The sequence below is a fragment of the Onychostoma macrolepis genome, chromosome 15 (assembly GCF_012432095.1).
Source record: "Onychostoma macrolepis isolate SWU-2019 chromosome 15, ASM1243209v1, whole genome shotgun sequence".
NCBI lineage: Eukaryota > Metazoa > Chordata > Actinopteri > Cypriniformes > Cyprinidae > Onychostoma > Onychostoma macrolepis.
Window position 1 is genome coordinate 12,346,900 of NC_081169.1, and position 251,774 is coordinate 12,598,673.

Below are 251,774 nucleotides of genomic sequence, written 5' to 3' on the forward strand. Positions count from 1 at the left end.
TTTTAATGTGTCAGGGGTATTTGGATTTGGAGCCCTCTCCACAAATAAATTTAATTGGTCTAAGATTCTAAAAAGTTGTGTATTATACGTCAAATATGTTCTGATTGGCTGCTTTGCACAGGATTTAATTTTTCAATGAAAATAGTCAGATTACTTATCCCTGGAAACATGACATGATATGCCTGGTTATGTCATGATGTGAGTTTGCATAGGAAACTGAAATGAATGTAGTCAATGAGTCTGTAGCAAAAAGATTTTAGTGGTTAATCTCTTTCACATCAATGTTGAAGGAAGCTGTATTCACAAGCATAACCATTGGAAAGCATTTTGTTCATTTATACACATTTAATGTCTGTAGTACTGCTGTGATTTTTTTATTGTCCTGTGTAAAAGTCATTTAGTTAATGTCACATTCTGCTTCTTATAGTATGTTGTTGCTGTCGATATTAAAATTGTGTGTTATGGAAAATGACTCGTTTTGCTGTCCCTTAGTGTTCTTGCTTTATTAGTCACTGGCTAAATCATAATTTCTTCCTGTCTCGAGAGTAGGCGGCATTAAGGCCAAAGTCCTACCAAATCCACCTCACCGCATTAACATTAGTTACATTTATTTGCATCCAAATAATCAGTTAGTAATCGGATTTTTTTTTTTTAAAAAGCCTTCATGTAAATGCCTCAATCGACACGAGTTTAACCCAGAAATAAATGTCCATAAGTATGAAAGGAATTCAAACCTTCCAAACCCTTGATTTCATGCCATACGCGTTCTTATATTTAAAAGCTACGAGGGAATCAGGAAAAAAGTAGTTTAGTCACTTCCTCATTCACTACAGCTATTGTTGTGCTTTGTTGCACTTCTCTGATACTATTTATAGAGTTCAGAGCAAAAGCTACACATATTCACCATTTCACAATCTCTGACAAAATCGAGTCCCACAGTCTTTCATCAAACGTTAAGAGATGATGCATAAACTGATGCTTTTAGTTTTATTGTAACTTTCATTATGGCCTAACAGTGGCTTTAAAACAAAAGATGTTTGTGTTGTGACTCTCGTGAGAAGTGGTTTCACACTTCGGTCCACATGACTCAAGATGACCTTTAGCAACTATTAATGTGAACAACAAAGTTTGTGCTCTCTCTCTCTCTCTCTCTGTGTGTGTGTGTGTGTTGCAACTTCTGACTAACCAGGTTTAACATTGACAAGCTCTCCGGAAACTATGTCGTAAAGCATATAAAGTCCAGTATTGGGCAATTGGAGTGTATAAAACACATGGCGCCAAAAGGAAGGTTTTTAGACAACATACATTTATACTCCAAAATAACTAACTGCTATGAAAATTCTGTAATGTAAATTTATGATTAAAATGATTTTTGACAGAAATGTCAAGCGCTGTTTTCAGAGTGTAATACTATCGTAGCTACTGCTTCCCAAACTGATGAAAATGTGATATTACTTTTATAAACTTTAAGTTAATGAGTAACTTACATTTTAGAGCCAGTATTGCCACTTACTTGTGTCTGTTTTGTTCTTTTACTGACAACAGAAGTCTTTGAGCAACACACAGCCACATTTCGTTCCTGTCTTTGAACAAATCGTTTGAGTGAATGTTTCAATAAATCATCCAGAAAAAGTCACTTGTCGCCCCCTACTGGTGTAAATATGTAGCTTGGATAAAGTGTCACTGAAAAATGCTTACCAATAATCAACAAACTTTCATGAATGTGCAAACACAGACAAGCTGAGTGATACAAACAAATTAGGTGACTACGATTTACTAAACAAAATGTGATGTGAAATGTAAACATGTCAACTTGTAAATTCCTCATTATATACTGCATCCAGCAAACAATTTTTGGTTCTGGGAAAGTTCTGATGGTTATAAATAAATAAACATTAGATAACTTATGTATACCTAAAGAATAAAACAATAACCTTAATAGAACATTACTAGAATGTTAGGATTTGGTTTCCAAAAAGATAACCAATGAGAAGCATTGTTAGTAGGACATTACAGTTTCCAAACACAGCCAGAAAATAAGGTATTCCAGGCAAATACATCTCTGATTCAATTTATTATTAAGAAAAATGATCTATTTACAGAATATCAGCAAGCTGTTGGTGGTGTTAATACAAAATAAATACAATATTGTTTATTCTTCAGACTGTATGACTGACAGACATGGAGGATGGCAAAGAAGAGAACATTCATCACTTTTTCTCCACAATCTGAGGCTCTGAGAGCTTCTTAATGGTGAGCTCCTCCACGAGCTTCTTCACCAAACTCTTGTGAAGAGGCTCTGGATCCTGAGAAAGAAGAAGAGTAATATTTATCTGATGATAGTGACTTGACATGCAGTGACTGTCCTTTATACTCCTGTTCATTTCATTACCTTCTTTTCCAGGAGCCTCTGTTTCTCTACTGCTTCCTCTAGACTCAAGCCCACCCATTCAGCCTCCTCCTCCGGGATCTCAAACTGCTGCTTATAAGACATGAGAGGAAGGCAAGTGAAGAGAACACACAGGATGATTATCATCAACACCATATGGCTGCAAATATACATAAAGATAATCAACTCATCTCACCTTGTAGCGGTTGAAGATTTTCTCCCTGCGAGACGGATCATGAGGGTACAGATCTGTGTCTTTCCGTGCCAGACGTAAAAGCATCGCACGTTTTAGATCCATTCCAAACTTGGAGTTCAAATCTTGCTTCGGTGTCTGATTTAAAAGAAATACAAGATAGACCACATTTTGCAGTAAGATTTCCTAGTATAAATTATAAAAAAAAAAAAGGATTCTTATGTAAATTGTTACAGTACACTGAACCGAATGACCCTTTACACAAGAATGGTTTCATAAACAATTTACATATATACTATGTTTGTTTTCTTCTTAACGCCATTCCAGCATCTATGGCTATATTCATGGCGAGAACCAGTTAATCCATACACAAGTCTGTTATATTCTATGTCTAGAAAATGACATTTTACACAATAATGTAATTTAATAATGAATATACAATAATAAATAAAATTGTATGTAATATATTACCATATAAACATTATTATATGAAACTACTTCAATGAATCCAAAACAATAAAAAATATTAAACGGCACAGATGTGTGAGGATTTGCAATAATTGCAATAATTTTATACAATATACATTAATAAACTACATAAAACTACCATAATTTTGTAAAATAATAAAACATGCTAAATGCCACAAACAAGAATACTTGATTTTTAAAATATAATAATATTAATTATATGCAATAATAAATGAAACAATTTTATACACTATATTCCATAAACACATATTATTATATACAATTATTGTAATCTATATAAAATAAAAAAGCCTTTTGAAGTCTCAATTCTTTTTTAAAACATGATAAATATACAACACATTTTATACAATATTTGTATATTACTGTATAACATTATTATGTGAAATTATTTAAAGTTTTGTAAAATGCTAAAATGCTACAGATTGTGAGGACTTCATTATTTATTAAAATAATAATAAATATACAATAAGTAAAACATTTTTATACAATAAATATGACTATATAAATGTACATTATGTAAAATTATTACATTTTAGTAAAATGATAAAACATTAAACGCCACAGACTTTTAAGGCCATCATATTTCTAATATAATAATAAATATCCAATAAAACTAAATGAAAACCTTTCATTCAATAAATATGACTGGCAACACTTTACTTAAAGTCTTTATGTATAATGCATTATAAAGGGTTATTAAAGGCTGTAATGCATTATAATTATTCATAATATGCATTGTAATACATTATATCTTGTCATAAATAATTATAACCAAATTTTTAAACTGCACAGTGTCACAATGAATTGATAAGTGTTATAATGTATTAACTGTGGTTACAATTATGCATGACATTGTACAATGCATTATAAGGTACATTACAAGGAATAATTAATGCATTAAAACTACTTTAACGCGTTATACATAAAGGTTTTAATTAAATTGTTACCATTACTATACAAATACATATTAAATAAATGTATAATTTTTTTTTCTAAACTGATAAAACATACAGACTTCTGAGGACGTCTCACCTTAAGAATGTAGAAGTCGAAGCCAAAAGCAGCATCAATAAGGTCCAGTGTGCGAGTTGTGACGGTTACAGTGAAATTTTGGTCGAGGATCTCACTGTACAGCTCTCGGTTAAACAGCTGCGGCTTCCAGGTTTTGCGCAGTCTTGTAGAAAGCTGGTGTGACAAGTACACAATGCATACTATAGGACAAGTCATCTTCACATTTCTCCACTATTCACAAAAAAGAACCCAAATCAACATTCAATATTACTGTAGTTCTCTCTTTGGTCTTACCTTGTCATCTTTAGCATATCTAAAGCCAGATATCCAGCCTTCTCCACCCCAGAGTCCGCTCTGTGCTTCTGGAGGATGATAGACAGGGACCGGCACATCCTGCACTCGCTCTCGGTGTCCAGATTTAGGACTGAGTCTGTATTTGACACCCAGAGGTTTCCAGTGGACAGGTGAAGGAGGGGTGGTGTCCTGCAGAGAGCGCAGGTAGTGCTGGGGTAAACGGGCGTAGACGCCCTTCTGCAGCTTCAGGGCTTCCCAGATTTTTGGTGGATACTTGTGTAGAGGCATTTTATTGGACAAAACCTTAGAAAGAAGATACACAAAAATAGGATATTTATAGTACTAATACTTACTAATATACATAGCAATATATTAATAGTAATATAGAATAGTAATATATACAAATAATATACACATATAACACACATACACTATATATATATATATATATATATATATATATATATATATATATATATAGTAGAGTAAAACTGTAAACTAGCAGATAAGCTACAGCCAAAAATTCAAATATACGCTTTATAATCTAAAAATGCAAAGCTAATAACGATAAGAAAAATGCTTGTAATACAGACCAGCACTCTTACCGAGGATTGACGCGAACAGAGGATGTTTAATTTAATTTTACATGATCAGTGTTAGCCTGCTAGCTTCTCAGTCAGCACACGCTGTAAAGCTAACCAAGGGCACCTCACGTCATTTCCTGTGACAGACAGCAGCGTGAGCACGGTGATTGGTTCAGTGGAGTGTTTACTGCGCTGATTGGTTGTTTGCACGGCTGAGCTTCCGGGGGTTTAACAGTAGTAATATTCTCTTGCGGGTCAAAAATAGTTCAGATTTTAACACTAATTTGTTAAAAGTCCAATTATGTCACACATCTCCTCTACAGCTCGCTTCTCATGCGCCCGAAAGGTGGAATTGAACCACTCTGCCGCTAGGCAGCTACAGGTTTGAAGCCTGCACCCCGGACCACCGAGGTTCATCCGGGCATTTGAAAGAGATGAGGCTGCCTCAATATATAGGTCTCTCTCGCGCTATGTGTTACATGTATGGTGAGTGATATTTCGGAACCTGTTTTTAACAGCATATCATGATTACTTTATGATATATTGTTGCCTCGCATAGTATGAAGTTCAAGCAAATACGAAATTTGCAGAAAATGTACATCAAAGCCAGCGTTGCACCACATGCAAATTAATTACTTGCTATTGGTCCAAACGTATGGCGGAGATTTACATACTTGTCTTGTTTTGTTAATCATTCTTTGCTGACTTAAAACCAAATCAAGCATGCTTGCTTTTTTCATTGTGTATTACTATTTCCTAATGTAAGAAAGGATACAATTATAGCTTTCTTGCATTAACAGATGTTTTGCAGATGTTATAATACTTTATCTTAATATATTTTCTTGCCAAACAATAAATATGTTGGTTAAGATTAAGATCAGTTAAGATGGTTAAGATCATTCATTTACTTGAGTCTTATTGTTTCTAAACATACTATTTCTTCTTATTTTATGTTTATATTTTATATATTTTAATAGGGTGTTTGTTGTGCGAACAGGAGATCATTAAAAACGCACATCAGCATCATTCAAATAGTTTTTATTTTGCCAGTAAATAAATTATGCAACATTACAAAAAAAAACAAAAAAAACAAATCCAGTATATGGAAATGGTTTAAAATCACACTGCAAGAATAGCATCTGTTCCAGATCTTCACTGTACAATGGCAGACATTCACCTCAAACTTATTAATTCTCAAATATACTTGAAGCTTTTAAAGCTCCAGGCAAGAAATCTTAAAAACAGACAGTCATAGTCAGAGCACACGCACCTTCGCAAAAATAGACTTACATTTGACTTGTAACAGCAGTGTGTCACACTACAGGGAACTTGTGTTCAGTTTTACTTGAACCGTTTACCAGAAAGTGTATGTTGGGAACATTTGCAGAACTGTCCTCATGTGTCATTCAAATTAATACTGATAACTGTCCAGTTCACTATGAAACCATCACTAGAACATATCTGTAAGTGTAAGTATAAAGTGACATATTCTTTTGAGAATAAACCCAAACCCTTACATTTTAGTCAGTGTTTAGATCATTTGTAATGAACAAAACTGTGACAATGACGGAAAAGACACTCTACAAGACAAAAGAGCAATAAATACGACACAAACACCACTCCTCCTGGTATGTGATATAGTGGAGTGATAAAAGGACAGTAAGTGCACATTATTAATATGATGAAAATACTGTTGTGTCACTCAAGAAATCAAATTATCACTCCCCATCTCACACATGGGACTATTTCAGTGCAATATAATCAACTTAATAGTGAGTGTTTATGTGTGTATGCAACTTTATTAGAGAAAATTCCATCAACAGATTTCAAAATGTCTTGTTTCACGCTCACTTATTGCATTATACCACTGAATGATGTGCACACAGACTTTATTACTGGAACATACCATGTGCATCAGAGAAAATGTATAAATTTGCAAACAATAAAGTATAATTCATAATTTCATGTAGCATTCCCTCATAAGGTCATTCACACAATTTTTATTCAGTTTCATCATCTTCCACTACAACGAACTGAAATTTCAGCTTTTGGGACTGCATTTCATTTGATGTCATTCAAATTGGCTTTAGAATAACAAGCACACAACAAACTCCAACAGTGATTGATAAATATGAAAATCATAGTGCTTGTCCTATTAAAATCATGTGTATTTACCAAGAGAAATTGATAGAGGAAAACATACAGTCAGCAGAAACATCGATTTTAAATTCCAAAAATGAAAATGCATAAACGTAACAGGATATGACAGCACCCTGTTGTAAAAGGCTCCTAAGCGTAAACTCACACACACGCACACACACACACACACCCACACTCGTCCTCTCAAACAGGCTTAAGTTATCAATAAATAAAGTGGACAATCAAACAACACGATGTTCTCAAACACTGTTGTACATCTGGATCTTATAAAGAACGGCTTTTCAGTACAATCGAAGGGAACTTTTTCACCATTTCTGTTACCATGTGAAATCAAACACTGGGGATACAAATGAATGACTGCGTTGCATTAAAAACAGACAAAAACAAACAGAATTGACAGAAAATGCCATTGTGGAGATGGACAGTTGAACTGCAGCAATGTCACAGAAATACCAGTGAGGATTTCATTGGGACGTCATCATGTTCTCCTCATTAGATTGAGTGTTTTGGGTTTGGATATGAATGTACAATCAAATCTAGATGTCATCAGCCAGTAAATATGATATTTTTGTTGTTATTTTTTATTGAGGACACACTGGCAGGCTGATATAGTAAATACATTGGTGTTTGATTCAACCGTCACTCCAAACCCACTGAAAAAACTACATCTTAGACTGACCAGACACTATCACTTTATGAAATCTGCTTGAAAAATAAGAGTTAATACCTTTTTTTGCACATATTTAAATGCTAACAGTTCATTTGATTATAATAAACAGCTGATCAGTAATTGCACAAGTTTTTGCTCATGGATACTCAGTCATAATAGGGTAATAATGAGTCAAAAAAAAAAAAAGCCCAGACTTCCTGTTTTCCACTAAATGTGGCTATGAAGGTGAACTCGGAAATAGAGGGAAAACAGTAACTGTAATAGATCCTACAATATTTGATTTTGAGATCAGCACTCTTGTGCTTCGCTTTGGCAAAGTGTGATTAACAAGAACCGCGAGACGCTAATTAAAGTTAGCACAACCTACTTTTAAAATAACTCTGCCCTACTTTACCTGAGGTTGGAGCAGTGCTTGGTTTACTCGGACTCCTGTAACTGTGCTTTACAGCTTGTTTATGCTCAGCCGTGACGGGGCGATGACAATAAATTGGAGTTGTGGCTAAAATTCAACAGGTTCGATGAGTAGGCTACATGTTACAGGACCTTAGTGGGGCCACCTCATCACAAGCTAATCAGTTGGCATCTCAGTCGCTATTTGAGACCAATAACGGAAAAGTGTAGTAAACACAAAAAAGAAACTGCAACTATGTTACACTGACCTTCTGACTTGGTGTGTAAACGATAATGCATGTACACCGAAAAAAAAAAAACATCGCAAACTGATAGATTTTCTCCACAGACCTTGACCCTTTGTGACATCTGAATGCCAGGATCTTTTTTCCTAGCATTTTAAAGAGTAACGTGTTGCCTAAACGGCTATCAGCCAAACAAATCTTTCATTTGCGATATTTTGACGAAGAAAAAAAGTCGAAATGAAACCCGAAGTCGTGAAAAACAACCCAAATAAAGCCATGCTGACATATTGTGGCGGAGAGTGTGAAAAGTGCTAATGCTAGTCCTCCATCCCGGCACCTCGCTCTTCAGTGACTCTGGTGTTGTCATGCAAGGCCAGGTGTTTGTGACGGTGGGACGGCTCTCGCCACGGGTTGCACGCTGAGGATGAGACGCAGCGAGGTCCAGACGGAGGATGTGGGAGGGGGGAAAAAACACTCGTAACACGGCACACACAAACAAGTCCTGGGATGAATGTGACATTCCCACTGACCGCATGCTGCTGGAGATGTACACATACAAAAGGCAAACCGCCCACCATGCATACCGACTACCAATGGCAAAAATAGAATCCTTTTTGTCTTTTTTCCTATTTTTTTTATCTCCTATCCTCATCCCATGTGTCTTCACTGTAAGGTAAGGCAGGGATTTATTTATTTTTTAAATACATTTTTTTTATCTGATGTGTGACTGTCTGTCGTTAAAACAGGCTCATGACTACACCGCCAGACCAGCAGCCTAAGCAGTATCTTTGAGACATCACCATCCCTCCCCCACTGCTGATCCTCGACAGGTACGCCGTTCTCCAGAACGGTCACGGATCATCTCCGGAGTCGTTTCTGCGTTACGCCATGTAGATGAAGGTGTTAATGTCCGTCTCATCTCTCTTGATGTACTTGTGCTCAATGAGCCACTCGATCTGTTCCTTGATCATTTTCTTCTGAGGGAGGAACATGTTCTTCAGGATCTCCACCAGCTCGGTCTGCAGCTGAGCGTTTGTGATCTTCTTACGCATCTTCATTATCTGAATGATGGCCTCCTGAAATGTTGCAGTCAAAGAAACAAACACATTAAGTCCACTGTAAAAAACAAACAAACAGTATTTTACTGTAAAATGACTTATTACAGTACGTTTTACACTTCTTGTGCGCAAAGAAAACAAAAACAACGACTTTAACAATTCTTCTCTTCTGTGTCAGTTTTCGCTGCATGAGAGAACCAAGACGCATGCATCGATGACTGACGCGGAAGAGAAGAAATCGTTGTTTTCTTTGTGCACAAGAAGTAATCTCGTAGCTTCATAAAATTATGGTTGAACCACTGATGTCACATGGACTATTTTAACGATGTCCTTACTACGTCTCTGAACCTTGAATGTGTCAGGTGTGTTGCTGTCTATGAAGGGTCAGAAAGCTCATCACAAATATCTTAATTTGTGTTCCGAAGAATGTCTTAAGGGTTTGGAACGACATGAGGGTTAGTAATTAATTAAAGAATTTTCATAATTGGGTGAACAATCCCTTTAATTATCCTGTTAGATCTATTACAGTTTTTCACAATATAAAGTAAGGGAATTTATTGTTAAATATCTATTACAGTCTTTTACCATCAATTACAAACATTTTTACTTTGGTGTTTATGCAAACAGTGCACAATGCAAATTCCATCAACAGGGCAGTAATTGTGTACTCTACACGCAGAGTCCAATTTTTCAAACTGTATACTTCTTAAAGTTTTTGCATTAATTAGTTTGAAAAATAGGAAGGAGATGGAACAATAAAAACAAATGACTGGAACAGACGCTTATGTTGATGAGCGCTTCTGTGATGGAGTTACACGTAACTCTAGTTTAAACGAGTACAAAGACATTTTATCGGCATAACTTCTGTAGATTTAGCGCAGACGCTGGACAAGGAAACTTTCTAGCGTGTCGAGTACTTCTGTTTACACACATACTATCAAATTAGACTGAAGTATACTTTGGGCTTTAGTGACTAGTGTTCATAAACAAAGAGGACTAGTAATGCTTTTTGATGTTTTGTACCTGTGTTCTTAATATTCTAAGCTGGACGATGCCTTCGTTCTCCTCTTCTCTCATTCGCTCCGTCGTCAGCTGCAATCGGCCAATTAGGTTTATTTTCCCCCTCTTTTGAACCTTGGCGTTTTTTCTGGGGAGAAACAAAAATATTATTATTATTTCCAATTAAAGAGACCAGTTCTAAAGAGCCAGCAGGACAGGACGAGTTCTTACATCAAGGAGAATTCCTGGTTAACGAAAAACAATGTACTGTCTGTGAAGTCTTTGGGAGAGCTCACTTGAGGTTCGTATAACAGCACTTGGCGTTTGAGCTTTGGGAAGGCAACGAGAGACTGTATAAAAAGAGAGGGAAAATGTTAAGTAGATGATGATGGTACAACATCTATAAACAAAGATATTTAATGGATCATAATCAGTCCATTTTAGATATTTCTAATTGATCTTTGAAAACACTAATCATTTAATAATACTGTAAAATGTAATGAAAAAAAAAGAATATCCATTTTTCAAACAACACATTATAATGTTGTGATATCACATGTAGCATTGATTAATTTTAAGACACAATCTTTATATTGATCATTTATCAGTTATCGACCATAACATAAAAATAATTGTCAGCTTATCAGTATCTGCCAGAATTTTAATATTGATGCATCCAACAGATCATGTTAAACCAGTGGGCTTCAGCAAACTTCCTAGGGGCTTGCATGATGACTTAAAGTATTTAAATGAATAAATTATTTTAAGTGCTATTGATATTAAAAATGTAATCTAAATAAAACGCAAAAAATCAAGATAACTATTGTTTTTACTAAGAACACACAGTTCTTGGAACTTCTGGAATCACAAAATGAACTGTGGTGAATTAGTTTAATATGTGACCCTGGACCACAAAACCAGTCTTAAGTCGCTGGGGTATATTTGTAGCAATAGCCAAAAATACATTGTATGGGTCAAAATTATCGATTTTTCTTTTATGCCAAAAATCATTAGGATATTAAGTAAAGATCATGTTCCATGAAGATATTTTGTAAATTTCTTACCGTATGTATAAAAATGTATAAAAACTTATTTAGTTTAAGTATTTAGATTTTTTGCACCCTCAGATTCCAGATTTTCAAATAGTTGTATCTCAGCCAATTATTGTCTGATCCTAACAAATCATACATCAATTGAAAGCTTATTTATTCAGCTTTCATGTGATGTATTAATCTCAACAAATTCAAAAAATAGACACTTAAGACTGGTTTTGTGGTCCAGGGTCACATATGTCAATGCTTCCAATTTTTGTTTAAAGTTCAAAAACAAGAAGCTTCATCATAAGCACAGCAGAAATATGGTAAATGTCTAATGGAATAAAATGCGGCATATGGGCCTTCAGTTTTGACACTCCAGTCATGTTCTTACCCAGAGAGTTCGTCTCAGTTCAGCATCAGGCAGCTCAGTGGCAAGTTTCAGATTCTCAAAGCTGATCTTCTCTCGTGGTCTTTGGTTCCAGGCAAAAAGTACAGCCAGTTGAAAGGTCGTGACCTCCAGGTCATACTGCCCTACTTCATTCTTAAAAGTGATCTATCAGAAAGCACACAGACTGATTAGCTACAAGTTGCAATTTACAGTTACTACAAATCACTACTAAGCACTAAACGTAGTGCATAAATTACACCCACAATGCCATTGGACATGAGGTGGTGCCAGTGGAGTTTGCGGCCGCTGTGGTTCTTCTTGTAGAAGTCCTCCACCTCTGGAATGAGGTCTTCCAGCTCGGTGGGCAGAGACACAAACACTTTCTCTGAGCTGCGTGACCACGCTCCAGCATTCAAAATCTTTATGTTCACAGAGTCCGCTGGGTAACAGAAGGGGAGACCGCTTTTGATATATTTAATGAATAATAACATGAATTTCTTTCAAAGGCAGTTAAAAGGTAGTGTAAATACATATACAGAGAGAAAAATGGGCTTGTATGTCACCTGGTAAAGCCAGCTTGTTGTGTTTGTGCATTTCCTTGAAAACCTGGTTAAGGTCTTCGGACACTTTGATGTCCTGGAACATTCTAGCTAGCTTGTTCACATAGTCAGCAGGCATCCCAACTTCCTGAAACATGCCAAACAGTGAGCCATTAGAGTATAAAACACTCAAATACCAATTTCATTCACTCTTATTTGTCTTTATTCTTACCCTGAGCCACTCGACCATGTTCTCCTCGATCTCACTGTCTGCTGAGATGTCCAGGATCAGACGTCTGGTCAGATGGGCTTTGTGGTACCTCATGAACACATCCTTATTCTGGACGTATTTTAGCACAAGTAGCTACAGGATCAAAATAGCATTCACATTTCAAAACACTTTTAAGGACAACAACAAAAGCATTGAGTAAACAACGTGATTTTTACAACAGCTCCTCACCACTTCCTTCAGTTTTAGCTCGATTTCCTCTGAGGTCAGCTTTTTGCTGAGTGGCGTTTTTCTTAGCAGCATGTCACAATAGTTTGCGAGCAGCTCCGGACACTTTGACTCTGGTTGTGTTTTTAGGCCCACTCTGCATTTAGAAACATCAAACACGACTGATACAAGTTGATACAATACTGAAATATAGATCACAAAAGCTCACTTGCAGGATTATTATATTTAATACTAAATCCATAAAACAATTTTTGTGACTTGAAATAAAATAAACATTAACTGAAATAAAATATGAAAAACTTATTTTATTTCAGCTAGTTGCCACAGCAACTTTTCTCATTTTCATTTAGTGTATTGTTATGCACTAAAATAACTAAAACTGGAAAAAAATTAAATGAACTAAAATAAGATGAAACGAATAATGAAAACCATATAGACATGACAAAAAAACCCCCGGCAAAAAATGATAAACAAACACACAAACTAAAATGAAGGTGAAAACACAAAATATAAAAATAAAAACCAATTCAACATACTAATAAAAACTAATAGTATCTCAATGATTTTTCCACAGTTTATATTGTAAATCGATTTTTTTTTTTCCATTCTTAAAAAAATGTAATATACATTTATAACAATATACTTTGTTATATTTCCTTGGCATTAAATTACAGAAATTTTATATTTTTATTAGTTTTATTACATTTTTTATAGCAGATATATATTTTAAATAAATATTTATATGTATTATACATACAGATTTACCTATTTGTAAAGTCTTAGATTTTTGTCAAGTAAACCTCTCCACTATAGACTATGACTTCAGCTTCTGAGTTGCCTGTAAATGTGTCTATGAGTTAAATGAAGGTTATTTTGTGCATCTCACTTAAATGGACTGTCAACAGAAGCCCAGAAGGCAGCCGTTACTCACCCCTTCTGTTTCATTGGCAGCTCCAACTTAAATATTGTGGCATCATTCACAACTGCTTTGTATGCCTGTGGGGAAATGTTAAACACCATTAAAAAGTACGCGCGAGATATAAAAATTTCATTCACCCCTCAATTCATTTTTCAGTAAAATCAACAGCATTTCAAATGGAGTTATTGTTATATAACCTTCCATTGTATTCCTGTGTCATCACAGATCTCTGGTGACCATCTGCGGTGTGATCTAGTCATGCAGGCTACTTACTGAGACCAGAATGAATATGGCTAGGGCGGCATGCTCACTTTGTCTCTGGCTGTAAGGAACCGAGGATCATCCTGGAACGCTTCCTTCACTAATTTACTAAATCGATTGAAGAGAGTCAGGAGCTGTTCCACGTACTTCTCAGAGTCCTGGGAGGAAACAAACACAAACGCCAACACAAGTATGACAGTGTGCTTGCCTAATATTTGAGGATCTATCCTAACACAAAGGTCAAGGTTCAAACCTCGACAGGGTTTTGGAATAAATCAAGTAAAACAGTGACCATTAATTAAACATTCATCTTATCAACATTAACCAATTATCCTTTATATATACTGTGAATAACAAAAGCCAGCTAATGCTTGAAAATTCATAAAGCTCACACGGAATAATATTGCAAATGTTTTGCTCACAGTTGTGATGGTCTCGGCAGCAGCCACCATGTCTGCCAGTCCAGCACTGACGATGTGCTCCTCCAGGTCTTTCAGCATGGGTTCAATCCCATTGGGCACTTTATCCATGAGAGAGAACATGAGGTGCAGCCCTGTGGAAGAAGAGTTCAGAGGTTTGAAACTAAAAGCTCACGTTTATAGATATTATACAACTACACAGTATGCAATGTATGTATGCAAAGTCCATCTTCATGGAAAACAGAGTACTGTAAAAATATTAAACAGCACAAACATTTTCAAATGACTCTCGAGCAGTAAATCAGTACATTAGAATGATTTCTGAAGGATCATGTGACACTGAAGACTGGAGTAATGATGATGAAAAATTAGCTTTGCCATCACAGGAATAAAATACATTTAAAAATATATTCAAATACAAAACAGCAAATTAAATCTGTAATAACTTCACAATATTAATGTTTTTGCTGTATTTTGATCAAATCAATGCAGCCTTATTGAGCATAAGCGCTTTCTTAAAAAATAAATCCTAAAGACAAAATTCAGAACGGTAGTGTACATAAAATCTAAAATGGTAATTTTAAATATATCTAAAATGTTGAAACATTTCTAAATAGTCTCATACTCACTGTCGGTCTCATTTCGTTTGATCATGCCAGGACATTCAGCCAAGATAGTTTCTTTAAATGACGTTACCAGTGCATTCACACAACATTCCATAAGCTGAGGAACAAAAACAATGCACAATTTCAGTCTCACATTTCTGGTTATATTATTCTATTTCATTTAAATATCGAACAACTTAAAAACAATAATACTTTTAATAGTTTTACATGTAAAAATACTAAATACTAAATAATCTTTGTCACTGCCTCATTTCTACAAATTATGTATTATTATTATTATTTGAAAGCCTATCATATACTCACTGCTTGTACAGAGTTACATTCACGTCTCGTCTCTAAATATCGTAGTGCACGTTTTTCCTCTTCTCTTAATTTAGCGTCTGCCTGTAAACAGAGACATGACAATATATGACTGCAAACACAAGCCTCTCGGCTATGCAATCTGATTGGCTGAAGATCATGTAGTCTAAAATCTGATGTCTGGCACGCCGTACATATTTCATGTAGTTTTGTACTCCGTTCTGCTGCAGGTATGACGGCGCCTGGGTCCTGTAGAACCTCTCAGTGGAGTCTAGGTAGGCTTTTTCAAAGTTATCCCTGTAGATCTGCAGCTTATCATCAGGATTGGAGCATAGGTTCACTAAGAAAGAGATTATAAGAGACTTTTCAGTTTTCATGAATAAAAAGATTCACTCAATCCAATGAAAAACCTTGAGCGAACCTCACCATACGACTCTCTGACCCCGATGACCAGCTGCGAGTCAAACGCTTCTCCCAGCCGCTCAGCATGGACCAACTTCATCGCACTATCCTGCAATCTGTTCTTGATGTTGGAGAATATAGATTCATTCCAAGTGTCCAGCATCAGCTGCGAGAACGTAAAAAAGCAGAGCAAACCAATGAATCCCATTCTAGGAAATCAACCTAAAAATCATGCTTTTATCCCGCTTACCTTCCTAACAATGCTGTCCTCCACATTGGACTTCTTGTTGCTGCCCTGTTTGCCCATCAGGGTGATCTCCAGCTGGCAGAACGGCTTGGGCAGAATGTCACACTGCGTGAAGAACTTCCTCCACTCCACGATGTAAGCCTTGAGGAGCGCCGTGTCATCTTGGTGACTGAGCACTCGCTAAACACCAATGATCGAGAATGAGACATGATTCTGCTGAAGAACATCAACAGGCTGTTTAATCCTGAACCTCTCTTACCGCTTGAGCTTGTTTAATAAAATCTAAGATGTCCTCCTTGAGGGCCTGGTGGATCTTTGCTGGTCCTTTGTCATCCCATAGACAAACTGCATGAACATCTCTGTGAGAATGGAGGAGAATAGGATGACAGATTGAACATTCAGACTGTAGTTAATGTGTAGGATATAAAAAGATCTGAATGCATTGGGGCCTTACGAGAAAAGATCAAACCACTGCTGCTTGGTTACGGACTCTTGGCGAAGCAACTTGAGGACAATGGGGCGCATAAGATCCCACTTGTCCTCAAACTGGAGGGAACCCTTGTTCTAAGCAAAAAGACATGGAAGAGGATATAGACAGTTAGAGAAAAAGAGTGTGAATGCATTCACATAAAACAATGAACCAGACATTATGGAAGGCCTCTCTGTCTCAACATGCCCAGAAAATCAGAGGCCTTATTGAATATGATTCACAATAAGGCAAGCAGTTAGCTGTTTCTTTTATGTCTAATTTCTTCAAGAAACTTTTATGTCCTGGGGTTTGATTTTTTTATTATTTTTTTATTAAATCTATTAAAACGGAACCAAATGTTTTTATTATTACTTGTACTTTTTGTATTACTTTTAATTATTTATTTTTATTTTAAAAGCTTTTTGCTATATATGCTTTCAACATCCTTTTCAAATGCCTTTTATGCATAGATTTCCTTGTTTTATCCTTGAACTAAACCTAGTTTCAATCATAAAATATGAAAATGCATCTTAAAAATACATTTTTAAAACCATAATCCATTTGAAATAAACCAATTCTGTTATCGTGCGAAAAGTATACATTTTAAATTATATAAATCACAAATTACAACTATACCTCAATTTTGTGTAATTTCCCAAATACTGCCACTAATAAAATTTCAAGGTTTTTTATTTTTTTTTTTCAAATGTTGTATTTGTTTACCAAGGCAACAGTGAAGAGCCTGAAATGAAATATAAGACGTGATGAAAACAAAAAAAGTTAAAAGCAAGGTAAACATCTCTTGTGAACAGAATAATTGTGCATAATTACTCAAAAAGTGTAAAACTACTATTTAATAGTATTTATTCAAGATTAGTCTTTCAATTGCATATATGTTTAAAATGTCATATCCACCACAGACACATATAGCATGTAAGAGCAAAATCTCAAAAGATAGAAAGGTTTTAATCAAACTGATAGTTTATGACTCAATATTGACCATTTTGGACATCACTGGTGCACTTTTGAACACATCTATGATGCCCAAAATGTTGTCTAGGTAGGCAGCTCACTAGGTTTTAAGACAAAGCCACTGTATTTAACTGTATTAAATCAAACTCAATCTATACAAATTAAATGTCTCTACTCTCCAATTCATACTCCCTGAATGATTTCTTCACATATTTCAAGTACTTGTAATATCTGATACTTGTGACATGACATGCACATCTTTTCTTGGCTTACTACAACACGAAACTCTTAGTATTAACGGCACACATTTACATTTTCTATCATTAGCTCAGCCATTACAATCAGTGTCATTAAATCATTGACCAAGCTAGCAACATGCGTGCTAACTGTCAACAGGAACACGTCGCTTTATGATATATATTTATAAACAACATAACACCGAAGGTCAACACCCGTTGGAGTGAATCATGACTTCAACTCGTCTGCATGCAGCCCAATATTTTTGTGATTATTGGCTTTATTCATCTCAGCTAGCTCTCAGCCTGCTAGCTAAACACAGGCTGCAAGACTCTCCAATAAACTCACTGGACTTGCACGTAAGAGTCCGAGCAAGCCGCTAAATCACAATGGTACAACATAGTCATTTGGAGGTTATAGGCGTCTAAAAGGGTTTTTGACTGTTTATGGAGAATTTGGAGGCAAAGAGCTTAAGTGTCTCTTACCTTTAACAAATTAGACATCGCCATGTTTCCTTAACTTATCCCCTCGTCCGTTCTCGCGAGATTTGGTTCGGTATTAGAACTGGTGATGGGATCTCCGATTCATATTCGATCTTAATTTGTAAGTGACTTTTCTTTTTGTTTTAAAGATGTTTTCTTTGGATTATTTGAATACTCAAAAGAGAATATAGGGAAATATAACTTGTGTCTGATGTTGGCTTAATTTCACATTCACAAACAAAAGTTTACTGGCTCTAAACCTTTCCTTTTCTTTATTCAAAGTGGACTTAGTGAAGTATATGGAAACTGTCCAAAGTTCTGTTAATTTGAAAGCATTAACTGTATCTTTATATTCGTCCTTTCTTTGTGTCTTCTTGAGATGTAATAGTATTATGTTTTTATCCTGGCAAGTATGCTAGTATACAGACTATATATAAATATATATACACTCTCAGAAATAAAGGCACAAAAGCTGTCACTGGGGTGGTAACTTTTCAAAAGGTACACTTTTGTACCTATTAGGTTCAAATATGTACACTTTAAGTACTAATATGTACCTTTAAGGTACCAAAATGGACCCTTTAGGTACAAACATGTACCTTTTGAAAAGGTACCGCCCCAGTGACAGCTTTTGTACCTTTATTTCTGAGAGTGTATATATATATATATATATATAGTAGGCTATACCTACTATATTTTTTGTCTTTCGTTTATTTTGTCTTTTTTATAATTGTATTGTCATAATTGTTTGATTTATGTACTGTGTAATAATAATAATAATAAAAAAGGATATCCATTTCTGCAAATGTACTCTCTCGAACAGTTTTAAAGAACTTGTGTTTTTATTTTATTTGACTGATTTTCACATAGAAATATACATAAAGAGAATTTATACAGTATAGTCACATTATAGCATCAAAAAAGGGAATAACTTAAAATAAATTAATTGGTTATATAAAGAACTTTAAAAATCGATTCAGTTCTTCTTTTACGTCATGCAAATACAACCCTACTCATAAAAACATATTTAGCCTAATTAGAACCTAATACAAAACATAGCAGATTTTTCTTTTCTTTGCATAGAAGAAGTCATGTAACATGTAAAACATTTTCATTTCATTTTAGATTTTATTTGTAGCATTCCATATTAAATTATTGAACTCATGTCCATGGTAATATTTAGGAAATGTGGTTGCAAAATTTTGATATAAAAAGCAATACTTAAAACAAAAGTAAGTACATAAAATTACATAATACATTAAACCTTTAAATAAAACTGATTCAACTTCCTCGGTTCTACATGACCGAAAAAGATGGCTCTCAGCTAAATGAGTCAGAATCAAGTACCAGACTTGTCCAGAAGAGTCGATTTTGTCGACTCGAGAAACTCCCTGACATTTCATTCCGATTCGTGGAAGAATCGTTCAGGGCTGCGTTTCCCAAAAGCATCGTAAGCCTAAACTGATCGGAGCTCCATCGGTGGCAATGAGTCTACGATGTAGGCATGCTTTTGGGAAACGCAGCACAGAACGGTTTGGTGAACCATTTGAACTGATTCATTGAAAAGATCCAACTCTAAAGAACGATTCACTGACCATTTTCGTTATTCTTTAGAGGGTGAGCGTGATTTCACCAAGTACAGCATGTTCCTGGATCAACATCCTTGTTGATTCTGGAACAACATTCCAATCAACCAATCAGAATCGAGGGATAACTTTTCAGGACATAATATCTGTTTTAGGCTTATGATCAGGGTTAGGTGCTTCTACACCTTTGTTAATCAGCTATCATTTCACACTGATTTTAGGAATAAATTATGGGTAGGGTTAGGTTTAGGGGTAGGGATTGGGTTAAGTCTATATTTTTGGACAGTAATGTTGATCCAGAATCAACAAAAAAATGTTGAACCAGGAACATGTCTTGGCAAAATCATGGCGACCTTCCTGAAGTTGCATTTAGGCGCATAATCATTAGTCATAATCAACCGTTTTAGAGAGAGAGAGAGAAAAATAGCTTTGCTGGGTAGCCATTTATTTACACACATCAAGCTGTGACATTCAGTAGTCACATGCAAGACTAAACATAGCCAGACATGTGAGAGCAAGAGCATATCACATGACCTCGTGTATGTATGTGTGACTGTTTATGTGTGTGTGTAGACGTGATTGACCACTAGTTAAAAGACTTCATTTCCAGTTTCAAAACAGTATGATATCTCTTCTGGTGTCACAGCCTGGGCAAGTGGGTTATATGTGACCCTGGACCACAAAACCAGTCTTAAGTCGCTGGGGTATATTTGTAGCAATAGCCTAAAATACATTGTATGGGTCAAAATTATAGATTTTTCTTTTATGCCAAAATCATTAGTATGTTAAGTAAAGATCATATTCCATGAAGATTTTTTGTAAATTTCTTACCGTAAATATATCAAAACTTCATTTTTGATTAGTAATATGCATTGCTAAGAACTTCATTTGGACAATTTTAAAGGCAATTTTCTCAATATTTTGATTTTTTTTGCACCCTCAGATTCCAGATTTTCGAATAGTTGTATCTCGGTATCCCGGAGATCGGCTGAATGGATTCAAAAACGGTAAAACTCAACTTATTAACTCTGGGGGAGTTGGAGAATGAGCCTATTTCCAAAAAAAGTGGAGTGTTCCTTTAAGACTGGTTTTGTGGTCCAGGGTCACATATGTTTGTTTGTTTGTTTTATAAAGAATTTGAGCAGTTCTCAGCTTACCAGAACCACCAGTCAACTAGTTAAACATGCCCTTGACCAGGCTGGGAAATCATCTTAAACCAGGCAAGAGAACTCACCACCAAAATACTAATTTTACTAATAAAATACTATTTTATTTTATTTTTTCATGCAAATTGGTTTATAAATGGGTCTTGGCATTTGATTGCCATAGATGCTATACTGTAAATGATGGCTCATAAAATCCATCAGAAAAATTATCTTTGACTTTTGGTTTTGATCTTGAGCAAATGACTTCCATGCAAGGAAATATCTGTTAGGCCCTTGATTGTGGGATATTTAGGATTTAGACATATTTATTTACTTATTTGTATTTTATTCTTTCTTTCTCTATATACAGTATTAAATACAATCAATCATTAAAAAGCTTCTTCTTAAAAACAAGACTTTCATCTTACAAACAACATTTTTTTTTGACACAAACTTAAGCAAGATATATGGTAATATATGGTCGCTCTTGGACTGTGCCGCTCTTCAGTTTGGACTCTGTGCTTGGTCCACTTTACGGCGGCGACGGAAAAAGCCACACTGAAAATGAGATCACATAGAGTCAGCATAGAACCTTACAACTCTCACTATTTCTTCACTATGTGCACATTTTAAGCATAAAATACTCAAATGATTCACAAAAATTCACAGTACACAATTGCAGGTTTCTGCAAGGAATACACTATCCCACAATGCAATGTGCTTGACTTGATCTTCCTTGTAACATCATTATCAGTGCAAGTGTGTAGACAGAGAAGAAGTGTTTGTTTTACCTTAATGAGAATGGCAATGATAATGAAAAGGAGCAGAAACCCGCCTATGGATCCTCCAATGATGGCACCTTTAGATGTCGTCACATGCAGCTTCGTAATTATCACCTCCACCTGCATGGAATGATATCAGTAACTAACTAAATACGTGATAACATGTTTGCATGCTTGAAAAGGACTGCGGCTCACCGGGATGGTCCTTGAAGTATCCTTCGCAGCATAGACGGTCTCATCAAAGCTGTATGTTCCTACAGCAGTAATCTTGTCTTGTTTTTCCTATCAGTTTAAAAAGATTTATTGGATAAACAGTTCATTGACGCAAACGATTATCAGAATACCTGAACTGTATAACTATACCTGAACATCATGTATCAAAACATTGGCATTAATGATGATTTCCTGCAGGTCTGTCATGGTACAGTTGATGACATATTCCTACATACACGAAAATATAAAATGCATTTTACATTTATGCTACTTTTATTTAAAGTTTTTTGAAAGCATGGTCATTGTTTCAGGGTAATATCTTACCTTCACTTTATTAATTTGTGGAAAACCACACTCCTAATATGAAAGGAGCAATAGATGTTAGTTTGAAAGCTTTCATGCTGTTTATTGTCAGTCTGTGAACTAAATATTGCATTTCATGTGATACCTTTTGTGGTGCGACACTAACGATATCCAAATCAGTTTTGAAGGTGTCCTTTGTTATGGTTACAACTACACTGATTGTAGCGCCATACTTATTTTCACCTGCAAACTAAATCAGAATACAATATTTAATGTATAATAGAAATATAAAAATCATATTTAACTCATTCTATTTTGAGATTAGATTTTTATATACTGTACCTGAAATGAAAATTTCATATTCTGAGTCTTTCCTTTTCCCCCCTCTTCAATACTGAGTCTGCTTGGACTGGCTGTGCTGTTGTTGAGAAACAAATAATGATGATAATAATCATAAATATGCATAATGTTACAAAATTACTGAACTGTTTGAAACTGAAATACTTATCAGGTTGTTTGATCACCTACCCAGTTAGCTGGATTGGTAGGGAATACTTCACAGCAAATTCATATTTTTTAGAGTCCAGAATTTCAGAGCCACGATTCTGACTAAAACCAGAGAAAATGTTTTAAAAATAAAAAAGCTGATTTTTATACACTGTAAAAATGTAAACTTATTTAACTAAAAGATTATTGGAGCACATTTTATAAGAAAGTACTATTTTACTTCCAAATTTCGTATCTAATTAAATGTGTCACTTGACGTTTTTTCTGTAATTGTGAACTTTACCATCAATTTCTGAGTATAAATTGTTTCTACACCAAATTCTTTTCATGGTATAAAAACTTTGGAAATGCAGTTCTCAAACCTGGTTAGATTAGCAGTAATATCGGAAATCTTCAAATCTGATTTGATGTCATTGAGCTGCCATAAGATGAAAAGGTTGGTCTGAAAAAATAAAATAAAAAACCTTTTCGTTACTGAAAAATCAGATTTCTAATGTTTCAAAGATGTGTGACTGATTCATACCTGTGCTCCTCTTTTGAAAACAGGGTGTTGAAGATTACACTGTATCTGACTGTCATTCTTCACAGGACAGGTGGCACCTTCTATTTTCTGTAAGTGAGACACCAAACCAGGTCGTCATATATCTATTAAATGTATCAACAGCAGATGTAATTGGCTTTTGAAGATGAGGTCTTTTTTTTACCTTTTGACTAAGTATGCTGGGGAAGGTCAAAGTCAGGGTGGTCATATAGGAAGGGTCTTCAGCGTTTGTAAGATTGAAATTTATACTCAAGCTTTGAGTTTCTCCGATTATGATTGAAGTTTCACTGAAATAGAAATCATTTTAGTTACAAAAACACAGAACTATATTTTTTATTTTTAAATATGTAGCTGGCATAGAGTACATTTAATCAGTACATACCTAATTTTTGAATCAGATAATGTAATTTTTGGTTTACAATCTGTAACCTTGCAATCCCTTTCAAAGAAAATCTAAAAAAGACAAAAAGATGACAATTTTACGATATGATCATTTTAAATGCTATTACAGATATTTTAAGTCATTTAATGAAAAAACATTCACAATATGGATAATGACTACATGATTAAAATAAATTATTCAGCAAGGATGCAGTAAATTGATCAAAAGTCACAGTAAAGACATTTGTATTTCAAATAAATGCTGAATTCTGAAAAAAAAGCATAGTTTCTACAATTATTAGAATGATTTCTGAAGGATCATGTGACACTGAAGACTGGAGTAATGATGCTGAAAATTCAGCTTTGTATCACACATTTTAAAATATATTCAAACAGAAAACAATTTGAATATTAGTGTTTTCACTGTATTTTTGATCAAATAAATGTAGCCTTGATGAGCATAAGACACTGCTTTTAAAATATTTGAAGAATCTTTCTGACCCCGAATGAAGTGAAGTAGTGAACAAATAGTGAAAGATATATTCTTAATATATGAATATGCTTAAAAATATTTTACCTCCTTTACAACCTCTGTTGGAGTAAATGCATCAAGGATTCGTTTAGGGTCTTCATTTGGCCGTTGATCCAATGAAAAATTCAGCTTGATTTTAATAGGTGAAAAACAATCAAAACAGCCCTGAAAGGAAGACAAAGTTCTTCTCAGTCAGCATCATAAAGAAAGAGTCATCGCTCTCAAATGATTTTTATGATAAATCATTTGCTGTTTACTGAATGCTGTCAATTTTTCTTACAATTTGTAGTAGTACCATTAGGTTTAGGCTGAACATCTGTTTATGTAACATGTTTTATTTTCTTAAAAATGGGACAAGTGGGGTAGGTAAAAAGAGCCAAAGAGAACCAACGTACCAAATATTTTAGGTGGATAATAGATGAACACTCTGCATCTGATGTCAAGGTGAAAGTGTTTTCTAAGAGATCTTTGCTGTCAACAGTGAGGCGCATTTTGTTTACTCCAGAATCCAAGGCAATTTGGTACTTAACAGGAAGTTTAACTTAAAATGACAGAAAGTGAATATGGTTAAAATAATCATGAGGATTGTTTTGGATCAAAAATACTCACTGAACTGAAAGAGAATACTTACATTGAAGCTTTTCATTAATCACTTTAAAGCATATGTGGTACATTATTTCAAACTTGCTGGATATTTCAATCATCTGTTGATTGAGAGGAATGACAGCTGGAGTAATTGTTATATCTGGTTTGATAACAATAACAGGGATAGTCCTGTAAAAAAAAAAAAAGTATAAATATTAAACAACATCTGAGAAGGTTCCACCATCCACTAATGAAACAGAAAGTACACTGTATAATACACTGTATAAGTATAATATTGAAAAAAAAAAAAGTAAAAAATAGTTTGTCAATTTGAACAATATGACAAGATATTTTTACTCACTCGAAAAGAAGCACTTCCCCTTTACTTCCAACAGCGATGGAGGCCTTATTTGATGCCGTAGCAGGTGCACCACTTACTGACTGACCAAAGTGCACAAGTTTCATTCCAAAATCTGAGGGAGAAATTTTCTAGGGAGGAAATAGCAAATTACATTAAAATACTTCAAATGACACAGAGAGGAAAAGACAAACTTTAAAACAACCATCCTCATGTCTATTATTAAAAAATAGCAAATTCATTTTTAGAATAAAAGTGACAATGAGCTACATTTTGTCTCTCTCGAAGAAACAGGGTCATAATTGTCATAAAGAAAGAGATTTTCTTGATTTTCTCCATCAAGTGTTCATGTAGAGACTCAAACTGAATCAGTCTTTTTTTTAAAAGAATTTGTGCTATAGTAGGAATTTTTAAAATTAAGTTTTATTATTTTATTTTTATTAATTTAAATTAATTTAATTTTTATATTAATCTTAAAATGATTAATATAAAACATTCTTCTAATAATTATCTGCATCATTTTGTCAACATGATCCATTATGAAAAATACAAGATTCAGATAATGTCCAAAAATAGAAAAACAACAGTAATAAAAAATTATTAAAATAAAATGATAATAAATTATATATATATATATATATATATATATATATATATATATATATATAATTTTATATTTTAATATATACAATTTAAAATAGTATATATATATATATATCACAATAAATTTCAAATAATAAAATATAATGTAAACACTCCAACAAAGATTTATTAAAAAGCTCAAAGTGTAAAGAATACATGCTGAAACGCACTTGTGAAAAGTTAAGTCCATGTTTGAATCCATTGTAAATGTAAATGCTTCCAGAGGAATCTGCTTCTAGAGGAGCACCAACTGCTACATCATTGAACTTGTTCCCATCAATATCTCCTATAGAGGCAATGGCTGAACCAAACCTGGCGAAGGTCTGTCTTTCATCACCCTTCAGCTCGCTGGACACGCTCTCAAACCTGCCCTGCTTTGGGATGATTAAAGATAACCCCATGAGATACAAATCATGTTAAACCAATGTCCACATATATCCAACAGCTGAAAGGAGAGTATGATCTTACCTGATTCAGTTTGTACACTAGCACTTTGCCTTCTTCTCCATTTAGATGAAAATGTGGTGCTCCAACTAATAGATAATCTGTGTATTCATCTTTATCAATGTCAAAGGCACAAAGAACTGATCCAAAGTAAGATCCAACCTATGATAATTATACATTACTTCATTATTATCATCATATATCATATCATATATAATTCATTAACAAACTGGAGCTTGTAACTGACTGAGCACCAAATAATCAATCAGAAGAAAAAAGTGGTTTTAAAAGTTCATACTGACATTTTTTATCAAATATTTCACATTTTCTATGAACTCATGATGTGTATACCATTTAAAGATTACTCAATTCATTTTGGTGGAAACTAGTCATCCAAAATGTCTGGTCTTAAAAAATGATTGATTGATTGAGTGCCAAAAACTTAAAACAAACTGTGTGGTGTGTTAATATCAACAGTATTAAGTACAAATACCTGATCTCCCTGGAGCACGTACTTTTCTTGGTCGTTAAAAATAAATACCCCACCAGTCAAGTTATACCGTGGTGCACCAGATATGTAGAGTGTTTTACTGGGTTTTACTTTAGCAGAAGTGACACTGTAACCTGTGATTGGGAAGGAGATTCAACAAACATGAACCTGAGATGCCGTTCTATTATTCAGATATATACATTAAAAAACTTTCACAACATTTCTTTTAAAGATGTTTAAATTCTCACCCAAATAAATGTGACCCCTCCTCAAAAACCCCTTCAAAAATCAAACCATCACTCACCTAAATAGGAAAATTTGGGTCCATTATTAGAGTCATTCAAGAATTGCACAGTGTTACCAGATTGCAAAAAGACTCCACCACTCCAGTCATAGGCTCCAACTGCTCCAAAAAGATAAGAGTTCTACACAGAAAACAAAAACAAATGAATGTTATTATTATATCAATTAATCATCTTGGGAAAGGTTGTTGCAAACATCCACACATTCTTAAAAGTGATGCAAAGATTAGTTTCTTAAATAAAAGGTATCAGAAACCAAAAATCCTACTTACATCCTGCATGAGATGGGAGCTGAATCCAGCTTCAGCAAGCTGGAACTGAAATCCTGCACCTTGTTGAGTGCCTGAGACACAAAGTGGTCAGATAATTGCATGAAAAACCAGTAGATGGGAACAAGTGTTTGTCTTCACGAGTGAGTCATTGATTATTCACTTAATTCATTAAAACACACTGACTCATTTGGGAATTAAATAACTGGCTGTTTATGGAGGAGTCATTGAAACATTCACTTAACCGATTCCTTCAAGTATACTGATTCATGCACGAAAAAACCATCTATATGTGTTGATTGGAGATAAAATGCTTGATTCTACAATGGCTTTGTTTAGAACAATGTTCCTTGGTGGAGCAAAAATACACTGATAAAAATGATTTTGTGGTGAAGTAAATACTACAGAAAAACAAATGTAGTTTCTACATTAAATAATTTAGTTCAGGCAAGAATTTGAGTAAAAGAGTAAATTCAATATTAGTACTCAATTTAAGCTTGTAGCATTTAAAGTTTGAACTTATAAGTATATTTTACTTGGAATTGTTTGTTATTTTTGCAAATATTGTTTAAGTAAATATCAAGGTCATGATCGTTGTTCCCATCATGCACTTGGGCATGAATAATTAATAAGGTTTTTTTTTTTTGTTGTTGCTGTTTCCGAGATGTATTTAGGTTGTTTTATGGTTGATTTTGTTGTTAGGTTAAGTAGCTTGCTGTTTTGTGACATCTGGAGTTCATTTTTTACTCAAAATGACTCATTCATACTCAAACACTATTCACTGATTGTCACCATCATTGTGTATCATGTGCCAAGTAGTCAGGTCTCTGTGTTCATGCAGTTAATAACTGTATTGAGTCAACATGGTAAGGGACCATTTGAAATATTGTAATTATGTTCCTAGTATACGAAGTATGGATGAGTTGTGTTATGAAATACTGGAGATGTTTGTGTAATTTAATTTGTGATTTGACAGATTTTATGTATTTTGAGTGTTTTTTGTACCCTGTGTGTTTATGTATTGAAACCGGAAATCGTGAATATTTGTCTTGAAATTGTCCTTGTCACATCAGAAAAGCATTTATTTTTTAATAAAAATGAAGGAAATAATCAAAAAGTTGAACATAAAGTATCGGGTAGGGTTAGGGTAGGTGTAGAGAGGGCTTCCCAGTCAACAATTTGATCTCACAGTGATGTCGCCATGATCTCACAGGATACTCGTGATGAGGTCACAATGTGAGGTCACCGTGAGCTAAAAGTGTAACCTCACAGCGTCCTCACTGTGTGCTCATACTAATGTGAGGTCAAAGTGCACTCACTGCACAGAGACTAGGTACCCAGCATGCACTGCAGCATGAAGCTTTTGATTGTCACCATTGTTGAGATTCATACACCGATTCTTGATGTCTCTCTTTGTTTTTAAATGACACAGTAGTTCAAAATGTTTGTGTTTTATCATGCTTTTAACATTTTTCATAAACAATTATGACACTGCTGGGTCCTATACTATATAATCACAGAGCTATTATTAAGAACTTTAGATTAATAACTCTTCACAAAGGCTGCATACTGAATCTAGGTGATGGTTGCGCTGTTATCATCAGTAACAAACCAATATCACCTGGTTGCTGTCTCTTTTTGGTTTTCCTTAACATAGGAAATGCTTTGCAAACACAGTTACTGCAGCCCCAAAAAATATAATGCTATAAAGTCAAAGGTCAAGAGCCCAACTAAAGCAAACACTACTCGCCACGATGGTAACGTCAAACAAAACAATAAAACATCATCATCTAAATCTCTGTTAATTCTCAATAAGCGCTTTTGTAGATGTCTGACAGAAATTAAGTCAGTCTGGTTAATAATGAGTGAAGCTGGTGATTCGTTTATTTCAGTTGATTTCATCTAAGGCTGTGGCTGGAAGTCAGTTGTATGTTTGGAGAAGGTTCTTATAACAGAAATCTGTTAGCTGGGCTTGCACTCATGAGCTCATCATGTGATAGCACAGTGATAGTGTTGAGAAACAGGAAGTAGAATGTCCCCCGGTGACTGATATTTGAACTGCCTCCTCTCAACCTGCTCAACATTTTGAATTCACAATGAGCTCATATATTACTCACACTGTGAGGATCACCAGATGAGAATGGTGTGATGTCACTGTGATCATCGCGTGATCTCACGTGTTGACTGGGTTTTGTCCCAATAAGGTGGCATCCATTTAATAATTAGAAATAAAATTAAAAAATTACACTCAATAAGTTATTGCATACTATTTTATAATGTATTACAATGCAGAAGTGCAGATAATTACCACTATTTTTGCAATAAGTAATGTTTTTCTCTAATAATGTTTTTCGCCATGTTTTTATTTTATTTTAACAGAGAATAAATTGAATCTAAAGCTATTTGCACTGTGTAGATAACATATCACTAAAGAATACTGCTATTTTCACTTTGTGGTTTAGTCTTGCCCGGAGAGTAATTCAATGTAGAACCGCCACTGCTTGGTGAGTGTAGCGAGGTGTGTTGATTGTAATTAAAGAAATACTTAAATGTTTGTTGTGTAATGTAATCGATTGTGATGTTTATTTATGCAAATCAATATGTTTACGAGTCTATGCTTGAATTATGAATTTTGTTATTTGTATGTGTTAAAACTGTGGGGTGTTGTGAGTCGCTTCAAGGTGTACGGAATAAAGATGCTGTTTGAATACATCGCGTTGTCGTCGTGGTGAATTTAAGGAAACCTCACGCATCAGTCGAGGCTCTCGGATCCAAGGGATTGTTACAAACATATTACCTTAAAATGAATAACGAGCAGTCTACTTGCTTACATATGTGCTTGTAACTTAACCACGTGCTTTATAGGCATTTTTTTGAATGTTTGAATAAAGTTTACAAACCGTGACTGAGTGAAACGTACTTGAGTATTGTAGGGTAAACTTAAAATAATTAAGTAGAAATTACACATCAAACTCTACCTGGCCACGTTAAATGTACTTATTTCCTTTACTAATTTTAGATAACTTAGTTGAGTAGATTTTACTTAATTCCGCATTTAAATTTTACTTAAAAAATATTCGTGCAAAAACTTGCAAAATAAAAATTAAGTAAATTTAACTTATTTTTTTCAGTGACAAAGTAACTGGCAATATTGAGTTAAACTCAATTATTTACTTCTTGTTCACTGAACTGTTGGATAAAAACAGTATCACTCTGATAATCAGAAAGGCTTAATTTTACAATGGCTGTTTATCTAGGCTACAGCAGCTCATACTATCAGATTTTAGCATGCAAACTACCCACAAAACTGCCTTTTTCTGTTACAGCGTAATGTTTACTGAAAACTTTCTTACCTTCAATTCCAATTATACTTTGTTGCAGTGATGACAGAATGTCATCTAATGCAGCATAATTGGAAACATTGAAAAATTTCCCATCGTCTGCTATGGCCACCATCTCTTGTATTGCTTCAGTATTTTTCAGAATGCCGTCACCAACCTAAAGGTAACAGTGGTTATTGCAAGTGTATGGGTTTTATGATTTATTTGGTTAAACCATAATAAAATCCTTAACTATACAATAGCAAGCTATGAGTAAAATAAATGAGTGTTTTAGTAGGACTCCAGATGTATCTACAAGACAAATTAAAACAAATGACTGTAATTTGTAACTCCAACAGATGAACATTTAAAAAACTTCAAAATGTGATTTATTATCTAAAATTCTGTGGTAATAAGCAGTAAACAGGACACTTACTCCTATGGAATAGCGAGTGACACCTTTCATTTGTGGCATGTTCAAAACATCAGAAAGAGCCATATTGTCTCCCAAAATTTGTCCGTCAGACAATACAATGATAATTTTTTTGGAGTCATTCTTTGATCCATTCTCAGGGATGAAAGTATCTGTGCTGTAAAAAAAAAAAAACAGTGAAAACAGTGAGATCATGACATTAACATATCACCAACAAAAGTGCTCCATGTTAATCAAACACTTATGGTGTAAAATGTCTCATATTTCATATCATAATCTGTAAACTCACACGACATGATGGATGGCTGAGGCGGTCTTTGTGAGATTGTAAATTTGCTGTATTTCTTTGACCTTTTGCAAGGAATGGGCCCCATTTTCATTGTCTAGTAGTGACAGCTCTGTCCTGATCTTACTACCATATTGCACAATCGCAAAGTTACACTGAAGAGAGAGGTTTTTTCTTTAGATAAAATACCTTTTAAATTGTGCTTAAAATGTGCTATAAAATGTTTTAGTTTATACTTGCATCGAAACATGTGTTCCAAACATTGAACATGACATTGTACATGAAGTCTTTGGCTCTCTGAAAGTCGTCACGTTGAATGCTACCAGAGCCGTCCAGAACAAAAGCAATCTCTGTCCCAGGATCTAAAAAAGATGATCTGAAACATCAGTATAGAATTGATGGTTTCGTTGATCTATGCATCTGTAGTACAACACCATCAGAATGAAATAATAGCCTAAATGCTGATTTATTTCAAAGGCTGAACAAAGTTTAGTACCCTCCTCGTCTTCATCTGTGTCACCGTCCAGCTGGGCGTCTCTTCTCATCCTCCGTTTAACTTGTAGATATCAGCAGAGATGAAAATTATAAATCAGATTCCTTAAATGAGTAACACTAAGACAACAGTTTATTTCCATTTCAGGTTTTTAATGAAGTGAGGCCATTTTTTTTTTAATCAAAGATAAAATTAAAAAAACATTACTTTTTTTATTTAGTACGATAAGAACGGTTTATTTCTTTAACTTTTTCAATTTTCTCTTGTCTCTCACCATGAATATATTCTTGGTAGATGGCATGACATTAAATTAGAAACAAACTAACCTTTCTCAATCCTTCCACCTCGATAATGGTTGTTGTTGTTGTTGTTGTTGTTGAGTTTTTCATTTTCCATTTGGTTTGTAGCAGGAGACGGCAGTGGCACATTCACTGTGACAGAAGTAAATTTCAAATCTGTGTTATCTTCATTCAATACTTTATCTATCTGTATCTATAATACGTATAAATGTTTTACTCAAGTGTTAGCTGCACCCAAAGGATGTACATTCTGTATTAAGGAAAGTAAATCAAAATAAAAAATACAAGTATCTACAAAAGATATATAGAAATTATGGTTTGATGGCTTTTTTTTTTCTTTGAATCTGTTGTACAACACCATCAGCATGACATAATGAAGCATAATGCTAACTTATTTTAAAGGCAAAACAAGATTAGTACCATCATAATCCTTATCTTTAGCTTCTGAGTCACTGTCTGGCTGGGCGTCTCTTCTCATCCTCTGTAGATCTTGTAGATATTGATAAAAATGTAAATTAGCAATCAGATTCTTTTAAACAGTCAAACTAATGCAACACATTTTTTTTCTCAGGTGAGCTCACCTTGACCAGTCCTTGCACCTTGATAATGATTGTTGTTGTTGGAGTTGTTGTTGTTGACTGAGAAAAAAGAGATTTTGAAAGGTTTTGAAATTTGAATCTGGAATACTATTACGAAATCACCCAATCTTACCTAATGCAACAGGATTCGTTTTTTTTTCCAAACTTCCTGAGGGATTCATCAGTTTACAATCTCCATTCAAATCCTCAGTTCCTGACTTTTGTGTGCGAACTTGATTACACATCTTAGGAGAAAACAAAATACACAAATCTAAATATTTCATTTTTATCTTTAAAATTAACAAACAAATGTTAATGTCTCATTTTAATGAGAATTTGTAGCAGATTTGAACTGAGAGACACACTAACTCTTATTTAGAGGATATGCGGTTAAGTTTTCACTGAGGAAGTGCTGTCACTATGGTTTTGAGTGACATTGCAGTTGTGACTCACAATGCTGATGACCTCCTCCTGATTGTCCATCATTCTGAACAATTTCCAAATATCTCAATAAATAAAACAAATACAACTCCCCAAGAAAAACTGTCATATCCTTACATTTTTAGCTCTATTTAACTCTTCACAAACTAGACACAAAGTGATAAGTTGACTTAACTTAAAAAAATTGAGGAAACCCGTTGCCTTAAAATTATTAAGTACATAATAATAATAATAATAAAAAGTTAAGTGAACTTGACAATTCAATTAACTTATTTTTTTTTAATTATCATTTACTTACAAATTTTAAGGCAACGGGTTTCCTCAATTTTTTTAAGTTAAGTCAACTTTTCCACCATTTTCCAGCTCTCTAAAACACTTATTTCCTGTTCTCTGAAGAAGAACTGATACATTTCTGTCTGTCGCATATGTAAAGGGGAAACCACAGTGTGGTTTACTGTGAAAATGCTGTGAGACAGACTCTTGTGCAAACTATATCTGATTATAAACAGTTTACTTCTTGTTTGGTATACAGCTTTGTGCTCAACCTTTTGTAAGTATAATCAGGTTGCCAAATAAAACAATTGCTGGCCATATCGGACACCCTTGTATTTAAGGATCTGTACACATACCATAACATGTTGTTCCTCTTCTGATGGCAGGCTAGATACTGATGCTACCGCTCTCAGGCCTTTAGGTTTTTCATCTTTAAAATAGATATTGACGTAATAAGACTTTTAGAGTGAAAAAGTAATTGTGTCAATCAGTGAGGACATTAAGAAATTAACAAAGTAAAGTTTTCAGAGTAATCGTCATTATGAAAAGACAAAGACAAATGTACCTTTTGAATTTACTTCAACACATTCATCGTTTAAAGTGCATCTGAAAAGTGTTCCATCTTTTGGGGAAGGAACAAAAACTCTAGAAGAGGACAAATTAAGACAGTTTTACTGAAATAGGTCAATAAATATTAAAAAGACTTATGAAAAACGTATAATAAATTACCAACCCATCTGTTGATTGAGTAATGGTTTGACCAAAGAGTGGATCATCTTTTTTGAAATGCTTAACAGGTTTTATTTGAATGTTGAACCCGGTCACACTCCATATGCCTGTAACATACAAAATTATTCAGATCACATACTTTTATTTCATAGGGACAAAGTAATAAGATTATTTATGTTTTAATAATATTGTTTCTGCTTTTGCCCAGACATTTTCAGATTCAAATAAAGAAGAGTTTAAAACATATCATAAATTATAAACATTAACATCAACATTGTAAATAATTACATACCAATCATAAATAGCAGTCCTCTGTACATTTTGTGAATTTGATGAACTCCACGCTTTAAAAAAACATATCGGCACAGTGGAGCAAAAAGCAGCTCGTTGTGGTCTTCAAAAAAGTAGAACAGCACACAGTCACTGCTGACTGTTAAACCCGCCCACACCACACACTTCAAACTTTTCTCTAAAGTGAAGTTAAATTTAAAATGATTAGCTTGTTATACGAAATGTTACAATTATTTTTATTGTTAAAGCTGTATGACCTTGGAAATAATGTTAAGTACATACGTGTTTACCAACACTATCAGAATTTAACTAGAAACTAGACACTTGGGCAGGATCAAAGCAAGTGTTAGCAAAACCATATTAACTGCAGTTACAATTAATATGGATCTTACTGTCCTAACATGACACTGACAAGAAAAAGTCAGAATTATAATTTATAAAGTCAGTGTTCTGTTTTTAAAGTGGCTACAATTGACATTGTCCGCTCAAAGGAAACTCTGTGGTTGACTTGTTCTCATGGTGTGGTTCTCATACAGATCTGAAAATAAAGTAGTTGATGAAGGCTATTGGTTAAATATATTCTGACTGGTATGTAGTCACTAAAATCAAATGAATCTGAAATTTTGAAAGTATTTTCTAATTAGAAAAATGACCACTGAAGTGGGCCTTTTATTTAACAAATCTGGTAATTTGAGTAAATTGAGTGAGATGTCCATGAATTATCATCACTGGCGTACAGGTATTCACAAGTTTTGCAAAACGGCTTGTGTCTAACCATCTCAGACAATTTGACTCAGTCTTTGTCACAGGATGTGGTGAACATGGAAACCTGCAACTCTTAACTGAAAAGTAAACCAATCTACCCTCAGCCCTCATTTTTCCATTAGACCTCAAATTATCTTTATGACATGTCTCTCTTGAATACTTGATGTAACAGTCTGACAGCGCTGTCTGTGACTTTTCACTGTTTATGTCACTCCGCTTGTCTGTGATTGCATGTGTATGGTAGACTGTCAGTGGATGTTTCTGAAGGCTTGTACAGGGCTTTTCACACTGCACGTAAGTAAGGGATAATGTAGCCTATATCAAACCAGTTGTTATGACAGAATTAACCCATTGTAAACAGCAAGCAGTACTATACAATATTATAACAAAATTACGACCAAAAGAAAAAAAAAAGTGACTAACCAGTCAGAATCAAGTATTCCAGAGAGCCGTGTAACAAGCCTACTAATACACTGCTTAAAACTATAATTGTTCAGAATGTGTAGTTTTATTTGTTTACTAGCCAATAAAAACAAAACTTAAATTGTAATCGTTCAAAAATTTGTACATTTTTAATAATTCAATGTATTTAAAAATAGTTATTAATATTTTAATATTATTTTATGCATTTAAATTATTTTATGAACATATCTAAATGAACATATATGCCTATAAAATATATTTTTTGCTGAGATCTGATGCAGTGACACAATTTTGTGTTCTGATTACGTAATGATATCACAACATCTTTTAGCAACAAATCAACTCTCCTTTAGCAAATTCACCTGAAACTGAGTTGGCAACACTGAGATAAATCTCTTTCATTACTACTGGAGCTGCCAGTTTTCTAAGGTTGCTGTGGAACTAGTTGCTACATTTCATATATTTTTTATAGTTTAACAAAATTATTAAAAATTGTTAATTGGTGTCTTTCAAACGATCTAAAGCGCACAGCGCAGGTGCACTTAGGGCGTTTCCGAATTCACTTTTGCTAGTTTAATGACGGGAAAAATGGTTGTCGCTCCCGGCGCGTGGTCTAAAAGGGTTGTCCCTATTCTCTTAATAGTATGGGTCATAGTTTCTATAAAAATCTAAAATACATGTCTGAATTGAAATAAAAATGGATGATAAATACGCCTTTCGTATGGAATTAAATAGCAAGCACTTTGAGTGTCTTGTTCATCATTTTTATATTCATATAAAAGCAAAAGAACTGAAATTATATCATGTTTATCAGCAGCACAGCATATGAGTGAGAATAAAGCGATATCTGCCTTTGATCTCGTAGGTATCTGTTCCACTTCGAGAGGGCAAAACTGTCCATCTTGACTGCGCTTATTTCACTCCTCCCCTCACTGCAGCCGCCTACTCTCGCCTACATTTCAGGCGAGGCGAGGCGCATCTCAAACAAGCCTATATACGATTTAAACGGCGCACAGACTGAACATGTCTCCAGAGAGCAAATGGATCTGCTCATGCGCGAGGCTAATTCTGATACACGCAATGACTATCCATTATGACATGTATGCCTATGACATTTTTATATTTACGTAGCCTACACAATAATATTCTTTTACACTGTAATCCTTTAATTTTTAATATTTGGCATGTTTGTGTGCTTCTGCGTGTCCCTGTGTGTAATAAGCAAAGTGAACACGCGTTGTGGACCCGCCCAGAGTCTCTTAAAGCGCTTTTTAAATAGGCTAATGACAAGGTCTAATGTCTAATGATAAGGGCTAATACAGGTGCATCTCAATAAATTAGAATGTTGTGAAAAAGTTCATTTTTTCTTTTAAGTTATTTCAAAAAGTGAAACTTTCATATATTTTAGATTCATTGCATGTAAAGTAAAACATTTCAAAAGTTTTTTTTGTTTTAATTTTGATGATTAGAGCTTACAGCTCATGAAAGTCAAAAATCAGTATCTCAAAATATTAGAATATTTACGTTTGAGTTTCAATTAATGACCATCCCTACAGTATAAATTCTAGGTATCTCTTGTTCTTTGAAACCACAATAATGGGGAAGACTGCTGACTTGGCAATGATCCAGAAGATGAACATTGACGCCCTCCACAAAGAGGGTAAGTCACAGAAGGTCATTACTGAAAGGTGTGGCTGTTTACAGAGTGCTGTATCAAAGCATATTAAATGCAAAGTTGACTGGAAGGAAGCATTTGGGTAGGAAAAGGTGCACAAGCAACAGGGATGACTGCAAGCTTGAGTATACAGTCAAGCAAAGCTGATTCAAACACTGGTGAAAGCTTCACAAGGAGAGAACTGAAGCTGGAGTCAGTGCATCAAGAGTCACCACGCTCAGACGTCTTCAGGAAAAGGACTACCAAGCCACTTCTGAACCAGAGACAACGTCAGAAGCATCTTAACTGGGCTGTGGAGAAAAAGAACTGGACTGTTGCTCAGTGGTCCAAAGTCCTCTTTTCAGATGAAAGTAAATTTTGCATTTCATTTGGAAATCAAGGTCCCAGAGTCTGGAGGAAGAGTGGAGAGGCACAGAATCCATGTTGCTTGAAGTCCAGTGTGAAGTTGACAAGCCTTCCTTCTGCTGACAAGCTTTATGGAGATGCTGATTTCATTTTCCAGCAGGACTTGGCACCTGCCCACACTGCCAAAGGTACCAAAAGCTGGTTCAGTGACCATAGTGTTACTGTGCTTGGTTGGCCAGCAAACTCACCTGACCTGAACCCCATAGAGAATCTATGTCAAGAGGAAGATGAGAGACACCAGACCCAACAATGCAGATGAGCTGAAGGCCACTATCAGAGCAACCTGGGCTTCCATACCACCTCAGCAGTGCCACAAACTGATCACCTCCATGCCACGCCGAATTGAGGCAGTAATTAAAGCAAAAGGAGCCCCTACCAAGTATTGAGTACATGTACAGTAAATGAACATACTTTCCAGAAGGCCAACAATTCACTAAAAATGTTTTTTTTTTTTTTTATTGGTCTTATGAAGTATTCTAATGTGTTGAGATAGTGAATTGTTGGGTTTTTGTTAAATGTGAGCCAAAATCATCACAATTAAAAGAACCAAAGACTTAGGGTGAATCCCATTTCTCTGTCTTACCCCTTCCCCTTCCCCTTCCCCTACCCCTTCGTCTTACCCCTAGCCCTTGTCCCTCGAAACCGAGTGGTAAGCGCTAGGGGTGAACACATACCCCTATGAAATGAGACACCACTTGGTTACGGATACGTCATCATACACCGTCGTTAGCTGGCTGCTACATCACCAGAGCCGACAAGTGTTGACCACAAACTTTGGATCGTTTTACAAACTTGTTAAAACTGTAGACATGCATGGAGTCCATTCAAGGCTAGTCTGCGGGACTGTTGTGCAAATCAGCAATGTAACGTTAGCGTAGCAAACTAGCGATTTTTTTTAAACATTTCAATTAAGAACATGGTTGCAAATATATATGTACAGGACTGTCTAGAGCACAAAACAAGACTGTCGTAATTTTTAAATAAATTATTTAAGCCGAAAATACTTGAATACTTGATGATCTGGCTGCCATTGTTGCCGGTTGCACAGTGTGTTCTGGGTACCCCTTGGTTTCAAGTAAGCTCGCGAAAATGCTTGGTTTTAAGGGGTATCTACCACTTCCCCTTAGCCCTACCCCTCGATCAAAACGAGAATTGGGATAGCCCTTACTCTCACGTGAACGCGCAAAACTAAGGGGAAGGGGTAAGTGGAAGGGGTAAGACAGAGAAATGGGATTCACCCTTAAACTACTTCAGTCTGTGTGCACTGAATTTATTTAATACACAAGTTTCACAATTTGAGTTGAATTACTGAAATAAATGAACTTTTCCATGACATTCTAATTTATTGAGATGCACCTGTATATGCCATAATGAGAAATGGGTGTTAATGTTAAGGACACAAATTTGTCATAAATAAGACAATATTCCTAATTGTTGTCAAATTATATTTGTGATCTATTCAATATTATTCCCCTAGTAGCCCCAATTTTATAGAATGGAGATCTTGAATAACTGAATGAATAATCCGTTAATCAAATTGTTGTTTGCTGTTGCTTAAATTTTAGTTGATTTTTTAAAATGTTAATACAATGTTAAACAAATGTTAAACAATTTTAATAGAGTTTTAAATGAGTTTAAATGAATTAACACAGTAGATCGTTAATCCTGTGTAGAGATAGAAATGATTTTTCCTGATATTGGAATATACATTTTCTTATTGAGATTTCTGTACTTGTAATTTTTTTCACAATGTTTTTTTTTAAATTGGTGATATTGTGTTCGGCATGCATAAAGTAGGGTGAATATAGGCTTTTTTAGGCCTAATACATATGTCCCAGATTACAAAGTGATCTGTCCCAGATTATCAAATTCAAGTAGATTTTTTTTTTTGTTGGCACAAAAACACTAATAGGTGTGGCATGTCTCCTCTGGGTATAATATCTACATTCTTTCTTCTAGTGTGGTTAGAAGACATCTTAGGGATTTCAGAAAAGTCTAATGTGTTGATCTCATATATTGAAATAAATCGCAGAAGTCAAAATTGCTAAAATTTCCCAGATTACCCGAATTCACCCTATTTTATATGTACTAAACTACTGAGCTATGTTTTGATACAACCTCCCAACTTTTCTCTTTTTTTAACAAAATGTGCTTTTTACATTGGACTGTGTAATATAATTTAAACTTTATCTTTAACAGTATTCAAGATGTTTTTAACATTTCAAAATACATTCTCATGTTAGCAGATAGATTACACTTTCACATGTGACCAACAATTCCACAACAAATATAAAATATCATAATGAAATATTATCAAAATATTCATCTGACGGAGGTGAAAGACCTGACGGAGTTGACACATCCGACGGTGGTGACAAAAACCTGAATTTGTAGTATTTTTAACTACCAAATACATTGAATCAATCAATTACTGTATTAAAACAAACACAACAAACAGTGAGTATGTTATTGTTCATAAAACCTTTATTCAAGAGTCACATTTAAGTATTTTTGAACACAAAATCTTATGGTGGTGACATCTGACGGTGTTGACAAATTTGGTATTTCTTTCACAAAACGAATAGAGATCATGTAGTAACCATTTAGTTTTTTCTGTTGATGCTGCTTATGGAACCTGCTTCAGGAGAATAAAATGATCTAAATATTTCAAATAATTTCCTCAGAAATTGGAAGATGGTGTTGACATATCATGGTTGTGGCACAGGAAATATTAACATTAGGATTTAAAATATTCTAAAACTATAAACTGACCAGAGCCTGTCTGACAGTGATGTACTCTACAGAGGAGGATCGTGGTGAGGGGGTCCTTTAGAGTGACAGCTGCCCCTGATATTCCCTGATTTTATTACATTTTAATGAATGTCTGACGGAGTTCACAAAAAGTTGGGACACAACTTTGAAACCTTATGAAACATGCATGTGTCACTGAAAAACAACCTTGCTTTGATATGAGATATTATTAAGTGTTGTTTTTCATAATAAGGTATTTTTCATCATTAAAAAACATTTTTATCCATTTTATAGCATATGAATGATTGAACCCTTCTCTGTGAACAAACATTTTTAGATGTAGTGAGAAGACAATAAGCGTCATATATTTCACATAATAATGATCAAATTAAATTGAAGGGGATAATTGTGTTAAATACATTCTAATATTAATCCCCATAACATTTACAATTGAAAATATTTTTTGATTTTTTTAAACCTAATAGCAGTTACAATTGCTGGACATGTTTTGTCCCATGTCTCAAGAATGACTGAGCTACTACTGTTCACAATTATATCTTTAAATGGTTAGTTCACTAAAAAAATAAAATTCTGTGATTAATCACTCGCCCTCATGTCGTTCCAAACCCGTAAGTCCTTCGTTAAACTTCGGAACACAAATTAAGATCTTTTTGATGAAATCTGAGAGCTTTCTGAGCCTCCATAGCCAGCAAGGATACTACCACGATCAATGCACAGAAACGTAGCAAAGACATCGGTAAAATAGTCCATGTGATATCAGAGGTTCAATTTTACAAAGCAGCGAGAATATTTTTTGTGCGCAAAGGAAATAATAATAACAATTAATTTATTCAACAATTCATCTCCCCGAGTTATAACTTAAAACACTCAAAAACATCGAATATGTCCTACGACTTTGTCAATTTAGTCTACAAAATAACACTTGGCACTTGGTGCCAAAAGATGGTGCTGTTTCTCCCACGAAGTCACTCAGGCTCGTGCACGTGTAGAATGATCCCACCCAGTGTTGGCTGGATTTGTTTTTATTAGTTTAGTCAACATTGACATTCTAAATGTTGACTGGATTTGAAAATAATCCTTCATTTAATGTTTTTAAAATTGACAATTTGTCTTCTCAACTAAGCCCAAGCAATAAATTTAGTTCAACTTAGATATTTTTGCCCTTCAAACATTTTGTTAGTTGCATTATTTTTTTTACAGTGCATGGTTGAACCATATGTGGATAAATATGCGAGATTAGGCCTAGTTGGTTTAAATGAACGACTAGTTAAATTGTTGGGGGCATCTCTATTAAATACCCAGACCACACATCTCTGTTAAAGTTTTTAAAGCATTTTATATGCGTTTCCATAGTCAGATAAATTCAGTGATGGGCAGTACTAGTTTAACTACATTTCTCAGTAGCATGGCGGTAGCGACACTGCTTTCTGAATCAAATAGCTTTTCAGTAGTTAAGCTCTTTTTTTGATCAAGTAGCACGGTAGCGTCAACAAAAGCTAACGTTACATTTTCCAAAGGAAGCATTCTGAAACTCAAACTCAAATCAGAAATATAACAGCTACGGATCACCGATCCTGGATCAGTAAGTGACGCCTCCGCCACTAAAACTCGTAACGCCATTGGCTCCTCAAACTGTCAGTCAAACCTCATTATTCCTCCCGCCTCTTTCGTCAAGTGCGGCGCACATTTTGGAGCATCTCAGCTTGTTTGCAGTCTGACGGTAAATAAAGAACTGTAGATTGAATAAGTACAGCTGTTTCTTTACTAAAAAAAAAAACACTATTTATAAAGGCTAATGTTTTTTTTTTTTTTTTTTGATGAACGGAGAAGAGTTTCTCTAGCATTTGTTGTCAAGTCACAGCCAAATAGCTCGTGCGAAGCGCTGAATCTGTCATGATATGATACTTTGGCCAAATAACAGAAAAAAACTGAACGCCCACATAATGACAGAAAACTGGGGAATACGGCCACGAGTCAGGAAAAAAACAAACAAACAAACAAAAACTTTCGCTGGTCAAAAGCTTCGTATTTGAATTTGATTTTGGTTAAATGTTTATATTAATATCTAATGACACATGCAACGATGCAAATAAACATAGCCTATCTGTAGGCCTAAACATATGGTAACTACAATACGATTTCATTAAAATACATTTGTTACAGTATTTATTAATCTTTGTTAATAGTTAATGAAAATACAGTCGTTCATTGGTAGTTCGTGTTAGTTCACAGTGCGTTAACAAACAACGTTTGATTAGGGATGTGCCCGAAGCCGAATACCTTATTCGGAAAGGCACGGATAATGGCTTCAAAACGAATAACGGATTTATCCGAATAACATAAAAGATATTCGGCAGAAACAATCACATGTTTGTTGGAACAGCACTACATTAGGTCTGCGGTTGTTAAGATTTGTGCAATAATAATGGCTAGAACTGCTTTGATAGGGTTTGACAGTTTCGTACAGATAATATCATGGTGATCATTGCGTTTGTCTAATGATTGTGGTCTCCTCAGCAATAAACATCCGCGAGCTCCTTTTTTGATTGCTGCCTGTCAGTGCCGGCGAAGCGTTGCCAGATATTGCTACACAAAACAACCACAACCAATCTCCTGAAAAATGCACCAAAAAAAAGTTTAAATCTTGTATTTTGCAAATAGGATACATAATCTCTAACCTTCATCTTCCCACTTTATTAATATCCTAATTACTTTATTAACGCTGTTACACTGCACTTGCGCCAGGCTCCTTCACTCCTGTGTTTCGCAGCTGCTGCTAGTCAGAAACATGAATTTATTCAACGACATGATTTTAAATAATTTTTCATATGTTTTCAAATTTTATTTTTGAACATGAAACATTTACGGAGGTCTGGACCTCATAGCTGGCTATGGGCCTGGATGTGTAAAGTGAATGAACTATAGCCTATATGAATGAAATGAGCGCAAATTAATAGCTGAGTTGGGGTCAATGCGCGTCTCTCAGAAATTAGAGCATTGGAGTTATATCAATTCGACAAAAATATCCTAAAAACGGTCCTAACTTCAAACCTTTTCGAAATCCAACTGTAAAAACGCATTACATTAACCCTTTTCGTGAATGGCATTACATTTAATTATACAAGAGGAAGAAAAGCGATGTTTGATCAAGGCTTTTGGAGGGTCCAAATGATTTGTTGCGCTCTGTTGATAAAAAACTCGTAAATGATCACAGACTCCCACAACACATGATCTAAGTTAGTTCAAGCCAGCTTTATTGTCATTCTGCTATGAGTAGGCTACTGAACACTTTCTTTCCATTTCTATTTATTTTTTTCTTTCAGCTTCTTTTTTTCTACTAGTGCTCTTATTTAAGATTGTGGATGCTTGTCTCTTGTCAAATTTGTACACAAAGTTTCACTGGAAAATAAGAAGAATAAAGTTATTTTTCTTTTTTGATAAAGTTTTAAATAGAAGATATTTACAAAGTTATAATTTTAATAAAAAAAAGAATACTTTCTTTAGTTATGCAAGGCATATTTGTTAAATGAAAACTACAAATCGAACAGATTTGCATTTAAAATGGCATTTTCATGTAATTTGACGAACTTCCGGTTTAAGCCACCCCCACTTCCGGATCTATCCGAATACAGATACAGATACAAATAATGGCTCCGCTGCACACCCCTACTTTTGATGCATTAATAATGCGTTAGTAAATGTTGAAATTAACATTAAGATCAATGCTGCAGAAGTATTGTTCATTCTTAGTTCATGTTAACTACTGAACCTTATTGTGAAGCGTTACCATTTATATAAATGTATCTGTATACAATAAAGCCACAATACCAACTGCCAATAGGAGGTTTCCGGCAGACAGCAAAAATTTATTTTGCCTATGTCACAATTTGAGGTCAATCCGGCCCTGCATTTGATACTGATTATGTTGCCAAATTGTTTTGGAACAGCTGTTGAATAAACAATTAAACTGAACATGCCTGTCTATCTGCTTGACTGACAGTTTTATTGATCACTGAGAGAGCATTGACTTGGTATGATGTTGGTTCAATAGAATTAAAAAAATTTTTTTTTAAATAGCTTGGATGTAGTAAACTACTTTTGCCATGTTGCTGTAGCTTAGCTTGCTACATTTCCCAGGGCTGTAGCTTTAGTGTAGTTAAGCTTAATTTAAAGAAGAGTAACTGTTAGCTTAGCTCACTACGTTTTCCAAGTAGCTTGCCCAACACTGGATAAATTCCGCTTTTAAGAACTGTCAAGTCCGTAATGGAGAGAAGTCACGTCGACTAGGCTACATTGATTTTCCCTCTGAAATACAAAACTGAGATTAAAATACATATATATATATATATATATATATATATATATATATATATATATATATATATATATATATATATATTTTTTTTTTTTTTTTTATGAATAGACAAACTTTCTACATCCGGCAGATATTGTTGCTTATGGCTTGTGCATTGTAAATCGTATATATACAAAATAGCCTATTTTGTCTCCTCAAAAACTCTGATAGGCCTACTTTTCTGAAGTCTGGACTCTATTTTCAGGAATTTAGAAAAATATAAAGAGATGGTTCAACATAGGTCTAATGAATAGCCTATGAGAATTTATGTTTTGACTGGGAATGCCACGTCAATAAGGCTGGAATTGCTCTAATGTGATGCTGGTCTTTGAAATACCAGTACTTGCTCTTTTTGTCCAAAGTTGTGATGCAAGTTTTTAAAACACTGCAAAAAAAAAAAAAAAAAAAGGCACAATTTCAATTTCACTGTTTTTGTATATTGTGTATTGTGTATATTGTGTTTTGTATTTTGTATAAATATCGTGTTTAACATTTTCATTCATTTACTGTTTTATTTAATTTTTTATAAAGAATCGAGTTAGGTGTATTAATCTGGCCCTCTAAACTGCCCAAGTGTCACGCCCCTGGACTGTTTTGTTGTGGTTTTTGCTCCCTGTGTGTTCTGTGACCCAGTTTTTCCCCTGTCTGATTGTTAATTTGATTCCAGGTGTGTCTCCATAGTTACCTCGTTATCCTGTCTTTATAAGCCCCAGTCAATTCAGTTCATGTTTGCTGGTCTTTGAGTGTCTACCCTGCCTGTGATCTGTGTTCCCATTTGAATATTAAACGCTAGTGTTGTGAAGTTCTTCGTCTCCTCGTTCCTGGTTCCCGTGCGTCCTGCGAAGTGTGACGCCAAGTTTCTCTTGTGGCCCCTTAGGAAAATTAATTGCCCACCCCTGGTCTACTTGCAAGCAGGCTTAAATAATAAAAACTATAAAAGTGCTGCTTTATCTGACTATAAAGTGCAGGGTGTTATAAAACTACATTTAAATAAATTAAATGTATGATTTAATAATAATTTAATTAGATTTAAGTTATTTATTTATGTAGTGTTCTAATTTTATATGATTATTTATGTAAATTCTGGTGACTGTGGCGTGTTTTAATGTGTGCACACGCTGAACATTTGAGCCGCAATCAACACTGGAGAGGAGGGAGTTGCCATGGAAACGGGGCGGCAACACAACGACTGACAGGCAGGAACTTCAGGAAGCTGTTTTTACTGTTTTCGGGAAGTTTAGTCCCTAAAATCTCACAAATATTAAATACAGCTTCCTGACACCTCTCTTCCTTGTATTTGACTCGCTTCTGGTGAAATTAGTTCATATAAATGGTTTACTGTCTTCAAACAAGTCTGTTAGAATCTTAGCCGTTTTCAGAGGAGGTAAGTTAAGCGGGATTTATACTTTCGCCAGCCTCCACTGACTGCGCGCACACCTTCCCAGACTGACAAGGCTTTTATACAGGTGCATCTCAATAAATTAGAATGTTGTGGAAAAGTTCATTTATTTCAGTAATTCAACTCAAATTGTGAAACTCGTGTATTAAATAAATTCAATGCACACAGACTGACGTAGTTTAAATCTTTGGTTCTTTTAATTGTGATGATTTTGGCTCACATTTAACAAAAACCCACCAATTCACTATCTCAACAAATTAGAATATGGTGACATACGATCAGCTAATCGACTCAAACACCTGCAAAGGTTTCCTGAGCCTTCAAAATGGTCTCTCAGTTTGGTTCACTAGGCTACACAATCATGGGGAAGACTGCTGATCTGACAGTTGTTCAGAAGACAATCATTGACACCCTTCACAAGGAGGGTAAGCCACAAACATTCATTGCCAAGAAGCTGGCTGTTCACAGAGTGCTGTATCCAAGCATGTTAACAGAAAGTTGAGTGGAAGGAAAAAGCGTGGAAGAAAAAGATGCACAACCAACCGAGAGAACCGCAGCCTTATGAGGACTGTCAAGGAATGGACTGAGGCTGGTGTCCATCAAGAGCCACCACACACAGACGTGTCAAGGAATTTGGCTACAGTTGTCCTCTCCTGAACCACAGACAACGTCAGAGGCGTCTTACCTGGGCTAAGGAGAAGAAGAACTGGTCCAAAGTCCTCTTTTCAGATGAGAGCGTGTTTTGTATTTCATTTGGAAACCAAGGTCCTAGAGTCTGGAGGAAGGGTGGAGAAGCTCATAGCCCAAGTTGCTTGAAGTCCAGTGTTTCCACAGTGTTTCCACAGATTTGGGGTGCAATGTCATCTGCTGGTGTTGGCCCATTGTGTTTTTTTGAAAACCAAAGTCACTACACCTGTTTACCAAGAAATTTTGGAGCACATCATGCTTCCTTCTGCTGACCAGCTTTTTGAAGATGCTGATTTTATTTTCCAGCAGGATTTGGCACCTGCCCACACTGCCAAAAGCAGCAAAAGTTGGTTAAATGACCATGGTGTTGGTGTGGCCAGCAAACTCACCAGACCTGAACCCCATAGAGAATCTACAGGTGCATCTCAATAAATTAGAATGTCGTGGAAAAGTTCATTTATTTCAGTAATTTTACTCAAATTGTGGAGGAAGTCACCATGGAAACGGGGCGGCAGCTCAACTGTCAAACAGAAACTTCGTCTCTCACTGTTGTTTTCACTAATTTCAGGTAAGTTTAATCTAAAATTACACAAATAGTACATATAAGTGTTCCTGACACTTTCATGTAAATGACACGTTTCCGTTGAATATTTACTTTATAGAAATGGTTTAGTGTCTTCGGAAAAAGTCCGTTAGCATCTCTCAACCGTAAGGCTAACTATAAGAGGTAAGTTAATGTTAGGTTAACTATAGACTTGAGCTCTTGTTTCTGAAAGTTCGGGCTTTTAATGTCATCTTATGTGTAGATGAGCGTTTTTTATATAAGGTTTTGCTGGCAATTTGTCAGTGGATGAATGGAAGTTAACGTTAGCTAATTAATTTAACCTAACTGGCATAAAGTTGGCTTGACGTTGGACGTTCGATATTCGCATATTTAGAGACCGTCTCTAAAGTTACATGCGATATTGGTATACATTTTTCTAACTTCAATAGCATATGAGCAGAATGACTTACAGTCATAAAAACAACTGTAAACTGTACATCTAGGTGTCAACTATAATGCACACCTTTTACATTTTTGATATTTATTAAAATAAACACTAAATTATTTGTAAATAAAAAAATTTTTTTTTCAATACCGAATGGTTTCAAATGCAAATTTAAAGCTCAATAGCATTTGAGGAGAATGACTTACAGTCATAAAACAAACAGTAAACTGTTCATCTAGATGTCAACTATAATGCACACCTTTTACATTTTTGATATTTATTAAAATAAACTGTAAATCATATGTAAATACTGCTATTTTTCAGTACCGAATGGCCTCAAACGCAAATTTAAAGCTCAGTAGCATTTGAGGAGAATGATTTACAGTCATAAAATATCTGTAAACTGTTCATCTAGGTGTCAACTATAATGCACACCTTTTACATTTCTGATATTTATTAAAACAAACTGTAAATCACATGCAAAAAATGCTATTTTTCACTACCGAATGAGCTCAAATGCAAAATGTCATAATTTAAAGCTCAATAGCTTTTGAGGAGAATGACTTACAGTCATGAAAATAACTGTAAACTGTTCATCTATATGTCAACTATAATGCACACCTTTTACATTTTTGATATTTATTAAAATAAACTGTAAATTATATGTAAAAGAAAATTCTATTTTTCAGTACCGAATGGCCTCAAACACAAGTTTAAAGCTCAATAGCATTTGAGGGGAATGACTTATAGTCATAAAAATAACTGTAAACTGTTCATCTAGGTGTAAACTATAATGCACACCTTTTACATGTTTGATATTTATTAAAATAAACTGTAAATCATATGTAAAAATTGCTATTTAGATATTTACATTACATATTGTTACAAATGCCTGTAAAGTGGTAATACACTTGATCAAGTCCTTTAATATTGACCAAACATTTAGGCTAATTGAAATATCCACTTAATCTTTAATTTTTGGCCACCTTTTTGCGATAGAAATGCTACAGCCTCCATCTTCAAAACATGTGGACATCACAACTCATTACAAAAATTAACCACGGTTTTATCGTAGTAAAACGTCTGATTACCTATGGTAACCCTCGTTCCCTGATGGAGGGAATGGAGATGTTGTGTCGAGTGTACGACACTAGGGGTCGCTCTTTGGAGCCCAAACACCTCTGACATATTTGAGAAAAGGCCAATGAAATTGGGTGTGCAGAATTTGCATAGCTGGCCACACCCGGATATCCGGGTATAAATAGGTTAGCGTAGCATCTGCTCACTCGTTCTGTTTTTTGAAGCCGATGCAGCGTCTCTTCGTGAGAAGCAGGACTAATTCACCTCTTGATCTCCTCATCGTTGGATCTACGGCACAGGTAGCGGTCTCTCCCTTTCATACCCAGATAAGCATCATGAGAGTACCCCTGGGTGCTTCAGCGGCGATCTTTAAGAGCAAATTTCTTCTAAAAGCAATTTCTCTAAAGGAGCTTCACGGGCGGAATTATGTGTGTCGACAAACATACCTTTCCATTCGTGTTCTTCTGGTGCGGGTTCACATCTCTCCTAAACGACCGGCATGAGTGCTGTGTTCAGTGTTGGGTTATGCTCACGCTGAAACAGCGCTCGTAGATGGTTTATGTCCCGCTTGTGAGGACATGACCATAAGCGCATTGCGCTCGTGGCTCGTGTTCTTTTTTTTTAAGGAACGCGAGTCAACCCGACTGCTTCCCGCTCCGGTCCTTCTACTTCCGGGTATGAGGCCGCAGTGATGTGCATCGGGGGAGAGCAGGTGGAAGTGAGAGTAGTTCTGTCGGGGGATCCCCACGGACCTCTCGTTTCTTGCACGCTTCGTGTCTTCCGGTTGAGCTGCCGAATGGGTTTGACAGCTTGTCTCAGGATGAGTTTAATCTCTCATTTGGCGCTCGCAAAGAAGATGAGCTGTCTCTTGCAGCATCGGAGGGCGGGCTGAGTTTCAGTTTGAGGCAGGCACTAAAATGGCAGCTGTGCTTGCCCGGGCGGCCAAAAGCATCAGGCTGGAGTGGACTTCTTCACCCTGTTCCGAATGCTCGCGGCTGGACCGGAAGTGCACAAGGAATTGACGGAATCGTGGAAGGCTCTTTTTTCAGCCAGGAAACGATATACCAACTCCTCCGTCCTCACCACCCTCGATGGGGGTCCAGCGAGGGGGTATATGGGGGCCTCACAGGTAGAGAGTGCGATTGCGGTGCATTCTGATCGTGAACGCAGCCACTTGGTGGGGCCACCCAGAACTCCTGTCCAGGGCCTGTTAGTTCTTCGGCTTACATGGCTTCTGGACAAGCTGTGTCCGCTCTGACCATCCTGCAGATCTACACGAGGGTAGTCCTGACCCAGAGGTGTTGCAGGAACTGTGTTTGACGACTGACTATGCCCTCTGGGCTACGAAGTCATGGCGCAGGCTCTGGGTAGGGCGATGTCTACACTTGTGGTCCAGAAGCGCCACCTGTGGCTCAACCTGGCTGGGATGCGGGATGCCGAGAAAGTTTGCTTTCTTGATTCCCCCATTTCACAGGTTGGTCTCTTGGTGACATCAGGGAAGAATTCGCTCAGCAGTTCTCCACGATTAAGAAGCAGACGGTGTCTGCTCATCGCCAGGGACAGCCCCTTGCGAGGACTGCAGAGGCCCCGCAATAGCCTGGGCCTGCAGTCAAGACCAATTAATGGTCTAATTCTCACAGGAAGGTGGCACCACCAGCTCGGTAACAGGACACCAAGTACCCTTGTAAGGCTACAAGGCGCTCCTGAGACGGACAGCCCAGGAAGGAGGGATTATCTGACCAGCTTGGGTCCACATCTGTTGGGGGGACGGGAGGTGGATCCGGCTTTACACTGGCCATCTGCCAGTCGATTCCTTCTTCTCTGGGTCAGACACACAGTGTTATTGGCCCTCCCATGTGCGAGGGTCTAACTCTGACACCATGCATCAGAACCTGCTTGGACACAGACACTCTGTCTCCTCACGTTCAGATGCAGGAAATCTGTCACCTAGCCCACTTGATGCATGCTGGCGAACTCATGTTCCCTCATCCGTCAGTGGCGCATGTGACAGGTACCATGGACAAGGCACGGTGTGTGTTACGGGACATTTCACCTCCTACCACTGTGCCTTCCACTCCGATCAGCCACAGCAACCCTGCCCGAGGTATGTCGAAACTGGTTCCTCTGAGACCATTGGCAGGATATCTGGATGCTTGGCTAAGCCTCTCCAATCCCTCGCGATGGCTTCTCAAAACCATTCGATTCGGCTATGCGATTCAGTTCGCCAGGCGCCCGCCCAAGTACAGAGGCATTCTGTTCACCTCGGTTCGAGGCGAGAGTGCTTCTGTCCTTTGGGCGGAGGTTGCAACCCTTCTCCAGAAGGGTGCAGTCGAGCCTGTCCCCCTAGCTGAGATGAATAGGGGGTTTTAATTGTACCCAAGAAAGGCGGAGGGCTCAGACCAATCCTAGATTTGAGGGTTCTGAATCGGGCCCTTCACAAGCTTCCGTTCAGAATGTTAACCCTCAAGCACATATTAACATGTGCCAGAAATCAGGACTGGTTCGTGGCAATAGACCTGAAGGATGCGTACTTTCATGTCTCAATCCTACCAAGGCACAAACCGTTTCTTCGGTTTGCCTTCGAGGGACGAGCATATCAGTACAGAGTCCTTTCCTTCGGGCTGTCCCGGTCTCCCCGCGTCTTTACGAAAGTCGCGGAAGCTACCCTTGCCCCTCTCAGGGAAGTGGGCATTCGCATTCTCAATTATCTCGACGACTGGCTAATTTTAGCTCACTCGCGGGAATTGGTTTGCACACACAGGAACATGGTCCTCGACCACCTAGGGGACTTCGGGTCAACTGGGAAAAGAGCAAACTCTCCCCTGTGCAGAATATCTCTTCTCAGTGTAGAACTGGACTCGGTTACGATGACTGCACGTCTTTCTCAAGACCGTGCCCAATCAGTGCAGAAATGCTTGAGGGCTCTCAAGCGGAAAACAGCGGTCCCTCTCAAACATTTTCAGAGGCTCCTGGGGCATATGGCATCCTCAGCCGTGGTCACGCCGTGTCGCCGTGCATTCAGCCCTTGGGAGGACATTTCTTTTCTACGGGCAGGAAAAAGTGCCCTTAGAGCAAGTGTCCAGATGCATTGTTGTTACAACAGATGCTTGCAAGACAGGCTGGAGCTCCGTGTGCAACGGGCATGCAGCTTCAGGGGTTTGGACAGGACCTCGGCTGCATTGGCATATCAATTGCCTCGAGTTGTTGGCGGTGCTTTTAGCCCTGAAGAGGTTTCGACCCTTGATCCAGGCCAAGCATGTGCTGGTCCGGACGGACAACACAGCAACAGTTGCGTATATCAACCACCAGGGTGGTGTTCGCTCCTGTCGCATGTCACAACTCGCTCACCATCTCTTACTTTGGAGCCAGCACAGACTCAAGTCTCTGCATGCCACTCATATCCCAGGCTCAATCGGGGAGCGGATCTTCTCTCACGACAGGTCTCGTTCAGGGGCGAGTGGAGGTTTCAGACGGTTCAGCTGATTTGGAGTCAGTTTGGCCAGGCACAGGTGGACCTGTTTGCCTCGTTGGAATCGACCCATTGCCAGTTGTGGTACTCCCTATCCGAGGCTCCTCTCGGCACGGACGCACTGGCACACAGCTGGCCCAGGGATTTACTCAAGTACGCATTTCCCCCAGTGAGCCTCATTGCACAGACACTGTGCAAAGTCAGGGAGGATGGAGAGCAGCTCCTGTTTGTGGCCCCTCATTGGCCCAACCAGACCTGGTTCTCGGAACTCATGTTCATGGCATTAGCTCCTCCCTGGCGAGTCCCCCTGAGGAGGGACATTCTTTCTCAGGGGAGGGGCACAATTTGGAGGCAGTGGAAGGCAAATTGGTGGGGAAGCACAACCTGATTATCAGATTCCTCAGAGGCGCCCGGAGGTTGAACCCTCCGAGGCCACGCCTCGTTCCCTCACTATCACCTTACAGGCCTTACAGGAAGATCCGTTTGAGCCCCTTCAGTCAGTTGAGTTCAGTGCCCTCTCTATGAAGACGGCCCTCCTGAGCGTGCTCACTCCAAGCCCTCTCCGTTAACGAATCATGCCTGGAGTTCGGGCCGGCAGACTCTCACGTTGTCCTGAGACCTCGGCCTGGATATGTGCCCAAGGTTCCCACCACTCCTTTCAGGGACCAGGTGGTAACATTGCAAGCTATTCCCTTTCAAGAAGGGGACCCCGACCTGGATGCAATCCTAACGGCCTATCGGGCCAAAGGCCTACCCTGCCCTTTGGGTGTGAGGGCTCACTCTACCAGGGGCATGGCTGCATCAGCAGCCTTGGCGAACGAGGCCTCTGTAGCAGATCTCTGTAGAGCTGCAGGTTGGGCTACACCTAATACATTTACTAGATATTATAATCTATGAATGGAACCAGTTTCTTTTAGAGTCCTGAATGTCAGTTCTTTGACTCAAGAGATTGGTAGGGTGTAGAGCTTGCTGCCAACACCGGAACAGGTGTTCTGTTTTTTTTTTTTTGACATAAAAACATTCCTTTAATTTATATTTTAATGAATAAAAATTAAACAAATCTTATTTTTTGGAAAATAAAGGGGATTTAATATTGATAATAACATTGAAGACATTGTATGATTATTCCTTAAAGATAAGGTTTTAATAGTTTTAGTAGTAGTAGCTTATTACGTACGTTCCACTGAACAATAGTAATATATTTCTGCCCAATGTCTTCAAGTGAAACCGAACCTTTATTTTGACGGGTTGCAGTGAATACCTTTACATTTCTGTGTGTATATGATATGAGGATAGTTTTTCTCAAATGAAACGGTCAAATGCTCATGAAGTGACTCTCAGAGCAGTTCTGGAGATGTTGTTCATGTATTTATGTCCTCATTTAGTGAGGCGGCAGACGTTAATATCACTGCAAGCGTCACATGGGCTTCTGTATGAGTAGTAAACAAACCCGCACGTCTGCACCATACATTAGCACAGAGACAGGCACAAGTCATATTTAAATAGTCGTTTTGCGGCTTAATATTTACAAATAGCAATGGGAGTGTCAGGGGTTAAAGCAAAAAAAAATCCTGAGCCTGAACTTTTTTGTGGGGACAGGATGAGGCGGGCCAGGGGGGTGCAGATGTTGGATGGGGCAGCACGCAAAGCATGCAATGACTGTGGCAACTTTAACATTTTAAAGGATACTATGGCAAAGTTATTGTTTTCCTTATTCCTTATTTCCTTATTGTTTCCTTATCCTTATTTTTTCATGAATATATGATTCATGAAAGCGAATGAAAGCTATATCATACACTTGGAAAATTATGAACTATATCACCGCTTATAAACACAAGGGATTGTGACAATACACTTAGTTCACCAGATTAGACAAAATACAGATACTTGGTTCTCTAGAACGAGACAATATTTTAATACTATTTTAAATAAATTTTCGATGACAAAATATTTGTCTTTTAATTACAAAAAGTAAAACAATGCAGTTGTAATTTGAAATGTTTTAACTAATCTAGGGCTGTAACTAATGATTATTTTGGTAATCAAATAATCTACTGATTATTTTGACAATTGAGTAATATGATATTTTTTAGTAATAGAAATAGACCTAAGTGAAAAGCAGGCTTTAGTATGAATATTTATATATAAACTAATGATGAGGCAATAATAATTGGCTCAAATAAAATATCAAAACCAAGTAATTACATGGTTTTATTGAACAACACTGTTAAAACACATAATTTAATATGCCTATACATAATATGAACATAACCTACTTAAGTACATTATGTATTATAACAAATACTTGCAGAGGGCGCCAACGGCCTGGTGACTTTTCACTTTACAGCATGATTAAACGATGTTTAAATCTATTAAATTTTAATATTTGGCCACATGCAACCCAGAAACTTTTATTTTGAAATCGTTTTGTACAATAAATGGCATATTTAGAAATAGGTAGATTCTCCTGTGTTGGCAAAGGTTTATAAATGATTTACGTTACAAATCTAGTAAGATAATGCACACTGTTTTCCCAGACGAACATCAAGCAATTCAAATTCACAGCATATGCAGAGGAAGAGTTTAGCCCCTTTCACAGTCTTTACTGGTAAATTACCGGTAAGTTACCATTAAGAGATCATATGTGAACAAGACCTTTTCAAAAATCCCGGTAAATTTGTTCTGGCAATCATATCGTTCTTATGGAGATGACATGATTACTCTGAGCTGTTTACAAAGCTCCGCTGCTTTTTAATTAGTTTTTCGATCTAAATATGCGCTAGATGGACATCTTTGACCATTGCGCCTCGCAGATTTTACAACATGTCGTGCTTCTCCCTTCATCAGGGCTGCGACTCTGCAATTGGATACTATTATGCGCATCTCATGTTTATAAGAACAAAAAAAATCTGATTGGCTAGTTATGTTAGTTTGGTCGAGAGTGAAAGCTGTGCTCCTCTCATACATTTCCATTTTTCTTTTTAAATGTATAATTATTTTTTTCCGCAGCCAAACACTGCACGCCGGAGCTTTGGCTCCATGCCGGAGAACTTTAAGCCCTGGAGTGTGCTCACTTCTGTGTGCACTTACGTTTGTTTGTGTGTGTGTGCAAACCGGGGCGGAACTCCGCTGTGCGTGATACAGAGAGCGCTACCATGTAGCCTAGAGACAGAAATGGCATGCCGTCGTGTAAATAAGATAAATTACATAAGGCTATTTAGTTTGTTTAATAAAAGAACAAGGTATAGACCTGTTCTATAGGGAAGGAAACATTGAATGACTTATTTTGTGGTCTGGCGCTATAGAGAAAATAAAATTAACCCTAACCTTCAAGAGGGGCCGGGGGGTGCCGTTGGGGGGGCGGGTCGCCCCCCTAAAATAATGGTAGGGGAAACATTGTAGAACCCATTACGAGGTAAGTCCCCTTGAGTGAACTCTCGTATCGAGTTAGTGCTCCATAGGCAGAGGCGAACCAAGATGAAGTTAATTTTGCCCCAGGCAAAATTAATAGATGAGGCCCTTCTAAAAGATTATTTTGTTAATATACCTTTGTTACCTAGATATATATTTATACAACATACAAAAAGTAGTCAAAACACATAATATAACATAAATAGTTTAGCACATCCAGCATAACGCGAGAGGGAGCCCCCTAGGGGGGATGCAGATATATTGCTCCATGTTACGTGTATATTATTAATAATGACATTTCCGATTGTTCAAATGGTCAGCTGTCGGGGCCCCCTCAAAATGCGGGGCCCCAGGCAATTGCCTGCCTTGCCTGCCCTATTGCTACGCCTCTGTCCATAGGTAGCGGCTCCTCGTGCGGCCCCTTGTGTGTATTCTCCACTGAGTAACCCCTGAGGTTCAATGTTCCCCTAGACCAGTGGTGGCTGCTGGTCTTTCAAAGAGGGGAAGCTCATTTTCGGCCTACATCATAAAAATTGTACATTTATTTATACATAAATCCTGCCCTACGTTCCTTTTCAAGAAAATGCTCTGTGACCCTGTCGTACCAACTAGGCGTCTTTTCCAGTGACGCTACCCTACTGTATGAATGAATGAATGAACAAACAATCTAAAAAAAAAAGATATTAAACTCGATGGAGGAAATGTGGGAATTAGGTTAAACTGAAACAAGGAATGTGGTGTATAATAGGGTTGTCATGATACCATAAAAATGTCTTACGATACTATCAATTCTACAAAATGAATCAAAATTTAATAAATAAATAGATGTAAGTGAAAACAGACAATATTATTCTCTGAATACTTAATGTGAATGAATGACTAGCTATTGTTATCCATGAAATGATCTAAACAAAACTCATTTTAGCACTGCACAGAAGCTGCATGAAGTGACATTTAGATGTGGCATTTATTCATTTAGACTGTATTTATAATTGCATAAATAATGTTATGAGATTAATGTTTTAAATACTAAATTCTGAATATAGAAATATGTTGGAAAATAATGTAATATGCCTACTTTTAGACGGGAAACTTAAAAACGGCCAGCAGGTGGCAGAAGTTCGTGATTGAATCACTGAGTCATTCAAATGATTCTTTCAAAACGGCTGAATCCTTCAGGAGCGAATCAAATGACTGTTTTTATGAATGGCTCAGTGAATCAGTGATTCGCCCAAGACAACGCGGATTTGGATCAAACACAGAAACAAAACAAAAACAGCACTCTTTCTCGTGTCATATTGCCAAAGTGTAAGGAGCATTTTTTGCTCGCATATCTTGAAATTTCCGAGTTAGCAACATGTATATTAAAACATAACATTATAAATTAATAAAAATATATATATATAATGATTGATAAGAACCAAATGCAAAGCCGCGATGGGACTGAGCTCAATAGCTTCAGCGTCAGCGACTTTTTATAGTACAAAATCGCTGTCAATCAAAAGGAGATGCAGACCCTCCAATCATCACGCAGAAGCTCAGCGTCCAGGCACGCCCACTCCTCCATTCACCCCCAGAGACGCTGAGCGTCCGGGGGCGGGACATAATCGCAGCATGACCGTCTAGTTTCGAAGCGCTGAAAAAAACTGTTCAAAGCAGCCCCATTGAAGTCAATAGACGCTCGGCTTCAACAGAGAAATACACTGAAGCTACGGGGATGTATGAGAAGGAAATCGAGTCCGACCTGCTGTATGTAGCTGATTCTGAACGAACTCGTCTTCGAGATGAACGAGTTCTAACGCATTTTTAGTCAATAAAATGTTAACACAATAGTACATATTTGACCATTCATTTGTTGACATTATAGGGGAAGCCGAGCTTCCCTTGCAGTCTTAAAGAAATCCCCACTGCCCTAGACAGACATTAAATCTGTCAACAGGATCTGAGTTTTGGTAGTTCTCCCCTTACGCGGAGCCCACCTCAGAATCCTCCCTATGTGGTACTAGGGCTGTGACGGTATGGGATTTTTTCTTACCGCGGTGAAGAAGCAACAAATATCGCTGTTTGGCGGTTAATTGCAAGACAATTATTATTTCTATAACTCTGTTGTTTTTTTCGATATCTTTTTAGTTTAATAGGAATTATGGAACAGTCTTTGTCATCGTTTGTAACCCATCGGTCTTTGTCAGACACGTGGTTTTGTTGTGTGTGACGTCACCGCGGCGCCATTTTTGAGGTATCGCGCTACTGACTGAGAATTAAAGAGATTACAGGAGTAAAAGTAAATGAGATAACTCTAAGATAACTAATAAGATAAATATTTAGATACGACGTAAATATAACTCACAAACATGGAGAAGCAAAAGAAAATTGAGAAAAGGCCGTACCGAGATAAACTCGATAAAGATGCCAGGGACCGTTATTTAGAGAAATTGTTATCAATTCAGAACATAGATTCATATGAGCTGACTGCAGTAAGTTGGAGTGCTGACCCCGCATTGCTACCTTCATCCTCATACTTAGACATTGTTAATTATCTTGTTTATGGTATAAGCGCATATACCAGTGAACAATTTAAAAACTATAAATCTCTGGAAGCCCACGGACATTTCACCAATGGCTGGGTACAGGTTTTATTTACATTCCGTCCAAAGGACTGCGACAACACAGTAGTAACAGCAAATGTATGTTTTCTGTAATGATTATGTAATAATGTCATGTTAACTGTATAAAGATGGTTTGTTTAGTTTGAACGTGTCAAATAAATTTGAATACTACCCTCTTTTCATGCATTTTTTCTTTATTGTATTAATTACACAAACCAATACCTAACACAATAAATATGTTTGCAAAGGTGATGTTTTTGCGTCGCACAGCTCCAACCCAGGCCATCCGACGCCTCTGTTACGTCCGCTACATGCTGTCCATGTCCTTTCTTCAAAGTGGGAAAACTAAAAAACCTTTCCCCGTTACTTAGTTTGTGACCTTTTCTGTTGTGAGACTTACTATTGCAGCCTATCACACAACAAGAACGTACCATTTTAATCACAGAATTATTTTTAAATGAACAACACAATTCTCCCAAAAGAACACACCAGCAATGATACCTTACAAATGGCGGCTGCGCCCATAATGCACTTCGTGTTCCACGAGTGTGACGTCACCTGACAAAGACCGATTGTTTGTACAATAAATTATTAAAAGAGTAACAACCTGAGCTGCAGAAACAACAAGCCCATTGCTTAGTTCTGGTGAGTTGTGCTAAACTTGGTGATAACGGTGATGACCTCAACCCCGCGGTCGGCATCTCATTACCGCGGTGATGCAGTTATCGTCACAGCCCTATGTGATACTTCCTCTGTGAACCCATAGGTGGATCTTCACATGTTACCTCCCCATCGGGTAGGATGTGATCTCCGTAGTGCCTTTCACCCATGGGGGAATAGTCACTGTCCCAACGTTCACCACCAAGACTTTTCAGCTGAATATATAATGGTAAGTATTACTGTAGGGAAAAGGCTCCGGCTGAGGTGACCTTTGCCTTTATGGCGACTCTCCCGGATGTTGGAGAGTGAGGTCTTAAGTCTTGGGCGTTGGAAGCTTACGAGGAGGAGAGGTGCATTTGGTCGTGACACGCTGGCTTGACAACATCTGCGCCCCTGTGGACTCGTGACGCAGTTCAGCAGTTGTGACGTTTACTATAGGGACCCCTAGTGTCGTACACTCGACACAACGTCGAAGTGAACGACAGAAGGGGAACTGCTCAATTTTCTTTTGTGTGATTTCTGAATGCTTGAGACTATAAAATCAATCAGACAAATTTATTAATAAAATAATAGCCATAGGTAACTGTCTAATTGTAATTTTTAAATAATACAATTTAATTACAGTTTATTTATTTACTTTTATATTTTATTAAAGTTCTATTTTGACCCCTATAGTGGGTGTTTTTTTTTTTGTTTTTTTTTTTACATCCATAATATTTGAGGGAGGTGGCACAACAATACAATTCTGCTTAGAGCACCCATTTGGCCAGCAGCGGCCCTGCCCCTGACATACTGATTAGTTAATAATTACTCATGAAGAATGAGTACACTTTGATTTGTACAGAAATATGCAATATTTGACTCATACTCAGTGATGCTATTAACTTTTCCCCCCTTTTGTTTGTGTGTCAGTCACAGCTAAATAAAACCAAAGGCCATTCAGCCACAGGTCACTGCATCTTTCGCTGTGTAAGTAATTTTTTTTTTTAACATTCTCAGTATTTATATTTGGTTTGGTTTTTATAACCATTTTAGAGCCACCGTTTCTTATGTTTCTTACGGTTCTTATGTACTATCCTTTTAACATTTCAGCAGCTGATTTTTTTTGGTACTTGCATAGTAATTTTAATTGTACCACATTTGCAATGCATATATAGCAGGGCTCCAGACTAACTTTTGAGAGCAGGTGGCACCATAATCAGATTTGGTAGCACTGGGGATGGTGTGTGGGCTGTATTAAAAATAAAGATAATGAAATCATAAAATTATTATAGTTTTGCATTAATAAGTGTAGTTACTAGTAATATTACGCATTTATTTCTTGGTAATGCACATTTGACAGTAAAGCACTGAGCTGGGAGTTTGGAAATGCATAATGTAATGAAATTCAACTATTTCTGCCACATCACCATGGTTATAGTTAGCGTTACTACTTCTGGTTATATGTCAGCGCTTTGACCTGTTAATAACAGATTTCTGTGCAGAATTTGAATGCTTCTCACTGGATCTCACAGCACTGTGCAGTAACAGTGTCACGAAATAAACACTGCTTCCTGAGTAAACCTTTTCTGAGCTCTAAGAAGTTTGTTTGCACTGCGCTGATCTGAGCTAAAAAATGGTCTGCGCTGCACAGCTCAAACGAGTAATGTGGTTTCACTAGCTTTTGTTTCACTTGCTGTTTGATGTTTCTCATATGCAACAGAAATAGCAGTGCTTATGAGGTGGGGCAACGTTGTGGTCATGCTGGTGTGATTGCTCACATGATGCCGAGCAGGGAGAAGCTCTTACACAGGGAGCAGGCGGCGAAGCCTCTGTACCCCACCTCAATGGGTTCACAATAGCTGTGTTTCCACTGTCGGGCCAAAAGCGGGCGTGCTAGTGCGTGCCAGGGCCAGTCGCGTTTCCACTGTCACTTCCGGGGCTTGATTGTGCCTCGTCGGTGCTTCCTCAGGGCCAACGGCCAGGGTTTTCTGGCCCAACGAAAACCTTGGGCCAAAGCGGGCCAACTGGGACTAGAGGAGTGGTTATAAACAAAGGCGGAGTTTCTCCGCGTCTTGAGAGTGTCAGCGCTGCAGATCATTTCATAAAGTTAACAGCTATAACACCAGCATTAAAAACTTTTAAAATAATTTTAGCTCAAAACTCACTTTCAGACAGCAGCAACTGTTTGAAATAACTTGATCCGATGTGGATTATGATCACCATACAAGGCAGAAATATTTATAAGTGATGCAAAAGACTATTCACGCTAGCCATTAACATTACCATACTAAACATGGTATAAGACCACTTGAAGAAATCAGACGCCAGCTTCTCATTCTCTATAACAATCGTGTATTTATTTAGTAACATTTTATCTGTCATAAGACTTGTCTCGAGACTTTAGCTCCGTGTATGTCATAAAAATATATAATGGTTTTTGTTCGGGAGCTCCCTCTGCTACTCAGGTCATATTTTTGATGGAAAAATATAGAAATTATCATTCTTAACGTGATGTATACTGTGACTACAAATAAACAGAAACAGACTCTACTGAATAAGTAGGGTAGGCCTATTTTTCCTCTTTCTTTTGTGAAATAGTTGTTCACATTGCTTTATTTCTGTGTGACTAATTTTCAATCCTGATAAATTAATTCATTATGATCAATGCATTACTTAATAGGCTATTGTAAAACATTGATGCTTTTGGATTTAAATCTTAACAAAACATGCAAACAAACGGCCGCTTTTATCTTGTTCGTTTTGTGATCGCGCTATATTTCCAGTGACTTATTTCTGAATAGTTTTCTGATAACTTCTCTTTGTTGATGAAATGATGGGGTTGCAAGCGGCAACCTCCCGCTCTCTCTCGTGAAGCCAACACGGAAGTGACTAAAACTGCAATTCATCGACTAGCTGCTGAAGGCTGGCTGCAGAAGGGAGTCAATCCCATAGACTCCCATGTTAAAATGCCCAACTTTACAGCAGAAAAAAACATGCTTACAGCCTGGTGCAAAAAATGATTTTGGTCTATATAGCTAATTTTGCCCTTCATGACAACTGTGAGTGGGCTGAATTTTTTTTTTTTATAACTCATCCGTTTAAATTATATTAAGCATTAAAGTTCTTCATAATTAAGGGTGTGGCCACTTGAGTGACAGGTGGACTGCCGCTCTGCTCCAGAGTGTGAAACTTAGAAAACTGGCTTTAAAGATTTGTACAGAAAAAAATAATTATAGGTAGGACACTGGGAATCTGGCAATTAGATGTTTTAATGAAAATGATCTCAAACTTGATTTTTACCGCTATATTGATATTGTGCTCTGCTTTTGCACTGTCTGCAAAAAGCAGCACGTTACTTTAAAAAAGTAATTAGTTAGAGTTACTAGTTACTTCTCACAAATAGTAACTGAGTTAGTAACTGAGTTACATCATTATAAAAGTAACTAATTACCAGGAAAGTAACTATTATGCTACTTAAAAATGTTCAAATGTCAAATAACTTTGGATTCCCCCAATATTAAATATGTTAAATTAATGAAATGGACACTAAAAAGAATAAATTATTATTACAAAACATTGTATATTAATCTACACTATTTATCTACTGACACTTAGTATCAGTCAGTCAAGCATTATAATATAATATTATGATAATTCAATATTATATGATGATAGAACTTTAGTAATTATAGAATAACCAAGAAGTATGAATGCATATTTATCATCAATATAAAGCGGCAGTTCTTAAAAGCTGAAGAATTCCAAAGGAACTCCGTTATTTTGACAGGAAAATACAACAAAGAATATCGTTTACATGTAGCGCGTCAATTCTGCATGTTATGAAAGACCCTCTTACTCTGTATCTTTCTTTGCGTGCGTGTATGTGAGAGAAAGCGACGGCGAGTTGTGCGCTTCACACTAGAGTTTATGGTACGTCAAATACAGCTACACTGCGCATCCATTCAGATGAACTGAAAAATTTAATTCTAATAATATAGTAACTCCACATTTTATTGTCAGTAACGTGTTGTAACGGGGGAAACAGTAATTTGTTTGATTACTCGTTACTGAAAAAAAAAACGCCGTTAGTAACTTAGTAACCAAGGCAAAAGGCAGTAACTTCCACATTATATAGGGGGCTGATCACCATTTACAGAATCATTATAGTAACATAATGGATAAAATCTAGTGATCATTGGCTAGGCTATAACATCTAGTAATGTGATTCTTTTTCTCTTTTTTTTCCTGACCGTAACAACCAGACAAAACGTTAAACGTGAGTGGATACCGTTTTGCAACCAATTTATTTGCAATGTTCGCTAACATTAAAGGATGCAAGACATACTTAGCCTATTGTTTTTACATCAAACTGAATTAAAATAGCTTAAGAAGGACTTGTGGATTGACGTGAACGCCAGCAGGGATAATGCTCCGAATGATTGTGAATTAAACACCTCCGATGGCGTTCATTGCAATGGATTTTGTCGATTTACAAACTCCGGGAACTTGAGCTGCTTACCCAAGTCAACCCGCAGCTCCCAGTCTGGTGCTGATGAGAGCAAGCTGGCTACTGGTGTTATCCACGATCGTGGCTGCTCTCCAGCCTTTACAAAATAAATTCTCCTCTGGCTGCGGACATTATTGGCCACTGTGTTGGAAATGGCCTCTGCCACAGACTTCAGGACCTGGTCGTGTTGCCAGCGATTAGTGCTGGGCGGTATACCGGTTCATACCGAATACCGGTGTTTATTTTTCTTATGATATGAATTTTTTAAATACCGCAATACCGGTGTCATTTAAATAACGTTCGGAACGCGACACACCGTTTGAGACGGCTCTCTTTTCACTGTTGCATTGTGGCGAGGACACAGCTGTATGTGAAAGTTCTGAAGCTGTAGAACGTGATGACAGAAAAACTCATCCACAATATCCACCGCGCGCTGCCATCAGCTCCCGCGTCTCACACGCACGAGCGCGACTTTAGCACTATATTTAGCAACATTTAGACCCTTTTAGCGGCTTTTTCCCCCCATAGAATATACAAACTGACAAACCTAGCGACTTTTTTGGATAAACCTTAGCTATGGTTCAGTTGGAAGATGTCGCCAGTGCTGCACCGCGAGCGTGAGGTCTGACTCTCCCGGCGCAGTCGCGTCTCTCTGCGTCTGTTCTGTGCAGCGAGCGGCAGAGAAGCACCGCATTCAGCTGGCCGTACCGCAGCAGACTCGTCAGTAAATGAGTACAAAACAGCGTTTCCAAGCACTTGCCGCTAACTGACCGTTTGGGATTATAAATATGAGCATAGTTCGTCTGTTAATATTATGCACTTTTTAAATAAAAAAAAAAAATGTTTTAGTTTGTTACTCAGACGCAGGCAGTAGGCTACTCTGCATGACACAAAAAAGTAATATATACTCTCTCAGAGTCACCTCATATACCAACAAGGGCCAAAGAATGCGGGGCAAGATGCCATGTTGGTATAACCATGCATTTACATTTGTTCACTATATTCTGAATATGCACCGCCCATGTAACTCTTTCATCAAACCATACCCCTAAAAACTTAAAATCTTTCACTCTTTCCTGTTCTTGATTATATAATTTTAGATTTACCTCACTTCCAATTTTTTTTCTTGTAAAAAAACATTATCTTTGTTTTGTCAACTGAGAATTTAAAACCCCATTTATATGACCACTCTTCAACTATTACAATAGCCTCCTGTAATTTTTTAACAATAAAGTCAATATTCCTTCCCCTGCTAACTCCCTCTACCCACATGGCTTTACTTAAAGGGTTACTCCACCCCAAAAATAAAATTTTGTCATTAATCACTTACCCCCATGTCGTTCCAAACCCGTAAAAGCTTTGTTCATATTCGGAACACAATTTAAGATATTTTGTATGAAAACCAGAAGGTTTGTGACTGTCCCATTGACTCCCAAGTAATAGACATTGTCAAGGCCCAGAAAAGTATGAAAAGCATCGTCAAAATAGTCCATCTGCCATCAGTGGTTCAATCTGACTGTTATGAAGCGACGAGGATACTTTTTGTATGCAAAGAAAATAAAAATACCAACTTTATTCAACAATTCGTCTCCTCTGCATCAGCGTAGCGCCATTTTGGAGAATATCTGCTGGACTCAAACTGCGTATGCTTTTCTGTGTCAGCCGCGCCACACGGATACGCTTTCTATGCTTTGATTTGAACGAAAACAGCGTATCCTTGTGGCACGGCTGACACAGAACAGCATACGCAGTTGGATGAACTCAAATTTTGTTTTTTATTTATTTTTTTATTTATTCCTTTATTTAACCAGGGGGGGTCATATTGAGACTATAGTCTCTTTTTCAAATGGTCCCTGGCCAAGAAAGGCAACACTTCAAACTTAAATAAAATAAAAATAGAGAAAGAGAAACCTCATCTACAACAAACAAAGCATACTATATTACACAATGACATAACAGCACCAAAAAAACCATACCACAGCACCTAACAAGGACAAATATTAAATACAACAACAAACAAAATATAACACAAAAATATAACATAATAACCAAGACATCATACAACAAGCAGTATAAGAAACCACAGGCAAAAACAAAACAGTAACCTATATACAATCACACTTACAGCTGAAGGTTTCTGTGACATATAATTTAAAATCATTAAGTGTGATAAAAGTGCTTAGCTTCAGCTGTTTCTGCAGAGCATTCCAGGTTGGAAGGGGCATTGCATCGGAAGGCAATTTTACCAAATTCAGATTTTAGAGCAGGTATAGTAAAAAGAATGCTATTTTTAGACCTAAGATTGTATCTATTGTTTTCTACAAAAGAGAAGACTGCTAAATAAGAGGGCAACAATCCTATCACTGCCTTATAAATAAAGATAAGCCAGTGATGCTTTCTACGAATTGAGAGTGGAAGCCAACCTGATAAGCTGTATAAACTACAGTGACGTGTAGAATATTCAGCCTTAATGACAAAGACAAAGAATCCAGTGAGCGTAATACAGACTTTGCTGCATGCATATAAAGAATATCTCCATATTCTACAACAGACAAAAAGGTAGCAGCAACAAGTTCCTTTCTTACTTTTAAATTAAAACAAGCCTTATTTATATAATAAAAACTTAATTTAACTTATCTTAATTTAAGTTATCTACATGGGGTTTAAATGAGAGCTTTTCATCTAATAAAAAACCCAAGTAATTATAACATGACACTCTTTCAATTTCCTGGTCATATAGAGTGACAATTTGAGGCAAATCCTTTACATTACTAGAGTGAGTAAATAACATAAATTTGGTCTTTTTAGAATTTAGTACCAATTTTAATTTAAGTAGATTTTTTTTGTAAAGTTGTGAAAGCATCCTGCAATTTCTTTAATGCCTCATATGGAGATCTAGCAGTACTGTATATGATAGTATCGTCCGCATAGAGGTGTACGGCTGCATCTATATTTGTACAAATATCATTTATGTAGATTGTAAACAACAAAGGCCCTAATATGGAACCTTGAGGGACTCCAACTATTAGTTCTGCCTCCCCTGACATAATGCCTTCACAAGTAACACACTGATATCTACTAGACAGATAGTTTTTAAACCATTCAATAGCATTATCAGACATTCCAATTTTAGACAGACATTTTAACAAAATGGTGTGATCAACCGTATCAAAGGCTTTTGAAAGATCAACAAATAATGCTGCACAAGATTCTTTACAGTCAATAGCACTAACAATATCATCAACTACCTTAGTGGCTGCTGTGATGATGCTATACCCTTTCCTGAAACCTGATTGAGAAGGAATAAGAATATTATTTACTGTTAAGAAGTCCTTTAACTGATCACTAACCAATGACTTAAACATTTTAGCCAATACTGACAGTTTTGAAATAGGACAATAATTGTCCATAATAGTTGGGTCCCCATTTTTAAAAAGTGGTGTTACATGTGCTGTCTTCCAAGATCGGGGTATAATATTTTGTTCCAAAGATAAATTAAAAATATAAGTTATTGGTTCAACAATAATGTTAGCCACAAGTTTCAGAAGGGAAGGGTCAAGCCCATCTGGCCCAGCTGACTTTTTACAATTTATGTTTCGCAACTCGAATAAGACCTTCTCCCCTGAGATTGGCTCAAGAGTAAAGAGGTTCGAGCATTGGGGTGAGATCACCCTGGCGATGAAAGATGTTCTAGCTCTGACTTAAAAAGGAGTCCGGCAGAGGCAAAGTGATTATTAAAGAAATCAACTAGATCTTTTTTATCAGTAATTTGCACATTATTAACATTTACAAGTTTAGGAAGAGCCGAAAATGAACAGTAACTTCCACATTATATAGGGGGCTGAGTTGATAATTTTCCAAAATTTAGCTGGATTTTTTACATTTCTCGTTGTCTCATCAAGGTAGAACTGTGACTTAGCTTTACGTATTTGTGTGGTAAAATTGACCCAATAATTTTCTTGCCCAAATTTCCTTGCCTTTGCCCAGGCCAAATCCCGATCATGCAAGAGAGTGGATAATGCATCAGAAAACCAGGGATTATTCCTCCCCTTTAAATTGAATCTTCTCAAGGGTGCATGTTTATTTAAAAAACCTTGAATGAATCCTTAAAATATGACCACGCCAATTCAACATCAGGAATTAAACAGACCTTTTTCCAATCAAAATGAAAAATATCATGAATAAAAGAAATACCTTTTCTCCACAATTCGTGGCACTGTCTTTTTGAGTTTGCAATTTCTAATCATACCAACAGCACAATGGTCACTTATATCATTTGAGAAAATACCTATTTGTGTGCATTTATCTGGGTTATTAGTTAAGATCAAAGTGAGGATGATTGCAAAACTGAAGTCAGTTTTATTGAAGAATGATCTTGAAAAAGTTATACATGCTTTTATATTTTCACGCTTGGACTATTGTAATGCGTTATATGCAGGGGTTTGTCAGTCGTCCCTGTCGAGGTTACAGTTGGTCCAAAATGCTGCGGCCAGACTGCTGACAAATACTAAGAAAAGAGACCATATAACTCCATATCCATATAAGAGACCATAGTACATCAAGGATCTGTAATCCTCCTCAAGATCGCTAAGATCTAACTTGCAGATTATGCTCAAGATTCCACGTACACGTCTTAAGTGTAGAGGTGATAGAGCATTTTCAGTTGTGTCCCATAGACTATGGAATGATCTTCCTTTCTCTGCGCGCTATTTGACCTCTCTGCAGATGTTCAAATCACGTCTTAAGACCCATTTGTACTCACAGACCTTTGAAGTGTAGTTTTACAGGTATTTACTTATGTATTTTAATTAATTGCTATTATTGTTTTTGATCTTCTTGTACAGCACTTTAGTATACCTTCATGGCTTCGAAGGTGCTTTATAAATAAATGATTGATTGATTGATTTAAAAAAGATCCATTTTGATTACTTCTTTTGTACATGCATAGTTTTTGGGTTTCTGGGACCCCAAACACGGAAGTTAATCTCAAGAGTGCTTAGAGGAAACTCTGTGGTTTGCTAGTTTCAAAGCTGTCTCATGCTTTGTGTAGTCCTGCAAATAAATGAATAAATTCAAAAAAGCACTTGAGAAGGGCAACTTACAACTTTAACTGTGTGGGAAAGGGGTGTTTGAGACTGTTGTGACCATTCCAAGCACTATTGGATCAGATAAATTTGCATGTCTTTCTTTGTCTTTTGTATACACTCTTAAAAATGAAGGTGCTTCACGATTCCACAGAAGAACTACTTTGTCTAAATGGTTCCATAAAAAACCTTTAACATCTGAAGAACCTTTTTGTTTCACAAAAGGTTATTTGTGGTGAAAGAAGGATCTTCAGATTATAAAAAGGTAAGAAAGAGATGGTTCTTTAAAGAACCTTTGACTGAATGGTTCTTCAAAACTGGTTCTTCTATGGCATCGCTGTGAAGCATTTCTTCTGTGGAACATCTTTTGTGCTGTGAAACAAAGTCATACAGGTTTGGAACAATATGAGGGTTATTGCAATATTAACAGATAACCCTACTTCTTTTAAAGGCTAAAGAGTTGGGTGTAGAAATCACACCTAGATTGCCATGAAGAGCAGTGTGTGTGTGTGGCCACTTTTACAGGAAATAGCACTATTTGACTTAAAAGGGTTCTGTGAAGTCTTCCATTAGTTCTTGATGATTGACACTGACATTCTTGCTTGCCAAATATGGTGTACATTTCACAGGTTTGGATATTTTTTGGTGCACTGTTGTCTTTAAATGGTAAGTTATAGATAGAGACTTGTCTTGTGTCTCAATGTGAGAGACGAAGTGTTGGATCAGTAACATTTTGATGCTGTTCTTCTGTTTAGCTCGGGACCACTGGAATACAAGATGTAAAGAGATCACCGTCAACGCCTCTCTGAAATCTGAAGTTCTTCTCCCATGTCACTTTAATATAAGCCGCTACGATGAAACAGTGACAGTGAATTGGACCAAAGACTTGTGGTCAAGTCTTGTGACAATCTTTATTAATGGCAGAATCTTCTTTGACAGTCGTAGTGAAGGACGAGTGAATGTTTTTCCGCTTCTATCTAAACATGGAAACTTCTCCATCCTCGTCCATGATCTGCAGTCTTCAGACATCGGCACATACACATGTGAGCTGACCAGTGAATGCTGGAGGGTGAAGATCATGCAATTGCCAGAAAGTAAGATTAGTCCTTTTTCAGAAACGGATGAACTGAACTCCAATCACAATTCCTGGTTATTCTTTTTTGCTGGAGTTGGAGTGTTTATTCTTCTTTTTATTATATTCAGTCGCACTGGTAAGCATTACTTTTCATTAATTATCCACAGTAAATTCCATGAACCAGTTTTAGCCAAATAATAAATATAAATACTCCTGTTTATTTATTTAAACAATATTCAGGCTTACAAAACCGTTTGAAGTCCTTGACAGAAAATGCACGAGATCATCCAAATCAAGCTCTACTAATGAAGAACACCATGAAGGTATAAGTTCAGTAAAACATAATTGTTCAATATTTTAAGATTTATTTTTTTTAAAATTCTGAATAAAGAATAAACAGGTTTATTATTGGCATTTAATGGCAGTTGATATATTTATGTATTTATATTTACATGCGGTAATTACAAAACCCAAGTAAATGCATATTTAAATTAATTGGATTGCTGCTGATTGTTTGAAAGCGACGGAATTCCTGCTATAGGTTATTTATATTATGTGATATCAAAATATATTATATTTAGTTTCTAAAAGTTTTTAAATAGTGAACAGATCTTTAAAAGAATCCTTTTTTTTTTCAGTGTGAATAACGTTTTAAAAATCTAAAGAAATATTTTCCACTATAAAGGTGGAAATGACATTGGATGTTAAAGGTTCTTCATGGAGCCAGAGATGCCAATAAACAAAAAACAAAAAAATTTTTTATTTTTAGTGTAATATGTGATATCAATTAATATAATATTGTGCTATACATATTTTGTGTTTCAAGAACATAGTTCTTCAAGTCAAACTTCTAATATCCAGCGAGGTAATTCACCATTTCTATGTTCATATGATATATGTTTTAGTTTGCCAATAAATTAAGCTCAAATAATAAAATTAGCAAACTAATGTATTTTGTTTTTAACAGCATTCAAAACTCCAGATCTAAATGACTCTACGACGTCTACGGTAAACTATGGTAAGACACAGTATGTTTTTAATTATAAGTTTTAGAATAGTATAATAACAAAATATCTGCTTGATATGTTTCAGTCTTTCAGGCGTAATTGTTCAGTTGAGAAGGTGCTGGCAAGATGGGAAAATATCACGGTTTCCTGTTTCAGATTACAAATCTGTTATTTCAGTAAAGGCTTGTCTTTTTCTTTTTTCTTTTCTTTACTCAATCATATGCCATCTGTTTTTAAATGTTTATGCTATTATCATTTATTGATTTTTAGTGTTTGCAGTTTTTTTCAACAGCTTACACACATTTTCAAAACTTTGCCTCTTTTTTTTCTTCAAACTAATTTTACACACAAATCCAAGAATTGCACACACAAAGTGCAAAATGCCTCACATCTCTTGCAAAATGAAGCACTGCATTCAAAATATCACAAACACATCTCAAAAGCAAACATTTGCAAACACCTTTGCCATAATATTAATTCCTGTTAGATTTTTGTGTGTTACATAGAGAATTGTGTGTTGTGTTTTGCAAAAAGTGTTTTATGAAATTGAAAACTGAGTCAAAGGCCAATAATTAGTCTATGGTTTTGTAGATTTGGTGTGTGGTTCTGGTGTTCGAGTGTCAGCTTTCAGAAACTGTGAACAAGTAAAATTTTGTGCCTAAGCAGTTGAAAAAATAAAAAATAAAATAGGTTTATTTTCAGATTACTGAATACTTTTGTAAAGCACATATGTAAATTTAAGTGCAAATTTTCATTGTCCGTTGTCAACTTTTCTTTGTTATTATTTGTAAAATGTTTTGCACAAATAATTTGAATATAAATAAACAAAAAGACCCATATGTTGAACAATATTTACTGCATCTATATCTTAGTCATTCTTGTACCATTTCTGAAAAAAGGTAATAGGCTATTTGAGAGTAAGCTGTGAAATAATCCATTTTGTACGGATGGCAAGGCATAGCCTAATTGTTTATTTTTTATTTTTCTTTCTTTCTTTCTTTCTTTCTTTCCCTTTTGTTCATTATCTGCCTTGCTTCAATAGATAGGTACAATATGGAAATTAGAGTAAAATAAAACATGCTCGGAAAACAAGAGTAAACTTGTTCACACCGGTTAGCGTCAGAAGAATCTTGCTATTGACTTTTCTGTCCAGTAGGTGACGCTAAAGACATTTAGTTGGATTTGAAAAAAAAAAATCACCAGTAAACGTAAATAAATATTTATTTCATAACGTGTACATGTAATATTTTATAATATTACTATGAAATAGTTTAATAATTTCTAATATTAATGTCTAAATTTAAAAATATTTTTTCAACCTTTATTACCATTAAATCTGCTCAAAGAGGAACTTATGATCAAACTGTGTAAGTACAAAGGTGTACTTTTTAAAAAGGTACCGCCCCCGATTTTTTTTTCTTTTTCTGAGAGTGATCTTGAAGTGTTACTTTAAGGCCATTTAGGGGAAACACTGTGGTTTGCTATTCTCAGCATTTACAGATGCTAATGTTATGGTTGTTGCAAGCTGATCTTAAAATAAACTAAACTACATACAACCTCAGAACAGGGGAAAACCTGGCGCTTTATTTAATCTAATTTACATAATCTTCATTTCTGTCAAATAAATTTGCATGTTTGATGCAATAATAAACACAATTGTTTATTATCAAGAAATGGATTTTCAGTGTATATAGTAACCTACATTTTGGCAATACCTTTTATTGCTGCGTTGCAGCTGTCCAGTAACATATCAGTTCTGTCATAAGATGAAACTGTATGACATCAGTAGCCTAATTTAATGCATTCTAAGTGAGTTTGACGAGTAATTTTTTGCATACTGTTCTCACTATATAGTTTTATAACAGCATGCATATAATAATCTGAGGTGATTTCACTTTGACTTTGCGACAGGATGTGGTAAAAATGGAAACCTGTTGCTTGAACTGAGGTAGGTAGCCCAGCGTTCGACTCCAAACACTATAATGCAAAAGTAAATCTATCTACCCTCAGCCTTTAATGTTGTCAAATGCATCACAAAGCATATTTTTGACAGTTTTGCCACAGCTGCATCACTAATCTGGCTGTAGAAAATAATTTGTCGGTCATATGCTGTGAAATCGCAGCCACAGGCCCCCACATGTAAGAGGCTGTGCGTGTGTGTTTACAGGAAATAGCATGTGAAGGACATCAGCCTACACACTCTCTGACTTGGTCTTGTAACTTTGACACCTTGGATGTCATGCAACATGTACATTTCACATCTTTGGATATTTTTTGGTGCTTTGGTGTCTTCAAACGGTAGGTATAAAATACCAGTATTTATTGTCAGCTATAATGTGGTTTATATGATATTGGGGGTAAAATAAACATTGATAATTTTGACTATTGTAATTTATAGTAGTATTAATAAAAGAATGCAAAAGAATCATGTTTAAAGTTAACAAACCAGACATTTCTTTTACATTATGTATGTTATGTTTGGTAGCAAATGACTCTTAAAAGATTAAAATGTGTACATGTGTGATATCATACTGAATCATTCATATTTTGATGCCCCTTCATTTTAGCTCGGGACCACTGGAATACAAGATGTAAAGAGATCACCGTCAACGCCTCTCTGAAATCTGAAGTTCTTCTCCCATGTCACTTTAATATAAGCCGCTACGATGAAACAGTGACAGTGAATTGGACCAAAGACTTTGACTATCCCAGTCTTGTGACAATCTTTATTAATGGCAGAATCTTCTTTGACAGTCGTAGTGAAGGACGAGTGAATGTTTTTCCGCTTCTATCTAAACATGGAAACTTCTCCATCCTCGTCCATGATCTGCAGTCTTCAGACATCGGCACATACACATGTGAGCTGACCAGTGAATGCTGGAGGGTGAAGATCCATGAACATGTGAAGATCAATGAACGTCCACACAGTAAGATCAGGGGTCTTATTGTCACAAGTGCTATATATAACTGCACTAGCATACATTCAGGCAAATGTTAATGTAAATGTATACAATATATTTAACAAATCAATGGTTTAATTATTCTGTTACCTTTTACATTCTCGCAGATTCATGACTTTTTGTGTTTAACAGTTATTTTTTAACAGTTTAAAAGCATGTTCCAGTGTGACAACTTAACCTATGTAGTGTGACAACATGCCAAGCAATAACTTTGGAGATGTTCAAAAGCATTTTTGTATTTAATATTTAAGCGCACGTGCAGAAATTAGTATACAAGTCTACAATAACATTTATATATGTGACCCTGGACGACAAAACCAGTTATAAGTGTCATTTTTTTTTTTAATTGAGATTTATACATCATCTGAAAGCTGAATAAATAAGCTTTCCTTTGATGTACGGTTTGTTAGGACAATATTTGGCCGAGATACAACTATTTGAAAATCTGTAATCCGAGGGTGCAAAAAAATCTAAATATTGAGAAAATCGCCTTTAAAGTTGTCCAAATGAAGTTCTTAGCAATGTATATTACTAATCAAAAATTAAGTTTTAATATATTTACGGTAGGAAATTTCCAAAATATCTTCATGGAACACGATCTTTACTTAATATACTAATGATTTTTGGCATAAAAGTAAAATGGATAATTTTGACCCATACAATGTTTTTTTTTTTTTGGCTATTGCTACAAATATACCCCAGTGACTTAAGACTGGCTTTGTGGTCCAGGGTCACATATAGATACATGTACATTTTGCAGATACCATGGTTATTGATCAAAACTGTATGATTTCGAAACTGTTACGTTATAACTGTATTTTTTTTTTCTTTGTAGGAATCAGTGAGTTCAACCCCTGGTTCTACTTTGCAGCTGGAGCTGGATTGTTTATTCTCCTTTTTGTTGCATTCAGCCTGTTATCAAAATTCTACGGTGAGCATTGTTTACTTACATTTTTAGATAGTGTAATTTAAAAAGTGTTTTTATATTTATTATGTAAAATAAATAAAAATAATAATTCATGTATTTACTCAAATAAATGTTTAAATAAATCTTCTCTTGGACAGGAAAGTGTCTAAGTACATCATCCAAGTCTGATCCAGTTAATGGCGTACAGAGCGAAGGTGAGGAGTATAACACGCCTGACCAGTGCTTGATGTTCAGTGACATTCTGTGGAGTTTCTTGACCTCTATGAAAATCATATGACCTTTAGGTAGTAATTTCCCTGAAGAAACACAGAATACAGAAAGCAGTGGACATAGAAACAAGAGGGGTAAGAAAAATGCTTTACTTACCAGCATATGGTCTTGAAAAACACACAAATGCACTTAAAAATCAATGCATGCCATTGCACTACATACTAAATATTAAACCAAGGCTGCTTGGAACATTTGAGAGATAAAAAAAAAGTTTTTTTTGGAAATAATTGCATTTATTTGATACAGTAAAAACAGTAATATTGTGAATTATTAAGAATTATAAATATTATTACTTATATTATAAGTGTTTTCTATTTTAAAATGTAATGTATTCCTATGATAACAAAGCTGAATTTCCATTAGCCATTATTCCAGTATTCAGTGTCTGTAAGATTAAAAATAACAAAAAGAAAGAAACGACTACTTTTATTTGCATAAAATTGATCAAAAGTGACAATAAAGACCTTTGTAATGTTATATAAGTTTTTTTAATTATAATTATATATTTCAAATAAATGCTGAACTACTTTTTTCAATTACATTTATTCATTTAGCAGACGCTTTTATCCAAAGTGACTTCCAAGTGAGGAATACAACAAGAAATTCATCATAAAGAGGCAAAATAAACACAGTGTTTGTAATACCAAGTTTCAGACATCGTTTAGTATATGGAGGGACTCAATTGAATCATATCAATATATAAATCATTATTACTGGTTTCATATGCACTACGCATTCCATTTTGGAATTTCAACAGACCAAATGTTTTTCTGGTCAAAGAAAATATGATGTTATGATATGGTATTATTGATTAGATTACCTCAGAATAAACATTTTGTTTGTCTGTTGATCTTATTTCTGAAGGCGTGAGGAGGGGCCCCTCAACTGTTTATGGTATGAATTATGTATTTTAACTGTTTTCACTGTGTGAACATTGGACTTCAAGTTAGTTTTAATTAATTAATTATATTTTTTCATGATTTTGGGTAAAATTACAAATGTTTTTTTTTTGTCCAGAAAATGACATACATTTTCCAAATCAAAGTTCTGCAATGCAGCAGGGGCAACATCCTCAGAGAGGTGAATCATCATTTTTGGTTTTTGATTTATTGTATTACTTTACAAGATAAATGATGCAAATCTAATTTGGAAATAAATCAGCCTTCAGAGCTGTTCCTGAGCCAACAATCCATCCTTCAGATGTAATATCATATTATGGTAAGGCAATATTTGTGCTTGGAAAAACAGATTAGCTGTATTTGCTATAACTGAAATAACCTTAAAATTTGTTTGAAATATTTCAGTCAACCAGGCGGAGCTCTCCAATCCAGCAAATGCTGGCAAAAAACGGAAAAAACAAAAACGTAATTACTTTTCATTGTTCTTAAATGTCATTTATTTTGTATATTAATGAAGTTTATTACATGGCACTTTTTCAGAACAATTATCACAGCCAAAAATAAAATTGTTTTCTTTCATTTCTCTGGCAGATTTTCAGTTTAAAAATCCAATATACAACGACTGAAGTGATCAGAAGTCAACGACAGAATCCAGAATACACATTTCAGACTGTTTATAATTTTCCATTATAAACAGTTCAATATCTCAATAAATGCTGTTGTTTAACATGGTTCATGGAAATCACATTCATTTCATTCAAATAAAATCTGTTAAGTAATATACACAAATCACTGAATGATAAACTAATGCTTGAGAATTATCCTTATAGAACATTCAGTTTGTCACAATTTTGTGAAATGTCTGAAATTCTAGTTTGCAGAAATGAGCAAATACATTGTTGGATATTTTGATCTGGTGGTCACTTGTTTTCCGAACATAATTAGTCATAAAATTCTCTCTTTTAAATAAAAATTCTTGTAAATCTTCTTTATTGTATTTATTTTGAAAATACATAATATGATGTACATACACATTTATTTATTTTAACTAACTGCTGCTAGTGATCACCGTTGAAACCTGCAGTGAACAGCGGTGTCATGTCATCCTGTGCTGCAGGTGGCGCTAATGTGTTTCCGCGAGCTGTGAGTAAAAAGAGATGCGTTCAAACCACGCAAATGTAAACCACCTGACAACTTGTAAACAAGATGAAACAAGGTCTCCTGCGCCAAAATAACGTGTGATTATGACTTATTAACATTCTGCTGATCCTTTAGTAATCGCAAGAGGTGAAATATAAAGTTAAGCAACGTTAGGAAGTGGATAAACGGCACATGAACGGTCATAGACATGTCAAAATCAGAGAAGAGCAGAGAAACAGCGAAGTATGAATCAAGAAAGCTGCCTATTTATCAGCACAAAGACAAACTCATCCAGGCTGTGAAGGAAAGCACCTTCCTGGTCGTAACGGGTGAAACTGGCAGCGGAAAGACCACTCAGCTGCCTCAGTACTTGTATAAAGCAGGTATGTAAATACATGACCATTGTACTGGAGTTGAAAGGCATGTGTGTTGGATCTGTTCCTCTTCTTCAGCATATCTGTGTTTTTCTTCTTCTTCAGGTCTTTGCAGGATTTGTGTGACTCAGCCTAGGAGGGTTGCAGCCATCACTGTAGCCCAGAGGGTGTCCCATGAGATGGGGGTCAGGCTGGGTGAGGAGGTGGGATACCAAGTGCGCTTTGATGACTGCTCTACAAAGGTACGAGATTACGCTCTTATTTAACACTTCAACATTTGTATCACAGAAACAAAGGTACAAAAGTACCTTAAAATCCACTTTTGTTCCTTTTTTTTTACTCTTAAAGTGTGCCTATTAGTAAAAGAATACTTTTATTCCGCAAGGATGCATAAAATGGGTTAACATCGACATTTATAATGTTACATGTTTGTATTTGAAACAAATTCTGTTCTTTTGAACGTTCTGTACATCAAGGTTTCTGAAAAAAGGTATACTTTCAACAGAATGTCGAGCAGAAAAACATTGATGATACTAAGAAATATTTCTTGAGCAGCAAATCAAGATATTAGAATTCAGAATATTAGATTTTTAAAGGATCATTTGACACTGAAGATTCAGCTTAGCTGTCACAGGAATAAATTACATTTAGTTATTAGTTATATTATTCATAATATCAATGCTTTACAGTATTTGTTTTAGCCTTTTTGAGTGCAAGATACTTATTTAAATAATATATATTAATAATATTCTTATTTAAATAATATTAAAGACTCCTACTAAACCCAAACATTTGAACGGAAGTGTACATTGTAAATTTTATTATCATATTTCCTGTTGGACCATATATTGTTTTTATTGACACTTTATTGACAGTTCAATAAATATTACCACAATGCATAATATATATGTTTTTTTTTCTTTTTCATTTTTCATATTTTAGTACTGAGATTTAAATTGTTTTTCATTATGGGATAAATACAAAAATCATGTCACAAATCATTTACACATTTAATGATTTTAAGCAAGCAGCTAAACGGTAGATGCTATTTAAGTAAGCAGGAAATTGCATCTTTGCTATAGTGGTAAGATCTGCAAATAGTGATAAAAGCTATTTGTAAGTAAATTAAAATATTAGACTATTTGTGACCCTGGACCACAAAACCAGTCTTAAGTTGCTGGGGAGTATTTTTTGCAATAGCCAAAAATACATTGTATGGGTCAAAATTACTGATTTTTTTTGTGCAAAAAATCATTAGGATATGAAGTAAAGATCATGTTCCATGAAGATATTTTGTAAATTTCCTTCCATAAATATATCAAAACTTAATTTCTGATTAGTAATATGCATTGCTAAGAACCTGAACTTTAAAGGTGATTTTCTCAATATTTAGATTTTTTTTGCACCCTCAGATTCCAGATTTTCAAATAGTTGTATCTCGGCCAAATATTGTCCGATCCTAACAACCCATACATCAAAGGAAAGCTTATTTTTCCAAAGATTGTCCCTTACAACTGGTTTTGTGGTCCAGGGTCACATTTATATTTTTAAGGGTACATGGTCTGGGTTTGTCAAAGTTATGGATTGATTGTAGTTAGTGTCATTTTTAACAGCTTTTTATGTTTTTCTCATATCAGGACACTATGATTAAATACATGACAGATGGCTGTATGCTGAGGGAGATTCTTGCAGACCCCAGTTTATCACAGTACAGCATTGTGATCCTGGATGAAGCGCATGAGAGGAGCCTGAATACAGTATGTGGACTATATATTTGCAGTTTGCGGTTTTACTTGGGAAATTAGTTACATTTTTGGAAGATGTTTTATATATACATACACACATTAACATGCACAATATCCAAAAACATCTAGGTAATACTGTAGTATTTTGGCTTTTTTTGTTAGTGGCATATTGATAATATGCAGAAGATATTTCACAAATATTTAATAAAATTGTTTGTTTTGCAGGATGTTTTGCTTGGGTTACTCAAGAAAACTCTGTCAAAAGGATCCCGTGGCCGCAAAACACCACTCAAACTGGTTGTGATGTCAGCAACATTAGAAACAGAAAAGCTCAGCTCTTTTTATGAAAACTGTCCTGTATTCATGATTCCTGGGCGCACATATCCAGTTACGGAGAAATTCTGTAATCTTATTGGCCCGAAAGACAAAGATAGTTCTGTCTATGTCAAAGAGGTGTGTTGGGACCATTTACATTATTACAAACTTTATTACAAATAGTCTGTTTGCAGGGAAACATGTTTGAAACCTCTAAGACTCTAAATGTGTTCTATTTGTGATCCATAGGCGGTTAAAGTGACTTTAGATGTGCACACAAATGAAACAGCTGGTGATATTTTGGTCTTCCTGACCGGTAAGTTCAGCAGAGAGCTACACTACTCTTCAAATGCTTGGGGTCAGCAATTTTGTTTTGTGTTGTTTTTTAAAAGAAATTAATACTTTTATTCATAGGCATTTCATGATCAAAAGTGACAGTAAAGACATGTATAATTATTTTAAATAAATGCTGTTCTTTTGAACTTTCTATACATCAAAGAATCCTGCAGAAAAATCTTAGGCAACACAACTGTTTTCAGCATTGATGATAATAAGAACTGTTTCTTGAGCAGCAAATCAGCATATAATTAGAATGATTCCTGCAGGATCATGTGATACTGAAGACAGGAGTAATGATGCTGAAAATTCAGCTTTGATCACAGGAATAAATTACATTTTAAAATAGAAAACAGTTATTTAAAATTGTAAAAAATTTAAGTTTTTACTGAATTTTGATCAAATAAATACAGCCCTGGTGAGCATAAGAAACCTTTTACTGACGGAAAATTCTTACCGGCCCCAAACATTTGAAAGATACAAATTTTCAGTGGTAAAAATATACTTTTATTTGCAATATTCCTCTTTAGTTTGTAGCTCTGGTCTTGTGTTTTGAACAGGACAGTCTGAAATTGAGAAAGCCTGTGATTTGCTCTTTGAGAAGGCTGAGATCTTGGACTACCGTTACGATGTCCATGACCAAACTGTTGAAGGCCTTCTTATCCTGCCTTTATATGGATCCATGCCAACAGGTCAGCCTGTCTCTAGATTGGTCTTAAAAGTCATAACAGAGTGAAATTCTGAGCTTAATCATTAAGTGATCAATACATGTTTTGTTATATTTAATGTTTTTTACAGATCAGCAAAGACAAATATTCCAGCCTGCACCAAAAGGTGTGAGGAAGTGTGTGGTAGCAACGAATATTGCTGCAACTTCACTCACAATTGATGGAATCAGGTAAAAAAGTCATACAAAATTAAACAAGCATCATTTCCTCAATATATAGAATGGCAGATATCAAAAATGACAGTTATGCTCAGAGCAACTGTTGTAGTGTAACATTTCTTTTTTTGTGTGTCTGTGTTGTAGATATATCGTTGACAGTGGATTTGTAAAACAACTAAATCACAACTCAAATGTTGGTTTGGATATTTTGGAAGTGGTACCTATTTCAAAGTGAGTGACCTGGGAAATTCCAGAATTTATTTATTTTTTATTATTAATATTTTTTAAATGATTTTTATGTATTATGTTTTATATAATATAGTTTTTATATGTACTTTTTTATCATTTGAATCTTTTATTACATATTGAATTATTTTATTCATATTTTTGTTTTATTATATGTTGCCATGAATGTAATGATCAAAGTGAGTGTGTTATGCTACTTGTAAAAAAAAAAATGTTTAGTGAGGAATTGACTAGTTTGTCCAAACAATAGAGAAAAAAAATCCAATTTAAATTTTCTATTTAATAAAAGTGCTGATGATGTTTCCACACAGGAGCGAGGCTCAGCAGAGAGCAGGCAGGGCTGGACGAACCTCAGCAGGAAAATGCTTCAGGATTTACAATAAAGACTTCTGGGACACATGTATGCCTGAGTACACCATTCCAGAGATCCAGCGGACCAGTCTTACATCTGTCATTCTTACACTGAAATGTCTCGGTATCCATGACGTGATTAGGTATTGCTGGGCTGCATTGTTATTGTTTAATCAGTTTGTCAATCATTTAAATTTGAACATTTCTTTTTTCAATTATGGTATATTTAGATTTCCTTACCTGGACTGTCCAGAGGAACGCTTTATCCTGACCGCTCTGAAACAGCTGTATCAGTATGATGCTATTGACAGGTGAGTGATATGCATCCTGCAAACTGTTGCCTGTTATCTAAGTACATTGCAAGAAACAGCTGAGAGAGTAGAATATGGCCAGCTGCATTTTTCCAGAAGCCCATCCTGACCCCGGTCTTGCTTATATTCACATTACATATCAGTAATGGCACACAGTGTGTTTTGTTCACATACACACTGTCAGTTCTATAATCCTAATTAAAGCTCTAATATCTGCTTTTTGATGCAGGAGAGGTCAAGTGACCAGGCTGGGGAGGTTGATGGTGGAGTTTCCTCTTCCTCCGAATCTTACTCGTGCTTTGCTCAAAGCTGCTGCTCTTGAGTGTGAAGATGTAATGCTGCCCGTGGCTGCCATGCTCTCAGTAGAGAACATTTTCATTCGACCAGGTAATCATTCCTTTATCATTCATGTCTAACACTTATAGTCAGCATGAAATAAATATTATAAATAATTAATATATGACAGACTTCTCTCTGGTGTTGTGTGCAGGACTTCTCCAATCATATAGTCCTCTTAAACAAGTGTTGTACTTTCCGCGTGCACAGTTCGGACGCTTACATGGACAGCACTACTTGTATTTATACTACCGAAAGTGTACGCTGGTGGTCCGCTTTGTTTGCAGATGTGTTCCACACATGCGCAGTAGATCGGCAACATATAAAAACAAACATGTAAACAAACAAATGCCCAAACTATGGGCAATTTCTCTCCATGAATTATTGCACATCTGGCTGTCTTTATATTGTTTAATCGATGGATTGTAGAGGTGCGGGTATCAATGGACTTCTTCACAGCCAGTTGGTGCTTTTGTAGCCTAAAAAATGGGAGGCATGCAGGTGTTCACCGAGAGCCTCCGCATACACCCTCTGATGATGATTTTTACATCATGCAGACCCAAGCGGACTTGCGCACACAGAAAGTATAACACAGGCTTTAAACTCCACCCCTTTTTAAAATTTGACTGAAAGCATGAATATTTGATACTCTCATGTGCCCTTTCTTTGCAGCCTATGCTGTTTTCGCTCCAAATAGAAGAAAAATAATAAAATAAAAATAAAATAAATATATAAATATATATGTATATATATATATATATATATATATATATATATATATATATATATATATATATATATATATATATATATGTGTGTGTCTGTATATAATATCGTGAAAATTTGTTTTGGTAACCTATTTCAAAAGTGAAACTTTCATATTTTCTAGATTCATTACATGTAAAGTAAAATATTACAAAAGTTTTTTTGTTTTAATTTTGATGATTAGACCTTACAGCTCATCAAAGTCAAAAATCCAGTATCTCAAAATATTAGAATATTTCCTAAGATCAATCAAAAAAAGGATTTGCAAAACAGAAAAGTTCAAGTTCTTTAAAGTATGTTCATTTATGCACTCAATACTTGGTCGGGGCTCCTTTAGCACAAACTCCAGCATCAGTGAGGTGTGGCATGGAAGCGATCAGCCTGTGGCACTGCTGAGGCATTATTTAGCCTTCAGCTCGTCTGTATTGTTGGATTGTGTTAAAGTCCTGCTGGAAAAGGAAATCAGCATCTCCATTAAGCTTGTCAGCAGATGGAAGCATAAAGTGCTCCAAAATCTCCTGGTAGACGGCTGCATTGACTTTGGACTTGATAAAACACAATGGACCAACGCCAGCAGACGTCACGGCACCCCAAATCATCTCTGACTTCGGAAACTTCACAGTCTTCCTCCTGACTCCAGACCTTGATTTCCAAATGAAATGCAAAATTTACTTTCATCTGAAAAGAGGACTTTGGACCACTGAGCAACAGTCCAGTTCTTTTTCCACAGCCCAGGTAAGATGCTTCTGACGTTGTTTCTGTATCAGCAGTGACTTGGTAGCCCTTTTCCTGAAGACGTCTGAGCGTGGTGACTCTTGATGCACTGACTCCAGCTTCAGTTCTCTCCTTGTGAAGCTCTCTCAAGTTTTTAAATCGGCTTTGCTTGACAGTATTCTCAAGCTTGCAGTCATCCCTGTTGCTTGTGCACCTTTTCCTACCTGATTTCTTCCTTCCAGTCAACTTTGTATTTAATATGCTTTGATACAGCACTCTGTGAACAGCCAGCCCTTTCAATAATGACCTTCTGTGACTTACCCTCTTTGTGAAGGGTGTCAATGATCGTCTTCTGGACCATTATTGTGGTTTCAAAGAACAAGAGATACCCGGCATTTATACTGTAGGGATGGTCATTTAATGAAGCTCAAATGTAAATATTCTAATATTTCGAGATACTGGATTTTTGACTTTCATGAGCTGTAAGCTCTAATCATCAAAATTAAAACAAAAAAACTTTTGAAATGTTTTACTTTACATGTAATGAATCTAGAAAATATGAAAGTTTCACTTTTTGAAAGTTTGAAGTTTGCACTTTTTCATGATATTCTAATTTTTTGAGATGCACCTGTATGTATGTATATAAATAAATAAATAAATATATATGTGTGTGTGTGTGTGTGTGTGTGTGTGTGTGAAAAATTGCCAGTAGTTTCCTGTAAGGGGTAGGTTTAAGTGTAGGGCAATAGCACAAACAGTTTGTACAGTATAATATTTGTAGCAATAGCCAACAATATATTGTGTGGGTCAAAATTGTAGATTTTTCTTTTATGCCAAAAATAATTAGGTTATTAAGCAATTATGCATTGCTAAGGACTTCATTTGGACAACTTTAAAGGTGATATATACTATTCTAATATATTAGATAAATCCAACATCCTTTTTTATTTTTTTAAAGGTAAACCAGAAGGACAAAAGGAAGCAGAGATCAGACATAAAGAGATAGCAGCTTGCGCTGGTGGCTCCAATGATTTCCTCATGCTGCTCAGTGTATTTGAGAAGTGCAGAGCGAGGTACACCATGACTAACCAAATGACTAAATAAATCCAGAACACTTTATAGAAATCATGTGAAATAATGTATTCGTTCTTATTTTGATTCTTCTAATAGTGACAATCCATCTGCCTGGTGCAAAGAGCACTGGATCCACTGGCGAGCAGTGAAGTCAGCCTTCAGCATTGAGTCTCAGCTGAGGGAGATTCTTCTTCGCCTGAAGCAGGTAATTGTTTCTCTACAACAGTATTTGCATTTACTATTATAATTGTGAATTCTTACGACTTGTTCTTGACTGTTTATGTAGCAAAAAGATTTTCCACATGAGACGTTTGAGGGCAGTCGGAGTGAACTCCTGCGGCAGTGCCTTTGTCTGGGTTATTTCACCAATGTAGCCAGGAGGTGAGTGCCACACTGTCATTTTATTGCACAATATGTATTTATCAAAGCCAGTATTCAAGCTGTACTGTTTTCCTCAGATCTATTGGGAAATCATTCTGCACCATGGATGGACATGGGACCAGTGTTCTCATTCACCCCTCATCATGTGTAAGGAATTAAAGATAAAGATAAAATTTTTGTCATTATTTACTCACATTCATGTCATTTCTATGCCTGTTGTATAATAGTTTTTGCCAAGCACTTGCTTTAATTTCTTTTATTCAGCTCTTTGGTCAAGAATTGCATCTGGACTGGATCATCTTCCATGACGTGTTGGTCACCTCACGGGTGTACGTGAGAACAGTTTGTCCCATCCGTTACGAGTGGGTAAAGGACCTGTTGCCGAAGCTGCATGAAATCGACGTCTATGAGCTGAGTAGTGTCGCTAGGGAAGAGGTAACCGATGAAGAGATGGCGCAGTGGGAGAAGAAAGAGGCAGCAAAAAGACAAGCAGGTGCGTTTGAAGAGGCTGAGCATTTTGATGTAGTTAAATTGTGTCATATTTTTGTAACACTTTTTTTTTTTTGTGATTAAACAGAAACCACAAAGGATGCGGCAAAGAAGCTGGAAAAGCGAAACGGTGAAAGTTCAATCACTGAGGCTCGCGCTCGCTATTTGGAGCGAAAACAGCATCGGCTGCAAAGAAAGGGCACATGAAAGGATCAAATACTCACCACTGATACTGCAGCTGCTGTATACAAATATGAAAGACTTTATAATCTCAGATTTCAGAACGTAATACTCGTTTACTGCCACAGAACTCTGGTCCCTGTTGATTTTGAATATGGCTCTTGAGTCATATGTAATAAACATTTTATATCTTTTATGGAAATAAATTGTTTTTTTTTTTTTTACTTTTTGATACGGAGTGTGTGTGTGTTTTTTTTTTTTTTTTTATGTTTAAAGTGCGGACAAAACATGATAGATTTTAAAACCGCCCGCATCTAGTGCATTTGAGGGGACGTTTTCATTTATCCCAATGACTCAAATCTTTTTTCACTAATAAGATTTGTTAAAGTTCAGTGGCCCTTTCCACAGGTTAGCAATAGGAGGGGATGAGTCATGCTGAACACAAAAACACAATTTTGAAGAATGTTGGTAACCAAACAGCATATGGTTATGGTAGCCATTGACTTCCATAGCATTTTTTTTTTCTCCATACTGTGGAAGTCAATGGCTACCGTCAACTGTTTGGTTAGTTACCAACCATTCATAAAATATCTTCTTTTGTGCTCAACAGAAGAAAGAAACTCATACAGGTTTGGGATAATTTGTGGGCGAGTAAATGATGACACAATTTTCATTTTTGGGTGAATTATCCCAAGACACACCAAGCTGATATCAAAGAATTAGCATTGACAAAAGGTGGCTGTGTTGTCACCTTGCTCCGCCTGCGCCTGGGACAAAAATTTGCACTTGAACACACGACAAAGATTATGGCCAATAGCAAACTTAAACAGTTCCTGTGTGAGAAGAAATAACTCTCCATACTAGCAAGTGGCAGTAGTCATTTGTCATTAAAAAATTGAAACCTGGAACTAGGACTGCAGATATACAAACTATTAACAGAGCATTGCTATATACCATTTTCTTGCTAACCACAGATGGACTCGCTGCTTCAAATATGTCTGATGAGCTGCAAAAGGCACGGTCTTTGTCAGTTCTTTGGGCCAGAAAGGAAAGAACTGGAAGTGAAAAATAATGGGAAATAGTTTTATCACTTTAGTTTTTTTCTTGTGCACTGGTTCGTCAGACTGGTCTCTATTACTGAAGTGCTCAGTTGCTGATCCAACATGCTCATTTGGCCAAAAAGCCACAGACGTGGTATGACTAGTGCCAAGGTGCGGAACACAACACAAAACACAGGCATTCAACACTGGCTTGACATTGGCCCAACATTGGTTTGGTGTGTCACTCGCAGCCCTAAAAAACGCCCAGTTGTTAATGACCCATGATTAAAATTTGACCCATGATTAAAAGAACTCCATAAAATTTACAAACAATATGTTGACTGATTTTGTTCACTGACGAAATGCTCAGCTTAGGTTCTTCAGTGTTGTTCAGAAAAAAAAGGACCAATTTATTGAAAAACATTGAATAATTTGATCTTGTTCTGCAAAATTATCTCATCTTTATTCAAATAATTTCAAATGGACAGAGTTTTCAATATTCCCCAGACATGCCAAACCAATGACATTATGCTCCTTCACAACCAGTATTTAAATTGTTAAACGCTTGCGCCAGTCAGAAAACGATTCAGTGAACGATTCATTCAAAAACAACGATTCGTTCACGAACGAACCTCCACTAGAGCGCAGCCGGAAATGACGTACATAGAATAAGAAGAACTGAATGATGTGGCAAAAATGAAACGAATTATTTAATACTGACTAGACTACACATACCGGCGCTTATAAATCAAATCTAAAATATTAACCGCCCAAACGCTCCCATACACCAAATCAGAGCTTCGCGCATCGCCTGCTTGATAAACAAAATCGCTGAAATCGCGAATGTCCTTCCGCCGCAAAGTCCGCGCTGCTGCTTCCGGATTGTCAGTCTGAGCTGTTTCCGCCGCCATTGCGGGTCTGAACGAGTCCCATCCGTGCAGAGAGGGGAGAAGAAACATCAACCATCTGGCGGATTGGCTTGACACGACAAAAACGCGACACTTGTATTCTCTGTTTAATAAAGCCAGCAGTCCTGCATTTGATCTGTTTTGAATCGGGGGTGTCCGCGGAGAGGAGGTCGTCGCTCGCTAAAGCTAGGCAGAAATTTTGCGAGGAGTCCGGCCGGGAGGATTGAGAACAGAAAGCCCAAACCATGGCTCAAATCCTGCCTATCCGCTTCCAGGAGCACCTGCAGGTGGGTTTTTACTACGGCTAAACCGTACGCTACTCGTTCACAGCATTAATAATCGTTGTCTGTACTGTTACAGAGGTGACAGTGTTCGTTAGCTTTAGCGCTAGCTCAATGAATGACCTCCCATCCATTTCAATGGCTGTGTATCAAAAACTCAGCATCTTTGAACGGTCGAATTTAATGCATGTGAGATTCTAAAAACTGATGGACGTTCGAATTTAAAAGTTCGAAACCGCCGTTCAGACGGAAAACACTAGATGTTCGAATCGAACGAGCTTATGATGCTGGAAATATGCAGTCTGGGTAGGCAGGTCACTAGGTTTTTGGACACAGCCTTTGCAGGTGGATGCAGCGATCGGTGAAGGATTAAACCAGCTTTATCAAGCTGCATACCTGGTGTGATCGATTTTATCGCAAATGTGTCGTTTTGATAAAACGTGACTTGGATGGTCCACATTTCCATTGCAAAAATGTCCCTTTAGTGCTGATTTAAAGGGATCATTAACCCGAAAATGTAAAAATTATAATCGTGTACTCACTCTAAAAACAATATAAAAAATGTTCGGCAGAATGACGTAAAATATATGGGTGGTTATTCGCTGAGATTTCACAAGTCAAAATCGATTCGTTTGTAGATGTATCAAATACAGAACGCGTCAGTTTTTAAGGAAAAAATCTAGCTAACTTAGTAATGTTGTAAACTGTACAGAAATCCAAATTCGATTGCTGTTTATTTTTAACAGCCAGAGCTCAAATAAGAGTTGTATCCAAACACTGAAAATACACATTTATGTAAACTTATTAGTTATATGCTTATGTTTTTACATCCGTTGTTTTTTTTTTTCTTCTTCTCAAACTTATATTAAATGAGACATCATGAACAGGTTAAGTAAAAATATAATGACTATATAATATGGTGCATATGCTGTATTTAAAAGATGCTATGGACATTATATGGCTTTCCTGAGGTAAATGTTAATTGACGTTTTTTACAAGAATATTTTAATGTCTTTTCACGGTTTGAACACTAAGCAGTGAGACGTGCAACGGATTATGGTACTGTTTATTTCAACATACCTTCTGATGTTCATTCATGTTTTTTAATGCTATAAGTAGTAGTAAAGAGGAAGAGATATGCGTCCTGTTGCCACATTAAAGAGCATCATAAAGACAAATTACTTGAATTTCATGATAAAATGGATAGAATTTGAAAGCTGAGACTTTTTCATATCATAAGTAAAGCACAAAGCGTATTGTTTTGATCACGCATCAAATGAAATCGGACTAAACGTTTGATTTTGGAACTTAAGAATCAACATCGATTCATCAAAATAAAGATGTAGTAAAATCTATTATTTAATATTAGCAACCTCGCCCTAGTTAAAAAAAAAAAAAATCCAGTGAAAGTCTATGCTGACTGATGCTGTCACTCTGCCTAACATTTTTAGTGAACCGTCCATTTAAATAATTTCTAACATTTAGGATAGTGTATATATGCATAGATTGTGTTTATCAGCATTGATGTGTGATGCATAGATAAATAAGATTTCAATGCTAATTCATGGATATTTGTTGTTTTCATTACTTAAGTTCCAATTACTGGAGCATTAATGTAATGAACCGGACTGACTTGAGTCATTACAGTGTATTGTGTCATTGTGCAGGTGCATCACAGTGGGGGAGAATGATGGGGTTTGTGAGATTGTGCCCATAGATTCCTATTTTTATCTCAAAACGTCCCATAAACATTGAAATAGACTTGCAGCAGACACATTTATGACCTCCAGACAGTGTATTAAAAAAATAAAAGCCAAGCTAGACAGCATTTTGTTGCTGATATGAAAAAAAAATACTAGTACTGTATTTAACAATAGTAAATAATGCCTGTCCATCTCTTACAGCTCCAAAACCTGGGCATAAACCCAGCAAACATTGGGTTTAGCACCCTCACGATGGAGTCGGATAAGTTCATCTGCATCCGGGAGAAGGTGGGCGAACAAGCCCAGGTGGTGATCATCGACATGAGCGATCCAAATACGCCCATCCGCAGGCCCATCTCTGCAGACAGTGCCATCATGAACCCAGCCAGCAAAGTCATTGCTCTTAAAGGTAAGACACAGGGACATTAAAGACATTTCAAAAGTGGGGGGGACACATTAAGGAATGGATTTTTGAAATGTAATGATAATTTTTGGCATGAATATAGAAATTTCCATGAGGTTGTGTGTTCCTGCAACCCCCTCCCACCCCTCAATATATAACATGACTACAATATCTTGTAGTTTTAGACTGCGTTTTCATCGAGACAGTTTAGTGTAACAGTGTATGACTTTTGTGATGTCAGATGACATAATTATTCTAAAATACCCTCCATAATTCCAACAAGTTTATGTTCATATTCCCAGCCATCTCTGTCTCGTTATGTATTAAAGCTTCTTGCTGTAATATTTTGGTTAAGAATAGCTTTTAAAATGCTCATTGGAAATGTCTTGCCGTCATAAATGCTTTGTCTGTTCTTGCTTGTTTTTGTTCCTTTTTATTTTTTGTTTCTTACTGCTTTCTTATGTTTGCAGACGGTGAGTTCAATTTCATCTATCCTGAGTTGTGGGATTTTGAATTGTGAAATGTGGGGTCAATCTGAATGCCTTTGTTGAATGATAGGTTAGCCATGTAAGGAGGGGGTTGGGATCGTGTAACATGCATGTAACATGGCTACAGCCTGTTTTTTTTTTTTCTTTCTTGTTTGGTGTAAAATTAAATACATTTTGTTGTTGTTAGTCAAAACAACAATGTTCAGCTCTTTAATTTTTTTTTGTTTGGCACTTGACTGTATACTGTTAATGCAATGCAAAGTTGTAATATGTCTGTAAACTGATAGATTTGAAAGGCAACTTTCTAGATATATTTCACTCTGCAACTGTAAAAATGAGAAGGTGAATTATGACCTTGAAAGTAGTGAGAGAAACTGAATATTGTCTTATTTGCAGTGCTTATTTGTATTTTTATATGATTATAGTGATTTTGGAAATGAGCATTCAAAAGTTTGTGGTCAGTATGATTTATTTATATATATTCAGCAAGGATGCATTAAATTAGCTAAAAGTCACAACAGAGACATTTATAATTTTACAAAATTTCTAATTCAAATAAATGCTGTTTGTTTTTCAGCTTTCTATTTATCAAAGAAACCTGAAAAATACACATTTAAGCAGTACAACTGTTTTCAACATTGATGATAAGACATGTTTCTTGAGCAACAAATTAACATATTAGAATGATTTCTGAATGATCATGTGACACTGAAGACTGGAGTAATGATGCTGAAAATTCAGCTTTGCATCACAGGAATAAAATACATTTCAATAGAAAACAGCTATTTTAAATTGGTATAATATTTTACAGTTTTTACTGTATTTTGAATAAATAAATGCATCATTGATAAGCGTAAGAAACGTCTTTGAAAAACATTAAAAAAAACTTTACTGACCCCAAACTTTGGAATGGTAATGTATTTATACTGAGAGCAGAAAATTATTTTTTTTAAGCCTTGAGTTTAAATAATATATGCAATTGTTAGTAATATTCAGAATTGTTAGGTGTTTTCCCCCCTCATGACATTGTTACATGTAAGGCCAGATGTATTTTTATTTTTTATTTTTTATTAATTACTAACAGTGGTTACAGAAATTAAATCAAATCATACAGTGACCCTGAAAAATATTTGGACACTTAAAAAGTCAGAATTCCGTCACATTAGAGAAAATGATCAAATCATAATTCAGCTTTTCTCAAAACTAATTTGTTCTTTAATGGCTGTTTGAAATCTGCTTTCTACAATATCGACTGACATTTGACAACTATAAAGTGTCCAAATACTTTGTCAAATAAATCAGATGATTTGTTTTGATTTTAAAAGTGTGCTGCTTCTAATTTTCTTTAAAATAAATGCTGCTATTTTTATTTTTTTGCAGTGATATTCATACATTAACTGTGGCTTTAAGTGTCTCAATGCATTTTGGGGCTGCTGTATTTTGATTAAAAAAATAATACATCTCTGCAGATTTAAAACTTTTAAACATGTTTTAGCAAATAGTATTCCCACATACTTGAGGTGAGGTAAGGTGATGATTCATGTGATTGCAGGCGAGAATAATATAATGGTTTTAATTTTTTTTTTTTTTTTTTACATTAAACAATCTGCATTGCATTTTTTTTGTAGTACAGAGTAGAGACATATGAGTTCCTAACTAATGAATAATTGATAAGCTTGCTAGATTTAGAACTTAGAACACTAAAAATTGTACAACTAAATGCAGATTAAAGCTCGGCTTGATGTTTGTAAATGTTTGCAGTGTTTGTACTATAGCTGTTCCTTTTGCACTGTAACTGCTTTGTCATGTTGTCCATATCTTTGTTGTTACTTTACACTTACTATTTAACATACACATCATGTTGTTAGCATTACGCTTGATGTCCGTATGTTAACTCATTTAAATCACACCATTCATGAACTAGACAAGAAAAAGTCGTCACCGTTTTGTTCAAGTGACCTCTGTTCCTGAATTTCAGCGGCAAAAACCCTTCAGATTTTCAACATTGAAATGAAGAGCAAGATGAAGGCCCACACCATGACCGATGATGTTACATTTTGGAAGTGGATCTCTCTCAATACCGTAGCACTTGTGACAGACAATGCGGTCTATCACTGGAGTATGGAAGGAGACTCACAGCCCATTAAAGTCTTTGACCGGCATTCCAGTTTAGCAGGCTGTCAAATTATTAACTACCGCACTGACGCCAAACAGAAATGGCTGCTTCTTATTGGAATTTCTGCACAGGTACAAATAACAATTTGATTTGCAATGTTTAATGCACAAAAAATTGCCTGATCCCTTCTCATTAATCTGCATGTCACAGTTGTTGTCGTTTTCCTGCTGAAATGCCATTTTTAAACCTTTTCCTGTCAGCAAAACCGCGTTGTGGGCGCAATGCAACTTTATTCAGTGGACAGAAAGGTGTCGCAGCCGATCGAAGGCCATGCTGCTGGATTTGCTCAGTTTAAAATGGAGGGAAATGCTGAGGAATCCACACTTTTCTGCTTTGCTGTTCGGGGACAAGCTGGAGGAAAGGTCTGGGTTTTTTTTTTTTAAATGAACGTCCATGTGGAAATAAATAGTAATTGTGTCTTTGCGTTGAAACAGTTGTGAATTTAATGTCACTCGTGTATTTTTGTCCCCACTGTAGTTGCACATTATTGAGGTTGGAACACCTCCGTCAGGTAATCAACCCTTTCCAAAGAAAGCAGTCGACGTGTTTTTCCCTCCAGAGGCCCAGAATGATTTTCCAGTTGCAATGCAGGTATTCATAGCTTTGAATATTTAATGAGTATTATTAAAATTTGTCTGTCTGGGGCATTAGGTTTAACCACAAAATTTCAATGACCATCAGAACAGAAAAACCCGTTTTAAAAGCCCCTTTTAGAATAAAAAGAATTTTAGAATAATTATAAAAAATGTTTGTGTATATACAGTATATACATGTATGTATGTGTGTGTATGTATATATATATGTATATGTATACACACACACACACACACACACACACACATTTTCACTAAAGTAGAAGATGCACTCCTTTCTTGTCTTCTAGATAAGCTCCAAGCATGATGTTGTCTTTCTCATCACCAAATACGGCTACATTCACCTGTATGACCTTGAGATGGGCACCTGCATCTACATGAACAGGATCAGTGGAGAGACAATTTTTGTCACCGCTTCTCATGAAGCCACATCTGGCATTATTGGCGTGAACCGGAAGGGACAGGTACCGACCTCTTTACCTGCTGTTATTGCAGACAGAAAGAAGAAAGTGGTGCATTGGCTTTGTTTTAGCTTGAATGTTTAGGCTTGTTTGGTCAGCACATTTGAATGGAGCAGCTGAGCTAGTTCCAGACAGACATCAGGGGTTGTTTCCGTGTAGTTAGTCTGTGCAAACACACTAGCTTGTGTTCTGTAATCTACTGTAACAGAATGCCATCACTTGATGAATTATTTTGGAGCTCAGACCCAAGAGTCATTAAATATGTAGAGGGAGCACAGAAATGTGATCCCTGCTCATTGTTACTCTCCCGTTTGTTTCCCCCCCCTCATTAAATAAACCTCCCTTATCAAACCACAAAACTGTCAGTCCACACTAGGGTGGGATGATATATTGAATGTTCACAGTGTATTTGTCTTGATTTACCTGGCAATATAAAATGAAGCAACACAGAACATTGCATTAATGAACACAATTTTCAATGCGTTTCCTAAGGATCATGTCATTCGATTTTTATTTTTTTAATTTTGTCTATCTACCGGAAAAAATCGGCTTTAAATAGGAAATAGGTTTTTGCCAGGAAAATAACCAGAGGCTGGCATGACGTTAATAATCAAACAAACAATCCTTTTCTCATGATTCATAACTTAAGCAGTGTTTTAATAACATTTCTATTTCAAACTGCAGTATGTGTTAGTGTTGATAAGTTCGAATCATTTCCATGAATCGATTCAAAACTGAATTGTTCAAAATTGCTCATTGCAGGTCATTTCATATTACTATATTATATATTTTTTAAATGAAATTAAAGGTAGGTAATGTAAAAATATAGGTAAATGTAGGTGATGCTTTATATGCATTATTATATTGTTGTCTTTAATGAAAATGGTAAATATAAATTTTGTTCATTTAACAAAAAAAATGAAACGTGAAAAACATTAAAGTAATTTTTTACTTGCATTAAACATTTTGAATTCACTTGGAAGTGGCTATATTTGTCTGAAATGATGGTTTTATCTATAAATATAAATTCAGTTTTAGGTCAAATACATAAATATTGAGCAGTCAACTCATGAATCTCATATATATATATATATATATATATATATATATATATATAATATTATTATTATAATTTTTTTTTAAAGTTATATTTATGGGATGTTTGTGCCTTTTATTCTGAGAGGACAGTGGAGAGATGACAGGAAAGTGTTGGGGTGGAGAGAGGGGAGCAGGAATCGAACTCGGGTCGCTGTGAGCGCAGTTGCGCTGTATGTCGATTATTTTGATATTTTTTTTTTTAAATTTCCCCCATTTTGTTTCTGCTATTTTTAAATTTTATTTTAAACTTAATTACCTATATTTGCTATTCTAACCTCAGTCTTTGTGTGCCTGTGGTCCATAATGCATCAGGATGCTGTAGCTGAAGGAATCCCTGTAAATAACAGCATTTGTTGATCCCTCGACATGTACAGTGAGAACAGCGTGTGCCGCTCAGTAGGAGGTTGAGACGGCCGCTGTAATCCTCTTACTGTATTATTGCGGTGTGTTCGCTGGGCTTCATTCGCTGACTGATGACCAGCTCTGTCACAGGCCGTGCTGCAGACTTAAATAAGTGTATAATGGGATACCGGCCCATTCATTTATATATTACCCTGAGGGTCGCTTTAGGTGCTTTATGGGTCCAGATCAGCATCATTTGGAGCCAATCAGTGCATTATTAGGGGCTTATGAATAGAGATTAGCCAGATTTAGCACTAATGTGGTAATGGAACAGATTATGGGTTGGCACACAGAGATCTGTTTATTTGAGAAAGACGAACAAACTTCACAACAAGCATTACTGATACTTAAAGATGCATAATAAACAGAAAGGGAGCTCAGAGGTGGCTTGTGGCCGTATGTTTTGGGACTGGTGAGAGAATATTAAACATGGGCAACTGGGGTTGCGCTGCCACAAGTTCGGTAGTTGGTACTTGGTATAAATACCTGTGAAATTTGAGTTTTCACACCTCTAGCAACTAAAATGTTGAACACAGTCTTTCATAAATGAAAGTAAATTAATATTCAAAAAATTAAATGAAGTTTAAGTTTTTCACTTTATCGCTAAAAAAAATCGATTAAAAATATACAAATTAAACAAACAGTTCTTGAAGTTTTCAGGTATCTTTTGTATAAAGTATAAATTCTGCAGAAAAAAAAAAAAAATAAATATATATCAGCTTTGCATCACAGGAATAAATAAATTACATGTTAAAATGTATTAAAATAGAATGCAGTTATTTAAAAAAAAAAAAAAAAAAAGTATAAATCCTAAAGTATAATTCTGTTTAATTTGTAGAGTGAATTATGGTGTCAGTGTCTGCATTCTCTTTCTGACACTGTCATTGTTTCTCAGGTGCTGTCTGTTTGCGTGGAGGAGGAAAACATCATCCCTTACATCACTAACGTGCTGCAGAACCCTGATCTGGCCCTCAGGATGGCCGTCCGCAACAACTTGGCAGGTGCCGAGGAGCTCTTCGCCCGCAAATTCAACAACCTATTTGCTGGTGGCAACTACTCTGAAGCTGCTAAAGTGGCTGCCAATGCACCAAAGGTACAGCAGACTGCATTACACGACCTGATGCCTAATTAGTCATTGTCAGGCAAATGTTGGGGTTTATGATTGGCTATTGGCTTCTTGCAGGGCATCCTGCGCACCCCAGACACCATCCGTCGGTTCCAGAGTGTTCCTGCCCAGCCCGGTCAGACGTCTCCCCTGCTGCAGTACTTTGGGATTCTGCTGGATCAGGGCCAGCTGAACAAGTTTGAGTCATTGGAGCTTTGCAGGCCCGTCCTGCAGCAAGGCCGCAAACAGCTCCTGGAGAAATGGCTAAAGGAAGACAAGGTAGATCCTCTTCTGAATGAATATGTGACCCAAAGTTGTATTAAATTCAAATTACTTTATTGGCATGATTTTTATACACAATATTAGCAAAGCATCAATACAACAAAAGCAGTTACAAAAATTATAGATAGATAGATGGGTTGATAGAAATAAATAAAAAGGTGCTAGTAATTATAATGGAAAATAACCAATAATAGTATAAAATAAAATAGACGTGCTCTAGGTTTTGTAAAGCCATGAAAACTAGGAAATATCAGAGAATTATAATATTGTGTTTTTCCATGCATGGACAAAATAATGGAAATTAATAGAGATGCACCGATTGCGATTTTTCTTGGCCGATTCCAATTTCCGTGTTGTTGTTTTTTGCGATTTTTCTTTCTAAGGACTATAATTGACAGCATATACAAATAAAAATCTATACTTTTTTTCAATGCAAAAAATGATTTACATAAAAGAAATTATGAAACATTACAATTCCCCAAATCTGAACTAAGTTACAGATGTTCTCTCACTTGAACAACTCTCAAAATAAAGTGCTCTGTGACTGGAAAGGGGTAGAAATAAAACCACCAGTAGGTGGCGGCAAAATACCATTTTAATAAATGAGCCATTTAGTCGTTCATGATTCGTTCAGAAAAAAGGCAAGTGACTGTCTTTTATTGAATAGTTTACTGAATCATTGACTTACTCGATTCCTTCAGAAAATACATCATTTGCCATTTACACCGAATGCAATAAAATCAGAAACATTCACGTGAAAATTTTTGGTGGCTAAGCTTCAGTGCTTCCCTAGTTTTTTTTTTTCTTTTTGACATTTTAATTGACATTTCTTCTTGTCCGGTTGGGCAAGTAAAATTCTCTCGCTCGCCCCTTTAAAAAAATATCTGCCTGTCCCGAACAAGCGTTAATCGAGCCATGTGGTTCCTCCACAGTTTACTTGGGCCTACACATATTACAAATTGCGAACTTTGTGTCTTCTTCACTCACAGAAGAACTTCCATGCCGACAACATGTTTACATGCAGATGTGAGAGTAAGTGTGATGTCAAAATGGAACGGCCGGTCACTGGTCCGGGCCGATCACGCGGAAAATCGGCTAATTCTGGTCCCTGGCCGGTTGATCGGTGCATATCTAGAAATTAATACAATTATGGTAAATTCATGGAAATTGCTTTGAAAAATTTACATTTTCTAGCTATGCTGTACAGTAAAATATTTAATCTGTTGGATATTTATTTGTTTTGAGTAAAAGTGATGTCTGATTTGTTAATAAATCAGTCTCTTAATTTCTTTTTTTTTTTTTGGGGTAAGTTCACCCAAAAATGAAAATTGATCATTTACTCACCCTCATATCATTCCAAACCTGTAAGACTTCATTTCTTCTGCGGAACATAAAATGTATTTTGAAGAATGTTGGTAACCAACGGTTTTGATTCCCGTTGACTTCTGTTATATGGATAAAATATAATGGAAATCAGTGGTACCCGAATCTGTTTCAATCATAAAGGTTTGGATTGGAACAATATGAGGGTGTGTAAATGATGATAGATTTTAATGTCTGGGTGGACTGTCACTTGAACGTATCACATAGGCTGATTCACAAGCTCATCAGTCTTAATCAAAATTATTTTTAAAATCGTGTTCTTTTATCACAAACAACTGGAAAGGTCATAGAAATGAATTTGTCAAAAAGTGTGGAACCCCTCATATCTTTCCGACTAATGTAATTTTTTGTTATTCAGTATAATGATACATAATGAAAACCGTCTGTTTTTGGTTCCTGCAGCTGGAGTGCTCTGAAGAGTTGGGTGATCTGGTGAAGTCTGTGGATCCAACTCTTGCACTTAGTGTTTATCTAAGGGCCAACGTTCCCAACAAAGTGATCCAGTGTTTCGCAGAGACCGGGCAGTTCCAGAAAATTGTACTGTATGCAAAAAAGGTGAGTTTTAAAAAAAGTGGCACTAAATTTCACACTGCACTGTAAACTGCTCTATTCGTGTGAGAGATTGAATATTTGAGCTCCATCCTCTAATGCGTGGCCATCTGTGTGCAGGTTGGCTACACTCCAGACTGGATCTTCCTGTTGAGGAACGTCATGCGGATCAGTCCAGAACAAGGCCTGCAGTTCTCCCAAATGCTCGTTCAGGATGAGGAACCTCTGGCTGACATCACTCAGGTCTAATAGCATTTTGTGTTTCCTCGGTTGTATATCTTGTATTTATTTTATACAAATTTGGACTGGATGTAAGCATTTCTGATGATAACGTAGGTGAACTTTTCATAACAAATGAATTTGCTAATGTTTTTGCTTATTCTACAGATTGTGGATGTGTTTATGGAGTATAACCTGATCCAGCAGTGCACTTCTTTCCTGTTGGATGCTCTGAAGAACAACCGTCCCACTGAAGGTCCTTTGCAGACTCGTCTGTTGGAGATGAACTTGATGCACGCCCCACAGGTGCTCACCACAAACATCAGCACCTGACTTACTTTCCTATTTTGCAAAGTTTTGTATCATAACATGGTATTTTTTTTTGCCCTATTCAGGTGGCAGATGCCATCCTGGGGAACCAGATGTTCACTCACTACGACCGGGCCCATGTGGCTCAGCTGTGTGAGAAGGCAGGTCTTCTGCAGAGAGCTCTGGAGCACTACACTGACCTGTATGACATCAAACGAGCCGTGGTCCACACCCACCTGCTCAACCCAGAGGTACAGTCCACAGTCTGCTTGAACTTTTATACCCAGAGTTACTGTATCATTCATTTGCATTTATTAGATTATGGTTGAGTCATGGCCATCAGTGTTTTGTGAGAACATGGTACTTCTGCTCTGATTGATGTGGTAATATTTTTATTGTCTGTGTGTTCTTGTCAGCTCTTTCTGATTCTGAATATGTTGTGCTCTGGTTGCAGTGGCTGGTGAACTTCTTTGGCTCTCTGTCGGTGGAGGACTCTCTCGAGTGTCTGAGAGCAATGCTTTCTGCTAACATCAGGCAGAACCTCCAGATCTGCGTCCAGGTGGCCTCCAAGTATCACGAGCAGCTCTCCACCCAGTCGCTCACAGAGCTCTTTGAGTCCTTCAAGAGCTTTGAGGGTAAGAATGCTGAAACGCTTTCAGTGCACCATAACTGATTTTCCTGAAATTAGGGCAGGACAATATAGCTTAAAGGGATAGTTCACCTTCAGTTGGTCCCCATTGACTTGAATAGTGTTTTTTTTTTGTTCCTTTCCATTCTATGGAAGTCAGTGGGGACCAGCAACGGAAGGTGAACTGTCACTTTAAAGTATTTTATCTCTATTTTTGTTTTAACAATATTCATTGTGTACCTCCGTATTTGTATATTTGTCCAGATCATTTTAATAACAGTGCATTACTGTTTTTACAATAAAGTAAAGTGCCACATGGACACTTGCCTGAAAAAAGTTTAAAGCCCGATTCATTGCCTTTCATTGCATTCGTAATTTAAAAAAAAAATTAAATATTGGGTACAGAAACAAAATAATAATAATAAATTAAATAAAAATATGAATCATATTAGCTGGCTTCATTTAGCAAACAGTATTTCCTTAAGTTATTTTCACACTTAATTATACATGTTAAAATGTATTGCACAAGCTTTTGTTACTTTCACTGTACATTTTATCATCTTTAATGGCGCATTAGAGCTGTACCAAGTCGATTGATGGTTAAAATAAATGTGGTTTAATGCCCCTATAATTTTTGTTTGTTTTATATTCACGATTTAGTTTTAATCCAAATGATGCATATGCTAAGTGAGCAAACAGCAGTCAAGATCATGCAATAGAAGTGCGCACTCTCTCTCTCTTTACTGACAAATAACTCTAGTAACTTGTCTTGTGCATTGGTTTACTCACTTGCTTTTGACACATCCGACTGAACTACAGACTTTCCAGTGATGTCTGTCAGAAAAGGATATTCGCTTGACAAGCTCGCGCATCTGTGCTGCTGCATGCTCAAATCACTCGAGTTTAAACAGTTTTTTAAATCGACTACTTGATTTCCGTTTAAACTGAATCATGGAAATGAATCAGATCTCATGAGCATATGTGTTCGTGTGGCCTGCAGGTCTGTTCTACTTCCTGGGCTCCATTGTGAACTTCAGCCAGGATCCAGAGGTTCACTTCAAATATATCCAGGCTGCTTGTAAAACTGGTCAAATCAAAGAAGTGGAGAGAATCTGCAGAGAGAGCAACTGTTACGATCCTGAACGTGTGAAGAATTTCCTCAAGGTATGACTCCTGAAGGGCTCTTGAATTTGTTTAGGCTTTTAACAAGCATCTTGAAATGAAAAAGTTCATTATGCTATTAAGAACAATTGACCTTGTCTTTAACAGGAAGCAAAACTGACCGACCAGCTGCCCCTCATCATTGTGTGTGACCGCTTTGACTTTGTCCATGACCTTGTGCTCTACTTGTACCGCAACAACCTGCAGAAGTACATTGAGATCTATGTTCAGAAGGTACTCGAGACATGACTGCAGCAACTGTTGTGATTCTCAAGTGCTTTCCTCGGCTCTCTGTGTGGTGTTTCTGTAGCAGTGGCTGATTGAGTGATTAACTGGTTTTGTCAGGTGAACCCCAGCCGTTTACCCGTGGTGATTGGAGGGCTGCTGGACGTGGACTGCTCTGAGGATGTCATTAAGAACCTCATTCTGGTGGTCAGAGGCCAGTTTTCCACTGATGAGCTTGTGGCCGAGGTGGAGAAGAGAAACAGGTGCGTACTGTTGGCCAATATAATGCAGATAAACTGTCATGATGCAATTTTAATTGTACTAAACAAGCTAAATATTTAACGCAGTGTTCATGTAAATATAGAAAGTGTTTCGTTGTTGTGATCCATTGACGTCATTTTTGAATTTACACCTAAATAATGTACAATATATGCCTAAAAGTGGTTTATTACTTTTTTGTTTTTGTTTGTTTGTTCTTTAAGAAATTAATATTTTTCATGTATCTTATTCAGCAAAGATGCTTTCAATTGATCAAAATTGACCGTAACAGTTTAGACTGATGCATAATATTTAAGAAATAATGAATAAATGAAATAAGAATCAAATCATCATATTAGAATGGTAACTTGAGAATGAACACTTTTAATTGGTGGTCTAAATGTATAAATAACACTTCTGCTGTTAATCTGCTTAATTATGTGCAGATAATTCAAATATTGTCACATATCTATAATCATATGGACATTGGCCAGTAATAGTGTTTTATATTGTTGTGGTCTGATTTGGCTAAAATTAGTCTGATTCTGGTTTGCATTGGTCTAAAATTGAGTCTTTTGATCTCTTTGACAGACTGAAGCTGCTTCTGCCGTGGTTGGAGGCCCGTATCCATGAGGGCTGTGAGGAACCTGCTACCCATAATGCCCTGGCTAAGATCTACATCGACAGCAACAACAACCCTGAACGCTTCCTCCGAGAGAACCCCTACTATGACAGCCGCGTGGTGGGCAAGTACTGCGAGAAGAGGGACCCCCATCTGGCCTGTGTGGCTTATGAGAGAGGACAGTGTGACCAAGAGCTCATCCATGTAAGGAACAATGGTGCTTTTGTTTTAGCTGTTTGTTGCAGCAGAATAGTTTGAGATTGTTTTGAGCGTGTTCATTGATAAATCCAGTTCCTAAAATGAAGGGAAATTGCTATAACTGTTTTTTTTCTTTTCTTTCACCGTCACAGGTTTGTAATGAGAACTCGCTCTTCAAGAGTTTGTCCCGATACCTTGTGCGTCGTAAGGACCCCGAGCTGTGGGCTAGTGTGCTTCTGGAGAGCAACCCTTACAGGAGACCCCTAATCGACCAGGTGCAAATTAGAATATTAACATACAAGTCAACATGAAGCTTTATTTGCAACCCATTTTAGTAGAATGGCACAACATAAAAAATAATCAATTGAAAAGTAATTGGATTATGAAAAGTAGGTGCTACATAGCAGAATGTAACCAAATGGCTCATGTTGACTTCAAGTATATTTCTGAGTTATAATGTCAAAAAGTGCTTCAAACATAAAGATGAAATCCAGTTTATGTTCCCGCCCACCGCAGGTTGTTCAAACTGCCCTTTCTGAGACCCAGGACCCCGAGGAAGTGTCTGTTACTGTCAAAGCTTTCATGACTGCTGACCTACCTAATGAACTCATTGAACTTCTGGAGAAGATTGTTTTGGACAACTCCGTTTTCAGCGAACACAGGTAATTTCATCCGAGCGGTGACAGAACGTAAATTGATTTCCATAAATGATTTTAGGTTGTTAAACATTTGCTTTTCCATTATTGGCATCCCAGGAACCTACAGAACCTCCTGATCCTGACGGCCATCAAAGCTGACCGCACTCGTGTCATGGAGTACATCAACCGCCTCGACAACTACGACGCCCCAGACATCGCTAACATCGCCATTAGCAATGAGCTCTTTGAGGAGGCTTTTGCGATCTTCAGGAAGTTCGATGTGAACACATCAGCAGTGCAGGTACATCTTATCTCCCAAATATCATCTTAATATATTCTATATGAATGTATAAACATAAGAGTTGTTCCTGGCCTTAGTTTCCTTTTCCTGTTTCTGTGATCTCATGTAATTTGTTGTCCTCCTTGACTGTAGGTTCTTATCGAGCACATTGGGAATCTGGACCGGGCCTATGAGTTTGCTGAGCGCTGTAATGAGCCGGCCGTGTGGAGTCAGCTGGCTAAAGCACAGCTGCAGAAGGGGCTGGTGAAAGAGGCCATTGACTCTTACATCAAAGCTGACGACCCCTCGGCCTACATGGAAGTGGGACAAGCTGCAGCTCAAAGCGGTAAGAACCAATAAAAAGTGCCTGATTCTTGACTAAATCCAAAACGTTCCAAGTTGAGATGTTCATAAATATGGGAAATAGTCTAGTAGTGAGATTATTGTTGTTTTCTCCTCAGGAAACTGGGAGGATCTTGTCAAGTTTCTGCAGATGGCTCGTAAGAAGGCCCGTGAATCTTATGTAGAGACAGAGCTGATCTTCGCCCTGGCCAAGACTAACCGTCTGGCTGAACTGGAGGAGTTTATCAATGGGCCAAACAATGCACACATTCAACAAGTATGAGTCTACTACTTTGGCTAAGTGTATTATACTGCTTGTTTAGAAATGAATGGGGCAAAAGTCGCCACCGAAAGAAGTTCAGAGATCTAAGAAATTCAAAAAATGTATGACAATTCACCCAAAATGAATTCATTTTTATTTTAATAAATGTATTTTTGCAATTTGCTGTATTTGGATATATTTAGCTGTAAAAGAAATAAATAAACTGAAACATTTTACATAAGGATGAAGATATAAAAAAAAGCCCTGGGAAATTAAGTAGAAAGTTCAATTAAATCAGTTCTAAGCTATTAAATATTAGTTAAAAAATTACAAATTCCAGCAGTGTTTTTTATAAATGTCTGATCGATTAATGTCTGAACTTATTTTGCTTTTTTTCTATCTAGGTTGGTGACCGATGCTATGACGAGAAGATGTACGAGGCAGCTAAACTACTTTATAACAATGTATCCAACTTTGGCCGTCTGGCCTCCACTCTGGTGCATCTTGGCGAGTATCAGGCTGCTGTCGATGGGGCCCGCAAAGCCAACAGCACAAGGACCTGGAAAGAGGTCTGGTTATACATTCTTGCTCTTTTCTACAGTTACAGAAACCATTTTAAGTTGCAGGTTACCTTGTTGTGTTTATGTGAATAGCTTTGATCCCATGTGTTTTGCCTCCTATATACCTCAAAGATGTTGTCTTCTTGTAGGTTTGCTTTGCCTGTGTTGAAGGGAAGGAGTTTCGTTTGGCTCAGATGTGTGGATTGCATATTGTCGTTCATGCTGATGAACTTGAGGAGCTCATCAACTACTACCAGGTGAGAATGATTTAATTTAGGTTTGATGACATTTTCATAGCCTGAGATATTAACAGGGTTCCCACAATCATGAAAAGTTGTGAAAATATTCACAATCCTTATAATTCTATAGTAGATTTAATTTTTAAGCTGTAATATTTACTATAGGGCTGTCACAATTCCTCGATTCAATACTCAATTTAAAAAAAATCTTCCTCTGCAATTTGCCCATGTCGAGTAACAGGCAAAATACAGGAGGTGGCACATTCCACGGACGAGAATCCATGAAACGCATTATTAGACCGTTTTCCATGGCTGCCTGATATATTTAAAAATCATAATAAAGCATAATGCTATTGTGAATTCACAAATGCTGCGATTAAATTAATATTCGATACAGGTCATTTTTCGTCATTTTTAGTAAAGTGTAAAAACAGTCGTCAGGGCGTTGGCACCCTCTGCAGGCATTTGTTATAATGCGTAGTGTACATTAGTTTTATTGTTTATAATACATTATGTATTTTAACAGTTTTGTTCAACAAAGCCATATGATTACTTGATTTTGAACTAATTATTGCCTCATTGCTATTATATGTATTTTAAGTTATTTTAAAGGCTATTGTTCATTTTTATTACCACTAAAAAATAAATTATAATTATCCATTTACTCAATTAATCAACCGATTACTCAATTACCAAAATAATCGTTAGTGACAGCTGTAATTTACTATAAAATAGTAGTTGATAGTGTGATATAATTACACTACATTTTGCAATATTTCTTTGACTAGATATTGTTCTTTGAGTTTAATAATTATTGCATTTATAAACACAAAATCAAACTACAGGATTGCAAACAAATCAGAGTAAAGTATATAGAAAATAATGGTAATTATTATTGTCCAGATAGGAGTCTGATCCAGTTATCACAAACAACTCAAAATCATAGAATTAAATTCATGATTTAAGAAGAACCCTCCTTAGTGTGTCTGTCCATCTTGGAGTCCAGCAGCACTGATATTTGCGGTTTCTCCATCAGGACCGTGCCTATTTCGAGGAGCTGATCACCATGCTGGAGGCGGCGCTGGGGCTGGAGCGCGCTCACATGGGCATGTTCACAGAACTGGCCATCCTCTACTCCAAATTCAAACCACAGAAGATGAGGGAGCACCTGGAGCTCTTCTGGTCCAGAGTCAACATTCCCAAGGTCTGTCTGCTTCAAATTTATATTGATTGATTGTAAATGGTGTTCTTATATTTGGTCAAAACTAATTGGCATTAAAATAGCAAACCCTGTATATGCACAGTGGATCATCTCTATGTATTTGTTGATGGAAAAAATTGATGAAATATTTCATGCATCTGTTCAGGTTTTGAGGGCAGCAGAGCAGGCACATCTGTGGGCCGAGCTAGTCTTCCTGTATGATAAGTATGAGGAATATGACAACGCCATCATCACTATGATGAACCATCCTTCAGATGCCTGGAAGGAGAGCCAGTTCAAGGACATCATAACCAAGGTATTGTCACATTTTACTAGGGTAGTTCCGATTCTGATACTAGTATCGGAAATTCCACCGATACCACAAAAAAATCTGGCATCGGTATTGGCGAGTACTTGAATCCATGTACCGATCCGATACCATTCTTAAACAAGATCTATAGTTATGCGCGCTAGCTTTGCTTAACGCTGCAAATCGGAAATCAATTCTTCTTCGCTGCTCAGAATGCAAACACAGGAAGTTGTGCACAAGCAACCACTATTTAGAGCAGCAAAGAATAAATACAAACGTGGTAGCACATTGCCAGTAAATCACTCGCATATGCGACTAAATCTTCACCCTGGGCGACTAAATAGTGTATAATATTAGCCACTGGCTAATAAATGCTCAGATTATACTCGCCAGTGTGTTGAGTTGGAGGCTATGTATAAGTTTAGCACAGATATATTTTCACTCGCTGAACACTCTGACCAAGCGCTTCAGTGTTTCACTCTCCGTCAAGCGATCTGGGCTATTTTTCAGTTCATCTGAATGAATGCGCAGCGCACCTGTATTTGACATACCGTAAGCTCTAGTGTGAGCTTTGCTTTTTGCCGTCGCTTTGCTTTTTTTCCTCACATGCAAAGAGAGAGAGAGAGAAAGAGAGAGTCTTGTGTAGCGCGTCAATTCTGCTTGGTATGTAAACAATATTCTTTGTTGTATTTTCCTGTCAGAATAACGGAGTTCCTTTTGGAATTCTTCATCTTTTAAGAACTGCCGGGTTCTCCGGTAGTAGGCGAACTAATCATAGCGACAATCTCATTGGCTGGCGCTTACCTATAATCGTCCCTGTTTTGATTTCAGCAAATCAGTTCAAGCGACATGAGCAACGTGATTAATATTCATGAATCCAGCAGCTCGTTAATCCTTAGTGCATTTTATATTGTTCTTAGTAGAATTCATAGTATGATTATTATCTTATCAGTATTATTGATAGTTTCCCCCCCATTTTTCAGAGAAACACTGAATAACCAAAAAAGCTCCACCACCAGTTCAGTTAAAATGACTGTATTCATGGTTACCAAGTTTTAATTCTAATTGCTAAAGTTATATCATTAAATAATACTCGATTATCATAATACATTTATAATGCTTCACTGGCTGATGTTAAGAGTGTACTTTTAGATATTTAAATAGATTTTAAAAATGGAATGCCATTTTCCAAACATTATATATTATATTTTTTTGTTTACTCGCCAGACTATCTATCTATCTATCTATCTATGGTGAAGCACACCATAAAATAATAGTATCTATTCATACAGATCTAGTAGTACATACAGCTGTATAACCAGATACACACCCAGGTATCGGATCAGTACTCAGTATCGGCCGATAGCCTGAGCCTAGGTATTGGAATCGGTATCGGGAAGGGAAAAAGGGTATCGGAACATCTCTACATTTTACTCATACTTTGGGTTAGGACTTTGTCAAACTTCGTTCACTCATTTGGACTGAAAAGGTTGTATTTTGTAATCAAATTTAATCTTTTCTGTTAACTCTTGTTGCAGGTTGCTAATGTTGAGCTGTATTATAAAGCCATCCAGTTCTACCTGGAGTTCAAACCGCTGTTACTGAATGACCTGTTGATCGTACTGTCCCCACGTCTCGACCACACTCGTGCTGTCAACTTCTTCAGCAAGGTACTGTGTGACTTTCGCTTATCACATCTTTAAAAATCAACCATTTGGTTGTTTTTACAGAATGTTTTGATTTTTTTTTTTTTTCAGGTCAAGCAATTGCCGTTGGTGAAACCATACCTGAGGTCTGTACAGAATCACAACAACAAGTCTGTAAATGAGGCACTAAATAATCTCTTCATCACGGAGGAAGATTATCAGGTATATATCAAATGCACCATTTTGGACCCAGCCTGTAATTTTATAAGCCAAGTCAAGTCACCTTTATTTATATAGCGCTTTTACAATACAGATTGTGTCAAAGCACTTAACAGTATCAAATTGGAGGATAGAGTGTCAGTAATGTATAATGATAAGATTAAACACTAAATTTTCAGTTAAAGGCATTTCATTATTGAATTCAGAGATGTCATTGTCTAGCTCAGTAAGCAATAAGCAATCTCTTGGTTGGCAGCTTTGCAATCTGTTGTCTTTTTATTATTTTTTTTTTTTTTTTCCCACAGGCTCTGCGCACATCCATCGATGCCTACGATAACTTCGACAACATATCTCTGGCTCAGAGCTTGGAGAAGCACGAACTCATCGAGTTCAGGCGAATCGCCGCCTACTTGTTCAAAGGCAACAACCGCTGGAAGCAGAGCGTGGAGCTCTGCAAGAAAGACAAACTCTACAAGGTCTTACCCTCAGCCATCTGTCTCTTATTTCAAGGGTTTTCAGTATTTTAGATGCCAGGGATCCCAAAGATGATCACTCCCATGATAAAATTTAAAGGGGTAGTTGATTGCGATTTTCACTTTTTTAACGTTAGTTAGTGTGTAATGTTGCTGTTTGAGCATAAACAATGTCTACAAAGTTGCAGCGCTGAAAGTTCAATGCAAATGGAGCAAAATTTACTTATTTTCACATAGCTATGAGAAGCGTTTTACATGGACACGCATGCGGTTGTCGTACTGTATTAACCCTCAAAAACCGAGACAGCCGCCCGCGGCTAAAAATAACTATTGTTCTTAAATGTTTAATAACCGCTAATCCTATCTGAATGCTTTAAAAAGTGTCGTAAAGCACAGATTCTCTGCTTTTCGAAGATATCGCATTTGTCTCAGTTGGATATTCAGAGGCTCCGTAGCGTACGTGATTACGTCATCACATTTTTACAACATTGATTGGTCAGAAGAAACCAATGCATTTCGTTCCTCTGAGCCAAACAGGAATGATTGTTGATGTCCCACCCCCATGCCCAGATTGGTTCAAATTGTCACACATTCAACCAATAAACATAGGTTTTGGTCTTTTGAACCATTGTTTAGCGTGGTTTTATGGGAATTTGAGCAAACGCAAAGTGAAAGTAAAGTCTGTCGTGCGTGCATGAAAACAAACATAAAATAACACATTTGCATGAGAGCACTCTCTGAAAAAGCCCAGAAAAACACAGGACAGTGTCCTGTAGCATAAAATAAACCAAAAGCAAGGATGAAAAAACGGTACATATCGGATAAAGCACTGGAATTTAGGTATTCGTGTCGCGAGGTGATGTCCCGGTAAAATCAATTATGACGCAGAGTGCAGACAGCGGATCGATCCATTTGGATCCGTTTTATTATGTAAATAATACTTGTATAATTCATAAAGATCATTTGCACTTTTTTTTTTTTTTCTATTGCATTCTATATATTTCTCACCCATTTTGTGTGTAGTTTGTGAATCATTTGCACTTTTTGTGTTTTTGTTGCACAAGACAATTTTTTCACAACTAGCTGCACTGTTTGTGTTTGTTCGTACTCAGATTGAGAATATATTTTTTTCTGGAAAAAGTAAATTTTTGACTATTTTGTTATTATATAACACTGTTTCCATTTTCTTTACTAACAATACAGATGTATCCAAAAAAACATTTAGGGAGTAAAGTAAATAGACCTGTTTTTCACTGAAAAGCGCCTATAACAATATTGTAATAAATGGCTATAACTTGCTTGGGGAATGTTATATGTAGACACAATTTTATTTGGAAGTGTAAAACACACAGATACAACTTTTTAAAGAAAAAAATCCAAACTTCAGGAGTTTCTGTTTGAGTACACAGTAAAAAAACACCCAATTATTGCTTGCGTTTTTCTTAAAATTCTGGAAATGCGTTAATTCTTAGAGAAAACAAAGGGAAAATTGGGACATTAAATTAGTTAGACTGAAACTTCAGGTTCTCTTGTTTATAATGATATATGGCACTTGATGCTGACTGATAGAATAGGTCTGAAAAAACAAAGAAAAGTGCAGGCGTGTCAGGTGCCCCAAAAATGCTCTAGGTCTTTAAGGGTTAAAGCTTTAATCATGATAAAACAGTATATTAAAAGCTAACAGAAGCAGTAGCATTTACAAATAACAGCGTATCTAAAAGTATGAGACGACAACAACAAACTTTAAGAGCCGTACTTGCACAGGTTCTGCGCGACCCTCTTCACTAATATCGTCTGCGTCTCAATCGGGCTCAGATTGATAAGAAATATAGACGACGCCATTGTTTACAATACAACCGGAGCACATTCTGAGGTGAGGGGCGGGACATTTAGATGCGCACTAGTGGCGGTTTAGCCAATCACAACACACTGGGGCACCTAATCAATTGCGTATTTCTGAGGGAGGGGCTTCATAAAAGCAGGAAATGATCAGCGCGTTTGTCAGAGAAGGGACAGAATTACCTGTAGAATAAAGGTAAATTATGTGAAAAATAATGCTTCTTTTTACAGGTCTTAGACTGCACCCCGTAAACACAATCAAGCCTAGAAAAAAAACAGTCAACCACCTCTTTAAAAAAGATCTATATAGTCTTTTTTTTTTGTGTGTAAAGAATTTATACTGTGTAAAATTTTTTTTTTTTTTTTTTAGCCATCATAGTACACTAGTAGCATTTTAATTTTAGCTTTTAAATTATTATAATTATTTGTTTTAATCATTTTATGTAATTATTTTGATCTAAACATTAATTTTCTTTTTTACACATTTATATACTTGCTAATCTAATGTAGCTTATTTTATTAATGTATATCTAATTTAATTATTCTCATTTTTTACTTATGTGGTCTAGTATTTATTTACATATTAATCTTTTTTATTTTGATTGAATTCTTACTGTAATCTAATTTATTTACTCATTTATTTGTTTATATTAAAATATACAATCTAATTTTATTTTATCAAATTTTTATTCATATTGTTTTTTTTTGTTTTACAATCTAGCACTTCAGATTGTAAACCGCTCTCTTACACCACTTGGTTTGCTAAATTTTTGGCCGGACCTAACTGAATCTTTGTTCTTGTCTCTCTTCCACAGGACGCAATGCAGTATGCTTCAGAGTCAAAGGACACAGAGCTAGCTGAGGAGCTGCTGCAGTGGTTCTTGCAGGAAGACAAGAAAGAGTGTTTTGCTGCCTGTCTGTTTACCTGCTACGACCTGCTGAGGCCTGACGTGGTGCTGGAGACCGCGTGGAGGCACAACCTCATGGACTTCTCCATGCCCTACTTCATCCAGGTCATGAGGGAATACCTCAGCAAGGTGAGCCTCCATCCAGAGGATCTTCTGGGTCTGATGGTAGACATGGTTTGGGACGGTAGATGCTTTAGATCAAGGTTCCTCAAATCTTGCCCTGGAGGGCCAATGCGCTGCAGAGTTTAGCTCCAACCCTGATCAAACTCACCTACCTGTGATTTTCTAATGATCCTAAAGACTCCTAAAGACTTAGCATGCTCAGGTGTGTTTGATTAGGGTTAGAGCTAAACTCTGCAGGAAAGTGGATCTCGTGGGCCAAATTTGAGGATTCCTGCTTTAGATCAAGCCTTTTCTCAGTGGAAATGCTTTAGATCTATTCCAAAACCTAGTGAGCTGCTGTGCAGCCAACTGTATAAATGCAACGGTTGCTTTCTGATAAATTCGACTCGAATTGATTCCGATAAAGTAAGTGTTGCTAAGTTAATAATGCAGTATTCTAATAAACAAAAATACATAGCACCCTACTTGTTTGCTAAAAACAGTCCATTACTGTTTTTTATTGATAACTTTCAGTAAAAATATTTCTCTGGCCATTAATTGTTTATTTTTGTGATTGATAATGATGATAATCAATTAATTTATATATTTTCTTGAAATGAATTAAAAGTGAAACACTACAAGCTAAAATAATTCATTTCAAATAACACATTTAGTCATAACAAATGTATAAGTAGGAGAGCTGAGCAGGTACAACGACATATTCAACATCAGCAGATACCGATAGATTAATTCCTGTAACTAATATCATGTAAAACACCTTTCAAAACTTTGTTTTTAAAGGATGTCTCTAATGCTCACCAAGGCTGCATTTATTTGATCAAAAATACAGTAAAACCTTAATATTGTGAAATTATTGTAATTTAAAATAAATGCTTTCTATTTTAAAATATTAAAATGTAGTTTATCCCTGTGATGACACAGCTAGATTTTAGCAGCCATTATTCCTGTTTTAAGTGTCAATGGCTTTCTAATATGCTGATTTAATGCTTAAGAAACATTTAATTTTCAGTATTTTTTGATGAATAAAAAGTTACAAGATTTTGACAATTTACAACATTTGATCAATTTAATATATCCTTGCTGAATAAAAGTAATAATTTCCAAACTTGTAAATGATAGTATATACCAATATATTGTGCATCCATACCATGACGACTTAAAGGCTGCTTGTTAGGTTTTGGAACAAAATTTTAGTACCTTCTTTCCATATATATCCATAATTTGTATTTTTTTTTTTCTACATGCTGCCGCATGTCGAGTTTTGTTTAGTTTTATTTCCTCTTTCATTCACGAACATTTTCAGACCAGACATTTAATCATGAGGAATATTTCATCACCTTAACCAGACCTTTTTTGCAAGCTTAGATTTACAGTCACACTTGGTAATATTGATTCATTTGAAGATCTAGTGAAAACAAATGCTAGTGGAGTAACAGGGAGGACATTTGATTTATATCTTCTCTGATTTCCCGCTGTTAATTTCTTTTAACACTTCTGATGATTGCTGCATTTGTTCTCGACTTGCTTTTTGCAATGCTGGACTGTTAAGTTTGCTTTTTTCTTAAGCTGCCACTCTTAAATTCCCTTTCAGGTTGATGCAATTAAGGAAAAGGTGAAGGTTCACTCTTATTCCATCTTTAACCCTTGTAGTTTGGAAGACTGAAACTTTGAAGAATCTGCATGAGTTCTTCCCTCCCATGTCACTCTGCTGCTTTTAAATACACACCTTAACTAGACTTTCCTTGAGTTTCTTCTAGATTACTGACCATCCGTTTGCCAGACGCTGTGGTAGTCCGCCTCAGACCTGTAGATGGTAGAAAGCTGGAATTAGCTGATGAACGCCATGAAACTGTCATTTCATTGATTGCCAACTAGACGATTTTGTTTGTTCATTGAATTTGAAATTATAAATTGTTAAAGATCATCAGCTAATTCTGTTGTAGATTGATTTAGGTAATTAGGTTCAATGCGAGATGACCGCAAAATGAAGTGACCACATTTTCATAGTTAATACTAGCATTAAACTAAGAGTTGCATGGGTGCTCGATTTGTTTTCAAGCTGCAATCTAGTGACCGCTATGAGAAAGTGTGGTCCTTCACAAAACTAAAACCGTTGTATGCTGTAGATACTTGGAAAGCATGTGTTTTACCGTGTTAGTAGCACCCGTGAAAGGTCATGGATCGTGGCTGTTGGCTTTGCCTGCCTCTGGAAGCCGTGAATGGCTGTATAAACCATCTCTCACCCTGTCACACCTTCACTCTTACTCTGCCTTTCTCTCATGCACTCTTTTTAACATGGGAATAACAAACTACACCTGTGGCATGATTTCTTCCTCTCAACAAAACTTCGACCTGCCGATCTCTTTAAGCCTGCTCAACATAATACTTTAACTTTTAAAAGTTGACACCAGCTCTATGTAGAGAACTGAACCCAAATACAATTCTGTTATCATTTATTTACCCTCATGATGTCCCAGACCTGTATGACTGACTGATTTTTGTGAAACACAAATTTTGAAGAATGTGCCAGGTGCTCTTTTCCATAAATAAAAAAAAATGACAGACAGGAGGTGTCAGGCTCCAAAAATGTCAAAAATTACCATAAAATTATCATAGAAGACTTTAAAATCACAAGGATTTTTTTTTTTTAAATTATTATTATTATTATTTACTTACTTTTTTTTATTATCGCCATTCAGTTTCATTATATGAGAAAGAACAGCTTGGCCATTCTTCAAAATATCTACTTTTGTGTTCCACTGAAGTAAAAAAAAATAAAATAAAATTTGGAATGACATGAGGGTGAGTAAATGATGACAGAATTGTACTTTTTAGGTGAATTATTGCTTTAAATCATAATTCAAATCGTTCAAGGATGGGTAAGACACCCAGGATAGTCTAACCTTGGCTTTTACTTGCTTATCGGTCATGTTTATCACCTATATCAGATTATGATTTTGGTTGTTTCATGGTGGTGAGGCACCCATAGATTTTTTTGTAAGTTTCAGTTTCTATTATTCGCACAATGACTTCCTTTTTCTCGCAGGGGCGTCTTTCACAGAACCTGTCCAATGAGCAGCTTGCTCCAATTTTAAATATATACAAGTGTTTCTTAGCACATCAAGGGAGACCTTTAGTATGAATTAAAGGGTTAGTTCACCCAAAAATGAAAATTATCCCATGTTTTACTCGCCCTCAAAGCATCCTATGATATATAACTTTCTTCTTTCAGACGAATCTAATCGGAGTTACATTAAAAATAATCCTTGCTCTTCCAAGCGTTAATGGGAGTGTTTTTGTTCAACAGTCCAAAAGTAGTCAAATAAAGCAATCTGAAAGAAGAAAGTCATATACACCTAGGATGCTTTGAGGGTAAATAAAACATGGGCTATTTTAATTTTTTGGGTGAACTAACACTTTAAGGTGTGGTCACATTTACTGTTCCGGCAAATTTTTGGTGGGTGAAATCCAGTCAAATCAATAGGAAACTACATGTGAGGAAAATATTTACTCGCGCAGATTGTGTGCATGCGAATTAACCAACAGAAAGCTGCTTGGTTTGAAAGTGACTTCTGTGTGAGCTGTGCTTCATACATTGCTACACTATTGACAACAGACTTTTTTCCCTGCTATATTTTCCAGAATTTTTCACTAATGTGATCGCACCTGAAGAGGGTTCTGTTTTCTACATATGCATTGTTAATTAATAGGATACTTACTGACTGTATGGGGGACCATCTATTGCTAGTACCAAGTCTTTGCTATCGATTTGAATTGACAAAGCCATAGTGACTATGATGCATAGACCAGTAGTAAATAATCAGATGCTTATTTCAATGGGAAGTGTTTGTCGTTGGGTATGGAGTGCCTTGGCAAGAAGCTTGTGCCCTGACACCTGCTTTGAAAGCGTGTGCACCTTGTATTAAGCTTGGCTTTATGCATCTCCCATGAATGGTCCCATCCATCAGTCATTACCCCCTTTCTTCAGAGTATTTATCTCTCCTCATTGTTCCTCTCTTGTCCTTCTTTCTCACTCTCCTTCATTCAGGTTGACAAGTTGGATGCTTCAGAGTCTTTGAGGAAAGAGGAAGAACAGCTCACAGAGGCACAACCCATTGTCTATGGTAGGACCCTTGCACTGCCTCTTCATCTAAGAAAGAAAAACTTTTATAACTCCACTACAAATTATTGGTCAAGCAATATGGTATTTAAATGGCTAATACAGATCTAGAAGTTACTTATTCGTTTTATTAATATATTATATTTTATTTTAAATAATTATTGTTTTAACAATATTTTTTGCTAATTTTTTCCCATTTTGTGTTTTTGGTTTTGTTTTGTTTGTTTGGTTTAATACTAGCAAGCATGAATGGAATTTATATTTAATTCACATATGTAATATTTTTACTCAAATTTTTGCTGTAACCTCAAAATACCTAATTCCACAATATATTAGCTTATGTTGCATTTTTTATAAATTTTTATTTGAAATATTTTTTTGTTTTGTTTAACGCTAAGTTACGAAATATAAGAGATATTTAATTCGTATATATAAAGATTTGTAGTAACCTTAAAATACATATGCCGCCACAGGTTCATTTCGTATTTTAATTTATTTTAGATTATTAATTTTTATTTAATAAGATTTTTTTATTTTATAAGATTATTTTTTGGTTTTGTTTTGTTTAATGCTAGCAAATACGGGTCAAATTTATATTTAATTCACATATATAATTTATGTAATTTCCACTCATAAAATATTTGCAGTAACCTCAAAATACCAAATATACCAGATATTGGCTTATCTTTTTTTGTTGTTGTTGTTGTTTGGTGTAGTTTTATTTTTTTTGTCATTGATTTGTTTTTTGTTTAGTGCTACCAAGTATGAATGGAATTGATATTTATATAATATACATATATAATTTGTAGTATTTTCACTCAAAAATATTTCAAGTAACCTCAAAATACCAAATATGCCCAATATATCAGTCCATCACTGTAACAAATGCAGAGTAGTCTGGTGTAAAATAATTTACTGTTGCATACTAAACCCACTAAATGAGACCAACATCCTGTGGCTGGTAGTTTTTTTTTTATTAATGCTCCTGTGTTCGATCATTTTCCCCAGGCACACCCCAGCTGATGCTCACTGCAGGTCCTAACGTCGCAGTTCCCCCACAGCAGCCTTATGGCTACGGCTACCCCACAGCGACTGGCTACGGCCAACCCGCACAGCCAGGCTTCGGCTACGGCATGTAAAGCCCTCCTGTCCCCAGCTGTCCATCCATCTCTCCTTAAGTTCCTTACTAGCTTATTGTGGTCTACTCACAAAGTTATATAAAGAAAAAAAAAAAAGTTACGCGTTTTAAATTATTTTCCTTAAAATGCAATGAAGGACTTCATTTTTATTTGTGTTGTCAAAGAAAATAATCGGACCACATTTTTGTTATTTCACATTCCATATTTAAAGCTACTTATATCACTAGTTTTCTTTTCCTTTTTTTTTTTTTTTTTTTTTTTGTGAGCTGATTTTTTTTTTTTAAGGGGGCATGGGTTGTGTATGTAAGTGGAGTGTCGAGAAGAGCAATTAACCTTAAAATATGTCGTGAAGCATCTGATTTGCACTCTGTCGTGAGAGGAAACTAATGTAGAATCTCTTAATTTTGATGTATTGTATGTGAAGAGCTTACACTGTCAGTCTGTTTAATGCATTTCATTATTGTATATTCTGAAAAAGGTTAAACAATATTTGAACATGAACGTATGCATCCATGGGTACATTTAGCTAACACTAAGTAATAATCTGATATTCTACACAAATATGTAGCTGTATGAGAATTTTAAGCGCATACAGACATGAATATAGTAAATGATTTTAATCCCTTAGCCTAAACAGGTTCCCCGATCGACCTCGTAGTTGTTAACATCTCATTCACTCCATGTGTAACAGGTGACCTTTCCTTGTATTGAATACAGTGCTCTTTCTTGTGTGAATCCATTTCCATAAATGAGCAAGGGATACATTGATTCTTCTGACTTCTGTGTTTACTCATCCGATTCTTTGTATTGAGGTTTGTGTGTGCCAGGTGTCGTGCTGTTCTAGCTCACTATTCGGAGTGTACAGAAGAATGAATACACAAATGGATACCAATGCTTTGTCCACCTGTAAGATTTGTGTGCGATCTGCAGATTCCGAAAACTGGGGAATAAATTCACAGGATTGTGATTATTTTGGTGGCTTGATTGTAAATTGTCAAAGATTAAAATGAAACTCATCCATTCTCCATCATATAGCTTGCCACTTTATTTTTTCACAAATCGCAGACACAATAGCCATTAAAGGTGCACGTGGTCTTTTTTTCAGTTTTGCTAGTGGATATGACAGTCATATTGGAAGAAACTGAAAAAAATATTTTGTGTAGTCAGCCATAATTTATTCCACAAAAAGAAAAAAAAAATCATGTCATCTCAATATGGCGGCCCCCATGAGGCGACCCCCTTCATGTACAATAAATCGCCATTTATTGGGATAGTGATGTAATATAACATATTTTACACAAATTTAATCTAAAACTTTAAAATAAGGTAGATGTAGAATTGCGGAGACTTTAAACATGTTCATTTGTATCAGTCTATAAGAGAGAAGCCTGGAAAAATGTTTAAAATTCAACACATTTTAGACGCTTATAAATAGGCACACGGGAAAGGTCATGAACTTTCTTCGGTCATTCGACAGTTCGCTAGAAAATCGTGAGAAGTCAGATATTTTGATCCCGGTTTCGCATGTAGCAGAATAAAAGACCACCTGGTCTTGGTCATCCTAAAATAGCCTTTCTATTTTTGTCATCGACAAAATAGCCCCCAAGCCATACGGCGAAGCTGCTGTGCGATATCCTAAATTAAAATGTACATACTTTCTATAATATTGAGAGCATGGTGAAAATGATTTCAGCCAAACTAAAGCTTGCTGAATTTTAGCGTTATGATGAACATCGACTGAACAGATGCCAGTCAGCAGGCAGTCGGTCTCTCCGGGTCTTTTATTTTGAAACGACTGCACTGTACTCTGCCTGAACGTGAGTCATTTCCTGTGGCTGTTGTTGTCTCTTATTGCTGCTGTCAGGACGGAAGAGTGGTTGCAGGTATGACTGTGTCCCCTCACTTTACATGACCTCTGTTTTGACACTTTTCTTTCTTTTTAGCCGAAAAGTATGTGAACATCACTATGTGATCGACGCTGAGTCTGAAATCAAATATAAACAGCGATAGGGGACTCAAAGCTAACCTAGACAGCTAATTCTTGCCGGTTCATCACCCACATGGGCTGTTTGAAATAAATATAACCTGTATTTGGTATTTTGTTTATTTGAAATAATTGGCAATTACCCAACAAGTGTTAAAAATTCTCATATACTATACAACCAGTTGGTTAATCTTGTGCTGTGAAGTTATAGCTTAGCTGGGTTAGCTTAAGTGCTAGTTAAAGGTCCTAGTTCAACCTATACAGGTGATCAGAGTCCTGTGATGGAAATAAATGAATATACTGGTACTAGAATATATTATAATTACTTCTTTTTTGTCAGTTTTATTGATTGTAATGGTTTTTGTGACCATCAAATTTTTTAAATAAAAATTTTCATCAACATTTCTTACATTTGTTCCCCAAAGACTAACTACTAATCCACTCAAGGTTTTCTTGAGAGGACACACCACCATCAACACTTCCAAAGTTTGATTTGAGATGTTTGTCTGCCTTCAGCAAATTTACCAAGACCTCAGTGAGTCATGTTTTAACGGCTGTCATTTATGATGACGTTACAAAGTTTGTTTTCTGTGTGCAGGTGTCTGAACTGTAAACAGTAGTGGGAGATGGCTGCAAATGGAGCAGAATGTGAACAGCCACAGAAAAGACTAGGACCTAAAGACAAGCAGAATGGCAGTTCTACAGGTTTGTTAAGCTGAAGGAAAGCTGATTTAATCAATTACCTGCTGGCAGCCACAGCATAACCCTCAGCTGAGCTGATCAAGGGTCAGGACCAGAGATAAAACGTCCTGTGGAGATAAACGTACTTGCCCTAGTCGCTGATAGATTGATCTATCATCATTGATCTTAAATAAATAGTTCACCCTAAAATGAAATTGAAAGCTTGTGTATTGTACCCACAGATTCATCTCTGAGAGAGAGAAAGCAGCTGGACAGGGAAGAGCGTCTCTCTTTAGTACTGTGGAAGAGGCCTTTTACCACACTACAGTATTTCTGCATAGAAACCCTCATTACCCTGAAAGAATGGACGTGGAAGTAAGAAATCAAGTTTACACTCACTCACAATTGTACACTCAATTTTTTTTAAGTGTCTCTTATATATAGTTTATGGGAAGTTTAACCAAATTATTTGTCCTTGTATCTGTCTTTGTATGGTGAAATTGATTTCCTATCAATGCTAAAAAAGTCAAATGGCACCGAGTGATATTTACAACTATCATTCAGGGTCTTTCCTGAGGGAACTGAATGCGTTTCAAAAGTTTGAAGTCAGTAAATAAAAGTAGGAATTTCTTCAAAAAAAACAAAATATATATATATATATATATATAATATTTGTAAAGAGATTAATACTTTTATTTAGAAAGGATGCATTAAATTGATCAAAAATGACAACAAAGATAATCTAAAGACAATAAAAAGTTAATAAAAAGATTTCTCTGTTTAAATAAATGCTGTTCTTTTAAATGTTCTATTCATAAAAGAAATTATGAGAAAAAAAAAGTGAGTCAGTTTCCATAAAAATATGAAGCAGCACAACCTTTTTCAACATTGAAAATATAATTTATGTTTCTTGAGTAGCAAATCAGCACATTAGAATACTAGAATAATGATGTTGAAAATTCAGCTTTGCATCACAGGAATAAATTACATTTTAAAATATGTTGAAATAGAAGTATTTTAAATTGCAATAAAATTACTGTTATTACTGTGTTTCTGATCAAATAAATGTAGACTTGATGAGCACAAGACTTCAAAATAGGGTTGCAAAATAGCAGCGAAGAGGAAGTACAAACGTGGTAGCACACTGCCAGTAAATCACTTGCATATGCGACTAAATCTTCACCCTGGGCGACTAAATGATGTCTAATATTAGCCACTGGCTGATAAATAATCAGATTTTACTCGCCAGTGTGTGAGTTGGAGGCTATGTATGAATTTAGCACAGATATTGTCACTCGCCGAACACTCTGACTGAGCGCTTGAGAGTTTCGCTCTCCGTCAAGCGATCTATTTTTCAGTTCATCTGAATGAATGCGCAGCGCACCTGTATTTGACGCACCATAAGCTCTAGTGTGAAGCAGACAACTCGCCGTCGCTTTGCTTTTTTTCTCACACGCAGAGAGAGAGAGAGAGAGAGTCTTTTATATGTAGCGCGTCAATTCCGAATGGTATGTAAACTATATTCTTTGTTGTATTTTTCTGTCAAAATAACGGAGTTCCTTTGGAATTCTTCAGTTTAACTGCCGGGTTCTCCGGTAGTAGGCGGAGCTAATGCACAAACGACAATCCCATTGGCTGGCGCTCACCTATTATCATACCTGTTTTGATTTCAGCAAATCAGTTCGAGCCAATGCAGACAACGTGATTAATATTCATGAATCCAGCAGCTCGTTAATCCTTAGTGCGTTTATATTGTTCTTAGTAGAATTCATTGTATGATTATTATCTTATAAGTATTATTGATAGTTTTTTCCCCATTTTTACAGAAACACTGAATGACCAAAAAAGCACCACCACCAGTCCTAAGTTCAGTTAAAATGACTAATATGCATTCATACATGGTTACCAAGTTTTAATTCTAATTGCTAAAGTTCTATCAGTAATACTTGATTATCATAATATATTTATAATGCTTGACTGACTGATGTTAAGAGTGTACTTTTTCCCAAACATTATATATTATATTTTTTGTTTACTTGCCAGACTATCTATCTATGGTGAAGCGCACCAAAAAATAATTGTATCAATTCATACAGGGCTAGTAAGTATAGCTGTATAACCAGATACACAGTATCGGATCAGTACTCGGTATCGGCCGATACCCTGAGCCTAGGTATCGGAATCGGTATCGGGAAGGGAAAAAGGGTATCGGAACATCTCTACTTCAAAATAATAATAAAAAATCTTTTGACTCCAAACCTTTGAACTGTAGGGCTAATTGGGATTATTTTAATTCATTTATAATCATACTCCTAATCAGATCCACCTTTTAGTAATGGAATCAAACCTACTTTGAATAGTACAGATCAGTATACAGTGGCTATTTGTTTATTTATTGATTTATTTTGCAGGCTTTGGCAGAGAAGAGGGGTGGTATTTTTGACTGTAGTCCTTTTTTCACTTTTCTCAATGGCTTACTCAATAGAAGGAGCACATCAAGAGGTGAGCTCAAGGGCTTCTACAGCATTTTGTTGTAGCCAGAATTGTTGTATTGTTAATGTAATTGAATTATTGTAACATTTCTTAAGATCAGTTTGCTTCTAAAGCTTCTCATTTAGTAGTCATTTAGAGAATTTATTACTTTGAAGCGTCTTGATTCTTTATGAACTTAGTGTTTGTGTTGTTTGTAGTATGTACAGTACCTGGAGAAGAAGTTCCTGTGGTGTGCCTACTGGGTAGGCCTGGGTATTTTGTCTTCAGTCGGTCTTGGCACTGGACTGCACACTTTCCTTCTGTACCTGGTAAGAATTATTTTACTGGACCGCTGTATGTATGTAAATGCATACATTTATATGACCTCAATGGTTACAAACATGGTCTGAAACACATCTCATGGGGTCTTTACATATGGTACAGTCAGGTATTCCCCTAAATTAACTGTCAGGGGCACAGTGGGACCCTCTGTCAGAAGAGAAGAGTATGTGTGCTCGATGTTCCACTGGAGTGTATATTAATAGAGTGACAGTGAGAGTATGTGCTCCTCTGCTTCTCTACAGCAGATCTCGTAATCAGAACCTTTCACCAGTTTCCACTGACTCAGACTGAACTGCGAGACCGTGGTCAGAGTGTCCACTTCCACTGGCTGTGGTGAAAGTCACACCCCTTCTGTCACTAGAGAACTCTAGTACTCAGTGCTCAGTTTGTTTTGCATGTGAAAGAATGGGATGTGAAAGTGCAAATATGCACAATGTTTCACCACCAGACTTTTGTACAAAGATGAACATTTTTCACATGTCAAGCTCTGTTTTCATCTTTTTGAATTTGTAAAGTATGAAAACTATAGTCACCTTGTCACCTTTATTTATATAGCGCTTTTACAATACAGATTGTGTCAAAGCACTTAACAGTATCAAATTGGAGGATAGAGTGTCAGTAATGTATAATAAGATTAAACGCTCAATTTTCAATTTTCAGTTAAAGGCATTTCATTATTGAATTCAGAGATGTCATTGTCTAGCTCAGTTTAGTTTAAATAGTATCTGTGCAATCAAATCGGCGATAATCGCTAGAAATTAAGTGTCCCCAACTGAGCAAGCCAGAGGCGACAGCGGCAAGGAACCAAAACTCCTCTGTGACAGAATGGAGAAAAACCTTGGGAGAAACCAGGCTCAGGGGGGCCAGTTCTCCTCTGACCAGACGAAACCCGCAGTTCAAAAGTTTATATTTCTATTTTAATTTTGTTACAATTTCTAACAATAGTAGTATTATGTAGTTAGGTATTTCATTATATTTTAGTTATTTTGTTGTTTTTTTTTTTTTTAGTTTTATTGTATTCAATCGAGGTTTTCACTGGGGCCATGTCTCTGGGGCTCATCTAGGTGTCCTGGTCTCCGCTGACGATCAGGGCTGTAGACATCATCTCTCGGTGCTGATCCACCATCTGACCGGATACGGACTGAGAAACAGACTAGGAAAGAAACAGACAAATATTAGCGTAGATGCCATTCTACTTACGATGTAACGAGTACATCGTGTGTTATGGGGAGTGTCCCCGGTTCCGGTTGATCTAATTAATGCAGCCTAACAATCCTTTAACGGATTTGAATAATAGAAGCGTATTAGTGTGTTATGTGTAAGCCAGGCTAAAGAGATGGGTCTTTAATCTAGATTTAAACTGACAGAGTGTGTCTGCCTCCCGAACAGTGTTAGGTAGATTGTTCCAGAGTTTGGGTGATAAATAGGAAAAGGATCTGCCGCCCGCAGTCGATTTTGATATTCTAGGTATTATCAAACGGCCGGAGTTTTGAGAACGCAGCGGACGTGGAGGACTATAATGCAATAAGAGCTCGCTCAAGTACTGAGGAGGTAAACCATTCAGGGCTTTATAAGTAATTAACAAGATTTTAAAATCTATCCGATGTTTGATAGGGAACCAGTGCAGTGTTGACAGAACCGGGCTAATATGGTCATATTTCCTGGTTCTAGTAAGGACTCTAGCTGCTGCTGATCAAGCGTGCAGAACAACCACCCAATAAAGCATTACATTAGTCTAACCTTGAGGTCATAAACGCATGAATTAACATTTCTGCATTTGACGTTGAGAGCATTGGTCGCAATTTAGATATGCTTTTGAGATGAAAAAATGCAGTTTTACAGATGCTAGAAACATGGCTTTCAAATGACAGATTGCTATCGAACAGCACACCTAGGTTCCTGACTGATGAAGAAGAATTGACAGAGCAGCCGTCAAGTGTTAGATAATGTTCTAGGTTATTACATGTGGGGTTTTTAGGTCCGATAATTAACACCTCTGTTTTTTCAGAATTTAGCAGTAAAAAATTACTCGTCATCCAGTTTTTTATATCGACTATGCATTCCGTTAGAGAAAAAAGCACACATAAAATAATTATTTTTAGGTTTATACACCTAACTTTGGGGAGGGGGGGGGGATACAGTTAATATAATGTAGTACTTAATATAATATACTTTAATATTTTTTCCCCCCTTGTAGTTGGTAAAATTAATTTATTAATTATTATAAATTATTAGAATTTAAAATGCCAGATTTCTATTTAAATATATTTAAAAAAATGTAATTTATTCCTGTGATGCAAAGCTGAATTTTCAGCATCATTACTCCAGTCTTCAGTGCCACATGATCCTTCAGAAATCCTTGTAATTTGCTGATTTACTGCACAAGAAACATTTCATATTATCATCAATGTTAAAAACTGTTGAGCTGCTTCATATTTTTATGGAAAGAAACTGTTATTTTTTTCAGGATTCTTAATTAATAGAAAGTTCAACAGAACAGCGTTTATTTGAAATACATTTTTGTAACATTATAAATTCCTGTCACTTTTGATCACTTTAATGCATCCTTGCTGATCGAAAACTTAATTATTGGTGGGTCTTTGGCACCAAAAGCCCTGTTTTAAACTTTGATATAAGGAAATGGCTAATATAAGTTAACCAGCCTGTCAAAACAAGCAGGTTCTCTTCATCTGCATCTAATGATTGAGTTTGGGAAGTGGCTTGTGTCAGGTTTCAGTGCCTGGGAAAAAAGCTCAATTGCAATGAGTAACTAGATAAAACAGTCGCTGGATCGGGCTCTTTGCTGTGACACCGTCATGAGCTCATTCCTCTGAAAGTGACTAAAAAATGTTCCTGACTCTGGCTGACATCACCTCCGCCTTTAAAGATCCCAACAGTCAGCAGAGTAACAGAAAACTAACATCAATATTTAGACTGGGTTTAGGTTTAACAGGCTTTTTAGTGCAGGTTCTGGATATCTTGTTGCTTTATGGTCATCATAAAGCAGCGTTTGAAGTGAGAAAATAAAGGTTTCTGTATGACTTGTTGCATCTGTATGGTATTTTCTTTTATAGGTTTGTATAAGTTTGATTGTATAGGTTTGATTAAGGTTGATTTGGATGGATCTGTCCACTAAATGGTACCACCTGAGTCATTCTTGCCTCCTTCGGTTATGCAAGGTTAATCAGAGGTTAAAAATGCTAGACATGGTATATTGTCCAGTCTCCTCTCCCACGAATCATCTCCCACGGACTGACCGAACGTGGGAATGAATGACATCAATGTCTGTTTTCACTTAGCAAATGAATTGTCATTCAGTAGGTGTTTTGCGGTTTTTCCATCGCGCTGCATTGAGGTCACAAGTTTTTTGCTGTTGCATTTGAACCTCAAGTGCTCTTGAGGTAGTTTTACGTACTTGGTCAATGAACAATTGTTTATTTTACTTGTGAGAGACTAGTCTTGGAAATGTATCAAGCTGTGCATTTGACAGCGCTCATGGAAAAGAAATGTTCATGCTCATGTGAAGTATTATTTCAGTCTGTAAACATGTGATTACATCATTTTCTCCAGGGTCCACACATAGCTTCCGTCACCTTGGCTGCATATGAATGTGGCTCTGTGAATTTCCCTGAGCCGCCCTACCCAGCCCAGATAGTGTGTCCGGAGGAGGAGGTCCTGCAGGAGAGCATCTCATTATGGACTATCATGTCGAAGGTTCGCCTGGAGGCCTGCATGTGGGTGAGTGTTTTCACAGCGCAGTCTTTTCTCATCAAGTACTAAAGCTGCTCACTTAAGGCACTCTTGAAAGTCAAAACTCTTGCCAAGTGTAAAAAGCTTACACTTTCATCAGATAATAAGAATTTAAAATGGGGGGAAATATCATTGTGAAATAAATGTTTTTCTCAAATACACGTTGGACACAATTATTGGCACCCCTAGAAATTCTTATGGGAAAAATATCTCTCAAGTATATTCCCAGTCATATTCACAGTTTTGAGCACTCCAGGGTGATTATGAACATGAAATTATCCAGCCATGGCTTCCTGTTTCACAGAAATATAAATAGGAGGGAAATCTAAGGCCAAATTCCCTTAATCATCCATCACAATGAGAAAAACCAACGAAGATATTTCTGATGTGCAGCAAAAGATAATTGAGCTTCACAAATTAGTGATGTGGCTTTAAGAAAAGAGCTAGAGCAGTGAAAATTCCCATTTCCACCATCAGGGCAATAATTAAGAATTTCCAATCAACATAAAATGTTACGAAACTGCCTGGAAGAGGACGTGTGTCTATATCGTCCTAATGCACAGTGAGAAGGAGAGTTTGAGTGGCTAAAGACTCTCCAAGGACCACAGCTGGAGAATTGAAGAAAATAGTTGAGTCTCGGGGTCAGAAAACCTTAAAAAAAAATTGTCAAACAGAACCTACATCACCACATGTTGTTTGGGAGGGTTTCAAGAAAAATTAAAAGTGTGACCCTAAAAAATGAGCTTTTTAGCAGCAAACACTCGAGATGGGTTTGGTGAACGTAGGGATAAAAAGTACCCCATGTGTACAACGAAATATACTGCTGTATTTTTTATGTTGTGGGCCTATATTTCTGCTGGAGGTCCTGGACATCTTGTTTAGACGCATGGCATCATGGATTCTATCAAATACCAACAGATAAAAAATCTTGTGAAAAAAGTGACTGACTCTGTTAGAAATCTTATAATGGGCCATGTTTGGATCTTCCAACCGTACAATAATCCAAACACAAACCTCAAAAACAACACAAAAATGGGTCACTGAGCACAAAACCAAGCATTCCAGTCCTCTGACCTGAACCCTATAGAAAATGATTGGGGTAAACTGAAGAGAAGAAGCACCAACATGGAGCTGTGAATCTAAAGGGTCTGGAGTGATTCTGGATGAAGGAATGGTCTCTGATCTCTTGTCAGGTGTTCTCTGACCTCATCAGGCATTATAGGAGAAACTTTAGAGCTGTTAAACTGGAAAATGGAGGTTTCAAAAAGTATTGAATAAAAGGGTGCCATTAATTGTGGCCAATGTGTATTACAGAAAAACAGTTATTTCATAATGATATTTCCCCCCATTTTAAATACTTATCATCCAATGAAAGGTTAGATTTTTGTGATTAAAAAAAAGAAAATAAGAGATCAAAAGGATTAACAATGCAGATTAATTTTCACAGCCTTTGATCATATTTACCAAGGGTGCCAATATTTTTTACTGTATACATATATAAAGTGTAATAGAATATGTTTAGAATTAGTAAGTATATTTAATTATTTTAATGTTGAAATGTAAAATATATTTAAATTTGTATATTACAATAATTTAGTGTGTATATATATTTCAGTGTGTGTATATATAAGAATAATGCACATTTATATATTATAAATTACAGGTATAATATTAATCATTTGGAACATTTATATTAAATATTGTATTTATAATATACTTTAATAATGAATTATACTCTTATTAATTACATACATGCATACACACACACACACGCATACATATATAGCGCTGCTTGAAAGTTTGTGAACCCCTTGCAGACTGTGAGTAATTTTAACAAAATAAGAGGGATCATACAAAATGCATGTTATGTTTTTATTTAGTACTGAGTAAGATATTTTACATAAAAGATGTTTACATTTAGTCCACAAGACACAAAATAGCTGAAATTATTAAAATAACCCCCTTCAAATGTTTGGGAACCCTTGATTCTTAATACTGTGTGTGGTTACCTGGATGATCTACGACTGTTTTTTTGTTTTGGGATTGTTGTCCATGAGTCCCTTGTTTAAGTAAAGGACAAATTAAAAACATTGTAAATATGTTTAGTCATTGTAGTAGTAATGACTGCCTGTTTTTGCAAAAAGTGTGCATTATTTAAAGATTATTTAAAGATTATTTAAAGTCAATCTCATGTTTTGATCCTTTATGATTAACATCTTTTGCCATATAAATTCATATCTCAAGCTTGAACTATGATATGCTGTGAAAGTCTTTTGCATGTATGCCTATGTTCTCAAAAACCTTATGTTTATGATGAATCACATGTTGTCCCCATTAGGCTCATCATTTGTGACTGTGTTTGCAGGGTGCGGGCACAGCTATTGGAGAGCTTCCTCCTTACTTCATGGCCCGGGCGGCACGGATGTCTGGAGCAGATCCTGATGATGAAGACTATGAGGAATTTGAGGAGATGCTGGAGCAGGCACAGAGCGCACAGGTCAGGATTTCATCTCATACTGAACCCACATGTCCAAACCTTCACACAGGCAGTAGTTCCTTTTGATCATCATTAGGAGCTCTGGTAGATGTTCAAAGCTTAACTAACCATTTCCTTCCAGTGCTCATGCCTTTATGAAGCCGACTGATGCCCCCCATGATGCAGCCAATACTGTATCCTGTTAGTGGGAGGTGGCCCAGTGTCTTATTCCCATGAGCCCTCACTATTGTGGTTCACTTATGCGGGTCACATGATTTCTTGGAAGGACTCTCCCCTGACTTCCAGTAAACCCTTTGAGCAGTGGGTGACTCAGAAGTAGAGCTTCCCTTTAATCACAGCCTCTTGGTGTCTAAGTGGACCCCACATGGTCTGCGCCTTCACAAAGATTTTTAATTGGATGGCTTTAATATGGTGCATTGTACCTCAGAGTTTAGTGATTAATCAGCAAAATGGCACACTTTATTTTTTTTTATTTATTTATTTTGCACAACTGTACACAAGTAATTATTTTAGATAATGTATTGTATTTATATATAAAATTTGTTCTTTTTAATTTTGTAGGGTAACTGAAAGTTTACTTCATAAATTGTTCTACTAAAACAATATACAATGAAAAAGATTTTTGATATGAACAAAGAATTATAATACAAATAGTTCCTAATTTAATATTTTTTTTAATAGAATTTTGGATTTTAAATAAACTTTCAAATAATATAAAGTCTATTTTATATAGCAGTATTGAACAGTCATGTAGATTGGTGAATCTTAAGATCAACTATCCATGTCAAGCCCAAATATCTGTTTGTTTTTTTTAAACCTAAATAAATGTTAAAAATGTCACATTTCTTGCAGGACTTTGCAACAAGAGCCAAGCTTGCAGTGCAAAACATGGTGCAGAGAGTGGGATTTTTTGGAATTCTAGCTTGTGCCTCCGTAAGTAACTTTCTTGAACATTTTTTCCTTTTTATCTCACATTTGTTTTTGTTTATTTTTGCTCACAATTTTGAGATTAACACACAAATGCAAGAAATAAACTTTTAATTCTGAGAATAAAAATCTGAATTTAGAGAGATAATCTTGCAATTAACTTTTTTTATTCCGTGTGGAAACAAAACGGTTGCAAGATGTAAACTCCGAATTCACAGAAAAAAGTCAAAATTGCAAGATATAAAAGTCAGAAATGTGAGAAGTTGCAATTACATTTTTATTTTTCTATAAATATATTATTATTATAAACTTATACTGATTCAAGAGACATACTCCATTAATGGCTCTTGAAATATATCAGCTGTCTATCAATTTATAATGTCTTTATTTTTGCCTATTCCATAATAGCCGAGCACACATGTTTTACAGTAGCATATCCAATGTGAATAAGCAGTTATGTTTTGCGTTCACTGGGTGTAATGTAAGAATTCTTGAATACTTGGTTGTGAGTTTCACATTAATTTTCCAGTATATTATCTTTCAGTGTTTACCAATGCTTGCAATGTTTCTCAGATCCCAAATCCCTTGTTTGACCTGGCTGGAATCACCTGTGGTCATTTCCTAATTCCATTCTGGACCTTCTTTGGAGCGACTCTCATCGGAAAGGCCATTATTAAGATGCACATTCAGGTATGTAAAGAGTATGCAAACAAATGTTACATATTTGTTAAACACTTGTAAACAGAAGTGTTTTGCTTTTTGGGTGAGTCATAACTAATGAGATGATTCCCATAAATCTTGAAGTAATATTTCAGTTGACTGGTGCCACTAGATCATCAAAGACACACCTTTGCATGTACCTCCTCAGAGTTTTGAATGTTGACTCAGCAGATTCTAGACAGCGGTGCATTTGATGTCTTCAGATCTGCTTATTTCATCCAAATGATCAAATCATGAGCATGAGCGAAGTCAGTGATCTCACCGGGTGTCACATGTCTCATCACAGAGTTATTGTCTCACTGTCTCCTAAAGATACAAAACACAAGATCTGCTGCATGCAGCCGCCGCCTTGAGGAACGTGCTGTTGATTCATTGTCTGACAATGTTTATCTGCTTTTTGCTTCTCTACAGAAACTATTTGTTATCATAACATTCAGCAAGCACATAGTGGAGCAGATGGTCTCTCTGATCGGGTGAGTAACAACACCAGCGTGAGATGAATATGGATACCTTGTGTAAACAACGGTAAACATTATAGCGAATAAACAACTACTATATGAATCAAGAATGTGTGAAATTATAGTAGTTGTGCACATTCTGAAGATGGATTTGTTTGCTTTGTTCAAAGTGATTTATGTATTAATCATTTAAAGCTGCAGTCCGTAACTTTTTTGGGGTTAAAAATGATCCTAAATCATTATTTGAGAAAGTACATGACCAGCCAGTGTTCAAAACTATTACCTTACTTTAGCCCGATTCACAACGGTTAGCTTATAATAATGTTTTCTAATTTGAGTGGTACGGGTAGGTTTTCGCGGGAAATTCTAGCAATGGCTCTGCGTCATTACATCACGTCTATAAACAACTACTCTATCGCATGTGAGGATCCTGCAGTCGGCAGATCATTTATAGCTTTTCTCACAGCAGCTGGAATAATAAATGTATCATTTTAATGGCAGATTGTAATCCAGAAAGGATTATGTGTTTATGAAACACATGTGAATGAAATTAAATTTAAGTTTTAAATGTGCTTCTGATTACAGATAGCCTGGGATTACACAGGATTTGTATTTTAAAGAGAACCAGTTCGAAGGAGCATAGTTTGCTTTTTGGGTTAAAAGAATGTCTTAATATGAAATTCGAAAGGCATGACAATTAGATTAGACTGTACAGAAATTGAAATCTACATGCTAATACACACTATACTCATTGTCACGCAATGCTGATGTTGGTAATATTAATAATTTGAAAATAAGGTAAAACAATAATGATAATTTGCACGGTTAGATTTTATATGAGCTAACCATTCGTTAGATGTAATTACCATTGGTAGCGCAATTTATTGTAATGCATTTTTTCCTCAGTTGGTCAGAACAAAAGTGGCAGACTTGTTACTTGTTCAGATGGCAATATATGGTGAAAATTCTTATTTGGGTCATATATTCCAAAACGAGTACAGTATCCACACCGGTGCGGTGACTGACAGACTGACACACATACTATACAACCCCACGCACAGAAGATAATTCCGCACAGATCTGCAATTGCAGGTTTTCAAACAGAGATGGCGACAAAGAGGCAAAACTTATGGACAAAGATTAAGATTGCACAAAGATTAAAAAAATTTAGATAAAAATATATATACACATTAATGTTAAAGTTTTGAGGTCAGCAAGATTTAAAAAAAACAATTGAATTAGTGCTGTCGAACGATTAATCACATCCAAAATAAGTGTTTGTTTACATGTGTGTGTACTATGTATATTTATTATGTGTATATATAAATACATGCATGTATATATTTTATTGTGGATGCGATTAATCGTTTGAAAGCACTAAATTAAATACTTCTGTTCAGTAATGATGCATTACATTGGTAAAAAATGACAGTATATATATAATGTTATAAAAATATTTTTATTAAAGAGTCCTGAAAAAATATGTATTACAGAAATAATAAGCCACACATTTTTCTTTTCATTGATAATAAGAAATCAGCATATTAGAATAATTTCTGAAGGATCATGTGACACTGAAGACTGGAGAAATAATGATGCTGAAAATTCAGATTTGCCTCAGAAATAAATTACTTTTTAAAATATATTCAAAAATAAAAAATAAGCTTTTTAAAATTGTAATATCTCACAATATTCTTGCATTTTCGAACTAATAAATCCAGCCTTGGTGAGCATAAGATACTTTTTATACTTTTTTTTGTTGTTGTTTCAAAAACAGCAACTTATAAATAGTAGTGTGTAGATGGAAATAAAGATTAATTTCTTTACCTATAAGAAAGAAATGCCATTGTGACATGTAAATGTACAAAAGGAAACCAAAAAAAGGATCTAGCAGGGTTCATTGAACTCTTTCATGAGCTGTGGCCAGCTTATTTTAATGCTTGCCTGCAAACCCCTTTCACACAGTCCGATTCTTAGCATTGTTTAGTCTGAATCATCTATAGAAACGCATATAGTTTCTGTTCCTCTGCTCAATCGGTCCAGGTCACATTTCACGTAAAAATCATAAAGAAAGAAGAAATTGTTGCGTAAATTGATCCTATTTTAAGACCATTTTTTGTTTTCCTGTTGTGACATTGACATTTAAGTACACCAGAGCTCAAAGCTAAAGCCTTGGGTGAGGGAAGATGTGCTTAATTGCCATTTAAAAAAACTGTTAAAAACCTGTAGTTGACTATTAAGACTGTTTATGATCATCTTTGTAATGCTTTTCATTTGACTGTAGGGTAAAACGAGACCTTGAGACACACCAACACTACATGGGCATCACATACTAAAGCCACTTATTGCATGAGAAATCTTCACCATTTATGGTGATGTCTGTGAGTTTAGTAGGGGATGCAGTCAGAATTGAGATGATGTAGCAGAGTGACTCAAAAGTAGAGATGTGGTCTCCAAAGTTGGAACTAAAAGTACAAATGAAACTACTATTCATCTCTGAATGAGGCACGACAATTGTAGCTTTATAATCAAGCCACATCGAAAGCACTTCATAATTGCGATTTAAGAATGCGGTCAGCATGTTTCATCTCATGATTTGGGCGAGATCCTTTGAATTTGACATGCCGCTCAAACTTGAGATTGTTAATCATCAGCCTCTTGGAGTTTTCTTGTGGTGAGCTCATGTGACTTGAGACCAGTAACGTTCAGACTTCATATTGTGGTTCCTTTCAATTGTATTTCTGTGCTTTTTGATCTAATAAAGATATGATAATTTCATCTCAATCTGAAGATATATATATATATATATAATTGATCCTGCATGATGGTTTGGTTTCACTGACATTCACACCCACCCAAAACTGGGCGGTTCTTTCTACATCGCCATGATGACACAATATTGAGTCACTTCCTCATTAATTGCTTTAGAGCAGTTCCTACAGAAGCCTGGCTGCTATAAGTGAGGGCTCCGAGAGCTTCTGTCTCATTGTACTGGAGGCTTCACTGAAGGAAGGCTGCTTTGGCCGATCTAGTGGACTGCTGGCGGCTTCGGTTCCTGGTAAGGCTTTGCTAATCATATCTTTATTTTTTTGGACAGTATTATCCCTGGAATCGGAGCATCTCTTCAGAAACCTTTTAGGGAGTACTTGGAGGCCCAGAGAGCCAAGCTTCATAACCCAGCGGGTGATGGAGCAGCAGCAGTAAGAATCAACCAATGTTCTCTTATTTAATTTATTTAATTACATTTTTTGGTTAATTTGATAAATAGAAAAAATTGTTTATTACTCATTCAATTTAATTCTCACATTTGATTTTATTTTAATTGATTTAATTTAGAAACCTTTTTCTTGATTCTAAAAGTATTAAAGGCTAATTTAATTTGGACCAAAAATGTAATCATTAGTACAATCAGAATTATGAAAAAAAAAAAAAAAAAAAAATATATATATATATATGGTGTTTTTTTTTTTCATTATAAAAGTGTAAAGCAATTTTAATTGGTCCAGAAATCTTCAGTAAGTAATTCTGATTCATTATAATATAGGCCAAAATCTTCATTTAGTAAATCTGATTTTTAAAATAATATTTCTTGATTACAGTTTATGAACATATGAAAGCCAAATTTAATATGGCCCAAAAATCATTTTTATAGTTATGTATTTATATATGTAATTTTATTTTTTTTGCAGGGTGAAAGCTGGCTCTCGTGGGTATTTGAGAAAGTGGTGCTGGTCATGGTGTGCTATTTTATTCTGTCCATCATTAACTCCATGGCACAGAGCTACGCCAAGCGTCTCCAGCAGAAGAAGTACTCAGAAGAGAAGACAAAATGACGGACTCACAGAAAACCATCTCATGCTCCTGTTTTGGAACCTATGAAATATTTAAGCTAAAACTGCTACATGAGCACTGATTTATGTGCGCTTCTGTATGTTAATGTTCATTCAGATCCCTTTAGTTACGTGGAGTCCCTCTTCATTTGTCTGTAGTGTGCTCGGCTATTTAAAATCAGATTTAACATTTAGAGATTTGTCTTTACAGAACCAAGGCAGTCTAGCTAACAGGCTGTGTGGAGTCATATTTGTTGCAATGCCTTATGCAACATTTGGAGGTCATGCTTCCATTGAAGTGAATACAGTTCTTAATCAATAGATTGATTTATTTAATTTCTAACATACATGGATGGGCAGGGTCTATTTTGTGAGGTTTTGTGATTGGAATTTCAGGGATAGTTTTTTTTTTAATCGATATTGATGTCATTTTGTATTTCTTTAACTGTTTGAAGAGGATAGCAATATCAACTCAGATCATCGTGGTTTCTAAATAGTTTGCACATTTTGTAAAATAATGTTTTGACTATGCGCACATGATGTTTATTCTCTGGTCTTAAACCAAAATGTCACAAACTAGTGGATGTAACTTTTAACCCAAGAAAATTAAGACGTAATATTTGCATATGTTTGTGCATTTTGAACTAAAACTACAAGTTGATCCATACTTTCCGCTTATTTTGGGCTGAAATATTTGTGTAGCTAATTATGATTTCCCTCAGAACTATTGTTACATAATTTGTTTGACATTAAATTCATTAATACATCTGTTGTGTTACATTTGCATTTTACGTAAAAAAAAAAAAAAAAGAAATAATGAAAAATCGGTTATCTGGATTCAGACCAACGGATGACAGAAGTTGGAGGATGTGGCCTAAAAAAGGTATGTGGAAGGTATCTATCTATCTGTCTGTCTATCATCAGTCCGACTATTGTTCTGTCTGTCTATTGTTCTGTTTGTCTAATCACACACATATAAGCTGTAAGAAGTGTCCCGTTTCTGTGTTGTGCTCATTCAGTCATAAGTGTCCCATTCTGTCAGGTAGCTTATCAGACTGGTGTTGGCTGGAAGTCATATGGCAACATCAGTCTAATAGGCTGCCTGAAATTTTGGGCTTAGTCACCATCTGTATATTCTGAGGCTGAATTTTGTGATAATGTTTAACCGAACCATTTACTAATTAATGATTGTGTTCTGTAGTGTTCAATGGATCTGAATAGCAATTGATTTATTTCCTAGTTTATTAAGTAAGCAGATCATATGTGAACACATTTAGGCTAAGTGAAACATTTAGCTTTTCTTTAACTTTTGAGTTGTTTTCTAGGTCTATTAGTCTGTAATAGTCTTCTTCTGGTTGCCATTTTCTCAGATTCAGTTAAGTAAAAAAAAAAAAAAGTTGGGTTTCATTTGATACAGAATAAAACTTTTCAGTTTGTCTGTAAAATGCTGCAGTTCACAATAAACTCTGGTTTCATTCTCACATGTGTCTTTGCCACGTTAAACACAGTGTCAATGGTTTAAAAAAAAAAAACAGTGTCATAATTAGTTTCAGTTGAAGAGAATATTTTGTATAATAAAACTTTAGGCAGTAAAGCATGAGGGTTAGATGCAGGGCCATTAGTAAACAACACTTCTTCAGTGCAGACTCAATTGCATCATTGTATTGAGGGGCTTTCTGAGGCTTTCAAACACAGCTTTTGTTGTGGGTCACTGTTGTAAGATGAATCATCCTTCATTTTCTAGCTGTACGCTAAAATTCCTTTAGGATTTTTCTGTATTTGGGTCCGTCTGTCTTTAGAGAAATTTAGCTGAGGTGTGACAGTGTTTCCACCGTCTTTGTCTGTGATATGCAGTGATGTTTAAGACTTACAATTGTACAGTAATTTATATATTCAACCAATTCGGATGATATGTAATCACAAATATCAGAGAAAAATTCACCAATATACAAAAAAAAATAGGTGCTAAACTCAGCTGATAATTATAATTGGTACAGTCATAGTTAATTGTAAAACCCAATAAACCTCTTAAAGGGATAGCTCACCCAAAAACGAACATACTGTCATAATTACTCGCCCTCATGTCGTCCCATAAGAATATTTTTGATGAAATCCGAGAGCTTTCTGACCCTGCATAGACGACACAACCGAAACATTCAAGATCCAGAAAGGTAGTAAGGACATTGTTAAAATAGTCCATGTAGCCCAACATATGTGTGGTTCAACCTTAATTTTATGAAGCTATGACAATCCTTTTTGTGCACAAAGAAAAAATAATTCTTGTCCCACATATAGGAGTTTTCGTTTTTTTGCACACAAAAAGTATTCCCATAGCTTCATAAAATTCAGGTTGAACCAACAGTGAAGTAGTGTAGCTAAAAACAAAAATGCAAAAAGAGTGATATCATGCATCCGATCATGTTAGCAGTCTTTACCAAACCTAACAGTGGTGGAAAGAGTACTGAAAATTTGTACTCAAGTACAAGTACTGTTACATTGCTGAAATAACTCAACTACAAGTAAAAGTACTGATGCCAAAACAGTACTTAAGTAAAAGTACAAAGTACTCGTCTCAAAAACTACTCTGAGTACTAGTTACTAGTTACTTTTTAGCTGGTGTGATATTTCATGAGAAAGAAAAAAATTATTCATATCAAAGATCTATTTGGATAATAGCTACTTTGAACAAAATCCACTTTTATCTTATTGACTGAAATTAAATATTGGATATTGAATACTCCACCTCTTGCTCATAGCAGATTCACGGTTGGATAGGAGTGGTTAAGAATATCTGTTTGTTACGTCTGACATCACGCTTCACCAATTCTGGGTCCTAACGCTCTGCCAGACGCACCAAGAAAACAACAAACTGTGCTAATATACACCCACGATGTCATGTAATACTGAAAAATTATAACCCTAACCTTTATTTCCATACTGAAATCCCAGATGGCCAGACAGAGATTCAACTAAAATATTAGTGTCTGGGACACTGAGCACGGAGACTGTAGTGTGCACAGCAAATTTTAAATGCTTAGCTTAAATATGTAATATTAATTAAATAGTGCTTATAAATGGTTGTTGAGATAGTATTCTCAAGTGAAATAAGTAGAGGCCCGGAAAAAGCAGTCCTTGCGTCATGACTTGTTACGTCTTAAGTGTCTAGGGGTGTAAAGATAACGTAACAATATTAAGGGTTTGAAAAGAGCATTAGCCCAAGCCCCTGCCACAGCACAACAACAACAACAGACCCTTTAACAGGTTTTATTCACAGCTCAGAGAGTATGCAATAGCTTCCAAACAAGGAAAAGTTAAAGCAAAAAAAAACTTCAGGAGGGGGAACGTCGCCAAAATAACAAACAAAAGCATTTCTATTCTGGGGGGGGATAAATTCTTTCTACACCTGTCAAAATAAAAGGAAATCAACAACAAAATTATACTCTCACTCCCTATCTAATCCTCAAACCAGGAGAAAAAGGTACAGTCCAAAAGAAAAGGCGCCCACCTCCCTACGGCTTCCAAAAGGGTAACAAACAATTAAGAGAGAGCAGCTTAAGCTGTTGGTAGCAGGGGAAAAAAACAGAATAAATGATTAAACATCAAAACTGTAGGCTAAGTATCTTCCAATATCTGGCTCAACAAAGGGCACAAAGGTTAGCTAGCTTCTAGCCACAACAGAAGGTTAATCAACAGTTAGATTAGTGAAGATAACAACCATACAGAACTCCAAAAAAGCTTCAACAAACTGAGCTGGGCAGGGCTGGGAACAGGACATGCTCTGGAGAGAAGTTCTCTTCTTCTGAGGGTTCTGCTTGGCTTTTATACTACTGCGTCCTCAGCTGGTAAGCAGGTGCAGCTGGGAAGAGCAATCAGCCACCTGCCAGAGTGGAAAAAGTGGGAGGAGCCAGAGAAGCAGGAGGCAGAGAGAGAGAAAGAGAAACCACAACAACAAGAAAACATCACAATACACAACGCAGTGAATACGTCATTGGACGTAACAACTTAACAAGATGATTCTCCCCAAGCCATCAAACTGACGTTATCAGAGCGAGAACGCCATTCCAGAGCGGAAGCAAATTTTTCAGTTTTTGATTAAAGATTACGACTGCAGACAATTGTTTTCCCAGTGTATTGCACGATTTAATTGTTCACCACAAGACTAGTAATGTGCATTAAAAAGTAAGTAGGGTAATTTTGATTTCATGACAACTAATCATTTTCAATACCATTGGCAAAACTACAACATACTGTATACTGCCATATAGATATTTTAATATTTAAAAATAAACATTGTCCATCCATTTTTTCAAGGCAATCATTATTTCAAGCTTTGAAACTGGTTTAATCCAAGTCTTCTAAAAAGACACATTCGCTTTATATGATGAACAGCTTTTAATATAGGCCTTCATGTACATGCATATAAATATTGATCAATTACCATTACAAAAATTTTAATCTTAAACATTTGCTCATTCTGTGTATTTGTGTCTTTAAAATAGCGTAACTTTGTTGCAAAAGCTTACAGCACAAGGACGCTTGATTTCAAATTTGATGTCAAACTGAATTGAATTTACAAAAAAAAAAAGACAAGTACAGTCAGTAATAAAATTATAAAACAAATGACCTCAATTCAGTTCAGGTATTCGAAATATGACAACATTAATTTTTTATAAGCAGTGATTTAAGAGCCATGTATTTTAGGCCTATTTATTTAGGATAGATGAATGGAGCATCAGATGGCTTTGACCTGTAATGTCTGTACAATGTAGTGACGCAGTTAGGCAGACTAGGATATTTATATGTACAAATCAGACAAATGTCCCATTCCTAAACATTTCTAGCATAAACTTACATTGTAAAGAAATTAAAAAATTAAACAATCTTTGATTGTTGGAAAACTTTCTGGTGCATTTCACGTACAGACAATAAAATCTCCAGTAGCATTTCCATCGGTCAGGCGTGGATCTATTCTGAATGGTTGATAACTTTCGACAAAGTTTAATCCAGGAGCAAAGAGAAATAATTTCTACTTTAAAAGCACGGAGAGATCGCGATAGCACACAGTCTGCGCACAATATCACAGTGAGAGGACAAGCAGTTCATTTGTATAAATTAGGCCTATTTGAAAGCTTGCATCCAGTTTTCTGTGACTACATGACTGTTCTCATGTTACAATAAAGCGCTCGCCACATTTGCGTGGAAATTATTAAAACCGTGCGGAATAGGCCCTACCTGCAATCCCGCGCGGACATTCAGACTCTGTAACTGACAGGAGGCTGATGCTGTCAAACTCGCTGTCTGAGAGGATGTGTATCGGTGTATATACGGTAGATACTGTGGAGAATGAGTAATGGAACCGTGTCAGATAGTTAAATATCGATATCAAAATATAGATATTTATGATAACGCTACCATGTAGTTTGTTTCTCCAAACTTTGAGTCCATAAATCACGCTGTGCTCCCTCACTGTCCGATCAGCTGCTCTTCACCTGCTGCAGCGGCGGCTTTTCCCGGGACCCGGTTCCGTTATCAGGGCTTTTATTGGTCCGTTTACGATCGGATATCTTTATTGGCTACTGAAGTTTCGTGAAAGGTTTGAATATCAATTCAAATTGTGGGCGTACTCAGTAACGAGCTATGATTTTAAAAGTAATGAAGTAGATTATTTTGCTTAATTTGTACTTAAGTACAAGTAAAAGTACAGCTTTAAAAATATACTCAAAAAAGTACAAGTACCCGAAAAAAACTACTCAATTACAGTAACGTGAGTAGTTGTAATTCGTTACCTCCACCACTGAAACCTAACAGACATTTAATTCACAGTCCAGAGATTGTTTTGGTAGGGTCTGTGCAATGATCTAATCAGCTGCATTTTTTTTCTTGGTATCTCTGATGATATATCACATTCAGTATTTGCCCTGCTGATGGTCATAAATATAGCGAATGAGCTGGAAAATTCAAATGACTGAAACAGATGAATATGAACAAATTAAAGTAAGAAAAGGTGGAGAAGGGGTGGGTGGGGTGAGGGGAGGGGATGACAATTACTTTACATAGCGAGATTAGATGAACATACTTTTATTTCATTATTTTCAAATAATACAGAAAATATATTTACAGCTTTGAAAGAGAAATAAATATTTGTATTACAAAATGATGAATTTAACTGCCCTATATTAACAAATTTCTCCAGTGGCAGGAAAGGCACATCATATGAAATTAGTATTGTCACAATCTTCATGATGAGCTGTGCTTGATCAGGTAAATCAGAGGTGTGTGTAGCTGGAGATGATCTGTTCTAGTGCTGTAAAACTGTCCAGAAAATCCTCCTCGGAGATTCCAAACTTTATATACTGATGAACATAGGCCCTACAGGGAGGGAGGGGGATCAGTAAAAAAAAAAAAAAAATACAAAATTTTGTCCAATATTTATGTTACTGTATTTCTTACCTTGATGCAAACATATTCCAAGCCTTCCTGACTATATTGTCCAGGGGTTTCAAAAGTGACTGGCTGTTACTGACCAAAGTGGCGGACTTTTCATATCCATTGAAGGCGACAGGAGAGGTCCATGTGCTGAAAATATTTTCTGTTTTAAGCCACGGCACATATAATGCAGGATCCTTAAAGCCATCTGTTGATTGAATTAATTAGTGTGTTAGTTTTCTATAATTTAAAAAAAAGTTAAAATGCTGTTCCAATTGCAAGAACATGTTTTCTGATAAAAGCTTGCATGTACACTACTTCATGTCTCTAGCTAGCGTGCTATATATATATTTTTTAAAATTGGCAGAGGATGAAAAAAAAGATAACATACAATGCCTGAGCCACAGTCCGGCATCATTTAACACAATCCCTTCAATTTAACGAAGACGTACAGCAGCTTAAATCAATTGTGTGTACACACACACACACACACACACACACACAAACAAACACTACTTACAAAACAATACATTGTATAATTCTTTGAAAACATGTAAGTATCCACACTTTTTGAAAGAACATACACTAAAATTAAGACAACTCTGACAAGTTAAACTTGAAAAAAAAAAATAAATAAATAAATACATTTCTGGTTTAAAATTTTAACAAACAATTTGCCTTGAGGTTAAACAAACTGATTTTGAAACAAATAAACAGTAAAACAAAGAAAAATAATAATTCTTCAAAATTCAGCACTATTTCTATTTATTTATTTTCCTAAATGGTTGAAGGTTTCTATTAAAAATGAATGTTAAAGGGATTGTTCACCCAAAACTGAAAATTCTTTCATCATTTGCTCATTTTCCTGTCATTCCAAACTTGTATGAGTTTCTTTCTTCTGAACAAATGTTAGTTGTTGGTTATCTACTAATTACCATAGTACAGAAAAAAATACTATGGAAGTCAATAGGGAGCAGCAACTGTTTGGTTACACACAATCTTCAAAATATCTTCTTTTGTGTTCAACAGAAGAAAAAAACAAGTTTGAGAGTGTGAACAATCTATTTAATGAATGACAGTATATCGGAGATCGGTTTACCTGTAACTGCAGTAGAGACATCTTTCCCACGTAGTATTAGAATATTGGCAAGTGATAAATTGAAATTTTTATGCCTGCTGTTAGTCGCACTCTCTCCTCCAGATGTGACCTCTGATGGGGCGCTTACTGTCCAGTCAATTCCTTTAAGAAAGAGTGCTTTAGTTCCACACAACCATTATGTAGAGTAGACAATCAACAAAGCAATAGTTTGCATTTCTTCTATTACGTGTCATTTATAAAACATCCTTCCTAATATTACAAGGATGTGTGACATCACAGCACTCACCCTCCTCCATCCTAGCGCTGGCGATGAGCATTTGACGTAAATGCTTGAGCAACCCTGGCCAGTTAAACACACTATAGGCCAGAGACGTGCTGGACATCTGAGGAATGTTACACAAGCTGAGCAGTTTGTACTCAGGGTGACACACCAAAGAAGTCAGTAATTCCCCTGCAGACAGCAGATAAACATTGGTAAAGGAGTGCAATTTTGACTAATGACTGTCTGAAATTGGAGGTGAACTGAGTCATTTGTACCTATGGGGTTTGTGCTGTAATGGCAGGGTGAATCAGCGGTATAAGCGGGCTGAAGTACGCTGGCCAGCTGGTGAGCGATCACCTTATTAACGTCACTGATGGAGATGTGTTTGATGTTCATCAGCTGGCTGCAGATTTTGTGCACAGTGTCGTTCTCGTGAACCAGAATAGCATCAGAGAGCTGGTATAGGTTTGACAGTGTCAGCACAGAGTTGTAGTTTTGCACAATCACCTGGAAAGGCAAAACAACATAAACAGTGAATAGTGACAGTGTAAGGACGAATAATAAAATGTTGTAAAAAACACATGTACCAGGTTTATAGAAATGTACTCTTTGTATTAATGCCGTTTTAAAACTTTTAATCCACTAAAGGCACACCACTGATGAAATGTGGTAAAAAAACAAACTAATACAGGTGCTGGTCATATAATTAGAATATCATCAAAAAGTTGATTTATTTCACTAATTCCATTCAAAAAGTGAAACTTGTATATTATATTCATTCATTACACACAGACTGATATATTTCAAATGTTTATTTATTTTAATTTTGATGATTAGAGCTTACAGCTCATGAAAGTCAAAAATCAGACTTTAAAAATCAGAAATTACTTAAGACCAATACGAAGAAAGGATTTTTAGAAATCTTGGCCAACTGAAAAGTATGAAAATGAAAAGTATGAGCATGTACAGCACTCAATACTTAGTTGGGGCTCCTTTTGCCTGAATTACTGCAGCAATGCGGCGTGGCATGGAGTCGATCAGTCTGTGGCACTGCTCAGGTGTTATGAGAGCCCAGGTTGCTCTGATATAGTGATGGGAAGTTCGGATCATTTTACTGACTCGGACCTTTGAGTCTCGTTCAGCAAAATGAACGAATCTTTTTGATTTGTCCTTTTTGATTTGTCCTTTTTGAACGACTCAAACCCGAAGACTCGGGAGGTGAACGAATCAATTCTCTTTCCGGCTCTGACTGCATAGGTTAGTGTATGAGGCTGTCACGTGATGAACGAACGACTCAAACCCGAGGACTCGAAACAGGTGAACTAATTCCATTACAGAACCTATAGGATGTTGCGCATGCGCGACTGAACGAATCACTCCCTGAGACGACTCGTTCTTCCCGAGTCACATTAAAGATTCGTTCAAAAAGAACGAATCGTTCAAGAACGACCCATTACTACTCTGATAGTGGCCTTCAGCTCATCTGCATTGTTGGATCTGGTGTCTCTCATCTTCCTCTTGACAATACCCCATATATTCTCTACGGGGTTCAGGTCAGGCGAGTTTGCTGGCCAATCAAGCACAGTAACACTATGGTCATTGAACCAGCTTTTGGTACCTTTGGCAGTGTGGGCAGGTGCCAAGTCCTGCTGGAAAATGAAATCAGCATCTCCATAAAGCTTGTCAGCAGAAGGAAGCATGAAGTGCTCTAAAATTTCCTGGTAGATGGCTGCGTTGACTGTGGACATCAGAAAACACAGTGGACCAACACCAGCAGATGACATGGCAGCCCAAATCATCACTGACTGTGGAAACTTCACACTGGACTTCAAGCAACATGGATTCTGTGCCTCTCCACTCTTCCTTCAGACTCTGGGACCTTGATTTCCAAATGAAATGTAAAATTTACTTTCATCTGAAAAGAGGACTTTGGACCACTGAGCAACAGTCCAGTTCTTTTTCTCCACAGCCCAGGAAAGATGCTTCTGACGTTGTCTCTGGTTCAGAAGTGGCTTGGTAGCCCTTTTCCTGAAGACGTCTGAGTGTGGTGACTCTTGATGCACTGACTCCAGCTTCAGTTCTCTCCTTGTGAACCTCTTCCAAGTGTTTGAATCAGCTTTGCTTGACTGTATTCTCAAGCTTGCGGTCATCCCTGTTGCTTGTGCACCTTTTACTACCCAAATGCTTCCTTCCAGTCAACTTTGCATTTAATATGCTTTGATACAGCACTCTGTAAACAGCCACACCTTTCAGTAATGACTCTTTGTGGAGGGTGTCAATGTTCGTCTTCTGGATCATTGCCAAGTCAGCAGTCTTCCCCATTATTGTGGTTTCAAAGAACAAGAGATACCCAGAATTTATACTGTAGGGATGGTCATTTATTCAAACTCAAATGTAAATATTCTAATATTTTGAGATACTGATTTTTGACTTTCATGAGCTGTAAGCTCTAATCATCAAAATTGAAAGAAATAAACATTTGAAATATATCAGTCTGTGTGTAATGAATGAATATAATATACAAGTTTCACTTTTTGAATGGAATTAGTGAAATAAATCAACTTTTTGATGATATTCTAATTATATGACCAGTACCTGTAGATACCTCACCAGTTGATTAATCACAGCACAATAAGGTTTTTGTATTACATGTTTTCTAGAGTGTTATGTTTATATATGCAAATGAGGAATTTCGGGACACCATGAATTATGGAAGTGTAGTTGTTTTTCACCCGAGTATTTTAATTAGGCTTTTTTCTTCATTGTTTTTACTTAATGAGCACAAAAAATATCTATATGAATTTTAGTTCAGAAATTAAAAATGTGTTCATAATAGAAGCGGTGTACTCGAATGAATTTTAAGCCACTTTTTAATAAGTTAAATCCACACACACAAAAAACAAGTCATATCATTGACCCTACTGCTTCGGTATCATTTAATTTTATACTTAAAAATACAAAAATCTCACTACCTCGCCAGCTCCATATGGCCATGTTACTTGATTGAGGATGAAGGAATTGGGATATAAGTCCCTCAAACATTGAGTGATGTAGGTTCCCACACCAGAACCGGTGCCGCCTGCAACACTCATCATGGTGAAAATCCCAGCCAGACGATCACAGCGCTCCATCTCCATCCGAACCAGATCCTCCACAGCCTCTTCATGACGTGGTCCATGAACACAGAACCTTCAGAGAACAACAATTAAAGCTCAAACCAACACATGTAAAGCTCAAACCAAGAGCGGACCTTCTTACCCATTCGCCCAATTGTTTCCAGAGCCCTGCTTCTGGGAGAAATGTGCTTTGTCTCCATATCTCCATCTTCCAGATTTTGAAGCCTTGGCTATTGCTTGAGAGATAACTTTGGGCTCCATATCAACAAGTACTGACCGCGCCACAAGTTCTGTTAAACATAAACATGAAGAACCTAATAAATATCAAATATTACAGTGGTATTAGCAAATCTGAGTGAGTTGAGCCCACCTCCAGTAGATCTCTCATAAAAGAACCTCTCATCACTGCATTGCTTGTACTTCTTTCTGTTTGGTCCATTGGAATCATCGCTAATGACATTAAAGAGCTCGTGTCCTATCTGATTCCCACACTGACCCAACTGTAAGCTTACAACCGACATATCGATCGACGTTAAGCATTAAACGACACGACAAAAGCTTGGAAACCACATCATGACAGCACTGTGTAATAAATACACAACTCCCGAACCTGTAGCTATAGCAACGTTACCTTCTCCAGGAGACGACAGTACAGACAGACTGGAGGTCAGTTTACTGTGTGGAGAGTCAATATAACCGCACAATGTCAACTAACATTAAGTCACTACTTTTGAAAACTTTTACAAAGTAAAAGCAGAGCATTGGCGTGCACAGTCGAAGGCGGGTGCATGTTTGTAAGCGTCGGAACTGATGCATGATGGGAGCTGAGAGTTGAAAATCTGTCCAACCATCAGATGGCGCACAAAACATACTTTTCGCGGGCTTTCTTGTTCCACGAATATCACGAAAACGTGCCTAGATCATCAGAAAGAAATAAAGAAAGATATCTAGATAGATAGATAATATTTTTACACAAAATATATGCATATACACCATATTGCCAAAAGTATTGGGACACCCCCTTCTTTAGAACAGAAAAAGGCACTTCCAAAACTGTTGCATCAAAGATGGAAACATAATTCATGTATTTAAAAATTGTATTTCCATCTCTGTTGCAACAGTTTGGAAGTGTCTAAAATGACTGCACCCATATGTACAAGTCATTGGTGTTTGGTGACGAGTTTTTGTCTCAAGATCTGCATTTAAAGTCACACCAGAGGTGTTCAGCTGGCTTTCTGCAGACCAGTCAAGTTCTTCCACACTGACTCAATCAATCATTTCTATTTAAACCTTGCCTTATACACAGAGGCTCTGCCATGTTAGAATAGAAAAGGGTCCTGTCCAAACTGTTGCTTTAAAATTAGAAGCACACAATTCCCTAGAATATCATTATATGCTTAAACATTAAGATTTGTACTCATGGAAATTACTAGTCAAACCTGTTCATTAGAAGGGTTTTGGCAATATATATATATATATATATATATTTATATTTATGTTAAGAACATTTTCCTCAAATTCTTTTTACTTTGCGGTGATTCTCATTACTTCAGATTTGACTGTAAGTGCAACAAATAATATCATGATGTATATTTTACAATTTAAATAATAAGTATTTTTTCATATTTTTTTTTCATATTGCATTGTTTAAGCATATTTCATATTTATTATAATTAATGTATTTAAATTTAAAGAAATGTGGGAACAAATTGACTAATAGATTAATTTCGGGGAATATCAATCAATCGATCAATCAATCAATAACATTGATAAAAATGGATTTCCTTCACGTGCACAAAGAAAGTGTATTCTATTGCAATTATTTTGTGCGATGTTTTTAAAAAAATAAATAGCCTAAATTAATACAAAGTAATTTCAAGTTCTATGATACAACACAATATAAAACATTTAGAATTCCTTTTTATTTTATGTATTTATTGTATTCTGATATTATTTTGATTATTATTTTTTACATACAACGTGTATGTAGGCTATATGTAAATTATTTTATATATATATATATATATATATATATATATATATATATATAAAACATAAAACATAATTACAACCGTGTTAAAATGGTAAAAGTATAAAGAGCACAATTATGACTTTAAATGACGTTGGAGAAGTTCTAATATCAATGGTATAATAATATCATACAATATCAGTATTGTAATAAATATATAGAGCAGTGGGGTTGCTTTCATAAACTAAAGCTATTAAAATTATGTTTGTGGATTGAAAAGAACTGTAAATAAAATATATGATTTATAAATATAAAAACTCAAAGATAGAAATATATCAAGTTGAAGCATTGAAATTACTAACTATAAAACTATTTAGATCAGTGTTGCTATTTAGGTTTAATTAATTTTTATTTCAGTTTATGTTTACTAAAACCAAAGTAAAATGAATTCAATCTTAATAGTATTTAAAACTAACAAAAACTAATAAAAACATAACAAAATTAACTTAAAATATAAAAAATCTATAATATATATATATATATATATATATATATATATATATATATATATATACATATATAAATATAATAAAAAGCTATAATACTATACACATAATACGAAAATAATATATTTTTACATAAAACAATACAAAAACAAAAACATAAGAATTTTTTCAAAACGTAAATAACATAAAAATAATATTTAAAAATATAATATTTACACTATATACATAATATTATAATATAATATATTATAATTATATATAATATTGTATTATAATATTATTTATATACTTATTGATCGCTTTTTATTCTGGTACACTTTTTGACAGTTACACGCATGAAACCGGTTTAAAGTCCAGCGCGAGTATTTCCCGCATTCCTCCGCGCGGGGGTGTCAGATCGCGTCATGCCGGTCATGGCGACGGTGCGTTCATGTCCATGAGGCGGGAAGCGCGAGCTCCACACGCGGTTTGAAGTGATCCCAGACAGCGAAATCAACGATGGCTGGCGTTTTCGACATCGATCTGGACCAGCCAGAGGAAAATGTCTCCGATGATGAGCTGGAGGAGGTAACGGACTGTCGCTGTTTTGAAGTGAACAGCACGCGGGAGTGTACCACCCCGAGCAGAGTGCAGGCCTGAGGCCCGAGGAACTGCTTTATGTTATGCTAACAGGCTAACACGGTTACCCTACAGTGTGTTTTATGTACTGAATGACTGATATTCTGTCTGTCAGCACGTGTGTCACAGATATTTGAGTTTTACATTCTGAAATATGTTTTATATGCAGTAGTCAATGATACGAGCTGGAGATAATAGGGTTGTATGTGAGCTTACTACTTGGCAGTACAGTACAGTACAGTACAGTTATGGCAATTTAAAGGGCTGCATGTATGCGTTTCCTTTCACATCGAAACTTGCAATGCAGCATACCTTAGATGTACATGATTATACGTAAATTTTTGCATGCATGTTGCTTAAAATTATTTATTGACTTCGCTTATATGCATTTTTTTTTATTTACGAGGATCAGTCAATTAGGAGTTGCAAGACCATAGATGGTGCATGTCACCTTATGGGATCTCTGGGAATAGTATTGCGAAATCCGACCCCTTACGTTTTCATGTTCAGACTAGAAGTGCTGCCAACTGTTGCCTCGTAACGTTATCTTCTCGTGCAATGATTATCTCTCCACCCAACATAACTCTGTTTACTGTTGCAGGGAATTGAGCATTTATTGATTATGCATTTCACACTTATTTTCTGCAGGCTCAGATCAATGACATCATGGATCAGTGCAGTGGCTTTGAGTTGTAAGTATCTGTAGTGGTTGCAATACAAAATTCAGTTTTTTATTTTTATTTTAAATGATTAAAATAATTATTCCTAGACATTCTTAAAAAAATAAACAGCATCAATATTCGGTCCCACTTTATATTAGGTGGCCTTAACTACTATGTACTTACTATTAAATTTATCATTTGGTACAATGCACTTATTGTGTACATGTTCTTACATTGTACTTATATTGTTAATAATACCTTTATGTAATGACATATGCAATTAATTTCTGTAATTACATTTATAATTACACTGTTGAGCCATCCCTTACACCTTAACCCACTCTTAAACCTACCCATACCACCAAACCTGTCCCTAACGTTACCCGTATCCCTCCTCAATAGCAGTAGAAGTGTTTTGCAATACAATATGAACACAATAAGTACATTGTACTTATTTTTGATGTAAGTACATAGTAATTAAGGCCACTTAATATAAAGTGTGACCCAGTATTCTAATGCAGATGAGAGGAATAATGCACATTATCACTTTATTTCTGGTTTATTATTACAGTAACATGGACGACTGTGAGAAGATTGAGATATCAGAGGACAATGTGAACCAAGGCACAGAGAACATCCGTCCTGAGTGCTTTGAGCTTCTCCGTGTGTTGGGAAAAGGAGGTTATGGAAAGGTATTATTTTTTAATTTATTTAATGTAGCATATTCTAATATTTTCATTTTATTTATTTATTTTCAAGCACTTTTCACACTATACCATAGCCACAAAGCGCTTAATAATGTAGGGAACACAATTACAACATCACAGTACATTGCAAAAAAACCTATGTTAAAATGTTAAAGAGCACAAATATGACTTTAAATGACGTTGGAGAAGTTATAATATCAGTGGGTATAACAATATACAATATCAGTATTGTCATATCAAATAAACTAAAACTATTAAAATATGTTTGCGGATTGAAATAAACTATAAATAAAAACATGTAAATATAAAAACTCAAAGAAAGAAATATATCAAGTTGAAGCATTGAAATTACTAACTATAAAACTCTTTAAATCAGTGTTACTATTTAGGTTTAATTTATTTTTGTTTCAATTTTAGATTACTAAAACCAAAATAAAATTAATTAAACCTTAATAGTAATATTTAAAAATAACAAAACTAATAAAAACATAACAAAATTAACTTAAAATATAAAAAGTAAAAATCTAAACATTAATAAAAATATTTTATACATAAATCTGAAATAACATTGTGGAGCAGTATTCCATTTGAACAAGTCTGGGCTTGACTTTAACTCTTTCTTTGTTTTTTGTATTTTTATATAATTTCCTTGGTTTTACTATTTTTTATTTTTTTTTAATTCCTTGTTTTTATTGTTGTGATTTATTTTTTAATGACTATTTCACTTCCTTTTATGTAAAGAACTTTGAATTACCACTGTGTATGAAATGTGCTATATAAATAAACTTGCCTTGCCTTGCCTTTGTAGGTTTTCCAGGTTCGAAAAGTATCTGGTGCAGGATTAGGAAAAATATTTGCAATGAAAGTCTTAAAAAAGGTTAAGCAAATTCCTTTAATTTGAATTCATTCATTTACATTTGTGGCAGTGTCTCAATGTCACTCTATTCTGCTGCTTGTAGGCTATGATTGTACGCAACGCCAAGGACACAGCGCATACTAAAGCAGAGAGGAACATCTTAGAGGAAGTCAAGCATCCTTTCATCGTTGATCTAATCTATGCCTTTCAGACGGGCGGCAAGCTTTACCTCATCCTTGAATACCTAAGTGGTTCGTGAATCAAGAACAACCTTTGTCTCAGAGATGGATAACTACTCATTCTTTCTGCTGTGCTCCTGTTGCTGCGGAGTTGCTAGGGAATACATTCTGCCCTTGGAGGCATTCCTTCTGTGAAATTTTACTTTTTTTTTGCATAGTGGGAATTTATTTAAACATTTTATGAAATTGATAAAAAACTAAATTATGCAATGCATTAAAAGCATTTTTTTTTTTTTTTTACTAAGTTTGAAATACTTTTTTTTTATTTCTGTGCTGAAATGGTAAATTTGCAGTGTGTGATGGTTTGAGAGAAGATATAGTGAAGCTTTACTATAAGTCCATCTGTGCTTTCTCTTGTGGTTAAAAACTTTTTTTCTTTTGCAGGTGGGGAGCTTTTCATGCAGCTTGAGCGAGAGGGGATTTTCATGGAGGACACGGCCTGGTAAGAAAGGGCGATTTTGATCAGTTTTGTGACTTTTAAAGAATAAATTTGCTACATTAAAACTGAATTATGATTAGCTCTTTAAATGTAGTGTTTGATTGAAGTGTCAACTTTTTAAACAATTTTCAAGAACACACGAACACCGACACATGCATAAAATAGGCCTTACATTCAACATGAGATGAACAAAGATAATCAGAATGATGCTCAGGGCTTTTTACATGCAGCTTTTACTTGGCTGAAATCTCTATGGCTCTCGGACACCTGCATCAGAAAGGCATTATCTACAGAGATCTCAAACCTGAGAACATCATGCTCAATAACCAAGGTTTGACTGCTGCTTTTTGTAGTTTAGAAAAGACTAAATCTGAAGATGAACTGAGAAATCTTTAATTCTAATAATCTGTTTTTTTATCTTATGACAGGACATGTAAAACTGACTGATTTCGGGCTGTGTAAGGAGTCAATTCATGACGGCACAGTGACACATACTTTCTGTGGCACTATTGAATACATGTGAGACATTTAAAGAAACCTTTACATCCTTGTGATGTCCAAGTTGCTAATTTCCTGTTTTGCAAATGTCTCTCTTCATTGTCTGACGTGCCCGTGTGACATGCATTTAGATGAATTCTACAGTAGTGTGAGACGTTTCTTTATTTCAGGGCTCCAGAGATCCTCATGAGAAGCGGACACAATCGGGCTGTTGACTGGTGGAGTCTGGGGGCTTTGATGTATGACATGTTAACTGGAGCAGTGAGTATAAACATCTTGAGAACTTTTCATAGTGCAGTGTCGAGGTCTTCACGTTGGACCTGAGGACCCGGGATCCGGGACCCGTACGGGTCTATATTTTAAATGGTCAGCCGGGTCCGGGTCGGGTCCCAATCTATTACTTCGGGTCCCGGGTCTTTTTAACATTGTGTGTAATACCCGAGTCGATCGGAGAACACCGCACCCACCAGAGATCATGCGTGTGTTTTATAACTTGCAGTTTGTAAAATCAGGATGAGAAAACTGTGAGCAGGAAATAAGGTGGATGAAAAAAAACATGCGTTACCTCAGCCGCTAGAAGCAGAGCGCGGGCGGAGTTAATGTAGTACTGCAAGCGGACAGTGATCATGGATTCCTTCATGAGTGATGTGAAAAAAAACAAAACTGTTTTTTTTTTTTTTTTTACACTTTACTGCGTGTAAAGTGTAACAAACTTCTAATTCTGTGCATTTTTTGCTAAAAAAAAAATAAAAAATTGCTCCGAGTCTTTATTACAACCAGCAGAAAGTATCGTTATTGTAGCGTAAACGCAACAGTCGAAGTTGACTCAAGGTGGGAAAAAACTATAAAGTTGCATTAGTCTTCTGTCTCCGTGACAGCAAGTAGACTTTTAAAGCTGGAATAATGAGTGGATTAAGAAGGCTCTTTCAGAAGGCAAGAGAGAGGAACAGCCTAACGTGGATGGACATTTATTGGATTGTGTGCATCACAGTCAGGTAGAGGGCTACTAACAGTAGTTAAGGCAAAAAGGTATTATTTTTTTTTTCGTAACTTGTTTATTTACTTAATAGCATTTGCTGTGCAAAATGTGCCGATCGGGACGGGTGCAGTCGGGTCTGTGTCTTTCCAGCCGGGTTCGGATCCAACTTTCGAATAATGGTTGGGTCCGGGTAGTACATTTGAGGCATTTCTCGGGTCTGCACAGTTTCGGGTCCCACTTTCAAATAAAATATGGGTCCGGGTCGGTTCCGTGCAGCACATTTACAAATTTTTGGACCTGTGAAGACCTCTAGTGCAGTGCACTATAGCTTGCAATACTTCAATTTGGGTTTTGTATTTACGTTCTGGAATTTATGTTTCAGAATTAATGTCAACAATCAGTTTCTGAACTTGACTAATTTTTTTAATTTTATTGGTCTTAATTTAATTCAGGGTTCGTACAAGGTGGTTAAAATGCTTGAAGTACTTGAATTTGACTTTTTGAAATTGAAGTCCTGGAAAAACCTTGAAACAGCCATGTTTTTGAGAAGGTACTTGACAAATGGCTAGACACAATAGATACTGTCAGGACCTCCCGCTGGAGATCCTGCAATCCACAAGAAGTTCCCGAGGAGTACTGTTATTCTAAATGTATGGACCATTTGGTTCACACCTTTACAGACAGTTCCTGTTGATTGCATCTGTGACACAGTTACAATGTAAATGCATCTGACTAAAGATACACAATCTTTCAATAATAATATGGTTTGATAAGTGAAATCTGCTTAAAGTCCTGGAATTTCATTTTACAGTTTCTGTACGAACCCTGTTAATTAATTAATTTTTATTTATTTTATTTTTGAAAGTTTATTGATTACTTAAATCAGCTAGTTTTTTTAGGCAACACACCATCTAGGAGCAAGGAGTCCATGAGAATTTTTTATTTGTTTTTTTTCAACAACAATGTGTGCTCTTAAAGTTTTTTTTTTTTTTTTTTTTCTCAAAATTTGTTATTCATATTCCCTAAATGTAATAGAATTTAATGCTGATTTCTAAAGACTGGTCAAGACTTCTTTTTTTTTTTTAAGCTCATCAGAATAGTTTTCTAAATAAATTTCAACAATTAAAATATATTTTCAATATAATTATTTTAGTGTAACGGCAATGTGTAAGCCAGTTTAATTTTGAAATTAATAATTGTCACAAAACTATTGCACTTAACATATATTTTTAGCCATAATAAAATACAGTTAACTTTATATTTGTCTGCAAGGTCTCTCACAATGGTGTTACTGTATTTGTGGTTCTTAGCATCAAAAAGTTTGTTAACCCTTGATCCAGTCAATTTAGAAGTAAAAAAAAAAAAAAAATTATACATAATTCTTTCCATTCTAGCCCCCATTTACAGGAGAGAACCGGAAAAAAACCATTGACAAAATTCTTAAATGCAAACTGAACCTCCCACCCTACCTCACACAAGAAGCCAGGGACCTTCTCAAAAGGGTAGGTGTACACCTATTTTATTTTTCCCACTAATACACTTATTTTGTGTTGTGTAATTGATGTTTTAAGTCCCTTTTTGTCATTTTGTAATAATAATTTTACTGTGTTCAGCTACTGAAAAGAAGTGCCTCATCTCGGCTTGGGGCTGGACCTGGAGATGCTACAGAAGTACAGGTCTGTTTTCATCAACATTAATGTTAATGTCAACATCTTAACCCTGTAAAGCCTGACGTGAAATAATAGTCCAAAAAAAACTTTTGATATTTAGAAAAAATATTGCAGTTGCTGTGAACCCAAGTTGCTTTCATCTGGTAAGTGTTCGTCTTGAACTATTGCCAAGAATATATAAGCTATTCTTATTAGTGGTCAACCAATATATCGCCAAGGCCGATATATCGGCCGATATTTGGCAATTTTTCAAATATCGGCCAATCAGTTTTTCTGTTTGGCCGATGCGTTACTTTTCATTTTGACGGCATGACGGACTTTTATTTTGACGGCGCTGAGAACGGCAGCACCTGAACACACAGTGCTCACATTCTCCCTCTTGTCAAGCCCTTGTTCGCTGTCGTCGTTAACAGTTCTGTATAATACGGATAGAAGTCTGTCTAATAATCAGATAGAACTGTTAAACAAAGGAATTAAAAGGTATACAAAAAAGTATTACAATGACTGCTTTTATATTATTAGTAATAGAAAGGCAAACATTATAATACTTTCTCATCTTCAGCATTCAGCATATGCGCATTTATATCATTTAAGCAAATCTTTGAATGACTAATGAACATTTAATTTCACAAGCCTTGCAAAATTAGTCATCCAGCTGTGAGATCTTATAAAGTGTGCATTTGTAACCTGCATGATCGCGTGTTCTCTGCGTGACGGTCGATCCGTGTGAATTGAATGCGGACTGGAGGAGAGTTCAGCTTCACTGGAGATGCGCGATTGACGAACTTTAAACTCATGACTTCAAATTATGCTGTGCTTTATGCTTTTGCCCACTGCCATATTCATGTCATTTTCACTGTGTTCTATATGTAAAATGAGTGTTACCTTGGCTTTATTTGGGGGGGAAAAAAAAATTCTGAAAAAAACACTAATTCTTATTTACTGTATAAAAATCTGTAAAGATTTCAAAGCATAAAGACATGCATCCCATGACCTGAAAAGAAAGTTATACTTGAAGACCTTTTACTTGTTAAAAAAGCATAAACTGTCAATCAGATGGAAGAAGGCATGTAGTAGATTGTGTACAACAGGTTTTTCAGCAAGTTTTGATCATATTGATAATTCCCAGGCCTTAAAAATGTGTGTATCAAATGAAAAATAGGCTTTATAGGGTGAAGATTGTCTTTCACTATTGATTTTCTGGTGGTTTAAATGTTTACCCAGACTTCAGAATTCAGAAAGAAGTGCTGGGCTTTAGTTTGTGATTTTACTTAGCTTGAATTTGTCTTCTAGACTCATCCCTTCTTCCGACACGTTAATTGGGATGACCTTCTCGCGCGTAAAGTAGAACCACCATTCAAGCCTTTCTTGGTAACTATAGTCACTTTTTGTGGTGTGTTCCGTCATCTTATGGTTTAATTGAGTATATACGAATTACTTGACCCATTGTCTAATTTTGACAGCAATCTGCTGACGATGTGAGCCAGTTTGATTCAAAGTTCACCAGCCAGACTCCCGTTGACAGTCCTGATGACTCCACACTGAGCGAAAGTGCAAATCAGGTCTTTTTGGTAAGTCAGCCAAGTCATGATTTCACCGTCCTGCTTATCTGTTTAGATAAAATTTTCTGGGCTTTCCTTATCTTTTCTTCTAATTCTTGCAGGGTTTTACCTATGTAGCTCCATCTGTGTTGGAAAATATAAAGGAAAAGTTCTCATTTGAGCCAAAAATTCGTTCACCTCGCCGGTTTTTGGGAAGCCCTCGCACGCCTGTCAGGTAATCACAGTTTTTGCCTTTTAAATGTCACATTTTTAAAAATCAAATTAAAAACCATTTGTATCCCGTCTTTCAGCCCGATTAAGTTCTCAGGAGATTGTTGGCCACGAGGTCCCATTTTGACCGGATCCTCCACCCTCCAGTCCCCCACAGAACTCGCTATGGAAGTGTCCACCATGGATCAGATGGAGGTCCAGGCTAGTTCCGAGGCCACCGCCCCACTTCCCATCCGGCAACCCACTGGCTCCAACGTGGGCCAGTTTAAGCAGCAGGCCTACCCCGTGATCTCCAAAAGGCCAGAGCATCTACGTATGAACCTATGACCATTAGTCCAACTTAGAGTTTTCCTTTGCTTTCTCTATTTCTTTTATATGGACACTTGGGGAGAAGAAAGGTTCCCACCGTCACTACCATCTGCTATATACTGTCCTTCACATCTGATGAGCATGTGTCTTTCACTGAGTTTGAGAAACTGCTGCAGTTCCTCGCATCCCAAAACCTCAGAGCACATTCTTAGATGATTCCTGTCATTACATATCAAATGGACTATCAGGATCGGGCCTTTTTTTGGATTATCAGCTTTTTTTACATGATTTTACCATAAAAGGAACATCAAACAAACAAAAAAAGATTAAAAAAAAAAAAGACACCATTTGCAAATGTGCAGATGAGTTGATGATCCCTGCAAGATGATCAAGTGATGTTGAGGAATTTCTTCCAGTGGGATGCTTTGAGTTTTTACAGTATTTCCGAGGAAAGCTGAATCGCTTTCCAGCTGTTAAACAATTGTACAAATCATTGTGGATTGCAGAATGAGATGCGTTTGTGGGAGTTTCGCTCAACGGAGGTTCGAACCCTGACTTAAGTCTTATACAGTTTTAAATGAGTGTATCCCACAGTGCTGTATAGATGATGGATAAATACACGAGCCTCAATAAAAACAAATATGTTGACTTTTGAAACTTTATTATGTGCTGGGTTTTCAAATTAAGTTGGAGAGTTTGTGATTTCACAAAAGGATGTGCATTAGAAAATCATGCATTCATACAAAACGCTACCATTCAAATGTTTGGGGACGGTGTAGTTTTTAATTGTTTTTAAAGATATTTCTTAGGCTAATCAAAGCTGCATTTATTTGATCAAAAATACAGTAAACGGTAACATTGTGGAATATTATTACTGTTTTCTATTTGAATATATTTTCATGTAATTTATTCTGCTAATTGTGAAATTTTTAGCATCATTACTTCTGTCTTCAGTGTCACATGATGTTCTAATATGCTGATATTATCAACGTTGAGAACAAACAATGATACAAATACGTTTTTTTTTTTAGAACATTTATTTGAAAAATCTTTAACATTCTAAAAGTCTTTGCTATCACTTTTGATCAATTTAATGTGTTTTTGCTGAATATAAGTATTAATTTCTTAAAAAAAAAAAACTTAGATGCCAAATTTTAGAATTGTAGTATACAGTCATGGCCAAAAATATTGGCACCCTTGGTAAATATTATCAAAGAAGGCTGTGAAAATTAATCTGCATTGTTAATCCTTTTAATCTCTTCTTTAAAAAAATCACAAAAATCTAACCTTTCATTGGATAATAAGAATTTTAAAAATGGGGGGGAAATATTATAAAATAAATGTTTTTCTCTAATACACATTTGGCCACAATTAATGGCACCCTTTTGTTCAATACTTTTTGAAACCTCCATTTTCCAGTTTAACAGCTCTAAATTTTCTCCTATAATGCCTGATGAGGTCAGAGAACACCTGACAAGAGATCAGAGACCATTCCTTCATCCAGAATCACTCCAGACCCTTTAGATTCACAGCTCCATGTTGGTGCTTCTTCTCTTCAGTTCACCCCACTCATTTTCTATAGGGTTCAGGTCAGAGGACTGGAATGGCCAGCAGAAGCTTGGTTTTGTGCTCAGTGACCCATTTTTGTGTTGTTTTTGAGGTTTGTGTTTGGATTATTGTACGGTTGGAAGATCCAAACATGGCCCATTATAAGATTTCTAACAGAGTCAGTCACTTATTGATTTTTTTATCTGTTGGTATTTGATAGAATCCATGATGCCATGCGTCTAAACAAGATGTCCAGGACCTCCAGCAGAAATATAGGCCCACAACATCAAAAATACAGCAGTATATTTCATTGTACACATGGGGTACTTTTTTATCCCTGTGTTCACCAAACCCATCTTGAGTGTTTGCTGCTAAAAAGCTCAGTTTTTAGTTTCATCTGACCATAGAAGCCAGTCCCATTTGAAGTTCCAGTCGTGTCTGATAACTGAATATGCTGGAGTTTGTTTTTGGATGAGGTAGGAGAATTTTTCTTGAAACCCTCCCAAACAACATGTGGTGATGTAGGTGCTGTTGACAATTTTTTTGTTTAAAGCTTTTCTGACCCCGAGACTCAACTATTTTCTGCAATTCTCCAGCTGTGGTCCTTGGAGAGTCTTTAGCCACTCAAACTCTCCTTCTCACTGTGCATTAGGACGATATAGACACACGTCCTCTTCCAGGCAGTTTCATAACATTTTATGTTGATTGGAAATTCTTAATTATTGCCCTGATGGTGGAAATGGGAATTTTCACTGCTCTAGCTCTTTTCTTAAAGCCACTTCACTAATTTATGAAGCTCAATTATCTTTTGCTGCACATAAGAAATATATTCTTTGGTTTTTCTCATTGTGATGGATGATTAAGGGAATTTGGGCTTTGTTTTCCCTCCTATTTATATTTCTGTGAAACGGGAAGCCATGGCTGGATAATTTCATGTTCATAATCACCCTGGAGTGCTCAAAATTGTGAATATGAATGGGAATTCATATACATTGAGAGATATTATACTCGTAAGAATTTCTAGGGGTGCCAATAATTGTGTCCAACGTGTATTTGAGAAAAACATGTATTTCATAATGATATTTCCCCCCATTTTAAATTCTTATTATCCAATGAAAGGTTAGATTTTTGTGAATTGTTTAAAATCAAAATCAAAAGGATTAACAATGCAGATTAATTTTTGTTCATATTTACCAAGGGTGCTGATATTTTTGGCCATGACTGTACATAAGGAAATATATGAATCTGCAATGATCGCTTTTTCAGTCTTATGCCTTTTTAATCAAATTCAGAAAAGACTGACACTTTACAATAAGGTTAAACGCATTTTTTAGTTGATAACGTCTTTTTTATGAATTTTTATGACTAATATGAATAATGTTTATGTAAAGTATGACAAAAAGATTATATAAAAATGTTTTGTAGATCAGTGGTTAACTTTTTTTTTTATTTTTAACTCCAAGGTCCCTCCATTGTCCTCAACAGTATTTGATTTAGTTTTTTTCAAAGTTCAAAAATATTTTTACTGACAATTTACAATTGACAACATACTTCAGAGCTTGGCTTAACTAGAAAAATGTATTTTTAATATGAAGTGCCCATGGAGTTGAATAGTCCGTGACTTTTCAAGGTCTATAAATCACACTTTTAAAACTAAATCTCATATATCCACGTTTGGCTAGTTTTAATGCTGGTTTTGTCTTACTCAAGTCATTTTGAGGCCCTTTGGTTGAGAAACACTGGTGTTCCTGATGCTCTCTGCAACACACTTTATGTGTACAACTAGGTTCTATCTTTTCAAATACAGATGAGCAATGTCTGATATTAATGATATTTAGCTGGTATAAATCATTTGGATATGAACGCTCATGCAGATGCAGATACGTTTAAATATTTTTCCCCTTAGGATGCAGTTCTTGTGCAACATGTCTGTAAGATGTCCATAAGGGCGAACTCAAATATTGGTTTATGAGGCAATATAATGTTAAAACATTTTTGTGTCCAGTCAGCAGAGAGGACACACATCAACATCGTCTATGTTTTATCTGGTGGTAACATTTGTGTTTAATAGCTCTGTGTTTATAAGGATGTATTACTATATCACTTCTGTGCTCTTGCTAACATAAGCAGCTTGTCTGAGCCAATCAGAATTATCGGCACTGTAGGTCACTTTCCAGCTGGACCGAGTCCAAATGGCATTGACTGGCTGGTTCAATGAGTTCTGAAAGAAAAGTGGCCCGGTTTACCTGAATTCACCCTAGCCATGTCAAGTCTAGTAATATTTATGCTTTTTCAGCAACAGCTGTGTTGTTGCTTTGAATGCTTTCTTCGAGAATCATGTGGATGGCTGATGGGGAATTCTTGGTTGCATACAAATGTGTATTTAAATTTTGAATGTTGTTTGCCCTGTCTATTAGAGGAAGTACAATATCGGGGGAAACATTAATGGTATTTGCATATGACAAACAATATGGTTGTCTCATCTGTGTTTTCCAGGGGATTCCCTAAAATTTACAGCATAACGGAAATAACTGTCTGTCTCTGAGGAAACAGATGTTGAACATCAGTTGCAGCAGGACTAACAGTTTTAGCAGCACTGGATGATTCATCCATGTTAAGAACAGGCAGCTGGGGCTGCTTTTGCTTTCAAACTTGTGATGTGGTACGGCAACGTGAGGTCTAACGGCTTGATGTAGTTTTTATTTGACTATATATTTTTTATAACTAGTGTAGTTTTTCTATTACACTACACTCTTAAAAATAAAGGTTCTTTATTGGCATCAATGGTTCTATGAAGAACCTTGAACATCCATGGAACCTTTCAAATGTAGGAAAGGTTCTTTATAGTGGAAAAAGGTTCTTTAGATTTTAAAAATGTTCTTTAAAGTTGATCTTTTAGGAACTGTTCGTTGAAAGGTTCTTTTGGGAGCCAAAAATGTTTTTTCCATGGCATCACTGCAAAAACACCCTTTTGAAACCATTATTTTTAAGAGTATGTATGTACATTGTGGAAAAAAAGTGTGGAAAAAAATTTGAATTATTAATGCATTAAATCTATTATGCACTCAAAGCTGCATTTTTTACTAAATACAGTAAAATAAATAAAAAATAAAAATAAATAATTGTGAAATACTACAATTTAAAATATTACAATGTTCTATAATGTATTAAACATTTATTTTTGTGCTGGCAATGCTGAATTTTCAGAATCTTTAATCCAGTTTTTAGTGTCACGTGATCCTTAAGAAATCGTTCTAATATGCTGATTTGCTGTTCAATTATTATTGGTGCTCAGTTATTAATAATGGTTATTATTTTCAATGTTGAAAGTAGATTTTGCTGCTTGGTATTTTTGTTGAAACCATGATACATCTGTCTATACACATACAGGTGCTGGTCATATAATTAGAATATCATCAAAAAGTTGATTTGTTTCACTAATTCCATTCAAAAAGTGAAACTTGTATATTATATTAATTCATTACACACAGACTGATATATTTCAAATGTTTATTTCTTTTAATTTTGATGATTAGAGCTTACAGCTCATGAAAGTCAAAAATCAGTATCTCAAAATATTAAAATATTTACATTTGAGTTTGAATAAATTACCATCCCTACAGTATAAATTCTGGGTATCTCTTGTTCTTTGAAACCACAATAATGGGGAAGACTGCTGACTTGGCAATGATCCAGAAGACGAACATTGACACTCTCCACAAAGAGGGTAAGTCACAGAAGGTCATTACTGAAAGGTGTGGCTGTTTACAGAGTGCTGTATCAAAGTATATTAAATGCAAAGTTGACTGGAAGGAAGAATTTGGGTAGGAAAAGGTGCACAAGCAACAGGGATGACCGCAAGCTTGAGAATACAGTCAAGCAAAGCTGATTCAAACACTTGGGAGAGCTTCACAAGGAGAGAACTGAAGCTGGAGTCAGTGCATCAAGAGTCACCACGCTCAGACGTCTTCAGGAAAAGGGCTACCAAGCCACTTCTGAACCAGAGACAACGACAGAAGCATCTTACCTGGGCTGTGGAGAAAAAGAACTGGACTGTTGCTCAGTGGTCCAAAGTCCTCTTTTCAGATGAAAGTAAATTTTACATTTCATTTGGAAATCAAGGTCCCAGAGTCTGGAGGAAGAGTGGAGAGGCACAGAATCCATGTTGCTTGAAGTCCAGTGTGAAGTTTCCACAGCCTGTGATGATTTGGGCTGCCATGTCATCTGCTGGTGTTGGTCCACTGTGTTTTCTGATGTCCACAGTCAACGCAGCCATCTACCAGGAAATTTTAGAGCACTTCATGCTTCCTTCTGTTGACAAGCTTTATGGAGATGCTGATTTCATTTTCCAGCAGGACTTGGCACCTGCCCACACTGCCAAAGGTACCAAAAGCTGGTTCAATGACCATAGTGTTACTGTGCTTGATTGGCCAGCAAACTCGCCTGACCTGAACCCCATAGAGAATCTGTGGGGTATTGTCAAGAGGAAGATGAGAGACACCAGACCCAACAATGCAGATGAGCTGAAGGCCACTATCAGAGCAACCTGGGCTCTCATAACACCTGAGCAGTGCCACAGACTGATCGACTCCATGCCACGCCGCATTGCTGCAGTAATTCAGGCAAAAGGAGCCCCAACTAAGTATTGAGTGCTGTACATGCTCATACTTTTCAGTTAGCCAAGATTTCTAAAAATCCTTTCTTTGTATTGGTCTTAAGTAATATTCTAATATTTTGAGATACTGATTTTTGACTTTCATGAGCTGTAAGCTCTAATCATCAAAATGAAAAGAAATAAACATTTGAAATGTATCAGTCTGTGTGTAATGAATGGATATAATATACAAGTTTCACTTTTTGAATGGAATTAGTGAAATAAATCAACTTTTTGATGATATTCTAGTTATATGACCAGCACCTGTATATACAGACAAGTTATGTTTTTTAAAGGGATACTCCACCCCAAAATGAAAATTTCGTCATTAATCACTTACCCCCATGTCGTTCCAAACCCGTAAAAGCAATTTAAGATATTTTGGATGAAAGACTTGTGGCTTGTGACTGTCCCATTGACTGCCAAGTAAATGACATTGTCAAGGCCCAGAAAAGTATGAAAGACATCGTCAGAATAGTCCATCTGCCGTCAGTGGTTCAATCTGAATGTTACGAAGCGATGAGAATACTTTTTTTTATGCAAAGAAAATAAAAATAACGACTTTATTCAACAATTTGTCTCCTCTGCGTCAGCGTAGCGCCATTTTGGAGAATATTCACTGGATGCAAATAGCGTATGCTGTTCTGTGTCAGCCGCACCACACGGATACGCTGTTTTCATTCAAATCAAAGCATAGAAAACGTATCCGTATATTTTGATGATGCTTTCATACTTTTCTGGGCCTTGACAGTGGTATTTACTTGGCAGTCAATGGGACACTCACAAGCCTCCCGGATTTCATCCAAAATATCTTAAATTGTGTTCTGAAGATGAATGAAGCTTTTACGGATTTGGAACGACATGGGGTAAGTGATTAATGACAAAATTTTCATTTTGGGGTGGAGTTACCCTTTAAATTTATTTATTGCATTTATTTGATCATACAGTAAAAATAAACAGCAATTAGAATGATTTCTGAAGGATCGTGTGACACTGAAGATATTAAAATATATTCAAATAGAAAACATAAATTAAATTGCAATAATATTTTACAATATTACTGGTTTTACTATATTTTTAGCTCACATAAATGCAGCCTTGGTGAGGTTTTTTCAAAACAAAAAAACGTAATTAAAAAAACGTCACCTTCATGTCTTTTAGAAAGACGTTTTACTTTCTTCTGTAGAACACAACAGGAGATATGAGCCAGAACGACCGTCTCCCTTTCACTTTTATTATGTGGAAAAAATACAGTGAGAGTTAACGTTGTCTGAGGCTGTCAGGCGCAAGCCGTCTTGTGTTGCAGTAGAGCGCTGCAGGGATCAGTCTGACCTCTAGAGGGCGACAGAACACGGAATGCACTTCACCAGCTGAGGCGGAGGTAACGAGGAAGAAGCTGTCAAAACACTGCAAGGCCGTTCGAGTCGGCATTTAAACATGAATTGGTTATGGTCCAAATTTGCACCTTACATTCATTACATATGCTGTTAAGGTAAGTTCAAGTTTAATTCAATAATATTTTACCGTGACGAGTTTTATTTATTTTTTTAACAATTACGAAACGCCAGCTTGATACCCATCAAAACATACAGCAACGTCATTATATACAGAAGTCACGATGCCCAGATTTGTCAAACTAGTCTTTTCTGTTAACCTTGATCTTTTGTGTGTTTGAATAATATGCATAATATTACAGTATTCAAGTGAATATTATATATAAAATTATATATATAAACAATTGTCATGGTAACCATAGTCTCCTCTAAAGTATTTTCGCTAGTCGTTGTTACTTGTGTGAAACAATATTAATTCAACAATTATGTAATTGTTTAATTTCTTATTTTGATGTCAGTTACTGTCAAGTTACCACAGTTTTAATGCAGTACAGAAACAATGTTCAAATACTAGTCCGTCTATTTGGTTTCTCATGAACAAACTCTTAAAGAGACAGTTCACCCAAAAATGAGTTCAAAAATCAGTTATCCTCACTGATGCATATCTCTGTTGTAGCTCAGTGGTCATCCCTCATGTTCTACCAAAACTAAATGACTTGCTTTCTTCTGTGGAAAATGGATGAAGATATTTGAGAAATGTCCATACAATGGATATCAATGGGAACCTCAATGATTTTGTTGGTCTGTCTCTTTGTTTTCCTTCACAGGAGTACATAAACCTCTGCAATGTCTCAGCCTGAGCATCTCAACGTGAGCCCCTGGGGCTTGTCTGAGTTTTTGGTCCAGAGGAGGCTGCTTGGTTTTGGGGCGCTGCTGGCCTGGATGCTCTTGTTCCACCTGCTGGTCAACGTTTGGCTCCTCTGTGTCTTCACAAGCCTCTTAGTGGTCTTAGGTGGTTGGTTTGGTTCCCAGGCTGTCCTGGATTCAGACAGCGTTGTTCACCTAGAGCGCTTTGTTAGGCTAGAGGAGATCCCGCACAGTGCCGAGAGCGAGCGACAACTGCAAGATGAGATCCAGAAGACAGTCGGCAAGATCATACGCGACTTTGTCACCTCCTGGTACAACACCATTTCCAAAGAAAAAGAGTTTGAGGATGAGGTGCACAATGCCATGATCTCCATGGCATTGGAGCTGAAGGGTCGAGCGACAAGAGTTGACAGGAAAGCTTTATCTCAGAGGGTTTTAGACCTCTCTGGATGCCACCTTCAGTGTTATTTGAGTGCCAAGGAAGCCGTTAAACATCAAGAGGTGGACAAAGATGGAGATCTCTGGGAGGCATACAGCAAACTCTGTCCTCCTCATCCCGCTCTTCAGAGCTCTGCTGTGGAGGTGAATTACGTACGGGCCATTGTGGATCTGCTTCTCCATGTTCTTGTACCTCCTCCACATTTAGAAACCCGAACAGGTAGATTTGTGGTGGGTGAACTTATAATGTGCAACGTTCTGCTGCCTTTAATTGCAAAACTGTCTGACCCGGACTGGCTAAACATGTTGATTGTAAGCATCTTCACTAAATCCAGCGAAACAGCCCCAGAGCCAGAACCAGTAGAGGTTCAAGCTCCACCACAAGTTGTATCTCCTCAAGAAAACACACTTCAAGGGCTTGAAATTCCTTGTGTTCTGACCCTAAAAGTCACCTCAGAGACCCCTTCAGCAATGGAGGCCCCAACACCAGAACTTGCAGCTTATGATGTTATTGACTCCGCTGATCTTTTTTCTCCACACAACCTGGAGGAAGACGAACCACGGTCAACCAAACCGTTTCCGTTGGGTTTTAGCCCCAGGGATTATCTGAGACTCGGTAAACCCAATCCGTTCTATCAAGAAACTGACTCTGATTTGGAATCTCCTCTAACGGATTTCAAGCGAAGCTCCCTAGAATCGCTGGTTCTGATTGGTTCAGAGGAGACCCTTTCTGAAAGACTTGCCGAATGCACCACTCCAGTTGATGCTGTGTTAGACCTCGAGGATGAACTTCCAACTTACACCAGTATGGCAGAGAAGGAGCTATCAGTACATTCCACCGAAGAAGAGCCATCAAGCTTTTGCGCTCTCGAGCCGCTGGAGAAGAGTAACTCGAGTGCAGACCATCCAGGCCTAGTGAACCCCAGTGAGCTGGCTTTGATTGCACCCGTCCAGGCTTCTTCACCCGCTGGGATGGCATCCATGACACCTTTCAACTTCGAGCCCCTCAGCAGCCCAGAGGGTCCGGTCATTATCCAGAACCTCCGCATCACTGGCACCATCACTGCCAAGGAGCACCGAGGAACAGGCTCACATCCTTACACTCTCTACACTGTAAAGGTGAATTGGTTCTCACTTTTCTCGGTTAAATCATGTTAGTTAAGTTATCAAGTTAAGCCTGGAATACACTACACGACTTTTAAAATCTGAACAGATTTTTAAAACACTAGGCATCATACACTTACCGACTATGTAAATAGTGACAAAGGAAAACTGGGCATCATACACTACCAGACTTTAAAGTTGTTCCGATCACAACAAACTCACGCAGAAACGTGCGCCTTGTTGCTAGGAGACGCATGACAAATGAAAACATATGTGTTCTAAAATCGGCTGAAAATATCAAACATGTTTGATATCCTCCGACAGGATAGAATCAAAGTCTGAAGCTAAAAAATCGAAGTCTGTGACCATCATACACCTCACGATTTTCTGTGGAATCTGTCAGCTGTAATCTGCAGTCTGGCTTCGACTTTCCTCAACTAGCGTCAACTTGTTCAGACTGTAAAATTGGAGGGAAATTGGGGCAAAAATCGCGTAGTGTGTTCCAGGCTTAAGTTAAATCGTGGTTGAAGTTTACCAAAATTGGCCGATGTTTGATATTTAATAGTTCACGCTAAATTCTCCTCATTTTACATTTAGATTCCCTTTGCTGTCATCTCACGCACACTTAAAGTTCATCTCTAAAACATGACTAATTTCACTGATAAATATAATCTCTGGCAAATTTTAAAACGTAATATATTGCCTTCCTTTTATCTTATTATTATCAGTATATTATTATTTATGTTAATATAGTCCGAATATAATGTTATAATGTTTCGCTGTCTAAATTCATGTGAAACAGTTAAAAGAGTTGATTTTAGTTTGTAGGATTTATTTGTTGTTAATTTACACAATACTGTATATAATATTAATATTTTACACTTATTGTATATTGAGTATCACATTATTATTATTATTATTATTATTTTAATATATAATAATATAATATTAATATATTATTGTTACTATTATTATTTTACTTAATATTTTAAAATGTTGTTTTAGTAAAAACTATTGATTTTAGTTTCAATTTCAGTGTTTTTTTTTATGAGTTTAGAAAAATTCAAGAATTATTATCTTGACAGAATTTTAATATCAGTCAATCTCTGGAGTGCCTCGACTGTAATTTTAGTCTCTACACTTTTTAATCATGTTTCTGTCTAATTTAACAGTTTCTTTAAAGAAAAATGGTAGATAAAAATGCTTCACAATGTCACATTTTATTTTAGCCCAAACAAGAGTCATATTTAAGAAATTTTAGCCCTTTAAGAGCACATTGTAAGGAAAAATCACACTATTCATGAAAAAGTTCATTCTTGTAGGATATTCTGTAAAGCTTTAGTTATTAATAGTAACCAAGAGGATGAAGTGTTGCAAAAAGTCATTATAATATGTGTTTGTCTTGTAGTATGAGACAGCCATGGACTCTGAGAATCCTGAATCTTTGCAGCCCATGGCCTATCACACTGTCAACCGACGCTACAGCGAATTCCTCAACCTTCAGACCCGTTTGGAGGAGAAACCAGAATTGCGCAAGATTCTCAAAAGTGAGCAGAGTAGGCTATATTAGTTATGTCAGTTTCAAAGCTTTCCAAAATACTGTTTTATTGGTTGTCTTGTTCTGTTAACTGTAGATGTGAAAGGACCAAAGAAAATATTTCCTGAGCTTCCATTTGGAAACATGGACAGTGACAAAGTCGAGGCCAGAAAAGGTCTTTTGGAAACATTCCTTAGAGTACGTTCTTTGAATGCATAAATTACATAAACCGGACTGTATTTAATGTTAGTCAGTGGCGGTTCTACATTGAATTACTCTCCGGGCGAGAAATAAAAATTCTAGGTTTTTTTGCAAAAAATTTTGCACAAACAGCCATGTTTTACTATAACAAGTATAAGACACGCTTATATTTCTCAATTGCACAAATCTTTCAACAGAACATTTGAAAAACACAATTCTGCACAAATCAGTATAAGTTATCAGAACTTAAATAAATATACTCATTATACACAATAAACACTCTGTGTTTATTTGGCACTCGACAATCAACAGATTTCCCATCCCCCAACACCGTCCCTCATGACCAGAAGTCAAGACTAAACCAATTCACCTCCACATTATCGTTTTTTGTATTGCCTATTTGGTAACACTTTACAATAAGGTTCATTAGTTAACAACATTAGTAAACATGAACTAAGAATGAACAATACTTCTACAGCATTTATTAATCTTAGTTAATGTTAATTTCAGCATTTACTAATGCATTATTAAAATCATAAGTTGTGTTTGTTAACATTAGTTAATGCTCTGTGAACTAACATGAATAAACAATGAACTGTACTTTCATTAACTAACATTAACAAAGTTTAATAAATAGTGTAATAAATGTATTGTTCATTGCTTGTTCATGTTAGTTAATACATTAACTAATGTTAACAAATGACACCTTATTGTAAAGTGTTACCGCCTATTTTTATTAGCCATTTCACACAATTCAGAAAAAACAAAAAGGCGCCCGCGCCCCCCTCCCCTCCCCTCCCCTTTCCACTTCTCACACAGCTTCTGTGCACGGTACCTTCTCAGCAAGCAGGGGCGCCAATTTGCCAATTCCCCACACAGTTATATGATAGATAATAGAAAACCGCTTAGCGGCGCAGATGATTTAAAAAAAAAAATTTTCCAAGTGCTTGTGCCACCCCTCACGTGTCATGAAAAAATGCCGCCCCAGGCGGCTGCCCGGTTCGCCCATGCCAAAAACCGCCACTGATGTTAGTATTCCATCGCACATAACTTCTTTTAAATGTTTATTCATGCTTTCTTTTATTACAGCAACTTTGTGCCGTTCCTGAAACGGCCAACAGTGAGGAAATGCAAGAATTTCTCGCTCTAAACACTGATGCAAGAATTGCCTTTGTGAAGAAACCCTTCATTGTTTCACGCATAGACAAGGTACTTTTCAGAATGCACATTGTATGTTTTAACTGAAACACTTTACATAAAATTTTTTATGACTTGGCAGATTGTGGTGAATGCTATAGTGGACACCCTGAAGACGGCCTTCCCTCGCTCAGAACCACAGAGTCCTACTGATGAAATTGACGCAGAGCCTGATGGGAAACTGTCCACTGACAAGAAATCCAAGTATAGGAGGAGAACTGCTTGTTTTTCGGAATGTTTATAGCTACAAATAATTTCCTGTATGACTAATACATGTTTCATTTCTAGGTCTCGAATGAGGTTCTCTAGTAAAATTGCCCCTGCTCTCAATGTGTCTGACATGAAACCCAAAGTTCTATACTGCTTTGATGAAAGCAGCTCTGTAAGTAGCAGTCATTAGTAATTCAGTCTTTTTCAATGCACCATAAGAAGGAAGTGAATGAGAATTAGAATTTCCACTCTGCAATAGTCACTGTGACCCTGAAGTTTTTCTGCTCATCAGCAGATACCGGGAATATGCATTGATTAGTTGTTGTTGTTGTTGTTGTTACAGGTTTTCAATGGCTTCTCATTGAATGAGCTGGAGAGCTTCATCTCAGAGAAGGAGCGGTTTGAGGCTAAAGCAGGGTTTGATGCTGATGCAGAGAGAAGTGGAGGACCTAAATGGGATATGAAATCGTGCGCATGTGCCAAAGCACTGCTACAGAATGCACCTGCCTGTGACTCTGGTAACGACTCTTATATAAGGGAAATAATAATAATTATTATGGTAACACTTTATTTTAGAGTCTCTTAACTAGTTGCTTATTAGCATGCATATTACTAGAATATTAGCCATTTATTAGTAGTAATTAAGCACATATTAATGCCTTATTCTACATGACCTTATTCTACATTCCTTATCCTACCCAATACCTAAACTTAACAACTACCTTAAAATGTTACCATTAATATATTAGTTGTTGAGTTCAACTCAATGACGTAATTTCAGCTCACTCAAGGGGAAGGTTTCTCAAACAAGGACTTTAAATATAGTAGGGGTGTTGCGGTTCACAAACATGATAGTTCGGTACGTACCTCAGTTTTGACGTCACAGTTCGGTATGGTTTCGGTACTGCAGGGGAAAAAAACTAAACGAGCTGTGGACACTAATGCCTTGCCTAATGCAAATTAAATATTTTGTTTTTGACGTTTTTCTGCAGTTGAAAAAGTGATTGAGTGATTACATGAGGCATGAGATGTTCATTCATGTTTATTTCGCATTAAAACTAGTAGTAAAGAGGAAGGGCTGATCACGGTCGCTCATACTCTGCGATGCCGTTTGAACTGAGGTCTGTCGCATCACATTAAAGAGCATCAAAACGACACTTATTGTTTGATATTCCTGAAAAAAAATTGACATAATTTTAAAGATGCTGTATAAATACAATGCTGTGTGCACATGTGTACCAAACCAAAAGACCCGTACCAAATTATTTCGGTACAAAAATGTGTACTGTTACACCCTTAAATATAGTAAAGTCATATGGACCAGGGTAGCGTGATAATTAATTTTTTGACACGAATGAAAATAAAGCTGTGAGGGATAGAAGTGCACTGTGTTCAATAGATTGTACTGTTGTTTAACAACAACAACAATGTTCGATTGCTCAGCTGATGAAATGTCTTTCTGAAAAACAAAACAAAAAAAACTTTCAGTATAGAAAAACTCTATCCCACACAAGCCTCATTTTAAAAACCTTTTCCACTATAAAGAACCTTTTGTGCAATGGAATGATGGAGGATTTTAGAGGTTCTTCATGGAACCCTAGATGACAGTAAGAGTGTTGGCTAGGTCTGTAATATTATGTAAGTTAACTCTAGAGGGCAGCATTGTACTTTCATAATGTTGTCTAGTATCCCTTGCATTGACGAAAACCAGCTCTCATATTTCTGTGCAAGATAAAATAAACAAAGTCATTTCATGTTCCATATTGTAAAAACATGTCAGTGATTGGATCTGTGTGTGTTCATATTTTGTATTTTAGTTGTACTTGTGGACATGGAACATGCTGTGCTCTTATTCAGTCATTCTGGGAATCATTTTACAAACACGTTTTCAAAGATTCTGACCAGTGTCTCTTTTCCAGCTGTGATTGATGTCTTTATATTGTGTGTACCTGTGTGTTTGTGTACAGCTAGTGAGAAGGCTCTATCTGACCAGGCCCTGAATATCTTGTGTGTGCTCATGAAGGATCAGTGGAGCTGGCTCTGCACAGAGAACATCCAGAGGACCATCAGACTGCTGTTTGGGACCCTCATTGAAAGGTGTGTGTCCACCCCAATGATAGGACCAGATTGCGGTGTAATCAGTCTTTGGTAGCTTCTTGAATTCAATCCAGATTCACATAGCTAGTATTTGGATTAGATCTCAAAGCTGAACCAAATGTTTGGCTTTTCTGCAATTACTCTGTTGATGTTTCTTTGACTATGGAGAACGGATCAGACATGTTTTAGCAGTATTAGTGCACAAGACCGTTCATCCCTGCCAAGCAAATTCTGAAAATGCATTTGTCTGCCTCTCTTTAATCAGCGGCTGAGAGGTTTTTAGAGACATCCAACAACATATCTCTCATCGCTGATGTGGAAAGAAATGTTTTCAACTTGGTAAATTTAAAATAGATAATTGCATGAAGTGAAAAGTGGGACATTTCTTAAAGTTTTGTTTGTGCAGATGTAGTGCTGATTTATTGGCTGAAATCTTGTCGTCTTTATAGATTTTGACTACTACAGCATTTAAAAAAATTTTTTTAATCATGAATGGAACAAGATTTGAGCCATGATGATTGGCTTGAGGGGAACCTTTCACTAGATCTTTGAATCCATACACCAGAAACACAGGCTCATTTAAAGAAGTTTTGCATTTCTCTACGTTCAAAGTTGAAGGAAGATTGACCTGCTGTAGAGCATTTATTTCATTTTCCCAAAAACTTTGTATATTCTAGATTTAATAAGACTAGTGTGACTTTAGTCTTCAGTAATTAAACTTTAACATTCAAAGGTTTGGGGTCAGTAAGATTAGTATTATCCTTCAGCAAGGATGCATTAATGTAATCAAAAGTGTAGTATTTTTTATAATTTATGATTGCAATAGTTATAATAAATAATTGTATTAATTAAATTATAATTTATAATATAATAATACATTATAGTGTCATTTATAATGTCACAAAAGATTTCTATTTTAAATAAATGCAGTTTTTTATCTTTCTATTCATCAAGGAATCTAAATTAATCATGTTTTACACAAAAATATTAAGCAGCATAATTGTTTTCAACATTAATAATGAATGTTTCTTGAGCAGATTTCTGAAGGATCATGTGATACTGCTGAAAATTGAAAAATGCAAATTTGCGGGAATAAAATGCATTTTACCATGTATTCAAAAAGAAGTTATTTTACATTTGCTGCATTTTTGATTAAATAAATGCAGCATTGTTAAGACTTTGAGAAAAACATTGAGAAATCCTACCGACCTCAACCATTTGAATAGAAGTGTGTAAATAATCCACCGAGGCTCAAAAGTGCCTAAAGACAGACATGGCTGACAGATGGATTGACTCAATGAGGTGTCACTGAAGGCATCACTCATTCCCTTCCCAAACTGCTGCACGATTGCATGATCATTCTTATTTTTAACCTTGAATATAAATACTTTATTAAACAAGTTCTGCAGAGGGGACCGATGACAACTTGATGTAGGAAGTGAGAACTGTGTGTTTTAAAGCTGTCAACAAGCGGCTTTTCCCCATCCTCTGCTCCACTTCTCTTGGAGTTAATAACAGTCATGGGATGTCCCGCTGAGCCACCTTCAGTTTCAGATTGTTGTTGAAGCTTTCTGCTCTGCTTTAATTAAAGTGTTTGGTGTTTTTGCTACTCTGTTTAGCGATGACCGCACGTCTGTGGAGTGCAGATTTATCCCGTGGCACAGTGATGCCTTTCTAATGCAGAGAGGTTACTGAAACCTTGTGCTATAAAGAGTTTTTTTTTCTTGGTTTCTTTGAAACCATCCCATCCGTCCTCGAGGATTCAAGCTGAAAGGTCAGGCCTCACATTAAATAGCACACGCAAGCCCTCAGCTCCATACGCATCTGTTTTACAGATCCTCGTGTTGTGATGTCTAGCCATTTCAAATGACTCGTTTGTGAGGCGGTGTATTAAACACCTGCTAGCTGACCGGCTTCCTGCCATGTTTAGCTGATGGCTAACAGCCATCGGACGGGAAAGCTGGATTGAGGCCTATGCTTTTCCTAAACAGTTGGACAGAGCCAGTGTCTCAAAGGTGTGTCTTTTGTGGGTTTGAGCAGATCAGTACAATGGTTATTTGTTCTCTGTTTGAAATTAATGTTCACAATGGCACAATTTTGCGCTGGAGAAATCATCGGCTAGCAGCTCCCTTCTCATACAGACCTGATCTGCTGATACATATTTGGGAAGCCAGACCCCTCACACTGCTCACATCATTGATATTTTATCTCATTCACTCACATGTGTTCTTGTCGCCATTGTCTTAAAATCTATAAATATGCATAGTATTATAAAACTCATCAGTAGTAGTATATATTGTTGGTCTTGCACATTTCATAGTCACTCTGTTTACTGTAGATTAATGCAAAGATTGTAAATAATGTATATTGTATATAGTGTGGTCTTGGAAATAAATGATGTCTTAGTTTTATCATTATAATCGGTCAGGATATTTATAATATATGCTTGAATGCGGGATATAATGTTGAGAGATTAATGCATGCGATAGGCTAATTATTTCAAGCATACTAAACTCTCAAGAATATTATGTAATCCTTACAGAATAGAACAGTGAAACCAAGACATCATATATAGATTTAAAGAAGAAAAAACTAGAACTGGATCATCATTATTGCAGTGACTAACATTCTGGCATATTATATTTCTGACAATACTTTAATTCTAACGTATGCAGTGCATTTTAGTTCTCAATCAAACATGTTGGAAGACATAACCCCATATTTTCCATTGTTTTTTTTCTTTTTCTTTTTGACATTATTATGACAGGGCATATCAGAACTGACAGACAGGGCTGACAAATCGATTTATTGCATCCAAAATAAACGTTTGTGTTTACCTAATCATATATTTACCTAATCATATATTTATATCGTATATAAATCATATATAAATATGAATATATGTATATATACACATGTAAATATTTCTTAAATCTATACATGTATGTGTGTGTATTTACAAATACAAATAAATATACACAGTACACACACACACACACACACACACACACACACACATATACAGTGCCCTCCAAAAGTATTGGAACAGTGAAGACAAAATTGCTCTGTTGGCTGTGGAGTCAAGACATTTACAAATATGATTAAAAGATGAATATGAGACAAAACTACAGAATGTCACATTTTATTATTGGGTGATTCAACACATAGATGTTTTACCAGCTAAGAAGTTCAGCACTTTTAGGGTTTCATCCCTCTATCTGATGTGATTGGAACAGTATTGGAACAGTTGCCTCACAGGTCTTTCTGAGTGATCAGCTGTGTCCTGTTGCATTAATTCTTCAGATATTAAAAGCAGGGAATGTGTCGTATCAGTTATATCCATTACTTCTGCATTCTGAATCTTGCATTCGATGATGACACACACAAACCAGGATGAAGATGAGGGAGCTGACTTTGAGAGAAAAGCAAGCAATTTGGATGCTAAAAGAAAAGAGGAAGTCAATTAGAGCTATAGCAAAAACAAAGGGCATGGAGAAATCAAGAGTTTGTAAACCACCAGCAACCAACAACGACCTGATCGGCTGAGAAAACAACAGTAGTTGATAACAGACAAATCATAAAAGCTGTGAAGATGTGTCTGTAAAATCACCAACAACTTCTAGAAAGCTGGTGTGATGCTCTGACAATTTACTGTCCTCAGGAGACTTTGACACAGAATTTCAGATGCTACACAGCAAGGTTCAAACCTCTGACCAGCTCCAAAAATAGAAAGGCAAAATTAGAGTTTGCAAAAAAGCACAAAGGTGAGCCAGAAGAGTTTTGGAACTGTGTTTATGGACTGATGAGACAATCTAAGTGATGGGAAAGCAAAAATGTGGAGAAAAAAGGGAACTGCAATGATCCCAAGCATACAGCCTCATCTGTAAAGCATGGTGGAGGTGGTGTCGTGGCATGGGCATGCATGGCTGCCTCTGGAACAGACCCTCTCAACTTTACTGATGACTTAATGTATGATGACAGTAGCACAATGAATTTGGAAGGGTACAAATCCATCTTGCCTACCAATATTCATGAAAATGCCACCAGATTCATTGGGAAGTGCTTCATATTGCATCAGGACAATGACCCAAAACAACCTGCCAGTTCAGTCAAGGAATTTATAAGGGCAAAGAAACGGAAAGTCTTAGATTGCCCAAGTCAATCTCCAGATTTAAATCCGATTGAACATGAATTTCACCAGCTGAAGAGGAGAGTAAAGGCAGAAGCTCCCCAAAACAAGCAACAATTGGAATTGGCTGCATTAAAGGCTGGGAAAAGTATTTCAAAGGATGAGACCAAGAGTCTGGTGATGTCTATGGGTCACAGACTCACTGCTGTGATTGTGCCCAAGGGATCTGCAACTAAATAATAGCTTTTAATCTTTTATATCTGCCTTATGTTCAACTGTCCCAGTACTTATGCTCACATCAATGAGTGGGATGAACTCTAAAAGTGCTGTTCTTTTTATTTGGTAAAACATATATGTGTTGAAACGGCTAATAATAAAATGTGAGATTCTGTAGTTTTGTCTCATATTCATCTTTTCATCATATTTGCAAATGTCTTGACTGCACAGTCAACAGAACAATACTTTTGGAGGGCACTGTATATATATTTTTATTGTGGACGATAAAAATGTCTCCATGATCTGCTTTTGAAGAAATATCGTAATATCGTAGTATCGCGCTACAGCGCACATTCTATCAATTGCAGTACTGGCGCCTCCGTTTCTATATACTGTACAACACGACATACAGCGGTAGAGTTACTCTGACAGGACACTGCACTTATTCGCGATTGCAAAAGTATATTATTTACATACAAGCCTTGCCGGTTAAATGTTTCATTCGCGTGCTGTTCTGACGTGCGCTTTTTCTGAGCACATACACCAGAAGTGCGCTCACTAAAAAGCCTGTTAAACAGCGCCTGATTACTGAACTAAGTTATCTTTTGCACTAATACTGTCAAAACACACAAGGTTTACATATGGAGTCAGTTGGTTATGTCTAAAATGAAAGTAAACAGATGAGAGAGAAACGGATGCCTGCCTGTATATTAGATGCGTGCAGGTCTTAAAGGGACAGTACTGAACATGCTGCCGACTGTCATTAAAGGGATAGTTCACCCTAAAATTTAAATTGAAGTCATTATTTACTCACTCACATGTTGTCCCAAACCTGTATTAATTTCTTTCTTGTGCTGAACACAAAAGAAGATATTTTGAAGAATGTGGGTAACCAAACAGTTGCTGGTCCACATTGAATTTGATAGTAGGAAAAAAATCATATGTAAGTCACTGTGGACCAGCAACTGTTTGGTTACCCACATTCTTCAAAATATCTTCTTTTGTGTTCAGTAGAAGAACGATGTATAAAACGAATTGACAGACAGATGACAGAATTTTTGTTTTTGGGTGAACTATTCCTTTAACGTTAAGAAAATAACAAAACGCAAAGAGAAAAATCACTCACTACTCTTGACGGAAAACTTTAATACAGTTGCTTTAGGAATCAGTCTATATAGTGTTTTATTTTTATACTTGTTCATTCACACTAAATACACCTATTGTACCTGAAAATAAAGCACTATTTGTATTTTATGTGTATTTGTAATGTGTATCTTTGTTCTTATTTTTTAATAAGAAAGATAAAATAATGACAAAGATTTTTATCTTCACCCACTTTGGCCTAAATATCTGCCATTCTTTTTTTTTTTTTCTTCTTTTTTTTTTTTGTTACCTTTTAAAGGCTTTGTCTTTATAATAGGGAAATTATTTTGGCTGTAATGCTCAGACAACTTGCAAAATAGTAAAACCAACATGACAAAGAATCATGATAAAATCATGAATCGTGATATTTAAAAAAATAAAAATAAAAAAAAATAAAAAATTGTGATATGATATTTTTTTCCATATCGCCCAGCCCTAATATGATGATACAAGCAAGATAATTATTGAATGAGTATGCGTTTCTATTAATGACGTGCCAGCTGCTGAATTAAAACCACCTGCCGGTAATTTTGAGCACGTCTGAGTAACCGTATAAGTTATAAACAAGATCAAATTAATTTCTTTGTAGATTATGTAACAGCAACTTGGAAAACAGACAAAACAGAAAAGATAAGAGGCGATATTTGATAAAAGAGCATAATAATGTAATGGCAGAAGACCTAAATTTACCTAGCAGTGTCGTCATTTCTGATTCTTTTGAAACTGGTCTATTGTCTGCACAACGCTGAAACAAATACTAACCCCTAACCTACACCCTAACCTTACCCAGACCAGCATGCGACCATTTGTAACTTGAATGTGCAAGGTTTCTGGTATCATCCACTTCCAGTTATTTCCAGTATGCATGCTTCTTGATTGCAAAGTAGTATTTCTCATATCATTTTATTATCATAATAATACACACTGGTTTGTAGCGCACATAGTTTTACTATTACTGCACTGTTACTCTTCTAATTATTAACCTATAGACATTTCCACTGCTCCAGAGTCCAGTAACAATGTCCTTTACTCAACTCTTTTTGATACTTGGCATTGTACTTGGTGATGTGAGGCTTACACGCAGCTACTTGGCCATTGAAACCCATTCCATGAAGCTCCCGCAGCACAGTTTTTGTGCTGATATTAATGCCGTTGGAAGTTTGAAAATCTTCAGCTATGGAATCAGCAAAGCTTTGGCGACTTTTTTGGTCACTCTATGAGTCTATGACTGGCTGAGTGGCTGCTGTTTCTAAATGCTTCCACTTTCCCATAATCTGTGTAGCAAAATAAGGTGGAAAGCATTGGTAGCACGTTTTAATCATGATCGGACCAAACTGTAATGTTTATTGAACTCTGAAGTGAATCCATGAAGTCTGAACTTTTCTTGACAGATGACTGCGTGTTTAGTTTTACCAATGAAATTAGCTATGGGGTGGGATTTGCGCTTCAAAGATTTGGGGGGAAAACATCACGCGGACTAGATTGACTAACTTTGACTTAATGTTGTGTTTTTGCCAAATAATTTTTTATTTTATTTACAAAATATTCGTTTGAGATCATGCAGAGCCAGCACAGAAATCCCTAGGAGTCACCACATGGTATTGGCATCATTGCCTCACATTTGTTCTTGTTTAGTCGCTATGGCTTTAGACTGACAGTGTAATTATTGAGCTCAAAATAGATCTTTAACCACTTAGACTGAGTGAGGCATTTTGATTGAGAAAACGTTTTGTTTTGCATTGCATTGTTGAGTTATCTTGGTGTCTTTGAAGGAGAGCGTCTCAGAATGTCTACACAATATTTAAAACCACCAAGTGGTGGTGTCTGGACATGCTCTTTCTCTGGATGGATAAACGTGCTGCATAATCTTATTCCTCTTGCTGTCCTGGCCAATATAACCCAAAGAACACTCAACGCCTTGTTATTTTCTACTGTTTGGATTGTGCTGATATCGAAGCTATTGCCATCTTCAGTTTTGTGGAGAGGTTCTTTGGATGAAACAAAGCTCCCTTTTATTACGATCAGTTAAGTGCAGTGGAGGTTTCATATGCCAAGGATGAAGATTTCTAGTGGGACATTTCTCTTTGCAGAGCTTCTTTTCTATAACTGATATCTGAACAAATTAATTATCCTATTAAATTGTTGGATTCATCAGGCGAGAGTAGATTTGGACTGAGTGCCATATTTAAGAAATATTAGATTAAGTTAGAAGTTTTATATTGAAATAACTGTTTGAGAAACAACATCTCTGTCAAAAAAATCTGCAGTTTACATCTACAGTTGCTTAGAAAATCACTACTAATTCACTTCAACACTATCACCGTTTGGCATTGGGAAATGGTTTGGTCCTTCAAGAATGTGTAGTTACTAACAAACTAGAGACCCATAAGTGTGTTGACCTTTAGTATGTAATCACAGTCACTTTGTAGAGCTTATGAAGGCATATTTACATAAAGATTTTGTTTTGTATTTGGTAAGATTAACGCTGCTGCCAATTTGTTTGGTAAAAATTGCACACATCTGCATTGTGTTTACAGGCCTTACTTGTTGCACATATTATTTTCAATAACGGGAAGATTATTGGGCTATTCCCCATTATTGTTCTTTCCTGGAAGAATGCACACAAAAACATGTTTTTACTCTGTTCATTTATATACAAATTTGTGGCACATGTGGGTTGTAGCCATTACAGAGAAGCAATTTGAATTTTAGTAACACTGGTTTACGTAATACTGGTTTTTGTTAATGACCTGCAGACATTATGGCACAATTAAACAGAATTAAGCATTCATATTTTCTTATAATCTGTCAAAGTCACCAAGACTCAAGGTAAAAAAATAAATGTTTGGTTTTATCAGCATTTAATACATATCTTTATGGATTTGTTATGCTTTGAACCCTGTTAAGTTATTGTAAGAAAAATTATTTAGCAATTATTTATGAATAACTTTTTTTTTGCTAGAACGTTTGTGAACCATTTACATTTTTTTATATTTCTCTAAATATGACCCAAAAGATCATCAGATTTTCAAAAAAGTCCTGAAAGTTGACAAAGAGAATCCAATATTACATATCTGTGAGTGGCAAAAGTATGTGAATCTCTCGGATTAGCAGTTAATTTCATGGAATAATTAGAGTCTGTTCAGAGATGTTTTCAGTCAATGGGATGACTATCAGGTGTTAGTGTGTGCCCTGTTTTATTTAAAGAACATTCTTTCATTCATGTTTGTGGAAGTGTATTATGACACGATCTCTAAAGACCTCAGAAAAAGAGTTGTTGCTCATCAGGCTGGAAAAGGTTATAAAACCTTTTCTACACTGCAAAAAAGGCTTATCCTACTATTTTTTTTTTTTTTTTGTCTTGTTTCTAGTCAAAATATCTAAAAATTCCTTAATTAAGATGCATTTACTAGATAAGCAAAACGACATAAGATATTTACTCTTGTTTCCGGGGGGAAAAAAGTAAATTAAGTGCATTTTGCTTGAAACAGGTAAAAATATCTGCCAGTGGGGTAAGTAAGATACTCCTGTTTTAAGAATATTTTACTTATTGTACTTATTTTAAGCAAAATGCACTTAATTTAGTTAAGATGTGCCTTTTATTTTTTTGGACTCCACAGATCCACGGATTGTGTACAAATGGTCGACCAACAAAGATCACTCTAAAAACAAGACATGTAATAGTCCATGAGGACCCCAGGGTAACTTCTAAGTAACTAAAAGCCTTTCTCACATTGGCTGATGTTAATGTGCATGGGAACACTGAACAACCATGGTGTGCATGACATTTGCAAGAAGAATGCCACTGCTTTCCAAAAAGAAAATCGCTGCCCGTTTGCAATTTGCTAAAGATCGTGTAGACAAGCCAGAGAGCTATTGGAGAAATGTTTTGTGAATTGATGAGACCAAAATAAAACCTTTTGGTTCTGAATTATACCAGCAAATTCTAAAGGAAAATGTCAGGACACCTGTCCGAGAAATGAATCTCAAGAGAAAATGGGTCATGCAGCAAGACAACAACCCCAAGCACAAGTCATTCTATAAAAGAATGGTTAAAGAAGAACAAAGTTGATGTTTTGGAATCGTCAAGTTCATAGGAGGAAACCCACCAACATCATAGGATTGAAGCGATTCTGTATGGAGGAACGGGCTAAAATTTCTACAAGTCATTGTGCAAGACTGATCAGCAGTTACAAGAAAGTTATTGCTGCAAAAATGTTCAATACTGAAAGCAAACATTCACATACTTTTGGCACTCACAGATGTGTAAAACTGGATCATTTTCTTAATAAATAAATGACAAAGTAAACATTTTTTTTGGCTCATTTGTTTGATTGGATTCTCTTTGTCTTGGCTTGTGTGAAAATCTGATGATCTTCTGGATTATAGGCAATTTATGTAGAAATATAGAAAAAACTAAAGAGTTCACAAACTTTCAAACACCACTGTATATTGATATATTAAGAACTTTGCTTAATTCGGTCCATTAAGACAATGCACCTGCCACATATGAATTGGCTCACACATTAGATGACAGAATGAGTGTAATGACACTCCAAATAGAAACATGCCGGACAGGTCCTGTTGAAATGGCAGTGTGTGATCGTGTGGAAGCAAGCGAGACAGAAACATGAGCCAGCTGCTGCTCATGCCTCGGTGCAAACAGACACATCGGACATCATCTGAGGGAAAGAATTAGTTTACTTAACTGACGTCTGCGGTTCTTGTAGCACCGGACCGGATGTCTTTGTTTGCCTAATTATTCAGAGGGAAGAGCCATTTCCAAATGGAAATTTGCACATTCTGCTACACAATCCTCAGGCATGCCTTTTTACAAAGTGGCTCAGAAGGAAAACCAAAGGGCCTAGATGAAATATTGTTGCTTTTTTTTTTTTTTAGCAATCATCACTTCAGGACAGTCATACTTATTCTTATACAGCCACGAGACATAAAGATGGTTACGGTTATATCACATGAGAATTATTTTTAAACGTCCGCCTGTGCCCTTGATATCAGCGGTGGAATGGTAGCTATGATCGAGAATTTTAACCACTATATTGATCCCTAACTTTAGCCCACTGCTGGGAAATGACTGCAGAACTGGCTTTGACTTAAAGTAACCCCCTGAGACAAACAAGCGAACCGTCTGTTCTTATATAACTTGTTGGACTGATTCTTGCTCCAGCACTAACACACCTGCCTGTAATTTTCGAGTGGACTTAAAGACCTTGATTATCCGGCTCAGGTGTGTTTGATTAGAGTTGGATCTGAACCTTGCATGAAGGTAGATCTTCACAAGCAAAATCGAGCACTGTATGCTTTATATTAGTGATTGTGTGTAAAACCGCTTGATGGTGGTGTCTGCTGTCAAGTGCTGTGTGAAGATGTCAAGAAGTTGTAGAAATATGTTTCATGTTTTGATTGGCTGTTCTCAAATGTTCTTTTCTTAGATTATTGCATTCATGTGGCGTCTTGATTCACGGCATGTTGTGATGGACATGTTTTACAGTACCTGTTCATGATGTTGCATTGTTAAAAGAAATGGTTCACACAAAAATGCCAGTCATCATTTATCTATCATCATTTACACTACCCTTCAAAGGTGCTTTCTATTTAAAGAATTATTGTGAAAAAAGTGCACAACTGTTTTCAATACTGATAACAATGATTTCTGAAGGACTGTGTGAAACTGAAGACTAGAATAAAGGCCATTGCACACTGCGTCCAAAATTTTCATACGAAATTTTCACACGTTGAAAAATAAATGCTGTGTCAGTCATGTCTCCGAAACTTTCATCCGTCATAGAAAAATTCAGATCGCTACATAAGACCCTTATTCCTCAGCTGGGATTGTGTTGGAGCCCTTTGAAGCTGCATTGAAACGGCAATTTGGACCTTCAACCTATTAGTCCACTATAAGGAAAAAAATCTTGGAGTGTTTTCCTCAAAAACCTTAATTTCTTTTTGACTGAAGAAACAAAGACATGGGGGTGAGTAAATTATCAGGAAACTTTTATTCTGGAAGTGAACTAATCCTTTTAACCTGAATGACTCCTGCATATCTTATTTTTTTATAGTGTTGTTTTGGACTTTCATTTTATGGACAAAATTTTTTTTTTTAAATATTGTCATTCTGCAGAAGAAATAAATAATACAATTTTTAGCTTAACTATTTTACTTAAATAGTTCACTGAAAAATTTAATTATTTACTCACCCTTGTCATTTTAAACTGATTTGACTTTGGCTTTTAGTGTTATTTTTTCTTAACAGATGTGGTCATTAATAATTGTATGAACTACGTACATATTACAGACAGACAGACAGATAGATAGATTGTGTAAGGATTCCCCATTTGCTTTCCAAGGAAAAATCTGCATCCTTTTCTTGTCTTGCATATATGTTAAAATGCTATGCTGCTATGATAGATTGTTCTGCTGTGCCTGCCAATATTTCCTTCATAAACAGGAAGTTTGAGAAGGTTTGAGGTAAGAAAGGCCTGCCAACCCTGGTTTATTGCACCACACATTAGTCTTCCTCTCTTCCATCATTCTGGAGTACTGCACATTACCAGACTGTAGACTACCCACATTGCTGCAGCGAATACATCCGGGGGTTATACTTGATATAAAACAGCCAAGACTGTACATGCAGAAAAACACAGTCTGCCAATCCATCTTGTTTTTTGACAGCAGCCACTCAAGCTTCCAAAAAATCCCTTGATTTATTTCCAGCAACACCCTTTATAGATATAAACTTTGCACAAATTCAATTAAGGCCATGGTTACAAATTCAAATCAGTTTTAGTTATTTATCACAAGCATGGTCGCTTTTTCATAAAGTTGTGTGACATTATTTCAGCTTGAATATTACCTATAGATTATCTATAAGCAAAGTGAGAATGTGTTTAAAAAGAAGGACTTTTTTTCCATCTAGGTCTTCCATAACACTGTTATGACGAAAACAGTGATAGTATTGTAATCTTTGTGTACATGCAACCACAAAACCAGACATTCAAAAATATCTGATTAGAGATAAGCAAGTTTAGTCAGTGCCGAAAGAAACTGAACATCTTCCCTGCATTCTTACAGGATGAGGTGTTTTGATTGTAAAGCCAGCATTCATCATGCTCCATCATTACTAGATGCACACGGCACAGTATAGAAGGATCTGCCAATCATCCAGAGAATGAAAGATTATAAATATTGCTATGAAAGAAGTTGAAGATTCAACTGAAAATTCTTGATGAACCTATCAGCAGTCCAATGTGGAAAAAAGACCACACAGCCTTGTTATCGCCTCATTTTGGAAAATCTCTGTAATGCTTTAATCTCATATCACAGTCACAGTTCGTGTAAACTGCACCAGAGATGATAATTTACAAACAAATGTACAAGATGCTATCCGTGCCAAGAAACTATTTCCAGCTTAGGATGTGGCTTCAGAGGTGAAAGTATGTGCTTGTTTTGCAATAGTTGTACATGGAGATGGATTAATCTGAGATAAACCAGTTAATTTGAATTTGGGAAAGACAATATGTTTTGGTCCAACATTCCTCTGTGTTTTGAACCAGACTGCTAACTTGCAATGGCTTGTTTAAAAAAGCTGGCACACAACCCAGAACGTTTGATTATTTCACAGCGCAAATTGATGCAATTCAGCTCTTGGCTGCCCATAAAAGGTCATTATGTTCCATTTGGTAAGAAAGCAGGAGCTGAATTGGTCTCCTTGTTGCATGTATTTGGACAAGAATCTCTGAATAATTAGTCTGCACCTGTTACAGACACCTGCACGAGAATCGCTTTCTGTCTCTTGTGTTCATTTCATGGTCCTAGACTTGTTATATTTAATTTCAATTAGTCCATGTTTTTATCTAAAGTGACACCAATTTTGATCTATCTATCTATCCATCTATCTATCCATCTATCCATCTATCTATACATGCAGTGGGAAAAAAAATTGGTGGCAAAACCCTTGTTGGCAATCACAGAGGTCAGACGGTTCTTGTAGTTGGCCACCAGGTTTGCACACATCTCAGGAGGGATTTTGTCCCACTCCTTTTTGCAGATCCTCTCCAAGTCATTAAGGTTTTGAGGCTAACGTTTGGCAACTCGAACCTTCAGCTCCCTCCACAGATTTTCAATGGGATTAAGGTCTGGAGACTGGCTAGGCCACTCCAGGACCTTAATGTGCTTCTTCTTGAGCCACTCTTTTGTTGCCTTGGCCATGTGTTTTGGGTCATTGTCATGCTGGAATACCCATCCACGACCCATATTCAATGCCCTGGCCCTGATGGTACATGGCCCCGTCCATCGTCCCTTTGATGCGGTGCAGTTGTCCTGTCCCCTTAACAGAAAAACACCTCCAAAGCATAATGTTTCCACCTCCATGTTTGACGGTGGGGATGGTGTTCTTGGGGTCATAGGCAGCATTCCTCCTCCTCCAAACACGGCGAGTTGAGTTGATGCCAAAGAGCTCGATTTTGGTCTCATTTGACCACAACAATTTCACCCAGTTCTCCTCTGAATCACTGGCAAACTTCAGACGGGCCTGTACATGTGCTTTCTTGAGCAGGGGGACCTTGCGGGCGCTGCAGGATTTCAGTCCTTCACACCGTAGTGTGTTACCAATTGTTTTCTTGGTGACTATGGTCCCAGCTGCCTTGAGATCATTGACAAGATCCTCCTGTGTAGTTCTGGGCTGATTCCTCACCGTTCTCATGATCATTGAAACTCCACGAGGTGAGGATCTTGCATGGAGCCCCAGACCGAGGGAGATTGACAGTTATTTTGTGTTTCCTCCATTTGCGAATAATCGCACCAACTGTTGTCACCTTTTCACCAAGCTGCTTGGCGATGGTTTTGTAGCCCATTCCAGCCTTTTTTAGGTCTACAATCTTGTCCCTGACATCCTTGGATAGCTCTTTGGTCTTGGCCATGGTGGAGACTTTGGAATCTGATTGATTGATTGATTGCTTCTGTGGTCAAGTGTCTTTTATACAGGTAACAAGCGGAGATAAAGGGAATGCTCCTAATCTCAGCTCCTTACCTGTATAAAAGACACCTGGGAGCCAGAAATCTTGCTGATTGATAGGGGATCAAATACTTTTCACTCATTAAAATGCAAATCAATTTATAACTTTTTTGAAATGCATTTTTCTAGATTATTTTTGTTGTTATTCTGTCTCTCACTGTTCAAATAAACCTACCATTAAAATTATAGACTGATCGTTTCTTTGTCAGTGGGCAAACGTACAAAATCAGCAGGGGATCAAATAATCCCCCCCCCCCCCAAAAATATCTGCACCCTTGGTAAATATGATCAAAGAAGGCTGTGAAAAGTAATCTGCATTGTTAATCCTTTTGATCTCTTATTTAAAAAAATTCACAAAAATCTAACCTTTCATTGGATAATAAGAATTTAAAATGGGGGGAAATATCATTATGAAATAAATGTTTTTCTCTAATACACATTGGCCACAATTAATGGCACCCTTTTATTCAATACTTTTTGAAACCTCCATTTGCCAGTTTAACAGCTCTAAATTTTCTCCTATAATGCCTAATGAGGTTAGAGAACACCTGACAAGAGATCAGAGACCATTCTTTCATCCAGAATCACTCCAGACCCTTTAGATTCACAACTCCATGTTGGTGCTTCTTCTCTTCAGTTTACCCACTCATTTTCTATAGGGTTCAGGTCAGAGGACTGGAATGGCCAGCAGAAGCTTGGTTTTGTGCTCAGTGACCCATTTTTGTGTTGTTTCCGAGGTTTGTGTTTGGGATTATTGTACGGTTGGAAGATCCAAACATGGCCCATTATAAGATTTCTAATAGAGTCAGTCACTTATTGATTTTTTTTGTCTGTTGGTATTTGATAGAATCCATGATGCCATGCGTCTAAACAAGATGTCCAGGACCTCCAGCAGAAATATAGGCCCACAACATAAAAAATACAGCAGTATATTTCATTGTACACATGGGGTACTTTTTTATCCCTGTGTTCACCAAACCCATCTTGAGTGTTTGCTGCTAAAAAGCTCATTTTTTTAGTTTCATCTGACCATAGAAGCCAGTCCCATTTGAAGCTCCAGTCGTGTCTGATAACTGAATATGCTGGAGTTTGTTTTTGGATGAGGTAGGAGAATTTTTCTTGAAACCCTCCCAAACAACATGTGGTGATGTAGGTGCTGTTGACAATTTTTTTTTTTTAAAGGTTTTCTGACCCTGAGACTCAACTATTTTCTGCAATTCTCCAGCTGTGGTCCTTGGAGAGTCTTTAGCCACTCAAACTCTCCGTCTCACAGTGCATTAGGACGATATAGACACACATCCTCTTCCAGGCAGTTTCGTAACATTTTATGTTGATTGAAACTTCTTAATTATTGCCCTGATGGTGGAAATGGGAATTTTCACTGCTCTAGCTCTTTTCTTAAAGCCGCTTCACTAATTTGTTAAGCTTAATTATCTTTTGCTGCACATCAGAAATATATTCTTTGGTTTTTCTCATTGTTCATAATCACCCTGGAGTGCTCAAAACTGTGAATATGAATGGGAATATACTTCAGAGATATTTTACTCATAAGAATTTCTAGGGGTGCCAATAATTGTGTCCAACGTGTATTTGAGAAAAACATTTATTTCATAATGATATTTTCCCCCATTTTAAATTCTTATCCAATGAAAGGTTAGATTTTTGTGAATTTTTTAAATAAAAGATCAAAAGGATTAACAATGCAGATTCATTTTCGCAGTCTTCTTTGATCATATTTACCAAGGGTGCCGATCTATCTATTGTTCTATCGTTCTATCTGTATCTATCTATTTTTCTATCTATCGTTCTATCTGTCGTTCTGTTGTATTATTGTTCTATCTATCGCTCTATTGTTCTGTCTATTATTCTATCTATCTATCTATCTATCTATCTATCTATCTATCTATCTATCTATCTATCTATCTATCGTTCTATCTATCGTTCTATCTATCGTTCTATCTATCGTTCTATCATTACATCTGTCGTTTTATCGTTCTATCATTACATCTGTCGTTTTATCTATCTATCTATCTATCTATCTATCTATCTATCTATCTATCTATCGTTCTATCTATCGTTCTATCTATCGTTCTATCATTACATCTGTCGTTTTATCGTTCTATCATTACATCTGTCTTTTATCTATCTATCTATCTATCTATCTATCTATCTATCTATCTATCGAAGTATTAATGTCTGTATTGTACTTTTATAATACACTGACAACCACCAAAATCAGGTAGTGATGGGAAAGTCACATGATGAATCAAAATTATTAGCGGCTATTTCACAGGCTGAGGAGGGAAATACTAATATATAGAAGGTACACCGTGTCACAATTACTAAATGCAATCATGGTAACATGTGACAATAAAATTATGCAATTAACATTAATTTAGCAACATTAGATCAGATGTAACATAAAACCCTAATGTACATAACTGTATAGCATTTTTACATTGTAGAGTTTTCTGTTCATTGTAGTATAAATGCACCTCTATCTGGAAGCTCCAGAGCCTGGTGAGTCAGAATTGTGGCAGAACTTGAACCATGAAAAGAGAAAAAAATCCAACAAGTCAATGTAAAAATGGAAAAGCACAGGGCATGGATACAAGATGATTTCCAAGTCATTGATTGAATATTCCTTGGAGTACAGTTAAATCAGTGATTAAGAAATGGAAAGTGACTGTGTAAGAAGGAGACTGCTGAAGGAGAGGCCACCAAGAAGCCAAAGACAACTCTGAAGAGTTACTGGCTTCAGTGATCGAGATTATAGAAACTGCATACAACTGCTGCTTCACCAGTCACAGCTTGAGTGAGTGACAGAGTGGCACTGCCACTGATAAAAATGTCATATGACATCTTGGCTGCATTTGGAAGAATACATGTTGGAGACTCTGAAGCCAGCTGGATGAAGGTTATGTGGTCTGATGAGACCAAAATTGAGCTTTTTGGCCATCAGACTAAATGGCATGTCTGGTATAAGCCGAACATCATCAGAAAAACACAGCTCCAGCTGTGAGGCGTGGTGGCGGCAGTAGTATCATGCTGTGAGGATGCTTCTTTTCAGCAGGCCCTAGATCGATTGAGAGAGTAAAATAAACAGGGAAATCATGGAGGAAAACGTGATGAGATCCATCATGATAGTGCCTGCAAACATAAAGCCAAAGCTAGAGGAATGACTTCAAAATAATGTTGATGTTTGGAGGGGCCAAGTCCATATCCAAATCTCAATCCAGTTCAGAATTAATGGCGGTCCACTCATAATCTCCATGTAACCTGACTGAGCCAGCTGCCACGTGCAAATCTGATAAAAACACATCTATACAGGCTCTATACAGATCTATCTATCTATCTATCTATCTATCTATCTATCTATCTATCTAGATATCTAGATATCTAGATATCTATGTATCTGTCGTTCTGTCATTCTGTCTGTCTGTCTATTTTTCTCAAGTTCAAAATGGCTTTATTGGCATGACTGCAAAAATATAATATTGCCAAAGCTTGGAATATATGGAGAAATATGATAATAACAATGAAAAGATCAAAATAATAGAAAAAACGAACAAAAAAAAACATTTTGACAATTTAAACTGAAATTAACACTGTGGTATACAGTAGGGAGACACACTGAGGTCAGACATAATACATATATTACACTCTATCTATCTATCTATCTATCTGTTGTTCTATATATTGTTTTATCTATCATTCTGTCAGTTCTTTCATTCTATATATTGTTCTCTCATTCTGTCAGTACTTTTGTTCTGTCTTTCTATTGTTCTGTCATTCTGTCTTTAAACAGGCTTTGCCAAGCCAGTGTTATCATTAATTATTAAAATTTTTTTGGGTGTCCTCAAGGTTATAATATAGTCTGCCTTGAACTGCTGACAACTGTCTTGTGTTCAGTAGCATGAAAGTGCTGTCAAACTTCAATTAAACCTTTCATTTATTGTCTCTGTATGACCGCAGATAGTTTTTACAACCTGAGGTCACTGTACTTTTATGTATCGGTCTCAGATAACAGACAGTCAGTTAATTGGATCATAATTAAAGCTCATGTAATTCGGTTCCTACTGAGATTAGTCTTCAGCACATCAGTTTTTCCAAGTTTATATGAGATGCAGATCAGGCGAGGCTCTAAATGGAATATACTTATCATGTTTATATTTTTTGGAGTGTCAGAAGAAATGAAGGCTCACATTAAAAATCTGAAAAGGGTAGTTTAAACTTAATTGGCTCCAGTGAGATCCAGGCACCCTTGTTTTCCACTCATGTTGGCTTGAGAAACGTCTTCCCCTCTAATGCTGCACGTCTCTGTCAAAGGCTGTGCCAGTCCACATGAACTGCCCTTTATAATGGCAGAAATGCCATTAATGGAATAAAATGCTCCACTTGTTTTGGAACAGCTAGTTTTTGTTCCATCACCTTACATCAGAGCTTCTTGAGAATTACGTAGGTCCTCAGTCAGCCCGGTGCAAGCCTTTTGAGAAGCTCTGTTCGAACTGCAGGCTGACTTAGTGCTCTTGTTTGGGCAGCAAGCTAGAGTTTTGAATGGCACATTTATAGTAATGCACTTTTAATGTCATCTACTATTAAAACCTACTGCAGGCTCTAAAAATAAAATTTTGTCATGGAACAGAAGAGCAATCCTGCGTGCAAACAGTGCGTATTGATGTTTTTCTACTATTGTAGACTTTTGTCGGTAGAAAATCTCTGCACTAGTAGACAGGCAATGTGAATGAGACTCTGTCATGTTGTTACTGGGTCATTGAAATTTGACCATAATTGTAGTTTAATGGCCACCAGGAAACCCATCATTCTGTTTGAGAGTCTGGACTTTGGCTTCCATATGCTTTCACACACGCTCTTTTCCCTCTGACAAAAACATATGACATATGCATTTTGGACTTTTTTTTGGTACTGAGTAACCATAAGAGGTTCTCTGAATCTCAGGCTCTGTCACCATGTAGCATCTGTGGCATTTCCAAGGGTCGGGACCAAAATAAACCAGCTATGCAATCAAAGACCAGGACAGATTTAAATCAGTGACGCATGAAATTCCACTTCACACAGTATTCATGAGAGTATTCAAAATCCTCAGGTGGAAACATTGTTTTCCCAGTTGATTTTTAGAGCCCTAATTGGGTTATGTATTATAGCATTATGGATTTCAAGAATTTCATCACTTGTTTCAACCATAATCTTTCTTGACTACAGTTGCTCACAGTTGCTTTTTAAATTATTATTAGAATAATTACAATTCTGCTGCATTTAATCACCTGCTTAAGACACACCATTTATTCGATGGAAATAGTTAGAAACAACAATTAAGGAAGATTTATGCGGTCTACTAAGGGGCTGTTCACACAGAATGCATTTTTACATTCCACTGCTCTGCTTTTCCATAGTTTTTCCATGTAAACATGCACTAGACAGGTGTGATTGACCATTGTGTTTGTGTCTTTTGCAGCTTGTTGTACATGACACAGTGCTTCAAAAATGGGCTTAAGTTAAAAGTAGTTTAACTTGGAAAAAAAAACATCTCTAGACCTTCTGGGTCATTAATTTTATGAATTAAAGCATTAACTGAAATATATACTTAATATATAGTATTTTATTAAAATATAAAAAAAACTCTTGTTTTCATTAAGTTGAAGTACTAAAACATAATAAAAAGGAGAGATTGCAAAAAAATAAAAAACAGAAACAAAAAATGTCTCTAATTTAATTCAAATATTAACAAATACTATAATAGTACCAATGATACTAAAATAACAGTGGATTGATCATGTAATTATTTTGATTAAAATGATTCAACACATGATCCTTTTCCATCCTATTGGTTTTCTGTTTTTTTTCTATCCTAATAGCCTCTCTCATAAAAATGGTAATGTTTTATAATACTTTTTCCACATCTTTTGTTCAGTTCCATTTGTTAAGATGACTGTCTGCCAAAAAGGTAGTGATTATTATTAAGATTAAACAGTCTCATCCACAGTAATGTTATGCAATCCCTCAGTTATCCGTAATTTCTTCAGGGTAAGGTCGCCAAAAGTAATTTTGCAGAGTTGATTCTGTGAAATGAGATGCCGTTTTTTTTTTGGGATAAACTATATCCATATGCGGCCCGTCACAGATTTTAACTGGAATAGACAAAGTACATTACAGTGGCACATGTGAACTGTGACTTGCTGAAGGACATCCGTGAACGACAAAGTCCAAACACATGATGTTCTCTTAGACTTTTTTCTTTCCATTTGGTAGACATTTTTTGGAATATATTTTAATCACACATGGTTTGTAGCGTGTTTTGCATGCAGCACATCATCACAGTCCAATTCACCAGCAATCCTAAATGGTTTCTGTCAAAAACAGATGTTCTGATTGCTTCTGATAGCATCATATTAAATAGTTGTTGTGATTGGCCTGCAGGTGGCTGGAGGTGGGTGTTGTTAACCTGACCTGTACGCAGTTTTGGGTGATTTATCTGCGGGTGCTGCAGGAGGCCATCTGGCCTGGAGGAAGTCTGCCGGCTCAACCCAGACCCCAACGCAGCCAGCAGCAGAAAGATGAGAGCAGAGAGCAGGCTCTGCAGTGCCTTATGAAACTACTGCCAGGTGAGACACCACATAATATGAACATATACATGTTTAAAAGTTCAAAAGTGGAATTTTTAAAAAAGAAATTAATGCTTTTATTCAGCAAGGACACATTAAATTCATACAAAGTGGCAGCAAAGACATTTGTAATTTCTATTCATCAAAGAATCCTGAAAAAAATAAAAAATATTAAGCAGCACAACTGTTTTCAACATTGATTATAATAATAAATGTTTCTAGAGTGTGAAATTAGCATATTAGAACGATTTCTGAAGGATCATGTGACACTGAAGTCTGGAGTAATGACTACTGAAAATGCAGCTTGTCATAAATTACATTTTAAAATATAATAAATAAAGAATACTTTTTGTAAATTGTAATAATATTTCTGTTTTTATTGTATTTTTACTCAAATAAATATAGAGACTTCAAAAACAGAACAAAATCTGTACCAAGGTTATTACAGTTATTACTAAAACTGAACTAAAACTAAAACCATAACAAATGTTGCTTAAAATAAAATAGAAAAACTTTATTTCAGCTAATTGCCGAGGCAACATTTCTCATTTTAGTTTAGTTTAACTTGATGTACTAAAATAGCTAAAATTAAAACTGAGAAAAAAAAAAGATAGACATGTAAAACTACTAAACATGACAAAAACAGAATAAAAAAAACTTTAAAACTAACTAAAATTAAAATAAAAATGGACATAAAAAAAACTGTCAAAGATTAATTGATTAATTGCATCCAAAATAAAAGTTTTTGTTTACATATGTATAAATAAATACACACAAAGTATATATTTTGAAAATATTTACATGTATATACATTTATATATTTATATTATTATATAAAAATATATTTAATATATAAACATAACATATTTTTCTTAAATATATACATGCATGTATTTGTATTTATATATACATTATAAATATACACAGTACACACTCATATTATGCAAAAACAAAAACTTATTTTGGATGCGATTAATTGCGATTAATTGTTTGACAGCACTAATAATAACTGTAATAGTATCTAAATGATACTAATGTAAAATAATCTGATCTGTACCTACTATTACAGATAAAGAGATTTCCACTGACACACAATTAAAGGATAGATCGTATGTAAATGGAATAATCTGATAACTTGTTCGCCTCTTTAAGTGACTGATAGATCAGTACTTGATTCAGAATAAAAAAGCAACGGAATGCATTGTTACCTATGAAGAAAATTAAGAGATCAATCATGCGTAAATACTTTAATCAATTACATTTTAACTTGAGTGAACATTTTCTGTTCAAATTCTTTTTAGCATTTGGTTTTGGACGGAATGAGTCAAATTAGAGCTTGGAAAATCAAGCTTGCAAATTTTGCAATCAAGCTTACCCTGGAAAATAAGACTTACACATAACTGTGATTCAGACAAACAGCTGTTCAGTAACACAACACCATTGGTCAGGAGATGAATCAATGAATCAGAAAATGCAACAGAAAATGGCTGTTCTTCGTCAGTAGTTTGGTGCAGATCTGCTTTCTGTGTTCGATGACCCAGTTTGGTGAGTTTATTGTGAGGCTTTGTGTTTTTACAGATCTGATCTCTGATATGCTGGGCTCTGAGAAGTACAAGATATCTTGGCAGACGGTTGTGGATTCTTTTCAGGACCCCACCATAAACAGGTGTGTTTGAGTACTAAATAGACCGAGATAAAAATCAGCGCCGCTGTCACTTATGCAACCCCAGCATTCCTGTTTACATATATGGGGTTAATAACGTTGATTGTAAGTTCCATATACTGTAGTTTGAAATATACAGCAAAAATAGTAGCATTTTGACTGTTTTTAACTGTTAAATATTTCATGAGGCAAGCAGACATGGCCTAGTGAACATATGGCTTTAATGGTTAAAGTGGTCAGGTTGTAATTTACTTACATCATCTTGTTATGGCACAGTAAGTAAGCGATGCCGCTAAAAGAATGCAGAAATGTGCTTTCAATAGATACATCGCCGTGCTCTGTTATCAGGCCGCCTCGTGACATCTTTGTAGACTGTTACCACAGTGGGATGCATGATTTATTCTTGCCGGCTTGCATTTTGAGAAAGCTGCACTTTGATTTACTAGAATATGCTGTAGTCTGCTGTAAATGTCCAGATGAAGCAGATGCTGTTACAACCAGTTATACATTGACTCAATATCTTTTGCTTTATGAGCTGTGTCCTTATACAGAGGGGGGAAGACAACAAGGCATGTCCAAATCCAGTGTCTGTGTAACATCCTGTCCACTAAGAAACCTTAATCTGGTCAGTTTTGAAGGCAGCCTAGATACATCATCCACTGCTTTTGATAAACCAAAATCCTGTGGGATTTTTGATGGAAAGAATAAAGACATCTAAATGAGAGCTTTAAAGGAGTTAATTTATTCATAAATGTCAGTTCCCCCCTCCCTTTTTTATGAACTTATGACTCTGGATAGTGAGACAGACTTATGGCTCATTTTGAAAGACTTAAAAAAACTATTTAAAACAAATATTATTAATAATAATAATTATATTATAATTATACTGATGCTACTCTTACTATTGATACTTTAAATAGTAGTAGTAATATTCATTTATAAATAATTTTCAAATATATTTATAATTCATTCATTATTGATTATATTATAGTATATTATAATAGTATATTCTATATTTATTATAGTATATTATAATATATTTGTTTATTTATTTATCATTCATTAAAATAAATGCATTAATTAAAATATATTGATAAATAAATATACACTGTGTATATATATATATATATATATATATATATGTGTGTATGAAAATGTATTTATTTCTTATTTATTATTAATTAAATTTCATTTATGAATAAATGCATTTTAAAATGTATTTATTATTAATTAATAAATGTATTTTTATTTTATATGTGTGCTTTTGTACTGTTCATTTCTAAGTTTGCTGAATTTTAAGCTGTTTTCTGGAATTTACAACAGAATGCATAATTCCCGATATCTCTTAGAAAGTGAACTTGAATCTTAATTCACGTTTTTTCACATCTGAATTCACGTCTTTTGGCGTTAATATAGTAGCCAGGATTTGCTAAAGACGTGCAGTGAAGAATTAGTGCTGAAAACGCGTGGATACAGTAATTTTTGCACCTGACCTTATTGAATATGCATTTGTAGGAGTTTCCTTTTCATACGCGAAATTTATGGGAGGAGAGTATTAAAATAAATCACGTAACGCAATTTACTAACGTTTGCACTCGTCAAATTACTGGTATTTGCGCCATTATTTAACGCCCAAAAAAAGCATGTCTTAAACTACTTAAACTAGGAGGAGGCACCGCAGAGATGAGAGAGCGCGATGAGATAATTTGCGCTGCGCTGCGGTCATTATGGAAATGAGATGTTGCATCTGTGTTCTTTAATTTGCGTGTTGTCAGTAAATCACCCGCAGAAATTTCCACACCCATCTGCACTGTTTTGGAATTGCGCTCTTGCGCTAATTTGCCCTGTTTATCTGTCCCTTAGTGTGATTATTTGCATTAATTTTTACTGTTATACAGATTAATGAGCTTGATATTACGCTGCAAACCTTTATAAATTTGCTTCAAAACTGTGATTTGAATTTTTGAAATTGCAAAGTAATGCTATGAAAGTAAAATTCCAATGGGTCTTTATTAAAGTATCTGTGTGCAGGATGTAGCTGTGCTTGTGACCTCCTGTGACTGTTTATTTTTTGCAGGCATCTTGTGTACTGCATCTGGGATCTGCTAATCGAGTTTCTCGTCCCCGAGGCATCTGATGGGGACTTTCAGAAAACACTTCTGCACAGCCTGTCCAAAAATGCTGAGAAGCTGCCACCATAGGTGTGCTGGGGTGGACTGGAGACATAAACACACTTGCACATGTACATACATATGTACATACGTATCACATACGAACGTGTGATCAGTTAAAGTGTTAGGCAGGAACATGTAATCAAGAAAGTGTGGATCTGGATTCATGACAGCCTGTGTCTGGCACCAATTTGGTCTCCCTGTTTCTGGGACACATGCGCACATCCAGGCAGGCATTGATTAATTACCACCTGTTTTGTGTTTTATCAAACCACAAGTCCAATCTCTAAAGCTCGACATACCGGATCTGAATTAGTCGCAAGTTCTCCAACTTTTATCCACCTTGTTCCCCCTTTAGCTTTGGGCAAAGCTCGTACAGATGGACTGCGCAGATCATTTCTGCACCATCCTGTTACGTGTTTCCGGTCTTTCAGTCTTGATATACCTTTACTTTACACACATTCCCATCTTGTGCACATATGCACTTGATCATTTTGCTTCTAGCCTTCTTCAGAGAGGCTTTAGAGGTTGTATTGGCCTTATCTCTCGAAGTAAGAAAACCTGTTTTCCACAAGTTTCCTCTTGAAGTATGAAATTCATCACTTCTGCGCCTGGTGTCACGGTAATGCTGTACATGCTTTGTGTGCTTTCAGTCAGCTTGTGAAGCCTTTAAATGTAATGTCTCTATTCACAACCTCTAAGTGGTTAGATGCCTCTATGGAAAAAGAAAAGGTCATGTTGATTCAGCAAAAATGGCCTGTTTTCAGCATTTGTCTTATTTACTCTGTTATTTAAGTATGCATATAAGTTTAAGTTTTCTTAAAGAGATAGTTCACCCAAAAAGGACATTCCAATCCTGTATTACTTATTTTTTGTGGAATATAAAAGATTTTTTGAGATATGTCTTTCTTTCCCCTTATAATGGAAGTCAATAGTCACCAAAACTGTTTGGTTACCAACATTCAAAAAATGTCCTGTGTTTTGCAGAAAAAAAAGTCATACAGGTTTGGAAACAATTTTGGGGTAAACTACTCCTATAAGTATGTTTATTTCTTTACAAAGCAGCTGAGTTCTAACAAATAATAGAGTATTACATGGTTCTGGTTTGTGGTTTACTTACTTTCTTAGAATTCTAGCACAATGAAATGATGTCTTAATTGCCTTAATGTGTATAAAATACAAAACTATCAAATGGATGCACATGTAACTCTTAAAAAGACTGGAAAAAGCCTTGTCATTCCTTAAAGGGATAGTTCACCCAAAAATGAAAATGCTGTCATTAATAATAATGTCGTTCCAAACCTGTAAGATCTCCGTTCATCTTCAGAGCACAAATATTTTGTATACATTTGTATACATATTTTGTATACAAATGTTTGATGAAATCCAAGAGCTCGACAATGTAACTGAAATGTTTCCAGACCCAGAAACGTAGTATGGACATCGCTAAAACAGAAGCTAGAAGAATATTTTTGTGTGCAAAGAAAACAAAAATAATGACTTTATTTAACAATTCTTCTCCTCCATATCACGTGTTTCCGCAATTATTGAATAATATAATAATTATTGAGAGTACCTCTGCACATAAACAGCGCATGTTCAGTTGCGTTGCTGTCTATGGAGGATCAGAAAGCTCTTGGATTTCGTTAAAAATACCTTAATTTTTGTTCCGAAGATGAATGAAGGTCTTCCAGGTTTGGAATGACATTTGGGTAGTTAATGACAGAATTTTCATTTTTGGGTGAACTATTGGGTGTAAATAGTTTCCAAATCTGAAAAGTATTACTGTCAAATTTTTTATTAGCATTAATATGTCATCTAGTCACCATTCCGCTATCTAGTAGTTGCGTAAAATATTCCTGTCCTTTCTGTATGTGATGGCTTGAGCTCCTGTGCATGCAGATTTAGATTGAGGTTTTGCACTGTGAGCCCTGTTGCCCAGTATGCATTACAGTGGCTTAATGGCTTTGTTACAATGTACTTGTGCTTAAAGCGCTGAATGTTGCACTATTTGTAATTTTGTAAGTGATCTGGTCGTATATGTTGTCCGTCTTATGTTGTTCTGATGTGTACTGAAATAATATTATAAAGCTGTTGATGTTGTCATTGAATTAAGACGAGATGCATTTTAAATTATCACTTATTTTTGAAGTGCTTTCCTTTTCGGTTAGCATGTTAAACTTGTTTGTATTAACTTATTCAAACTTTAATGTGATTCAGTTTGCATTTAAAACAGGAAAACAGCTGGTACCAAAATAAAAACAAAAAAATATGCTAATATATATATTAAATGATGCAAACAAATCTACCAAAATGTGGACAGAAATAGTTTCTGCTGCTTTTGGTCACATTTAGTCATGTTTAGTTCAAGTAGATTGTGTTTTGTTCAAACTTTTGGATTAAATTTTTTTTTTCCCGGCAATATGATTTATGGTTTGTCAGTAATACACGAGCACGACATGTTTTGTTGACATAGCTTAAGTTGAGTGAGCTATGATTTGAAACAGCACTTCTCAATTAAAATTATGTAATAAAATCACAAAAAAATAATGTAATTCTATTGGACGTATTTTGAATGAACAGAATTTGGTAGCACTTCCTAAGGGAACCTGCTTTGAACAGCTGTTTTTCCATTGACATGCTGTTACCTTTATGTACCTGAAAATCTTTTATTTTATTTCATCCAGTTAATACGCTTTTTCCACTATTGAAGTGAAAACGTCAGTTGAAAACAAGGGAAAGTGCTTGCCAAAACACTTCACATGCTAAATCCTCCTCATGCTAAATAATACTGCACTGCTGTTCCATGATATGAGATTATAAGCACAGACATCTTGGAGCTAAACATCCAGATTTCCTAGAATTTATTGGAAAACATTTCAAAACCTTTGTTCAAAGTTTTTGCCCTTGGAAAAAAGCTCTATCTCCAAAGTCAACAGAAATAGATTAACAAAGAGACGTTGGATTACTGAAATCAGATCAAGTATCTGGGACTAATTTTGGAGGTCAACAAAATGAGTTTGGCAAGTTGGTGAGTCTTAAGAGCGAGTAGTCATGACCCTTTACCTTAGAGATCACCGATGTCTGTCACAAGAAAATACAACCTAATAAATCCTGCTAATCACTACACTAGTCACTGATGAACAGAAACATCTGCAGCTCCATCTATCCATCTATCCATCCGTCCGTCCGTCTGTCTGTACGTCTGTCCGTCTATCTATCTATCTATCTGTCTGTCTGTCATTCTATCTATCGTTCTATCGATTGTTCTGTCTATCTATCTGTCTATCTGTTATTTGTTAAACTGTGTATTAACATGCATAACTTAAATATATTGTGTATTACGTCGTAGAATGCAGATTTCCACTTTATTGCATGATTTTAAAAGGAAACCCTTTAATCGGTCAACATGCATGACATCATTTGGTGTACAGACACCAAATATCATTACGCATTATGTAGCCCTCTCTTATACTTGCATAAGGATCCAAAATGTCTTTAACTGTCTAACCCTGAGTGCCATTGGCTCACTTACAGGCAGGCTGACATATAAACAGGTCAAGTGCTCTTAAAAGGACACTGACACTTAGTTGGAAATAACAGAAATAAAACCTGATCTCAGACAAAATGGAATTTTAAAAGATGAATGATCCTTAAATTCCTCTGTGTTTTTTCAGGAACTAGTGATGTTGCTCTAACGGAAAATAGAAAAACTCACAGTGCTTATATACAGTGAGGAAAATAAGTATTTGAACACCCTGCTATTTTGCAAGTTCTCCCACTTAGAAATCATGGAGGGTCTGAAATTGTCATCGAGGTGCATGTCCACTGTGAGAGACATAATCTAAAAAAAAATCCAGAAATCACAATGTATGATTTTTAACTATTTATTTGTATGATACAGCTGCAAATAAGTATTTGAACACCTGAGAAAATCAATGTTAATATTTGGTACAGTAGCCTTTGTTTGCAATTACAGAGGTCAAACGCTTTCCTGTAGTTTTTCACCAGGTTTGCACACACTGCAGGAGGGATTTTGGCCCACTCCTCCACACAGATCTTCTCTAGATCAGTCAGGTTTCTGGCTTTGAGCTCCTCCAAAGATTCTCTATTGGGTTTAGGTCTGAGACTGGCTAGGCCACGCCAGAACCTTGATATGCTTCTTACAGAGCCACTCCTTGGTTATCCTGGCTGTGTGCTTCGGGTCATTGTCATGTTGGAAGACCCAGCCTCGACCCATCTTCAATGCTCTAACTGAGGGAAGGAGGTTGTTCCCCAAAATCTCGCAATACATGGCCCCGGTCATCCTCTCCTTAATACAGTGCAGTCGCCCTGTCCCATGTGCAGAAAAACACCCCAAAGATGATGCTACCACCCCATGCTTCACAGTAGGGATGGTGTTCTTGGATGGTACTCATCATTCTTCTTCCTCCAAACACGTTTAGTGGAATTATGACCAAAAGTTCTATTTTGGTCTCATCTGACCACATGACTTTCTCCCATGACTCCTCTGGATCATCCAAATGGTCATTGGCAAACTTAAGTCGGGCCTGGACATGTGCTGGTTTAAGCAGGGGAACCTTCCGTGCCATGCATGATTTCAAACCATGACGCCTTAGTGTATTACCAACAGTAACCTTGGAAACGGTGGTCCCAGCTCTTTTCAGGTCATTGACCAGCTCCTCCCGTGTAGTTCTGGGCTGATTTCTCACCTTTCTTAGGATCATTGAGACCCCACGAGGTGAGATCTTGCATGGAGCCCCAGTCCGAGGGAGATTGACAGTCATGTTTAGCTTCTTCCATTTTCTAATGATTGCTCCAACAGTGGACCTTTTTTCACCAAGCTGCTTGGCAATTTCCCGTAGCCCTTTCCAGCCTTGTGGAGGTGTACAATTTTGTCTCTAGTGTCTTTGGACAGCTCTTTGGTCTTGGCCATGTTAGTAGTTGGATTCTTACTGATTGTATGGGGTGGACAGGTGTCTTTATGCAGCTAACGACCTCAAACAGGTGCATCTAATTTAGGATAATAAATGGAGTGGAGGTGGACATTTTAAAGGCAGACTAACAGGTCTTTGAGGGTCAGAATTCTAGCTGATAGACAGGTGTTCAAATACTTATTTGCAGCTGTATCATACAAATAAATAGTTAAAAATCATACATTGTGATTTCTGGATTTTTTTTTAGATTATGTCTCTCACAGTGGACATGCACCTCGATGACAATTTCAGACCCTCCATGATTTCTAAGTGGGAGAACTTGCAAAATAGCAGGGTGTTCAAATACTTATTTTCCTCACTGTACGAGCAAATCAAATGAGCAGGTCAAGCGCTTGTTTATATATTAGTTTTGTGTGAGTCTATTTAAAGTATTTAAAGTAAACATGTGACATGTAAATACAAACTAACAATTTCAATAGTATCCTAGTTATTTTGCTTAAAAAACCTTAAGCCATGTTCTTTTGACCCGTGCACTGTGAAATGTGTTTATATGCCAGTACATCCCCACAAGCAAAAACATTTTGGGAAGCACTCAGCAGAGTAGTAATACCATGATGTTAGACCACAGTGCACAGGAATGTTTCCTGAGGTGCCACAGACCTGGAACTGCGCACTTTGACTTTGTCATCAGTGACATCTTGCTCAGTGGAAGAAGCAGACCTGTCATGAGGAGCACACTGTCAATATCCAGTGTCCACATTGACAAATAAAAGTTATGAACTAGTTTCTCATGGAATTTGTGTGGTAATGTGGCCCAGCCTTGTAACTGAATGATTGTAGGTTTAAACCCTGTAAGGTGGAAAACACAAACTGTCACAATTGTGTAAATGAATAAGCTGTTCTTTTCCATACAATTAAAGTCAATGGTGAGAAAAATACTTAGAGATAAAAAAAAAGAACAAAAGTAGTCTCTTATGCTCCCAAGGCTGCATTTATTTATTCAAAAATACATTAATATTGTGAAATATTATTAGTTAAAAAGGAATGTTTTGTATTTTAATATTTTTCAAATGTTATTTCTGTGATGCAAAGCTGAATTTTCAGCATCATTACTCCAGTCTTCAGTGTGGCATGATCCTTCAGAAATCGTTCTAATATGCTAATTTAATGCTCAAGTAACATTTCAAGTGTTGAAAACAGTTGTATATTTTTGTGGAAATATTGTGCTACTTTTTTTTCCCCGGATACTTTGATGAATAGAAATTGATTGAATATGCTTGAAATATATATATATATATATATATATATATGTATATATATTGTGACGGATCGGTGGCCCTCCCCCTCATCATCATCACCACCCCGTCCCTTATTCGCCGCCCTTCACCAGGCTCCCGACTGGAGTGGGTGGATGAGAGGAGGGGCGTGGGATCAACGCGGGCTGGCGGCGTGTGATGAGGCACAGCTGGACTGAATGAAGCCTCATCACCGCCGCTGTTAAATGCCCAGCGCGCCTCTCCTCGAGAGACCGGTCTCTTCCCCCGTGCATGCACGCTGGTGTCCTCGTGGGTCCAGGAAGGGTGCGTAGAGGGACATCGCGCCACTGGAGACGTGAGCTGCCGAACCCGCGGTCCGGGAGAACGCCGCACCCGTATTACGGCCGTCGGGCCAGGATGCCGGGCCGATCAAGTCCCGCCAAAGGCCGAGGAAGAAGAGGAAGAGCCGCCGCCCCTCGTAAACCGGACCAGAGCGGGAGCGCGTGCGGCCACCGGACTCCGCCCCTTCCCTGGACCCTTCCCCTTTGGAACACTGCCCTCCTTCACGAGCCCCGCAGCACGACGAGGACACCAGATCCCCCCCTCTTATTTTGGACACTTCTTCCCCTGGACACTATTTTATCAATTGTGTAATAAAAGCCTCTCTGAGGCCTGACGCCACACCCACTGTGTCTGTCGTTGGCTCCTCCCGTCACTATATATATATATATATATATGACTGTACAACCACAGGGGGGTCAAATCTTGATTCTGTGACCTGGAATTCCTCAATGTCTTCATGCTTCCAGATTCTTCTTGTGCCATTGTGTGGGCCTGAGGGGGAACTTGAGCCAGGGGTATCCTCTGGCTCCTTCAAAGGAAACTGTTTTTAGAGTGTGTTTTCCTTTTCTTCTTTTGCTTTATAGAGGATCATCCAGGGACTCAAAAGAACTGTCACCAGCTACCTCTTCTCGGACGGGGTGATAATAAGGATCCTCTATTGCAGGGGTGTCAAACTCAATTCCTGGAGGGCCGGAGCCCTGCAGAGTTTAGATGCAACCCTAATTAAACACACCTGGGGCCTGTACCATAAAGCTGGATTATCTGGCTTGGCAAGTTTCAGTTTAATTTGCTCCAATCCTGGGCCTGTACCATGAAGCCAGTTTAGATGGTTAGCCAGGTAAGTTTCAGTTTAGTTTGTGCCAACTCTGGGTTTTAGGTACCATGAAAGTGGTTTGGCCTTTAGCAGTGTTCATGGCCATAGTAACTAATCATAACTAACCAGAACATAATCTGGGGTGGGTTATGTTCTGGTTTAGAGAGCTCAAACCAAGATTTGACCAATCAGCTTCAAGCAAAGTGACACATCTCTGATGCAATAAAGCCACTCCTCCGTTTTCTCTTATTCCAAATTAAAGGACGCTACATAGTAAAACATTTTTAAAGATAAAATCATCTTAATTTTAGATATGATTTTTTAAAATTATTTTTATATAATATAAAAATAATATATTTTTATACTATATAATTATTATACCCTTAATCCATTACACAAGCCAGCTTAGTTTAATAGTAATTATTAAGCTTTTAAATTAATATAAACATGTAGATAATATGCAATATAAATAAGTTTTAGAATCAATAGCTGTAAACATGACTACATATGAGTTTAGATTTTTAAGTGTTTTAAAAAACTCTATAAACTAACTTTACAACTTTTACTTGCACTGGTAAGATGTTTTCCTCTTTCATGGATAGATCGTTTCATCTTGCTGTGTAAATGTGTTTAAATTCTTGATATTGTTCAATCTTTTAATCTTTGGTAGTGAGTTGCACTGACTCAAAAGTGAATCACAGTTTCAAGGCATGTGATTGGCTGCTCATTACTGATGTCACACATTCATGTGGATCAAGCCTCAGTTGACAAAGAAAGTTGATGATCAGCATCATGGTACCAACAAAGCCGGATTGGAGTGGTTTGGTTTTGTCAACTCAAAACTAATCCTATAAATGTGAATTTGTTCATCTACCATCATGGTACAGGCCCCTGATCCAACTAATCAAGTCCTTCAGGCTTAATTGAAAACTGCATAGTATGCGTGTTGGAGCAGGGCTGGAATTAAACTCTGCAGGGCTCTGGCCCTCCAGGAACTGAGTTTGACACCCCTGCTCTATTGGGTCATCAACATCACTGAGATCAGCATCAGAGTCTTGGGGGTTTTCTGGTACAAGGGCCTGAAGAGTCCATGTTCTTGTACCATAGAAACTGTTGACATCCATCTAGTAATTGTAAAAACAAAAACAAACAAATAAATAACAATCTCTTACAATTTTAGTAATGTTAGTACACCAGTATTTGTCATTTACGAAGTAATTGCCTCTGATAATTATGATTTCCACACATTAATTCTATGAATTCATTATAGGCCTATTTAAATGAAAAAAAGAAAAATCATAAGAAATTATCTCAGTACATTCATGAAGAAATAACAATAGCTGTGTCATATTCATAACTACAAATGATCAGAAGGTTATATTTCTCAGCAAATAGTCCATTCTGACTGCAGAAATTGATGATCTGAAAACATTAGCTTAGCTTTTCTACGTTTACCATAAAGTGACAAATCAACCTTTTGGTTGAGCACGTTTTTGAAAAAATGTTAAAAACATTTTTCATGGCACTAAGTAACATAATTTTGTAAAGTTAGGGATCTTACAGTGTAATATGTCAAAAAAATATATGCTTACCTTGCAAAATTTCACCAAGAACAGTTCACATGGCAGGAGTGATTTCTTTGTTTCTGACAACCATGTTAGAAGAAGTGTTGTGACTAGTGCTGATGACTGACTTTGTGACAGTGAATATTTTTTTGGCTTAAGGTACCTCAACCAGATGGTAGAGATGGCTCAATCAGCTTGAGTTAGGTACTCCTCTCAAAAAAATATAGTGACTCAAAATGTGCTCAACCATTTGGTCAAGCAGGCCGTTAAAGGGTACTTTTTGTCCTTTTTTGAAGCTTGTCAGCCATTGGTACCATCCACTTTCATTGTAAGGAATAGAGTAGCTTGGACAGCCTTCTAAATATCCTTTTTTTGTTCTATAGAATAAAGTAAGTCATACCATATTGGCGCAACATAAGTGTGAGTTTAAGAGAAGAGAACTTACATTTTTACATTTTAAGACCCAGACCTTAAGACATGTTCTGTTTTATGGGAATAGATGGGAAGAAAATGTCAACACCTTAAAGCAGCAGGTAAAGATGATGAAAAATTGTGTCTTTGATTATTTCTGGCTCAGGATTTAGATCTTTTAAGTCATTTCTGTGAGCGCTTGAGTAATTTAAACCAATAAATCACCAGCTCTACTGCAACGACGAAAGGCCACCGATAATTGATCCCGCCTTTTGTATCTTTGGCTATGTTAAACATTTTGGCCCTACGCATATTTATTTAGTAATAATTTGATTTCACGATCGAGGCCCCCGTTTCCCCCCTCTTTGTAAGCCTGTTGAGTAATTGAAGATTAACATGAACCTCAAGCCCATCCTCATCTTTGTGGAAAACACATGGCTTCACTGAGGTTACGCAACCACTTGCTGAACGTTTATTCTCCAGAACCGTTTGACAAGCTTTAGTTTTGGCAAAATGAGATGCATATTTTTTTTATATTTCTTATTGTTTGTCTCTCCTGATCTTATGCAACAAAATACAAGCATGTATGCGTTAGATTAAGGCACTTGTGTTGCGCCAACAGGGTCTCTAGTTTGTGTTATCCTGCGGCTTTAGTCCTGGCCAACGAGACGTGTTTAACACATCACTGGATCTGTCATGTCCTTTTAAATAGTGCCTTCATACATTTAATAATGAATTATACCTGTTGTGTATTAGGGAGGAAATATTATGATATCGTTCTCTCTCACAGTGCCTCCTGGTGACCGTCCAGTGCTTATATTCAGCATCCGCTCTTCACGCTTTCTGACATGTTTATATAGTCAGCAGTGTGAAAACACAACGCAGTAAATCTTTAAACTTGTAGTTGATTATTCATCTTCTAATAAGCGTCCACCTGCGTTTACAGAGTTCATAACATATCTGAGTGGAGCTTTAGTTCTTGTTCTGCCAACAGAGGGAGCCCTAGAGCTGTTGAGATTTTTAGGATAGTTTGGTTTCCAACCACAAGGTGGCAGAATAAGCAAAGACTAAAAGTTGCTGTTCAATGCGATGCATAGAAAGTCTAGAAAGATAACAAAATATTAAGACAAGTGGAAACAAATTATGCTAGATGTTCTCTCAGAACTATTCGCTTGTTTAAAAGCCTTGTTTGCTTATGTCTTATGCTCTCTGAGAGCTTTATTTGATTAGAAATACAGTAATATGTGACCCTGGACCATAACACCAGTTATAAGTAGCACGGGTATATTTGTAGAAATAGCTAACAATACGTTGTATGGGTTAAAATTATCATTATTATGGACAAACAAAACAAACAAACAAACAAAAAACAGATTAGGATATTAAGTGAAGATCATGTTCCATGAAGCTCTTTTGTAAATTTCCTACTGTAAATATATAAAAACTTAATTTTTGATTAGTAATATGCATTGCTAAGGACAACTTTAAAGGCGATTTTCTCAATATTTTGATTTTTTGCAGGCTTAGATTCCAGATTTTCAAATAGTAGTTGTATCTCGACCAAATATTGTCCGATCCTAACAAACCATACATCAATGGAAAGCTTATTTATTCAGCTTCAGATGACGTATAAATCTCAGTTTACAAAAATTGACCCTTATGACTGGTTTTGTGGTCACATATTATTGAAATATACAATTAAAATGACCGAATTCTATATTTATTATCTATCTATCATCTATCTATCTATCTATCTATCTATCTATCTATCTTAAAATCAAATTTATTTCTGTGATGCAAAGATGAATTTTCAGCATCATTATTACTCCAGTCTTCAGTGTCACATGATCCTTCAGAAATCATTTCTAATATGCTGGTTTGCTACTCAAGAATCATTTCTTATTATTATCAATGCCAAAAACAGTTGTGCTGCTCAATATTTTTGTGGAAACCCATGATAACAAACACACAAAAAAAATCAATCAATCAATCAATAATTTAAAACCTAAAAAAAGTATGCTTGTGCTAAGTCTTCAAAATTAATACCACTTGGTTTTAGGGGTGTCCCCGACTAAGGATTTTCATAATCGAATCGGAATTTTCGAATAGTCGACTGATAGTCGAATCATATGTTTTGGGGGCGGGGCAAAATACATTACAAAGATTCAAGCGACATTGGACAGTCATAAATACTGACGTTAACAACGCAGGGAAAATGTGTAATGGACGCCTCGCAGATACAAACGGAGTGAATAATGTATTTTGTTTTGATTAAAAGATAGTTAACATTAAACGTCAGGGAAACCCTAAGAATTCACAACATTTTTTTACAATAGTGCTCTCATTAAACGTTATGTATATGACAGTTATTAATGTTCTGCATTTCTGTTTTGAGCTGCGCGCGCTTAATGACCAGTAGAATGAAGCATTTGATAGAAGGTTTTTAAATCAATGGGATTTAACTCATTTATCTCATATAAAATACGCTTCATTATTTATACAACATAATTATATAATAATGCTAATATAGCAACTTATAGGCTATATGCACAAAACGCCCCGATGCATGAACGTGTCTGCGCGGCTCTGAACTCCTTTTGTGGACGCGTTCTTGACGCAACAACGTGCAGAAACACTGTAACTAAATTCACAGCGTTTTATTATAATAGTGTTCTCATTATAATGTTATGTGTATATGACAGTCCCAGTCATAGTCATTAATATTCTGCATAGTTGTTTGTCCTGCTCGCGCTGCGCACTGAAGAGATAATCACTGTTCAATAAAGCGCTTTACTGCAGCGACTCAGCCAAATGCATCTTATATGAGATAAATAATATATACACGATATAAACCGGTTGAAATGTTTTGAAATCACTTGTATCCTACCTGATTGAAAAAAATCCAGTCTTTCACTCTGCATCAGTTTGAGTCTTGTTAAAGTTTTAAATCCTTGCCGCCAAGATGCTCCTCTGTCGGTCACGGATTATGGAAAGTGAAACTTAAATCTATAGGGGTGGTTGGATTTGTTCACGCACGTTAAAATATTTATTTAAAGCTTTTTTTTCTTTTCAGACTTATTTACAGCATTATCATAATAGGCTGTATATTAACTTATTGGGAGAAAACCGGTAGTTCTATGTGAAATCAGACATTTGAGCACCCCCATATAGCCAAAATGGCACGATCATAACACCCCGCGAATATTCGACTGTGAGATTGGGAGTCGAATTTGGCTCCTCGAATCGAAGCATCGAATCGTCGACTATTCGGGGTCACCCCTACTTGGTTTGATATTTTGTTATATAATACAAACCATACATTTTAAGTGTATCATAAATTTCCAAATGCTAGTTATTGTCACTGACCTGACCTGCCACTGCCGATCCTTCAGAATACCTCATTATCTCTTTTTATCTCGGCACATACAGCTGTGCTTATTTGTACAAGGAGCCATTGATCATTTCTTTTATTATCAACTCTCCCCCATGATGTAAACAACATTTCAAGTAGCTTTGAATCCCAACTGATTGCGTTACTTTTAAATGAATGGCTTGTTTTGAGTGGTTCTGTGCAGTAAGTGCTGTCATTCATTTCACTCTTCCTGGAAAACCCAACGCCGTCTATTTCCTCACAACTATCCCCAACACAGACTTGTATGTGCTTGCTGAAAGACTGCTATTGGGACCACAGAAGAGCAACGTTAAACCATAATCCCTGTTATTCTTGCAGTTAATATAAATCTTTGTTGTTTTCCTCCTTTTTGCTGTCCTGAGGTCAATTTTCCCTTTCTTTTCTCTTTCTTCAACACCTCAACCAACATCTGCACAGCTAAACGAAAGCTCTGCTTTCACGATGATGCATTCATTTTTAACTAGAACCACACTGAACTCACATTGCTTCAAGAAATACGAAGGTGTCTAATAGTAGAGGAGTGTTATGAGAGTAGGGAGACAGGTCTGGGACAGCGTGTCCCTAAATGACTGCGCTCTTCGGGTCAACATGTCTCCGTTTAAAACAGTTTAAAGGAGCCGTGATCATGCTCGGATAGATCTTTTGGACAGTCGCTGTCTGTACCATGCTTTACATTGGCACATGATCAAAGGCTGAACCTGTTTTGACCTTCCATGTTTCAGGGGACATTTACATAGCAGCATTTACAAACAGATTGAGAGCAGAATTAGCCATTATCTGCTGAGGGGCTTGTAGAGGCCGATCCAGGATACAGACACTGTGTTCTGTGTTGCTCTTCCTGCTTTGAATTCCAGCAGAGCCTTTGGTGGTCTTTGTGTAATAACAAAACAACGTTTTTCCGTTACAAGAAACCATACAGATGTTATCAGTGGGAACACAGACAATAACGCCTTAGTTGGAGAAATTGCAGATTAAGCAATGTTGTGCTGATTTATTTTACCCAACCCCAAATTTTATGCACTAGTTTTGTCACCTTGAGTGGCCTGCCATCTTACAATCACAGTGAAAATCGTGCTGCCAGTTAAATAGGGTTTATAACATAATTAAGGAAATTAGCACGAGGAGCCAGATTAACACCAATAACTGGGAGCTATATGTAAGTGTTCTCTAATTTTGAACAGAGTTCTTTTTCAAATGTCTTGTTTAAGTTTTTTTATACTGTGCTTCAGAAAACAACAACTTCTACTCCTGTTAGGATAACTTCAAATAACACTAAGCAGTGACCTTGAAATTTAAGAAATTGTAGTTTGTTCTCTAATTTTGATCTCCATATACTGTGTATATACTCTAATTTTGATCTCCACTGTAACCCTCAATAAGCGTGTTGTAAAAAAAAACCCTACAAATTTTTACAAATTGTTATGAGACTCTACAGTCAGACTACAGAAACGGTAGTATCTTTCTCGCTCTCTCTCTCTCTCTCTCTGTGTGTGTGTGTAGACTACAGACTACTACAGTCTTCTTTGAAAGATATTGTGTTTGTCAAGTATATTTACCGTTCAGGAGATGACTCTCCTTTCCGGAAGACAGCCGATCAGCTGTGGAAAAAGCAATTGACAATACCATCTGTTAGAGAGGAAAGTTTCTCAGAAATCTGGTATGTGTTTGTTAAATTCCCGATTAATAGCACACTTTCAGCTGCAGCTGCTGTTTGGTTCAATCATTCTTTCGTTCGGTTTTTCTCTTTTTGTTGCTCATACTTATAGAAACACCAAACCAATCCAAGAGCAGCCTTGTGTTTTTTTTTTTTTTTGTGCATTGTTTTCCACATAAGTGATTTGCGGCTATATCTGAATATTTGCGGTTTATATCTGAACAACTCTAATAAGTTGAAACAGTAGAGTCTAATGCAGCAATAAAACATTTGTAACCTAAACCACCAAGCCTTGATTCTTTCCCTCCTCACTAGAGCGTGAAACAGGATTTGTAAGGCTTGCGACTGATTAAAAACAAGTGCACTTCTTTCATTAGTACTTCTCAATTAAAAGTAAGCATATTTAACAGTTTTCCAGTCCAAATGCAGGACATTAAAACAATGAACCTGACAAATGGTTATTCAGGAAAGTGAGGAAATCCTTAAGAGTTAAGTTGCTACAACAAAACGGTATTTTTAATCATTTCCTGTAATTTTACAGTAATAGTTTCATTTAGTCAGAGTGAATAATGGATGTCAGATTTCGCTGAATGTATTGTTATGGCACTTTGCTGTTACAAGGAAAACGAGATGCTACAATATGTTACAACATTTACAGTGACATCATGCTTTCTCAGGGAAGGAAACAGAGGCTGTCAGATGTTTCAGTGATTAGCGATGCATCCCTCATCTGGCCTGGCACGTGTGCAGGGGAAGTTCGGTGCTTTTGCATCACTTTTGCATGGATGTGCTGGTTTTTAGATGCGTGAGAGCGAGGAGGAGATGTTGTTCCTCTGATTACTGAAGGGCTGTGAGAGAAGCGAGGCTCCTGAGAGACGATCACACACACACACACACACACACACACACACACACAGATGCAGCGCTTCAGCACGTTACATTGCTGTGCAGTGAGGCAATGAAAGACAAGATCCCTCACAGCCAGGTTTCAGAGCGGCAGTTCACTCATCAGTTTAAAAACAGGCGGATTTGAGATGCCCTAAGAGGACAAGAAAAGACGTAATTACGTATTTCTTTTTTTCTGTTCCTTGTGGTCTTATATTGTTCTCATTGGCTCACCTGCATATCTACAGTCCTTGAAAGCACTGTAGTTGTTGGATGTTTGCAATTTTTACACATAAACAGATGAAATAGACAAAATGTAGTTAACAATGCAAAAGACAACACGGAAGACTTTTTTCCAAAAAATCTTGCAATCATTTACTTCACTTGTTTGCTACTCGTGTGATATTGCTCATATTTATACAGCATTGTGGAAAGTTACTTTTAAATGTAATGCATTACAATATTGTGTTACTTCCTTTATGGAAAGTAATGCGTTACCTTTGCATTACTGGCATCTGGCTTGGCCTCATTTTTCTCTCTTCAGAAAAAAAGAAACAAAAAAAGAAACACAAACGTTATGTTTATCTAATTACAGATTTGATTATCCACCTTACTCTTGCCATAAAAATGGGTGTGGCCATTTGTAATTTTTATGGGTCTGGGTTCTGGTCTCATCCATGTCCAGCTATTTTTATCTGTACAAAACAGCTCGTTTTGTTGCTTGATATTGCATATTGGTGTGTCTCACCTTATTATTTTAATATATTATCTTAATTAAGAACACACTGGTTTGTAATGCAAACAGTTTTACTGTTTACTGCACACTGTTATTCTTCTCGTTATTTTTCTATAGCGGCTAACGAACCAGAAGTCTGGCCCATAGGCTTACTTCCGTATTGAAGAATAAGGTAGATTAGTATGGTAGACTTGGATCATTGAAGGTCAGCAGTAAAGACATTGGTTAAAAAAATGGGATTAAATACATAAAGGGTGTTTGTGTTATTTAACGTAATTATTTCAGGTTTGCATTTCACAGTTTTTATTAATTTTGAGGAATACTGAATCTGTTTTTGTTCAAGTGAGATGAGTAACTGCATGCTCACATTTAGTCTAGAACTACAGTAAACATCATGTTTACACAGTGCACACAACGCCTCTGCACTTACTCCTGATTTCTCTCAACATGCAGACATATTTTCTTGTTATTTAAAAAGTAATGCATTACTTTACTACTTGGGAAAAGTAATCTGATTACATAACTCACGTTACTTGGAATGCTTTACCCCCAACACTATATATACACACTGGAAAAAATGATGTGGAAACAATTTTTGCTCAAATATTGCTGGTAAATTTCACAATTAATTATTCCTACAGTATGTGTGTGTGTATGTATTTTACATAGAGAGAAAGAGAGAGAGATTCTAATTTGAACTGTGATATGACATTTCATTTAATATGAAAATGATTTATATTGCTGCTGCTGAGACATTCATACACTAAGAACAAAGACTGGAAATGGTTACTTTATAGGTGTTTTTAAGGTTCACACTTTACAAGAACCAACTAAAATTCTTCACTTTCAAATGTTCAGATGCGAATGTTTTTGTCAGAATGTTAACTCACAGCACTTAGAGAGGCAGAGTTGGTTAGAAGCAGCATTTACTGTGAACCAAGCCTGAGAAAAGTGTAAATGAACACAGTTCCACACTTCACTATGAAACACATAGAGCAATAGGCTATATTATTCACTAATTCAATTGCAGCATTCAATTTCCTAATCATGGTTTGACACGTCTCTATTTCACTTTTATTTTTATTTATTTGTGCAGGCCCTTATGTTTATTTCAATGTTCCTGTAGATTAAATTAGTTTTCATAAACCTACAAACCCTCTGCAGTTCCCTTATCTCTTTAAGACTGCAGGTATTGCTCAGGATGAGTTTGTTACGCCTAGAAGATCTCTGCTGCTAGGAAATCCCTGCTGTTCAGAACCTGCTGTTTGTTTAAATCACCTCTCACTAAGTTTTTGTTCTTATTGTGTGTTATTTTAATCGTGCAGACATCATGTAACTGTATTGTGTCCACGCCTGCTGACTGTGTTTTTCCTGGAGAGCTGCTCTTGCTCTCCTGGACTCAGTGTCGGTGAGTAGGCAGCAGTGGGCACCCTGGATCATCTGGCGCTGTGACCAGATGAGTTGATGAAGTGATGAGGAAACTTCTGCACCAAACTCACTCCATCCAACAGGCAGAACAGAGAATGATACGCTGCTAACCAAAGCCAAAAGGGTTATAATTAGCTGATGCTGTAATTCAGTATTATAGGAATAATTCAGCCCAAAATGAAAATTCAGTCATCATTTACTCACCCTGAAGTTGTTCCAAACCTGACTGACTTTCTTCTGTGGAACAGAAGGTTTTTTTTTAATCAATTTTAAAAGGCAAATGACAAAATTTCCTTTTTTTTTTTTTTTTTTTGGTACAAAAATAAGTTTTAATGTCTGTTGTAAATGATCTTTTATGATGTGATTTATGTGCTGGATTTTCCAGATATTTATGTAACTCTGGTGCTTATTAATCTTCAAATGTAAATCCAAATTACAACATCTCAGCTGATGTCTGAATCTAAACACATCACATTTTCTTCTGATTATTTCATTAATTGTTTCAGGTGAGTTATTGTCGGATGTGAGGAGAATGTTGCTTTCATTATTAATTTGCATTTAACAGCGCATCATTTAGCTTCACAAGCTAATGAAATGCACACATTGCTTGAATCGTTAATCTTTGAAACACAAATTTAGATATTTGTAATGAAACTTGAGCATTTTCTGTCCCTTCATTGAAGCTGATTCACATTATTATGTAAATAAAAGCCAAAATGAAATTTGTTCATGTATAAAGTGATTGTGTTTCTTCAGAATACTTGGAATAATTCACTCGACTCATGGATTTCTTTACAATCTCTTTGTAACAATCTCTCAGGCTACATTACAAATATCTTCATTTGTGCTTTTGATGAACAAAAGTCTAATAGGTTTGGAATGACATGATAGTGAGTAAATGATGACAGAATTTCATTTTTGAGTCAACTACCCCTTTACGTAGCACCTGAGCATACATATTCTGATCTATTAAGGGTGTAAGGAGGCTGTTAAAGTGCATCTTATTTGATTTAGTGAGCTCTTTATTTGTCCAGCAGTCTGTGTGGTCAAAGTGTAAACTATAGAAAAACTATAGATGTGATGTGAAAGAGTAAGTACTTGAATGCCTGCATAGTTCTGTCAACACTGAACTGGAGGATGCTTCATCAACATTCTGTGATTAATTGTAGCTGTTATCTATGAAGAGGAGTTAAGGTCATATTCATACCACCATATACTTTTAATATTGTGGCAGTAGCCTATACTGTCACATGCTCAATTCAGCATTCCATTGCCAGTGTGATAGATGAAGCCTACATTTCGTAAAGTCGCATGTGGACTTCTTAGCATAAAAGTTGTTCCATTAAACTGTTAGAAATATAGATTAAAAAATATTCTTATATTGGCTTATTCTGAGAGCTTTCTGATCCTCCATAGACAGCAACGCAACTGACACGTTTAAGGCCCAGGAAGGTAAGGACATTGTTAAAGCAGTACATGAGAGAACGAGAATACATTTTGTGTGCAAAGAAAATCTAAATAATGACTTGTCTACATTTTTGATCAATGGACTTGCGTCTTTTGCAGCATCTTGTGCATGACATGGCATTCTGAAAATGTGGCGTTTAAGTTAAAAAGTTAAACTTAAAAAAAATGTCTCAAAGCTCCCCCCCCCCCCCATTTCACTGCCCCTGTGTGTGAATGACCCCTAACAGGCTAAACTGTAAACAGGCTAAACTATTGACATAACTAAATCTATATCATTTTAAACACTAAATTTGATAAAAAATTTACTGTGGCTTTCATTTTCAAGATTTAACTGTATGAATTAAACAAAGGGGTCATATGATGCTATTTTAAAGATCATTATTTTGTGTGTTTGGTGTAACAGAATATGTTGACATGCTTTAATGTTCAAAAAACACATTATTTTTCAAATACTGTAAATTATTGTATTTCCTCTATGCCCCACCTCTCTCTCTCGTTTTCTACAAAGCCCCTCCTTCTGACAAGCACAGTCTGCTCTGATTGGCCAACTGACCCAGTGCAATGTGATTGGCCGAACACCACAAGCACGCATCGGAAATGTAGCGCCGCTTACCATAATCATGAGCTTCAGCTTTCAAAGTAAATATAAAAACAGTTAATGTCATTAGTTTTACCATCAGTTGAAGCCCAGTCGCGTGACAGACACAGTGATGATGCTCTTATATATTAGCAGTACACAAGCCGCGGTTAAGACAGCTGACTCCACTGTGATGTGACCCTGTCTCTCTCTCTCTCTCTCACACACACACACACACACACACTCACAACGCATAGGCTACTCTACACTGCGCAAAACTCCGCATTTGAACAGTCAATAGCAAATACTTAAACTAATAACAAAACATACTTACAGTTGCTGATTCAGAAGCACCAGATTGTCATAGCAAAGTCTGAGTTTTTTTTTATTTGTTTAGAAATAGCCTTTGTGCTCTCCTAGGTTCATGAAACTGTCGTCCATAAAATGCGTTACACAAATTTGAACATTTGGGTTGTGCTGTTCTATTGTAAAGAAATCTTAATCAATGATTTCTAATTGCATCTACTTTCGGAAGGCCAAATAAAGTGCTTTCGCATAGAAACACACAGAGTCTCCCTGACACTACTGCGGTAACTAAAACCACACCTTCTTTCTTTGCGTGAACATTACGCAAATATTTCCACATCGTGACATAGACATGTGGGGGCGTGTTTGAATGAGGCGTTTTAGCCCGGCCTGGATCAGCCTTCTCTTTTACATAGAATAAGTCCTTATGTGGGAGACTTTGAGCTTTGTAACTCTGCAGATCTTATACATGCACAAACAGCTACATAACACACTAAAGAAAAGGAAAACAAGAAATCACATCATATGACCCCTTTAAACAAGCAACATAACCAATATAGTATGTTATATGTTAAATAACAACCCTATTGTTTTAATTACTTTTTCTAAATTACAGTCAGTATACTTTGGAACAGTTTTCACTTAGAAATTACTTGTAATTTTTACAAATAATTACAAAAAACCCCAGCAAGTAACACATTGAAATAGTATTTTCTTGTAAAACGTACTCTCATAATCTTTAGTAATAAATAATATTCCATAGTATTACTTTTTAAACACAGTCTGTAATTCACAACACATACTACATGTTCCTCAATAGTCAACCCATTCTCACTCCCGAGGTGTCAAAAACTGAAGCATGGTCAAACGCCTTTCGCGTCACTATGAAGACGCCAAAAGTGCCCCTAGGCGTCAGTATATGACAAAATAGGAACTCCATTGCTTTCAATTGCTTGCTTTATGCGTCAGGTCAAGACGCTTATGGAAAATGACAACGTTATCCTCCGTTGTTTTCAGTTGTTTGTCTTAGTTTAATGGTTTGCATGAATTTGTAAAAAATATAAATAATTTTATATACATTTATACTTTTATTGGAGCACCTAACCCACCCCTACCCTAAACCTACCCACTTCTGAACAACATAAAACACGTAACAGGCAAATATAAGTGCAGTCACAGGTATTTACTGCAAAAACTGACCATAAACAAGCAGTATAAAAGCATTACAAACAAGTCGTGTTGCATTCCAAGTCTTCTGAAGCCATACAAAGTCTTTATGCGAAGAAGAGAGTAAAACACAAGGTTTTAATCGCTGAAAATGATCCCGCTCTGTTAACGTGCTCACTCACATCTCATTCAAAAAGATACTACCGTCCCGTAGCATGACGCAATCGGTCACGAGACACACAAGAGTCAATAGCATTTCACATCCAAGGCTGACATAAGGATTCTTCTGGCTGCATTTTTTGAATTTGCGCACAGAGTCAGACTGCAGCACACAGGATTAACGGCGGACGGAGACGGCGATCGTGTCTATTCCTCTCACAAATCAAATGTTTTGCCTCGGAAGACTTGGAATATTAATATTTTTTGAATAAATCTTGTGTTTTATTTACAAGTGGTAGGTTTAGGGGCAGGGGTTGGGTTATGTGCTCATAAATGTGTAAATAATGTAATAAAAATAAAACTGTTGTGGCTGTTTACATTGAAAAATCACACCCCAACATATATGCAATAATGGCAATGTTATTACCCAATATATAATTTAATAATGACGATAAAATTCCCAGTATGGCGTCGGCATATTGACGCTAAGGGTTTCCTATTTAAAGCAACGAAGGACCCTGCAAGTCGAAAAATGACGCTAAAGGGTACCTTGGGCGTCAAAAAGCGATGCCATGTGGGTCCTGACCAGTGTTGCCAACTAATTTTCAGAGAAAGTTGCTGAAGGAAGGTCAATTTGTTGCTAGAAGTTGCTAAATGACGTTGTGATGTCATTGCGCGATTATGTCATTGCGTAATCACGGCGCAAAATTGTGTCACAACATCAAACCTCAGCAAAAATATATATTTTATATATGTTAATTTAGATTTGTTTGTAAAATAATATGCATAATATAATATTAAAATATAAATAACTGTATTTTAAAAAACATTGAATTATTGAACACTTACACATTTTTGAATGATTACAATTTAAGGTTTTTTTTTTTTTTAATAGCTAGTAAACTAGTAATATAACACATTCTCAACAATTATGCTTTAAGCAGTGTATTAGTAGTTAGTATGCTACACTCCAAGAAAAGGCTGTAAAAATAGGGCACATTCTACTATGTTAATATGAAAGAATTTTCCGTATTGGTTTTTTACCTGCATTTTAAATTACGCATTGTGTTTTCGGGTTACATGGTTACAGTGGATAATGGATAACGTCCTGGAAAATTACTAGAAACCTATATTTTCCATTTTTCTTACAGCATACTAACTGATCAACAATCGCAAGTACAAGCTATAACAAAGTGTAGCCTATCATAAATGAACAATTATTCAGTTGTTATTATTATTATTATTATATTGAAGAAATGCAAATAGCAGCTAATTCAATTCACGTGATGTGTGTACTGCTAGGCATCTTTGGTTTTCTTTTTGTGTAATTTGAATGGGAAATGTGTGTCTTTTTATTGTCTGAGTCACTTATCAAAAGTTGCTAAAAGTTGCCAAATAAATTTTTTAAAATTGCTAAATTTGTTGCTAGGTGCTTTTGGAAGAAAAAGTTGCTAGGGTAGTCTGAAAAGTTGCTAAATTTAGCAACAAAATTGCTAAGTTGGCAACACTGGTCCTGACCAAGCTTCAATATGTGACGAGAATGGGTTGCAATATTTGAACTGTTACTAAAGAATCCTCCACTTTGATGAAGAATGATTAATGATACTTTAAGCATCGCTCAGGTCATTAGCAAACACCATTAGGACAATATAAAACCTGATCCTAGTGGGAGAAAGCAGAGTTTTTCCTTCAATCAATTTATTTGTCAACCGCACCTGCTCCTTCTCCTCAGCCCTTTGGTGGGAAAATGCTTTTATATTTTGTCATCATCCACTGGGAGAACAGGAGTCTGACTGCTGTAGACTTTCTGTCCAAATCTCGCTTGGTTGTTATAATCACAAAAGGCTCCCAGGAAATATTTACATGATCATTTCTGTTACCTTAGCATTTTAAGGGTCAGGAAAATTTCCCGACATGATTACACTGAACATTTTGTCTGAGTGAGATCAGATTTTGTGGCAATGACCTAAGAAGCATTTATAAGCAATTAAGTGACAGTAATTCCTAATGTGAGTGTTGATGGGTATCGCTTTTTATTATTATGTGAAATGTTCTTTTTTTGAAACAGAAATACAGTATCTTTTGTCAGTTCACATGCTTGGTTAATGAGGTAATGCACTCTTGCACAACAGCATTGCCCTTCTGACCTAATGTATAGACTGAGGGATGCTGGGTGTTGATGTGACTCATAGGCACATTTCCTCCGGTGTGTCTCAGGTTTCGGCTGAGTGATACGATTATACTTGGCTCAATCAAACTTCCCACCATGTGCTTCGAATCTTGACAGCAGCTATGCATGATTTGCCGTGGGAGACTGAAGTGTCCTGTACTGCCAGTTTAATGATAAGGAGGGAGCTGTCTCTCCTCCTCATTCAACAGGAAACATGCAAGATATAATTATCACACATGAAAAATTATTGCATTAGTATGACTCACCTTGCATGGAATTTGCCATAAATTATTCCTACTTCAGGGGATCTCAGATAAAAGCACCATATCAGACCGTTTTTGTGCAGAAGCAGCAATAACACTGTACACTGAATAAAATGATTCATAGAATTTGCTAAAGTTTTTTTAAGGTAAGTGGCTGCAATCCATTTATTTTAGCTACATTTAAATAAACAAATTTAGTTGACTAATATTCAAATTTTTTTAAAATTTAAATATAGCTAAAATAATTTTTTGCAACCACTTAAATTTAGTATAATTTTTTTCAGTGTAGAGAATGGAACAGTGTGTTTATTTATTAAATAAATAAACACACTGCTCCATTCTCTACAGTGTTATTGCTGCTTCTGCACAAAGATGATTTTATATATATATATATATGTTATTTTTTATGAATAAATATTTTTTTATGATTACCATTTTTAATTGATGTACTTAATTGAATATCGCCAATCTATTATTTTTATATTTTTATTTATTCATACTATACTTAATATTAATGACAATTTAATACGTTTTAAATAAATTAATTACTTAAAGTATATTTAAGTATTAAATATATAATCAAGTATTTTTTTTAAAGTATATTAAGTCATTAACATTACACACACATAATACATATACACATTAAAAAGAATAAAAATGACTTAAAAATGTAGAAGTGTATTCATAAATCATGTTAATGAATTGAACCTTACTGTTAAGTGCAAGTTATTATAGAGTCTTTTTTTCTGCTTCCTTAGTTGTAGATAAGCATGACGTGCAATAACATGCATGTTCTTTCCTGCACTGGGACGTGTGTGCTGATGTGAGAGGAGCAGGTATGAGCGCAGGAGACTATTGCTCTTGACACTCATGTTTTCAATGAGCCGCTGTTCTGCAGGAGCGAGAGTAGTCTGGTTCCAGCCAGAGCCCTGCACCTGTGCTCATACAGAGAGACAGACAGGACCCCTGCTCCTTCTGCACACATAATGACAACAGTGACCTCATCCCTCATGACTTCATGGGAGAGGCTGGGAGAACCGCAGCACACAGCATATATGAGACCACCTCTTCTGCAATTATCATAAGACCACCAAATCCTCAAAGCACTTGCTGAACTGAGTGTTATATGGAATCTCTGCACATGCTTTCAATTTTCATGTGCAAATGAAAGCATTAAAAACCCATTCTGAGGGAAGCAGCCAAGAGATAAGGTCAATTTAATCCCGCCAAGCACAATTAAATGAGATATTGTTTTCATTGCTAATCTCCATAAACCGTGTGATGAATGCATTAGCATACTCATATTGCCAAATATGAGCTTAAAGGACAGGCGATAAAGGACTCTCAGATTTCATTATCGTCCACCACACCTTCTCCCTAGATGCTCGTTTTGTTCATCTGAACTGCAAATGACCATAATAAGCATTTCTGCTCGAGAGGCGGAGAATCTACAGCTGAGATGGATAATGCGTCTCAGAGGAAAGGTTATCATGATTTTGGCTCACATTGTGATTAAGGCTGGGATGATTGTGTAAAGAAGGTTAGTTTTGTTCAGGCTTTTGGCTTTTTTTACTTTTGTTTGGATACTGAATTAGTCCTTCCTGGTGCATGAGCGTCTATGATTTTGAGAGAGTGGTTTGATTGAACTGAAATTGGAATAAATATCCATTTTGTAAAAATAAGGTACTTTTATGCTTTATCACACTGCTGGAACTAGTATAATAGCCTTGCAAAATACCTTTTTATGAGAGCTGTTTGTGTGAAGATATAATGTAGATTTTGCAGGATAGAAGATGTTTTAAAAAATTTTTTTAAAGTGTTTGCATCAATATCCTCCTTTGGACCACCTGGAGGACAGTTTCAAGTTTCACAATGACACGATGTCCTACACCACCCAAAAGTCTTTTTTTTTTTTAATGGAAGAAAAAAAACTTTAATTTCAAAACATCTAAAAAGACTAAAAGGTCATTTTATTCCAAAAAGTCATTTGATTTTACTTATATTTTTGTCTTTATATATTTTATTTTATTATAATTTATTTATTTATTTTGTCATTGCATTTTATTGCATGTTATTTTATTTTTATTTCTATTTTACTTTATATATTTTTCAAAGAGGTTGTTTTTTTAAGGTAATTTTTTTTTATACACACATATATATATTCATTTTATAAAAATACTACTTTAGTATGTTTCTCAGATATTGCACAGTCAGAATATAGTGTACAAATGAAGTCTAATGCTTTCCATTTTCATTCAATGCTCCTAAAAAAGCGCCTTAGAGATTCTGCCCAAAACAAACAAACAAACAAAAAAATAATAAATCTGTCTTTTATAGACAGAATTTACATTCGGATGACATGACATGACAATTAATGAAATAGTTTTTATTTAAACTCTAAAAGCTTATTTTTGGATAAAATAATGCAATCCTCCAAAGCGAGTTAAAGTGTTTTGAATACAGTACAAGGGGAATGTTTTAGTTATGCAGAGTAAAAGTCAGTTGCTGTGACGTCTCTTGATGAGAGTGTTGCCAGAGCACACAGTGTACCTAAATTCTGAAAACCAGCTGGAAAGATTTTAATTATCAAACTTCACTGGCATGTCATATGTGGCAGCTTGTCCCTTTTCGTTTACATAGAATTGCAGACAGGAACCTGGACATTCCTCATGAATGACGCAATGTAGATCATGTTAGGTGGGCCTTCATTTGACATAATTAAAAACATGCATGTGAAATACGAGCACTAGATGTTTAATCGTTGCATTTGTTTAATAACGACAGTAAATGATGGTGCAGTATTACATATGAAATCATCAGTCTGTTTAAACTTTGCAATGACATAATTGGGACCATAACCGGTGGAGAACTAAAACAACACACGATATACCTTTTTTTCTAAACACACGTAACTGTTGTGGTGAGTAATGAGTGAGAAGTTTGGCTGCGCTGTGAGAGAGCTGGAGACAGGTGTTCAGCTGACCTCCAGCATACATCTGCCAGACATTGGCTGCTTCTCTCGCACTCTTCTGCTATATAAACTCCCTCTCCACCCAGTCTGAGTGCTGAAACACTGGGTTGCCATGGTGTTTTCCTGCAGCATTGGGGAAACAGGCCAGCCCTGTTCAGGCACGAGTCCCACCTTCCAGCTCGGAGATTACTGGACTCTTTCTCTCTGCATTCCTCATGTGCTCTCGCTTTTTATGACATGGTCAATGAAGAGCCAGTGAGTTAGATCATCTAATGGAGGAGAGCTGGTGGAGCTCTGCAGTGCATTGTGGGTGTTGATATTAGGGGTGAGTCATGTCTCAGAAATGGTCAGAGAATCCAAATGTGTTAGTCATCTGCAAATCAATCAAATCTGTCACATGAATGCTTATCTCAGATCATGATGGAAAGATACAATGTAAACAGTAAAAATGTGCAGTTGTTAATTTAAGGGTCTATTTCTACTTGATCAGACTGCATGAAATCACTTGACAAGGCTGTGATGACATATTTCCAGCTGAAATGTGATAGTTTTGTTTAGTACCCAATGTCACTGTAAAGAACATCTGATTGGACAAAGTGCAGGATGAGTCAAAAGTTTTTGGACAAAAGTATTGGGACACACTTCTTAATTATTGATCAAACCTATATTGCCACATTTACAAACATTCGTGAAAAAAAGGTTGTTCTGAAGAGTTCAGTGAATTCAAGCTTGGTGCTGTGATAGGATGCTGCCCTTGCAATAAGTCAGTTTGTGAAATTTCATCCCTGCTAGATGTTCCACGGTCAATTGTAAATGGTTTTATCGGAAAGTGGAGGCTTTTAGGAACAGCAGCAGCTTTTAGGAACAATTGTGCCAACTGTAAAACTTGGTGGAGAAGGCCTAATGTATGGGGCTGTTCTTCAGGAGCCTTTATTTCCAGTGTAGGGAACTCTTAATGCTTTAGCATACCAAGACATTTTGGACAATGCTGTGCTTCCAACTTTGTGGGATCAGTTTGGGGAAGATCTTTTTATATTTCAGCATGACTGTGCCCCATTGCACAAAGCAAGGTCCATCCATGGTTGGATGGGTTTGGTGTGGAAGAACTTGACTTGATTTAAAATGTACAACAGTAATACATATTAAATAAATAAATAGTATATAGTGTGACTTCAGGTAAATTAGATCATTTCGTCACAAAGAGATGACCTCTAATTTTCATTAGGTCTTCAAAAGATGGCATTCAATGGTATAGCTGTCACGCCCCTGGACTGTTTTGTTGTGTTTTTGCTCCCCATGTGTTCCTTGTGACCTAGTTTCTCCCTCACGTTGATTTGATTCCAGGTGTGTCTCGTCTTCCTCCCTGATTGTCCTGTGTATTTAAGGTCTTGTCCTTTCAGTTAGTTTTGTCGGTTCTTGTATGTCTTCCTCGTGCTCTATGTTTCCCCGTTGGATTATTAAAAACTCTCGTTTTGTGAATTCCTTGTCTCCTCGTTCCTGGCTTCCTTGACTCCTTGAATTGTGACAGAAGAACCGACCGAAACTGTTACCTCCGTCTGTGTTCCCTCCATTTTTGTTTCCTTTTTTTCTTCAGTGTTTTATTTCCGTTGTGTTCCCCATGGACCCCACTCCTTCGCCCAGAATACCTCCTTCTCCTGCTGGAGCAGGGGGAGAAATCACTCGAGGGCCACACCAGACTGTTCCTGGTCCTCGAAAGCCTCACCACCTACCTGGATGGCGCACTCTGTGCGTTCTACGACGCCAGCTTGAACATCGTGCGCAGAGCACCGTTGTCCGAGGATGGCCCTCGAGCGAATTTCGCCGCCTTTGTGGAGTGGACTCTGGCGAGAAACGGATCTCCGTTCCCCGCCTGTTCCCAGGAGAATCTCGTCAGTTCCACTCCCGACCCAGTGCCCAGCCCACCATCTCCCAGCTGCGCGGAGCGCATACCTGAGCCCACTGCTGATAGAGAGCCAGAGCCCGCCGCGACTGGCGAGCCATCGCCACACGGAGCGACAGTGCTGAGGATTGCCGTGGAGCCAGAGCCGCTGATGACGTCAGTCAAGGTGTTTGAGCCGGCAACAACGCCCACCACGAGAGAGAATGTCGCGGACAGTGAGAGCGTGGAGAGGAGCTCCGCCCCCTGCACCGCGGCTGAAGGTGAGCTGAATATGGAGCGTGGCCTCTGCCACAGCAAGGCAGGGAGGGCTACTGTTTCCCCATTTGGCCCAGGGAGGGCCACAGATTCCAAGTCTAGCCCTTCTTCGTCTCCTGAGTCTCCTTCATCTCCTTCATCTGCTTCGTCTCCTTCGTCTCCGCTGGTCTCGTCCAGCTCTGCTCCTCCAGAGAGCCCTCCAGTGCCTTCTCCCCGTAAGTGTCCTCCAGAGCCCGCACTTCCAGAGAACCCTCCAGTGCCCGCTCCTGTTCCTGAGTCCAGCCCTGGAAGCCCGGAGGCTCACAAATATCCGCCCTCCCACCCGCTCCTGCCTCCTCTACCGCTGTCGTCTGGCAGCCCCTCTGCTTGCCCTCAGCCCCCTATCTGTACGGTGCGAGCCCCATGGGACTGCCATCCTCCAGTGTCTCTGGGGCTGGAGTATCCCTCACCTCCGCCTCCAGCCTCCGAGGCCCGGACTCCGCCTCGGCCCTTCGACCCGTCGGCTCCACCATGGCTCCTAGCTCCCTCCTCTCCACTGTGGCTTATCTGTCCACTGGCTCCACCAGGCACCCTCGTCCCTCCAGCTCCTCCTTGGTCTGGCATCGACCATCCTGCGCCTCAGGACTCCACTCCTCCAGCTGCGCTTCATCCCTTCGTCCCTCCGGCTCCGTCAGGCTCCTTCTTCCCTTCGGCTCCTCCTCAGTCCTCTGTCACTCTGGCTCCACCGCAGCCATCTTGATCCCGGTCTCCGCCTCGGTCGCTAGCATCATCTGCTCCACCTTGGGCCACCGGATCCTCCTCGTCGCCTTTGCTCTTCGGCTCTCCGTCGTCAGCCATTCCTCCTCCATGGCTCCTCCCTCCGTCAGCTCCACTGTGGGCCGTCATCATGGCTGTGGCCTGGGCCCTGCTGGACTCCTCCTGCTCCGGGTCCCTCCTGTCTCGTCCCTGGCTCCTCCCTCCTTTGTCGCCTCCCTGGACTCTGTCTGCCCGCTCCCCCCTCCCCGGTGGAAGTATTATGGCTCGGGACATGCCTCCCGGGAGGGGGGAGTAATGTCATGCCCCTGGACTGTTTTGTTGTGTTTTTGCTCCCCATGTGTTCCCTGTGACCCAGTTTCTCCCTCATGTTGATTGTTGATTTGAGTCCAGGTGTGTCTCGTCTTCCTCTCTGATTGTCCTGTGTATTTAAAGTCTTGTCCTTTCAGTTAGTTTTGTCAGTTCTTGTATGTCTTCCTTGTGCTCTATGTTTCCCCGTTGGATTATTAAAGACTCTCGTTTTGTGAATTCCTCGTCTCCTCATTCCTGGCTTCCTTGACTCCTTGAATTGTCACAATAGCCTGTTGTCAGGATGCTTTAGTTATTTTAAATAACTTAAATTATTTTAATAAATCTTTTCATTTAGATTTTACCGCATCAAGTGGTTGCCTGGCCAATTTTGGACACTGCATAGTGTACATAAATAAGATGGAAAATCAAGTTGTAAGATGGAAAATCTAAATTGCAGTCATCATGATAAATGATATAGAACTATAAATACTGATGTAATTGCTAAGACAAATATAGAGTTAGATTTATCTGTACTGTTTAAATGTCTACAACAAACACTCATTTGTTACGCCATCAGCAGTGATGTTATGATTGTTTGGTTTTACTCAAGGGTTCTTAGCATAATTGAGTGACACTAATGGCCCATATGACCTCTCTCGTTCCCAAAGGCCTGTGTTGTTTAACAGTTTGCCAACTGCTTTTAAATGCTCTTATCAGCTTACATGATCAAAACAAGGACTGAGTGCTCAAGCTTATGTATGTTCCCTTCAAGTGAAGTGGATTGAGTAGAGATAAAATGCCAAATTGTTAAGCAAGTGTTTGGATCCAAAAACAAATATTTGGAGCACAGTGTCATAGATTATAAAGACAATTTTTCTTGAATTGTTCAGAAGAGACATGCAAGTCTCAAGAGGCATATTGAGTGACTTACAGCAATAGACATTAACCAATGCACATGATAAACCAAGTTTTTTTTTGTACCAACTCACTAATGCTTCTTTCTTCTTCTTCTGTTCAAAGGTCATGTATGATGGTTTTGCAATCATTTTTATTTTTTTTCCATTTAATCTTTAATCTTTGAGAATAAGAATTATATTGTTTGTTTGATGCTAATTATATATTAAGTCATATCAGATATGTATTTTTATTATAGAAATACATTATAGAAAATGCCGATCCATGTGTGAGATGATAATATAAAATGTAATAAATTATATTATTATATTAGCCTATATATATATATATATATATATATATATATATATATATATAGGCTAATATAATAAATTAAACATTACATTTTCATAATAGTGTTTTATAATTTATACAGATAACTGTTATATATGCCAATAAAATATAATAACCATATTAGAGCAATATATAGGCTAACCTTATTTATTACTTATATTAGCGCTTTATCATTAAAATAGCATACAACTATATATATATATATATATAGTAGGCTATATACATAACTGTATTGTAATAATATATAATATTGTGCGCTATCTGTCACGCCCACTGAAGGCTCGTCAGTAGATCATACGTACTCTGATAGCGCTGAAGTGAACTAACCCTGGAACATAACCTGCTCCGGAGCAGGTTATCTTCAGAGAGCAAGTTGCTATGGTTACTTACATACCCTCAAAGTAACCTCCAATTTTGGAACCGAAAGCTGAGGTTATCCGCTCACTTATCCTCAAACATACCCGGTATGTCACAAAACCTGCTTTCTGGAATACACCCCAGGTCATAAAAGGTAAAAAGCTGTGTTTATAATAAACAGATCCATCATTAAGGTCTTAATGTTGCTTTCTACAGTGAAAAGGTCTTGTCTATTTGTCTGAATCAGGAGAAAAATATGCACAGATCAAACACTGTTTACAAGCAAAGACAGTCAATAGTCCCAAACAGATATGTCATTGAATTTTGATGTGAGAGGACAAATATTTAAAGTTAAAATGTCTTAATGATGGTTTTGTTTCTACACAGCTTTTCATTTCACAAGATGTTAATTGATGGCCTGGAGTTGTGTGGATAACTTGTGATAAATTTAATGTTTCTATCAGCTGTTTGTACTTTCATTATGATGGCACCCATTCACTGCAGAGGATCTATAGGTGAACAAGTGATGTAATGCAAAATTTCTCCAAATCGGTTATGATAAAGAAACTAATTTATCTACTGTACATCTTGGATGGCCTGAGGGTGAGTAAATTCAGCAAATATAAATTTTTGAGTGAACTATTCCTTTAGGCTGTGCTCTTTATTGTACAGAACAACATATAGCAGGTATTCAGCTATTACACGTCTACATTCATGCAGTATGTGAATCTGTTTTCAATTTCTTTCAAAGGCAGAATATGTATTTTCCTTCAACATATGTTCTCATGTAGTTGAAACTAATGTTCTGTGTGAATGATCCAGAACAGTGGCTCTCTACTATGAAACGCATTACATTCTACATAAAGTGCTTCTTCCACTGCAGCCATTGAAATTCTAAAGCTGTTATGCATGCGTTTTCACATTTTTCGGTGTATTAGCCTGTCTGAATCAAGGTGTTGACATTTAAATGAGAAACGCTGGTGACTTGCAAGAGAAAGGTCAAGGCAAAATTGCGAGCGGACCTGCGTGTTGTCACCTCTGAGAATGTTGCTGTTCTGCCATCTAAAGGCTTTATATAATTAGTGACCTCGGGGAGGCACATGGTTGTATTAGCATAGATGTTTTGACAGCTTTTAAAACATGCTGTGGCCACAGCTTTTTTTTCGTGTGTGAGCCATGCTTACATTTCAGAGAAGGAAATTCTCTTTGTACCGGTGCTAAACCTCTTACAGATGTTGCGGAGATACGATCGTCTTTGAGTCGCTTGTGTGTACTTAAAACAATTACTATTTATGTGAACTTTACATTTGAATAGGCACATTATGGCATATTAGCCTTTGAGGTTGAACACTAACACTGGCTGAACAACTTAAAAGGCTTATGTTATTAACCTACACATCAATACTCTGTTTTTCTCTTCCCTGAATTATTTGTTTATTTCCCCCTTAAAACAGATTCCAAATTTTCTAAGTGGTCACATTAAAACAGTTTTTTTGAAATGCCTTTTTCCATTGCCTTTTATTTTGATTTTATTGTACAGAAAATTATACAACTGACTGTGATTTTGTAAAAATCAATCTTATTTTACTCACAGACCCAGAGTGTGAATATAAAAATCCATCATAAAGATATGACTTATTATATATTGTTGATCCATTGCATTTTATTCAGTGCATATATTGTGAAATTGATTTCTTTTCGTTCTTGAAACATTTTTAAAACATAACACCGAATATTTCTATTTTTTCCAGTTAAGCTGTAATTTTGTCAAATGATGAAAAAGGTTTATTGAATTTAAGTGTATTTAGGACACTCAAAATGCAATCTATAAATGAACCATAGCATGGCAAAAATTACAATTTTATTCAAAGTGTTTAAAATATAATTTCCATCACAAAATGATATCAAACATATAATTCGAGATGTGATAGAAATGAAATTGTGTTGTAAAAGTAATAATAAATTTCATAAAATCATAAATTCACTGAAAAAAATTGTTGGACAATTAAGCTAGTTAGAGTGTGATAGTCATAACTGAATAATGACATGATTTTGACTTAATAACGACAATAAATAATAAGTGATTAATTACATAATTTTAATTTTTGGTTATTGATGTCACAATTTAAACATGTTCATTTTTGTCAGCCTGATATTTTAGTTTCACAATGTGACCCAAACATTTCCATCTTCTTTCTGGAGTATTTTAATTTTTAATTAATTAATTAATTTATTTGAAGTTCATGATGCATATAACTGCAATGATCCTAAAACCAATTAAAGTCTGAAAAAATGATTTGCTTTTGAAAATCAATGAGAATCTTTTCTCTGGCAGTTCCTAAAAGCTACATGTTAAATACTGCTGAATGCAGCAACGAAGTGTAGTACAAAATGCCATGAAAAGCCCTAACAACACTTCATTATGTCAAGTCTGAAAGGACATTGTGAGCAGTGAATGAGTAAGTGCTCTTCAAGAAAGTCCAAAACACAGTTTAAAGATCTTGCAGAATCACTCCCTTGAGCGGCCAATTAGAATATGATGGATGAAAGAGCTAAATGAAAACAGCAAGCCTATTATTTTCAGCATAGCACAGATTGGAATGTCAGTGGTCTTATAGGCTCTTATAGAAACTTCAGTGTAGTTCAGCTCTTGATTAATGACTCAGGCTTGTCATGTAGCGAAAGGTTTTGAAATACCACTTCAATATACGTGTATGTGGAAAACAGTGATCCGAGCTCCCCCAGGAATCGGTGGGAAACACCTGAGCACATTTCCAACTGCAGCCAGCTGCTGCGGAAGTGCTACGATAGTAATTGTTTATTAGTTATTCTATGTGTGTGAGTTAAACTTTTCCTCTTTAGTTGTTATTGGCAGACTTTCCTCAAAACAAATAAAAAAGAACTGTTTAAAGCATTACTTAGGAAAAGATTGGGAATCCTTCCATGGAGGAGGATGATAACTGTAGTATTGTTTAGTGTGTTAATGTTCAAACGTGCCTGAGCAGGTCTAAGGTAGAAAACTGATGTCAGGATATGTTGCTCTTCATGGAGTCGACATACTTTGAAGTTTGGTTCCACTTCACTAATGTTGTGCAATTTGACATAGAAAGCAATGATGACAGTCTAATGTGCAATTATTCTTCATGATGGGCGTCAATACTGAAGCATCTCTCAGGACTTCAAGGGATAGTTCAAAAAATGAAAATTCTGTCATCGCACTCTTCAAACCTTTTGAAAAATGTCTGTTTTTTTCATACAAAGACAGTCATTGGGGTGCTGTGTTGTTTCGGACCCCATGTACTTGTAGTGTATTTAAAAAAAAGTTGAAAGGTTGTTCAAAATATATTCTTCTGTTCCTCACAAAGGAAAGAAAATCATACAGGTTGGGAAAAACACGAGGGCATGGAAGCCCATTTCTGCTACAGGATTAAAAAATTGCTACTTTTTAGAATTGCAAGATCTCATGAGAACTCGAAGGATATAAACCCAGAATTGTGAAAAAGGCAGAATTCTGAGTTTATTGATATACAGATGTAATCTTGCAGTTTTAAGGAAATAAATCGGAATTATGAGTTTACAACTTTATATCTAATTGCGAGAAAAAGATTCTGAATTGAGAAATAAAAATTCACAATTACCTTTTTTTTTTTAATCAGGCTTTCAAAAGAGGATGAGTAACTGATGACAGAATTGTAATTTTTGGGTGAACTATTTCTTTAAATTAATGTTTATGTATTAAATCCTTCAGTTTGAACAGCAAGACCACAGAATATTAGAATGTAATCTTTCTCAATTCTGTAAGTCTTTAATTTACTGCACTAAATGGGTGTCACAGGTCGTGGTTGTAGTAGGAGGCAAAGACGAAGGAGTAAACGTAAAACGTCTCGTAGACCATTCAAAATAACATTAATCCGAGACAAAGACTGAACAGAAACAGAAGGCTTATAAAGACCAGCAAACTAGGAGCAAAAGAGATGAATGATACAACACAGGTGATCTGAATGAACATGATTAACTAATGAGAACAGGAACTAAACCAAATATGGACAAACAGGAACTCAAACACGTGACAATAGGATTGGTGTCAAATTATACTGAGTTAGCAAAAGATCCAAAAACAGAAAGCTTAAAGGGATAGTTAACTAAAAAATTAAAATTACGCCATGATTTACTCATTCTCAAGCTGTCATAGGTGTAGGCTATGACTCTCTTCTTTCAGACAAATACAATCGTAGTTAAATTAAAAAATGTCCTGGCTCTTCCTCTAATGGCAGTGAATGGGGTCGAGATTTTGAAGCAAAATAAAGTGCATCCATCCATCATAAAAAGTACTCCACATGGCTTCAGGGGGTTAATAAAGGCCCTCTAAAGTGAAGCGATGTGTTTGTGTAAAAAAATATCCATATTTACAACTTTACAAACTAATTTCTAGCTTGTGCTAACTGTTGTGTTGTTCACGAGAGAGTGGTGTTCCATCGGATGGCGTGGGATGCATGCGTTGCGTAAGCTCCGGTGAGAAGTGACAAATGCGGAAATGCAGAGAGCAAAACAAAACACTAGTCATGAATTAGAAGTAAGAAACGAGGATTTGTAAAGAAAAATGTTGGAGGATTTTGATATAAGCCAAGAGGAGACTGGTTTTCCTTTGCTGTAAACAAAACTTGGTTCTTGCGAGACTAGCAAATTCTCACTGGTGCTTTTGCTATACCTACATCCTATGACAGTTAGCGGAAGCTAGAGATTAGGGTTTATGAACTTTTAAATATGGATATTTTTCTTGCACAAATGCATCAGTTCACCTTAACCCCCCGGAGCCCAGTGGAGTACTTTTTATGATGCATTTATTTTGCTTCAAAATCTCGACCTCCATTCACTGCCATTATAAAGCTTGGAATTTTTTTTTATATAATTATGATTGCATTCATCCGAAAGAAAAAAAGTCATATTCACCTAGGATGGCTTGAATGTGAGTAAAACATGGGGTAATTTTCATTTTTGGGTGAACTATCCCTTTAATTTGCTGATAATACATGCATTTATAATACTGATCAAAGGTTTTCGGGTCAGTTAGTTTTTGTTAAAAGAAATTAATATTTTTCTTCAGTAGTAAATGCATTAAATTGATTCAAATAACTTTTCTCTATTTCAAATATATGCTGTTTTTAAAATTTATAACAATTATAAATGTTTCTTGAGCACCAAATCATCATATTAGAATGAATTCTGAAGGATCATGTGACACTGAATACTGGGGTAATGCTAAAAAATACAGCTTTGCATAACAGGAATAAAGTAAAAATTTATTTTAAACTGTAATAATATTTCACAATATTACAGTTATTTATAATCAAATAAATACAGCCCTGTTGAATGTAAGAGACTTATTTTAAAAAACTTTACCTTCCCAAAACATTTTAACAGTAGTGTATATTATAAAGTTAAATAATTATTCTACAAATTCTTTGTTAAATGTATTGGTGTAGAACACTGGTTATATTTGAAGAGTTCAGATCCAAAAGCCTCTAAGTGCTGTCTGAAATTTTCATCTAAAATTAGCATTTTTATCAAGCTCCTACGTTTAGGTTCAGTCATTTTACTCGCATGGCAATATATAGGTCCTTTTCTATGCAAATAAAGTGAAATAACTGAACATAAATATAGGAGCCTGATAAAAATGCTCATTTTATAAGAAAATTTCAGACGACACTAGAGGCTTTTGCATCTGAACTCTTCATTTGCAGTTGACTTTTCTGGATAACTGCATCCTGATGATGCAGGACATAACATTTATATGCACACGGGGACTAATGACAGCATGACTGTGATTTAATTCACATACAGCATCATATGTGCTTCACTTTCACAGGCCCATTATGTAATGGATGTTCCATTGACTCATTCTGTTGGCAGTCCAATGCATTTGTGATTTCTGGAATGGAAATCCCCATTTCAACCCAGCAGAAAATATCATATGTATTTCTTCAGTCTGCAGGTCTATAATTCTATAACACACTGCACACTGGCTGTAATTAATATTTTATACTCCTACTCAGCTCTGTAACCTCTGAATTTCATTTTGTTACTCCAGATTATCTACAGCTAATGAAAATCAGTTAAAAGAGCTTTTATAACCATAAATAACCAATGTGCATATGCACATTAAAGTTAATTGAACAATGCCAAAAGCTTGAAAAAAACATCCGGCAGCAATTTAGACTTGAACAGACCATTTTACCTGAACGAATCTGAAGTGGAAAACACATTTGCGATAACATCATTGCTGGAGCGCTTGAGAATTGGCTTGATCTCTGTTATAAATGAAACTCGTATAGAGCGCTGCAGTAAAATCTATCTGCACATCCCCCACTGCCCTCACTGTGAGCTTGAGCTGAACCAGCACAACATGACTACATACGTAATGTCCTAATAAACCAAGGAAAAGAGAAGGAATGGACATATGACCATGCAAATCAGCTAATAGGACAGCTGAGTATCAGAAGTTGTTTCAGGAGAACCTGTCTTCCACTATGTAAAGCTATATGATTTAGTTTCTGCTTAACAACCCAGTTTGAGTTGTCTTACATCATGCTGCTACAGTCTTCAGGAATGTATGTCACCAAGATGGATTACAAGCAGTCATGCGTGAATATGTTATGTATGGTGTATTATTCCAGGATTTGTGAAAATCATATGCTCAGAGAACTGGAATTTCCATAACAAGCCAGTGAAAATCAGATCAAACAGAAATCAAAGGAACCATTTGGCAGTGAAGCTTAAATGGCAATCAAGCCTAACCAGTAACAGTCATTCGCTGTTGCAGAGTTGAATCAGTTTGAGTAATTTCATTGCATTTTGTTGTTCCATGCGTGTAAAACTAGTTTGGGTTATGTTTTGCATGTTGAAATGTAAATTTTTCATATTTAATGTTTAAAAATGTTAGCAGATATGATCAGCTGATTATTGTTCAATTTAATTTGACTAATGAACATGTATTTATGGTAATAATAATTAATTTGTTACATTTATATAGCGCTTTTCTGGGTACTCAAAGTGCTTTGCATAGAGGGGGGGGGCTCCTCATCCACCACTTTATTTTAAGGACCTATTCTTGCTATTAACTAGTTGCTTATAACTAGCATGCATATTACTGGCATGTTGGCTGTTTATTAGCATTTATAAACCATATATTAATATCTTTTTCTGCATGACCATATTTTAGATCCCTTAATCCGACCCCATACCTAAACTTAACAACTACCTTATTAATAAGGAGCAAATTAGGAGTTTATTGAGGGAAAAGTCATACTTAATAGTGAATATGTGTTCCCTATTCTAAAGTGTTACCATATTTTTTTATACATAATATAAAATTATTTAATTGTTATTTAGCCTAATAGATTTTTATTTGATGGAGATAAAGCTAAAGTCACTATGCTGCGTATAAGTTTTGTAGCATTTGGACCAATCAGACACACACATTTTCATTAGATTTAACAAATCAATTAGTCATTAGATTAACAAATAATCACAGACCCCTCACCCAATACACATACTGAGTGCTGGTATGTCTGTGAATGACTCCAGGCCCCCAGTTACCATGGCAACCAGGACACCTCAGCCAGACCAGATAAACTTTATGACCTAATGGCATGTTGAGAGTTCTCCCTCTCACCATCTTTGAACCTTAGGAAAGACATTATGCCATAAAAATGGATTCTAATTAATTCATAGAAAAACCTTTCGTTGAATGAACACACATATCCTTCAGGTCATTGTGTGTATATTATTACTGTTCTTGTATATGTTCTTGTGTATTGTATACTGATTTATGCATGCTTATGATAGATCCCTAGTTAATATCTCCTCACTCATACCATGTTTGGTCACTATCAATTTGTCTTTGGATGATCTAATTGAGAGTGTATATTATATGTTGATACCTATGGAGCATATTAGTGTTCTAAGGATCTTTACTAGTTTGTATATCAACTTCCGATCCAGTTACATATGCAAATGACCATGCTTGGAGACAAAGAGTCGTAAACTTTCCCTCCAAAAGTTCAAGACACCATTGGCTGTTTCAAACCCGAAAGGAGTGACCTCTATAGCAGATAAAGCTCTCACATCAGTAACCCTCCTCTCAGTCTGCGGTTCTTTTAGATCCTAAGAGGATGAGGAGGATGTGAGCTCCTCAGCAACCCTTAAACTTTTGCACCAGGCCTTGAGGCCTTGACTTTCCATTCAGCAAAAGATCCTTGGATCTCAGCAGATCTCTTTCTTAGTTCTCTCATCACCTTTATCTAGGAGAAAACTCTCCCAATCACCACCGAGCCAGAATAACATCTTTTCGAGTTCATCACCCTTCAAACCCGGAAGAACTTGAAGAACTCCAACACCACCAAACCTTCAAACCATCAAAACTTTCATCCAAGACTGCATTCGGACACTCGTTCAACGACCAAGGCAATGCAAGTATCGTACATTTAACTAAGCGAAACAGAGGTTTAGTATAAGTGGTAGACCCCGTTGTAAAGCGGCACTGATGGTTTTTAACTCAGGTGGTTCTGACTCATTTTCCATAACTGCATTCTCTGGTTTCTCTAATGGCTTCATTCATCCACTTTAGCTCCCCTTTCGTATGTACGTGTGAGTGTATGTATGTTTGTTTGTTTGTTAGACTAGTTTGTGTTAGTGTTTAGTTAATAAAACTCTTGTTTCTGATTCTGCCTTGCAAATTAATGTCCCTTTACGATTTTGATCCTCACTACATGCTCTAATGCATTAATACTTAGGAAAGTATTTTCTGTGGCCACAAACATATCCTTTCTTAGGCCCCGTTTACACTAGTGCGTTTTTGTTTTAAACCGGCATTTTAGAATGAAAACGATCCCCGTTTACGTGACCATTCATGCAGGTACAACCATAGGTATGTATAGGTAGATTCCCTATTATTTACATGGTGGATGCGCCTGCATGCTTGGAGCGGTCGAATGGGGAATCTACCCATACATATCTATGGTACAACAATGAGCATACTGTTATTGTTTACACGGTCGTCAAGGATACACAGTGCGAATGTGGGCAACCACGCCATCGTTTTCAAAAGTCTCCGTTTTGGTCTGTTTACACTGAAAGGCAACCCCGGAGTTTTTAAACTGAAACGGGGTCTGCAGCATTTTCAAAAGTCTCCGTTTTCAAGGGTTGAAAATGCCGGAGTAGTGTAAACGATAGGCGTAACCGTAGCAAAAGTTATGTGTTTTAAAACGAAAACGCACTAGTGTAAACGGGGCCTTAGAGTTGATATGAACTTACACGGAATGTTCGCTGGACGAACAGATTAGTTGGTGGCAATTTAATTCTACTATAGTTACTACCTGCAGCTGATATAAATAATTGTAATTAATCATAAGTAATTGTAATTATTTATATACATTTCCCTTTTGAGCTAATTTGCTACAGTTATAATACTAGTAATAATAATTATTAATAATAATAATAATTAGAAAACTTGGTAACACTTTAGTATAGGGACCAATTCTCACTCTTAACTTTGCCGCATGCCTACTGTTAACACATTGGCTGTTTATTAGTGCTTATAAAGCAAATATTCTGCATGACCATATTCTACCTAATCCTACCCAATACCTGAACTTAACAACTACTTTACTAAATATTAATAAGCAGCAAATTAGGAGTTTATTGAGGCAAAAGTCATAGTTAATGGTTTTTTAATAGCGAGAATTGGACCTTAAAATGAAGTGTGACCGAAAACTTAAAGTTTAGAGTAAATGTTGATTTTTTTTTTTTCAATTTCTATAGAAACCATACAAAGATGTATACTGTACCTGAGGGCAGTCAAATGATACCTTAGTAAATATTGTTTGAGTCTTAAAGGATTATAGCCTGAAAGGGATGTCAGTCATAGAGACAAGCCTATGGTGGACAGATCACAACATTTTCACTCTCTATGGCTTTCAGATTTCAGCTGTTCCTCACAGTTTGACCTTCCCAGCCTGTTGGGCCTTGTTTGAGTTGAGTTCAGGGGCCTTTGTGTTTACTGAACACTAAAGTATTCTGAGCATGAGCTGGCAGAAGAATCCATCTCTCATTCTTGGAGTCAGCAGCTCTTTGACTGCTTAGAATTACTTGAGCCTTAAAAAAATGCCCACCTATATTTATTCTTACCTGCATTCTGACAATGTTAGTTTATGGTTATAGTGTAAAAATAAGACCTAAAAAGAATGTTGCTAGAATGTTAGGAATTGGTTCCCCCAACAAAAACAATGCTAATGTTAAAAAAAGTACAAAAAAAGTCTGTCTAAATGTTTTCAGGATTAATTTAAAGACAAAACTCTTCAAAGAAGCTTTTACTTCAAACAAAGATGTATTAAATTATACAAGTTTCAACTAGTTGACCTCATTAACTAGTGGAACAAAGAACAGCAGGTTGATATAATACTCGCGTTAGCAAAGCGGATCTTGGTAAACTGCACAAAGCCACTGTGTTGCGGTCATGAATGAGGCTCAGTTTGCTGGAATGAGGAACAGTGGTCGTACCATAAAATTAGCTCAAATGAACAGTAAAGTTGTCACAATCAGACTTGCATTCTGCAGGTTGGTGTAGTTGGTAAATGGCAGCTGCTAACCATAAAAGTTAATACTTTGTCTCTCCCATGCGGGTCATGATCTTAACAGCCAGTGTTTGGTAGTGAGGTAATTGAGGATCAATGCTTTGGTTTTCACAGTGTAATCATCTCCATGTGCTGCTACAGATATGTACTATGTTGGATTCAATCCAAATACAAAGGCGCACGGTCCTGTTCTTTCAGTCACGGTCATGTGTAACGTATGCATGAGAGTAAATGTGAAATGTGCATGTAAAGTATGATGAGAGACAAATACTGAACCCTCTTAGTAAATGTAATAAATAAATTAAAAAGCATAAAAATATAATAGTTATATTATATTATTACATATAGCTAATATAAACATATTATAATTGCAGTCTCTTTTTTTTTGAGCAAATCTATTTGAAATTCCATAAGAAATTCCAAAATATGTTGAGCACAGAGCTCAGGTGTCTTTGCACAATAAAATTAGAGCCTTTCTCCTCGTCTGTAACCACGGTGCTAGCACACAGTTATTGTAAATACTGATTTGGGGTTGTCTTCTCTTTTCAATCACTGTGTGTCGACTTCAGTGGTTTGGTTACGCTTCGGTGTGAAGAGTGACACACAGTGATTGAAAAGAGAAGACAACCCCGAATCAGTATTTACAATAACTGTGTGCTAGCACCGTGGTTACAGACGAGGAGACAGGCTTATTGTTTTGGCTCTGAGCAGGTGTGTTTTGCAGCTCAGCACTAAATGGTTTGTGTGACACAACTTGCATTCTGTTACTGGAGTGTTGCGAATTATCTGTGTTAGCGGCCATATCTATAAAAGTCTGATGGACAGGCCAATTGCTTTAGAATTATGCTTCACATTGTGTCTACACTGGACGCGGCAGTTATTGCGTCGGGCCGCGCCGCAACAGAGGCTGTCTACACAACTAGATGCGACAAAGCGACCGTTGCAAATCATTTGAACTTTGTGTCAGTACGTCATTAATAGAACTCGTGGTATTATTGATACGCAAAAATGGACTTTGGCGTATATATATGATACTAACATGTTTGGCGTGCATATAAAACGCAGTTTTCGCATGCATATGATATCAAATTTGTTGGCATGCATATGATACGCAGTTTTCGTGTACATATGATCTACCCCATCTACCCCACAACCCTAATCCTACCCATTGTGTAGCATATACACGCCAAAGTCCATTTTTGCAAATCAATACCACGAGTTTTCATATTTATCTGGCGTACAATTTATACGCACATTCATGAGATCGGGTTGTTATTCACAACATCACTGATTATAATGGGTTCTATATTATATTTTTTCGCGTCCGGTGTTATAATTTACATGAAGTAAAAGCGTTCTGTCATTCTGTTGTTCTTTCTATGGTTCTATCTACCGTTCTATCTTTCTGTCTATCGTTCTGTTGTTCTATGGTTCTATGGTTCTATCTATGGTTCTAACTAGCCTACATACAGCATCAGGCACATAAACATTATTATAACTCATTACAAGCAGTGCTGGCAACAGTTTCTTGAGTGGTTGGAATGAGTGATTACAGTTCATCTTAGGCATGTAGTGGCCAGGTAAGAGCCAGGAGTGCTAACAGATACATGACAAATGTACAGCTTAATGACCATTTTACATCCAACATGTCAGATTTTATGTCTTACACACAATATTAATTTATTTAAATATTATTGCCAAGTTTTGAACCAGAAACAGCTGCATACTGTTTATATTGTGCATGCTCTGTATTCCAGTTGGCATCTCGAAAATGCACATACAGTATATATGTAGAACAAATCAGGCAAGAATGAACATAACCAAAAACAGACAATGATTTCGGAAGTAACGCCCTGAAGTTTGCAGTGAGTATATACACTGAGTATATAGAGGAATGAGAAACAGGTCATTGTAATTAACTGCTCGGTTTGGAGGTCCAGTGAGAGTTTCCTTTGGTGGGGAGCTGTATGAGTAGCAGGTCTGAATGTGACAGGTTCTCCTCTATGAGTGGCTCCCGACGCTGAACTCGTGCACTTCCTGGGTCTTCCTCTTGGTTTAGAAGTTGTAGTAGATTGTTGAATGGCTCTGGAACAAATAGGATTACCATCAGCAGCTGTGACCTGAACAGGCTGAAGTAAAGGAGTTGTGGAAATGTGAAGCTGTTGAAACCTGGTCAGTGTCAGTGGAATTTCTGGCTGCTCTTGAGTTTCTTCGTGCTGCAGTGTTACACTTTTGAAAGAAACACAAAAATGAAAGTTTGCTGAAATTTCACTCACCCCCAAGATGTAGACGAGTTTGTTTCTTCATCAGAAATTTTGCATTACATCACTTGCTCACCAGTGGATCCTGTGCAGTGAATGGGTGCCATCAGAGTCCAAACAGCTGATAAAAACATCACAAAAATCTGCAAGTAATCCACTGCTTGTTAATACATCATTAAGACATTTTTACCTTGAGACGAGTCCTCTATCCATCATATTGCTTTCTCCAGTGAAAATGCCATCTCATCTGAACCAGGAGAGAAATATGTACAGAACAAGCACTGTTTAAATCGATATGATAACCAGACAAACATTAGTAGATGAGAGATGTTTTAAGAAAGGCGAGTACTTGTCTGGAAAATTGGAGAACCATTGTCATAGACAATATTTACTTTAGAGAAAATTTATCTAATCTGAGAGCATTGTTGTGTAGCTCATTGTACCATGTATTAGTGCAACTATAAAAGATACTGTCTTTGCTTCATTTGGAAACAAAGCTGGAAATGGTTGGCTGTTGTGTTGTTGCCAGAGGACATTTCAATTAGACAAATGCAGTGTGTTTTCTCTGAATCATTGCTTGATCCATTTTTGGGCAAAGTCTTCAATCTCACTCCGATAAAAACCGAGGATCCACACGCAGAGATTTATTTACAGTTAAGCTAAACAAAATCCAGAGTCCAGCACACATAAGTAGTATAAACCACACAAGAACCAGAATAAACAAAACAGACAGTGACAAGGAAATAACTTTCAGAATTACAGTTAGAGAGTTTGCTGCACTATTTTAATACTAGTTTTTTAAAGTGTGAAAAAATCTAAATGAGTAATACACATAATTTAATTAACCATGTACACACAGGCAATTCTTCTTCAATTCTTATCTCAGGTTTCCATTCCAAAGACTTCCCGGCCTTTTCTTCAGAAGTTAGTGTTAGTTCTTGGAAAACCTAGTTCTGAAATTATCTTAAAAAAGAAAAACAACCAAGTTTCCACATATATAAAAGAGCCAAGTTTCCACAAACAAACATGTGACCATTCCTGGTATCTTTGTTAAAATGAAAAAGATTTTGATTATTCTAAATGTCAAACTGAGTTATTTTCATGGATCATAATTAAACTATTATTGATCCATAACTCTATAAGAATGCAACAAGATTAATGCTAAAAGAATGCATTAGTAGTTTGTCATTTGTTCATGGTGTTGACTGTGTTTAACTGTTTATGATGTTTACTTCATCTGTAAAATTAATCTGGCCAAATCCAGAGGAATGTCAGCAGAATGCCATCATGGAGGTCTGTCTGTTTCCTCAGAGCACCTGACTGAAATGAGAAGAGCATTAAGGAGCACAGATGGATATCCCACAGACAGATTTGTGTTTCTCTTGAAGCGATTAGCCTTTTATCCCTGTTGATGCATTACGAGCAGCTGAACTCTGTAGTTTCATAATGGTAATATAAGCTGAAGGTTTGCATGCTGCAGTCAAATCACAACAGTGAGATTTACAGTGAGCCATTTACCTCAATCTGTCTTAAAAAGTGTTTAAACTGAGGCTGTATAACTGTTATTTCAGTACTTAAAGAGAAACACATATGTTTAGTTTTAAATACGCAAGATTGTTTGTCTTGTTATGCATACTGTGGTATGAAAAGTAGTATTAAACGAGGGTCAGGAGGACATGTAGATGCTTTCAGAGCAAAGTCTTAAAGGAAGAGTTCACCCAAATATGAAAATTTAGTGAAAATTTTATCAGGACATCCAAGATGTAAATGAGTTTGTTTCTTCATCAGAACAGATTTGGGGAAATTTAGCATTTCATCTCTTCCTCACCAATGGATCATCTGCAGTGAATGGGTGCCGGCAGAATAAGAGTCCAAACAGCTGATAAACACATCACAATAATCCACAAGTAATCCACACGACTCCAGTCCATCAATTAACATCTAGTGAATTAAAAAGCTGTGTTTGTAGGATCCATCTACATCCTGGATGGACTGATTGAATAAATTTTCAGCAAATTGTCATTTTTGGGTGAACTATTCCTTTAATGGAACAGTTGACCAAAAATACAAACTGTCATCATTTATTCACCCTCATGTTGTTCCAAAACTGGACAATTTTAAAAAGGACAAACTTTGAAGAATGTGCTGGCTGCTCTTCTCCATCCAGTTAAGCGCAGTTCTTGAAAAATTCTAAGATTTTCTTGAGGAAGATAATATGCAAGAAAATAGCAGCTAAGAAGAATTTTATTCTTAGAAAGTGTTCCTGAGGCGTTCAAGATTAAAAAAGGACACAAAAGCACCATAAATGTATCATAAATGTAGACCATATGACTCATACATCATTCCAAGACTCCTGAAGCCCTACAGTAACTTAGTGTGATGAAAAGACTGAAATTAAGTCTTTATTTTCTTGGAAATCTTGGAGTAATTATTTAGGCCACCAAAATAGAAATGTAGTGAAATCTGTTTTTCCCATGTTTGTCTGTTCAAACAGACACTGTTTGTTAGATGTTCCCTCAAATACTTGGCCCATGAGCGCTTCAGACTGATGAGTTGAGACAGCTGAGATATGTGTGGTGTTAAATGCTGATTTCCCTTGGCTGTAATCCATCTAGGGGAACATGGGATTTCAGACAGTGCAAATGCTGGAAAACAAGAATCCATCATTTAGACATCAAAAATCCTCTTGGCTTCAAAAGAGATAAGAAGATATTGGCTCGGCCTAGTGGTGTTGAAAACACACCCATACAGATGAAAATAAAGGGTGTAGTTGTGGCCTTCATGTTTAGTGTTAAAGGGGCTTGTGTATGGATTCGGACCACTGGGGTGACTAATTATCCTATTACTGAGCATGACCATCCAGGTCTCAAGAGTGTTCTGTATTACCAATACAGGAAATTCAAGAACTGATGGAATGACTCCTCTGAACTGGCATGTTTTGATCTGAATGCCTTTTAAATTTGTTTAGCATTGCATAATCCTTTAACTACCATTATAATGACAAAATATAAAGTGTTTATATGATATTAGCTGATCTGTCTCAGTGAAAAGGCACAGCTGGTAAGCCAGTGATGGAGAGAAGTTGTGACTTGTGATCTGCAATTGTTGGCCTATGTGAAAAAGAAGTGTGTTTAATTGTATTGAATATGCATTTGCAGCATACTTCAAATAGTGTATATTTTTTTATAAAACTGTACTTGAGATAATATAATATTAAATTAAATAAAAGACTACTTTAGTGTACTTAAAGAGGGTAAACTTCTATGAATGTATTTCAAAACATACAATTCACTTTGTAATAATGTCAAATAAAAAAGCTTAAATCTAAAGTACTTTTTAATCATTACTTGTATGTTTTAATTATATTCTGTCATGCTTTAAAGACGTGCACTTATTTTGACATGTTGGCTAAAATACTAAAGCACATGGAAAGTACTTGATTATAATATTAACTAGTGTGTTATTCAATATTACACTTAAAGTTAATATATTTATTTATTATATTTTAATATATATTTTAAATGTACTAAATAACAACTTCATAATTTCAAATCTGTAATTGCAAATATAATCTGTAATTGACGGCACTTCTCAAGATGAAATTTATGGCAGCTTGTTCGTGCCACATGATAAAAAAATAAATAAAAATAATAATAATAAAAGGTCATTCTGACATTTTTTCCCTCACATTTATGAGTTTGTATCTTAGAACTGCATAAAAAAGTCAGAATTGTGAGTCATGGTTGATTTCAAATCAAATTGGATCCATATGTGTGTGTTTTTTTTCACATACTGTAGAAGCTTGACTTGAATAAAAGTCAGAATTGTGAGATGTAGACTTAAAAATGAAAGAAAAAAGTCAGAAGTGTGAGAAAAAGGCATTACCCTTTTAATTTTTTTTTATTTTTATTTTGTGGCATAAACAAGTTTCAATAGAAATTACATTAAAATACTGTGTATTTTGATTACCATGTATGTTTGTTAGTACATTTTTGCAGTAGACTTTAGCCATAATTCAAAGTAAAAAAAAAAAAAATAAATTAAATTACATATAAAGATGTACTTAAGTCCTACTTAAGTGGGCCAAAAAATTACTCCAAAGTTCAGCTAATTGCATTTAATATAAATTTAAACTTTTTAAACTTTTAATACATTTTCGTTTATTGTTAATACACTAACATGTATTCAAACTTAGTATCCTTTATATTTTCATAACAAGTACTCTTTTACTTCTTTTTCACAAGGAAGAAGAACATATTTTAACTAGATAAATGAATTTCATGGTTGTTTGTAAACAGAAACCACATTGTTTTTAATTTTTGTAGGTCAACATGGTAAAAGATTGCTGGGAATGTAATAGGTGTGTTCTGAATCCTGACCGGGATTCAACTCACAGGGATTGTAATAATGTACTTGGGCGTACTTGACTACATAAATGTGCTGGGAATGTGGTGGGAGTACATTGTAAGTCAATGAAAGAAATTAGAAACAAATGTTCATTTCTACCAACTTAAAAGCATTGGAGTTATGGCTAAATCTCACTGTATATTAGGTAATTCCTGAATAGTTTTTTAATGACAATGCTTTAAAGTTTTTGCACATGAGATGCTCTCATGCCAGCATAACATATCTGTTTTTTGTCTGACATAAAACTGCTAATAGTTTTTGTGCTAACATTGATGCATAGCCCAAAACATTGCCATGATTAAGTCTTCCCTGAAACCACACACACCTTCTGAAACACATGCCATATTGGTTTCTTTGGTGTGGATGGCCTGTTAAATTTTATTTCTCCCGTGGGGTACTGAATAATACAAGTCACCTCCATCAGAGAAACCTGCTGCAGCAAAGGCAACTTTGTGGAGCTGATGTAGTTAAGCTGTTGTGCAAGAGCTATGATTTGAGCAGGAAACTGTCTCTAGGCTTCAGGACATGCATTACCTCATGCTCTGACAGACGATTGATTGAGAACACTGACAAAACACTGACGGCTTTAACAAGACATACCTGACCCAGGTGTAAGATTTTAACCTCCATAAACTGCAAATAAACCCACACTGTAAAAAAGATTCCGTCATTTTTCCAAAATAATTTTGGCAGCTGTGGTTGGCAGAATAATTTTATAAAAAATACAGAAAAACATTAAACACATTTACAGAACAAACTGTAAATTTTACAGTATAAAACTCTAATTTACAAACAAGAAAATCTGAATGTAAACTAAATTCAACAACGCACACTGCTACTAAAATCTTTAACATTTCCTAAAAAACATCGTAGTAATGCAGGTGGTAAAAGAGAAAGCTTCATGAAGAATCAAGCTGAAGAATATACTAATATACAGAAGGTGAAAAGTCATTCACCCAAACACAAAACACCATCATTGTAACACGCATGACGCTAAAATAATGCAATAAACATTTATTAAACAACAGATGATGTAACATAAAACCCTAATGTACATAACTGATTAAAACTATTAAGAAGCAAAACATGGAGTGTCGTGCAGGGAATTCTGGGAACATCAGTTTACAATGTTTGACTGTAAATTATATGATTTTACTTTTTTACTTCTAAAAACTGTAGTTTGTGTTATACTGTAAAATGACATGAAATGTGTGGTTTTTACAGTTTTTTCCCCTGTATATAGTCAGCAAACTTACTGTAAACCTATTAACAGTTTTTTTCTGTAGCATTGTTACAATATTTTACAGTTAAATTTACACAAATTTTTTACGGTGCACTAAAAGATGCCAATGAGTAACGTGAAAGTTTATTTTCTTTCTGTTTTGATTACCTGTTGTAGGATTCCACATTTTAGTACTTGTGCTGTATTTGTTTCATAAGAAAATTTCCACCTGTTTTATAATTTATTTAATAATATTTTTGTGAAATTGCTTTTTTCATAAATGAATAATTATATTTTAATTAATATTCTTTTATTCATTGCAACAAAACTCTGTAATGTATCTTTAATTATAAGTAACTGTTCCCTATTCATTTTAAATTAGACTGAAAAATGATTTGTGGGAATCTGTTGCAAACTCAGTGCTGGCTCTGAAATAATTTACATTAAAAAAAAAAATAAAAAAAAAAAGGTAATTGTGACTTCTTATCTCACAATTCTGAGCATTTTTTTTGTCAGAATTGTGAGATATAAACTCCCATTTGCAAGAAAAAGTCAGAATTGTGAGAAAAAGTTGCAATTACCGTTTTTATTTTTTATTTTGTGGTGGGGGAAAAAACAGTTGCGGGATGTAAACTTGGAATTGCGAGAAGTCAAAATTCGGAATTTAAATCTCACAATTCTGACATTCTGACCAAAAGTTTACATTTTGTAATTCTGACTTCTCAAAATCGCAAGAAGAAATTCAGAATTGTGAGATAAAAAGTTGCAGGTACTTTTATTATTATTTTTTTTTTTATTCAATGGCGAAAATGGGCTTCCATAGTTGTGACGTTTCAAAAACACATATTCATACAATTTGATTTGAAATCAGCCATGACACATTTTATTTTATTTTGTTTTAATTTTTTCGTTTTAGGGTATGTTTACATGACGATGTACTAAAAACAGATATTTTTTTCTTTGCATTATTTAGAAAAGTTTCACGTACAGAACGATCTCCGTTCACACGGATCTGTAAAAGAAAATGACTAAAAACTATGCCGGCCCATAGGAAAGAAAAATCAAAAGTGAGATCTCTTTAACATCTCAAATATTTATCCTAGACATGAATGGGGTTACTTCAAGATTGAATGAAGATTTTTGCTTGAGTCTCCTGCTTCTCAGACTCGTCTCCTGAGACAAAAACTCTAAAACTCTCACATTTGTCTCCTCCAAAGTTTCAAACACGATCTCAACAACATCACACACTGTGCTCAGATTTTTCTCCTTAACTAGAGACTCTGGATCGCTCACATTTGTCTCCTTTAAAGCTTTAGAAAAAATCTCAACAACATCACACACTGCGCTTAGATTTTTCTCTTTAGGTAAATAATCTGGTGGTCTCCTTTAAAGAGACCTCAACAACTTTACAAAGTCCGCATCAAGTCAAGTACTTGAACGACACTAAATAAAGGGGGAAAAATCATAAATTTAGAGATAAAGGCTACACTGTAAAAAGTGCTAAGTTGACTTAACTTAAAAAAAATTAGGAAACCTGTTGCCTTAAAATTATTAAGTAAATGATAATTACAAAATAAGTTAAGTGAATTGTCAAGTTCACTTAAATTTTTTTTAATTATTATTTACTTAATAATTTTAAGGCAACAGGTTTCCTAATTTTTTTTAAGTTAAGTCAACTTAGCACTTTTTACAGTGTATATTGAGAGAGGCATTATGCAGAAATAAGGATAATGTTACTTTTTATAGGACAATGTTTGTACTTAGGCACATACTGTAATTTGTTGCTGGAAATAGTAATGTACCAGATGCCTTAATCAAAACTGATTTACAGAAAATGTAACCCTGGAGCTTTCTTTGCTGAAAGGCACATAAATGGCTTATGACTCAGTCTTGATTATTAATTGGGTAGCACTTTATTTTACAGTGGTACATACATGGTAAATATCTTGTACCTACAGGCAAATGAGTGGTAACACAAGGTACTTACCTGAAGTGTGTGTACATGGTAACAAATAAGAAACACGGCAGTACTTAACAGTAGTACATAATTAGTTTGTACATACAGACAAGTGTGGGTAATAACGGTCACTTACAGGTAGTGTCAGTATATGGTAACTACTAAGACACATTACTATACTTACTAATGGTATATACATGGTAAATAATGGAAACATGTGGTATTATGTGGTAACAAACAAGACACATACTGTACTTGGTATATACGGCATGCTTGGTAAGTCCTAACCTTACCTAATAAAAAGAGCACTGTTTTTCAATTGCTTGTATAGGACTGTTAATGCTAAATTGCTCTCCACAACAGTGCTTACAAAGTTTGAAGAACTGGTAATTACTGTGTAATGTTTATGTAAAATGGTGCACTTTATTTTACAGTCCTATTTCCATACTTACTATGTACGTACTGGTGTATGTACCTATTAGTTAATGTACAGAATAAGTTATGCGGTACTCAAGTTGGGGGGTATAAACATGGACCAAGGTACTTATTGAGTAATTGATGGTAGGTGCCATTGCAGTTAACCTGTCTTATCTTTAACGACACTGATTCTCTTAACTAATTGGTCCAATAGGGATTTTTTATGACGTACATTCCAAATAATTATGTGTGTAGACAGAATTTCAGACTTGCAACTCCTGATTGTCGTGTGTCAAAATCCCTATTTAAAAGGACTGTGCCTGCTAAGTATTAACACTGTGCAGTGCTGCACAGTAGCTGCCGTGTTCCCAACCAACTTCCAAAGTTCCAAACTGCAATGGCACCTACCAGCAATTACTCAATAAATACCTTGGTCCATGTTTATACCCCACAACTTGAGTACATATTCTGTACATTAACTAATAGGTACATACACCGGTACTTACATAGTAAGTATATGGAGATAGGACTATAAAATAAAGTGCACCGTTTTACATAAATATTACACAGTAATTACCAGTTCTTCAAACTTTGTAAGCACGGTTGTGGAGAGCAATTTAGCATTAACAGTCCTGCACAAGCAATTGAAAAACAGTCCTTTTTATTAGGTAAGGTTAGGCCTTACCAAGCGTACTGTATATATCAAGTACAGTATGTGTCTTGTTTGTTACCACATAATACCACATTTTTCCGTAGGTGCTACACATTTACCAAGTACATATCATAAGTATGTACAGTAATGTGTCTTATTAGTTACCAAATACAGATACTGTAAGGACCTGCCTGTTTGTACCCACTTGTCCGTAAGTACTACATATTTACCATGTATATACTGTGAGTACAGTAAAGTATCTAATTAGTTACCATGTACGGGGACTACCTGTAAGTGACCGTTATTACCCACACTTGTCTGTATGTACAAATTAATTACCATGCATGTATGACTGTTAAGTACCTTGTCACTCATTTGCCTGTAGGTACAACATATTTACCATGTATGTACCAGGGAAGTACATGTACTGTAAAATAAAGTGCTACCATTAATTGAATAATTTGGTTATTAATACATATTATATGAAATGTTTGAAATGTAGAAATGTTTGAGCTCATATTGAGGCATTTGACTTGGTGCACACAAGTTCTTGAGATCACTTCTGAAATTTAGAGGAGACAAATGTGAGAGCTCTCGCTAAGGAGAAAAATCTGAGCACAGTGTGTGATGTTGTTGAGATCTCTTCTAAAGCTTTGAAAGAGACACATGTGAGAGTGTTAGAGTTTTTGTCTCAGGAAACAAGTTGGAGAAGCAGGAGAGTCAAGCAAAAGTTTCAATTCAATCTTAAAATAACCTCATTTCTGTCTAGGATACATATTTGAAATGTTAAAGAGATCTCTTTTATTTTACTTTTCTTCCCTCTGGTTAGCTTCAATGTCATTTATCCACACCATTTCAATCAAAGACAAAACATGCATGCATTGTCATATTTTAGACAGTCTTTTATTGCACAGTGATTTAACAGAAGAAACCATAACCTATATTTACATACATGCAAGAATGGGCTGTACAAGGCAAGGCAAGGCAAGTTTATTTATTTAGCACATTTCATACACAGTGGTAATTCAAATTGCTTTACATAAAAGGAAGTGAAATAGTCATAAAAAAAAAATAATCACAGCAATAAAAACAAGGAATTAAAAATAAAAACAAGGAAATTATATAAAAATTGAACATGAAAATGTGTTTTCTTTAACGTATGAGGGGAACCCCAGTATTACAGCACAGCGTCACACAAGCCATGATACAGAGTTACAGAAATAAGCAACCGAAAGCAATATTTGTCTTCCTCAGATGTAATGTTAGTTCTGTACTTCAGCGTTGGGTAAAAGAGCATTATAATCTCCTTTGTGGTAGAGAAAGCTGCATATATGTAGGCTACGGGAAACAGCGAAGATGTTGAATTAAACATACACACAATCAGCGTTTCCACATGTTTATACTGGCCCCGATAATCAAAACTTCTAGCGCTAGCTCCGTTTCTGCAAATCAGTTTTTGTAAATGAGTGACTTGATCCACATATGGCCTTCATCAACAACCGCTTGCGCCACCTGCTGGTGAGCGGCTGACAGCAGCTGGAGATCATGCATCGGTGCTCTACTGCTATTCCTGCGGTTCCCGGATGTGCAACGCTGAATTTTCTGCCGAATTTTAACCACTAAATTTGTGGCAGCGAATTTGGAAAGTGAAATAAAAAGACTGAAATTTGCCTGTCGAATATTATACATCGTATTTTTAAACAGATTGAATATTTTGGAAGTGAATTCTAGAAGGTGAATATGAATTGTTGAATTTTTAATTATGAAAATGTGTGTGAAATATTTTGAATTGAAATATTCACAGCTTAAATAAACAACTATGTTAAATTTCAGGACCTAAAAATGCAAGCCTTGGAAATACAAGGCATTAAAATGCAAGCACTGTTAATTGCAATGCATCTTTTTTTCGATTTGTGGAATTCAGCATACTTTATGTTTCAAAAACTATTGTCATTATTCTGCTTCCATATTAAAAGCAGACTCCCCTTGTTTTGTGTGAACCCTTGGTATTTCTAACTCGATCCTTATGATCTGAGTGGTCTGTTAGGTTTATATTCAGTGAGCATATCTGCAATGTATTTAGGTCCTAGGCCATTGAGTGATTTATAAACGAGTAAGAGTACTTTAAAATCAATTCTGTATTATACCACTTGTATTATACCTGTATTATACTACTTAGACGGAGTAAGTTTAGTCAATCCGCATTTTCTGTTAAAGCTGCACGAGAATGGAACACTTTTCCGACAGCCATAAGAGATCTAGATACATATAAGGTATTCAGGCTTCAATTAAAGAAATATTTAATTAGTACTCAGTTATGTAAACATTAGAATTTGTTTGTGTATTTGTTTTTATTATTACATTCTATTGATTGTTCTTATTAATATATTGTTTTATGGATTGTGCTATGTAATTGTTAAATGTTAAATTGTCAACTATTATGTATTGTAATCACATCTTTTTAGGGTGACTTGTAACATCTGTCCAGGGACTACATATGAAAAATAGCCTTTGGCTAATTCTGGTACATTTACAGAAATTAATGTTTTATTAATGTACAATGTCCCTGTTAACTAAACAAAATAAATAAAAAAAATAAAAAAATAAAAAATCCTAAATGTAACTGGAAGCCAGTGTAAGGACCTGAGGAT

The 251,774-nt window shown here is 36.3% G+C and overlaps 11 protein-coding genes and 1 non-coding gene across 21 annotated transcripts in view; 7 read left to right on the plus strand and 5 right to left on the minus strand.

The window, feature by feature from the left end:
- relb (v-rel avian reticuloendotheliosis viral oncogene homolog B) overlaps positions 1-472 on the plus strand; it is an 8,617-nt gene extending 8,145 nt beyond the window's left edge. For both annotated transcript variants that reach the window (XM_058745251.1, XM_058745252.1), the window contains one exon: positions 1-472. This exon is cut by the window's left edge and continues 1,578 nt beyond it. The gene's annotated coding sequence lies outside the window, so the exon portion shown is untranslated.
- A 1,583-nt stretch (positions 473-2,055) lies between these two features.
- Positions 2,056-5,133, minus strand: mrpl28 (mitochondrial ribosomal protein L28). Of its 3 annotated transcripts, none has more exons than XM_058744774.1 (6): positions 4,982-5,133; positions 4,377-4,679; positions 4,104-4,256; positions 2,586-2,720; positions 2,393-2,479; positions 2,056-2,306 (listed from the first exon to the last, which is right to left on the minus strand). In XM_058744774.1, the coding sequence occupies exons 2-6, from the start codon at positions 4,662-4,664 to the stop codon at positions 2,211-2,213; spliced, it is 759 nt and encodes a 252-aa protein (XP_058600757.1). In that variant the 5' UTR covers positions 4,665-4,679; positions 4,982-5,133; the 3' UTR covers positions 2,056-2,210. The 3 variants fall into 3 exon arrangements, with proteins under 3 accessions (XP_058600757.1, XP_058600755.1, XP_058600756.1); XM_058744772.1 differs by having other exon boundaries at positions 2,393-2,482; XM_058744773.1 differs by having other exon boundaries at positions 2,393-2,482; positions 4,970-5,125.
- A 163-nt stretch (positions 5,134-5,296) lies between these two features.
- trnastop-uca (transfer RNA opal suppressor (anticodon UCA)) lies at positions 5,297-5,383 on the minus strand. Its single transcript has one exon. It is a non-coding gene; the product is annotated as a tRNA-Sec (tRNA).
- Positions 5,384-6,940: 1,557 nt separating this feature from the next.
- Positions 6,941-18,312, minus strand: cul5a (cullin 5a). The gene is made up of 19 exons (XM_058745128.1): positions 18,241-18,312; positions 16,532-16,641; positions 16,337-16,436; positions 16,081-16,257; positions 15,855-15,996; positions 15,623-15,768; positions 15,432-15,512; positions 15,132-15,225; positions 14,506-14,636; positions 14,134-14,241; positions 13,835-13,899; positions 12,907-13,039; positions 12,679-12,810; positions 12,471-12,594; positions 12,171-12,346; positions 11,911-12,072; positions 10,714-10,832; positions 10,507-10,630; positions 6,941-9,501 (listed from the first exon to the last, which is right to left on the minus strand). Exons 1-19 carry the CDS (start codon positions 18,262-18,264, stop codon positions 9,307-9,309), a joined length of 2,343 nt encoding a protein of 780 aa, XP_058601111.1. The 5' UTR covers positions 18,265-18,312; the 3' UTR covers positions 6,941-9,306.
- Positions 18,313-19,060: 748 nt separating this feature from the next.
- itgae.2 (integrin, alpha E, tandem duplicate 2) lies at positions 19,061-34,573 on the minus strand. 2 transcript variants are annotated; one of them, XM_058799047.1, is made up of 34 exons: positions 34,462-34,573; positions 34,174-34,276; positions 34,006-34,085; positions 33,797-33,870; positions 32,860-32,971; positions 32,730-32,786; positions 32,569-32,637; positions 32,176-32,280; positions 31,853-31,912; positions 31,597-31,718; positions 31,360-31,511; positions 31,074-31,227; positions 30,671-30,815; positions 27,321-27,391; positions 27,051-27,171; positions 26,750-26,880; positions 26,281-26,418; positions 25,983-26,183; positions 25,174-25,301; positions 24,859-25,001; positions 24,623-24,768; positions 24,273-24,392; positions 23,697-23,767; positions 23,478-23,601; positions 23,297-23,383; positions 23,136-23,215; positions 22,795-22,875; positions 22,609-22,684; positions 22,412-22,516; positions 22,288-22,320; positions 22,114-22,191; positions 21,946-22,032; positions 21,760-21,870; positions 19,061-21,526 (listed from the first exon to the last, which is right to left on the minus strand). In XM_058799047.1, exons 1-34 carry the CDS (start codon positions 34,487-34,489, stop codon positions 21,473-21,475), a joined length of 3,447 nt encoding a protein of 1,148 aa, XP_058655030.1. In that variant the 5' UTR covers positions 34,490-34,573; the 3' UTR covers positions 19,061-21,472. The 2 variants fall into 2 exon arrangements, with proteins under 2 accessions (XP_058655030.1, XP_058655029.1); XM_058799046.1 differs by having other exon boundaries at positions 25,983-26,186.
- Positions 34,574-49,289: 14,716 nt separating this feature from the next.
- Positions 49,290-76,854, plus strand: LOC131520880 (uncharacterized). Of its 3 annotated transcripts, XM_058745396.1 has the most exons (12): positions 72,577-72,619; positions 72,722-72,758; positions 72,978-73,108; positions 73,378-73,737; positions 74,606-74,701; positions 74,836-74,892; positions 74,983-75,042; positions 75,833-75,862; positions 75,986-76,048; positions 76,130-76,186; positions 76,273-76,332; positions 76,459-76,854. In XM_058745396.1, the coding sequence occupies exons 3-12, from the start codon at positions 73,045-73,047 to the stop codon at positions 76,491-76,493; spliced, it is 882 nt and encodes a 293-aa protein (XP_058601379.1). In that variant the 5' UTR covers positions 72,577-72,619; positions 72,722-72,758; positions 72,978-73,044; the 3' UTR covers positions 76,494-76,854. The 3 variants fall into 3 exon arrangements, with proteins under 3 accessions (XP_058601380.1, XP_058601378.1, XP_058601379.1); XM_058745397.1 differs by lacking the exons at positions 72,577-72,619; positions 72,722-72,758 and adding an exon at positions 49,290-49,308; XM_058745395.1 differs by having other exon boundaries at positions 72,547-72,758.
- A 154-nt stretch (positions 76,855-77,008) lies between these two features.
- Positions 77,009-85,740, plus strand: dhx40 (DEAH (Asp-Glu-Ala-His) box polypeptide 40). Its single transcript, XM_058745393.1, has 17 exons — positions 77,009-77,390; positions 77,487-77,623; positions 79,019-79,138; positions 79,352-79,579; positions 79,691-79,757; positions 80,338-80,469; positions 80,576-80,675; positions 80,808-80,894; positions 81,221-81,403; positions 81,491-81,571; positions 81,801-81,958; positions 84,345-84,459; positions 84,557-84,665; positions 84,747-84,841; positions 84,919-84,988; positions 85,106-85,334; positions 85,419-85,740. Exons 1-17 carry the CDS (start codon positions 77,216-77,218, stop codon positions 85,535-85,537), a joined length of 2,205 nt encoding a protein of 734 aa, XP_058601376.1. The 5' UTR covers positions 77,009-77,215; the 3' UTR covers positions 85,538-85,740.
- A 1,458-nt stretch (positions 85,741-87,198) lies between these two features.
- Positions 87,199-117,331, plus strand: cltcb (clathrin, heavy chain b (Hc)). 2 transcript variants are annotated; one of them, XM_058799739.1, is made up of 33 exons: positions 87,199-87,745; positions 89,644-89,851; positions 92,312-92,580; positions 92,710-92,871; positions 92,987-93,100; positions 93,393-93,566; positions 95,959-96,156; positions 96,247-96,447; positions 98,236-98,388; positions 98,503-98,625; positions 98,770-98,907; positions 98,997-99,161; positions 99,365-99,545; positions 100,539-100,702; positions 100,808-100,933; positions 101,045-101,187; positions 101,774-102,008; positions 102,155-102,277; positions 102,519-102,664; positions 102,758-102,941; positions 103,074-103,266; positions 103,382-103,539; positions 103,929-104,093; positions 104,234-104,341; positions 105,360-105,527; positions 105,691-105,840; positions 107,373-107,504; positions 107,592-107,702; positions 108,005-108,175; positions 110,827-111,048; positions 112,634-112,654; positions 115,091-115,166; positions 116,171-117,331. In XM_058799739.1, the coding sequence occupies exons 1-33, from the start codon at positions 87,704-87,706 to the stop codon at positions 116,299-116,301; spliced, it is 5,055 nt and encodes a 1,684-aa protein (XP_058655722.1). In that variant the 5' UTR covers positions 87,199-87,703; the 3' UTR covers positions 116,302-117,331. The 2 variants fall into 2 exon arrangements, with proteins under 2 accessions (XP_058655722.1, XP_058655723.1); XM_058799740.1 differs by lacking the exon at positions 112,634-112,654 and having other exon boundaries at positions 87,200-87,745.
- Positions 117,332-118,034: 703 nt separating this feature from the next.
- vmp1 (vacuole membrane protein 1) lies at positions 118,035-134,728 on the plus strand. Of its 2 annotated transcripts, none has more exons than XM_058745482.1 (12): positions 118,035-118,184; positions 118,884-118,990; positions 119,209-119,341; positions 121,378-121,468; positions 121,657-121,767; positions 125,351-125,518; positions 127,896-128,027; positions 128,880-128,960; positions 129,528-129,644; positions 130,086-130,147; positions 133,230-133,332; positions 133,822-134,728. In XM_058745482.1, the coding sequence occupies exons 2-12, from the start codon at positions 118,912-118,914 to the stop codon at positions 133,963-133,965; spliced, it is 1,221 nt and encodes a 406-aa protein (XP_058601465.1). In that variant the 5' UTR covers positions 118,035-118,184; positions 118,884-118,911; the 3' UTR covers positions 133,966-134,728. The 2 variants fall into 2 exon arrangements, with proteins under 2 accessions (XP_058601465.1, XP_058601466.1); XM_058745483.1 differs by lacking the exon at positions 118,035-118,184 and adding an exon at positions 118,203-118,588.
- Positions 134,729-140,081: 5,353 nt separating this feature from the next.
- tubd1 (tubulin, delta 1) lies at positions 140,082-145,688 on the minus strand. 2 transcript variants are annotated; one of them, XM_058744651.1, is made up of 9 exons: positions 145,497-145,688; positions 145,236-145,372; positions 145,008-145,155; positions 144,722-144,938; positions 142,025-142,256; positions 141,774-141,938; positions 141,488-141,628; positions 140,413-140,596; positions 140,084-140,331 (listed from the first exon to the last, which is right to left on the minus strand). In XM_058744651.1, exons 3-9 carry the CDS (start codon positions 145,124-145,126, stop codon positions 140,229-140,231), a joined length of 1,161 nt encoding a protein of 386 aa, XP_058600634.1. In that variant the 5' UTR covers positions 145,127-145,155; positions 145,236-145,372; positions 145,497-145,688; the 3' UTR covers positions 140,084-140,228. The 2 variants fall into 2 exon arrangements, with proteins under 2 accessions (XP_058600633.1, XP_058600634.1); XM_058744650.1 differs by having other exon boundaries at positions 140,082-140,331; positions 145,236-145,688.
- A 2,020-nt stretch (positions 145,689-147,708) lies between these two features.
- rps6kb1b (ribosomal protein S6 kinase b, polypeptide 1b) lies at positions 147,709-156,751 on the plus strand. Its single transcript, XM_058745263.1, has 15 exons — positions 147,709-147,907; positions 148,607-148,650; positions 149,192-149,312; positions 150,136-150,204; positions 150,287-150,434; positions 150,807-150,864; positions 151,092-151,192; positions 151,290-151,380; positions 151,530-151,620; positions 153,733-153,840; positions 153,952-154,014; positions 155,302-155,379; positions 155,472-155,579; positions 155,672-155,784; positions 155,861-156,751. The coding sequence occupies exons 1-15, from the start codon at positions 147,839-147,841 to the stop codon at positions 156,105-156,107; spliced, it is 1,509 nt and encodes a 502-aa protein (XP_058601246.1). The 5' UTR covers positions 147,709-147,838; the 3' UTR covers positions 156,108-156,751.
- A 6,893-nt stretch (positions 156,752-163,644) lies between these two features.
- snx19b (sorting nexin 19b) lies at positions 163,645-198,391 on the plus strand. The gene is made up of 12 exons (XM_058745098.1): positions 163,645-163,783; positions 164,453-166,049; positions 167,443-167,581; positions 167,669-167,769; positions 168,862-168,981; positions 169,052-169,173; positions 169,258-169,351; positions 169,523-169,697; positions 171,147-171,276; positions 192,234-192,418; positions 193,997-194,084; positions 196,159-198,391. Exons 2-12 carry the CDS (start codon positions 164,472-164,474, stop codon positions 196,280-196,282), a joined length of 2,856 nt encoding a protein of 951 aa, XP_058601081.1. The 5' UTR covers positions 163,645-163,783; positions 164,453-164,471; the 3' UTR covers positions 196,283-198,391.
- The last annotated feature ends 53,383 nt before the right edge of the window (positions 198,392-251,774 follow it).

What these genes read in the sequence shown, in the direction of transcription:
- mrpl28 (XM_058744772.1), bottom strand. Translation starts at nt 4,664, where the DNA reads ATGCCTCTACACAAGTATCCACCAAAAATCTGGGAAGCCCTGAAGCTG. An exon ending in GATATGCTAAAGATGACAAG is followed by an intron (nt 4,257 to 4,376) that starts GTAAGACCAAAG and finishes TTGTCACACCAG; the next exon opens with CTTTCTACAAGACTGCGCAA. An exon ending in TCGACTTCTACATTCTTAAG is followed by an intron (nt 2,721 to 4,103) that starts GTGAGACGTCCT and finishes CTTTTAAATCAG; the next exon opens with ACACCGAAGCAAGATTTGAA.
- rps6kb1b (XM_058745263.1), top strand. Translation starts at nt 147,839, where the DNA reads ATGGCTGGCGTTTTCGACATCGATCTGGACCAGCCAGAGGAAAATGTC. An exon ending in GAGATGCTACAGAAGTACAG is followed by an intron (nt 154,015 to 155,301) that starts GTCTGTTTTCAT and finishes TTTGTCTTCTAG; the next exon opens with ACTCATCCCTTCTTCCGACA. An exon ending in CACCATTCAAGCCTTTCTTG is followed by an intron (nt 155,380 to 155,471) that starts GTAACTATAGTC and finishes TAATTTTGACAG; the next exon opens with CAATCTGCTGACGATGTGAG.
- tubd1 (XM_058744650.1), bottom strand. Translation starts at nt 145,386, where the DNA reads ATGTCGGTTGTAAGCTTACAGTTGGGTCAGTGTGGGAATCAGATAGGA. An exon ending in GGCCATATGGAGCTGGCGAG is followed by an intron (nt 142,257 to 144,721) that starts GTAGTGAGATTT and finishes TTGCCTTTCCAG; the next exon opens with GTGATTGTGCAAAACTACAA. An exon ending in TTACAGCACAAACCCCATAG is followed by an intron (nt 141,939 to 142,024) that starts GTACAAATGACT and finishes TGCTGTCTGCAG; the next exon opens with GGGAATTACTGACTTCTTTG.
- dhx40 (XM_058745393.1), top strand. Translation starts at nt 77,216, where the DNA reads ATGTCAAAATCAGAGAAGAGCAGAGAAACAGCGAAGTATGAATCAAGA. An exon ending in CTCACAATTGATGGAATCAG is followed by an intron (nt 80,676 to 80,807) that starts GTAAAAAAGTCA and finishes TCTGTGTTGTAG; the next exon opens with ATATATCGTTGACAGTGGAT. An exon ending in TTTGAGAAGTGCAGAGCGAG is followed by an intron (nt 84,460 to 84,556) that starts GTACACCATGAC and finishes TTCTTCTAATAG; the next exon opens with TGACAATCCATCTGCCTGGT.
- cul5a (XM_058745128.1), bottom strand. Translation starts at nt 18,264, where the DNA reads ATGGCGATGTCTAATTTGTTAAAG. An exon ending in TACAAAACTACATGAAATAT is followed by an intron (nt 15,513 to 15,622) that starts GTACGGCGTGCC and finishes CTCTGTTTACAG; the next exon opens with GCAGACGCTAAATTAAGAGA. An exon ending in TTAGAATATTAAGAACACAG is followed by an intron (nt 9,502 to 10,506) that starts GTACAAAACATC and finishes GCAACATTTCAG; the next exon opens with GAGGCCATCATTCAGATAAT.
- vmp1 (XM_058745482.1), top strand. Translation starts at nt 118,912, where the DNA reads ATGGCTGCAAATGGAGCAGAATGTGAACAGCCACAGAAAAGACTAGGA. An exon ending in ACACTTTCCTTCTGTACCTG is followed by an intron (nt 121,768 to 125,350) that starts GTAAGAATTATT and finishes CATTTTCTCCAG; the next exon opens with GGTCCACACATAGCTTCCGT. An exon ending in TTATTAAGATGCACATTCAG is followed by an intron (nt 129,645 to 130,085) that starts GTATGTAAAGAG and finishes GCTTCTCTACAG; the next exon opens with AAACTATTTGTTATCATAAC.
- snx19b (XM_058745098.1), top strand. Translation starts at nt 164,472, where the DNA reads ATGTCTCAGCCTGAGCATCTCAACGTGAGCCCCTGGGGCTTGTCTGAG. An exon ending in TTTTGGAAACATTCCTTAGA is followed by an intron (nt 167,770 to 168,861) that starts GTACGTTCTTTG and finishes CTTTTATTACAG; the next exon opens with CAACTTTGTGCCGTTCCTGA. An exon ending in CAGGACCCCACCATAAACAG is followed by an intron (nt 194,085 to 196,158) that starts GTGTGTTTGAGT and finishes TATTTTTTGCAG; the next exon opens with GCATCTTGTGTACTGCATCT.
- LOC131520880 (XM_058745397.1), top strand. Translation starts at nt 73,045, where the DNA reads ATGTCATGCAACATGTACATTTCACATCTTTGGATATTTTTTGGTGCT. An exon ending in CCTGTTATCAAAATTCTACG is followed by an intron (nt 74,702 to 74,835) that starts GTGAGCATTGTT and finishes TCTCTTGGACAG; the next exon opens with GAAAGTGTCTAAGTACATCA. An exon ending in AAAACGGAAAAAACAAAAAC is followed by an intron (nt 76,333 to 76,458) that starts GTAATTACTTTT and finishes TTTCTCTGGCAG; the next exon opens with ATTTTCAGTTTAAAAATCCA.
- cltcb (XM_058799739.1), top strand. Translation starts at nt 87,704, where the DNA reads ATGGCTCAAATCCTGCCTATCCGCTTCCAGGAGCACCTGCAG. An exon ending in TTGAGATCTATGTTCAGAAG is followed by an intron (nt 100,934 to 101,044) that starts GTACTCGAGACA and finishes TGGTTTTGTCAG; the next exon opens with GTGAACCCCAGCCGTTTACC. An exon ending in ACAAGCTGCAGCTCAAAGCG is followed by an intron (nt 103,267 to 103,381) that starts GTAAGAACCAAT and finishes TTTTCTCCTCAG; the next exon opens with GAAACTGGGAGGATCTTGTC.
- itgae.2 (XM_058799046.1), bottom strand. Translation starts at nt 34,489, where the DNA reads ATGTACAGAGGACTGCTATTTATGATTG. An exon ending in GGGGAAGTGCTTCTTTTCGA is followed by an intron (nt 25,002 to 25,173) that starts GTGAGTAAAAAT and finishes TTTTTTTTACAG; the next exon opens with GACTATCCCTGTTATTGTTA. An exon ending in TTATCTGATTCAAAAATTAG is followed by an intron (nt 23,602 to 23,696) that starts GTATGTACTGAT and finishes TTTCTATTTCAG; the next exon opens with TGAAACTTCAATCATAATCG.